General features: G+C 45.7%; 5 protein-coding genes and 1 pseudogene across 20 annotated transcripts; 5 read left to right on the forward strand and 1 right to left on the reverse strand.

Moving 5' to 3' along the window:
* The first annotated feature begins 12,488 nt into the window (after positions 1-12,488).
* Positions 12,489-35,312, forward strand: SIGLEC1 (sialic acid binding Ig like lectin 1). 3 transcript variants are annotated; one of them, XM_035005949.1, is made up of 22 exons: positions 12,489-12,647; positions 17,291-17,365; positions 17,650-18,009; positions 18,290-18,586; positions 19,946-20,212; positions 20,525-20,779; positions 22,821-23,120; positions 23,792-24,049; positions 24,775-25,095; positions 25,368-25,622; positions 25,842-26,144; positions 27,348-27,608; positions 27,762-28,073; positions 28,593-28,844; positions 29,156-29,425; positions 29,516-29,767; positions 30,081-30,383; positions 31,006-31,266; positions 32,014-32,316; positions 32,574-32,676; positions 33,059-33,128; positions 33,837-35,312. In XM_035005949.1, exons 2-22 carry the CDS (start codon positions 17,317-17,319, stop codon positions 33,942-33,944), a joined length of 5,160 nt encoding a protein of 1,719 aa, XP_034861840.1. In that variant the 5' UTR covers positions 12,489-12,647; positions 17,291-17,316; the 3' UTR covers positions 33,945-35,312. The 3 variants fall into 3 exon arrangements, with proteins under 3 accessions (XP_034861840.1, XP_034861838.1, XP_034861839.1); XM_035005947.1 differs by lacking the exon at positions 12,489-12,647 and adding an exon at positions 17,055-17,085; XM_035005948.1 differs by lacking the exons at positions 12,489-12,647; positions 27,762-28,073 and adding an exon at positions 17,055-17,085.
* A 5,992-nt stretch (positions 35,313-41,304) lies between these two features.
* Positions 41,305-55,153, forward strand: ADAM33 (ADAM metallopeptidase domain 33). Of its 13 annotated transcripts, none has more exons than XM_035005957.1 (22): positions 41,305-41,498; positions 43,547-43,626; positions 45,952-46,028; positions 47,766-47,844; positions 48,046-48,122; positions 48,208-48,397; positions 48,904-48,969; positions 49,051-49,122; positions 49,304-49,470; positions 49,561-49,645; positions 49,751-49,893; positions 50,407-50,584; positions 50,719-50,808; positions 51,017-51,212; positions 51,329-51,437; positions 51,530-51,728; positions 51,823-51,900; positions 51,984-52,092; positions 52,171-52,318; positions 53,375-53,466; positions 53,650-53,724; positions 53,979-55,153. In XM_035005957.1, exons 1-21 carry the CDS (start codon positions 41,399-41,401, stop codon positions 53,667-53,669), a joined length of 2,355 nt encoding a protein of 784 aa, XP_034861848.1. In that variant the 5' UTR covers positions 41,305-41,398; the 3' UTR covers positions 53,670-53,724; positions 53,979-55,153. The 13 variants fall into 13 exon arrangements, with proteins under 13 accessions (XP_034861848.1, XP_034861845.1, XP_034861841.1 ...); XM_035005954.1 differs by having other exon boundaries at positions 48,847-48,969; positions 53,979-54,769; XM_035005950.1 differs by having other exon boundaries at positions 48,847-48,969; positions 49,304-49,645; positions 53,979-54,769.
* A 3,803-nt stretch (positions 55,154-58,956) lies between these two features.
* GFRA4 (GDNF family receptor alpha 4) lies at positions 58,957-64,015 on the forward strand. Its single transcript, XM_035006524.1, has 6 exons — positions 58,957-58,999; positions 60,676-61,186; positions 61,336-61,445; positions 61,540-61,674; positions 62,378-62,469; positions 62,643-64,015. The coding sequence occupies exons 1-6, from the start codon at positions 58,957-58,959 to the stop codon at positions 62,721-62,723; spliced, it is 972 nt and encodes a 323-aa protein (XP_034862415.1). The 3' UTR covers positions 62,724-64,015.
* Positions 64,016-75,204: 11,189 nt separating this feature from the next.
* Positions 75,205-231,958, reverse strand: ATRN (attractin). Of its 2 annotated transcripts, XM_035005963.1 has the most exons (29): positions 231,502-231,958; positions 192,434-192,517; positions 187,734-187,847; positions 180,378-180,506; positions 175,601-175,806; positions 174,381-174,549; positions 163,435-163,525; positions 162,284-162,527; positions 161,141-161,324; positions 159,951-160,105; positions 156,742-156,826; positions 148,888-149,108; positions 146,790-146,911; positions 145,802-145,940; positions 143,996-144,186; positions 143,515-143,734; positions 142,104-142,289; positions 140,885-141,118; positions 134,978-135,115; positions 132,728-132,821; positions 130,804-130,856; positions 128,454-128,548; positions 125,421-125,499; positions 123,486-123,643; positions 103,561-103,622; positions 87,202-87,280; positions 82,946-83,053; positions 78,179-78,293; positions 75,205-75,468 (listed from the first exon to the last, which is right to left on the reverse strand). In XM_035005963.1, exons 1-29 carry the CDS (start codon positions 231,885-231,887, stop codon positions 75,344-75,346), a joined length of 4,266 nt encoding a protein of 1,421 aa, XP_034861854.1. In that variant the 5' UTR covers positions 231,888-231,958; the 3' UTR covers positions 75,205-75,343. The 2 variants fall into 2 exon arrangements, with proteins under 2 accessions (XP_034861854.1, XP_034861855.1); XM_035005964.1 differs by lacking the exons at positions 75,205-75,468; positions 78,179-78,293; positions 82,946-83,053; positions 87,202-87,280 and adding an exon at positions 97,528-100,038 and having other exon boundaries at positions 231,502-231,887.
* Positions 116,408-117,111, forward strand: LOC118011298 (phosphatidylethanolamine-binding protein 1-like). The gene has a single exon (XM_035005965.1). The coding sequence runs from the start codon at positions 116,471-116,473 to the stop codon at positions 117,038-117,040; it is 570 nt and encodes a 189-aa protein (XP_034861856.1). The 5' UTR covers positions 116,408-116,470; the 3' UTR covers positions 117,041-117,111.
* On the forward strand, positions 222,474-222,556 carry LOC118011615 (annotated as a pseudogene).
* Positions 231,959-235,681: the final 3,723 nt, after the last annotated feature.

The raw sequence follows: 235,681 nt of genomic DNA on the forward strand, positions 1-235,681 counted from the left end.
GGACAGCAAATAACCCCAGTGAATCCTCAAAGTCAAAAATGTTCCATTCAGTTGCCAGCAGGTTGGGGCCCAGGAGGTCATGCACAAGGATCCTGCAGAGCCCCTGCCTTTACCATCCTCTCTCTCTGTGCCCTTGCGACACCCTCCTCTCCCCTCCCAGTGCCATTGTGGGCCCGCCCACTGACCTCACCGGCTTTCTGCTTCTCCCGGGGTGGGGAAGCTGGAGGAAGGATCAGCCTCTGAGAGTATCCTCCCAGGAGCAGCCTCTCTCCAGGCCAGGCTTCCCCACCCTGGCCTCAGCTCCTCCATTCTCTCAAGGACGCCCTGCCCTTCCAACCCATTTCTATTGTGCAAGTGAAGGTGACTTTCCAAAGCGCAAGTCTGGCCCTATCCCTTCCCCACTTATATTCTCCGTGGCTCCCCACTACCTGCAGGAGAAGATCCAAGTAATCCAAGGTGTGGACTGCCCTTGGTTGACCTCTCAAACTCCCCTTCCCAGACCTAACCTCTAACCTCATCTCCAGCCCTTTGAACACAAGCTCCAGAACTTTGTTCCCCCTGGGCCAGGCCCCTAGCCCTGACCTGCTCAGCAAAATCCTTCTTTCCCTTGAGCCTTTGGGGAAAAAACTGGCCCCTTGGACCTTGTTGTGGGTGCTGTGTCAGTTTGGAGAGCCCCCGGCCCCGGTGATCACTAGGGGTCTCTCAGGAAAACGCAGGGTTGGGAAGGCAGAAATAGGGCTCTCCTTTCCCAGTGCCCACCGCCTGGCCTGACACGGCAGACCAGCAGGCAGTTTTAGGACAGGGCGTCTCAATCTGCCGCCCCTCCTGCCCCCACGCACAAATACACACGAACAGGGAGGGCAGATGCCAGTAGTCTTATTCACCAGTAGACTTTGTTGACTGGGTAGTACTAGCTGGGTAGTTTACCCTGCCACGAAACCCTTGTGGGGAAGGGCCCTCCATCCTCATTTGTACAAAAGAGAAAGCTGAGATTTCAGGAGAACTGGGCACTGCCCCATTCGGACCCAGCAGTGGCCTCAGGGCCTATGTCCTTGACCTTATGTTGCAGGAGGCTGGCAGGGGAGAACGGTACCTCGGCACCCAGAGGAGGCTCCCCAGTGGTTGTCCAGCCCTGCCTAACACTTCCTGGGGACAGGAGGTGGAGGGCTTCTGGGACAGAGGCCTCTAGAGTGTTCCTCTACCAGATTCCTGAGGTGCGAGCTTCCTTCCAGGAATTACTCCGCCTACTCCCACCCAGCTGGACTTCCTGTCTGTGGCCCACAGCCACATCATTTTCCTCATCGGAGATGGGAGTGTGGGAGGCCCGGCCTGTGGCCAGCCTAGGTGGTGCCCTGCCTCCCCTCTCGTATGGGCAGCTGGAGCCTCTTTTTTCATAAAAAGAAAGCCCCGGGGTCACACCTTCTTGCCGAGCCTCTCCAGCACCTTGCCTCCAAATGACACCCAAAGGATCAGAATTAGCCCCTTTCCCGGAACTCTGCACCAACACTGTCCCACTTGCATCCCCTTCTCCAGTGTGATGTTATTAGGGTTCCCAGCAGGAACATCGGGAAGACTTCTTGGAGGAGGTCACCCCTGATCTGAGCCCTGAAGGACTGCTGAGACAATTATCCTTGTGGAGGAGTGGGAAGGACATTCCAGGAGGAGGAAACAGTGCAGATAAAGGCAAGGAGGGCAGGGTTCTGTGAGGGTACACAAAAGGACCAAGACTCTAAGGGAACAGGACGTGTTGGGGGAAGATAATACCATGTCAGCCATCTTAAGGCAGAGGAGACTAGAGCTGCCCCCTCCCCTGATATCTATTTTCTTGTTCTTAACAATACAATCTTCTCTTTTTAGCCATGCACGTGGCCACCCAGCATAAAGAAGAGATTTCCCAGCCCTCCTTGCTGCTAGGTGTAGCCACATGACTAAGTTCTGGCTCATGAGACAGAAGCAGAAGTGCTATAGGGTGTCTTCCAGGCTTTAAACGCTGGTGGGTGCCTGTTGTTCTTTGTTCCCCATTCTGCTTTTCGCCATCCCACTGTCTGGAATGTTGATGAGATGACTGGAGTGCAGACCACTATTTCGGAACATAAGGTTGAGGAACACGCCCCAGGAGTAGCAGAATAGTGGCCTTCAGAGAGATGGGCACTTGAGCAGTATTCCCATGCCAGCCTCGGGCTGTGTCCATCCAGACGTTTAATGCAGAAGAAAGAAACCCTTTTGTGGAGGACACTGTGTTTTCAGGCTCTGTTACTCATAGCAGGATGTAATCCTATCTGATTCGCCCCCAAAGAGAAATGTTGACTAGGCAGTTGGTATATGGATCTGGAGCTCAGAGCAGAGTTCTGGGTTGCGGGTAGAAATTTGGCAGTCACCCTCATGGAGATGGTAATTGAAGCCATGAGAGTGGATGAGATCACCCAGGCAGGGTGTGCAGTGTGAAAGAGAAGGGCAGAGGGCTTCCCAGAAGGCGGCCCACCCCACCCTTTTGCCCACAAAAGACGATTCTGGCTTTGCCACTCAGTTCATCCACCCCCCCCCCCAACATCATATGAGGAAGGTTCTGCCTCCCTGAAACACTTTTTGGTTTTTATGATGCAGAATCAGGATGGAGGGAGGCTAGGGGCAAGACAAGAAGTGTATGGATGGGGAGGGGGGGTGATTGTCTTGAGTTTTTCAAGTTTTTGCCAGTGTGTAGGGAAGTGGGTGGAAGAAGAAAGGAAGGGGTTTTATAATGTGTTCCTATCATCTAAGTATCCCTTTCATGGTATTCAAGAAAACACACAGAGCTTGAAATTTGTTGAAATGACTTTTTGGTTGTGAAACTGGACCTCTTCTGTCATAACATCACCCAGAGACTGGCCCATTTGGATAATGCCTTTAGGAGGGTTACATGAGTATCAAAACCCACTAGAGCAGTGTAGGTAAAGGAGAAGTGTGTGCCAAGGACACAGGGTTTGTATGTTGTAGAATCCAGGAGCAGAGAAGGGTGCATCTGGGCCTCACGTGGGCCTGGAACAAGGAGCTGGAAATACGTCAGTAGCCAGGGAGCTGTCACCTGGCCACGTTCCTCCCTCTGTTGCTACAAGGACTCTCCTCTCTGCTGCTCTCTGCATATCTGCTAGATTCTTCTCTTGTGGCAGATTGCCTTTTAAAAAATAATTAATAGATTTTAGTTACTTTTTTAAAAAAGATTTCATTTATTTATTTGATAGAGACACAGCAAAAGAGGGAACACAAGCAGGGAGAGTGGGAGAGGGAGAAGCAGGCTTCCTAAGGAGCAGGGAGCCCGATGCGGGGCTCGATCCCAGGACCCTGGGATCATGACCTGAGCCGAAGGCAGACACTTAACGACTGAGCCATCCAGGCGCCCCGTTAGTTACGTTTTTTAAAAAAATATTTTTATTTATTCATTTGAGAAAGAGAGAGAGAAATCATGAGCAGGAGGAGGGGCAGAGGGAGAGGGAGAAGCAGACTCCCCACTGAGCTGGGAGCCCAATGTGGGGCGTGATCCCAGGACCGGGAGATCATAACCTGAGCAAGAGGCAGACGCTTAACTATCTGAACCACCCAGGCACCCGATTTTAGTTATGTTTTCATTGAAGTATGTTGACACACAGTGTTACATGAGTTTCAGGCATACAGCATAGTGATTTGACCAGTCTATACATTATGCTATGGTCACAAGTGTGGCTGCCCCCGGTCGCCACACAAGGCTATTACCTTACCACTGACCATATTCCCTATGCCGTAGCTTTCATCCCTGTGACTTATCCATTCCAGAACTGGAAGCCTGGACCTCCTACTCCCCCTTGCTCCTTTTTGCCCATCCCCCACCCAATAGATTTTATTTATTTTTGGCAGGGAGGATCAGAAGGAGACTGAGAGAGAACCTTAAGCAGGCTCTATGGCCAGCCCAGAACCTGATGCGGGGCTCGATCTCACGACCCTGAGGTCACAACCTGAGCCAAAATCAAGAGTTGAATGCTTAACCACTGAGCCACTCAGGTGCCCCCCAATAGATTCTGTTTTTAAAAATAGTTTTAGGGGCGCCTAGGTGGCTCAGTCATTCAGCGTCTGCCTTTGGCTCAGGTCATGATCCCAGGGTCCTGGGATCGAGCCCCGCATCGGGCTCCCTGCTCCGCGGGAAGCCTGCTTCTCCCTCTCCCACTCCCCCTGCTTGTGTTCCTGCTCTCGCTATGTCTCTCTCTGTCAAATAAATAAATAAAATATTAAAAAAATAGTTTTAAATCTACAAAAATATTGAGCAGATAATGCAGAGTTCCCATGTATCCTTTCCTTGCACAGTTTTCCCTGTATTAACATCTTGGATTAGTGTTGTGTATTTGTTACAATTACTGAACCAACATTGATATTATTAACTAAAGTCCATAGTTAACATTAAGGTTCACTGTTTGTGTTGTACATATATAGGTTTTGAAAAATACATAATATCGTGTATTCGTCATTACAGTATCATACAGAATAGTCTCTCTGCAGCAAAAATCCCCTGTTTTCCACTTATTTATCTGTTGAGTGCCTGGCAACCACAGGCAAAAAAAATTTGCCTTTTCCAGAATGTCAAATAGTTGGAATCATACAGAAGGTAGTCTTTTTTTTTTTCCCCAAAGATTTTATTTATTCATTTGAAAGAGAGAGAGAGGAGGGTCAGGGGGAGAGGTAGAAAGAATCTGAAGCAGACTCCGCACTGAGTGTGGAGCTGGAGCTGGGCTCAATCCCATAACTGTGAGATCATGACCTGAGCCCAAACTGAGAGTCAGACACTCAACTGACTGAGCCACCCAGGCACCCTCAGAAGGTGGTCTTTTCAGACTGGCTTCTTTCAGTTGGTCATATGCGTTTAAGTTTCCTCCGTGTCTTTTCATGGTTTGAAAGCTCATTTCTTTTTGTCACTAAGTAATATTCTCTTGTATGCATGTAACAGTTTATTTATCCATTTACTCATTGAAGGACATCTTGGTTGCTTCCAGTTTTTGGTGATTATAAGTTAAGCTGCTATAAACATTTGTAGACAGAGTTTTGTGTAGACATGTTTTCAACTCAACTGAGTAAATATCTTGGAGTGTGGCTGCTGGATCATATGGTAAGACTATGTTTAACTTTGTAAGAAACCCACCAAACTGTTTTCCAAAGTAGCTGTACCACTTTACATTCCCACCAGCAAAGAATGGAGGTTCCTATTGCTCTACATCCTTGCCAGCATTTGGTGTTATCAGTGTTCTGGATTTTGACCATTCTGATAGGTATGTAATGATATCTCATTGTTGTTTTAATTTGCAATTTCCCCATGACATACGATGTTGAGCATCTTTTCACATGGTTACTTGCCGGCTATGTATCTTTGGTGACATATCTGTTCAGATCCTTTGTGCATTTTTAAAAGACTTTTTAAATTTTAAGTAATCTCTGCACCCAACGTGGGGCTCAAACTCACAACCCCGAGATCAAGAGTTGCATGCTCCACTGACTGAGCCAACTAGACACCCCTCTTTGTGCATTTTTTACTGGGGTTGTTTGATTTCTTATTTGTTGAGTTGTAAGACTTCTTTGTATATTTTGGATACAAGTCCTTTATCAGATACATGTTTTGCAAATATTTTCTCCCAGTCTGTGGCTTGTCTTTTCATTCTCTTAATAAATTGCCTGTTATTTTTCTTGTCCATGCATGTGAGCATTCCTAAATGTATCTGCCCTTCATTTCAGCTAGAAGCAGAAGCCTAATGGTGTCGCTTAGTCCCAGTTCCAGGGTTTTGAGAGACATTATTATTTGACAGTCTGGTGAAGTGGGAAATTAATTTTGGCTGAACGGTCATGTGGTGGCATTAAGGCAGCTGGAAAGGAGTCTGGGAAATGCAAATGTGGTTTTCCACTCCCTTCAGTACAGGCAGACAAGTTAGGAGGAGGTGGGAATGGTGCCGAGTGCTGACCCTCCACAGAAACATAGGAGGTAGAGCGAGATGGGTGGGGGTCGGATATGGTGTAGTCTGTGTAGGTAAAGAAATTCAACCAGTACAGGATGGGACAAAATGGAAAGCAAAATTTCCTACACACAATCCACTCCTCAGAATTTTTCTATTTTTAGATATTTCAGAGTTTTAACACTATAGTTCTAAAGAATATGCTTTACCTCTGTTTCTCGGGGCAACTGGGTGGCTCAGTTGGTTAAGCATAGGACTCTTGATTTCAGCTCGGGTCATGCTCTCAGGGTCCTGGGTTCGAGCCCCGTGTCAGGCTCCGCACTCAGCGGGAAGTCTGCTTGGGATTCTCTCTCTTCATCTGCACACATCTGCTTTCTCTCTCTCTCTCTCTCAAAAAAAAAAAAAAAAACAAACAAACTACCTCTGTTTCTCAACTTAGTAACTCGAGAGCATCTAATGATACCTCATTGTTAAAGCAAGAAGATTTTATTTATTTGACAGAGACACAGCAAGAGAGGGAACACAAGCAGGGGGAGTGGGAGAGGGAGAAGCAGGCTTCCCGTGGAGCAGGGAGCCCGATGCGGGGCTCGATCCCCTGCACAATCTATATTTAAAACATAGACAACTTCTTGAGCCCCATCACTATGTAAAGATAAATTAACCTCTCTAGTCCACCTGCCCTCTTCCTTCCATACCCCTTCTAATTTCTGTTGGTTTTACTTTCACATTTCCATGGTCAAAGTTTATAACATTTACATTCTATTTTGTAATTATAGCCAAATCTTCCATTCTTTATCTTCAGGTTGATTCTGCAACCTGAAAATCAACCAATTTTATGATTATATAAACATTATCTACTACAGAACCAAGTGACGAGCTAGCTCTATTGAGAAGGAAACATAAAGCCATTCCCTCCACCTTCTGCTGTTTGAAGCATATTTGCCATCTCCAACATCAAGGTCAAGCAGATTCTCTTTTCTTATACTCCGCTGATTGTTCAAAATCATGCCTCACATGTGTTTGCTTCATATTCAGTCCCTGGAATAGATTTTGTTGTTTCTGGTTTTTAATTGCCTTTCTTTTTTCTTCCTGAGAGAAGAAACAGATGTCATTTCCATTATGTTACCACAAAATTTACTTGCCATGCACACTTTCCCATGCCCTGGCCCTTTGTGTGTGTAGTGAGATGTGGTAGCTGCTGTTGTGTTTATCCAGCCCTCCTTTCCCCTCCCCTTTCTTTTGGTGAACTGCTGCTTCCCCAATCCAGTTATGTGATTTGATTTGTTTTTGGTTTTGTTTCCAATTGCTGTGCCTTCATGGGTGGGCTTGCACACAAGGCCTGGTAGTTTACCTAGACGGTGACTCATCTGAGAGCTGGAAACACAACTGAGGCAAGGATAATTGGAGTCTTTCTATAGGATTTGGTAAGTGGATATCGGGAAAGAGAAGCACTCACTCTTTTAGCTTCAGGTAAGGCTTGATCCAGGGACTGTAATGTCATCAAGGACCCAGGGTCACTATATATTTTTTCTCTGTCCTCAGTGTTGTCTCCATCCCCTGGCTCCTCAGAGTGGACTGTCAGCAGCAACATGTTCCTCTTGTGTATAAAATGGGGAAGGGGGTGGTCAGTTCCACCCAATCCACAGGCTTCAGAATACAGGAGGGAAATCAGAGCTTTTTTTTTTTTTTTTACTAAAAGAAGGGAGAATTCATTTTGGACACCTAAACCACAGATGTTCACACTTCTTTCTATTGAATTGGTTTTTTTCTCAGTGATTCTATTTTAAATTTCCAAGAATTATTTTTTGCTTTTTTTCATAACTTCCTCCATTTGTTTTATGAATATAATAGAATTAGACTCTTTTTATAAGTTCTCTTCTGTTCTTTGAATTACCTGTTTCCTCTGGGATCAGTTCACTTTTTTTTTTTTAAGTTTATTAAAGAGGCAGGGTTGGAAGCAGCCCAAGTGTCATCAAAAAATGAGTGGATAAAGAAAATGTAGTACATGTACACGATGGAATATTATTCAGTCATAAAAAAGAATGAAATCTTGCCATTTGCAGCAACTTGGATGGAGCCAGAGGGTATAATGCTAAGTGAAATGAGTCAGCCAAAGACAAATACCATATGATTTCACTCATATGTGGAACTGAAGAAACAAAACAAACAAGCAAACAAAAAAAAAAGAGAGAGAGAGACACACACACAAACCAAGAATCAGACTCCTAAGTATAGAGAACAAATTGATGGTTACCAGTGGGGAGTGGGAGGGGGGAATGGGGGAAACAGGTGAAGGGGATTAAGAGCACACATCATGATGAGCACTGAAGAATGTATAGAATTGTTGAATCACTATATTGTACACCTGAAACTAATATAACACTGTTCACTACACTGGAATTAAAATAAAAAGCTTAATAATAAGAAGAAAGAGGCATAGAATTGAGTAGTTCAGAGTGCAGTGCAGGAAACAGGCTGCCTGGGTTCAGATTCCATGTCTCTGCCCTTCAGGAGCTGTTTAAATCTCAGCCACGCTAATGTACTGTTCTGTGACTCAGTTTCCTGCAAAGTGGAGGTAACAAGAGCACCTGGCTCAGGGGGTCATTGCATGGTTACTGAATGTCAATGCTTAGGCCACTGCATGTCAATGCTTAGGCGCACGGTCAGCCCTGAATCGTGGTTTGCTATACTTTTCTTAATCCTGCTTTTGTTGGGTGTTCTCAACTGGCTGGTAACACCTGGTGGCCAATTCGTCTTTAGGAAGGGAGGGCAGGGGCGCCTGGGTGGCTCAGTCGTTAAGCGTCTGCCTTCGGCTCAGGTCATGATCCCAGGGTCCTGGGATCGAGCCCCGCATTGGGCTCCCTGCTCCTCGGGAAGCCTGCTTCTCCCTCTCCCCCTCCCCCTGCTTGTGTTCCCTCTCTCGCTGTGTCTCTCTCTGTCAAATAAATAAATAAAATCTTAAAAAAAAAAAAAAAGGAAGGGAGGGTAGGGCTGATTGGTATTGGCATGGATGGAAGGGATTTTCTCTGCCCTGGAGCGTTAGCAGGGGTGGAGGTAGGGGTGGAGAAGTCCATATGCCCTCAAACTCTCAAGGAGCAGAAATGGGTACATGAGCAGAGGAGGAGAGCCAGAGCGACAGACCACAGGCTCTGGGGTGACTGAATGAGTGACAATCCAGGGTGTGGCTATGGGAGTGGTCACCTTGATGGGGCAGGCTCTTCACACTAAGCTGTCCCCAAGGCTCCAGGTTCAGAGTGGTTGAGTGACTTCCCCCTGATCACACAGATGCTGAATGATATGTCTGGATTTGAACTCAGCTCTATGCAAGGCCCAGGCTCTTAACCACTGAGCTACGTGACTTGCACCTGTCCCCAAGCTGACCACAGCAAGCCCTGAAGATCTTCAGGCCACTGTGGGCTGAGCCGGCCATACCTTAGATGTTGCAATTGGAGCTGAAGGGACAAAGGCGAGGAAGCAGAGGGCTCTGGCGCCTTCTATGGGAGACAGGAGGCTCTACAGAGATGCTGTCAGAGTTGAGCAGGGTCCTGGGGCTGGGATCCTAACAGTTCCAAGGAATGAGTGATTTAATTAGGATCCTGGTTGCTCTATAAAAAGGCAGGGCTTCATCTCCCCCAACTCCTTAGTAGTGAACCCCTAGGGTTTACCTGGGCACATCATCTATTGGAATAAAGACATAAAGCTAGGTGACTAACTTCTGGCTAGAGTGATATAAGCAGAAATGAAATATGCAATTTAAGGAATTATCCTTAAAAGATGGGGGCATGACCTGCTTTGTTCCTTCCTCCATCTTGCTTTCTGGAATGCAGATATAATGGCTGGCATTCCAGCAGCCGTCTTAGACCATGAGTGGAAGCAGTGCATTGAAGATGGCAGAACACAAAAAATTAAAAGGGTTCTAGTTTCGTGATGATTGTGCAGTTGCCACATCAGCCTTGGATACCAACACTTACTTGAGGGAGAGGGAAATACACTTCTATTTTATTTAAATCCCTATTAATTCTAATTTTCTGCATTTTAGCCAAACATTTTCTTCATTAAAAAAAATATATATATATGCTTGGGGCACCTGGGTGGCTCAGTCAGTTAAGCATCTGCCTTCTGCTCAGGTAATGATCCCAGGGTCTTGGGATTGAGTCCCACATTGAGCTCCCTGCCGGGCGGCGGGGAGCCTGCTTCTCCCTCTCTGTCTGCCTCTCCCTCTCCCTGCTTGTGCTGTCTCTCTCTGACAAATTAATTAATTAATTAATTAAATCTTTTTAAAAATTATGCTTATTTATTCCAGAACAAAAGTAAACACTTTTTACTAAGAGTAATGCCATTAAGTCATGAAATAAATTCATTTTTTAGCCAGATTTAATTTCATATTCAAGATTTCCCATTTCAAGCTTTGCCACTAAAAACATTGTGTGGCATCTCTGCTCATGCTCTTTCCTAATCCTGAAAGGTTCTATTATTTTAGGATCTGTTATTCTCAGGACAGATTTTGATCTGAAATTTTTAATTGCAAAGAGATGGAATTTCAGGATACAAAAGCCTGAGAATTGCTAAAAGAATTTCTCTTCTATTTTACAACCGACAAACAATACGGATATGAAAGTAGTTAAGCACACCACCTTCAGCCACCTGCCTCGATGCTGAAACATCAGTTGCCCAGAGTCAAGGGCGTGAGCCGGCACTGGTTTCAGGTGATGGAAGGTGGATGCTGAAGTTGCGTGCCTACCAGTTATGGCCCAAATTCTTGAGAGAATTTCTGAGCTCTCTCTCACTCCAGCGGCTGGAGCGAATGGAATGAGCTTTGTCCTTTCTATTATTTTCTTTTTCTTTTCTTTTCTTTTTTTTTTTTAAAGATTTTATTTATTTATTTGAGAGAGAGAGAGTGAGGGAGAGAGCACAAGAGGGGGTCGGGTTAGAGGGAGAAGCAGACTCCCCGCCGAGCAGGGAGCCCGATGCGGGACTCGATCCCGGGACTCCGGGATCATGACCCGAGCCGAAGGCAGTCGCTTAACCAACTGAGCCACCCAGGCGCCCCTCTTTTCTTTTTTTTAAGAACAGTTTTCGATTCACATCACAATGAGGGGAAGATACACAGATTTCCCATATGCCCCCTATGTCCCCCCCACATGCATAGCTTCCGCCGGTCATCAACATCCCCCGCCAATTTATTGTAACTGATGAACCTACACTGACACATTATACTCACCTGAAGTCCACAGTTGATGTTAGGGTTCACTCAGTTTTGTACATTCTGTGGATTTGGGCAGGTGTATAACAACATGCATGCATCTTTATGGTACCATACAGAACAGTTTCACTGCCCTAAAAAATCCTCTGTGCTCCACCTATTCATACTTTCTTCCCCACTAACCTCTGGCAACAACGACCTTTTTACTGTCTTCCTAGTTTGGTCTTGTCCAGAATGTCATATAGTTGGAATCAGCTGCATAGACCTAGAGCTAAACCAACAAGTCTTATGTTGGGGTTGGAGGAAGAAGCAATGGATGATCCCATTGTGTTTTGGTCAAAAGAGGAAATGACCCAAGGTTAGGAGAGATACAGGGGCTGCAAAGAAACCAGAGTGAGTGACAGAGCCCTAAGTTCTCTGGGGCTTGAGGATTTCAGGGCGGAATGCCAGGAGACAGTTGCTTTGGGCCACTGTGGCCTGGGGTCCTGGGTTCATCCTGATTCAGGGTTTCATGTCCTTGCTGATCTGTACATGTGGGTTTGTCCACACGGTACGGGGGCCTGCCACAGATAGGTAGGGGCTGAGTGGAGTCAAGTTTGAGGTGTGAGATGAGAAACGTGTTGTCACTTGTATCCAGCATCGCTTGGAACAATTAACACTCCACTCCATATTGCGCGTGACTGGCACATAGTAGGCCATCAATAAAATGGGCTCCAATAAAAAAACAGTAACTAGCTGTGGTGGGAGTTTTCTTTTTCTGCCTCACCGGGGGTTGGGGGATGCTGAAATCACATGGGGGGGGTAGTGGGGGTGTAGGACAGACAGTGAGGAATGGAGAGGGAACCAGGATGCTCTTCCAGCCTGAGGAGTATCCTGGAGGTTGGGGGCCCTGTGTCCCCCACGACTAGGGCCTGCTTCTTAGGGGATTCTTCTCAGAGAATCCTGCTACCAGGGGGATAGTGAGAGGCTCCCACAGGGCTTGGAGAATCAATACTTGCATCTGGGTGCCCTGTAATGCTCCCTCACCCCAGGCTGGGCTTGTCTCCTTCCCTGTTGTCAGGAGGACCATGGATAGAAAGTTCCCTTCCTCCTCTCTCGGACTCTCTAAAAAGGCCAGTGGCCACAAAGAAAAGGAGAATGGACATGGCTGGTAAGCAGGACCCCCCCCCCATTTCACTGTGCCTGAGAGGACACTCCAGTGTGGCCCCCGATCCCACTTCTGCTTGCTCGAGTCCTGAAGGGCCTTCCTGGGGGCCCTTCCCCTGCCTAGGAGGCCTTTCCTGTCTTGGTATTATGCAAGGCCTGCAGCTGCCTCCCTGACCAGCCTCCAGGCTGAGGCTTTGGGAAAAGAGGAAGCCGCCTCCGAGGCTGGATCTCCTCTGTTGGGGTGGCAGAACCCTGGGAAGCCTCCAGCACCACAAGCACCACGAGCGCCTGGCCCTCCTTCCCGTTTTTCTTCCTGCGGTTCACCAGCCCTGCAGCCCCTTCCCCTTGCGGAGCAGGTACTCCCATTTCCAGAGCGTGAGAGGGGGGCTGGGAGAGGGGCTGGCTGAGATTTGCTGGGGGGCGTTGGCGGTAGGTGCTGGGCCCCAGACTAACCCAAGCCCTAGACACTAATCAAAGCTGCAGTCATTACCGGAACTCTTCCACACCCCCAAATCTTCCCCAACCCACACCCCGATCCCAGTCCTCACACCTTCCAGCCCTCCCTCACCCTCAGTGACACCCCAAACATTTCCGTCATCTTCATGCAGCCTCAACCCCGACCTTCATCCTCTCCCAACCCATCACTCTCCCCTCCGCATCCACCCAATTCCATCCCACATTGCGGCCGAGATTCACCTTCATGCTCACCCAGCTGCCGCCCACCCCTCAACCCGACCTCACAGGAGCCCAGTCCCGCTCACTCCCTTCATCACCACTTCCTCCTCCCAGCAGGACCCCCAGCACCACCTAGCACAGCCTGGGGAGTGGGGGGCGCTTGGGCTCTAACCACTTACAGCCAGATTGAAAAAACGAGGTGTGAAATCTCTACTGCCCATTTCAAAGCCAGTCAACTTCATTTATGGGCTGTATGGCTTTTCAAGTGAAACGTCTGGCTTATTTTGGGGGCTTTCCACTATTAGGAAGATAATATACTCAGGACTTGCCCGCCTGTACCCTGTTTTCCTATCTGTGGGGCAGAGCACTCCAGATGGCTGGGTCCCCTCATTTCCCTCCTTCTGCAGCTGGGTAGGGAAGTTGTGGGGGAAGCCCTGGTGCTAGGAAACAGAAACTGAACCCTGCATAGCTGTCTATAGTGAAACTACCTCTGTCCTTCCTTCCTCAGGCCAGACTGGTCTCTGGGATCAGAGGTCAGGGTTCTGCCAGCCCTCCCCAGTTATCATGGGACACTTGGTCTCACAGAGACTTTACCCGCCCACTTGTTCTCCACAGGCAGCAGAAACAGGCACCCACTGCGTGCCAGGCCACCCCAGCCCCACCCTGAAGCAACATACACCAATTCTGGGAGTGGGGGATTTAAACCCTATCTTCAGGGCACCCGAGACTTGGAGATACAAAGATGAGCCTCAGGAACTTTCTGAGGTCTGGGGAGCGATCCTCTCCCAGAAGGTCACTGCCTAAGGAAGGGGTTGTTTCCAGGCTGCGGGGCTCTGGTCCCCCAGGACACCCACCCCCTTTCCCAGGACTGGGAAATCACCCCTTTACCACCAGGGGGCGCAGGCGCACACCAGTACACCAAGCTCAATCCACGCCCTAGGATCACCTAGCCGTAGCCTGGAGGTTTTTAAATAGAGACAAGTGTCTTCCTTTCTGGGGTCTGTCTTGCCCCTTCTTTCTTCCAGGAAAGTTCTCTAGGAGGAGGGTGGTCTTTGGGGTGGAACAGGTTGAGTCAATGAGCTGGACTCTGGTGGGACTGACCTCTTGGGTCCGTGTAAGTGACCTCTCGGGTTAAGTGTAAGTGACATATACACGACGTGATTTGGGATGGTTCTAGAAAGGGTCCTCTCACATGTTTCAATAACCTTTGCTCCATTCTGGGGTCAGTAGGTCTAAAATCCCACCATTCCTTCTGTAGTTTCAGCATTGTCCTTTTCATGGCCCCAAATGGGAACAGCAGGGGCACTGGGGCCAACCTGCCACTCTCTTCCCGATGTCCCTGCCATAGCAGAGCTGACCTTGTTACCCACCTGCCCCAAACATGCCCAGGGCTGCCTTTCAGCCCAACATCCGGGCCATAGCTCCAGCCTGGGCCAGCATGAGCCTCTCCTGTGGCCAAGGACCAGGTGTAGAGGCTGTGGGTCCATCCTCCTGGGAGAGGAGGAAGCCTAGAGCGGCCCAAAGAACTGGGGATGAGCCACTGGGCCTCAGCAAATGACCAGAGCTGTCTGCTGGGTCCCTTGAGAAACAGTGCTCTTCCTGGCCTTCCCCTGCCTTTGCCCCGTTCCCTGCAAGGACGTTCCTTCTCCCTTCACACTTGGCAAAGTGTATCATCCTGACGGACAATTCAGATCCCATGCAGGTCCTGGGTGCCTGCTCAGCCCCTCCCCAGGTGTGCCCCCTGGTAGCCCCCAGAATCAGTTGGGCCCCATCCCGTGGCTGGTGGGCTGTGGGCTGGGAGATGTCATGAGTTTCCTGTCCCCACTCCCAGCCTCCTCGTGCCCGCCCCCTCACTCTGCCAAGTCAGCATTTAGGACAAGGGAGGATTGCAAAGTTGGCAACATGGGTGTTTGTTTGTTTGTTGTTTTTTCAAATATATGTATTTTTTTTTTGAGAGAGAGAGAGGGAGAGAGCACACATGAGTGGTGGGGAGGGGCAGAGGGAGAGGGAGAAGCAGACTCCCTGCTGAGCAGGGAGCCCAAGGAGGGGCTCCATCTCAGGACCCTGGGATCATGACCTGAGCCGAAGGCAGACACTTCACTGACTGAGGCACCCAGGCGCCCCGGCAACATGGGTTTTTGTATGCATGTTGTAAAATATACTTAACATAAAACTTACTGTTTTAACCATTTTTTAAGTGTTCAGTTCAGCGGCATTAAATACATTCACAATATTGTGTAACCATCACCACTGTCGATTTCCAGGAATTTTTCATCATCCAAAAAAGAGACTCTGCACTCATTAAACATGAACTCTCCCCTCGCTCCTCCATGCCTCCTCCTTGCCCCTGTAACCTCTACTCTACTTTCTGTGTCTTTGAACTTGCATACTCCAGGTACCTCATATAATCACTCAATATTTGCCCTTTTGTATGTGGCTGGTTTCACTTAGAATAATGTTTTCAGAGTTCGCCCATTTTGTCACATGTGTCAGAATTTCAAATGCTTCCCATGTCTCCACGTCGTCATCAACATTTATTATTTTCTGGTTTTGTTTGTTAATAGTCATTCGGATGGGTTTGAAGTGGTAGCTGGTTGTGGTTTAATTTGCATTTCCCTAATGATTCATGATGTCGAGCATCTTTTTATGGGCTTATTGGCCACTTGTATATCATCTTTGGAGAAGTGTGTATTGAAGTCCTTACCCCACTTTTTGAATTTGGGTTGTTTGGGTTTTTTTGTTTATGTTCTTGTTGCATTGTAGGAGTTCTTTTTTTTTTTTAAAGATTTTATTTATTTATTTGAGAGAGAGAATGAAAGAGAGAGAGCACAAGAGGGGGGAGGGTCAGAGGGAGAAGCAGACTCCCTGCCGAGTAGGGAGCCCGATGCGGGACTCGATCCCGGGACTCCAGGATCATGACCTGAGCTGAAGGCAGTGGCTTAACCAACTGAGCCACCCAGGCGCCCTGTAGGAGTTCTTTATATGTTCTAGATATCAATCTCTTACCAGATAGATGATTTGCAAATATTTTCTCCCAGTCCGTGGGTTGTCTTTTCACTCTCTTGATAGTGTCCTTCGATGTGTACCAAAGTTTAAAATTTTGATCAAGTCCAATTTGTCTATTTTTTTTTTCTTTTGTTGCTGTGCTTTTGGTGGTCATACTTGAGAAGTCATTGCCTGATCCTGGGTCGTGGAGATTTTCACCCATGTTTTCTTCTACAAGTTTTATAATTTTAGTTATATGTGTTTCTGGCATTTCTCCCCCTCAGATTCATATCTGTGGTACCCCTTAGAGCCTCATCTCCAGCAGGGCCCCTCGATGGCAGAGAGTCCACCTTCTTGTACATGGTATATAGTAGGCATTTAACTCATGTTTGTGGGATATGTGTTGTGCGGGGCTTGTGTCCCCTGCCCAGACTTGCCCTGCCACCAACTCCAGACCCCCAAGGACCGCACCTCTCTCTTGCTCACTACTGCAAGGCCTGGGGGGCTCTGTATTGCTTCAGGGCACATGTCTTCAGTCCCAGCTCCTGGGAAACGGGGGTCACAAGCTGCCAAGGACAAGGCAAGCACAGAGATGGCTGTGGGGTGGCTCTAGGGACGCCACAGGGGAAGTTTCAGCTAGAAGCCACCTTCAAGCTGCACCTTGAAGACTGAATAAGGTTTCAGCAGGCAAAGATCATTTGTGGTGGGGGCAGAGCTGGTCAGCTGGAGAGCCCATGGGTAGATGGGACTGGCCACAGGCTGCATGTGTGGGGAGCAGAGAATGGGGGCAGAACTGGGAGTAAGAATGAGGACCTTTCAGGGATGTAAGTAGCTCTTAAAGGCAGCACTTTGGTCAGGGTTCAGTCAAGCCCCTACAGCTGGTAAGGCTGGTGGTAAGGAGACAAGTTTTAAGCCATCATCCTTGCTGAGTATCTTGGAGTGAGTCACTGGGCCTCTCTGGGCTCTAGTTCTTGTTGGGTTGGGTGGTGGGGAAGGGGTGGGGAAGTGGGAGGAAAGGGAGAAACAGATGTTCATCTGCTCTCGAGGAGTGTCATTGAAGGGCTGCGAAAGCAGAACTTGGGGTGAGGCTGAGAGACACACAGAAGGCTTTCTGGGGCATGACACCAAGGGAAGGTATTCCTGGGTGCAGTCCCTGCTGGGAACGTGGGCTCCCGGCTCCCTGCTGCTGGCTGCACTAGGAGTCCTTGGCAGCCTGGCCGTCTCACTGGGTGGGACCCAGGGCTGGACTCTCAGCAGACTCTGAGGCTGAGGTACCCTGAGGTGCCCTGGGAGGCCTTGTGTACCCAACCAGCGCACAAGGTGTACATCACCTTCTTAGGCACCAGGACCAACATAAAGCCTGCTATGGACTTCCTGTTCTGGCTTCTCCAGCTGGTCTTAGCCACCTCAACAGGTAAGCTACGCTGGCCTCACCCATCTCGCAGGGCCTGGCCTCGGGGAGTCCAGCCCTCCATTGGCGCCGGGCAGACTGGACTGGGCCTGGTCACAGGTTTGTCCACTGAGGTCAAAGGAGGGCTCGGGGAGGCAGTGGCTGGGAGGGGCCCCCCGAGGGGCTGCTCCAGGGGTGCCTTGCTGGGGGCAGGGCAGGGTTTGGGGGCTCATCTGGGGGCAGATCTGAGGGCTCTGCCATGATACCAGGTCTTCGTCACTCTCCTCTCTGTCTCGCCTCACCCTTAGGCCTGTCCTCATGGAGCGTCTCCAGTCCCCAGGATGTGAAGGGCGTGGAGGGGTCCTGCCTCATCATCCCCTGTGTCTTCAGCTTCCCAGCTGACGTGGAAGTGACTCACGGCATCACAGCCATCTGGTACTACGACTACTCAGGCAAGCGGCTGGTGGTAAGCCACACGGAGAACCCGGAGCTGGTGGACGCACACTTTCGTGGCCGTGCCCAGTTCTTGGGGCACAGAGAGCACAAGATGTGCAGCTTGCTGCTGAAGGAACTGCAGCCTGAGGATTCGGGCTCCTACAACTTCCGTTTTGAGATTAGTGAAGGCAATCGCTGGTCAGATGTCAAAGGCACTCTGGTCACAGTGACAGGTGAGGGGCAGGGTGAGCTGGCTACTGCCTGGAAGGGTTTCCCAAGCTGCTCCTGGCCCCACTGGCTCACAGCCCTGGTCCTCAGCCCAACCCCAGCCCCGGCCTAGCCTCAGCCCTGCATCTCCTTTGCATTCACCCTAAGTGGAGCTGGGGGTAGAAAGCAGTCTCTCCTTCTTCTTGAAGGACGCTGCCCAGGTCTCACCCCTCAGCTGGGCTTTCTAGGGCAGGAGGCCTCATGTGTGGTGAAGGGGAGTCCTGAGCCTCTGGTCGTTGTCTTCAGAGACGCCCAAGACTCCCACCATTGCCTCGCTGGCGGACCTTCGTGAGGGCATGGACGCCTCCTTCAACTGCTCCACTCCCTATGCGTGCCCAGAAGAGCACATCAGCCTGCAGTGGCAAGGCCAGGACCTGAAGCGCTCGGTCACCTCCAGCTTCCAGAATCTCAGGCCCACAGGCATCAGCCACCTGGGGATCCTCCATATGGCCCTGTCCTGGCAGGACCACGGCCGGACCCTGCACTGTGAACTCTCAGTAGCCAAGCAAAAGACTCAGAGCGAGATTCTCCTCCAAGTGCAGTGTAAGTGTGCTGGGGGCCACGCCCTTGGGACTGAGCACACATCTGTGTCTCCCCAGCGGAAACCAATCTCTTCTGCAGCCCGTAGAAACAGAGCCCTCGCCCCTGAGGCAGAGCCAGGCGCACTTGGACCTCCAGGGTCAGGCAGGGGGAGCGACACTGCAAAGCCCTAAAAGCCACATTTAATGGCTCACTTCTACCTCTCGTCCCTGAGGCCAGGTTGGGCAGAGAAGGGGAGGCACAAAGAGCCAGAGAACTGGGGGCCAGGAAGTGAGGCTCCTGGGACTTAGCCCAGCTCTGGAGGCTGCTGTGTGTGGGAGGAGGAGGGTTCACCCCTTTCCTGCCTAAGGCTACTCATGGTGATCATGACAAAGAAGAGGTGGAAGGAAGCCTGAGTTTCTACTTGATTATGCAACTTCACATCACAGTAAAACATGGCAGCCTATTCTAGGGCAACTGCTGTTCACAGGCATCAGGCCGCCTGGATCCACCCCTCGCTTGTTGGGCAAGTTACTTGCCCATCATGTCTTCCTCTGCTAAGGAGACTCGTAGGTCTCGAGGAACTATTATGGAAATTGAAGGAGTGCTTGGCACATACTGAGCACTCTAAAATATTAGCTTATCTTATTTTCATATTTACCTAGATTAAGCACTTGAAAATATTAGCTTTTATGAGCCTATTTACATAGCCAGAGGCTTTGGAACAAGATTTCTAGAAATGCAGGTGTTCTGTATGCACCTTCCTTACAAATGGGCCAACCATTCTCAGAGCTCATTTGACTCTGCCTTTGGTCCCCTCCATGAAGTGTTTGGTTTCTTGCCAATAGCTACCACAAGCCACCTAAGCAGGCAGGATGGTGCTCATGATTCCCAAATAGAGCAGAGGGCGATGGCCAGTGTCACGAGGCAGAAAGCCATAGAAGTCGGCATTAGGCTGAACGCTAGACCGAGCACTGCATTATCAGGCCCTCAGTGGAGAAGGAAGGCATCAGGACCTCCTCGAGAGGTGGGGGGCAGTGCCTGTCCTGACCGGGGAAGTGACGGGCCTGATGATTACCTGGGTGGACTTCCTTTTTTTTTTTTTTTAAAGATTTTATTTATTTATTTGACAGAGAGAGACACAGTGAGAGAGGGAACACAAGCAGGGGGAGTGGGAGAGGGAGAAGCAGGCTTCCCGCTGAGCAGGGAGCCCGATGCGGGGCTCCATCCCAGGACCCTGGGATCATGACCTGAGCCGAAGGCAGACGCTTAACCCAGGTGCCCCCTGGGTGGACTTCCTTAAGGCAGAGTGTTGAAAGAGGAGAGAAGTGCACCACTACCCTCCCTGGGCCCCCCCTTGATGTCCCCCATCATGCCTTGCAGATGCCCCCAGGGGAGTGGAGATCCTTTTTAGCCCCTCAGGGCGGAACATCCTTCCAGGTGATCTGGTCGTACTCACCTGCCAGGTGAACAGCAGCTACCCCGAGGTCAGTTCTGTGCACTGGGTCAAGGACGGGACACAGCTCCAAGTCCAGGGTCATATGCTGAGGTTGTCCCAGGCAACCTGGGGCGATGCCGGTGTCTACACCTGCCGAGCTGAGAATGGCGTGGGCTCTTCGGTCTCACCCCCCATCAGCCTCCACATCTTCAGTGAGTCCTCGGGGAGCCTGGGTCTTGACCGGAGGGTGGGGAGGGGTCCAGGCCACTGTTGCTGAAGGGAGCCAGACCAAGGCACCTTCTGGGACGTGGGTGTGGAGTCCTAGCCCTGCCTCAAATAGAAGACAAACCTCCCTGGCCAGGGTGGGCTGTCACAAGAAGCCCAGTAAACAGGACAAAGAGATGCAGCGCCTGTCCAGAAGGGGCCTGATACAGAGCGTGCAGGGATTTAGGCTGATTGGCTATAACCCCAGTGCACTGGAAGTCGGCTGGTTATCCCCCAGCGGCCCTCTGCTGCCCCCACAGTGGCTGAGGTCCAGGTGAGCCCAACAGGTCCCATCCTAGAGAACCAGACGGTGACACTGACCTGCAACACACCCAAAGAAGCGCCCAGTGAGCTGACCTACAATTGGTACAAGAACCACGTCTTGCTGGAGGATGCCCACAGCCACACCCTGCAGCTGCACTCGGCCACCAGGGCCGATACCGGCTTCTACGTCTGCGAGTTGCGGAACGCCTACGGCAGAGAGCGCTCCGGCCCCGTCAGCGTGGTGGTCAGCCGTAAGTGGCCAGGGCAGGGGGCGCTGGATGCTGCCGGAGCCTGGTCATAAGGTGGGGCCCCACAGGAGGGTTCAGGGCCTGGGCCTGATGGGCTCTGAGCTCACATCCCAGCTCTGCAACTCTGGGCAAGCTTTGACCTCCCTGGGCCTATTTTAAGATTTTTTTTTTTGAAGATTTTATTTATTTATTTGACAGAGAGATGGAGAGCACAAGTAGGCAGAGCGGCAGGCAAAGGGAGAGAGAGAAGCAGGCTCCCGCCGAGCAGGGAGCCCGATGCGGGACTCGATCCCAGGACCCTGGGATCATGACCTGAGCCAAAGGCAGCCGCTTAACCGACGGAGCCACCCAGGCACCCCTCAATTTCCTCCTATTTTAGACTACTTTTCATTTTGAACAAGTTAAGCTTATAAAAAGTTGCACGAAGAATACAAAGAATTACCATATACCTTTAACCTAGATTCCTCATTTGTTAACAGTTTGGTACATTTGCTCTCTGTCTTTATTTATTATTATTTTTTAGAGAGAGAAAGAGAGAGCATGTGTGCGTGGCGGGGGTGGGGTGGGGCAGAAGGAGACAGGGAGAGAGAGAATCTTAAGTAGGCCCAGCGGGTGAACCTGACAAGGGGCTTGGTCTCACCACCCTGAGATCATGACTTGAGCTGAAATCAAGAGTTGGATGCTTAACCAACTGAGCCACCCAATAGATTTCATTTTTTAAGAATAGTTCTAAATTTACAAAAATATTGAGCAGATAGTACAGAGTTTCCATGTATGCTTTCCTTGCACGGTTTCCCCTATATTAACATCTTGGATTAGTGTTGTGTATTTGTTACAATTACTGAACCAACATTGATACATTGTTAACTAAAGTCCCTAGTTTACATTAAGGTTCACTCTTTGTGTTGTGTATCTATAGGTTTTGAAAACTACATAATATCATGTATTCATCATTACAGTATCATACAGAATAGTTTCACTGCCCCCCAAATCCCCTGTCCTACACTTAGTTATCTGTTGAGTGCCTGGCAACCACAGGCAAAAAAATTTTGCCTTTTCCAGAATGTCAAATAGTTGGAATCATATAGAAGTTAGTCTCTCTCTCTCTCTCTCTTTTTTAAAGGTTTTATTTATTCATTGGAGTGAGAGAGAGAGCAGGGAGGGGCAGAGGGAGAGAGAGAGAGAATCTGAAGCAGACTCCCCACTGAGCACGGAGCGGACGCCGGGCTCAATTCCACAACTGTGAGATCATGACCTGAACCAAAACCAGGATCCAAGCCACGATCCTGCACTGCATTCATTTGTCACATCTTTTTATTCTCCTTTAATCTGAGACAGTTCCTCAGTCTTTCCTTGTGTGTGTGTGTGTTTTTAAGATTTTATTTATTCATTTGAGAGGGAGAGAGAGCACAAGCAGAGGAAGTGGCAGAGGGAGAGGGAGAAGCAGGCTCCCCGCCGAGCAGGGAGCCCGATGTAGGGCTCGATCCCAGGACCCTGGGATCATGACCTGAGCCGAAGGCAGACGCTTCACCGACTGAGCCACCCAGGCACCACTTGCCTTGTCTTTTTTGACATTGAAACGTGAAGAGTACAGGCCAGTTGTTGTGTGGGTGTCCCTCCGTTTGCGTTTGTCTGATTTGCGTAGACTGAGCCTGTGCCCCCGGAAAGCAACAGCGCGGGTGTCCATCTTGCTGCGTCCCATCAGGAGGCGCTTGATGTCAGTCTGTCCCATTGCTGGTAGTCTTTCACCCTGATCGCTTGGATGAGGTGCTGTCCACTGCCAGGCGTCTCATCAGCTTTCCCATCTTCAAAGTGGGGCCCCTGACCCCCACTCACAGAGTCGCCACAGCTATTGACTGAGGAGACAAAGTGATTTGCCCCACTCAGGGATAAGGGTATTCAACCGGCCCTCGGGAGCTCTGGGCTTGCTCCCTTCACGGGCGGGGCATTGTGGAACAAAGGAGATGCAGAATCACAGCCTATAAAGGGGGATCCGGGATTGCCCTTGTCTGAGGGTGACCGGCACCTCTTCATCTCCATACAGACCCGCCCCTTGTCCCGGAGCTAACTGCCTTCCTGGAGACACAGGAGGGGCTGGTGGGCATCCTCCACTGCTCGGTGATCAGCGAGCCTCTGGCCACCCTGGTGCTGTCACACAATGGCCTCATCCTGGCCTCCACCCCCGGGGAGGGGGACCACAGCTCACGCTTCAGTGTCTTCTCCACCCCCAACTCCCTGAACCTGGAGATCCGAGACCTGGGGCCAGCTGACAGTGGGGAATACACATGCTCAGCCACCAACACCCTTGGGAATTCAACGTCGACCTTGGACTTCCATGCCAAAGGTAAGACCAGCACGAGGGGCTGGTGAAGGGACCCTGAGGAGGACGCCTGCTCCGGCCTTCCTCCCAGGAGTCCAGAGGACTTGGCCGAGGGGATGAACAAGCTGGTTGGTAAAAAAAAAACATCACATCAAAGATCTGGACTATATAGTCATCCCGACCTGGGAGGTTCTGAAGTCAAGGCAAAAGGGAAACATGGCAGGTTGCATTATTCCTTTCGTGCACATTCGGACTCCAAACTTGAAGAGTCCTTCATATCCATTTGTTTTTTATTTACCAAACGTTTGGGGCAGGCTCTGCGCTAGGAGTCAGATGCAGGAGGAAGAATAGAAAAGCACGGTCATCCATACCTCGGTGCATGTGCTGCCATTTCCTCCTTCTGAGGCCGTGGCCTGCAGAGCTAATCAATCGAGCCGGGTTTTCGATGGAAGCTTGAGCTCTGGCTCACAATCCTTCTCGACCATGCTGCAGCCAGCTACTACCATAGATCAGAACTGGCATTCAAGGACAAACCCTCCTGATTATCAAGGGGTTCATGGAGCTGATGCCATGGAGTCCAGACCTACCTACAGTCATGTGGGGAGAGGAGAACCCTGGAGGTCTTCCTGCAGCCGGTGGCACGGAGCTGCCGGTGTGTAGGGAACCTGAGCCTCCCCTACTCCCTCTTCTTCCAGTGGTCCACCTCCTCATCAGCCCCGCAGCAGAGGTGGTAGAAGGGCAAGGGGTAACACTGAGCTGCAAGACCGGTCTGAGCCCATCGCCCGACATGCGCTTCTCCTGGTACCGGAACGGAGCCCTGCTTCTCGAGGGTTCCAGCAGCAGCCTTCAGCTCTCAGCGGCCTCCAGCACCGACGCCGGCTCTTACTACTGTCAGGCCAAGGATGGCCACAGTGCCAGTGGCCCCTCCTCACCTGCCATCCTCACTGTGCTCTGTGAGTAGTCGTCCCACCAGCCCCTGACCGCAGTGGGGAGGGTCAGGCCACCGGAGCCCACCAGCCGCCTCCACCTCCCTCGGGCCCTCCTGCCACTGCCCTGCCCGGGGGTCTAGGTCAGGAAGGCACCAGAGAGCAGTCTGCCCAGGGCTGAAATGTGGGGAACAAGCCGGGGACTTTCTCTGCCTCCCCACATCCCACCCCCAACCCCAGCCCGTTTAGGGCCCTCTGCTTCTAGCCTCAAATGCACCACGGGCGCCATGTCCAAGCTCTGTCTTGAGCAGGGTCCTAGGACACCATACTCCCATATATGTGTACACACCCATTGGCTGTGCCCTTGCAGGCTCCCATAGCCACGAAGGCAGAAGCTCTCAGCACAGGGACTGTGTCCTGTCAAGGGTGGATGCTCCATATTAGCCTGAGGGGCTAATACGTCCATCTGCTAGACTATCCGATGCCCTGGTCCAAGCTAGAAAATGGCATTCCTTCCTCAGGGAGAACTCAGTATAGCACTAGAGCACAGCTGAGCACGAGGGGCACGGGCTGAATTCCTCCTACCTTGGTTTGGTTGTCCTTGTGCAGTGCACAACCTACACAGCTGTTTATGGCAACCCTGGGCACATGCCTTTGTTTGGTGTGTTGTGGGAACCTAGCCAGCTTTGAGTGGACCGGGAGAAACCTGGTGGAGGCCATGGGATGAACGCTTATGCTCTCCCTCCCTACAGATGCCCCACGCCTGCCCAAGTTCACTGCCCAGCTGGAGCCCGATGCTGCCGGAGATGGGGTTAGACGTCAAGGGCTCCTCTTGTGCCGCGTGGACAGCAACCCCCCAGCCCAGCTGCGGCTGCTCCATGGGGACCATGTTGTGGCCTCTTCCCTGCCACTGGGCTGTGGGGGCTGCTCCCGGCGCCTAAGGGTCACCAGAGCCCCCAACCTGCTGCGTGTGGAGATTGGTGACCCGGTGCTGGAGGATGAGGGTGTGTACCTGTGTGAGGCCAGCAACGCCCTGGGCAACGCCTCCGCCTCTGCAACCTTCGATGCCCAGGGTGAGTCAGCGCGGGGGGCGGGCGGCTCAGGGTCAGGGGCTGGTACGCGGGGCCCCGCGACCGCCCCCCCCCCCCCCGCTCCAAGTCGGGTCTATCGGGCGAAACCACCTCCGTTGGGCAGTGGGAGTCGCTTTTCTCCCCTGCCCCGTGGGCACCCCGGGGCATCGCCTTCCTGCCTGCTCCATCCGGGCTGGGAGGCTGGGCCCCCACCCCAGGGGGGAGGCAGTCAAGGTGAGGCCTGTCTCAGGTCGCCTGTGCTGTCTGCTCTCCAGCCACCGTCCTGGTCATCACCCCGTCACACACGCTGCAGGAGGGCACCGGGGCCAACCTGACTTGCAGTGTGAGCCGGGGAGCCTGCGGCCCTGCCAACTTCTCCTGGTTCCGGAATGGGGCGCTGTGGGCCCAGGGCCCCCTGGAGACCGTGACGCTGCTGCCCGTGGCCAGATCGGATGCTGCCCTCTATGCCTGCCGCATCCTCGCCGAGGCCGGGGCCCAGCTCTCCGCCCCGGTGGTCCTGAGTGTGCTCTGTGGGTGATGGGCCAGGGCAGGGTTGGGTACTGGGAGGGTGAGGGGGTGCTCAGTGAGGCGGGGAGGGCCATGCGGGGGCAGAGCATGGCTTGGGCATGGGCAAGGGCAGGCTTGGACTGTGTGTGTGGAGGGGGAGGGGCATAGAGTGTGGCTGTAGCACGGGGGTGAGCTGGACTGGGGGCAGGGGGTGGGTGGCCTGAGCTCCGTCCTGTCTGCAGATCCCCCAGACCCTCCAAAGCTGTCAGCCCTCCTGGACGTGGGCCAGGGCCACGTGGCTGTGTTCATCTGCACTGTGGACAGTCGGCCCGTGGCCCGGCTGGCCCTGTTCCACGGGGAGCGCCTCCTGGCCACCAGCCTGGGGCCCCTGCTCCCATTCCATGGCCGCCTCCAGGTCAAAGCCACAGCCAACTCCCTGCAGCTAGAGGTCCGAGACTTGAGCCTTGGGGACTCTGGCAGCTACCGCTGTGAGGCCACCAATGTCCTCGGATCCACCAATACCTCCCTCTTCTTTCAGGTCCGAGGTGAGTGTCAGTTCTCTATGTGGGTAGGCCCACATGCCCTGGGGGCTGCTCTAGCCAGGCTTTGGGCTGGGTCATGTGGATTTTGGGTAGAGATGTGAGTCTTTTTCAGCCGTGGTTAGGGGAGTTTCTAGCCAGCCAGCAGGCCTCCCTTGGTCTCCAGCTAGATATTTTCCCCTGTAATCGCTGCGGCAACGACTAGAAGGCAGTGGCTATCGCCCGGCGTGGCTGGCTTGCTTGGAGCACTTGCAGAAACTTCTTTTATAGTAATACAGTTTTGTTATATAACAAGAATTTTTAAAAAAGATTTTATTGATTTATTTGACAGAGAGAGAGACAGCAAGAGAGGGAACACAAGCAGGGGGAGTGGGAGAGGGAGAAGCAGGCTTCCCGCTGAGCAGGGAGCCCGATGCGGGGCTCGATCCCAGGACCCTGGGATCATGACCTGAGCTAAAGGCAGATGCTTAACGACTGAGCCACCCAGGGCCCCCCCCCTCGTTTTTTAAAGATTTTTTTATTTACTGGACAGAGAGATAGCACAAGTAGGCAGAGCAGCAGGCAGAGGGAGAGGGAGAAGCAGGCTCCCCGCTGAGCAGGGAGCCCGATGATGCGGGGCTCGATCCCAGGACCCCAGGATCACGACCTGAGCTGAAGGCAGACGCTTAATGACTGAGCCACCCAGGCACACACAGCCCCAGTTCTTGGGCTCTCATGACTCGGAGCCTGGGTGCGGAGCTGAGCTGGGGAGGACTCAAGACCACATGGTGACTAGCCTTGGGTCATCCAAGCTGGGTCCAGCTCACTATCAGGACAATGGCCCTTAGCATGACCTAAATCCTTCCCATTTCAGTGCTTTATGGGGTCAAACCAGCATCTGTCAGGAGCTAGCTTGTGCAGGCGCTGTCCCTGACACGGGGTTAGAGGTCACATAAGCTGGGCCTTCTGGTAGGTGAGATATGACTGACAGAGCGAAACTGTAGCTCGAGTTGGTGGGTGGTAAAGGCCAGGACAGACCCAGTGCAGGGGAGTTGGGAGCAGGACAGGAGGAGGCGTGGAGCTGAAGCGGGGCCCTTGGTGGTGGTCTGGTAGGGGGGCTGTGGCTCCAGGACATAGGATTGAGGCCCTGGTATGGACACACACACAGCCCCAGGCTGGGGGGGAGGGTGTGGGGGAGGGCCCTCACCTGCTCTTGGTTTCTCCCTGCAGGAGCCTGGGTCCAGGTGTCACCATCACCCGAGCTCCAGGAGGGCCAGGCCGTGGTCTTGAGCTGCCAGGTGCCCACAGGGGTCCTGGAGGGGACCTCATACCTCTGGTATCAGGATGGCCAGCCCCTCCCGGAGTCAAACTTGGCCACGCTCCGCTTCGCAGCCATTACTCTGCGCCAAGCTGGGGCCTACCATTGCCAGGCCCAGGCTCCAGGCTCAGCCACCATGAGCCTGGCCGCTCCTGTCAGCCTCCACGTGTCCTGTAAGTTTTCATCCTGTCCATGTTTCTTGGGGGGTGAAAGAAACAAGGGCACAGCGGGAGGAGGGGCTGGGGGAGCCCAGGCCCTGGGCACTGCCTCCATGAGAGAGCACTAGATGAGGAACCAGGGGCCCTGACCACTCCCCGCTCCTGTAGATGCCCCTCGCCAGGCCACGCTCACCACCCTGATGGACACAGGCCCTGGGCGACTGGGCCTCCTCCTGTGCCGTGTGAACAGTGACCCTCCAGCCCACCTACGACTGTTCCATGGGGACCACCTCGTGGCCTCCACCCTACAAGGTACAGGGGAGCTGGCAAGCAGCTCTCCCCGGCTGCAGGTGGCTGTGGCCCCCAGCAGGCTACGCCTGGAGATCCACGGTGCAGTGCTGGAGGATGAGGGCGTCTACACCTGCCAGGCCAACAACACCTTGGGCCAGGCCTCAGCCTCTGCCACCTTCGATGCCCAGGGTCAGTGTGAGGGTGTGAGTGTGTGCATGGGTGATTCCTTTAAGAGAAGAGAGGAGACTGGAGAGGGTTCTGGAAGCCTGAGGCACAGGAAGGCGGGCTGAACATAAGGACAGTCTCCGTTCCCAGCCTCCTTTAGGGCAAGCGACTCCAGACTTGGCTCTTATGGAAGAGCCTTTTTTAGAAACAGATGTTTGCCTGGACGTCCAGTGGATAAAGCTAATCAGAAATGGAGGGGGGTGTTCAAGGAGAAAACACCACAGGGCAGGGAGGCTTGCATTCTCCCATGTACCCACTAGGGTCAGGGAGGGCTCAGGGCACCCGGGGGCCCTGCAGAACCCTGCTTGGGACCACCTAAGAGATGGTGAGCTGTTTCCCAAGCTTTACCTCGAGCCCCCAGTAGGGGTGGGCCACCTGTGCCTCCCAGAAGCTGAGGGGCTTCCCTCCCTCATGGAGACAAGTGGCTTGCTTTACATAGCTTCACAGTCTCACTGGTGTCCCCGTGCCCTCCTCCCTCCCCAGCTGTGAGCGTGCAGGTGTGGCCCAGGGCTGTCGTGCAGGAGGGGCAGTTGGTGAACTTGACGTGCCTCGTGTGGACCGCCAACCTGACCCAGCTCACCTACACGTGGTACCGGGATGGGCAGCAACGCCCAGGTGCCCACTCCATCCTTCTGCCCAATGTCACAGTCACAGATGCTGCCTCCTACCGCTGTGGGGTGGTGACTCCGGGCCAGGCACCCCACCTCTCCAGACCTGTCACTCTGGATGTCCTCTGTGAGTTTGGTTGGATGCAGGGTGGGGCAAAAAGGAATGACGGCAGCCCACAGGGATCAAGGGCATGGCCAGAGCCCCAGAGATGTTCAATCCAGGAACTCAGTCCCCATCCATTCGATGAAGCCTGGGACAAGGAGGGCTGAGTCAGGGGTCAGAGGGGATAGGTTCTTCCTGGACAGAGGAGCATGGCCCCAGATTGGGCAATGGGGGGCCCGTGGGATGGGGAGCCAGGGCCCTCCTGGTTTGAAGGTCACCTGCCAACTGGCCTCCTCATTGCGGTCTCTGAACCGTTTCCTTTGGTGTCCCTGTAGACGCACCCCGCAGCCTGCGCCTGACCTACCTCCTAGAGAGCCGCGGCGGACGGCTGGCCCAGGTACTGTGCACCGTGGACAGCCGCCCGCCCGCCCAGCTGGCCCTCAGCCACGCTGGCCGCCTCCTGGCCTCCTCGACCACAGCCTCTGTCCCCAATGCCCTGCGCCTGGAGTTGTGGGAGCCCGGGCCCAGCGACGAGGGTCTCTACAGCTGCTCCGCCCACAGTCCTCTGGGCCAGGCCAATGCCTCCATGGAGCTGCGGCTAGAGGGTGAGGCCGGGCGGGCCAAGCCCAGCAGGGGAGGAGGGAGCGGCTGTGGTATCTGGCTGGGCCTCGCTGACCCTGGTCTCCCTGGGACAGGTGTGCAGGTGATCCTGGCTCCATCCGCCGCTGTGCCCGAGGGGACCCCCGTCACAGTGACCTGTGAAGACCCTGCTGCCCGCCCACCTGCACTCTATGCCTGGTACCACAATGCCCATTGGCTGCAGGAGGGGCCAGCCGCCGCCCTCTCATTCCCGGCGGCCACACGGGCTCACGCGGGTGCCTACTCCTGCCAGGTCCAGGACGCCCAGGGCACCCGCAGCTCCCGGCCCAGCGCCCTGCAAGTCTACTGTGAGCCAGGGTCCTTGGCTGGGGGTGCCGAGGCTGAGAGCGGGTGGAGGGCACTTCTGGCCCTTCGTGGGGGTGGACGCAGGACTGTAGCGGACCTCAGATTGGGCAGTTGGGAAAAGAAGGACACAGGTGATGAGAAAAGAGACCCTAGAGTCCTGTGAACCCTGCCTGGGGGAAGCTGCCCACGAGGTGTCACTTCGAGGAAGTGACCTTTTGTCCAGAGGCTTCAGCCTCCCCAGTGCCAGGCAGGTAGGCTGTGGATGGTCCAGGGGTTCCCAACAAGGCCTCCAACTATGTGCTGTCATGTCCCCAGATGCCCCTCGGGATGTTGTCCTGTCATCCTTTCGGGACTCCAGAGTCAGCTCCATGGCTGTGGTGCAGTGTACTGTGGACAGCGAGCCACCCGCTGAGCTGGCCCTGTCCCGCGATGGCAAGGTGCTGGTCACCAGCCCTGGGGTCCACGGCTTGGCATCCGGGACAGGCCACGTCCAGGTGGCCCGCAATGCCCTGCGGCTGCAGGTGCAAGACGTACCCTCAGGTGACAAGGACACCTACGTGTGCACGGCCCACAACTTCCTGGGCTCAGTCAGCACCACAGGGCAGCTGCAGGGAGAAGGTGAGTGGGCGAAGGGGGCGGAGAGGGGGCTCGGGCACAGCGGGGCCATGTTCATATGAGGCATGGCGCTCCCCCAACAGGGCCTGGCTGACCAGAATGGGTAGCTAGAGCCCTGCCCCATCTGACAGCAGTGCCACAGCTCTCCCTGGAGGCAGGTGCCCAGTCTGAGGGGAAGAAACGGCCTCACCCTTGGAGCGGTCCCTGCAGGCATGGAGCTGTAGCAGGATGCCTCGGGTGCAGGGGAGACAGTACCCCATCCTCACAGAACCCAGGCTGGAGAGGAGGCACAGACCTGCCCTGGGGAAGCCTGGGGTGGGAAGAGAGACACAACCCTACCTTTAGGGGGGCTCAGTGTGAGGGATGAGGTGGAGCCCCACCTTTGGGGAGTCCCATCTGAGAGCAAGATATAGCCCCATCCATCAGAAAGCCCGGTTTGTTAAGAGAGACACACAACCCTGTCCCGGAGGTCCCCAGTGCAAGAGATCTCAGTCTTATGGGAGAGACAATCTCACCTTTGGGGGGCCCAAATCAGAACAGACCTTCCCATAATGCACCGAGGCCTCTCAGATGCCCAGATGCCACCCAGAGGCTCCCTGACCGCCTCCTGGTCCTCGGCCTGCAGGCGTGCGTGTGGTGGCCGAGCCGGGGCTGGACGTGGCTGAGGGTGCACCGCTGAACCTGAGCTGTCGCCTCGCTGGTGGTCCCGGGCCCATGGGCAACTCCACCTTCGCGTGGTTCTGGAATGGCCAGCGACTACACGTGGAGCCTGGGCCCACCCTTGTCTTTGCCCACGTGGCCCGCGCCCAAGCCGGGGCGTACCACTGCCAGGCTGAGCTCCCCAGTGGGGCCACAACTTCTGCTCCAGTCATGCTCCGTGTGCTGTGTGAGTAGGACACCCCCCTCTGCTCCCGGCCTCAGTCTGCCCGAATCTCCCCTGCCCACCTCAGGTCCTCCTCTTCTGTCTGCAAAGAGCAAAGACTTCACAGGGGTGGAGACCTGGGTTGGAGAACTCCCGCTGGCTGCTTGTGGGACCTTGCACATCCCTGCCTGGCTTTCCTCACGTGTAAAATATCAGCCCCCTCGCCCCATGAGGAGTATGGAGAGCGAGTGCACCCGGAGTGCTGGGTCCCTGCTCCATCCCTCGTCCAGGCCCCTCGCAGCATCAGCCAGCCATGGCTGCAGTAACAAGCTACTCCAAATTATGGAGCTTCAAACAACAGCCGTCGTGTTTGCTCACAATTCTGGGGGTCAGCAACTCAGGCCGGGCGTTGCTGGGCAGGTCTTCGGTGGTCTCACCGCCTGTGGCTGCTGTCGTCCAATTGCTGAGCGGAAGCGCGATGGTGGAGGATGGCTGCATCCTCGCGGCAGGCAGCTGGGGCTGGCCTGGGCTTCCCACATGGTTGTGTTTGTAGGAGGGCCGAAGCAGTGAGGCCCCTTGAGGCCTAGCCCTGAAGTCACATAATGTCACTTCTGCTTTCCAGTGGTCAGAGCAAGTCACAGATCAAGGAGTGGAGGAATAGGCTCTTATCTGTTAGTGCAGCGAGCTGCAGGGTCATCCTGCGTGGGGCCCGGGAGGGGAGGAGTTGGCACTGGTTTTCTGCAATCATCATGCCCCTCTGTGTTCCCACAGACCCTCCCAAGATGCCCACCATGACGGTCTTCGTGGAGCCTGAGGGTGGCATCCAGGGCATCCTGGACTGCCGAGTGGACAGCGAGCCCCTAGCCAGTCTGAGCCTCCACCTCGGCAGTAGGCTGGTGGCCTCTAGCCAGCCCCACAGGGCTCCTGCAGAACCACACATCCGTGTCACGGCCACCGCCAATGCCCTGAGGGTGGACATGGAGGAGCTGAGGACCAGTGACCAGGGCGAATACGTGTGCTTTGCCTCCAATGCCCTGGGCTCTGCGTCTGCTTCTACCTACTTCGGAACCAGAGGTGGGGGGTCCATCTCCCAGGCCCCTCTGTAGAGAGGCCTAGCTCTCCCGTCCAAAGGCTTCCTTCTGAGGTCTTCCCTGAATCCTTTCTGCTGTAGTCAGTTTATCCGACTAGTCTAGACTGGTTGCTTGAAGCGCTGTTGCGTGGGAAAGCTTCTGAGATAAAGTGAGGGCTAGAATAGTTTTCATCTTGGAGGGGGGAGCATCGGAGGCCTGGATCCACAGCTGCCCCCTGAGCCTCTCACCCTTGTATTCCAGCCTTGCACCGCCTGCATCTGTTCCAGAAGCTACTCTGGGTCCTGGGGCTGCTGGTGGGCCTCCTCTTCCTGTTGTTGGGCCTGGGGGCCTGGTATGCCTGGAGGTGGGTTCAGAGCTGGGGGGTGGATGGGGTTATCTTGCCCTCCCCCCTTGCCCTCAACATTCCCTCATGTCTCTCTTACCAGATGCACAGGCTCCATACTTCCTAGCCTGACCCTCTTCCTCCCACGGCTCCAAATTTGGGAATTGCTTCTAGAATCACCTTTAAATCCATCTTGCTGTAGTTTTCTTTCTTTATCTGGACCCCACCTGTGTAAAGAAAGGGCTGGGAGGGAAGGAAGAAAGATAAGGTGCCCCACTCCCCACCAGGCTCCCACCGCTCTGTTCAGGGAGCAGTCTGGGGCTAAGGACTTGGGGTCGGGGGAGGGAATGGGGGTAGGTAGGGGGAGGGTAGAGGCCTTCTGAGTCCAATCTTGTTGTTGCAGGAGGCATTTTTATAAGCTGAGCATGGGTGAGAATTTGGTGGAGATGACTTCTCCGAAGGAGACCATGCAGGTATCCATCCGCCATGCGGGCCCAGGTAGACACGATGCCCGGCTAACCCACCGTGCGGGGCTGGCGCCTAGAGACCGCTCTCATATATAGGATGGCCCCTGGGACTAGGGGGAGACTGGGGAGAGAATACAGAGAACCAGGGACCCCTGGAAAGACAGGGAAGCCACATTCTAAATGGAGCACCCAATAGTCACGTGTTTGCTCGCCGGGGACTTCGGGCATACAGTAGGCCAGTGTGACTGCTGGCTTCTCTGTGGGAGCTGCTGGTGGGGTGACTGGGGCAGACGTTCTGAACGTAGCAGTTTCACTTCAACTTCCAAGACACATCTTGGAACACAGAACCCCACCTGTGTTTTGGGTTCTCTCTTCCCCACTCCAGAGTGTGCCCATCATCTGGGCGGGGGTGAAAGTCTGTTTTCCCTTCCCTGTGATGTGTCCCCTTCTGCAGATCATCCAGTGGGTGGGCCAGGGCTCGCAGCCTCATTGCCATCCAGGCACGGGCTCACCAGTCCCCTTGGGACCCCCACCCAAGGATTGGGGTCTAGGGAATGCCCTCCAGAGTTTGAGGTCAGGGAATGAGAGCTCCCAGAGTCCTCCTTGTAACCAGAATTTTCTCTGTGGGAAGCTCATTGATCCTGATGCAGCCACAGGTGGGACCTTGTCCCGTGCTCTGCCCCTGGGCTGACCTGTGACACTGTCTACCCTCAGGAGGAGGAGGTCACCAGAAACGGTGATGACTTGAGCCTCATGAACAAGGCTGCATTGAATCCCGACTGCCTCTGTGGAAACAACTCTACAACATCTGATTTTCAATGACCTGGTTCCAAACCTCTTGCCAAGAAAAATGGGCGTTGAGAGTGGAGGTGAACCCTAATTTACCCAGGAGGGTGATGACCCTGGGGCACTCTGAGGAGAAACGAGTCATGGTCATGTTGTCTACTTGCCTTTTCCTTTTCTCTGGATCTGATCTCTCCCTTTACCTTCCAATGGACTGCCCCTCACATCTTTTTCCTCCAAGCCCACCCTGGACTTTTTGGATGGGTTAGAAAAGAAGAGGAGCTTCCTATATCCTCACAGGCTGGCAAAAGCACTCTGTAGTAACTGGAATAGAAGTTAGGCTGCTCTAACGAGAGACCAAATACAGTAACTTCAACATGAGGGAATTTTATTTTTCTCTCCCATACTAATCTGGGTATGCTATGGTAGTTTAAGGCGTCAGAATACTGGATCCTTCTATCTTATTTTTCTCCAACCCTGCAATGTTACCTTTGATTGTGAGGTTCATGGTGGCCCCACTGTGTTCACATTCCCTCCAGCAAGAAGAGGAAGTTGAAGGCATACCCATTCCCACTGTGGACACAACCCAGAAGTTGCGGGTCATTTCCACTCACTCCCCGTTGGCTAGAGTTGAGTCACGTGGCCATCTCAAGCTGCAAGGGGTTCTGAGAAATACAGTTTTTATTCTATTTCCAAAGAATTCCCAACCATGGACTCATCCCTGAGACTTCTGACATTGGTGGGAATGCTGCCAGCAAGCCACATTTTTAGTGCCCATTTCCTGAAGGCCAGGACGTGTCCCTGGTCATTCTGTTCATGGGCTTCCCAGAGGAGGGAGTCTCTCTCACACATTAAGACCGAGGAAATCAAGATGTTCTGGTGCTCCCTAGGAAGAGGGTATGCCAGGCAATGGGGTTGCCTGAACAGGCATTTTATCAGGCCCCTGGAAGAAGAGGGGTCCCCATTCCTGTCCCCAGGGAGCGTGGAGAGCATCCTTATTTCTGCTCCAGGTACAGCCCTCTCCGTGATCAAGTGGGCTCACTCGGTCTTGTGTGCCAGGGGCTGTTAAGTGGAATGAGGGTCACAAAGAAGGAATGACTTGCTCCCATGACGTCAGTGCCTGAGAGGAGGCAGTTCTTGGGCGGGCTAGTGCCTCCCCTCACAGCCTGGTGGCAGATGGAAGGAGGTGCAAAGAGCCTGCATGGAATTTGGGTTGAGAAACCTGGAGGGTAGTGGGGAGTTGTCAGAGGGGCTAACAGGTTGGGAAGAAATTGGAGGCTGAGTAAGCTCCATGTAACACGGCCGGGAGCTTCCTGGCCCCAGGTCCCATTCCTTGTAGTGCCTGATTGCCAGACTCTTCCTGGGAGCCTGTCTGGCATGTCCACCCAATAAACATCCATCCTATGACGTAACTGGAGTGAGTCTCCTTCTTGCAACCCAAACGGCTGCACTGGGACACGGAAGATCTAACTGTGAATGCAGCTCATTCTGGGAGACTGCCTGCTGGAGGTGGTCAGCAAGTGCAAATTACATGACATTTGCCACAAACTACCTATGCTCAAGAGATGGGTGCTCCTTCCTGCTCCGTGAGGCTCTAGGTGCTGCTCACCGACTCTGGCCACATCACCAGCACCTTGCTTGGCACGCAGTACGTGAACACTTAGTAAGCACTGGTTTTTCTACATTGTTGTCCAGGGGGGTGGGGCGGGGGTGGAAAGTGTGCACCCAAATGGGTGTCCCCAAATGGGACAGAGACAGAGCAAGCCAAATGCAGCCAGATGTTCTTAGGCTGTCCAGGGAAGAGAGGGTGCGGGGAGGATTGCTTCTGCGCATCTCCAAGGGGACATAGGTCCACCTGGGATTGGAAGGTTCTCAGAGGGGTTAGTTGTGTCCCCCCTCAGAGGTCTGAGGCACCTCAAGACTTTTGAAATAAACTTTTAATTCAAGTGTGACACACATACAGAAAACCACACACACTGTAAGTATACATCTCGGTGACTTTCCGAAAAGTGATCAAGCCCATGTAACCAGCACCCAGATCAAGAAACAGACCATTACCAGCACCCCGGAGTCTCCCTTGAGCTCCCTCCCAGTTGCAAGCCCCCTGAAGTTAACTTCTATCTTGCTATCTAACACCAGGGATTTGACTGGCCTGTTTTTGAATTTTATGTAAATGGAATCATATAGAATGTCTAATGACTTTGGAAAACTGTGTCACATTATCTATTAAAGCGGAAGCACTTCTGCCCTATGACCCTGAAATTCCACCCCTGGGTAGCTACGCCAAAGGATGAAGGGCTCTATCCACTGTGAGGCTTGTAGGAGAATGTTTACAGTCACCCTGTTCTGGGTCATTCTTCAGAATGTGTCTTGTTTACAGATGGTGGATGTCACCCAAATTACGTGAGCACTTCAAAGATTTAACTCTCCCTGGTTAGCCTTCTTCCCAGGATGCTCTCCAGTGTCCCTCGGGAGAGTGACTCCAGCAAAGCCACTTGAGACATCATCTTTCCCACAGCGGCTACTTGTGGGATCCATCTTCTCAACTTTGGTCCAGTGGCCCCATACCCTCCATGGCAACCTCCAAATAAATAGCTGCTCTGAGATTTCCGCAGAAAATTCCTCAGATATACTTGGACATAGCCCATCCGGGTTGGGAAGGCATCCACTTTGCAAGGATGACTCCAACCCCCACCCACCTTGTTTTATTAGCACTGACTGTGTGCCCGACCCTGTAAACAAAGACAGCCCCAGGCAGTAAACAAAGACAGCCCCAGACCCCATGGAGCTCAGGATCTGGGGGGAGAGAGACAAGGAAATGGGCAGGGAGAAGTATATGCAGGGGATAGAAACCAGGCTTTAGGTCAGGAAGGACCCCTTGACAAACAGGCACCAAAGCCTATGTCTGCAGTGGGAATAGGGGCTCACCAGTTTGCTATTTTCTTGCCCGAGAGGACCCTGATGTCCACAGTGAAGCCTCCCCTCCGTGTTCAGAGCCTGGCCGCTCGAGGAGTCTGTTCTGCTTCCCCGGCCCCCAGCTCAGTTAGGGCTCAAGCCACCTCCATGTCCTCACTTGTCAGGCTGCACATTTGGTGTTGTCCCATCTCTGTGATTTCTGGGGCTCTCTTAGCTGCCTCTCTCTTCTTCCTCTTCAGGACTCCTTTACCATGGTTAGGACTGTGTCTCCATAATTTCCCCTTCCTCGAGATCCACATTTTGTTTTGGAATCTCCAGTTGTGCTCCTGGTTAAAGATGGAAGCCTAGATCTCCCTGTCCACCCCGACTCTTCCCCAAATCCTCCCTAAAAGAAGAGATAGCCAAATGCACCCAGGGTGTGATAAGATGCTTTGCTTTCTGCCCTCCATCCCCCTGCTCATGTAGCAGGAGGATCAGGTGGCCTCTGCTGCTGGTGGCACCCATGGTGACCCCATTTACTCATCCCCAGAGGGAGGGGTTGATGTCTCTCCAGCCTGCCCATACTGGAGCCCCCAGCATGACCGCCTATGTCTATATTAGGTCTGGTTCCCCAAGATGAGGTTCCATGTGATGTCAGTCTGTGCTCTAAGGGGGAACTCATTAAATGGACGAAAGGAGCAAGACAGGCGAAGGCAGGAAGCTGGGGACACACGCACACAAATGTCCACAGTAACATCTCAAAACTAGGAACCACCCTAATGTCCAGCAACAAGAGAAGCAATGAAAAAAAGTTATATTCACACAATCAGATGCTAGTTAGCAATGAAAATAACTGAACTAAGCCACACACAAAAGCTGAATGCATTTCACAAACTGTGAAAAATATTTGCAACTCACATTCCAGACAAATCTCCCTTATATAGATAAAGAGTTCCTTCAAGTTGCTACAAGAAAGACCAACAGCTCAGTAGAAACATGATTCAGGGAGCAAGACATACAAATGGCTCTTAAATGTTTGAACAGTTATTCAAGCTCACTGCTAGGAGGAATGCAAATTAAGACTGCACTTTCAGGGCGCCTGGGTGGCTCAGTTGGTTAAGCGACTGCCTTCGGCTCAGGTCATGATCCTGGAGTCCCTGGATCGAGTCCCGCATCGGGCTCCCTGCTCGGCGGGGAGTCTGCTTATCCTTCTGACCCTCCCCCCTCTCATGCTCTCTCTCTATCTCATTCTCTCTCTCAAATAAATAAATAAAATCTTAAAAAAAAAAAAAGACTGCACTTTCACCTTCAGACATGCGTGTCATGGTTTGAGAACTGTGTTGGTAAGGTTGTGGGCAAAGGGGCACTCTAGATATTGCTGGCACGACTGTAAATTGGCACAAATTGAAGGGCAATTTAAGTGTATCCTCCCAAGTCATAAAAACACATCTTTTGACCCAGGAGTCCCATTTGTAGGAAATCATCTCACAAATGAGTTTATGTATAAAATTATCCATCACAGGGACACCTGGGTGGCTCAGACGGTTAAGTGGCTGCCTTCAGCTCAGGTCATGATCCCAGGGTCCTGGGATCGAGCCCCGCATTGGGCTCCGTGCTGAGCAGGGAGCCTGCTTCTCCCTCTCCCTCTGCCTGCCGCTCCCCCTGCTTGTACTCTCTCTCTGTCAAATAAAAAATTTAAAAATCTTTAAAAAAATAAAAAAGAAAATTATCCATCACAGCATGGTTTGCAATAGCAGAAGGGCTGGAAACCATTTATATGCCCAAGAGGGGACCATACGAATGAGTGGCAGCATTCAACTATAAAAAATGGTGGGGACGCGCACCCACTGGAATAACTAAAATTAAAAAGATTGACAACACTAAGTGCTGGCGAGGATGTGGAGGAAACGGAACTCTCCTACACTGGTGGTGGGAATACAAAATGGTACACTCGCTTTGGAAACTAGTTTCTTTCAAACTTAAATATGCCCTTTTGCCATGTGACCCTGCCCTTCTACTTCTGGGTCTTCACGGATGAGAAATGAGAAATGAAAACATAGATTCATACAAAAACTTCGCAGAAATTGTGTAGCAGCTGCATGTAGGAGAGTCTCACGCTGGAAAAGACCCCAAATGCCTGACTGGAGAATAGAGAAAGCGTGCTTCCCTCAGCCCATGGAACATACTCGGCACTACAAGAGGAAACAATGTCAATGAATCTCAAAAACATAGAGGGAAGAAAGCCAGACACAAAGAGTACATGCTTTACAACAACATTTATATGAAGTTCTGGAATAGGCAAAACTTAACGTATAGACACAAAGCAGATCAATGGTTGCCTGGGGGGCTGGGAGTGGGAGAGAGTAACTGGGGAGGGGCACAGGGGAACTTTTTGGGGGCGATGGAAATTGAAGCCAGCATCCACTTTGTCAGTGCAGGTGAAAGAGTGAACACTAGAGGTCTTATTGCCTCCAGGCATGGCTGGACTGGACCCGCCAAGGAACCTCCAGGAATGCAACCCCGCTAGCTTACAAGTAGTTAATCAGCACTACCCTAAGGATATTATTACCGGATGTACCTAATGAAACCTCTACCATAAAGAACAAATATACTTTTCAGATTCCAAGTCTCTTGAGATGAAAAAGACCTCCCAGGGGACCGGACGAAATGGCACCAGGGCACCTGCTAACATGACCTCCTGGGCCTCCAGTCAATGACACCCACCTTCTCAGGACAGCCCTGCCCCAAATTTTGCCCTTAGAAACCTTCACTTGCAAGCCATTGGGGAGTTTGGGACTTTCGAGCCTTAGTTTCCCATTTTCCTGGGTGGTGCCATACCAGTAAATAGCTTATCTTTCTTCACTGCAAAAGCTCAGTATCAGTTTTATTGGCCTGCTGCCCATAGGGTGGACAAACTCTCCTACCTGGTTTGGTTACAGAACTTTGTATCTGGATTATGGTGGTGATTACAAAGGTGTATGAATTTATCAAATTCATCTAACTGGATACTTAGAACAGGTGCCCTTTATTTTTAAAGATTTTATTTATTTATTTGAGATAGTACGAGCAGGGAGGAGGGGCAGAGGGAGAGGGAGAAGCAGGCTCTCCACTGAGGAGGGAGCCCGACCCAGGGCTGGATCCCAGGATCCCCGAGTAGCCACCCAAGCACCCCCAGGTGCACTTTATTGTATGTAAATTATATCTTAATAAAGTTAACTTAAAAACCTGAAGTAGTAATAATAGGATAATAGTAATAACCATAAGACCACTCTAAATGCACTGATATGAAGGATCTCCAAAGTGTCGTAAGTGGGGGAAAAAGTGCAGAGAAATGTTAATCAGAGAAAAAAATAGGTCTGTATTGTCTTGGGTGTGCATAAAATAATCGAAAACCTACACAAGAAGCTAAGGATAGTGGTTTAGCGTTGGTTGGGGGATGTGGGTTGAGAGGGACAGAAAAGGGAGGGATGATCTCTTAACATCTTAGACTTTTGATGTTTGAATCAGAACAAACAGCGAGGTTTCCCTCGCTGCTGGAACTCTTCCTAAGGGAACCTCCGCATTTGTTCTCAAAAACAAATAGATTTGCTTAAAAGCTAACATCCCTTGTGGGGCACCTGGGTGGCTCAGTCCGTTGAACGACTGACTCTTGGTTTCAAGTCAGGTCATGATGTCTGCTAGTGAGATTGAGCCTAGGCTCCCCGCTCAGCCGGGAGTCCGCTTGAGATTTCCTCTCCCTCTCCCTCCTCCTCTGAATCCCCCCCCAAACAAACAAACTAACAAATAAAATCTTCAAAAAAAGTTAACATCTCTCACTATCAGAACACCGTGTACTCGCTCTCCGAATTTACTCAGTACACAAACCTTTTAAAAAAGAAACAGATGTTGCCAAAGCAGAAAGCAGAAAGGATCCCCCACGTCTGGGAGTCCGTGGCTTTGTGCAATTGTTCCCTCTGGCCACCACCAGGGACTAGGGCTGCCCCCGCCCCCACAGGGGCTGGCGGCCACCGCACGGCGGCCCCGGCGAGCTCCGGGCCGCACCTGCTCCTCGCGGGCGCCCGCCCCCCTTCTCCTAGGCCCACTTCCGCCGGGTTCGGACCAGGGCCCCCTCTGGGCAGGCTTGGGGAGCAGGCGGGGACAGAGGTCCGCCCAGGGGACGGCGGCGGCGGCGGGGGGCGCTCCCTGCGCAGACCCGAGGCGCCGCAGGCGGCCCCCGCCCTGGTCTCTCCCCCACGCACCCCCAGGGGCCCTCACAGGCCCTGCCGAGGGCCCCCCCTCCCCTCTCCAGCCCCGCTCCGCCCCCGCGGGGAGAGGGCGCGGGGACCTACCCGGCGGCTGGGCGCTGGCGGAGCCCCGAGGGGCCGCACGGATTCCGCCGGCCCTGCTCCTGCGCTTAGACGGCCGCTCCGGCTCCCCCTCCCCGAGGGCGCGCGGGGTCGGGCGGCAGGGCTTGGGGGGGCCCCGTGCGGGGTGGCGCGGGAGCGGCGGGAGGCTGCGGGCCGGCTGCCCGGGGCGTGCGTCGGCGCGGATCCAGCCGGGGCGGAGCCGGGGCCCGGCCGCCCGCAGCCGCCGTGTGGCGGGCCGGGGCGCTCCCAGCGATGGGTCGGGGGGCCCCGAGAGCTCGAGGGTCGCGGGCGTGCCTGCTGCTGCTGCTCCTGCGGCTGCCTTGGCCGGTGTGGGGGGCCGAGGCGTTTCAAGGTGAGTGGGACGTGCCCCGCGGCGCAGGGGATGTCGCTGTCCGCCACCGCGGTGGCTGGGAGGGCAGGGAGGGTCTCCGCAGGACCTGCGCAGGGACTCTCAGCTGTCCTGGGGCTGGCCTTGGGGCCCAGACCGACACACTCTGCGCAGCTGCCAAGGTGGCAATGGCAAAACGGGGGGCGGGGGGAAGCGGGGGGGCGATCCCCTCTGAGCAGCCGCCCCAGTTCCCAAAACCCTCTGCCAGGACTCTCGGCCTTGACCACCCCTAGACCCCATGCACCGATGTGCACGTCCCTGCACCTCCATCCCTGAGGCGCAGCCCACGGGGTCCCAGGAGTCCCTGCTGTGCCCTCCCCCTCCTGCAGCCTCGTGCTCATCCCCAGTAGCGCAGGGCCTTGGGGCTATGTGTGTGTGTGTGTGTGTGTGTTTTGTTGATATTGTTGCCTTGTTTGGTGAGATAGAGAAGGGTGCTTCAGACAGAAGGGGCCCTGGGAATTAACCTCCACACCCCCAGTGCGTAGGAGGACTGGCCAGTCCTGTACCCTGTATGGGAAGTGGCCTGTGGAGGGACTGGGAGGACACCGGACACTGGGGAGGAGGCAGGAATGGCCCTGCTGGGCTGGTCAGCCTGGGGGCACTGGGTTTGGGAGCACTGTCCGCGCCAGTATCCAATAGGGATAGGGTCCTGTTCTGTTCTGGGGCCCTGAGGGGGTGGGATGAGAGCCCTCATGCCTTTGGGGACGGCTGCTCCCTCCTCCTCAACCTGGGGTCAGGAGAAGGTGAGATAACCCCTGGGAGGAGTGGAGAGGGGCTTTGTGCTCCCCAACACCGCATTGGCTCCCTGAACCTCATCATCACGGCTCCATCTCTGCCCCCCTCCCTCCTCAGGGGTGCCATGAAGAGAACCCCCAACCCGCTCGCACACCTGCGCACAGGCCCACCCTCCCCTCTCTACCTGGGAAGCCTAGGGCCAGCAAGAGGTAGTTCTCCACACCCAGTTAAGTCCTCTCTGGGCTGGTTGCCCCCCCACTCCTCCCAGATTCACTCAGTTCCCTCCCCCACCGTAGCAACTGGCTCATCCAAGCAGGGAGGGCTTCCTGGGGGAAGGGGACTCCTAGAGGTGCTGCTATTCTGGGTCTTTGACGACCGGGTCTGGGGGAGAGGATGGAGGAAGAGAAAGGAGTTGGGGTGGACTGGCCAGAGCTGGAACACTTCCGCAGTCAACCATCTCAGCGTGGGGTCAGGGCTGGCTGGGTGCTGGGTGAGGCTGTCGGTTCTGGGAGCTGGGCTCACTTCCCCAGGGATTGTGTCAGAGGACAGGGAGGGCTGCCTAGAGGCTCTGGGCTGCCTGGGGCCTGGCTCCTGCAGGGCGGGTGTGGCAAGAGCCTCTGGGACCCAGTGTGGGGTGGGGGGCAGGGAGCATTCCAGGGGAGCATTCCAGAGCCTTCTGAGTAATGCTTGGCTCTGGTATTCCTCCAGAGCCCCCTTAAGCACGCCTGGCCCGGGAGCACTCAGGCTCTGTTCCCCAGGCCTCCCCACCTTGAAGATCCAGGGAAGGGGCTTCTGAGCTAGAGTCCCCGGAAGTCCCGCTTCCAGCATGAAGCCCCCAAGGGGAGCTCGGGGCAAGGTGGGTCTCCCCAGATATCTGGCTGTTGTTTTTCTCAGATGGCGGAGACACAGGCATCCTCTCTTCACAGATCTCTCACCCCAAAGGCATCTGCTGCCCAGTCTAAAAATACCCAAGGCTGCGTCCCCTTTCCTTTCCCTTCTGCACTGGGGGCCTTGGTCTCTTCCTTGTGACCTCTGACCCCCAAGCCTCCCCCAGGTCAGCGGGGCTCCCACTTCCCTAGCTGAGCTCCTCTGTCTCTCTTCTGCCACCTCCCTGGTTCCAAGGATGCTCCAGGGGTGGCCACCCTTCTCCAGGCTATACCTTTGAATGTTGAAGATAGAGTCTCCTATTCCAACCAGCTGATGTCCTGTAACCTCATCCCTTGGTCGTCCCCACCCCCCTATGTTCCCCCTCATCTTTTACTCTGTCCTCCCTCCAGGAAACAACCCTGGAGAACCAGTCACCCTGCACTGGGTCCCGGATGCACAAGCCCGACGCACGGTCACCCTGGAGGAGCCGGTCAGTGCCAGCTCATCCTTCCCTCTGCAGGAGCCCAGGGTCTCCCGGCCCCTTTGCCCCTCCTCATTCAGCGTGGCAGTTTGGCTGGGGGCCTTTCGGGCCCCTTCCAGGAGGGTTGGCAGGTGGGGGTGGGGAGATATCTGGCTCACATGAGCCTTCACACATGGAAGTCATTTTCAGGCCTCCTCCCCCACCTCCCCCTCCTCCCTCCCTCCCAGAATTATTCAGGCCACCCCCACCCCACCAGGCAGAGGTGGGGCCAGAATCTGTGGGGCCTGAAACTTTTCAGGGACCTCTTTAAGAAAACCCCCAAATATCTTCCTTTTGCCCAGTTTACTAGAATATGTTACCCTGTGGACACATTGCTGTTCCCTCCAGGAAAACTTCAGCCTCCCTGGCTCATGCAGAATCCACTTCTGGCCAGGGGGCACTGGTCACTCTCCGAGTGCCCCCCAAATGCACCTGATTTTGCTTCTCCAGGATGCTCTGCCCCAGCTTCCTGCCAACACCCACCCATCACACACTTCCAGAATAACCGTGTCCCCATCTGTATGTGTCACACAGCTGTGCTACAAACCAGGAGGCCAGTGGCCTTGGTATCCCCATTTCACAGAGGGGCAGACTGAAGCCCAGAGAGGTTGGAGAAAGTGCCCAAGGTCACACAGCCTGAGACCAGAAGCCCAGAAGCCTGAGGCCCACTAAGGTCTGAAAGACTTGTAACCATTGACCAGTGTCTCCCCCTCCCCCCTCCCGCCACCAGGTCTAGAGAGCCCTCTTCATCCTGAATTTTCAGGCAAGAGAGGACAACCTACTCTCTAAGCCAGCAAAGAGGAAGGCAGGACGACAGTGTCATGAAGTCTAGGAGGGCCCCATAGGCCCAGCAGGCTTTAACCTAGGACCTTCACTGGGTCCCCCAGACCCCCAGGGGCCCCCATTCAAGCGGGCCCAAGCTTTGAGTTGGTTGTCCTAGACATCACTGGCAGAGGGGAGGCTAGGGACATGCTGGAGTCACACTGACTGTGGTCCTCCCTCCCGGTCCAGCCTGGGCTGTGATGAAGAAGGGCATCCCAGAAGGCATTCCTTTCCCCTGCCTCCAGGAAGCCTGCCAAGATGAGGACAGTAGACAGAGTTGAGGCAGGGAGTCCTGTCCAAGTGGCAGGAAATACCCACATTTCAGGTTAGGGATGGGGTGCTAGGTGAATAGCCGGGTCACCAAGAGGGCAGGAAGCAAGGACAGGAGGGGCTGCAGAAGGACAGAGAGAGGGGAGCCCGGGCAGGGGTTGAGGTAGGAGGAGGCTTTCCATCTGGGGCTGCTGTCTGTGCTTGGTGCAGACCTTTCTCCAATAAAGTAAGTGGCATTCCGGCCATGTGAGCTCATGCCTGGGGCCTTGGGGAGGTCTCTTGGCTGGGGTGGGGGAGTTGTCTGCTCCCACCTGCAGAGAAAAGGCCCCCCAAATAATCTGAGCCCCTTGGCCTGGGGCCCAGCCCAGTGCGTGGTGGGATAAAAGGGCAGGGCTAGCAAGGGTGGGGCCAGCATTCTGAAGACACAGCAGCTCTCCACGAGGCTCCGGGGCCGGCTCCAACTCTGGGCCCCCAGCCAGGCAGAGTGGACAAGGAGGGGCAGATGGAGTAATCCCGCAGGGTGGGGGAGGCAAAGAGCCTATGGGGAAAGAGAGGCTGGGAGAGGCAAAGAGGCTATGGGGAAGGAGAGGCTGGCCCAGGATGTTTTCCTCTTGGCCTGGAATGGGGGGGGGGGTTAATGTTTGCTTCACGGGCTCAGTGAAGCAGGTGTGGGCAGGCCTTCAGGAGGCCAGGGAAATTTTCGGTCTGTCGGAATTGGAGGCAGAGGGAGTAAAGTCTGAATTCTACAGGGAGTGGGGAGCAGGAAGATACAGAAACAAGAGGCTGTAAGGACGCCTGAGCCTGACTACCCGACGCTCCTCCACCCAATGTCTTCAGGACGCCACTGTCCTCCCCTCTTAGAGGAAGGCTTCTGGCTTCTGGCTGTGAAACAGGAGGGAGGGCCAGAGGAAGGGCCCAGTCACCTTGTGTAAGGCAGGATACCTTTCTGGGACCCCTTGTCTCATCTCCCTGGAGGATGTGGTGTTCACCTAGCAGGCTGGGCCAAATGCCTGTTGTTAGAGCCAAAAGCATCCCGAGTTTGGGAACATATATGCCTGCGTGTTCTCACCCCCACCCACACCCACACCTGCTGTGGCAAGTGGGGGAGGCTACTGCCCCCTGCCTCCTGCGCTCTCCCTCACCAGCCAGCTCCCCATCCCAGCCCTGAGCCCATCCCTCAGCCCTGCTCTCCTTCTTGCCCAGGTCTCGAAGCTAGACACAGGATTGGTGGCCTTGAAGGCTGAAGGGCAGGAGCTCCTGCTGCAGCTGGAGAAGAACCAGTGAGTACCAGGCTGGGGAGGAGGCTAGCAGCCAAGAACAGCCCCCCTCTCCAGGGGGGGTTGGTGTGGGGGGCACTGAGGGGAACACATGAGAGAGGCTGGATGGGGCAAGGGCCCCAGAAACAGAGGTACAGGTGACTAGAAGAGTCATGCCAGCCTATGACCGGCTCCCTCAAGGCTGAAGTAGGCTGCTGAGGCTGGGTGAGCCCTGCTGTGGGGCTCACTCCTCGTTCCAGCCCCAGGAGCACCTTGTTAGCTTCCTGCCAGAAATGAGTGAGCATCACCCTGTGGGTGCTCAAAGGATGTGCTTAGTCAAAAGAGAATCCAAGATGGATTCCAAGAATGGGTAGGTGCTCTGGGCTGAGGGATAGCAGGGAAAAAGGTGCTGTGGCTACCAAGTCCAGACACATTCAGGGGGAGGCAATTTGTCTGGCTTGCCTGGAGGGTCTCCATCGGCAGGGAGGGGAGCAGCGTGAAATGAAATTGGGAAGTCCCAGTAGGACCAGATCACAGAGGCCATTTTAAGGCTGAGTGTCCAGGATGGGGCAAAGCCAAAGATTCTGAGCTGGTGAATGAGCAGGCAGAGATGGGCTGGGTGGGTGGGTGTCCAAAATGGAGCATGGGGTCTGGAAACCATCCAGATGGAATTACCAATAGCTATCATTCACTGAGTGCTTGCTTCCTCAGAGGCATTGTTCCAAGCACTCTACACACGTTGACTTCTCCCCCATGGAGCCAGATGGACCAGGAACACATTCTAGTTCCACCACATTTAACCACAGTTCCTCTGAGGCTCAACGTCCCCACACATGAAAGGGGGTGACCACATCGCCTACTCCTTGGGTTGAGTGTGTTGTGTGTATTGGGGGAGCCAAGCTAGAGAAGGTGGAGGAAAGACTAGGAGGTGGAGAAGCAGGCATCACAGGTCTTTGGGTTGGTCTGGCAGTAAAGAGGTCAAGGCGAGATGGGGGTTGAGGATTTTCTTTACAGAAGAGAAATGGACTCATGATTGATTCACCTTGGTGGGAAGGGCCCTGGAGAGATGGAGAAAGAAGGTGGAATCGTTACTGGAGTGGGGTCTGAAGAAGGTGGGGATGGGGATTCCTGCTCAGGTGGGCAGGCAGGAGCAGCTGTGAGCAGGTGGAGATTCTCTTTTCTCTGGAAGCATGGGGTGAACATCACTGAAGGACAGGTGGGGAGATTTGTGGGGTCTAGGGGCCAGAGAAGGTCTGAAGGATCTTGGGGACAGGAAAGAGGATGAGAGAAGGTTGACCAGATGCCCAACAAGGCTGAGCAGCAGGTAGGGCCACCTAGGGAGGCCACTGCACTTCCTTGGCTCCAGGTTCCACCTCCTCATCAGTGTCTCTTGAATCCTCCCTCCTGCCCCTCCCCAGACCTGTGGACCCAGCTGCCTGCCACAGGTCCCACAGGAACCCCAGACTCTTTCCCCATTCCTGCTCCTCCCTGGTGCTTCCTACACTCCTACTTCCCACACCTCAGCCACCGCCAAGGCTCCTTCCTGCCCTCCACCTTTCTGCCTCTAGCCCAGGGTTTTCTGACCTGAGCAACACATGGTGGCTCCTGTCTGTTCCCTAAGACACATGTGGGTGTTTCCTCAGTGCTAGCCCTATGCCTCGCTTCACAGAGCTGCTCAATTAGCATTCAGGGGGGAAGGCTGGAGGGCATCCTGGAAGAGGCCAGGCTGAATTAGCTGACTCTTACAACACCCCCTCCCAGCAGGCTGCTGGCCCCAGGATACACAGAAACCCACTATAGCCCAGATGGGCAGCCAGTGGTGCTGGTTCCCAACCACACGGTGAGATACTCCCGTGGGCTCTGAGGACAGGGTAAGGGGTACTGGGGGGTGCACTCCCTGAGGACCTCTCCACCATTCCTTCCCCATTCTCCTCCTGTTCTTAAGGAGAGGCTGGAGCCAGCCCCCCACCATGCCCTCTCTCTCTTGCCCCTCCCAGTTCAGCCCTGGCTGAGCTTTGGGGCTGGGTCTCTTGCTCTCCAGGACCACTGCCACTACCATGGGCGTGTGAGGGGCTTCCCTGACTCCTGGGTAGTCTTCAGCACCTGCTCTGGGATGAGGTGAGGAGTTCCGTGGGAGGGAGCTGGGCCTGGGGCTGGGGCAAGAGTCCCCTCACACCCTCCTCTGCACTCCTCTGCGCCCTAGGGGCCTGATCACACTGGACAGGAATGCTAGTTATTATGTGCATCCTCTACGAGCTGGAGACTCTGAGGACTTCATCACTCACAAGATGTTCCAAATTGGGCAGCTGCTCGGCTGGAAAGGGACCTGCAGCCACAGGGATGCCAGGAGCAAAGGGGACATGGCCAACCTTTCTCGTGCCACTCAGATCAAGGTCAGGGGCACAGATAGGAGGGGGAATGGGAATGCAGTATCCATAACCCTCCAAATCACAAGACATAGGAATACACAGCCCCAGTTCAGGGCCTCCGATCCTGATATTTTTATTTGGAGGCTGAAGAAACAAGTTCTAGCAATTTTTATTTATTTTTGTTTTTTTTATTTTTAAAAAATATTTTATTATTTTTTAAAGATTTTATTTATTTAATTGACAGAGAGAGAGAGAGAGAGAGAGAGAGACAGCAAGAGAGGGAATAAGCAGGAGGAGTGGGAGAGGGAGAAGCAGGCTTCCCGCCGAGCAGGGAGCCCGATGTGGGGCTACATCCCAGGACCCCGGGATCATGACCTGAGCTGAAGGCAGACGCTTAACCAACTGAGCCACCCAGGCCCACCCCCTAGCAATTTTTTAGAGTTAACTTTCTGCTTCCTGGGAATTGGGGTTAGTGGTCAGGACTCAAGCCCAGCAGCCTGCTGCTGAGGGTCACCGTTGCCTCTCCCCAGGAGAGGAGGGAGGTCCGCAGGAGCCCGAAGTTCCTGGAGCTGTACATAGTGGCTGACCACACGCTGGTGAGCCAGAGGCCCTGGGGGCTGCCGGGGTGGGATGGGGCCAGTTCAGCCTGTCACACCCTCTTATGTCTGCCTTTCCAGTTCTTGACCCAGCACCGGAACTTGAACCACACCAAACAGCGTCTCCTGGAGGTGGCCAACTATGTGAACCAGGTTGGGGTTGGTGGAAAGACACCCCTAAAGGGGGTGACTGTCATATGGGCTGGCAAGTCCTAGGGGAGGTGTGGCAGGCTTGGAGATGAGGCCCGGGACCCGAGCAGAGAAGAGAGGGCGCCCCCACGGAGGAGCACGGGCACTGTGGCACGTCCTGTCCTCACCCCCGTCCCGTCCGCAGATTCTCAGGACTCTGGACATTCAGGTGGCACTGACTGGCCTGGAGGTGTGGACGGAGCAGGACCAGAGCCGCGTCACGCCGGACGCGAATGCCACGCTCTGGGCCTTCCTGCACTGGCGCCGGGGGCTGTGGGCACGACGGCCGCACGACTCCGCGCAGCTGCTCACGTGGGTGCCTCTGATGCCCACGCGGGGCCCCGGCCCGGCCGCCCAGAATCCTGGCCCGGCCGGCTCACCATGCATGCGTTCCGCCTTCAGGGGTCGCGCCTTCCAGGGCACCACCGTGGGCCTGGCGCCCATCGAGGGCATGTGTCGCGCCGAGAGCTCGGGAGGCGTGAGCACCGTGAGCTCCACCCCTGGGGATAGGAAGGGGGCAGCAGAGCAAGGGGAGGGTGGGGGGGAGGAGGCAGCCCCGCAGCCCGCCCTGACCGTCCCCGCTCCCTCTCAGGACCACTCAGAGCTCCCCATTGGCGCAGCCGCCACTATGGCCCACGAGATAGGTCACAGCCTTGGCCTCAGCCACGACCCCGACGGCTGCTGCGTGGAGGCGGCGGCCGAGCAAGGCGGCTGCGTCATGGCCGCGGCCACCGGGTACGGACGCCGCGGTCGGTAGGGGCTGCGGGGGGAGGCTCCGCTGGACCAGGGGGCCTTCCCCAGCTGCCTTTCTTGGGAAGAAATGGTTATCCCTCGATTTCCTCTCCCGTAAAATGGGGATATGACCACAGCACCGCCCCGAGAGTTCTTCATGACGCTTAAAAGGAGGAAACGCAGAAAAAGCAGATTCTCAAAAGTATGAAGGTTATTTTCAGAACATTCTAGCGAGGATTCTCTAACCCCGGGAGGAACGGCGCTAGGTCGCGATTCGACCTCGAGTCCTGGGCTGCCTGGTCCCCGCCTCGGGCTCGCAGTGTGACTTTGTGCAGGTTACTTGCCCTCTTCGGGCTCTGCCTCTGGAGGACCCGGGCCGCCGGTCGCTTAGGCGCTGTGCGCGCAGCCAGGGGCTGTGCGGCCAAGTACAGCGGGTAGTGGTGGGAGGGGATCGGAGACGAGCTGGGGGCTGAGGGTGGCGGTGCCCGCACGCCCGACGCCCTCCCCTGCCCGTAGGCCCCCGTTCCCGCGCGTATTCAGCGCCTGCAGCCGGCGCCAGCTGCGCGCCTTCTTCCGCAAGGGGGGCGGTGCGTGCCTTTCCAACGCGCCCGACCCCAGGCTCCTGGTGCCCCGCGCGCGCTGCGGGAACGGCCTCGTGGAGGACGGCGAGGAGTGTGACTGCGGCGCCAGCCAGGTCAGGTCCGCGCTCCCGGACCCCGGGGTGCGGGTGGGGGTGGGGGCCCGAGGCTGGCGCCCCGCCCGCCCCCCTCCCCCGAGGTCCGGGGCGCGGCGTCCTCACCTGGTCCCACATCCCCTTTTTGGCTCCAGGAGTGCCCGGACGCCTGCTGCCTCGCCCACAACTGCTCGCTGCGCGCGGGGGCCCAGTGCACCCACGGCGACTGCTGCGCGCGCTGCCTGGTGAGGGCGTGGGAGGCTCGGGTGAGGGTTAGGGGGCGCTTGCGAGCCGGCCTGGTGGTCTTGGCTGACTGGCACGCTCGGGTCCCCCTGCGGGTGCGGGCTCTGCTCTGCCCTCCAGCCTCTGAGCCGCGCTTACGGCGTGGATCTCTCCCTGTCTATTGTCCCTCTGTGCCTCGGCCACCCTCCCTCCACCCGGTCACCTGCGTAGCTGAAGCCGGCTGGCGTGCCGTGCCGCCGAGCTGTGGGCGACTGTGACCTCCCAGAGTTCTGCACGGGCGCCTCTCCTTACTGCCCCCCGGACCTTTACCTACTGGACGGCTCGCCCTGCGCCAGCGGCCGGGGCTACTGCTGGGATGGCGCGTGTCCTACACTGGAGCAGCAATGCCAACAGCTCTGGGGGCCTGGTGAGACTACCCGAGCACCCCGGCCCATCCTCGGGCCTGCGCTCTTTTCCACTCCAGGGAAGACGGGAGGGGGCGGGGGCCCTGAAGCCAGCGCGGTCTCGCCCATGCGTCCTCAGGCTCCAGCCCAGCCCCGGACGCCTGTTTCCAGACGGTGAACTCCGCGGGAGACGCCCACGGGAACTGCGGCGAGGACCGCAAGGGTGGCTTCGTGCCTTGTGCGCAGAGGTGAGGAGCGGAGGGGAGGGCGAGGAAGCTGCGTAGTGCGTTGGGGCAAGGACACATCTCGCTGTTTGATCACCCTGCACTTTCCTCCCCAGGGATGCGCAGTGCGGGAAGCTGCAGTGCCTGGGCGGGGAGCAGCGCCCACGCCCGGCGCACACGGAGCCCGTGGACTCCACCGTTGGACTAGGCAGCCATCAGGTGACCTGCAGGGGAGTCTTCGTGCTGCCCGGTGTCCAGCTGGACGTGCTCGACTTGGGCCTGGTAGAGCCAGGTACCCAGTGTGGACCTAGCATGGTGAGCCCTGTACCCCCCCGCCCCTCCCTAATGCTTGAATCCTGCGCGGGGAGCATCACTCCCCCCGACTGCCCGGTGCACACCCTGCCCATAGGTGTGCCAGGACAGGCGTTGCCAAAACACTACCTTCTGGGAGCTGGAGCAATGCCTGGCAGCCTGCCATGGCCATGGGGTGAGTGTCAGAAAGTTGATGGGGGCAGGTGGGCTTGGGGTTCCTGATCCCATGGGATCCTCCTTCTGTCTTCTCCTCTGTAGGTTTGCAACAGTAACCAAAACTGCCACTGCGCTCCGGGCTGGGCTCCGCCCTCCTGCGACAAGCCAGGGTTTGGTGGCAGTGTGGACAGTGGCCCTATGCAGCCTGAAAGTGTGTCCATGGGGGACAAGTGGGGAAGGCTGGGATGGTGCACCTGCTAAGGACTCAGCCTTGCCCTGTTGTCCCCAGACCACAAGGCCTTCCTGCTGGCACTGATCCTTAGCTTTCTGCTGCCTCTGCTCCCCGGGGCTGGCCTGGCCTGGTGCTGCTGCCGGCAGCCGGGGTCCCGTCTCCAGCAATGCCTCTGGGGCTCGAGGAGGGACGCCGCATGCCGTGGGTAGGCTCTGAGCCCACTCCCGTGGTTCCTGCCTGGGGGAGCTGGGGTGGGGTCCTCAGACCTTGTCCCCGGCTGCACAGAGGTGGCCGGAGGCGGTGGAAAGGAGCCCTGAGCAGGAGGCCACAATGGGTGTGTGTGGATCCCTGGGGGCCCTCAACCCCTCCCAGTTACTGAGGTTCAGACCCTCTTGACCCCCTCTTCTGTCTCTCCCACCAGGGGGCTGCCTCACCCTAGACTGCCTTTATTCTACCAACTCATCCTTTGGTTCTTGCTCCACTGTGCCCCTCAAGACTTTTCTAGCCTCACATGCCTTTTCCCACTTCCTCTGCCTAAATGTCTCCTGTACACCTTTCAAGTCCGCAGATGCTGGGCCCAGCACATCCTTTCACTTCATACCGCTGCTTAGCTCTGGGGCTGGCTGCCCTTGTGCCAAGGGCTTGCCCTTCACCCAGTTCTCCATGACCTGGGAGGAGGTCACATAGTACCTGAGCATGGTTGATCACCCGGTGCTGGTCAAGGGAGGCCCCCTATGGCACATCTGACACAGCCTGGCCTTGGGAGTACTCCGGACAAGCTGCGGGAAAGGGCAGGGCTTGGGCTAGAGATGGGGGCAGAGGGCAGCCCAGACAGGGGCAGGGCACCAGCCAGGTCCCAGGTTCTGAGAGGGCTTTGACACAATGAGCAGTAATTGCAGGTCTATGGGGGAGGAGCAAGGTGCTCAGAGTTTGGTGTGTCCGCATCAGGAGTCCTGGAGGCTGGGCGGGGTGGGGGGCAACCTGAGTGATGCCAATATCTGGAGGGATGCCAGGATGCTGGGGTGATGGCAGAGCTTGAGAGAAATGTCAGGGCTAGAGAGAAGTGCCCATGGCCCCAGGAGGGCAGGAGTCAGACCTGGAGCCTGGAACCCAGGGGCCTCTCCCAGGAGGGAGCAGGAAGGGAACTGGAGGCAGGGATGTGGACCAGAAGGGTAGAGACTCATTCAAGGCAGAACTCAGATCGGGCATGCCTGCTCAGGACCACTGTGCCAACCTCCTGCCGTCTTATCGCACTGCTCAGGCCCAAAGATGCCCCAAACAGGGACCGCCCCCCCAGCAGTGTTCACCCCATGGAGTTGGGCCCAGCAGCCATTGGAGAGCCCCGGTCCCTGGGTGAGTGAGGCACAGGAGGAGATGGGGAGGGAAGTGAAGGATGGGCTCTTGCCTTCTACCTCCTTCCAGATGGGCCCCCCTCCTTTCCACATAACACCCAGTCATCTTGAGGCCCCTGAGCCCACCTTGCCCCAGGGACTCCTGCCTGTGGTCACAATATATGTCCTCCACCCATTGCTGCAGACCTTGAGGACTCTGCCTGAGCCCAGGAACCACCTTGAGAAGCCTCTGCCCTGTTGTGCTGCCTGCAACCCCAAGGTAGGTGGGGCCCCCCACCTCATCCACCCACCTCTGTTGCCCCTCATCTGCCGGCCCCTCTGAGGTTTCTGAGCTTGGGTTATTATGCAAATGAGATTTGATCTTGTGGAAAAGCTGTTGTCACCGAGACCAGATGCTGGAAGCCCCCAGGGTGGGAGAGAGAGAAGTTGTGTCTCTTCCTGGGTCACTGGTCTTCACTGAGGGAGGAAAGGGGGTCCTGGCCCTCAGGGGTCATCCCTCCTCTTCGTTTTCAGCAGGTCAAGCCCAGAAGGCAAGATCCTGTCTCTGGTGAGAGGGAGCTCCCGAGATGAGGATACTTACAGACCGTCGACCTCTGACAGCCCCTCCGGGGACTTGGTCTCCCAGGGAAGAGCCAGAGAGTCAGACCTCATGCACTTTGGCAGCCTGCAAGTTTCTTCCCTGAGCTGAGCTTGCCCCACTGACTCCAGGACCCCAGAGCCTTATCAGAAGGTGCCCAATACTGTCCGCATTCCTTAAGACTAGGGAATCCTGGTAAGGTACATACTCCAGCCCAAGAATCTATCAGTCCAAGGAGCAATGTTCATGTAGTCACTGACCTCCTGTCACCAGGGGAGGCTGGGTCATGATGGGCATCAGGAGAGGCCTCTGTCCAGGGAGCCTGGGTGTCTCTGCTCCATGTATTTTACCCAGACCCAGCTCTGTAGAGGCCAGCAGCTGCCGGGCCAGAAGCCAGCTCTGGGGGCTCTACATTTCAGACAGAGTCCACTTCCCTGGAGCCTGGCCCCAGCAAAAACAAACAAACAAACAAAAACACCCAAACAAAATCCTTGGGACCCTCCTCCCTCCCTTTTCCTGCCTTATCTTGTCCCTCAGACGCTTCCTCAGCCTCACCCCGGTTCTTGGTCCTCCACTTGAGGTTTTGGAGGAGTGTGGGGACTGCTGTCACTCCCTCCCGACTTTGGACACTACTCAGCCTCTCTTCCATTCCCTGGGAGGGGACAGTGGGAGCTGTTTTAAAACGGACACCAAAGTAGAAGTCAGAAGAAAGACATGCTGCCTTTGAGCCTCTGTGAGTCTTTTCTGTATATAGATCCAACCCCATGGGGCTCCCTGAGGGTCCCAAGGGGTGGTAGCTGGTAGGTGAAGCCTCAGATGGCAGCCAGGGCCCCAAATGTATCTGGGATGGTGTTACCTAGCTGGAATGACCCCTTTGCCCCACCTCTTTTGCCTCCCTTGGAGATTCTGAGAAGCCACTTATTCTCTCCCCGTGCTTCATGAAAGAATTGTTGGGTGACCTTCTGTATCAGTCAGCTGTTGCTGTATAACAAAACTACCCCCAAAACATAGTAGCTTAAAACAACTAATTCTGTGAATTGGCAAATTAGGTTTAACTCAGCAGGTGGTTCAGTTGGCCTCTTATGATTGCAATCAGCTGCTGGTCAGTTGGGCAGTTCTGCTTCTGGGGTTGGCTGGCTGTTGGCTAGAGTGATGTGGACAAATGGGCTATGCACCCATTTTCCAACAGACTAGCTCAGGCTTGCTCACATGACAGCTGGGGAGGACTTGAGAGAGCAGAGCAGTATTAGGGTAAGGCAGGTGATGCACTTACCTTGAGCACAAAAGAAAGGCAATCAAGATAAGTAATATTTTAATGCAATATTTTAAAAGATCAAAATCAGTGCAAAAAAAAATCAATTATGAACAAAATATCAGGATTTTAACTGAAGACCAGATCAGTGACAGTGTGATGCCAAGCCACATTGGAACCTGAGGCAGAAGGAAATATTTTAATAGTGATCCTGTCTCACCCCAGTCCCAATCCTGCCAGAAAGTAAGTGGAAGCTTGCAAATCTTCTAGAAGATTCTACGACTGGCACATTTTACTTCCATAACACTCTATTGGCACAAGCAAGTCACAGGGCCAGCCCAAATTCCAGGGATTGGGAGAGAAACTCTACCTCTTGATGGGAAGAGCAGCAGAATCATGTTTCAGAGCGCATGAAGACTTGGGGGAATTTTTACAAACAAGCATCTCTGCCATGGGCAGCAGAGAAGAGGCAGCCCCGGGCTCGGGCTGGCTCCTATTCCATCAGCCCCAGAGGTTGAATGAGACAGTTTTCTGAAGCTGCCTTGTCTTTTTTTTTTTTTTTTTTTTTAAGATTTATTTATTTGAGAGAGCAAGTGAGCAGGGGGAGGGGCAGCGGGAGAGGGAAAGGGACTCTCAAGCAGACTCCCCACTGAGCTTAGAGCCAGATGCAGGGCTCTATCTCAGGACCCTGAGAACATGACCTGAGCTGAAACCAAGAGTCCGGACATTCAACCAACTGCACCACCCCGGGACCCCAAGCTGCCTTCTGTCTTAATTGTACCCGTGAGATTTTGATTGATAATGATGACCTGAGTACTGACAATGGAGGGGTTAAGGCCACTGAAAGGAGTTATTATTACTTACAATTCCCAAGAGAAGGGGTCATGTCAGGCCATGCAGGGCCACATGGGGAAGCATGAGGTTCAGAGGGGAGGCAGAAGCAGGAGTGAGGGGAGAGCCTATACTAAGGTTTGTGCAGGAAAGGCAAGGAAGGGCAAGATAAACGCCTCAGGACTGGCCAGCTGTGCGGTATAGGGGTGGTCTCTAATGGTCTGGTACTGGCCCTGTGGTGACTTAGGGCAGGGCAAATGCAGGCTTGGTAAAGGTTAGGAAAAAGGAGGTGGTTGGGGGTATGGACTCAGGATTGATTGCTCTGCATGTGAAAGACATATTCATAGGCAAATTTTCATGAACTCTAGGACTTAGGGTTAGAGGCAGTCTCTCCCCTAGTCAGCAAGCTCCCTCCCCTCCCACCCCCACCAAACCAAGATGTCAAACCATCATAAAATACAGAAAATAAAGAACGTGATTAATACAGCTCCCCACACTCTCACCCTTGGGGGGGGTGTCTGGATCCTATGGGACTCCCACTTATATTACATGTCTTTAATACTTAAAATTGCATGATAAAGAGAAAATTGCATGATAAAAATCGAATGATCAAAAATTGGGTATGCCATGAAAGCAGTACTTTGAGGAAAATTTATGACCACAGTATTTTTTTTTTTTTTTTCAAAGAGAGCTTAAAGTCAGTGGGATAAAGGTCCACGTTAAGAAGTTAGAAGCCCAGGACCAGATGATTTCACTAATGAATTCTACTAAACATTTAAGGAAGAATTAATGCCGGTCCTTTTCAAACTCTTCCAAAAAATTCAAAGAGGAGGGAACACTCCCAAACTCACTTTAGGAAACCAGCATTGCCCTGATACCAAAGCCAGATAAGGAAATAAAAAGAAATACAATACAATACAAGGACACTACAAACCAGTATCCTGATGAATACAGATGCAAAAATTCTCAACCAAATATTAGCAAAGTGAATTCAATAGCACATTAAAAGGATCAAACCCCGGGCGCCTGGGTGGCTCAGTTGGTTAAGTCACTGCCTTCAGCTCAGGTCATGATCCTGGAGTCCCTGGATCGAGTCCCGCATCGAGTCCCGCATCGGGCTCCCTGCTCGGCAGGGAGTCTGCTTCTCCCTCTGACCCTCCCCCCTCTCATTCTCTCTCTCTCAAATAAATAAAATCTTAAAAAAAAAAATAAAAGGATCATACACCATGATCAAGCGGGATTTACTGCTGAGATACGAGGGTGGTTTGACATATGCAAATCAGCATATGTGATACACCACATTAATAGAAAGATAAAAATCATATGATCATCTTAATAGATGTAGGACAAGCGCTTGACAAAATACCACATCCTTTCATGATTAAAAACTCCAAAAAACTGGCTATAGGAGGAATAAACCTCAACATAACAAAGGCCAGATAATTACAAACCCACAGCTGACATCATACTCACTGGTGAAAAGTTGAAAGCTTTCCCTCTAAGATCAGGAACAAGATAAGGATGCCCACTCCAACCACTCCCATGAAGCACTGCTGGAAGTGTGAGTCAGAGCACTTAGGGAAAAAAGGAATAAAGGACCTTCAAATCAGACAGGGGAAATAAATTTATCTTTGTTTGCAGATGACATGATTTCATTTTATTTTTTAAAAGATTTTATTTTTAAGCAATGTCTACATCCAATGTGGGGCTTGAACTTACAACTGCGAGATCAAGAGCCACATGCTCCACATGAGCCAGCCAGGCGCTCAAATGACACGATTTTATATATAGAAAACCCGAAAAACTCCACCAAAAATGATTAGAACTAATCCCCAAATTTGGTAGTTACAGCATACAAAATCAACATACAGAAATCAGGTGGGCTTCTATTCACTGACAAATTATCTTTAAGAGAAATAAAACGATCCCATTTGCAATAGCATAAAAAATACTAAGGAATAAATTTAACCAGGGAGGTGAGAGACCTGTGCACTTAAAACTACAAGACTCTGATGACAGAAATTGAAGAAGAAACAAATAAATGGCAAGATATTCCGTGCTTATGAACGGGAAGAATTAACATTGTTAAAGGGTCCATCCTACCCAAAGCCATTTATGGATTCAGTGCAATCCGTATCAAAATTCCAATGTTATTTTTCACAGAAATAGAAAAGATCATCCTAAAATTTGTATGGAACCACAAAAGATCCCGAATAGCCAAAGCCATCCTGAGAAGGATATATATAAGGGGAACACTAACATTTTTGTTAGCAACTTTTCTTCAAGTCTAAGATTAGTTAATAATAAAAAGTTAGAATTATAAAAGAAGGGAAAGAACAATGATGTTTCATAAAGTTAACAGTCTGGCATGGGAGACAAGGTCTCCTTGGGGGTGTGTGTGTGTGTGTGTGTCCACCTAGGCACACGCGGGTGCTGGGTTCCGTGGTCTCCTTGGGTGTGTGTGTGTGTGTGTGTGTGTGTGTGTCCACCTAGGCACATGCGGGTGCTGGGTTCCGTGTCTGGCATGGGAGACAAGGTCTCCTTGGGGTGTGTGTGTGTGTGTGTGTGTGTGTGTGTGTGTGTGTGTTTCCACCTAGGCACACGCGGGTGCTGGGTTCCGTGGCTCCCGGACCTACCTGAAGGCAGAGCCTGGGGTGGGGACTCAGTGGGGCGGGGCGTCATTCCCGCTACAACGGCTCCGCCCCATGGGAGTGTTCGCGTCGGCACCGGCACTCGGGGTTCCCCCTGCCAAAGGCTCGGGCGCTGCTGGGAAGGGGACACCTGTCCCGCTGGGATTCTGCTTTCAGTCATCCTCCCGTTTGCTGCCCGGCATGGGCCTCTGCTTGGCGCCCGCAATGCTGCTGCTGTTGCTGGGTGAGTGGCCACCTCCTCCCCGAGACCCCTCAACACTGGCCTCTTTGTCCGATCTTCAGGGACAGAGAGAGGGGGCAAGAGGATGATCTGGAAAAAACCAGAACCACAATAAGGGGCACAGGCATGAGACCTGTATATGGGGTGTGCCGGCACCCGGGGCAGCCCTGCAGCGTGCCGTGCAGCCCGCCACTCCCCACCCCGAAGTCCCGTCTTTGTACCCCAGTCCCAGAAACTTCCTTTTTCCTATTGGGTCCCCTCTCCCACCTCTCTTACCCTTCCCTCAGCCCCTCCTCTCCATCTTCAGTCTTGGAGCTTCACACTCGTTCCCTGGTGCCACGCATCTGCTGTTCCAACAGCTTGGCTTCCCCTTCCCCAGCTGGGGCATCGTGGAATGCGGGGGGGTGTCACTTTACTGGGTGGAGCGGGGTGGGGAGAATGGAATCTGACAAAGGTGTAAGGCACACGAGATACTGGAGCTGAGACGTGCTGTTTGGAGGGTAAAGATGAGGCAAGGGTACTCCTGGCAGAGGGACACCCGTAAGCAAAGGAGCAGAGGTGGGACCAAGACCTCAGGCGACACTAAGTGCTACTGCTGTGTGGCTGAAGCCCGGGCTCGTGAGGGGCTTGGCTGCGACAGAGGGCAGAGTTTGTCTGCTCCTGGGGTCCTGGAGGGAAGGGGAGGGGAGGGGAGGACACAGGAAGGGAGGGCTCCCCCCTCTCCTGTCTACCCTCCCCACATACTTACTCATCCTAAGCCCTTGGTATCTATTCATCCTGCCTGCAGCCACAGCGAGAGAATCACCGTGGCTCCCGCCAATCCTATCCGTGGATCCTGAAAGAGGGGGCCAGGGCCAGATGGGGACCCTGCTCCCAGACCTGAGGCAGGAGCCGCCTCCCTCCACACACCCAGTGAGAAGGATGTGGGGCCAGGCTGGAAAACTTCCCCAAGACTGTGGTGTTCCCAGGGGCTGAGAGCCCCGAGAGGGGCGGGGGTAGCCTGGTTTTGGTGACCCAGGTCCTAGGAGGGGGCTGCCAGATCCCAGCAGAGTGCTGCCTATCATGGACTCTTGGGCCTTGTGGCTCAGGACAGAGCCCTGTGGCCTGACGGGAGGGACTTCTCTGGAGTCCACACCCTGACAGCCAGGTCTAAATGGGCCCTCCAGTGCCCAGAGCGCCTTCAGGGAATCCCTCTTTTGCCTGGCTGGAGGAGAGCGGAGGGGTCAGGGGAAGCCAGAGTCCAGATGGGGCAGCACGGGAGATGCACGAGAACGGAGCATCAGAAGGGACTGGAAGGGCAAGACGCCCGCGGTAAGGGGCAGAAGGAGGCGCACGAAAAGGTCTGGAAGGAGGGAGACCCAGAAACCAATAGATTCACTCAAAGGGTGTCTTTGGGGAAGGGAGGAGAAGAAAGGAAGAAAGCTCAGGTGTCCCAGCGTGTCCTCAACGCCGTTTCTGATAAATGTCCATTAGCCAAGTCCCCAGAAGCCTTGCTCTGCTTCCCGCGTCAGGTGGGGCCTGTGAGAGTGGCAGGAGCCCCGCGGACCCCCTCTTTGAATGGGTCTGGTCGTTCTGCGGAAGGAGTGGTGCCTGGGGAGGATGAGCTTCAGCGTCTGGGGGAGGCCGGGCCGAGTCTTGGTGCGCCCCTTCCACCCGTGACGCGTAGCAGGACTCCCCAGAGCCGGCGGCCGCCCATCCGCGCGACAGAGGGCCGGTGAGCGCCAGTCGGTCACGCCTTCGAGCCACACTCTGCGCTCCGCGGGCTCCGCGCGCCCCGCATCTTCGGAGGGCGAAGCGCACTGGTGGGGCTCGCGGAGAACTGCAGCTGCCCACCCCTCCACCAGGGTCACCCAGCTCGGCCGCACGGAACCGATGCTTGGACGCGGCCGAGGCGTGCACGGCGGACGCGCGGTGCCAACGGCTGCGCACCGAATACGTGGCTCAGTGCCTGGGTCGGGCCGCGTCCGGGGGCTGCCCCCGCGCCCGCTGCCGCCGCGCCCTGCGCCGCTTCTTCGCCCGCGGGCCGCCCGCGCTCACCCACGCGCTGCTCTTCTGCCCGTGCGTCAACGCCGCGTGCGCCGAGCGCCGGCGCCAGACCTTCGTGCCCGCCTGCGCCTTCGCGGGGCCCGGCCCGGCGCCGCCCTCCTGCCTCGCACCCTTAGACGCCTGCGAGCACAGCCGGATCTGCCGGTGCGGGGGGCGGGGGGGGCTACGTGGGATGGGGCGGAGGCGGGGCGGGGCTGGGTCGCAGGTGCGCACCGCCGTGGGAGCCGCGGGGCGGGGACTGGGCGGGGCCGGGCGGGGCCTCCCGCTCACCGCCCTCCGGTCGCGCCGCGCAGGCCCCGCCTCCTGGCCTTCCAGGCCTCCTGCGCGCCCGCCGCCAGCGCCCCCGACGGCTGCCTGCAGGATCAGGGCCCCCGCTGCCTGCGCGCCTACGCGGGCCTCGTGGGTACGCACTGCCGGGATCCGGGCGCGGGCTGGGGCTCTCCCGGGGCTGCCTCCGCCTGGGTGGGCCGATTACCCAGCCGTCGGCGTCCCCGCAGGCACCGCGGTCACTCCCAACTATGTGGACAACGCGAGCGCGCGTGTGGCGCCGTGGTGCGACTGCGGAGCCAGCGGAAACCGGCGTGAGGAGTGCGAAGCCTTCCGGGGACTCTTCACCAGGAACCGCTGCTTGGGTGAGGGGCCCGGGCGGGGCGGCGCTGACCGCCCCTTCCCAGGTTCAGGCTGGCGGCACCTTATTTTAGCGGTGAGGAAACAGGTTGTTTGCGGCAGCCACGCGGGTGCACACCCCCTCTGCTGTCGACCTGCCCCTCGAGACATCCGCGCCCAGTTCTCTCCGGAGACCAGGTCACAGATCAAAGTAGGATCTTCGCGATGTCTAGGCTGGTGACCCTGCGGGCGGGCGGGCGGGCGGGTGGGGGGCAGTCAACACAAGTTTCCGAGTTCCTGGAATGCAACTAGGCGAAATTCTAGATCGCCACTTCTGAGGTGCTCCCACCCCCAGGGCACTCCCAACGTCCCCATTGATGATCTTGCCTTTTGGGTCTGAATAAACTGGGTGGCCTGTGAAGTCCATTCTGCCACTTAGCAGCCCAGAGTTAGTCAACTCCTCGAAGCTTTTTTGTGCCCATCTGTAGTATGGGGCTGCTAATCGGCACCCTTCCCTGTGAGGGTGACAGTTTGTAAGGGACTAGTGGCACAGATGTCCCTATTTTGTTATTCCTTGTCATGCACCTTCCATTCCAGAAGCCAGTCCTTGCAGATGTCCTATCCTCCTGCCCCGCCGCAGGATGCCAGAGGTCTCTGTTTGTCCCCGAGGAGCTGGGCCTTGTGCTGGGGTTTCCCAGCGTAGCCCACCCTGGACCCCTTCCTCCTTAGATGGTGCCATACAGGCCTTCGATGCTGGGTGGCCTCCAATCCTGCAGGACCGGCCAGATGTCCACCAGGACCCTGAGCACAGCCTCCTGCAAGTAGGTGTAAGGAGGGGATGGTGAGCTGGCAGCCCCTTGCACTGGCTCCTTCCACACACTTCCATTCCAGGTGGGCCTCGATGAAGGCATGAGTGGCCTGGGATGGAGGTGGTGGAGGCAGAGAGCAGAGCCCAGCTTCTGCCTCAAGTCCACATTCTGCTCCCACCCCCAAGGTGTCCTCCGCAGATGGGCTCCTGGTTGGGAGCTCCCTGCTCTCCATGCTCCCTGTCCTGGCTCTGCAGCCCCTGCTCTGACTAGGACAGCTGACCTTGGACAACACCACTGTCCCATCCTGCCTGGGGTACAGGGCCCCATCTGCACCCTACTGCCCCACTGAAAATGGGCTGGCTTGCCTCCCAAGCTGGTCCCAGTGCTCTTGCCCTGCTGCCCTTTTTAGGTCTGGACACCCTGTGTGCCTGTCCCCTCGAGTGAGGGATGTGGGTTGAGGGCCTGATGCAAAGCCCATAGTTTCCCTTTCAGTGGGTTTCTTGGTTGTAGGTCCCTCTCTCCACTGACCTTCGAACAGTTGGGTTCTCCCACAGGGTAGGGATGGGACGGGGTCACCTGTGTAGCTGAGGCTCGCTGGGGCCCCAGATCACCTAGAAGTCAGAAACCATCCAAATTCCCAGAATTTTAAGAGCTTTTACCAGCTTCCCCAAATAGAACATGCCCTAAGGAGTACATCTGAATAGACTTCAGGTAAAACTGTTTTGGACGCTGCAGGCTTTCATGGCACCCTCCCAGGGAGGTACCGCCGGTCATGATAGCCACCTAGGCCCCACTGACTAATGTTGGTAAGGTTCTTCCCAACCATGATCCGCTGCTTGGTGGGCACCACCTGGAGTGAGGATTCAGTCCCCTGTGTTGCACTGGTCACATGACCATCTTTCCTATGGGTTAACCTAGCACTACGAATGGCGTTCCTAGCTCAATAAACCCACATGCACTGAGACTGGCCTTGCTTTCATGTGATCTGTCCTGGGAGCCTGGAGACCAGGTCAGCCACAGGGGGGTATGCTTCTGCTGTCCTGTGTGACCTCAGATGGTCTCAGAACCAACCTGGGCTACCTCTGCTCACCTGCGAGGCCAAACTGAATCAACTGTTAGATCCTGGTGGTAGAGATTTCTGTTGCTTTGTCTTCTTTGCTAGTACTCAGATTCAAAAACTATGCTTCCCAGCCTCCCTTGCAGCCAGGAGGTGGTTATGGGGCACAGTCCTGGTCATAAGTGGAAGTCACAGGTGAGGCTTCCAGGAGAGTTCTTGAAACAGGAGAAGACTTGTTGACTGGACCCTTCAGCCTTTAGCCTCCTCTCCCTTCTTCTTGCCCAGAACTTGGTGGCCATGTCTGGGGACATGGGTGCCATTTTGAAAATGGAGCCACGTGACATTGTGGACCCACTGTCCCAGCCTCCATCTGCCTCCCTCTAGACTCTTCATTATATGAGAAAAATAATACCTTTAGTTTGTTTAAGCCTGTTTCTCCACAGACATCTGTCATTTGCAGCCAAACATAGTCTCTGATTGTCTCACTGCCACTTCTGGGGGGCCAGGGAGCCCCGGGATCACTTAGGAGACCCCCTCCTCAGTGTGCACAGAGCCCAGCCCTGACAGACACTTTAGAGTGATGGTCATTTTGTTGTTGTTGTTGTTTTATATCCACATATTCTGCCTGCTTCTGTCCATGGGGAGAGTCGAATTCTTTCCTGGAGTCTAGGGAAATGTGTCCTGTTTTCACAAGCACTTGTGTGTGGCCGGTGTGGACCCGCGCGTGCCGGGGGCGTTTTGTTCATGTGCAGGTCTGCGAAGGTGTTCGGGAGGAGAAGGCAGAGCAGTGGCGGCCGAGTACGAAGTCTTCTGCCCGCTTCCTTCTTTCTCAAGAGCTTGGAGACCCTGATGAGGGAAGGGTTACAGAGTCTCCAGGCCGCTGCTTCTCAAAGTGGGTTGAGGCTTGTCAGGGGCCACGAAAGCGATGGAAGGGCACGTTGTTGGCGCCTTGCTCAGAGACTTCTCTGGACCAAGCTGCTGGGGACGTTGGGTGCTAACCCCGCTCCCAGCTTCCCCCGCTCTAGAAGAAATGCCTGTAAAGATACCCTTTGCTCCCTGAGGTAGCCTGCAGCCATGCGGCCGAGTGGCAATTCTGTGCGCCATGCATGCTCCAGAACTCCCTGTGGGATGGAGCTGAAGCTAGATCCCGGCTGAGACCACAGCCTAGCACCTTCCCCTGCCGGCTCCTGCCTCCCTCACTCAGAGGTTCCCCAGAGGGCACTCACTCTCCTAAAGCATCCTGAGAATCCCTGTCTTGGGCTTGGATTCTGGAGAACCTGACCTTAGACACAAGGGTTCAGTGCAGATCACACCAAAGCCCAGGCCTGGGGCTGTCCTGACCAGAAAAAGAGCCACTGGCTCTAAGACTCTGTATTTAGCACTCAGAACAAACCCACAGACACCACATGCAGCAACTACCAACCAGCCTGGCCACTCCAGCCAGTAATCTCATCGGAACCAAACACAAAGCAGACGTGCGGGGGTAGGCAGCTGAGCAGTCCGGCTTCAGGCACGGCTGCGTCCGGGGGTTCGAGTGCTGGTGGCCCCGTTGGTCTGTGCATGGCCTCCTCTGTGGCCAGGCAGGCTCTCTCACCGCAGGGTGGGCAAGAGCCGTCCACAGCTGCACAGCTGCGGTCTCTCCTTTTAGGAACCTCAGCAGAGAAAGACACGTCTCTTTCCCATCATCCATGGACTGAGTCAGGCAGGACCCCAGTAGGCCCAGCGTCATAAGCCTCTTCCAGTCGGCCCAAAAAGATCACATGGAATGGGAAGGACAGTTCTCCAGAGGAAGAGAAGTGGGGGGTTGCTGGGCAGAGGGAAGCTCCGAGTCCAGCCTCTTCTCACTTCACGAAGAAGGAATGTTCTCGACTCTCTTCACCTGCATGGGAACGGGCACCTGTGTGTGGGCTGGGGAGAGACCGTTTATGTGGGCTGGGAGCTGCGGCAGCGGGGTGAAAGCTGTTCACCATGATGGGGTGGTGGCCCAGATGAAGGATTACGGGTCTTCTGCATGACGGGCCACACGTGCCGGTGTGTTAAACTCTAGCACTTCATTTTTTAAAAGTTTGTTTGTTTGTTTGTTTGTTTAATCTCTACACCCCACATGGGGCTCGAACTCACAACCCCAAGATCAAGAGTCGTGTGCTCTACCGACTGAGCCAGCCAGGCGCCCCCATCACTTCATTTTTTTTTTTACTCTGATAATTAGAGTAAAATATAGGCATATACCTTTCAAGAGATTGCAAAGATGAAAAAAAGAGCAGCACTTAGTTGAAAACAGTGGCCCTGTGGCTGTCTCCCCTCTGTACTTCTCTCTAACTCAGGCGCGGGCTTGAACTGAATAGATCCGCTTTAACGTCAGCGTGCCGCGGAAAGGAGGCTTCCTTTTTTTTTTTTTTAAGATTTTATTTATTTATTTGACAGAGAGAGAGAGAGACACAGCGAGAGAGGGAACACAAGCAGAGGGAGTGCGAGAGGGAGAAGCAGGCTTCCCGACGTGGGGCTCGATCCCAGGACCCTGGGATCATGACCTGAGCCGAAGGCAGACGCTTAACCGACTGAGCCACCCAGGCGCCCCTTATTGGGAGCAGCGGGAAAACGAAAGGTCTCAGGGCTCCTGCTTTCTGGCTCTCTGTTCTTCCCCTGAGGGAACGGTCCCATGTGGGAGGCTTGGGGCCATTTGGGGCGTGGCCCCGGGCAGCTCTGAAGACAGAAGCCAAGAGGAGGGGACCGGGTGCCGTGGCTTACAGAGGCCACCCTCTGGCCACCCCTGGGCCCGCTGACTTTCCGAGGGTTTTGTTTTGGAATGGGCTGAATGGCGGCCCCAAAGCTATGTCCACATCCTAAGCCCTGGAACCTGTGATGCTGGCAGAAGAGTGAATGTTCCCTAATGTAGCAAAAGATGTGATCAAGAATCTGGGCAGGAGGAGCTTATCTTGGATTATCCGAGCGGGGCCCTAAATGCAGTCCTGTGCATCCTTAGAGGCAGGGGGAGATCAGAGAGATGATGTGAGGACAGAGCAGAGACAGGAGAGCCGGCGGCCACCAGAAGCTAGAAGAGGCTGGGAACGGGTTCTCCCCAGAGCTTCTGGAAGGGGCGCAAGCCCGTCAACACTGAGATTCCGGACTTTTGGCCTCCAGAACTGTGAGAATGAATTTCTGTTTTAAGCCACCAGGGTTGGGGAATTTGTCACAGCAGCCCCAGGAAGCCGAGAGTTGTCGGAGTTCAGTTTCTGTCACTTCTACCTGAAAAGGTCTGCCTCATACACGGTGTTAAGTCTGGCCAGACACCTCAAGGCTGAGTCCCGCCGCGGCCCCCATGACCAGGAACGGGTCCTGCCCTGTTCGTCCACATCTGCGTGTCGGCCTCCGTGTCCTTCCAGGTAGCCTGCTTGCCGTCATTCTCTCGTGTGCAGCCCTGGCCTCGTCCCCGTGACTGGGCCTCTGTTAGCTGCTGTCAGCGCTGAGCCTCTAGCTGGCAGGTGGCTGGGGGCGGGGGAGGGGGTCAGGCAGAAAGGCAGGTGCTAGAAGCATCCATGGATTTATGGGTGGAAACTTCACGGCTCATGAATGTCCACTCTGGCTTGGGGCCTGGGTTGATACGGAATCTGCCTGTTGCCCCCTCCTGCCCTCTCCGCCGCATAGCTGAGTCAGGCAGGGCCAAACTCCCAGGAGCAGCTCATTTTTCGAGGAAGTGTGGACACTGTTCGGTTAGATTTCCAGAGTAGCAGGAGGACAGGGGCCATGTGGGGCTTCAGGAGACATCCCCCAGCTGGACAGCAACTTGCCAGCGAGCTCGGCATGCGTGTGACAGGAGACAGAGCTGTGGCCCTGTCTTGCTGGCCTCCAGGCCCTGGAAGGCGTGAGTTGAAGGATGTCTTGGGAAGCTGTTTTGCCAAGAACATGTCACCCCACACTCAAAGGAGCCTCCAGTCCAAGGCAGAAGATAGAGAATAATTAAGATGAGTACACACCAGAACAAAATACACAACCTCAGGAGCTGAGCCCTCATGGGATCAGGATTAAGCAAATGAGGAAGGGCCTACTGGGTGTGTAAATGGGCCCCGAGCCAGGTTGTCCCCAGCTCCCCGTGCAGGACGTCAGGATGTTGCATATGGTCAGCAGGTCTTCCGGTCTGTCCCCTTCTTGTGTTGGCGACACAGGACGGAAGGGAATTCTCGTCGGGTGTGTTACCCAGCCAGCAACATGGGGCTGCGGGGTGTGTCTGCACCCTGCACGCGTGTGTGGGTGGGGTTGGGGGCTCAGACACCAGGAAGGACAGTGCCGTTGGGGAGAGCATTTTCCAAAATGATGACCGGCTCTGGGTAAAGTTTTGAAGGAAATGAAATGTGGTCTTCCCTTGATTTACACCATAGTTGCATTTCTGGGAAACTGGCTGCACCAGACCAGCTCTCAGATCCTTGTGTTTGTAACCGGGTTGGGTTCCACACTTAGATGATTAGGAACAGGTTTTCTCATCTACACAAATACCCAACAAGACGTTTCAAAATCGAGGGGGAGGTGGGTCAGTTCTTGGTTGGGTGGCACAGTCCCATGTGTCACAGGATGACCACCTTCAGGCTCACCCACTAAATCATAGCAGCACCTCCCCGGGCAATGCAATAACCAAAAGGGCCCTTACCTCTTCCCCAAATGTCCCCCAGGGGGTGGTCCTCTGCCAGTTGAGAACTATGTCCCGCAGGCCCCGGCCAGGCCCAACTCCCAGGACTGCTAGGGTAGCCCACTTTGTTTTAGCCACTCTGGCCACTTTGGACCAACTCAGACCCACCAGGCATGCCCTACCTCTAGGCCTCCGCACCTGCTGTTCCCTCCATTTCTGGTTGTTCTTGTCCCGAACGCTCGTGTTCTTGTCCTGAACACCTTCATTCAGCTCTCTGCTCAGCTGTCACCTGTCAGAACGGCCTCCCCTGTCCCACTAAAGAGCAATCCCTCCCCCCCCGCCCCCATCCCGCACTTTCTGCCCCCTACTGCCTCCGTTCTTTTACAGAACTTACCATCTGACGTTGTATCCATTACCTGTCTCCCCAACTGCCTTGTACGCTCCATGAGGACAGGGATTTTTGTCTGTTTCGTTCCCTGAAATCCCTGGTCCCTACGCAATGTCTGGCCAGCAGATAGTGGCCAGACAGGGAAGGACACTCTCACGCAGGGAGGAGGAGGATGGCAGACATGCGGCGATTCTGAAATCCTCTGGGGCCCCGCGGCGTGTGCCCTCAGACATAGCTTGCACAACCATCTCCTGCCTGCGCATGGTTCTAATGAATCACAGTGTTGGTTGGCTGTTTACATTTTTAAAGGTCAGACTAACGGTTTCTTTGGCAACATCATTCCCTCAAAAACCTACACTTTTTTTTTTTTTTTTAAAAGATTTATTTATTTTAGAGAGAGCAAGTGGGGGAAGGGCAGACGGGAGAGAGAGAGAGAAACAGACTCCTGGCTGAGCACGGAGCCTGACTCGGGGCTCGATCTCACTGCCCTGAGATCATGACCTGAGCTGAAATCAAGAGTCGGACACTTAACTGACTGTGCCACCCAGGAGCCCCCAAAACCTACACTTTTTATTTATTTCCCAGGCAGATCCAGGGTCAGTGATGACATTCCTGGTTCTTTCCTGGACGCAGTTCTCAAGTTGGCTTTCTATCTTTGCTTCTTTGTTGCGTCTCCCTCAAGATGCTGGCCTTGAGGTTCCGAGGCCCAGGCGGGAAGACCACACCCTCCACCTGCTTCTCACCCCGGGAGGCCGAGAATTACTGGGTCTCTGTGGGTCGTGAGCGCCTCTTAGTGTTTGGAGGCCAGAAGCAGGAGGAGTTGGCTTTTCCAGCACTGCAAGACTCTGGATTTCAGGATCCTCCATCCCTTTCCCTTCGGCTTGTAAACTGGCTAATTCTTTCTGGAAGTCAACTCCTCCTTGTGGTGCCTTGCCAAAAGCAGCCAATAACAACACATGCCACATTCTGGGTTTCTTTCTTTCTTTGTTTCTTTTTTGACCTTCTTCCCTCTGAGCTAAAAACTCAGCAGACATGTAGACGGCTGAACTTGAACAGCCTCACCAGATGTTTTGCGCCTGCCTGGTGGGGACCCCAGCTGTTCTGCTGCCACCATGTTTGCTCCCTGCCTGCCACGTGGCCACGACCTAAGCCAAAGCCCTGCATTTTAGGTTTTGGTGACGGTTGCCCTGAGCTTCAGGGTACCAATCTATCAGCGAGAGTAAGAAAAGCCACTTGTGGTAATAAACCCCCAATCTCAGTGGATCAGTTAGAGTGGAGGTTTCCTTTTAGTGAGGCAAAGACCAGCACACAGCTCTTGCTGAGCAGGTGACTTGCCTCTAACTGGTGACTCAGTGACCCACATGCCTTCCAACCTCCTTGGCACCTGACCTCCAGGGAGTCCCATGCGGGAGCACCATATGGGCCAAGTTTGGAACTGGTGTCCAACCCTTCTTTGGCCACAGCTCAGTTTATGCCCCCCCCCCGGGGGGGTCCAATGGCAAAATCTAATGGATTTGGTGAGCACACGGTGTTGTTTCTGCCACAAACCACACACTCCCAGGTTTTCATCCTGTCTTAAGCACTTGGTGGCTCCCACAGCCCTCCCCCGCTGAACAGTTTCATGGTCTTCTCCACCCTGGCAGTGGCCACCAGTCCAACCATTTACCTCCCCAGCCCAGTCCCAAGTGCTGGTGGGCTGACGGGACCTGGTGCCCCGGCCTCCCTCCCCTCCAGCAACCACAGCATTTCCTTGTGTCTCCTCTTCGGTTCTCCACCCCCCTTACGCCGACCTTCCTGCTGGGGCTCCTGCACTCCACACCAGGGCGCCGAAGTGCACCATTCTGACCCTGCTCCACACACAGGTGCCGCACCCACAGACACAGCTTTCTGGGTGAGAAGATCAAAACCTCCGAACCAAGGACAACGCTGTGGCCGTGGAGTACTCAACCTGTCAGCACACCCGAGACTGAGCAGTCTGGAAAACCTAAACGTTCAGGAACCCATGAGAGAACGAGAAGATGAAAGACCAAGGGCAGCTGGGGTGCCTGGGCTGCGCCCAGCCCCCACCAGGCCCCTTCCCCGGGGACCCTCCCATGCCAGGGCAGAGCTGCCCTGCACACCAGTCTCCTCCCCGCGCCCCCCCCCCCGCCAGCACGGTCGCTTCAAGGGCAACGCCAGCTACAGTGGGGATGCTGGGAGTCTGCTCACAAGCTGCGCAGGGCTCTCTGTACTCCGTCACCCCAAGAGGTAGCCGAGGTGCCCACCCTGCTGGTTTTATACCTTGACCTTCACTCAATGCCAAGTGCTTCCTCTTGGTCTGAAAACTGGTAACCATCTTAAGCATTTTCCCCCCTTTTCGTAAGGTTCTAATGACCAGACTGTAAAAATAAAGGAAAACAACACAAAATCAAAATTCAACACTTGGAGCAAAAACCGCATTTTTACCAGATCTACTTTTATTTCAGAAGAAAATCTGTATTATAGTATTTACTTTTGTTTATATACAAGTTCTTCACATTTGTGTTTAAAATGCACAGACCTCCCTTAATTCTCTTGTTCCTGCTTAAATTAGCTGTTATTTTACAATACAAAAAATACCAAAAAATTGCAGTCCTAAATGTATGTATAACACCCACAGTCCCCAGCAATGAAATAGTTTACAATACTTACTCCATATTTACATGAGTGCAAGAAATGCTAAATTATACATATTAACAAACTAAGCTTGAATCCAAACCAAAAATAAAACAAAAACAAAAACCGTAAATACCTATAAAACAAAAACATTTCCAGAGCCAGAATTAGTTCAACGAAACAGGCTTCACTAGTGTTTAGAATGTTTTGTGCACAAATTTCAGTTTCTGAAAGTCAATTCCATTATTGCCTTTGAAAGAGAAGGCGCCAGTTCTCTCCACTCCAGATCATCTCCCTGCAGGTAAGGGTGTTCAGGAGTTTGAACGATTCCGGGCAAACGTCTCCTGGCGGGCCTGCCATCACGGTGATTTTTATGGTTGGAGCCGAGCTTGGGAAATTGGGCACACATTTCAGACTGAGAGCTGGTGCTCGGCCCCAGGACAGACCCTCTGCCTTCCTGGGTCTGTCCTCAGGGCGGCCAATTCTCACAGAAACCACCACGAGGAAAGGTCTCCTGGGATGAGGGGCGCGAGCTGGGCTTTGCTGTAATTCCAAAGAGCTTCTTTCTGTCTCGGTCACTGCCCTAGCATTAGCTCAGGTTGTTAGTAAGTGCTCAGGGAGTATTCACTGAGGGTGTGGATGGATGAGAGAGACTAAAGGATCAAAGGTGTTCTCAAAAATGACACCAGCACCGGAGGAAGTGAACCCCCACCCTCTCCCCCAGATACACTCCGTTGAACTGACGGAGCGAGTTGCACTGAAAAGGTCCCATGTCTTCTTTCTACCGAGAGGGCTCTGGTCTCGCGCATCCACGTCCGCCCCGGGCTTCCCGGTCGGTGCGTCTCCCATCTCCCATCGGGGGCTTCAGGCCTCACCCCGAGATGTTCTGCTGTTTTCCTGCCCAGGGCTGCTTTTCCTCCAGGGCAGCTTGGGGGAGGCGTGGGGGAAAGTGTGGCTTGCCTTCTCTCCACACCTCCTCCATCTCTTCGAGCTGATCTCACAGGGAGTGCTGTAAGACGAGGAGTGGGGCGCGGACAGGAGGCCAGGCTGGGCGTGGATCCGCAGGAGGGAACGGGAGCGATCTGTCAGTGAACCGGCCATCCTACTCCCACCCCGGTTTTCAGTACAGGAAACCACAGTCCCGGGAAATGGTCATTCAAATTGTAGACCAAACGGAACAAAAGGCAGCCTGGAAAACCCCTTTCTGGAAAGTCTCATAGAGTCTTCGAACTGAGAGACTAAGAGAAACGCTTCTCAGGACAAGACTGGTCATCCGTGGCCAGGCACAGTAGCAAGAGGCTAACAGAAAGATTCATGATCCCCTGCAGAGCCTGCAGGTGACAGCGACATGCCCGCTGCCTTCAAGGCTCCTCACACAATGCTGTTTAAATGTACTCGACGCCTGAGTTCTCCTCTGTGTACCGGCAGACGATTTCTGTTTTAGAATCAACCAATTCGGACCAGATGCATCTGGACACACTGGCATGATGGGGATGCTCCCCCCCTTTTTTGGTTTTGTTATCAATGTATCAGGGCCCAATGAGAGGACTTCTTTAGACTTGGATATCCGGTATGTGGCACAAAAACATATTAGGTAAAACTCAGACACCGTTACATTTAATAAAAATACATTGGCATAGTTTTGTTTTATGTACACTCTGAATGTCTGAACATTCTGGACACTACTGTATAATTATGTACAAGTGCAACATCAATGTTTTCGTGACTATTTTAACTTATATACAGGCTCTCCTGTGACACGCAGGCATTTCTCTGAAGTTCCAGATGATTCCCTCTTGGTAACTGGCTCCTAAGCTGACAGCCTCTTTCTCCTGCCCCTCCCTTCCTCTGGCCTGAGCCCTGAGGAAGCTGTTTGCTATTGGCTGCAAAGGAGAAGCAGGTGGATTCAGCTGTTTCTCCACTGTTGGAGCAGAAGTAAACATCACTTGCTCCTTTTTCCTTCCTTTTTAAAAATAAACTATCTTAGAAAAGCAAAACACCAAACCAGGTGCTATGGGACACGGTGCATGTTATTTCAAGGCCTGGGAAGCCATGGGAAGAGACTTCTTTGGCCAAAGAAACACTGGTCCTTTGAACAAACAAGGATTTTCCATGTGGGGGGTCCTTCTCCAGCGGCCTCCCTCTCTCTGCCAAGAGGCCTCAGGGCAATTATAGGGGTAAAGCGCCAGTCTGAGGCAGGCTCTCTGTGGGTGCCGTGATGTGGAGCAGGGATGTGGGAAGCTTGAGAGAGAAGGGGGTCTTTTCTAGAATTGTCTGCTCTTTGTCAATGATGTGAAAAAGCAGCTTTTTGAGAGGTGAGTCTCAAAGTAGAGGTGTTTTGTGCATCAGACAGTGTTTTAGGGTTCAACTTCCATGAAAACATCTTTCCAGGCAACTCTTCATGGGTGAGGGCTGGGAAAGAGACAGCGTTCCTACTCTAGGCACTGCATGTCAAGGTGAAAAGCTGCAGTCTTTGCTCTTTCGAGTATTAATTTCTCCAAATTCACAAACGAGTGTGGTTGTCTAGAGGGCCATCCCTACGGGGTAATGCTAGAGAACCCCAAGTTTTGAAGCGGAAGAAAGACCTGCGGAGGCTGCCGCGTAATGCCGGAATACAGAGCACCATACACAGGGACACCACGACCCCCAGGCAGCGGCCTGTGGAGAAGAGCAGGACTGCCCCACCCCACTTCAACTTGGTCACTTTCCACTTGGCATGGTTATTCCTCCTTATCTATATTCTCTATGTGCTTTTCATCCTTCTCAGTGGTCACTGCCCTGCCCACAGCCACCACCCGGGGCTGGGAAGGAGGATGGGAGGGCCGAGCTGAGCCTCTCCTGAAGGAGAGCCAGCAAACAGTTCCAGGTCCTTCTCCAGCCTTTGGGCGTGCAATTCCACCTGCAGCCTGAGGATGGCCCACCAGCTCAAGGCAGGCTCTAGGGCACACTGTTGCTCTTTGATGCAGGGATCCTAAGGGCTGGCATGCTCTTTTCTGCCCAAGGGAGACATGTAACATGGACGAGTCCCTGCCTCTGTGGTGTCCTGGCAGGAGTGGCTAGAAGGGCTGGAGCCAACGTCAGACCTAGAGTGGGGGGCGGGGGGCAGGGGGCACATGAGGACCACACCTTATTTAGTGCTCCTGTCTTTTGACAACAACATAAACAGGAGCTTTCACAGTTTGGTCATTTCTGCTTTCCTCTCAGTCCCTGCTGCTAGGTTAAACGTTCCCTGGGGTGAGAAAATTCTTTCCTGGCTGCAAATTAGATTTTAGAAAAAGAGCAGATTGCCAATGGTAGCTATTTAAATTTTATAAGAATGTAAGAATGCAATTATGGTAAAACTTAGGCTTACTAACTTTCCAATTGCTAGATCTATTTCAAGTCTAGGCACTTAGTGTGTGTGTATATGTGTGTGTGTGTATGTGTGAGAGAGAGAGAGACAGAGAGACATGAAAGAGGGAGAGAGACAGAGAGAGGGAGAGGATTTCAAATGGATTAAGAATAAATTAATCAAGTTGCTATAGAAAACTACCTATGACATCAGTTTACATTCTAAGTAACACTGCTGACCTTGACATTTAAAATAGCCCCCTTCTACCTTAGTTTGATACGATTCAAAAGAGATGGACCTTTGTTTATTCTCAACTAGAAAAAAGCTACTCCCTGCAAGAGAGAGGTTTGCCTACGTCATGCGAGAATAAGTAGCACATCTTTTAAAAAAGATAGCAGGCTTCAGATGAGAACAAATTCATTCATCTGACTAGTTTTTAAAAGACCATGTTCAAGAACGACTGGTGGTGAATGTCTACTTGTAAACACTACATCTTCTGTTTTTTGCAAGTTGAGACAGCCCCAAGAACAGTTTTCCACAAGTGAACCTGAGTGTTGCTCCCAGCTCTCTCACTGGCTCTGCCCCGGCCTCCTCCAGCAACAACTGGGTCACCCCTGGACCTGCCATTAAATAATTATTTCCTATGCAAAAGTAAAAGGTTAGATGCTGGAGCACAGATGGGAGAAACCGGCAAAGAAAGCTCGTGAACATGCAGAGGAGTCGGATGTTTCGAGGGTTTCCAGTCTTCGGCCCGCTCCATGGAGCATCTCCCCGCCTGCCCCCTCCCTGCTGACGGCGCCGGCGCGCCAGCCCCCCCACCCCGCCGGCTCGCTCACGGAGAGTCCCTGCCCGGCCTCAGATGCAGGTCCCGGGCTGCGCGGGGGGCTGCTGCTTCCGGTTTCTCACGGCTCCTGACTTCTCTTTGTACACCATTGGCATCTGCTGAGAAATGTCCACGAGGGCGCTGGCCACCGCGAGACCTGGGGAGAGCCCACGGGGAACACGTGGTGAGGAGCAGCTTGCTTTGTCTTTAAACATAATTTCAGAAAACTTTTTTTTTTTTTTTAACATTCCCGGGGTGCAATGAGCAAATAAATAAGTATAGAGGGGGAAAGCCTTCCTTCCTTCTGCGTTGTGCCTCCCTCCACCCGAGCACTGCTTACAGTAATCTGTATATATCCTTTCAGGGTTTACTGATGCAAATACACACACATATTCTTCTCCCCTCCCCACTTTTTACACAACAGATGTAGCTTGCTGTTCAGCAGATCAGTGAAGCAAAGAGCTCTGCCTGGCAGTTGGAGCATTTAAGAAAGATTGCAGTCATCTCTGAGTGCTACATTTTTCTGCGGGCCTCCAAAAGGGTGCCAAGAAAAAGCAGCACTCTTGATCAGTAAATTCAGATTCATTCCACATCACTCAGCCAGCACTAGTTATTTTCGTATCTATCCTAGACAGGTTAGGACAGACTCTGGGGCCAGGCTTTGGAATACATAAGGATCTTTAACCGCCCCATGCCTCCGTTTCTTCATTTGTAAAATGGGGACAATAACAGGACACGGCATGTGCGAGGAGTCACTGAGTGAACCCATGTGAACATCTTAGAATGGTACCTGGCTCGTCGCCCCACCACCCCCACCACCCTTGCTTTAGGGTCTAGTGGGTTCCATTCTCCTTTTTGTACTAGGAGCTGATTAACCTGATGTTCAGTGGGGAAGGCACGGTTCTGGGGGAGCTGGATTCTCAACGCATGTGAATGAGCCAGTGGAGGCTCAGCACCCAGCTGAGGTCCTCATGAGCCATGTTAGTGCCACCTGTTACTCCACTGAGCCTATAAAAATGGAGGAATGGGGGGAGTGGGGGGGGAGGTTTTATGTGCCTGGCGTGCAGTGGGGAATCCACACCAGTGACACTGTTTAGCAAAGGCAGAGTCCAGAGGAAGGACCAACTAAAATGGGGGGTAGAGAAGAGACCATCTAAAATGGGAGAATGGTCTCACTTGGGGTGGGTCTCAAGCAGTGAGCCGGCCTTCATCAGGAACTGAAGGGGATGGGGCCTATCAGGGAAAGGACAGGGCAGGAAAGGCCACAGTACTGCAAGCCTGTCACTTCCCTACTCTAGCCAGGGCCTTGCTCTCAGAGAGCACAGGCCAAGTTCGCTGAGCTGGGAAGTAACAGGAAACAACGCTCCAGAGTTCAGGTCAATGGGTCATTCTGTCCTTGACATGGATAAGGCTGAGTTAGGAGGTGAACTCACATCCCTAGGTCAGAGTAAATCAAGCTGTTCCTCTATGAAATGAAGCCCCCCTTAGGCCTGGCCAAGCCTAAAGGCCTCCCTCGTGAGGACCCAGAAACCATTTCGAGAGTTCAGCTGGAGGCGGCTCTGGATCTGAGGGCTGCACTCAGGAGGCTTTGGAGCTCCGGGGCTGGGCAAGGATTCTTTTTTTTTTTTTAAGATTTTATTTATTTATTTGACAGAGAGAGACACAGCGAGAGAGGGAACACAAGCAGGGGGAGTGGGAGAGGGAGAAGCAGGCTCCCCGCAGAGCAGGGAGCCCGATGTGGGACTCGATCCCAGGACCCTGGGATCATGACCTGAGCCGAAGGCAGTCGCTCAACCGACTGAGCCACCCAGGCGCCCTGGGCAAGGATTCTGAGACACACTTTATCACAGACACAAGGCTTTCCTTGGCTAAGGCAACCGTGACCCCCAGAATCACTTCAACTGCAAGCTGTCTAAAATATATTGTGCGGGGCACCTGGGTGGCTCAGTCGTTAAGCGTCTGCCTTTGGCTCAGGTCATGATCTCAGGGTCCTGGGATCGAGCCCCGCCCTTATCGGGCTCCCTGCTCCTCAGGAAGCCTGCTTCTCCCTCTCCCCCTTCCCCTCCTTGCTTGTGTTCCTGCTCTTGCTATCTGTCAAATAAATAAAATCTTAAAAAAAAAACAAACAAAAAAGCCCCCCATATTGTGCATCTTGTCTGACGCATCCCTCCAAAGTACTCCGCGATTAATCAGGATATTTCCGAAACTGTATTCCGTATCTCCTTAGTGTTTAATAAGAGGATGTTTATCGAAATTATGATTTGTGTACTTGATGGAACTGCATAAAAGAAACTGGTAAAATGTTACATAGCAAAGTGTCAAAATGTTTATGATAGTTATATGAAAAAAGAAGAATAAAAATTAAATCCATACAATCATTTCAACAAAGCTGCTGCCAGGGCTGGAAAGGAAAGAGAACAATGAACACTGGTGGGTGCTGGATGGTAGGATTGTGAGTACCCTTCCAAGACTTCCTTTAAGCTGTTATAATTGCTGTTTGTGCCTTATATTTAACAGAGTGAAAACGCAAAAGACAGGCAGCAGTGCTACAAATACCAGTTTGAGAGTGGACAGCTTGGAGGAGCTAGCTGGGAGCCACGAAGAGTAGGTAAGACGACCATGGAAGAGCATAGGGAAGGGAAGGTATGGGCGGAAGCGTCCATACCTCCGGGAGGCCGAGGGAGAGGGGCAATCCCAGCTCGTCCCTGGGAAGGAACCTCTGGACAGACAGTTTAGGGAACACCAGGGACAATGGGATCATCTCCCCAAATCCTTACAATGACACGAGGTAGGCATGTGCCTCCTGTTCACTATCGCTTCTTTACCCAAGTTCACGTCTGGTTTGTCACTGGCCCTCGTCCACTCACCTGACTGCCCAGGAGGAGGGATTCCACAGAGCCCTCGAGGGAGCCTCACAAACACAGAGAGGACAGCAGCTTTGTTGCCAAAACACGGCTCCAGGGCAATGGGTTTGGGAACAGTCTGGTGGGAAATAACAAAGAATTACCTAAACCAGTGTTTCTCAAGTGTTAATGATGCAGCCTTCACACGTGATTTTTTTTTTCATTTTTTTAAAATTTAAGTTCAATTAATTAACATATATTATTGGTTTCTGAGGTAGAGGTCAGTGATTCATCAGTCTTATATCAGTCTTATATAATACCCAGTGCTCATTACATCAAGTGCCCTCCTAAATGTCCATCACCCAGTTACCCCACCCCCTCGTAATTTTTAAAGATGCCCTCTATTAGTTTCTATTGCTGAGTAAACTTAGTTGCCTACAACAGCACCTATTTATTATCTATCTCAGTTGGGCAGGTCGGAAGTCCAGGAGAGCTCTGTAGGGTTCTTGCTTACAGATACAGGTCTGTTCATCTCTTCCATCAGTTCTGGAAAATTCCCAGCTCTTATCTCTCAAAGGTCTCCATGATCTCAGCTTTTATCTTCACAGGTGGAAGTCAAGTTAGCATCTAGGCCGGCTCTTTCCTGCAGGCTCTAGGGAAGAATCTGTTCAAAACTCATTCAGGCGGCCTCAGATGGCCGGCAGAATCCAGTTCCTTGCAACTGTAGGTCTGAGGTCCCCACTTCCCTGCTGCAGGGGGCTACCCTCCAGCTTCAAATCAGTGGTGTGCCAAGTCCTTTGCATGTTTCCTCTTCTGCCACCAGCCAGAGAAAGTCTCTCAGTGTCTTAAGGTCTCAGCTACCTTGGGATTTGTATGACTTTTGCCCAATCCCTTCAGAGCAGCACCTAGAGTAGTGTTTGACTGAAGAACCATGAGCTGGGAATCTTGGTGGCCATTTTTAGAATTCTGCCTGCCATACCTCCAAATACATCATTCATTTCTTCAATTTGGTTGAAGAAAATGACTTCTGGAACCACTGTGGCCACAGCACAGGGAAGGATGGGGTGGGTGAGAGGACAGTGCAGTGATAGGGGTGTAGGTGTGTGTGGTGGTGGAAGACAGAACCAAAGACATGTGCTGATGGACTGGCTGTCTGATGAGAACGAGAGCAAGCACGGACCAAGCACAGTTCCAGGATTTTGGCCTGAGCGGCTAGGATGAGGTACTGAGCTGGGGGTGATATGCCAAGAAGAGGTGTGGGGGATGATATCCAGAGCTCAGCTTTGGCTATGTTAACTCTGAGATGGCTGCTAAGACATCCAACTGGGGATACCGAGGAAGCAAGCAATTGGTTATAGGAGTTGGAGGTTCACAGGAGAGGTCCGAGCAGAGAGATGGTGTTAAAATAAACCCATGACGGAAAAGATCACTTCTTGGTCTGAATGTTTATGTCCTTCTAAAATCCGTAATGTTAAATCTTAATGCCTAATACGATATTTGGAGGTAGGGCCTTTGAGAGATGATTAGTGCCCTCATAAGAGAGCCCCGAGAGCTCCCTAGCCCCTTCCACCATGTAAGGTCAGAGTGAGAAGGCACCATCTACGAACCAGGAAGGGTGCTTCCACCAGACACTGAATCTGCCAGCGCCTCGATCTTGGACTTCCTAGCCTCGAGAATTTGTAAGAAATTTCTGTTGTTTCTAGGACACCCAGTCTCCAGCGCTTTGTTATAGCAGCTCGAACAGACTAAGTCACCAAAGGACTGGGTGCAAAAAGACGTGAGAGGAGGCCCAAAGACTGAGGTGGCCCTGCACCATTAGTGGTGTGGGCCATGGAGAGGGCTGCACAGAGAACACTGAGCAAGAGCCCCCAGAAGGTGAGAGAGTGTGTGTCCTGGAAAGCGCGTCAATAAAGCGTTCGACGGAGTAACCACCTGGGTCATATGCCATTGACATATGACATATAGTGCTGCTGCTTAGTACTTTAGATTTGTCTGTTTTATTAATTCCACAAATTGTTATTTTATCACATTCGCTTAGATTTATGTACATGCTTACCATTTCACTTTCTCACTATTCCTTCTCATTCCTCAGTCCTGGGCAGTTTGCCTTTCTCCGAGCACATCCTGTAGACATTTCTTTTGTACAGGTCTCTGGTGGCCAACTCAGCTTTCCTTCTCATCGGAAGAAATCGTGCTTCTGTCCTTGTTCTCGGAAGGCAGTTACTGGGCACGCTATTCTAGGTTGGCAGTTCTCCTCCTGATGTCATTTAGAGACATTCTTCCACGCTCTTTTGGCTTTTGATGTTACTAATGAGAAGTCAGTTGTTGCTCTGTCATTTCCTTTAGGTGATCTTTTCTTTTTTTTCCCCCATTTTATTAATGTAGTAAACAGACTAACATTTACCATTCTAACCCTTTTTTTTTTTTTTAAGACTTCATTTATTTGAGAGAGGGAGAGACAGAGATGGCGAGAGAGCACAAGCAAGGGGAGCGGGAGAGGGAGAAACAGGCTCTCCGCTGAGCAGGGAGCCTGATGTGGGACTCGATCCCAGGACCCCGGGATCATGACCCGAGCCAAAGGCAGACGCTTAACCAACTGAGCCCCCCTAGGAGCCCCCCATCCTAACCCTTTTTCAGTGTACACTTCAGAGGTATTAAGTAGATTCATATTGTTATGCAACCATCATCACCATCCATCTTCAGAACTCTTTTCATCTTGCAGAACTGAAACCCTCCACCCATAGTGACTCCCTATTCCCCTCTCTCTCAACCCCTAACAACCACAATTATACTTTGTCGCTATGGACTTGAGTATTCTAGATAACTCAGAAAAGTGGGATCTTACAGTATTTGTTTTTTTGTGACTGGCTTATTTCACTTAGCATAATGTCCTCAAGGTTCACCCATGTTGTAGCAGGTGTCAGAATTTCCTTCCTTTTTGAGACTGAATAATATTCCTTTGTATGTGTAGACCACATTTTGCATACCCATTCATCTACTGATGGACATTAGGGTGCTCCCATCTTTTAGCTACTGTGAATAATGCTGCTATGAACATGGGTGTACAAATATATCTTTGAGACCTTGTCTTCCATTCTTGCAGGTATATATCCAGAAGAGGAACTGATAGATTATATGGTAATTCTATTTTTGTTTTTTTGAGGGAGACCAATACTGTTTTCCACAGCAGCTACATCATTTCACATTCCCACTAACAATGCTCAAGGGTTCTAATTTCTTCACACTGTGGCAATCCTACAGTATAGATATAAAATACATGTTAGGTCTTCTCATTTTATCCTCCATATTCTTATCATTTGTCATAGTTTCCATCTTCTTGTCTCTCTGTTCTGCATTCTGTGCAATTTCTTCAGATTCATCTTCCAGTTCAAAAGTTCTGTCTTTACTTGTATCTGATGTGCTGTTTAAAATGTAGACGGAGGGCGCCTGGGTGGCTCAGTTGGTTAAGTGACTGCCTTCGGCTCAGGTCATGATCCTGGAGTCCCGGGATCGAGTCCCGCATTGGGCTCCCTGCTCGGTAGGGAGTCTGCTTCTCCCTCCTTCCTCTCATGCTCTCTGTCTCTCATTCTCTCTCTCTCAAATAAATAAATAAAATCTTTAAAAAAAATAAATAAAAATAATAAAATAAAATGTAGACGGAGTTATTTAAAAAATTTCAACCCCTATATGTTCCATTTATTTTTTTTAAAGTTTATTTATTTAAGTAATCTTTATACTCCACATGGGGCTGGAACTCACAACCCCAAGATCAAGAGTCACGTGCTCTACTAACTGAGCCAGCCAGCTGCCCCTGTATGTTCCATTTCTAACAGTTCCATTTGGTTCTTTTTTAGATCTGGTCACTCTTGATTCATGGTGTCCTCATCTTTATGATTCCATCTTTCACGTCTTTAAACATTTCATACAGAGCTATATTATACGCTTTAGATGCCGCTCTAATGTGTGAAGCCCTGTCTAAACCACTGTCCATGGTATCTGCTAACTCCTATTCCTAGTGGCTTATCTCTCTTGTCCTTGGTGATCTCTGATTGCTTGATCTTGATCTCTGGGGATCCTACATGGCTGAAATGGGGATGCTTTCCCACAGAAAGGATCTGCACCTACGTCGGCTGGGAGTCATGGTGTGTTACCAATCTGGAGCCACTTCAGACCACACATCGTTCTGGTTTTGGTTCATGATTTGTTCTTTTTTGGGGGAGGGATAGGAAAATATTCCCTGGGAATTTCACCTACTTCCTATGAGCTCAGTAATGCTTTAATAAGTATTTTAAAATTCAGGTTCTATAACTGTTTCCCCAGAGCATCTGAAATAGTTCATCATTTTGCCAAAAGAGAAACTTTTCTTTCTTCATCATTTTTCTGGGAGGAGTCAGAAATATTTACATTCCATGGAATGCATAGTGAATTATAATTTTTGCCCCTTTTAAGAAAATTCCCTAAACTACTTATAAAAAGCAGTGTTTCAATTTAGCTCTTTTCCAATATAAATTTTTAAAGTATTACGCCACAGAATACTTAACAAGAATTTGAGACAAACGATTCATATTTTTAAATTCCTTGAACGTGAGAATGCTTAACAACATGAAAGACTGAAAAATGAAAGCAAAAGAATATCTGACAACATCAGTGTGTTGCCTTATTGTTAAAAAGAGAGAGAGAGGAACACATAATTACGAGGCAACAGAATAAGGCTCTTGTTCTCTGTGGTCTCCCCAGACTTAGAAGCCTGAGTTCTGACAAGTTTTCGGGACTTTTGAACCACATTCTCACCTTTATACTCCCCCCAATAAGATCAGGAGGCTCTTCATCTGTTTCCAAGGCAACATTTACGGAGGCAAAGGGACGACTGGCCATCTGCTGCATCTCTCGAAGAAGTTGCTATGGAGTAATATTGTGGCAAGCGTTAGCGCACAGAGTACTGAGGGGATTTTATTAGGGAGCACGACATATTAAAAGTACCTCATCCTGCCCGCTTCAAACAAATCAAGTCCAAAATGACATTTTTGAGACAGCTGGAGAAAACTGGACACAGACCAGGTACCATCAGGACTTACTAAATTTTGTTGGATGTGATAACAGCACTATCATCATATTAAAGAAAAAGTCCTTGCCTGTTACAAATACATGCTAAAGTACTGATGGACAGAACGCTATGCTGCCTGTTTGTTAAGTACATACAATAAATGATGTAGCCCTGTCTCCTCATATTTTTGTTACTAAAGCCAGCCTTTCTTCTTTCCTACTGAAACTTGAACCAAGTATTGAGACCACAGATAGGAATGGAAAGAGCTCTTTGTTCACAGGGGTGGTATAAGCTGAAAACAAACAAATGTGAAGTGTGGCAAAGTCAGAGGGAGATGCAGGGGCTCTGGATTTAGGGACGCTTGGATGTGAACCTTTGATCCAATACTTTCCAGCTGTATCACCTTAAAAAAGGTGTTTAAAGTCTCTGGGCTTCAGTTCCCTCTTCTCTGAAATGGATTTTTAATCCTAAGAGTGTTAGTAGGTTCAAAGGAGACACTGAAACCAGCTCAGCGCCTAGCACATGGTGGATCAATATCTATCAATCATATATCATTTAGGATATTGGAGATCTGGGCATGTCACTGAAGTTTGGAGGTCATGCCACGGAAGACAACAAGGCCTGACCTCAAACCACCCCCTTGGAACTATGGTAGGAGACAGAATCTTAGTCTGGATAGATCAGTGCTCAGTTTTAGAAGGATATTTTTATGTGAAACATTTTCTTAAAATACTAACATTCTACATCTTGTCAAGCTGTTGGTCCACTTACTCAACAAATCTATGCAGCAACCCTACTCTGGGTTCTGTGCTATTCCAGAGCTGGAGTCACAGTAGGACAGGGTGCCTATGCTCCCCCAATTCAGAAGTTCCTTTATGAAGAGTGCAGAAGATAATGTGTGTAAAAACAAGTAAAACGGAGCCTGGCATCTAGCAAGCACTTAAGCTGTGTCAGCTGCTATTATTTTTGTTGTTATAAATTCCATTAAGTCATTTCTTCTACAGTTCTGAGAGGGTTAAGACATGACTGAAATTGTAGAAATGCTGAAATATATTTTGAACAGTCAGGTTCACAGTTACAGATAAATTTTAAATCACAAGGGTAAAAGCTTAGTTAATTTGTTGATAACAACTGTGTCATAAGCGTACTTTTTTTAGGCGTGGGGGAACTCTTAAAGAAGTTTAATCTGGGATTTTTGAAGAAGTTTAAATGATTTAAAAAATAATATGCTGAAGAAACTGTTATTCTTACTGAACCTAAATAAAGCCTATCCTAACCCTGTGAGGTAGGAATCTTCTAATTCTTCCTTCCTCTTTGATAAAGCATGCTCTCCGGTGTGGCAAAAGAAAGAAAATCTTTCCTCCACCAGACATTCACCATTCCTATAGAATGAAGAAATATCTTTTTAAAATTTTATTTAGATTCATAAGCATACTTTTTAAAAACCTTTTTTTTTCTACAAGGTGTTCATCCTCTCCGTATTTTCTTTCAAGTATGTTTTCTAGTTGGCTGTTTGTCTTCAATGATTTATTTTTGATATACTTAAGTATTTTTGATATACTTATTACTTTTTAGGCAGGCAAATCGCTACTATACAGTGTGCATCCATCATCTTATCTGAAAATCGTAATTTTGTCCCCTTTCCAATAGTAATAAAACTTCTTATTTCTCTTTCTCCGAGTGCACAGCCTAGAATATCCAGAACAGAATTAAGTGACGATGGGGACTACAGGACTAGGCACGTGGCCTGTGAAGACCGAAGTCCCAAGTTGAAAGCCCAGTTTGGCCTCTTAGTAACTGTGCAATGGTCAATTATTCCACCTCCCTGAGCCTCAGTTTCCTCATCTGTGAAACAGGGTCAGTAACTATTTCATGGGCTTGTTACGAAGGGTAAATTAGTTAATCTATATAAAACCTCTTAGAACAGTGCCTGGAATTTAGAAATGCTCAAATGTCAGCTCATTATGACAAACTTGTCTAGATTTTGTTGGTACAACTTCTAGTATTTTTATGTCATGAGTGATGCTGGTTATCTGGATATTCTTTATAGTGTTAAAAGGAGGTATTATTTTTGAGTTTACTAAGAGTTTTGTTTTTAAACCAGGAACCAGCGTTGAATTTCAATAAATGACTAAGTGATTACTTGGCCACTACTAAAAATTTAGGTTCTATTTTTACCCACTGAAATAACCTATTCTGATAGGTTTTCTGGTAGGAAATGATCCTGTTATTACACTGGTAAATTAGACTGCTCCACATATACTCACTGTGTGACTGGCCTTTGTTTTGGTTTCAAAGTTTTTGTGCATATAATGAATTAGGACTCCTTAAGCTTTCCATCTTTTCCCTTACTCTGGAACAGTTTATATATTTTGGAAATAATTAATTCTCCTAAGCACTCAAGGAGAAATAGACTATTATTATTTCCATAAGTTCATTTCAAATGGAAACCCCCTGGGGTAATGCCTTTCGTGGAGAGAGTAATATTTTGACAAGTTTTCAATTCCTTCCCTGGCTACTGGTTTATTGAGGCTTCCCACTTCTTTCTTACTCCATCTGGATAACTTGTATTTTTTTTTTTTTTTTACAACACTGTACAATTCATTGGGATTTTAAAATGTCTTAGTAATGGAGCTATTAAAAAATCCCTCTGAATATGTTACCCACTGAATTTTACGAAGGATAATAAAAAGGATGCAACATTACCTCTATGCTAACATCACCTTTACATGGGTCAGAGAAAAGGGGTCATGGCCCCCAGGAGGAGGCTCTCATTATAGACATTAATGTTCAGGGAACAATGCTGCGTGCTTTTGAGTTTTGATTTGGGATATTTCCATTCTCTTCTAAATCTTGTCTACAGATCAATCTTTTTAAAAAGGTTTTATTTATTTGACAGAGAGAGAGAGAGAGACAGCGAGAGAGGGAACACAAGCAGGGGGAGTGGGAGAGGGAGAAGCAGGCTCCCCGCCAAGCAGGGAGCCCGATGCGGGGCTGGATCCCAGGACCCTGGGATCATGACCTGAGCCAAAGGCAGACGCTTAACGACTGAGCCACTCAGGCACCCCCTATAGATCAATTATTATATAGAAAAGGGCATGAGTAGATACAGAAGACCGAGGAGCAAACAGTCTAGATCTCAGTGCCCTTCCATTATCAACAATGCAACAACAGATGGGACTACTAGAAGGCAGAGTAATAACATCGGTGAAAGTTGCGATAAAGATTTTATGTTGTCACTTTTAACCAAGTTTATTTATTTGACTTGTCAACCGTAAATATTTGCTTGACTTACTCTTTTTTTTTTTATTAACATATAATGTATTGTTTCAGGGGTACAGGTCTGTGATTCATCAGTCTTACACAATACACAGTGCTCACCACAACACATACCCTCCCCAATGTCCATCACCCAGCCACCCCATCACCCCATCCCTCCCACCCCCTCCATTCCAACAACCCTCAGTTTGTTTTCTGAGATTAAGAGTCTCTTATGCTTTGTCTCCCTCTCTGGTTTCATCTTGTTTCATTTTGATATGACTTTTGGAATGGAGCTCTGGAAATAAGTCAAGACTCATTAAAAAGTAAAACTCAAGCAAAAACTTAACTAGACACTGATTTATCTTTCTTTGAGTGATGAGACATTTCTGAGATGCTTAGCTGGTTGATTTTACTCTCATTCTCATGAAAAGCTCTGCTACTGAGCCCTCAGATCTCCCGCCTGAGTTAAGGACAGAGGGCTGGTAGAATGAGTAGAATGGGCAGCTATGGGTCAATACTAAAGATTCCTTTTAGAAAGTTACAAGCATGTGGTGCAGAACTCATTATACTTTATATAGACTAATCAAAATCTACTGACCATATTCTGCAGAATGGGCAGCATTAGTCCCCCCTTTGGTATGTCTATCAATGATCGCTAAGTAGCTAAAACTAACCTGCTCTGAGAAATAAAAAGGAAGAAGCTCTTAGAGGCATTCAGGAACCTTTATCCACTGAGGCTTACCTCTCTACGCCTGGAGGCCCAACAACTTTGTTTGATCTTCCAAACCACAGCAGCCACCAGGAGCAAAGAGAGGAAACAACTGTGAGAAAGGAAAGTACTGAGTTATTATCCCAGCCCCCAGAATCAGCACTGTCACCCATGCCTCAGGCCAGGCAGGGAGAGTCCCCCAAATCCCAACTCCAAGCACCTTTCTCATGACTCATCGCAACCATGTCCCGGTTCACAGGAAGTGAGTGTGAGAAGACTGATAAGCTGAGCTTCCTGATTGTTCTGTCCCCAAAGGCACTGGGAGAAAGCTCTGACCTGCCACCGGGCTGTTCATGAGAATGGCTCCTTGTGGCTTATCCCAAAGAAAAATAAATCTAGGACAATAATAACGAATGACAAGCATGCTATTTAATTGAGTTAGCAAATCTTTACTGATAAAGTCTAAAAAAAATGAGAAAAGTTACTTATTAAAGTAACAACCAGCTTTTCATACGGAAGAGGTAGACCCAAGAGGAACTAAACGTATATATATAGTAACATATATTCAATTATATATATATATTTTAAAGATTTTATTAATTTACTTAACAGAGAGAGACACAGTGAGAGAGGGAACACAAGCAAGGGGAGTTGGAGAGGGAGAAGGAGGCTTCCTACTGAGCAAGGAGCCCGATGCAGGGCTGGATCCCAGGACCCTGGGATCATGACCTGAGCCGAAGGCAGACACTTAACGACTGAGCCAGCCAGGCACCCCTATATTCAATTACATTTTTATAAAATAAATTCATATAATTTTTATAAAATCAAATGATCAACCTCAAACCAAACAACTTTCTTAAAAGTATTAGCAGAGAGGGCGCCTGGGTGGCTCAGTTGGTTGAGCGACTGCCTTCGGCTCGGGTCATGATCCTGGAGTCCCAGGATTGAGTCCCGCATCGGGCTCCCTGCTCGGCGGGGAGCCTGCTTCTCCCTCTGACCCTCCCCCATCTCGTGCTCTCTCTCTCTGTCTCATTCTCTCTCTCAAATAAATAAAATCTTAAAAAAAAAAAAAAAGTATTAGCAGAGAATAACGCCCACTGGTCTTGTAACTGCAAATGCTTTCAACATTCTCTCATCTGTAAACCAGGTGTGAATGGTTGGAAAGCTACCCTGACAGCAGAGCATGACTGACGTCTGTTATTCCAGACACGGGGCATTTGCGGCACCAGTTGGCTTCCAGAATGGCAGCCCAAGTGCGCCCAAGTGCTGGTGGGAGGCAGGCCCTCAGGCTGGCTGGAGAGGGCGCTCTGAGGTGTGCGGATGACTGAACTTCCGCCCTCTCAAGGCTCCCACAGCCTACCGCTGCCCCAACATGAACGGGGTAAAGACATCTATCTCCACTGAATTCCCTGACTAAAGAGAAGGGGCTTGCTGGGGTCATCACTCAGGGGAGAGCCTTCAGTTCCTGTCTTGTTGGGCCTCTCAGCTGTCCTGACTCTCCTGCTCCTTCGGCCTCCATGACGGCCTCCATTTTCCTTTTAATCACTACTTTAGAGACAGGTCCTGTTCTAGGCCCATAAAATACACTGAGGAACTGGACAAAAGACCACTGTTTTCATGGAGCTGACATTCCAACAGGTGGAGATAAAAAGTAAACAAAATAAACAAGCAAATTATAGAGCAAGTTAGAAGGTAGTAAATGCTACAGAAATAAAAAATAATAAAAAATAAATAAAAATGGTAAGGAAAAGGGGGTTCAGGAGTGCCACTAGCACTCTAAAGCAGAATGGTCAGAGCGAGTGCGCCTTACTTCTGGAGAAGGTGACATCTGAGCAAGGCTTGGAGGACGTGTGGGAGGTGGCTCAGGGGACGTCTACAGAAACACGCCCGGGCAATGGGCTCAGCTGGGCACAGCCAGAGGCAAGGAGGGACCTCAGGAGGCCAGCATGGCTGGAGTGGGGGCAGTGGGGTCACAGGTAAAGGCAGAGAGGTAAGCAGCAGACCATGGAAGGCCTGCAGGCACTATAAGAGTATTGGATTTTACTGAATGAGATGAGGAGCTAACTTAGGTATCTGAGCAGAGAAGTATCATGATTTCACTTATGCTGAGGAGACCTTTAGGGTAGCAAAGGCAGGAATAGGGAGACCACTAGTCTAGGAGAGATGATGTGGCTCAAGTCAGGGTGGTGGTAGCAGGGGTGTGAAAAGCACTTTGGAATCTGGACATAATTTGAAGGTTGAGACCACAGAATTTCCTGATGTGCTGGAAGTAGGGTATGGAACAGAGAAGTCAGGGATTTTTGGCCTGAGGAACTTGCCATCAACCTTGACAGGGAAAGCTCTGGATGGAGTGGGTACAAGACAGCAGACCATATAAGACATGCTGAATTCTGAGCTATCTACCTAACCACCAAAGGGAGATGTCGTAGGCAGATATCTGAGCCTGGAGGCTGGGTGCCAAGTCTGGCTTGGAGGTGGCATTTGGGAGTCATACGTATACACAGTTAACTCTTGAACAATGTGAGGGTTAGGGCTGCTGACCCTCCGCACAGTCGAAAATCATCCACATATAACTTTTGACTCCCCCAAAACTTACCTACTAATAGTCTACTGTTGACAGGAAGCCTTACTGATAATATGAACAGTTGATTAACTCATATTTTGTATGTTATATGTACTATATGCTATATTCTCACAATAAAGTAAGGTAGAGAAAAGAAAATGTTATTAAGAAAATTATAAAGTGGTGCCTGGGTGGTACAATCGGTTAAGTGTCTGACTCTTGGTTTCAGCTCAGGTCGTGATCTCAGGGTGGTGAGATCGAGCCCCAGGTCAGGCTCTGAGCTCAGCACTAAGTCTGCTTGAGATTCTCTCTCTGCCCCTCCTGCTTGTGCTCTCTCTCAAATAAATAAATAAATCTTTAAAAAAAAAAAAAGGGAAAATCATAAGGAAAAGAAATTACATTTACTGTACTGTATTTATTGAAAAAAATCCACGTAGAAGTGGACCTGCTAAAAAGACCTGTGTTGTTAAGGGTCAATGGTGTCTTGTATTTGAAGTAATAAATCTGGGTGAGGTCACCTAGGGAGTGAATACAAATATAGAAGAATGTCCTGGGGAGCACACCCCACCACTGAGAAGTTGGGGAGAACAGGAAGAAGCAGTAAAGGAGTCTGAGAAGAGTAATCTGTCTTTCTTGGTTTCCACTCATAATCTTGCTTTTTGTTATTTTTATTCTAATAGAAACACAAGGAGGCAGCAAACCCACATGGAAGGGCAAGGAGGGAATGAGAATAGCTTCTAAGTCGGTCAAGACGCTACCGACGCAGTTGAGTTACAGGGCTGTCCTCAGAGGCGAGCACCTTGGTGCCACTCAGAGGCCTCTCCTGGGACTACCCTCAATCCAGAGGTATAAAACAGTGCAGCTCAGAAGGTCTGTGTCCCCTTCCCCCGGCCTACGTGGGGCTTCCATCTTCAATGCAGACTTCTTAAAAACAGCAATAACCCAGTTCCTTCCACGGGTTCCAGCTTTTCTAAGAAGTGACATAAACATATACTAACACATAGTGATTGTCCCTCAAAGCTGATTATGTGTATGATTTTTCCTAGGCTAATAGAACAACAAAAAACATTCAAGTTATTTCAAAAAAGGTGGCACTCACTGATTTACCTCCCTTCTTTTCTTCCTACCACTAATTTGGGTACAGGTAGCGCTGTAACTCAGTGTTCACCCTACTGCAGTCCCTCTTATCAACAGTTTTCTAGATTTTTCTATGTAAATGTAATTTAAAGAAACGTTAAACCACGAAAATTTTCAAACATACACACACGTAGAGGGAATGATCTAGTGAATTCCTATGTCCATTACTTAGCCTTGACAATTATTAACATTTTGCCAATGTCATTCAAAGATCATCAAAGAAGTGTATTCCTCTCTTTCAAAACTAGGCCACTAGCTCCAGGCTAAGGGTCTCTCACTTCCTGTCAGCTCTGTACCTGAAGAGAAAACAAGAATCCTTTCACCTTTTTGTTCTAAACCCGTTCCTCCTTTCAAAGGCTTGTACTTTCCTGAGACTACTCTCAAAAAATCCATGCCTCGATTCTAAGTTTTTCTTTCTACCTTTCGTCTATGTCTTTTGAAAACTCCCAATTTGTGTGAGAGCTCGGTGTTTGGGACATCTGTTTCTCACCAGCTTAGCTGTAATTGTGCAGTTAGAATGACATTTTTGAGAGTGTCCTGAATTCTCCCTCCAGAGGGCAAGACTATTAATTAATGGTTATCGTTTCCTGCTCTCACAAATCTGGCTTTTCTAAAACTATGTTTATGCATTTTCTTGGCCTGGCCTTGAACACAGAGATTCCACTGCCTCTTCCCAAGTTGCTGTGATTTGCACTTCACCATTCTGGTCAGAATTAGATCCAGAGTGGCAGGAACCCATCATCACTTCTATCTTCTGGAATATGAAGTGGACTTGTCAAAATGTTTGCTGTCAGTGTGGCAAGGGTCTAACAGAAGTTCAAATAATTAATTTTTACAAGAACATTCTATCTCGTCTGTAACAGAAATTCCCATTACATGCCCTCCTTTTGGCCAGGTGATGTGACATCACCTATTTCTCCTTTTTATTCTCACTCAGACATTGCCCTCTAAGGCAACTGTGACCTCAGCCACAAAGACGTCCACAGAGTGTTAGTCCCTCTTACTACTACCAGTTGTCCTAACCACTCTAGCACATCACTCCCAGATACAAAGCCCTTTCACATACATGACCTCACCTGATTCTCACAGCAAGCAAGCGAGTGGGTCTTATTATTTCCCTCTTCGTTCGCAAGGCTCCTACCGGAGTCTAGAGTAGCATCTCGTTAAGACACAAAGAGGGCTTAATGGATTTGTCGGAGTCTAGAATTTACTTCACTATGCCTGAGTCTGGAAGTTCTCTGACTCACCTCACACTGATTTTCTCACTTGAATCACTGAGTGCCCTGCCCCTACCAGCCCACTCTAATTCTCTTTTCTGTGTTATCTCAGCTATTCTTCAGAGTGCTGCTGGGATTGTCTGGATACCTTTCTTCTCCCCTTATTTTTACTTAGATCCTTTGGGACCTGGTTAACTTGCTTGGGGAAAATATTTTGTTCCTCATGCTCATAAAAAGGACTCTTTTCTCAGTTAAAAGATCATCATCATTCTTAGTTCTTAAACAAAATCCAGGGCGGCGTTGGGGGGAAGCTCTGGATTCTTTTCCAAAGGTTCCACCTTCAAAAGGAAGAAGTGACAAAAACACCATTTGTCCTTGTTTACTACACAAGATTCCATGCTCCCAGTCCATTCTGATGGTGCCATTCAGTCTTCCACCAGTCAGCAGAAGGGACTACTCCTCACTGGGCTGGTGCTTGGCAGCAGGGGTATCTCATTCTGTATGCATGTTCCAAGAACATACAGAACACCTGCTAATTGGAGCTACCGAATCAGCATGCACCCTCTACATCCCCATGAAAGTGTGCCATCGACTAGTACCACTAACTCTTCCCACAGAGGCTGGTGCCTCCCGTTCCTCGAGACTCAGCCCTTCTCCTGAAGGTCTAGTTTACTTTCCACATATATTTGCACATGACTGTGTGCTAGGTGCTGGAGGTCTGTGTGTCTATAGGGATGCCCAAAAGAGACAGTACACCTGCTCTCTTGAAGCTTAGAGTCTAACTGTGGGCACAGATAGGAAGCAAGGAAAAAACTGTGAGAAGCACCATGATGAAAACTAATACGGTTCTCTGGGAGAGAACAAGGGAAGACCAGTTAGTTTGGGGGTTCTGGGATGAAATCTTGGAGGAAGTGATACTGGGCCAAGGATGAAGGATGAGTGTGGTATAATTAAAAAATAAAAAGTTTGGTCTTTGTCCTGAGTTCCTGGTACAGAGCTCCTAAAATTCTTAAAATTTCCTGAGTGACAGGAGTGTCGCCCTCCCCACTTTTTTACACAAATGTTCACAACAGCTTTATTTATAATAGCCCAAAACTGGTAACAGCCCAAATGTCCATCTCCATCAAGAAGTGAAGAAATAAATTGTGGTTGATCTTTACATAGAATATCACTCAGTATTAAAAAGGAATGAGCTATTTTAAAATTGGATTAAAAAATTTATATCTTTGGGCGCCTGGGTGGCTCAGTTGGTTAAGCGACTGCCTTCGGCTCAGGGCATGATCCTGGAGTTCCGGGATCCAGTCCCATATCGGGCTCCTTGCTCAGCAGGGGGTCTGCTTCTCCCTCTGACCCTCCCCCCTCTCATGTGCTCTCTCTCTCTCATTCTCTCTCTCAAATAAATAAAATCTTAAAAAAAAATTATATCTTTAATAGTTTTTTGTACAAAGTAATTTTATATAAAGAAAGGTATAATTTAAAAAATGACAGGGCCTCTGGGTCTGAATGAGCTTTTTTTTTTTTTAAATAACAGATTTATTGAGATGCAATTCAGGAGTGTCCTTTGTGTGCTAGTGAATGACTCATGGGAGGGAGGGACCCAAATAGCTTCAGGAAGGAGGCTGGTCACCAGAAAAACCAACCACATGATTAGAGAGTTAGAATGTTCAGAACCCTGCCCCATCCCCCAACCTGAGGGGAGGGGAAAGGGCTGGAGATTGAGTTCGTTAGTCACGCCTATGTAATGAAACCTTGAAAGAAACAAGGAGCCGAGAGGTTTGAGGGAGCATCTGGGTTGAACACATCCATGTGCTGGGAGGGTGGCACACCTGGACAGTGTCGAAGCTCTGTGCTCTCCACCCACCCCCACACCCTGCCTTATGCACCTGTTCCATTTGGCTGTTCCTGAGTTATATTCTTTATAATAAAACTGTAATTTTAAGTACTGTGCTTTTCTGAGTTCTGTGAGTCATTCTGGCAAACTCTCAAAGCTGAGGAGGGTCACGGGAACCCTCAAATTTGTAGCTGGCCAGGCAGAAGTGTGTGTAGCCTGGGGACCCACTGGTGGTTGACATCTGAAGTGGGGGCAGCCACATCAGGCAGAGCCCTTAACCTGTGGGGTCTCCAGGTAGCGTCAGAACTAAACTGAACTGGAAGACAACCAGTTGGTGTCAGAGAATTGGATGTTGTTTGGAAAAAACAATCAATGAGTAGAAGTATACAGATGAAGGGTAAGGAGAAGAAAGAAGGAAAGCGTTTTCCAGGAAAAAGGATAAGCGTGTGTAAATGGGAAAGAGCCTGGCGCTTTTGAGAAGATAGCTCATGCGGTGGGAATGCAGAGGAGTAGCATAAGATGAATATGGAGGGGTGAGCAAAGGTCAGTTCACCTTGGTTTTTATTTTGGAGACAATGAAAAGCCACTGAGTATGAGATAAGGGAACAGATGAAGATGAATTCATTTTCAAGGTCTCTTCTGGACTTTATGTGAATTGTAGAGGAGCTCTGACTGCTGGGGTGGGGTGGGGGGGTGCCTGCTGTGTGGAAGAGAGGTGGCAGGGTGACGCTGCAGTCAGTGATGTGGGGAAACCCGCTTCTGCACGTATTGTGCTGCAGATGGGATGGTAGAGTTCAACCGGGAATACAGAATGAGAAGATGACCAGGGTCGAGCTCTGGAAGAACATCAACAGCGGGAGACTGACCAGAAAAGTTCAACAGAAGAGTGGCCTCAGGGCAGTCTGGGGTCAGAGAAGGCCAGAAGGGGGTCAGTGATGGGTGGTCAGTTGCTTGATACCGTTGAGAATCCAAAAAATGAGAACTGAAAAGTATCTTTTGGATTTGGCAATACAGATGTTCTTGCTGCCCGCCACACACAAAACAATTCAGGTGGGGTGTGGGGATGGAAGTCAGATTTGAGAGGGCTGAAAAGCAAAAAGGTCTCCAACACAAGGATTTTTAAGGTAGTGCAAATACTTGGTACGATATTACGATGCTGGATTCATGTCATTGTATATTTGTCCAAACCCACAGAATATAGAGTGAACCCTAAGGTCAACTCTGGACTTTGGATGATTATGATGTTCAATGTAGGCTCATCCTTTGTAGAAAACGTACAATTCTGGGAAGCGATGTTGGTAACGGGAGGCTGTGCATGTGTGAGGGCAGGGAAATGGGAAATCTCTGTACCTTCCTCTCAATTTTGTTGTAAACCTAAAATTGCTTTGAACAAAGCTATCTAAAAATTTAAACAAACAAAACAAAACAAAATAAAATAAAACCAAACATGCTCTAAGCCCACAGCCAATGGACACAAGGAGGGAAGGGAACTGCCAGAGTGAACAAGGGGAGCCAGAGTGGCCACACCGGACGGCTTTGTCCCCCTTCTCTGTCCGTGCTGAGCAACGGCAGACAGCAGCTAAGGCAGTGAGCCCTGGGCCTGGGGCCAGGGAGGCCAGACAGGATGGAGGCTCTCTCATTCAGAAGACAAACAGTACAGCCCACCCAGCAGCACATTCTGCCCCTACCCCACACTCACTGGAGGCTGTGACACACGGAAACAGCATCCACACACAGGCAAGCGGCAACCTTCAAACCAACACTGTGAAAGACTGGAATCAAACAACAAGACCCAAACATCTGAGGAGAGTTAGTAATAACAGCACAAAATAAGACATAAATAAAATATAAAAAAATAAAAAATAAAATAAATAAAATAAAATATTAATTAATCTCACAAAGGAATACGAAAGGAAACTGCATTCATAAAACGGACACAGATTATAAGGAAAAACATACTAGAAGTAAAATGCAAACATTAAAATTAAAAAAATATCTTATCAGATGGGCTCAACAAAGGAAACAGACCCAATTTTGGATTAAATTAATGAGCTGGAAAATACTGCTGTGGAGCTCATCTAGAACACAGAACAAAAGGAAAATGAAAGAACAGGTGGGTTCAGTTAAGAAATATAAAGGACAGATCCAGAATCTCCTTCACTAATGGAACAGAGAATTCCAGAATTCAAGCAAAAGAATAGAAGGAGAGGAAACAAGCAAAGAGACAGAAGACAATGTTGCAAAGCTCAAGACTCCAGTCTTCAGACTGACCCCCCTCCTCAACCTCCAGGATCAATTTCTTTCTCAGGTCCTTTCTGAATTACTCCTACAGTCCTGCACAACAAAGACATCCAACAAAGGGGAAGATGTGGGACACATAAGATGGTGCAAGGAAAAAAAAAAGGTAAAACTTATAAAAATTGTTCCTATATAATATAAAGGAATCACAATATAGAATTTAAATCCCAGATAACTGCTATGTTGGAGGCCACTGGACGGCTGTGGGGGAATGACTCTTAGAGCCTAACTTAAAGCAGCCAGCTCTTGTAGGAAGTGGAATCATGAAGCTGCCAGGAGCTGAGGCCACGTTCCCATCCCCTAGGCGGTTACATGATCTTCTTTCCCATCTGACCTCCTATGCGTTAGCTTGCATGTGGATGGATGTAATACGGCCCCAGGCCCTGAATTCACACAACTTTCGGCTAATGCTGGGTTTCTCAATGCCAAGTGAACATAAGAATCACTAGAGGGGGCGCCTGGGTGGCTCAGTCAGTTGAGTATCTGCCTTTGGCTCAGATCATGGTCTCAGGGTCCTGGGATCAAGCGCCTTGTCAGGCTCTCTGCTCAGCGGGGAGTCCGCTTCTCCCTCTCCTTCTGCCTCTGTGCTCTCTCTCAAATAAATAAATAAATCTTAAAAAAAAAAAAATCATTAGAGAGCCTTTAAAATATCACAAGAATCAGGTCCCCTAGGAGACCAATGAAATGGGCATCCCCAGGGCCTGGGGCCCAGACTGCTCTTGCTTCTTTTTAAGCTTCCCAGGGAGTTTCACGGAACAGCCGGGGCTGTGAGACATGAGGTAAGCGTTTCGGGCTCTCAAACCCAATTTAAAACTTGTAGGAGAGGCTTCTAATGGGGCCTGTTCATCTTCGCATGTCAAACTGTAGGTTCATCTATGTCTGAGCAGACTGCTGAATAATTGCATTAAAGGGGGATTAAGTGCTATAATAAGAACATGCGTAGGGCAGAGTTCCAAAAGGGATGGATTTTGGAGTGAATGTGTCAGAAGACAATTGGGTTGGGTTCTGAAGGGGTACGACTCTGACAGGTCAGTAGGATTGGGTCAGTATCTTTGGGGCAAATGCAGAGGAGAATCAAGTTAGTCCACCACCCCTCCAGGCCCTGCAGCTCACGTGGGCAACAAGGAAGGACATGACAGCTATCTTGGGGGGGCTCATAATCTGGTGGGAGTCACAGGGCAAAGATTCACTGAATACCGAATCTGCAAGAATACAGAATGATGCTTTGGCCCCACTCTGGGAGAACCATGGAAGGTGGCTCATGTCAGTGACTCCTGGCTGCCCGGCACAAAGCAGAATAAAAAACTGCTGGAGGGGTGGGAAGAGATCTTGGGATTTTAATTTTTTTCTGTGGTAACATCAGAGAGGGCAGTTTCCTTTTGGAATCTAGACTTCTGTGGAATGAAGAGATTTTCTTGTGAATGGGAAGTCATTTCGTGAAAGTGCCAGCACTCCATATTGCTGGCATTGCCTCATTAGGGACAGAGGTTCTGTGATGCCCACTCAGCTCCAATGAGCTACGCTGAGCATTCTGTGAAGAAGGGAAAGACATAGTGAGTTCCTGCCCTAGTGGATGGTGTGGCCTTGGAGTTGAAGTAATTAATATCTTGACCTAAGTCACTGACAAGTTTCTGAAGGATATAGTAAAGCCAATACCCAAACAGATTCCAGATGGACACAGGAACACCTAAACATGAAGAGACAACAGGGAAAATACCCATGAAGAAAACAGGGAGGGACTGAGAGACCTGCTTGATGGAAAATACCATAAATGGGGGTCGAAGACAAACAAGTGAACACACACATCTGTTAGTAGTTGCAAAACAAAACAAAGTTCTAAATTTCAGCAAGAAAAAGGCAAATATCCCAAAAGAAATATGAACAAAAGGATAGGGACCAGTAATTCAAAACAAGAACTGTAAGAGATCAGTAATCACAATTAAAGAAATCCAAATTTAGGATACCAGTGATACCTCCCAGACTGACGAAATTAAAAATAATGACAATTTCTCAGGTTGCTGAGAACTAATAAGAGAAACAGGCAGAAATAATAAGAGAAATTATATTTATTCCTGCTGTAGGAGTATAAATTCACACAACTGTTCTGAGAGGCCATAGCAGTGTTTTTGCATTTTGATATAGCAATTATAGGACAAAAAAACTATCCCAGAGAGATCATCACAGAAAAATGTAAAGGCATATATAACAAAAATTGAAGACAATCTAAGAGTCAGTCAAAAGAGGAATGGTTAAATAAAATGTGGTACTCATACTTTGAAAAAAGCTGTTTAAAAGTGAAGTGAATCCCCACATGGGAAAAGTTAACCACAGAACACTAAGTGAAAAAACAAGTTCTAGGACAACATGTAAGGAGGGAACGCATTTTATAAACCAAAGAATCAGAAAAACCATAACTTGCGTGCAGTGTATATACACAGAGAAAAAACTGTGGAAACACAAACATCAAAATATTAACCCTGGTAATTTCTAAATAGTAGGATTAGGGGAAGTTTGAGTTTTAGTTTTTACATTGTTTGAAGTTTTACTATGAACATAAACTACTTCTGGTACTTTATAATAAGAGAATTATCTTTATGCTGATTTTCTACTTTAAAAAGTCTGAATGAGGACTTACTATTTTGTTTTCAAATACGCGGGATTAGTTTGGCATTATTTTATCATATCTTTTTATGTTGTCCCTACAAAACTTTCCCTTTACTTTAAGCATTGTTGTTCAACAGAAATTTAATGTGAGCCATACATGTAATTTTAAAAGTTCTAGCAGCCACATTAAAAAAAAAAAAACAGGTGAAATTAATTTTAATGTTTTATTTAACTCAAGATTGCCAAAACATCATTTGAACATGTGACCAATATAAAAAAGATTGAGATATCTTACATTCTAATATTCTACTAAGTCTTCAAAATCCAGTCTATATTTTATACTAATAAGCACATCTCAATGCGAACACAATTTTTATCAGAAACTATTTGATCTGTATTTAAATTTCATAAAATTCACATTTGAAAAAGCAGAGTCACATATCCAGGTTGTTCTAAACACACAAGTTCTCTGGTAACTGAATCAAGTAGTTTTAAAATGTATATTTAAATTAGTTTTAAATTATATTTAAATTAGTTAAATTAGACAAAGTGAAAAATTCAGTTTCTTGGTCATAGTAGCTACATTTTAAGTGCTCACGAGCTACATGTGACTAGTGGCTATTAAGTCTGTACTGATCTTTTAGCTTCTTGTTTATAACGGTCTACTTTTTATTTCTATTTAGTTTTTCATCACTTCAAACAAATCTGAGACTTTTAAACTTTTATCTGTTTCCTTGGTTATGTACATATTCCACTGGTTAATCTGATTTTGTGCAGTGCCACACTGATCACTGTAGCTTGACGAAGTGTTTACTATCTGGAAGGACCAGCCGACGGTCTCCCCACCCTCTCCATTTTTTCTTGGTAACTCTTTCTTGATCTTGTTATCCTGTAATTTCGAAAAATCTTATCACCGAAGTAACACAAACATGTAAATTTCATTTTTGTTAGTGAAATCTAGAAATGTAATTGATTTTTTTCCCCTAGAAACACTGAATGCTTTTATCAGATTTTCTCTCCCTTCAAGACTGGAGGGATGCAACTGTTACTTCTTGGTGGAGATGTCTTCATTATCCAGAAACTAAAGGCTACAGTTTACAGCAGGCAGAAATGGGTCCATCAGGATGTGGCTGAATCTTGACGCGAGGCCATCTGCTCCCCGGCATCACTTAGGAAGGGATTTCTTTCATGGTCGAAAGGGGAGGGCACCTAATGGCTCACTATGGGAAATACAATTAATTATGTGGTTATCATGCCACTATCTGCCTTTACCAATAAGAGCTGCAAAAGATGTATGCCTCCGAACGACAAAGAGCTTTTTAATATTGCCCTTGTGTCTAGCAACTTTGCTGAATTCACCTGTCAATTCTAGTATTTTTCCTGCAGATTCTTTTGAATTCCTAGAAATACAATCATATTGTAAGTGTGATGATTTTCTTCTTTTCCAATTCTTATGTATTTTATTTTTCTTGTCTTACTGTATTGGCTAGAACCTTTGTCACAATGTTGAATGAAGTGACTGATAGAATCTTTTTTTTTTCTTTTTAAGTAGGCTCCATGCCCCATGTGGGGCTTCAACGTACCATCTTGAGATCAGGAGTGGCATGCTCCACTGACTGAGCCAGCCAGGAGCCCCGGACAGAATCTCTGTCTTGTTCCCAAACTCAAAGGGAAAGTTTGTAACATTTTACCATTAAGAATGTGGTTTGCTGTTGGCTTTATATATTGGTCCTTTATCAGATTTAAAGAAGCTTCTTTCTATTCCGAGTTTCCTAGGAATTTTTTAATGAATGATATCAAATTTCATCAAAGGCTTTTCCTCACTGATTAAGATGATCACGTTATTCTCTTATTATGCAATTAATGTTAATTACACAGATTGATTTTCTGGTGCTGAATCAATTTTGCAATTCCTGGAATGAACCCAACTGGGTCATGATATATTTGCCTTTTTACATTACTGGTGGATTTTTGCTTCTCCATGCATAAGTGAGACTGGCTTGTAAATTCCATTCTCATAATATTCTTGTCAGGTTGTGCTAAGTTCATAAAATGAACTGGGATGTATTTCTTTGTTTTTTGTTCTCTAGAAGATTTGGTTACTATTGATATTATCTTTCTTAAAAGATTATAAGCCGCCTGGGCCTAGAGTTATCTTTGTGGGAAAATTTTAAGTTACGTATTGTTTTTAAACAGATATAGGGCTATTCAATATTCACGTTCCTATTCTGTATCAGTTTCCGTAAGTAGTATATATTCCTTGTTTTTCTAATTGTCCATTCCATCTGTTCCACTTCCAAAATTATTTGCAGAAAGTTGCTCATAAAATATTCTTATGGAGGAAAAAATTGTCTACAGGATTTGGAGTAATGCCTCCTTTTACATTTCTGATATTATTTATACCTTCTCTCTTTTTTCCTTGGTCAATCTTGCCAGGGTTTATTAATATTATTCTTATTCTTTTCAAAGATCCAACTTTGTGGTTCTTTTAATCCTCTCTACTGTACTTCCTCCCCTATATGATTAATTTTACTCATATATAATGCTTCCTTCTACTTTCTTTAGATTTAATTGGTAGTTCTTTTTTCTGAGTTACTGAGAAAGGTGTTCGTTTTTTTTTTTTTTCCCTTTTCCAATTTTGCTTTTATAAAACAGTGATCCTCAACCTTAGCTGCATGTCACAATCACCTGGGGAGCTTTCAAATGCTTGAGTCCCATCCCCAGAGATTCTGATGTGACTGGTCTGGGATGTGGCGTGGGCATCAAAAGCTTTCCAAGTGATTCTACTGTGCAGCTACAGTTGAGAACCACAGATTTAAAGCCATACCCTCTAAGTACAACTTCAACCGTATCCCGTAAGTTTTTAATTTTTCTCGATCATTCAAACTGTTTTAAAATTTCTGCAGTGGGGGCGCCTGGGTGGCTCAGTTGTTAAGCGTCTGCCTTTGGCTCAGGTCATGATCCCAGGGTCCTGGGATCGAGCCCCACATCGGGCTCCCTGCTCCTCGGGAAGCCTGCTTCTCCCTCTCCCACTCCCCCTGCTTGTGTTCCCTCTCTCGCTGTGTCTCTGTCAAATAAATAAATAAATAAAATCTTAAAAAAAAAATTAAATTTCTGCAGTGATTGTATGTAAATTTTTTAAATGGGCTAATCCAATATATGGTTTTAGAAGTCAAGTAAATAGTTACTTTGGGGAAGAAGAGGGTTGTGATTGATGAAACACATGGGAGCTTCTGAAGTGCGTGTTCAATTTGTGATAACTCATTGAGCTTATTTTATAACTGTTTCTGTAATTTTATAGTAAACTTCAATATAATTTTTTAAGAGAGAAATAGATCTCATACACGGAGTGGGAATTATAACGGCAATAGCCTTCTCAATATTAATACTAGAAGCTAGAAGAAACAGCATAATGCCTTCTCAATTCTAATGGAAAATGATTTCCAAACTAGAATTCTGTATGCAACCTTTTGATCAAATGGGAGGGTAAAAATTAAAACATTTTCAGACAAAGAAGGTTACAGAAAAGTTACCTCCCCTGCCCGTTTTCTCAAAAACCTTCCTGGAGAATGTGCCCACTTAAAAAGAGGAAATAAACAGGGAGATGAAAACACAAGATCTCATATTTAATATCTTATATTTCAATATAAGAGGATGGCAAGAGAAATTCCCAAGTTGACAGTCATGCAGCTGGCCTTAAAATTAGTGCACCTGGGAGCAGCAGGCTGGAGGGTTCTAGATGCAGAAATCCAAGGGAAACTAAAACCAGGAGAGCGCCTGTTTGTATTTGACCACAGACAGATTTTTCACTTCTGTCAGAGTACAGGGAAAATCGGGTAGCCTCTCAGAAAAACCAAACAATTAGAAAACCAAAATTAGGGTACGAAAGGAGTGATTACTCCATCCAAAAAATGGGGAAGTACAATCATTGTTCAACTCAGCTGTAAATGGGGGTTTTACAGTTAGAACAACATAAACAGGGAGCACTGATTTAGGCAAGCACTGTGATGTAACTCTATGACACGAGGGGGAAGGAAGGGGATTTTGTCTGCACTCTGGTGTGTGGGGAGCTGTGGATGAGGTTACATGAGATAATAAATCCTCATCTACAGTGGGACATCCAAAGAGAAACTGAACTGAAAAATCAAGAAATAGTGTAAGCACAGAGAAGTGAAAAATAGCTAAAACAATTTAAACTCGGGGGAAGTGAAGGATGGGAAGGTGTGGGGCAGGATGCTGCTACTTTCTCTTATGAGCCCTGGAGTACGTGTCTTTTTCAATTATGTGTCTACAGTATTTTCATAAAAATAAAATTAAACTTAAAAAAGGTATAAAAAGAAAAGAATCCCAAGAGCCTACCAAGTCACTTTTAGCTTTAAAACTCTGGATAATCACCGGAATCATCCCTGAACAAAAGGAAGCATATCTGTAGCACAGATTAGTAATCATTATTAAGTACTGTTTCAACCCCGAATTCTCCCCCATATGAAGGGCCAAATTATCTACATTTTAGTACAGAGTACATGAAAAGCTGGAGCGTACAAAGCAAATGTTTTCATTTATCAGGTTAGGCTGAATTTACATTATTGCAACTGACGTGTAACTTTTCAGAAAGGTCTATGAAGTTAGTTTGATCTCTTGTACCAACACAGGATTACTCAATTATCTTCTATGCGTTGATAATTAATGGGATTAAGTACCCGAATCAAAAGGGAAGGTATGGTTTGTAGAAGTGAAATTACCTGAAGAAAGTCACGAAGAACTGTACCAGGTCCATAAAATTGCTGTGCTGGGAGAAGGCGATCTGTGAGGGAGAAACAGGGAGCGTGAGGAGGGAGGCTACACAAGAGCACCAGCAAACTCGGCCTTCTCAGTTCAAGAGACACACTTGAAATGTTCAAGGAGAGATTAATGAAATTGTTTTTCTTGAGGGAAAGTGGCTTATCCCTTTAGTTTCTTTCCTGGCTTAACCGCCAACCCAAAAGTAATATCCTGAGGCTTCAACACGAACTCCTAGAGTGCCCACCTCTCTGCTCTTGACATCAGATCTAAGTTCTTTTAGTGTGACCTTGAAGACTTCCCAGATTCCCAATGTGAAAACCCCAATGCCAGGCAAGCCAGGTCGCTCGCTACGTCCTTGGGCCTTCCTCTGGACAAAATGCTCTCCCTGTTTGCTTCAAGCTGGAGTTCCTGGATCTGCCTTGAGGCAGGGAGTCTCATCTGTGCCCTTCATCCCTTTGATACTTACATGCTCAGTGAATATTCACTTCAGGATAGTATCCTTTTTTTTTTTTTAACTGTATCTCAAATTTTACTACACTGAGTATCATCTGATAGTCAATATAACACCAGTTGGAACCTAAATAATTTTATCACACAATTAATAGTTTTTATGCCAAGAATATAAAAAATCCCTTATGTAGTTCATCTAAGACACCACTGACTGAAACAGGCATTATTTGATATACTATCAAGAAAAAACACTGCCAATTATACTGACAAAATATGTTAAAAATCATTGACCGTAAGATGCATCGTGATTTCAGAGATATCAGAACATGAAAAAAATGAGGATTTATTACTAAGTGTGATAACTGTGTTGTTATTATTATCTATAATACTCATAGTATTAGCCAGATGTTACGGCATATTCCCTGCTTTTTTAAAGGGAACATAGCCCTCCTTGGGGAGACAATGGTACCATAACTAAAACAATTATTGAGTAAGGCAATGGTTGCTCCATACAATAATTATGACAAAAATCAGAGAAGTAAATGATTAGCCGCTTCTTTTTCTAATCTCACCCAACTCCCTATCTTTGTCAGGCAGCAGCTCCCATCCTATGGTAATGCAAGAGAAGTGTGAGACCCAGGCCCCGGCACTGGGACAATTCAATGCTTTGTGTTCTTTTTATGGCCAGACTCAAAGAGGCAGAAGAGGTTTCCAGTGTTTGCCTTTTTTGATGGTCTTATTTTCCTTCTGATGTTCCACAAATAAAGTCCCAATACTACCTATTTAGGCCTTAGGACATTATGGGGCATAGAATTTGCCGTTCTTGTGTCTCTCTAGTGCCCATTTAGAATCAGAAATACAAAGATACATAGACTTTATGCCATAGGTAAGGAGAAACCCACATTCTTTGCTTTTCCTTAATTTTTTAGAGTAACTAGTCACAAATAAGAAGACTCCTTGAGAATACTACAGCCACCGTCCTTGCGTAAAGCTTTTTAATAAGACTGGAGAAGGACAATTATTTAAAGAAGGTTATTCGATCTTGAGGAATGACGATTCCAGGTTACAACACATAAAGAATGAGAAGGAAACAGATTCTAGTCCATCCAATTCTGTTTGTAGATTTTAATCTTTTCAAGCATTAGTATGTCCTCAGTGTTTAGACTTAAACAGATCCTGAGATGCTTTTACTCACTTTCAGGTGCCACAAAGTATGGATGTTAATTGTACCCTCCGAGACTACCAGGGGTCTGTGTGCGCTGTGCCACGTAACACTCCCGCAGTGCTGGGATCACAACCATTAGCCTGACTTCTTGCTGACACAGGGCCACACCACGTTCATGTCTAATTCAAAACCACAACGAACCAACAGAAACTGGCTGCCAGGGTGGCTGCTACCCAAGACTCACATCACTCTAAAAGGGGATTTCTTTTGTTAAATGTTATTCATCCAAGTCTCCACGGTTACAAGGTTTTGTAGGGAAGCAAAAGTCCTAACAGAAAAATGTTTATGAATAGACTGACCACTTAGAAACGTCTAGTCTGGGCGCCTGGGTGGCTCAGTTGGTTAAGCGACTGCCTTCGGCTCAGGTCATGATCCTGGAGTCCCGGGATCGAGTCCCGCATCGGGCTCCCTGCTGAGCAGGGAGCCTGCTTCTCCCTCTGACCCTTCCCCCTCTCATGTGCTCTCTGTCTCTCTCATTCTCTCTGTCTCAAATAAATAAATAAAATCTTAAAAAAAAAAAAAAAAAGAAACGTCTAGTCTTGGGCGCCTGGGTGGCTCAGCTGGTTAAGCGACTGCCTTCGGCTCAGGTCATGATCCTGGAGTCCCGGGATCGAGTCCCACATCGGGCTCCCTGCTCGACAGGGGGTCTGCTTCTCCCTCTGCCCTCTTCCCTCTCGTGCTCTCTGTCTCTCATTCTCTCCCTCTCAAATAAATAAAAAAAAATCTTAAAAAAAAAAAAAAAAGAAACGTCTAGTCTTGTTCAACACCTCACCCACCATGTCAGTTGATTAATCTTTGATTGACAGGCTGATGAACTTATTGTCCAAACTGTGAACTTCTTTTTTTTTTTTTTAAGATTTTATTTATTCATTTGACAAAGAGAGCACAAGCAAGGGGAGTGGCAGGCAGAGGGAGAGGGAGAAGCGGGCTCCCCCCCTCCCCCGCCCAGCAGGGAGCCCGATGTGAGATGCGGGACTCGATCCCAGGACCCTGCGATCATGACCTGAGCCGAAGGCAGACGCTTAACTGACTGAGCCACCCAGGCGCCCCTGAATTTCATTTTTCAAGACAATATTTTGATCAGCCCTTTCTTTCATGATTTATTATAAAATAAACATTAAAACAGACATTGAAGTGTTTATGGCTTTTCTGACACTGAAGATAATGAGGACTTCCTATAGTAAGATATACTTATTGCAAAGAAGAAAATGTCATTACAGACAGTAGGTATCACTCCCCACACTCCAGCAAACCTAGAATTTATGTCCCCTTACATAATCTGCTTCTGCCTTACTTTCAGTAATAAGTTTGATTAAAGTGTGTTTGCCCAGAAATAGGGAAAGGGTGGGGCACGATATATTTTTTTCTAGCAAGGCTTTGACAGGCTACTTGACTTTATGCCATTGAATAATTTCGATTTTAAAAAAGATAAATTTAAAAAGGTATGGGTTGGGGGACGCCTGGGTGGCTCAGTCGGTTAAGCGTCTGCCTTCAGCTCAGGTCATGATCCCAGGGTCCTGGGATCGAGTCCCGCATCGGGCTCCCTGCTCTGCGGGGAGCCTGCTTCTCCCTCTGCCTCTGCCTCTCTCTCTCTCATGAATAAATAAATAAAATCTTAAAAAAAAAAAAAAGATATGGGTGGCATTGAGTTGATCTTGTATTTAACTTACTATTCCCTGTTTTTTTTTTTTTTTACAGTGTCCTATACTTACTCCTACAAAGTATGTGCAAAATTTCACCACACTGAAAAACAGATTCTGTAGAACACAAGTGGCCATGATCCATGCCTCATTTACAGTATTAAGCCCACCAGGTCCATTATATTTTATTTTTATTTTTACACTACATTAAAAACTAATGATGCACTATATGCTGGCTAACTGAACATAATAAAGAAAATATGTGAAGTCTTTGTATATTCACTATACATCAATAAAATGGAAAAAAAAAGAAAAAGAAAAAAACCCAATGCTAATACTTCACATACCAAAAAATAACAGTAATAATAATTCAAATCAACCACGGTGTGGGAGAGCCCAAAATGGAATAAAAATAACAAGAAATGAATTTAACTCTTTTAGTAATAAACAACAAAACCAGCCACACCAGAGGAGTGGGGAAGAAAAAAGCTGGTCTAACTTTGGAAAGCATGATTTTGATGATACATGGTAGAATGAAGATAAAAAATGAATATGCACCCACATTTTAGTTAGTGAATTTGTTCCTCAGAAGATTATGGGTTAGCAATTCTAAAACTACTTAAGGTGTGGGGCACCTGGCTGGTGCAGCTGTAAGAGCATGGGACTCTTGGCTCTGAGGTCATGAGTTTTAGCCCCACATTGGGTGTAGAGTTTACTTAAAAATAGATAAATAAAAACTACTTCTAAAAAATGAAAAAAATTACTAATACTTCTATTACAAAAGAGTACAATGCACATAGCATTACAGAATAATCTAAAAGCAGGGATGAAAAAGAGGAAGGAAAATAAAAATGAACCTTAGGAAGCTTCTGAGAAACTTATTAATATTTTAATATTTCATTGAAATCCTTTTCAGATTTTTTCAAAAATGTAATCATATAGATTTACATCTTCTTTTATTTTTTTATTCAGAAAAAAATCATAAATATAATTTTATATCAAGACATACCTATGTCACAAATAACTCAATCTAACTTTGAATATTTAACTTACTCTGGGATTTTTTTTCTTCTATTATAATCATTGTTGCATTAAACATACCTTGAGCCATAAATAAATAAATAAATAAATAAATAAATAAAATGTGCTTGCCCAGAGACCCTCTGGGTGTGTTAAATAAATCTGACAAACTAAACTCAGAAGCCCAGCCAGCCCCAGGACTTAGGGTAGGATATGGTGGACCTGCATTTCCCAAGCACTAATTCTGTGCTTCAGCCAAACACGTGTTTTCAGGTTGCTCTAACTGCACTTGGTCCTTCCATCACCAGAGCGCCCTGCCCACCCATCTGCAGTGGAGCTCCCCTGCCCCTCGCTGCCCAGCCCAAACACTCCCTTCCTCATTCAGTCGCTGGGAACTGGCTCTCTCTTCTCTACACTCTCAGTGCCTGACCCACTTCCCCCTCAGGGCATGGGACAGTCATATTCCACTTTATTCTGTGGCTGTCTATGCAGTGATGTCCTAGAAAAAAAAGATTTCTGTACTCTTCTGACTTTCTAATTGTTGCAGGAAAAAGAATGGAAAGGCAATTCCCTACCCCTCCCCCCGCCGTCTGAGGCAGATACACCTACCTCCAGAGAGCAAATAACACCATCTTATTCCAAGAACTAGGCCATGGTTCTCAAACTCTAGAGAGCTTGCAACAAAGTGCAAATCCTGGTTCTGTTCGTACTCCTCAAACTTTAAACTCCCCAGGTGATTCTGATGCCAGTGTCTAAAGACTGTACTTTAGGAAACTGTGAAACAAGGAATTAAGGACAAAATCTACCCTGCTCCTTTCCCAGAACAATTCCTTTAGTGTTTCAGGCACTGCACTGAAAAAAAGTTGTCATTTTTACTTGGAAGGTTTGGCTCCGAAAGAAATTAAACTGGATCTTCTCCAGGGGTAGGGGTGTCATGGGGATGGTGTACGGGAAGGATGAGGGTAGAGAAAGAGAGGGTAGTGCTTTGAAAAACAGAGAGGCGTGGCCCAAACCTTGAGACCAGGAAATGGAGGGAATGGAGAAGATGTTCTAGAGTTTTGAAAGTGCCGAGGAATATGGGAGGACTGCATGGTAGGCCTGGGGAGGCTCTCCGGCCTCACTGATTATTCTGTGCCCACATGGCCAAGCTTGTCACACATGAGAATGAGGGCAGCTGCCTTGAAACAAACCTGATGGCTGTAAGTCAGGGTACCTGGAGCAGGACTGACTAGTGAAGGCAAATCAGAGGCTCTCCCTAGATCTCTGGGCTCCAGTAAGCCCTGAGGTTTCTATACTTCCTGAGAGAAGGGGATGGGGCTCTCTGGGAATGAGTTTCTTATCATCTATGGTAGGGAGGGTGCTCTAAAACAAACAAAAAAAGTGACACATTTCTTATATTCAACTACCACAGAACAAATTCTTTTTCTAACATCTGTATTTCTAACACTGCATTTCTAACATTTCTAACATTTGTGTAATCCACGAAATAGGTATTCGGAAACAAGTGAACAAATGGATAAATGATACTGAACTGATAGGGAACGACCACTTTAATACAGAAGGTTTGAAAAGAGAGAGAGGGACCTCTAGTTTGCATTTAGCTTCTCCACCAAGAACAATCTTCACTGTTACGAACACACAAGACAGGCAGAGGATGGGAAAGGACAGCTGGCCCCCCTGAGAAGTAGAGATGGCCAGCTCGTGGCAGCACCTGTCAGGCTCTGAGAAAACCCAAGGTCTGTGTGTACCTGGCAGAATCCTTGTCGGGGGCTCCCATGGCTCCTGAGGCCAACAGCTTCACCAGGGCTCAACTCTGCCCGGTCTGGGAGCCGGTCAAGACCAGGGCCCCTCTGCTCTTCGACTCTCCCCAAGAGAAGATGCTCTGCAGACGCTGAAGATCTCACTTCAGGACCTGAGAGGGCCAAAGTGGCCTTGGCTGCCATCTGGGCTCCTGGCTTCACCATGCCAACCTTGCCGCATAGTTCTGGAACTGCAAGGCTGGAAGCCAGGAAAGAACAGATCCTCCCATAAGAGCTCAGGCCTGTCTACAGACAGCTCCCCACTCAGGCCTCAGCTGTGTCAAAGACAGAAGACTCTATGACCATTCTAACCTGGGCCTACTGCCACTGCCTCCTTGAGTTTTGCTGTGACACAAAAAACCTTTCTTGTAGGAAATTTTGCCATTTGCAACCACATGGATGGATCTAGAAGGTATGATGCCAAGTGAAATAAGTCAGTCAGAGAAAGACAAATACCATATGATTTCACTTATTGTGGAATTTAAAAAACAAAACAAAGAAAAAAAAGAGACAAACCAAAAAACAGATTCTTAACATAGAGAACTGATGGTTACCAGAGGGGAGGGGGGCGGGGGGTTGGAGGACAGAGGTGACGGGGATTAGGGAGTGTACCTGTTGTGATGAGCACAGGGTGATGTATGGAATTGCTGAATCACAATATTGTACACCTGAAACTAATATTAATGCTGTATGTTAACTATATTGGAATTTTTCAAAAAAGAATAAAGAATAAAGGAACACTAAAACAAACAAAAAACAAACCAAAATACTTTTCTTTAAAACAAAACAAAAACAAACCAAAGTTCTATATGGAACTCTGCTGAGACCACGGGCCCTGGACTTGATCCCGGTGCCCATCAACTGGCCTCACACACTACCCACCTAATGCTGGTTTGTGCTGGCACAGAAACTGTATACCCAGGCTCTGGTCAGAGTTAATTCCACTGAACCACTCATTCCTGACGTGCAAGCTAACACTCACCATCTGTGCACGCCTAACCTCCCAGCTCAATACTGCTCTGTACTCACTTCCCTACGTATCCTTCCAGCCATTGCTTCCACCACTCTCTAGAACTCCTATTCCACCTTATCATGATCATTAATAATTTAAAAATCATTAAGAACTACATATACTTGGTTGAAATACCTACAAGGGCCAAATAGCTAATCATGCAAAGCAATGGTTCCTGCTCCCTACGTCCTCTCCTTAAGGTTTTTCTCTTTGGCCCCCACCTTTATTTAGGTTTCTTTTCAGTTCTTCGGGGGTTACCTTTTAATCACTAATAAGTTTTTTAAAAAATTTGCTATTTCTTGACTTAACCATTTTAGGCATCACTTACTGACTTCCTACTATAATGGAAGGTGACTGAGGCCACCATCCCCACTTGCCCTTTCCAGTCTAGTTACATCATTGTTTTTAGTGCCTCTGTCAGTTTTGGTGTCATTATTCTGAGGGTGATGGTGCTGGAAGGATGCTAACAGAGACGGGAATGGACAGAACACCCTTGGACACAGGGAAAGGATGTGCCTGTTACCCATAGGCAGCTGTAGGTGCAGGAGATAATGCAGTGTGGCCCGCTGCAAGGCAGCGTCCCAGGCCTCACAGCCCGCGGGGAGGAGCCCTCAGGCCTCTAATGCACCCCTGCTTGGAGGTGAAGTCAGTGGCTCCCAGGGAAGCTCCCTTCGCCATTTCACCAGGGTGAGGCGTGTTAGACAGAGGGTTTTGTCCCTGACTCCTGACTGTTCTAGAGACTGCCCAACAGCAGTCAATAACTGGTAAAACCTTAGTAAAATGCTGTGCACTTCCTGCAAAGTAAAAAGAGAAGGTCAGTTCCAAGATACATCCCAGCTGGCCTAGATGTGCTAAGGTCTCAGCTAGCTTAGGCTGCAGGCCCAGCTGAGGCTACCTTCAGGAGGTTAAATAATAAGGTGGACCTTTATTATCTTTTTTCCATCACCTGTATTATCTTTTTTCCAATTTTTTATTACAGAATTTAAAACTTCTTAAAAAGTAGAGAGAATATTATGAACCCAATGTGCTCATCACCCACGTGTAGTAATTACCAGCTCAAGGCCAGTCTTGTTTCATGCATACGCTACCCACTTTCCCCAAAATCGTATTATTTTGAAGCAAATCCCAGGTCTCCTATCATTTCATTCTTAAATATTTCAATATATATAGTACCTCTTAACTACCCTCTTTGTAAAATTAGGATGTTTGTGTCCTCATCCCTTTCTTTTCTTCTACCTCTCAACTCTTCTGACAACATGCTAGAACAATTCAATCCCCTAACACCAGACTGTGCAGACTGGGATGACAAATTCTTGGTCTCCAACCCCAGCTAGCACCTTAGCCCTGGTCGGCAATCATTCTGATAATATCAGAAAAAGTTGTCAGTACCTTTTAGAAAAGGTGCAAAAGTTGCAACAAAGAAAGAACAAAGTTCTGATACCAACCCAAAAGCTCCCATACCTACAACTACACATCCGTCTAGTACACATCTGTGACATGTCTACCACTGATCAACACTATGCTGTCACTGAGGACACAGAAGTGCAAGACATTGTCCTTGCCCTTAAGGAAAATCTCTGTAGAGTGAAAAGCCAGATGAGCCTAGAGCTGTGGAGGCACAGATGAGAAAAGAAAGTTGCTATGGGATACACCTGAGGGTCACTTGATGGACCCCTCCCCTGGGTTTCTAAACAAGAATTCTACCTGAACTCCCAAACTCAGGTCCAGCTCCTTCCAATCCATCCTCCCAACTGCTGCCAGAGGGGTCTTTTCTGAAAACACCGATCTTCAGTCGCTTCTTGGCTTACAACATTTCAACGACTCCCAGTGGTTTTCAGGCTATAGTTCTAAGCCCTCAGCCGAAACCTCCAGTCTCTTCCCGACAGCTTTCGCTTAGTTCTCCAGCACCTTGCTCATAGCACTGCCACTTCACGTCTGTGAAACTCCCGGTAGTTCTTGAAGGTGATTGGGTATGCCCTTTCCCCACCCCAAATACCCCTACTCCCCCACCTCACGCTCCTGAGACTCAGCTCTGGTACTGCCCATCCTCAGACTCAGGCGGCACGGGACACTCCCCTCTCCTCCCAGGGCTCCCAGGAGCACGGGGGCACAGCCTGCCACCCAGCATCGCACAGCTCCTCCTGTCCATTCAAGGCTGCTGCTTTGGGCCACAAAGTCGGCTGAGTGAGCAGATGTTAAAGGAAGATGTTAAAGGAAGCCTCCTGGGAGAGAGATCTGCTAGAGATGGAGATTTACTTCCCAGCCATAGGTGGTATTCACCGATGGTGTGGATGAGACTGTCCAGGGAGAAAGGGTCCAGAGGAAATTCAAGGGAGCAATGATACTGAAGAACTAAGAAGAAACAGCCAAAGCCATGGGTGAAAAGGGGAAGAGAAGAGGCTTTCAAGAAGAAGGAGTAATAAATAATGATCCTAATGAAAACCACAAGGTAGTATAAGAACCTTAAATGCCACTTTGAAATAAAGAAAGAAAGATTTATACTTTGAGTAGTTCAGTTCTAAATGTATTTCATAGCTTTATAATTCTTTAAAATTCTTATGGCACAGATACCTAACACCAGGAGGTATGTACATACATCATCACCATTATTATATAAGAAATATAAACATTAAAAGTGTACCTGACATTATTCGTAATAGCCAAAGAGTGAAAACAACCCAAGTATCCATCAACAGATGAATGGATAAACAAAAGGTGGCATATCCAGACAATAAAATATCATTCGATCCTTAAGAGGAGTTAAGAACTCAAACATACTAAATATGGATGAATCTTGAAAACATTACGCTAAGTGAAAGAAGCCAGTCATAAAGGACCATATGTTATGTAATACAATTAATATGAAATGCCAAAATAAGCAAATCTATAGTGATAGAAAGTAAACTGGTGGTTGCCAGGGTCTAGGGAGAAGAAGGAACGGGCAGTGACTGCTAATGAGTACAGGATTTCTTTTTGGGGTGATGAAAATACTCTAAAATTGATTGTGGTCACGGCTATACGACTCTGTGAATATACTAAAAACTACTAAATTGTGTGCTTTAAATGGGTGAATTGTATGGTATGTGAATTATATCTCAATAACACGGCTACCAAAACAAGTATATGAGTCAATAAAAGTTTCATACATCCTTTGCTTAGGACAGCAATCCTGTTAGCACCCATAAACATAACTCTAAAGTCTAAATGAATGCTCAGTTCTCAATACAAATTCTGTGTTGCCTTCGCTTGTGAACACTAGCCTCTTACATAAACCAGCAGATGAAACACCCAGCGTGGAGAGGGCTTTAATATTAGTTCCACATCACAATAACAACCTCTGTTGCAGAGCCAGTAACAAGCCAAAACCCCAGCTTCACTGCCCACCTCCCCACCTCACACAAAACGTCTGCCTGTCCATTCTCTATCTTGAATACCTACCCTCCCAAACCATGGGCATAGCTATGCTAGCTGAGTCCTTGCTTACTGGCAAGGACACTCAGGATCGCTTTCAGAAAGCAAAGGCTGGGCGCCTGGGTGGCTCAGTTGGTTAAGCGACTGCCTTCGGCTCAGGTCATGATCCTGGAGTCCCTGGATCGAGTCCCGCATCGGGCTCCCTGCTCGGCGGGGAGTCTGCTTTGCCCTCTGACCCTATCCCCTCTCATGTGTTCTCTCTCATTCTCTCTCTCTCAAATAAACAAATAAAATCTTAAAAAAAAAAAAGAAAGCAAAGGCTGAGGGAGGGGCACTCACCCACAGGAGCAACTCCCCAGAAAACAGACACAACCGGCCCCAACACACCCATCACCCTCCTGCACACAAGGCCTTCTCAATCTGGGTGGTTGTTTTTTTTTTTTATTTTAAACTGCATCTACAAAGATTTTTATAGTTGGGTTTCAAATTCCCTCAGTTAGCAGTTATAGGTTTTGATCTGTTCCTAATTATGGAAAAGAATCCTGGGATTGGTTCAGAGTGAAGGAACTTGAGTTTAACGTTACCATTTTTAAAGCACCAAGGTTTACATGAATTCTGAGTAGAGAACTAGATTTCCTCAGTTATTTTGCTTTAAAAAATGAGAGTCAGAGACAAAAAGGCTTTTGCCTGCACTGAAAGCCATACTAAAATTTAACCAAATGGCCTACGCTGCACTCTATTCTCTCCCTTCAATGAGTCTCTACATTTATACTGAATCTGGATAGTCTCTAAGTGTGCATGGGTGTGTTTAAGAGCGAACTGCATCTAGGAAAGCTCAGGCTCTGAGATTAAGAGCAGTACAGAAAGGCAAAGCCCCCTCTGTTGAGCATACCACTTCATGTGCCCAGGAAGACGCAAGCTCAGCCCTCCACAGGCACACCCCCACATACGGTCCCAAGTACAGAGATCCGGTGTCATGTGAAGACACCGAGAACACACAATGTCACAGATCTAGTCACGCTGCCTGCAAATACTACAGTTAGTTGTACCAAAGAGCAAAAAGACACAGTTCAAACAGAACTTACCTGCTTGTTCAAGGAGAGCTTGGCAAGCTAAGTGGTGAGCATGCCATAGTTTATTTTCGAAAGTGCTCCTGAATACAGCTTTCTTAAGTGGATCTTATTCAAGTAAGTGATCTAGCCCGGGTAAAGAGCCCCCGAAAATCAAGCAGCAAATCAACATCTCTTTGACTCTTAAACTTAAAATTAGTACTTTAAAAAAGTAAGTGTGGGGAAGAGATCCCTCTAGAAGGAAATGCTCTAAAACCATTTCAGTGGCTTTCAGAGGGTGGAGCAACAGAGTATTGGGAGGAAAAAAACTAGAACTCAGCATTGGCAACAGCACGACTATCTCCAGCATAAGAGCCTGTTTATAGGCACAGAGCCCTCTTTTCAAATGGGAAAAGTGTCAGCAGTATAAGTTAAGATTTTCACTAAGAATCTTAAAAATGTTAATCATTTTTCAGCTATACACAACAAAGTCTGAAGTTCAGATTCAGAAATAATAAGGTATGTCAGTATGAAAATAATCTCAACTTAAAACAAGCCAAGAAATAATATTTACTAGACCTCAAATCAAGTATTTTATGAAATTGGATAGTGTTAGATGTTACCAAATTGAAATTGTCTGACTGGAGCCTAGAGTTCAACCTTTATGGGGTCAAACAACCTAAATCCCTGGTTGGCACCTAATACTCCCTTTACCTTGGTGTTGTGTACGCTCTATAATCCCTCCCCTTGAGTGTGGGTGGGCCTGACCCAATCAGGTGAATGTATTTATTTATTTGTTTATTTTTAAACACAGGGCCTGAACTCATCACCCTGACATCAATACCTGAACCGAGATTAAGAGACACTTAACCGACTTAGCCACTGAGGCGCCCCCAGATGACTGTTTTTAAAAGAGGTTCTTGAGGTCAATCAGGAAAAATCAGAAAAAGTTGAAACTTCAGTAGATATATCTGTATTTTTGGTCAAAAGTTTTAACTTTTAAATGTTATAGAAATGGAATCATACAGTATGTAAATTTCTAAGATCCCTGCCCCCAACTCAGCAAAATTTTCTTGGGATTCATCCAAATTATTGTATCAATAGTTTGTTTCTTCTTACTGCTGAGTGTTACTCCATGATAGAAAATAAATAAATAAAATCTTCAAAACTGTGGCCAGTTTGCAGACTGCTGGGGGTCGGTGCTGCAGGACTGTTCCCAGGCTGCAGAGACTCTTCCCCGTTGTCTGCCCAGCTCGGCTCCACAATGCCGGTGGACCTCAGCAAGTGGTCCGGGCCTTTGAACCTGCAGGAAGTGGACGAGCGGCTGCAGCATGCGCTGCAGGTCAAATACATCAGGACAGAGGTTGACAAGCTGGTCAAAGTGCTGACACCCACCCAAATTAAGAACCGGCCTGCCAGTATTGTGTGGGATGGCCTCGTTCCAGGTAAACTCTACACCTTGGTCCTGACAGATCTGGATGCTCCCAGCAGGAAGGACCCCAAATACAGGGAATGGCACCATTTTCTGGTGGTCAACATGAAGGGCAACGACATCAGCAGTGGCAGAGTCCTCTCCAATTATGTCAGCTCTGGGCCTCCAGATAGATCTGACACAGGCCTTCACCACTATGTCTGGCTGGTTTATGAACAGAATGGGCCACTGAAGTGTGACGAGCCCATCTTCAGCAACCGATCTGGAGACCCCTGGGGCAAATGCAAAGTGGCATCTTTCCACAAGAAGTACGAGCTTGGGCCACCGGTGGCTGGTACGTGTTACCAGGCGGAATGGGATGACTATGTGCCCAAACTCTATGAGCAGCTGTCTGGGAAGTAGGGGAATGCTAGGAGACAGAAACCGTCCTGGAAGTCTCAACCAGTGTTCTCCAGTTCAGTGATGCATGTAGATTTCTCAGGTGAGGCCTGAGCAATCAGATAATGGTTTAGAGTGACTTTTCCTTCTGCCTGTCCTTTATAATTCTAGAGGGTCACACCCCCGTTTATGTTTTGATCACATCTGAATGCTATTTTGGGGGATATTTTGGTACTGTGTTGGGGTCATCAATTCTTTTTTTTTTTTTTTAATATTTTATTTATTTATTTGAGAGAGAGAGAGAGAATGAGAGAGAGAGAGCATGGAGGGGGAGGGTCAGAGGAAGAAGCAGACTCCCCGCCGAGCAGGGAGCCTGGTGTGGGACTCAATCCCGGGACTCCAGGATCATGACCTGAGCCGAAGGCAGTCACTTAACCAACTGAGCCACTCAGGCGCCCGGGGTCATCAATTCTTAATATAAGTATAGCAAACCAGAATTTAAAGAAATAAAAATTCAGGTAAAAAGACCAGGTCTATAGTAATAGAGCAGAGCGTCAAAGAATCTTTAAGGGAGGTTTAAAAAAAAAAAAAAGATTCATTGCCTCTGCTTTGTGAGCCTGAGTCTGGAATTGTGCATGAGGGCACTTCTGGGTCGTGTTTTCACGGCTGTGTCTCTCACCAAGACAGCCAGAGGCTGGCGTGTGCACTAACCCCCAACGTGGTACATCTCGGACTATATTACTAGGGATCAGTGTCTTGTTCTAGCTCCTCTGAAGAGCAGTACTGGGAAGAGCAACAGGGAAAGTGGCTTTGTAATTAAGACACAGCCATCTAGAGCGCCTGGGTAGCTCAGCCATTAAGCGTCTGCCTTCAGCTCAGGTCATGATCCCAGGGTCCTGGGATCGAGTCCCACATTGGGCTCCCTGCTCGGCGGGAAGCCTGCTTCTCCCTCTCCCACTCCCCCTGCTTGCGTTCCTGCTCTCGCTATCTCTCTGTCAAATAAATAAAATCTTAAAAAAAAAAAAAAAGACACAGCCATCTAGATGAGCTGCAGGGCTGCGTGAGGCCATTGTCAGAAATCCCTAAGTCTGTGTCTGTGGAAGTCTTGTCTATAGAAAAGCCGATCTGGAGTTGCGGATTATTGTGTTAATTCTGCTGTTTGCTTATAGTTGAATAAAAAGAAAAACATTGTGTGGATGAAAAAAAATCTTAAAAAGTGTTAAAAAAAAAAAAAAGAAGTCAAAGGATGCAACTGAGAAAGAAAAGGACATGAAAGGACTCAGTTAAAAAAAAAAGATGTATCCTGAAGATAAACCTTTATCACCGGAGTCCTTATCAGAATCAGATTATATTGAGGCGGTATGGGCAAAAAAGAAGAAAAGCAGTGAAGAATGAGAAAAAGTAACAGTAAGGGCGCCTGGGTGGCTCAGTTGGTTAAGTCTGCTTCTCCCTCTGACCCTCCTCCCTCTCATGCTCTCTTGTCTCTCATTCTCTCTCTCGCAAATAAATAAAATCTTAAAAAAAAAAAAAAAAGAAAAAATTACAGTAAGAAAAAGCAAAAAAGAAAAAGCAGCATAAAAAACAGGATAAGGAAAAAAAGATGGCTGCAAGTTCAAGTCCTGACTGGTCATAACAAGAAAAATCAGGATTCCTTTATAAAGAAAGTGCAACGTCTAAGGAAATTTCAACTGTAAGAATTAGGACATAATTACTAAAATGCATGAATGTTCCTGTTTTTAGAATTAGTCCTGGACTATTCAGTAGCCAGGTGGATGCCACTGTGTGAAAGGGCCATAATTGTTGCCTGCTGCTTGAACATCTATTTTTTTCCCTTCCAGTGCTTAACAACTCCGGGAGATATTACACTGCAGTTGTGCTAGTGGTTAAGATATTTGGGGATAGGGGCGTCCGGGTGGCTCAGATGGTTAAGTGTCTGCCTTCAGCTCAGGTCATGATTCCAGGGTCCTGGAATCGAGCCCCGCATCGGGCTCCCTGCTCAGCGGGAAGCCTGCTTCTCCCTCTTTGTCTGCCTCTTCCCCTGCTCATGCTCTCTCTCTCTGTATCTCTGTGTCTCAAATGAATAAATAAAATCTTTAAAAAAAAAAAAAAGATATTTGGGGATAAAGTTAACATTGCTGACTAGAAGTATCTCATGATAAATTAACAGAAGTTGAATCTGGATACATCATTAAGGTATAATCAGAAATGATCAGGTGACTCTAGAGCACATTTTTGTAACAAACTATAGAAATGATCCCTGAAAGTAGAGTCTTAGATAACATTTTTGAAATAGGGATCACACTGATATTTCAAAATCCTTACTCTATAGATAAATGTATTTTAATTTTTCCCCTTCTATACTTTTATTTACCTGGGGAAGGAGCTTTTGCGGGGGTGCTGCTAACTCTTCAGCTAGCAGAAGAGCATGCTTTTTATCCTCACACATCCTACTTCTGCAGACACAGTAGCCATGCCTCATGGGGAGGGCAGAGCTGGGTACAGCACTCTTGCCATCGGACATCCTTGGACTCTGTCATTTGCTACTTTAAGTGAACCAGAGAAATAGGCCTTTGCAGAATGACAGAGCCCCAAAGGCTCTGGAATTTACCTCCACTTCAGTAATGCTGAATGTTTTTTAGCATTAGGAAGTGTTATAACGTTTGAATTAATTTTGACTACACTTTGACTTTGGAAGGGAATCATTTCAAATAGATACTGGTACTTTTTGAAATTGATTGCCAAAAATTCTAAAATGCATGTTTTATAGTGTTAGGTTTTAACTAGTCAGGAATATTTTATGTAACCAGTGATAGTTATTTTTGTTTGGAATTTGGTTTAGGTTGTAATGTTTAGCTTTTATTAACTCCTTATTCCTTGCTGTATTTAATGGCATACTTGCCAAGATGTAAAACAAACAAACAAACAAAACCCCCACAAGGCTTTTGGGGTGCCTGGGTGGCTCAGTCATTAAGCGTCTGCCTTCAGCTCAGGTCATGATCCCAGGGTCCTGGGACTGAGTCCCGCATGAGGCTCCCCGCTCAGCGGGGAGTCTGCTTCTCCCTCTACCCCTCCTCCCTGCTTGTGCACTTGCACTCTCTCTCGCTCTCTCTCTCAAATAAATAAATAAAATCATTTAAAAAAACAGGCTTTTGATTTTTTTTTTTTAAACAGCTTCATACTGAAGCTGAGACTTACCATAAACAAGTTGAGTGGCAGGTCTGGTATGCTATGTCTTGTTACAAAAAGCTACTGCCAAAATCTTAGTAAACACAATATTTTAAAAAGTTGTCTTTGTATATTCATAACAAAGTATGACAAGTGAGAATTACATTATGCTCTTCCTGTGTCATATTTTACTAAAAATTTGTATCTCGTCGCTCCTGTTGAATTGTTTACTAGTAATGTTAAACAGAACTGATAAATCATTTTTACTTTATATTTTTATATAATCAGGTAACATGAAATATAATTTGATGTACAATTTTGCCTGTTACAGAGGGCGTGCATTATAGTGGTATATACACAAAACATTTTGGCATGACAAGAGGCTGAATAAATAGCTATTTCACTTTAAAAGGAAAAGGCTGTGATCCCTAATAAGTTGATTTTGTGTAAGATGTGATGATTAGGCCGAAGTTCATTTATTTGTCGATGGTTGTCCAATTGTTCCAGCACCACTTATTTGAAAGGCTATCCTTCTTCCACTGAATTGTCTTTGTTCCTTTGTCAAAAATCAGTTGGACACATTTATGTGGTTCTGTTTCAGGGTTCTTTTCTATTCCTTGATCTGTGTCTATCCCTCCACCAATAACCACAAAGTCCTGATTACTGTAGCTAAACAGTAAGCCTTAACATTGTGTACAGTGATTCCTCCCACATTATTCCTCTTTTCCACACCTGTTACAGCCATTTTAGAAGCTCTGCTTTTTTGTATAAATTTTAGAATAAGCTTGTTTATATCTTCAAAAAAAATCTTGCTGTGTTATTTAAAATTTTTAATAATTGGGGATGCCGGGGTGGCTCAGTCAGTTAAGCGTCTGCCTTCGGCTCAGGTCATGATCCCGGGGTCCTGGGATCGAGTCCCACATCAGGCTCCTTGCTCAAGGGAGCCTGCTTCTCCCTCTGCCTCTGCCTCTCCCCCTGCTTGTGCTCTCTCTCTGACAAATAAATAAATAAAATCTTAAAAAAAATAAAGATTTTTATAATTGGGTCAAAAATATTTAAGATAAAATTTACTGTTTTAAGCATTTTTAAGTATATGATTCAGTACTTAAGCACAGATGCTGCAAAGATTAAAGAACAGTGTGAATACCTTTGTGTCAATACATTTGAAAAAATGAAATAAATTAATGCCTAGAAAAAATTATCTTAAATGACTGAAACAGAAAGAGAAAACCCAAAATATCCTACAACTTTTAAAGAAGTTGAATCAACAGTTAAAAAAAACTTCCACAAATAAAAAATACTAATGATTTTACAAGGGAGATCTATTAAGTAAGTATTCAAGGTTCACATAATTCTAATCTCATATAATCTCTTCCAGAAATGAGAAGAAATCTCCTCAATTTATAATTATTAAAGGTTAGTTTAACCTTGATACAAAAATGCAACAAGGACAGCAAAAGAAAACTAGATGAATGGTGGTGGCATTCAGAGAAAGGAAGCATGGGGTTTGGGGCTAAGGTCACAAGAACGACTACGTGCCGACAGCAGGAGCTTGTGATTGTCCAGTTAGAGATGTCTAAGCAGCGACCGAGAATACTGGTCTGGAGCGCAAGGAGAAGCTGGGCTGGAGACAGAACTGAGAACCACCCGTACAAAAAGAGCACCGGGGGCGCCTGGGTGGCTCAGTCGTTAAGCGTCTGCCTTCGGCTCAGGTCATGATCCCAGGGTCCTGGGATCGAGCCCCACATCGGGCTCCCTGCTCCGCGGGAAGCCTGCTTCTCCCTCTCCCACTCCCTCTGCTTGTGTTCCCTCTCTCGCTGTCTCTCTCTCTGTCAAATAAATAAATAAAATCTTAAAAAAAAAAAAAAAAGAAAAAGAAAGAAAGAACACCGTAAGTCCTTTAAGCGGGATGGAATTACCCAGAGAAACTGTGTGGGATGAAGACAAAAGAGAACCAATGCCTGATTCCCAGACAACCTCAATGTTTAAGGAAGGAGATTCCCTTAAGAGTCTGGCCAGAGAATCAGGAAAAGAAAGGACCAGGAAAGCAAGAAAAACAGCGACTCCAATCACTCTGAGAAGGAGAGGAGAGTGGAGAATTTGGTGACTGGCATCTGCTAAGACACAACAGTTTCAGGACGTGGTGAGGGAAGGAGGCACCACGGAAGGCTGTTGGATGAGTGGGTAAGAGGAAGCACAAACAGGGAGCCAACACTAGAGAAGGCTGGCTGAGGAGGGAAGCAGAATGTGTGTAAGATCAAAGGGAAGAGCAGACTAGAGGATGAACACATGGGTGGACCAGCTAGAAAGAGAAAGGGAAGCAGTTGGTGAGAAAAAAACAACACAGAGCCTATCCCCACATTCCAGGAATGAAAAGATTCTTCTGGAAAGATTCTTCTTTAGTCACAGTCCCAAGACATGAACACACAATCACCAGGACTCGGTTTCAAGCCCCCCCTAACTGATCAGTGACAACTTGCTTCTGAGAGTCAGCAAACGGCCTCAGACCAGGCCCGTGACCATGTTTCTATGGCTAACGCTGCACCAGTCCCTGAAGGTCCACCCTGCCCTGGATTCCACATTCACCCAAAACAGAGAAGGTAAAATTGAAAAGTACTCAGGCAAGGCCTGGAGGACACAGTGGCAGATGACAAAGAGCAGAAATGAGGCCATGGGTCTTAGATAAGAGGGAGTCCATGGATCCCCTGTGAACTGAGAAAAGGGTGGAAGTTGATAACATCGGCGGCAGCAGCAGGTGACCTGCCTTCAGGTCACATACACAAAACTCTGTGATGTGGAGAGGCTACGTGATCTGTGTAGGAGAGGCCAGGACTCACACAGTGCCCGTGCTCGCGCATGCAACCTTACGCGGCTGCTCACTCCACTCCATCCTATCTTTACATTCTGACAGCAGCTGCAGCATCTTGCCATATGACACTTTCCACACTCGGGCTCTCATCAGTGTGGTTCATGTATACCCACCTGACTCATTCCAGAACTGAAGCTCTACAGGCTTTTACATGGGAAGTGCTCAGTGAAGAAATGAATCCAGCTGCAACTGCCAAACTTGTTACACGCCAACTTGCTTTCAAAAGGGCTTGTAATTCTCTTTAAGTGATTTAAGCCACCCCTACCACAGCCTTCTTTATGGTGGTCATGGGCTCAGCATTCCTTTGCCATAGATGCCACGAAGGCCGAGCAGTATCGTACACCTCATTTACCTCAAGGTCCAAATTAGTGGAGTTAGTCTCCACTGAAAAGATTTCGCTATGTCTGCAGGTTGAGACCAAAAAGTACTTCTTACCTGAATTTTGATGGGCCAGGTAAAATTACTGACATAAACGAAGAAAGTGATATTTGGGTGGTTGCGAAAATCAAACTTCTCATTAGAGAAGCTATCTTTGTACTCCTTAATGTTGGTTTTTGAAACAACAGGCATCTCTTCTCCAGCCTGGGTTCCAGCTGTCAGGAAGAAAAGAATGAAATACAAGGGTCTTTTTTGGGGGGACAGAATCTGCCTTCATTAATAATGACAACAGTTAGCATTTACTGAACACTTACTACGTTCCAGGAATAGCCTGTAAGAGCACAAGCTCATTTAATTCTAACAACAATTCTTACTATTCTCATTTACAGATCAGGAAACTGAGGTTTGGAGAAATTAAGTAACTTGGTTCAGGTCACACAGCCAGCAAGAAGCAGAGCTGAGATTTGCAGTGGGAAGGCTGATATACAAGGCTGTGCCCTTAACCAGAATAGTTCTGCCAGGAGTCTCTGCAGCTCCTCTCCACTTAAACAGCCGACACCTAGCTGTGAAAATACAGACACCAGTAGAATCCTACTAACAAGCAAGGACTTTCATTCTGCACGTAGCACTTCCAACTGCTTTGCATATCCCTTTTAGACCTGTTTGTCAGTGCTCCTGATCCCCAAACCAGGGACACTGATCGACCTCTCACTTCCTAATTAGCAGTGACCTCATGTCTCAACAGCAGCAGGTAAGGAGTCACCCAGTCCCTTCTGCTATCAGCTACAACTGTATTTAAATCCCCCCAATCTGGTATAAATTCATGCTATTCCCAAACAGTCCTTCAACATTCCATTTTCTCCCTCAGCCTGGAATTCTGGTGTCTACAAAGATTCGTAAAATAGATTTTTAGCATGTCTGCATTAAATACTGTGACTGGAGCCCAGACTGCTGGGTCCTCATTGAGACAATCATTGAAAAGCATTCACATGCTCAGAGATGTTGCCCTTCTCCCAATGTTCTGACAATTCAGACTTTTTTCTTAAAAGTGTCTCCTCACTGCAAGTTTCAGAACCTTTTCTGAATTCCACACAATCTTAAAAGATGATAAACATAAGATGTGCAAAGGTAATGCTTAATTTTGTTTCAGTCTAACTGGTGGTGTTTTGACCAAAAATCAATACTGGAAGAGAATCGATAAGGAAGCACGGTTACCATCCAGTGAGAAACTGCTGGGTTTCAAGCACTACGGACTACTTTTTTATTGTCTCATTTCAGTCTCACTATGCTGTGCACGGCTAGGTGTTTCTACCATCCCTTGTATCCACGAGCAAACCGGCTCAGAAAGCTTAATCAGCCCAACCGCACAGTTCAGCACGGTTGGTAACGGGCAGAGTTCAAACCCACGTCTGTCGGGTCTGTCGAGCTACATTTGTAAGTGCTACATCAGGCCCGCCTGTCACTTCCTCAGTACATCTTCTGCCCAGATGGTCTTAAGTGAATCGTAGCAAGATAGACAAGAGAGCAAACACTATGCTCTTAGAGCTCGATTCAATTCCCAAATTACACCTCCCTGTACCTACCAAGATCTCATTCTAAATATTTCCATTTCTCACTTCTGAGGCCTGGACGGGGCTGACGGTGGGAGCGCCAGAGCAGGGCTGCAGCTAGTGTCATGGGCAGCAGGGTCGGGTGGGGGTGAGCGTGCACTGAGCCTGACACGACCGGAGGCGCATGCCTGTATGACCTGATTCAATCGACACAACAATTCTAGGAGGTAAGTATTGCTGTCTTCTCTTTGTGACAAATAACGCTAAGGTCTAGAGACGGGTTTTGACACTTGTTCAAGGTCTCCCAGGTCGTAAGTGGCAAAAGTAGGTTTCAAACCCATCTGTCTGTCTCCAGAGCCCTCTCTCTCAACAACTACACGTATTTCTCAATCTACTACCAATCTACTCCACTTGGAAGGTCTTCTTCTAGGTATGTCTTTACCTGAGAAGCTGGCGGCCCAGGTGATGTTGAGGTTGAAGTTTTTGGAGGCATTGATGAACATGTCCAAATCCCTGTTTTGCTGAAGAGCGGTGCAAATAGTTAGAAAATTAATTACAACAGTTTCCAGATTTTAAAATAAAGTAGCAATTAAATTTTACTACTCTCAATTTTCTTAACTACAAAACAGATATTTTACAATGTCTTCAAAGAAACTCACACTTAGTAACATTTCTAACCAATACAAGCAATATAACCCAAGTAAATTTCATTTCTCTCTCATAAATGTGTATGTAATTTAATGCTTTATCAAATGCCTAACTCCATGAGAAAGTATGTTTTAAAAAGCCCCTGACCAGAGCACAACAACTTTAATCCTATGACCCATGTTAGGGGAGTCAGCCTCCTAAGGATCCTCTGGGCAGCTGTTTCCAAATGTCTGGAGAGCCCATGCTGATGAATAAACACTGAATCAAGACCTCAATTTATGTGTATTTATAAATTAAAGCTATGTACTTCTGAGCTGATAGATTACATATCCTATAAAGTTCTCCAAAGTGGAAATGGGCTCCCTGCTCAGCAGGGAGTCTGCTTCTCCCTCCGGCCCTCCCCCATCTCATGCTCATTCTCTCTCTGTCAAATAAATAAATAAAATACATTTTTTTAAAAAAGCATAAAAAGCTGAAATGAACTAACTTAAAAAATAATTTGACTGTATTCATTCAGGACTTAAAAAAACATTTTTCTTTCACTAAAAATTTTATTTCAAGAGAAATATGATTGAATATTCTTTTTTTTTTTTTTTTAAGATTTTATTTATTTGCGAGAGAGAGAATGAGAGACAGACAGCATGAGAGGGAAGAGGGTCAGAGGGAGAAGCAGACTCCCTGCTGAGCAGGGAGCCCGATGTGGGACTCGATCCCGGGACTCCAGGATCATGACCTGAGCCGAAGGCAGTCGCTTAACCAACTGAGCCACCCAGGCGCCCATGATTGAATATTCTTTACTAGCTTTGAAAATCTTATTTACCACTTGGAGATACAACAACTCGAAGAGCTAGTGTAGTTTATTTTGATTCTTGGTTTTAATGACTGAGAAAGACCTCTCCAGGAAATGTGTTGAGCCGACAGGTAGAAGCGTAGCACCGCTGGTGACACTAGGGAAACTATAATACGGATTTTTAGTTTTCACTGAAACTTGACTAATAAATCTCTTTTCTTGTGGTCAAAGAATTATTTTTGCAAATGAATCAGATGTTGTATTTTTATATTTCACAAATGGATCCAATCCTGCTGAAATTCTTTATCTTGAAAGGCCAGAAAACAAGTCAGAACAGTAAGATTTTTAAGGGGGTTGTTTTGATGGTATTTACAGCACAAAATCTTAACAGTGGAAACATTTCTAAATAGCCGTTTTCAAAATGTGATCTCCAAACCAGGAGTTTCTCTCCCAAAGCAGTCAGTTACCTTCTTGTTTACTGATATAACCTCACCCTCCTCTTGCAGGGACAGCTCAAGTGTTTATTTTTTTTTAATATTTGGTGGAAGAACACTACTGACAATTATTTCTTTCCATAGAAAGGATCAATAAACTTGATATCCTGGTGCTTTTATAAGAGACAGAACATACATCTTGGATAACTCTATTAAATACTCTGTTGTAAGATAAACAGGGAACTCCAGAGAAGTCAAAAGATTTTCATGGTCACTCACCACATTAAGAAGTACTACCAGGAGTCTATTATGTTTATTTAAAATAAAGTTAACAACATCAATTACATCCTGAAAGCCTGAGTACTTCAACCAATGCTTATGAATAAGATATTAAATAAATTTCATGTGTGGTACTTTTGCTATAATCTTATCCTAATTTTTTTTTTTAATTCTAGTCAACACAGCCATTCAAATGATATGATATAGTCTGTCCACATAATATTTTCATTTAAGTTCATCTATTATTTTTACTTAAATTCACTCTCTAGTACATTTCTTCTTAATTTTATCATTAAAATGGAATATAAAAAACAAATCTTACTTTCATTTAATTGTAAACATCCTGCACTCTGGATTTTGTTCTTCTACTACTTTATTTATATTTTAGATTTAGCAAAGCTTGTTAACAATAACATTTGTTAACAAAGGAGCACAACCTGGCTCACTGTCATATTATTTTCCACGTATTATTTGTCATGTTTATGGTGACAGGAATTTTGTAATGTTAAGTGGCTTTGTGCATGTTGATGAGAAATAAGAAACCTTCAAGGAGGTTCCTAAATAATGTATCATCAAGTTTAGTAAAATTTCATTATGTACTGGAGTGGCCATTGAATGACTTTATATTTCATTGAAGAAACTCTACAGGTGTGTCTTCATGTTCTAGATGTTTCACTTTTAAATGTCATGCTATGTTGGCTCCCTTCTACCACCAGGTTGTACCTTATGTTAGGCTAGGATTCATCATTAATGAAAGTAGGTATAAATCCACATTTCAAATAGTCATCCTAATAATTCCAATTATTTCTGGTTAACTTCTTGTTGGACCTGACTACACCTTCGCAGTTTTTACCTCCTAACAAGGCTAACAACTTCCTGTAGGCACAGAAGTATCACCTCTGCAGCCTTCCTTGTATCAGTGGCATTAATTTCAAACCGCAGTTTCTTTGCAGGTACTTGTTAAGCCTCTGGTCTGTTTTGAGAGAGTAAATCTGGGCCCTGTCATATGCCCCTCTGACTGGGGAGGTCCCCTTGTAGTCCCCTCTCCTTTTCTGTAGGGGCTGTGATGGGCTGATGGGCAAACCAAGTATGTGTGGAGTCAGTGTCAATCTGGGTGTCAGATCCTGGTAAATCTGAACAACACCATTCTTGCCTTTGAGATGGAGAGGAGATACAGTGTAGCTTCTAACATTTCTTTCCTGCACCTCTAAACACAGTCCTGTGTACTCCACTTTGGAGACCACTGCTAATGCTTCTACCCATAAAGATCAAGAAAAAGATCCACATGAATTCAAAACAAGCAAGAAAACTTTTAAAATCTTACTTCATCAGGCGTAGCCACAAAATTGATGGCTGTGTAATAGCGGTCATCTTCCTGGGATAGGCTGAAGGTGAACTGATAATCAATGAGAAGAGTATCTATGGAAAGAAAGAAATGTGTATTTAAAAATTAAAACAAAACAAAACAGAATAGATCTCGAAAGATACAGATTGATCTTCTTATAAATATTCAATAGGCAGGAAACACTTTTAGCTCACTTACACCTGGGGACTGGGTGGCTTCTCAAAGAAACTCAAGTCTGTGGACAATATCATTTTACTTGGAATAACCTATCAAACTCTCCTTATATCATGACCCTGGTTGAGATTTTAGGCTCCAACCTAAATCACCTACAAATATTAATTGTACCTCTATTACATGCTAGGTTTTGCTTAAGGATACAAAGCTATAAATTAAGGATATAAAAGGAACTAAGACTCTATGGAAAAATGGTTGATTCCAGGTCTGGAGCAAGGAATATGTGCCTTATCTTATTCACGAAAGCAAGAAAGCATTCAAAGACTAAGGTGATATAGCAAAAGAAAATAGCTTTAAAGAGAGCCTACTGGACAAAGATGGTATAGTTTTTTTTTTTTTTGTACAAAAGGGTGATTTTATTTAAGAACAGGGACAGGACCCGTGGGCAGAAAGAGCTGCCCAAAGATGGTATAATTTAATTCTAAAAAGTCTATTGTACAACTCAACAACCTGATTTAAAAATGGGACAGAGGAATTGAATAGATATTTCCCCCAAGAAGATATACAAATGGCCAGTAAGCACACAAGAAGATGCTCAACATCATTAATCATTAGGAAAATACAATCAGTTAAACCACAATGAGATACCATCTCATGCACAGTAGGATGGCTACTATCAAAAAAACAGAAGGTAAGTGTTGGTGGCGATGTGGAGAAACTAGAAACCTTGTGCACTGCTAGTAGGAATGTGAAATGGTGCAGCTAATGTGGAAAACAGTATGGTAGTTTCTCAAAAAATTAAAAATAGAATTACCAAATGATCCAGCAATTCTACTTTGGAGTACATACCCAAAGAACTGAAAGCAGGATCTTGAAGAGATATTTGTTCACCATGTTCATAGCAGCTAAACATCATAGCGATTATTCACAATAGCCAAAAGATGGAAGCAACCCAAAGGTCCATCAACAGTATACATAAAGTGGAATATTAAAAAAGAAGGAAATTCTGACATACACTACAACCTGGAACAACCTTGAGGACACTATGCCAAATGAAATAAGCCAGTCACAAAAGACCAGTACTATATGATTGTACTTATATAAGGTGCCTAGAGTAGTCAACATTATAGAAACAAAAAAACAGAATGGTGACTGCCAGGGGCTAGGGGAAGAGGGAAATGGAGAGTTGTTGATAAGTTTATTTTTAACTGTTTAAGAAACTGCCAAATGGTTTGCCAAAAGGCCTACACCATTTTATATTCCCACAAAGATGGATGAAGGTGGTGCATAAAGGTTCTAGTTTCCCATATCATTGCTAAAACCTGGTATTTGATATTGGCTTTATTTTTTCAAGATAGATAGGTTACAATGTACCAGATTACAAAAAGTTCACTGATATGGTGGGGCCCCTGGTGCCTGGGTGGCTCAGTTGGTTAAGTCAGACTCAAAACCTGAGTCCAACTCTTGGTTTTGACTAATGATCTCAGCGTCATGAGAATGAACCCTCCCTCGGGCTCAGCAGTCAGTGGGGAGTCTGCTTGAGATTCTTTCCTTCTCCTTCTGCTCCCCGCGGCTATCTCTCTAAAATAAATAAATAAATCTTAAAAAAAAGAATTGTTTCTGGGGGCACCTGGTGGCTCAGTCGGTTGAGCGATCAACTCTTGATTTCAGCTCAGGTTGTAATCTCAGGATGGTGGGACTGAGTCCCACATCTGGCTCCACACTCAGCATGGAGTCTGCGGGAGATTCTTTCTCTCCCTCTGCCCCCCCCGCTCGTGCTCTCTCTAAATAAATAAAATCTTTTAAAAAAAATTGTTTCTGACTTATATCCTAAATGTGAAATATGTTGACCCCAACCAGGTAATGGCAAATGAAATTAAGTTTCAAGAGAACATAAATGAGGAAAGCCAGAGGTGTATCTCTGTATTCTCCCCTAATATCTGCTATGGATATAGTAACATAAACCACAACCGTAATTAACACAGCTTAAAATGGTGTTCCTATATGTGGTAAGTGTAATAGAATGGAAACACTTCCATGAATGGTTGCTATATTCTTAATAGCACTTACCGTTCTCAAACCATATTAAAGCAAATAACAAAGTTTTACTGAACTACTTTGCTTCTAGACAAATATGAATTGCAAAAACACTTACAATAACATGTTCCTTTGAGAGGGTTTCCCTGGTATCGATTTTCTACCTCGCATCTAGGGGGATAAAATTGAAGATTATTTTCTATTGCTAGTTAAAACAAAATCTACATTCATCTTAAAACCAAGCAGATCCTTTTATATAAAACTACACCACAAACAAGCGTGAGTCAACGTAATCACATTCTTCACTGTCACTCAGATCAGGTAGGCTGAGGAGAGTCTGCGTTCATGTTGAGTACTGCCCACCCAGCAGTTCACACCACCCGCCAACTGATAAACATTTGCCAAAGCGCAGGAGACAAATCCAAATGTAATAAATCTGGATCCTACTTATTTTCATGAAAAACACATTTCCACTTCTGTGTGGACTAAATATTCCTCTAAAAGTGAAGTTAAAACATTTTTCAAATATTCATTTCTCACTTCCTTCCTATTCTCCCTGGATAAAACTGATCCTGCTCTTTAAAAATAAGAAAAGGCTAAACACCAAGAATCACTTTTTTTTTTTTTTTTAATTCCTTGAACATGGTTCACCAGTCTGGAGAAAAAAATAAGTTCTAGTAAAAAAAGAATCATTACTTTCCCGCACAAATATCATCTGTGAACATCAGCAAAACCCAGTCTCCCACTTCACAAGGCCATTTATACTGGTAGGGCCAGCAGCGAAGAGCTATTAAGAAAGTGGGGAAAGCCTGGGTCAAGCACTATTCCCAGATAAATAATACATGATATTGTGTCCTTGGATCCAGGGTGATTCTTAGTGCTTGCTTGTATCTAAATCTCTTGAAGAAAAAGTCTTTCACTGGACCTACACCTCGTTTCGTTATCGCATGCCTAACTGAGGGCAGGAGTGATTAATTTCCCTCTATTGTTCTGTTGAAAGGAACCTAGGCCCAAAAGCTAAACTTAATTTTTGATTAGACATTTCTTCAAGGCATCATGAAACCAGTAAACATGCCCAGTGGTGTAAACTGTAAAATGTAGACAGAGCAATTCCTTCCTTGAACATCACGTTACTACCAGTGTTGAGAACAATGAAGTTTACCAATGATGTATCTGCTTGTCTCAGCTCAATGTTGTGATACTACTAAACTCTCTCTCTTAAGTCTCTTCTTGAGAGAATGAGTAAACCCGGAGCATGTGTTTTATGAGGTTTTCTAGTGAGGCAGACAAGTATATGTTTGTCGGGGCACAATCTCGTTTCAACTCACCAGGTCACTAAAAACAATTATTGCTAGTCCTGCTATTGATGGATAGGGAAACGGAGGCTCAGCTCAGTAAAGTGATTTGTCTCAAGAGTGCCCTGCTTCGTGGAGGCAAAGCCAGGGCTAAAACTCCATGTCTGTCTGACACTGTTGGCATCCTCATGGATGGGAACCTCAGACTCTTTCCTGGAAGATGTCTAACACACTTCACCAAGGAAAATGCTAGAACAGGAGGGAAGTGTTAAAGGCTGGGGATCATTTCCACTATCGGACAACCAAAATGCTAAAGAAAACGCTGTCCTGGAATACCAACTCTTCCAGCTCTTTCTCGGGAAAGAGTACAATCTCCTGATGTGACAAAAATTGAACAGTGGTTGAAGTTAAAAGACTGATCAAGTCAGCAATGCAGGAAATGTCAGTGTCATTCAAACATAAAAATGTGACCTAAAGAGCCACCAAGTAATTGCTGCTGAACCTCCTCAGTGTGGAGGCTGACCGAATTAGACCTGTCTGAAATAGAAAAGGCAGAATTTCAAATTCATCAACCCGGGGATCCACCCAGAGCCCAAGACAAAAGGGCACAGGGAAGGGGTGGCTCTTGTGGTCCAGCTGCTTCATAGTCCCTTGGCCTCCTGGGTGGTACAGACCCAGCTGGCCTGGCTGCCAGTCACTAAATCCAGGTGTGGCCTGTGGCAGGGGTCCCAGGAGTGTGGTACTCACAGCTGGCACTCGTCCCCCTTGACGCCCTTGGTGGTGCAGAAGCACTTGCCCGTGTTGGTGTTACAGAGCGATGCATGCCCATTGCACTTGCATGCTGGGGAGAAGAAAAAGGAATGGAAGTCACAACCGGCTTGAAAGATTACCACGATCATAGACTTTTCCTAAAACACATAATTTTATCTGAATCGGATTCAATAGGAAGGACAGATTAGAATGAAGGCATTTAATGGGTAAGATTCAAGTTTTCCAGCTAATGATTTATCTCAAATAATGTAAAGGCAACATTAAAAGAACCAAAGTCCAAGGACAGGAGGAAAGAGAAGGCTGGCTTCTACTGCCACCCGAAGCAACCATTTTGATCTATTTCGATCTTCTCAATAGGCTGTTTTTCACTATTATGACTCTTTCATTCATTCAGTAAATATTTATGAAGCATCTCTAGTGTGCCAGGCGCTGGGCATGGGGGCACAGACACAGTCCCCGCCCCCAAGGAGATGCTCTGAGCAATAACCACTCCTGAGGGCGAGGCTTGGTCTGGCTGCACTCAGCCTCAGATGAGGGGCCTGCCCCACAAAGGCCACGTCTCAAATCCTAGCAGGGCTCAGAAGTGAGGTGAAATCACAGTAGCTGGTCAGTGTTTCAGAGGCCCCGCAGGACTTGCAGAAATGGGCACCCATGTCTCGGGGGCCTCGGGCATGGGGTCCTGTGCATAGTCCCCACCCAGTAATGCCAGGCACTGTGATTACTGTCAAACGGATGAAGTCCAGTCACAAGGAGTGGGAAAAATATTTTTACTAAAGACCTTTTAATCTGAGCAGGAAACGTTCTTTAAGAGTGGCAGGCAATGGCCGTAGAAGACTACTAATAACTGCCCACATTTCCTGAGTGCTCACTATGTGTTGCACACTGCTCTGACCACTTCCGTCTCAACCACCACCCTTTTATCCCCATTTTATGGATGAGGAAATTGAACCCCAGAGAGGTTAAGGGACATTCTGATAAAATGCCAGCTCTCTCCTGGTTGCTCTGGGATCAAATTCTCAAGGGCCAGGCTAAGGAATTTGGAGGTGGGATTTCGGGAGGAGGTAGAGATTTTCCTTTCTTATTTATTTTCCTGCTCAGAAACCGAAGGGTCTTCCCATTGGAAATAAGAACAAGCCAAAAAGCAGTTTGCCAGCCTCCCTGGTCATTTTAAAAATGTATTAATTTACGTTCTAACACTAAAAAGTCCTTGCTTACAGGAATTTATTTGACATGCATGGGAAAACAGAAGACTATTTAAATCTTTAAAATATACTAGACGTGGGGTGCCTGGGTGGCTCAGTCGGTTAAGCGTCTGCCTTTGGCTCAGGTCATGATCCCAGGGTCCTGAGATCCAGTCCTGCATCAGGCTCCTTGCTCACTGGAGAGCCTGCTTCTCCCTCTCCCTCTGCCTCTCCCCCTTGTTTGTGTGCTCTAATAAATTTTTAAAAAATAATAAATAAAAAAATAAAATAAAATATACTAGAGGTACTGAGGAATCCAGTTCCTGGTTAAAACCCCATGTGTGATTTTTTGGACTTGACCACAAGCCAAATCCCAGGCTTAGCCAGCAGGTCTCCTGTGCCCAGGGGCCATCTCTGAGGGGAGCTGTAGTCAGGGTCTCAGGCACCCCCACCCCCCAAGTCAGCCGTGTTCGGTCACACGCTTGTATTCCTAGTGCAGGCACCTTCGTTTCTGAGTCTCTTTATCTGGGCCTTGGGCAGACCTTCTTCGGGAGCCTTGCTGAGCCTCCTCAGGGGAAAGGGGGGGGAAGCCCTGAGGATGCGGTCCCCACTCTCAGTCCCCAGCACTTACCCCCCCTTCCCTCCCCTCTCCAGGGTCCGTGACAGGCTTTTGCTGGAGCCTTCTGTTCAGGGCTCTCCCCACCTCAGTGCTGATCCACCTGACCCTCAACCAGTATCCAGTCCAGGAGGGAAAGGAACGTGGGGACTCAGAGCTTTCTTGCGTTTAGGTTTAAGGCTCTTGCTTTACCACCACAGTAACTGATTAAAGGTTTAACTCTTCCATTTTCGGCTTGTTGGCGTTAACTGGCTACTCATACTTGGCAGCTCTGCTCACTCTCTCCCAGGCTTAGCTGAGCTCCTGAAAAGTATGACAAGAAAGGCAGTATCCAAAACCAAGTGGCTTCTGTCCTCCTAGATACTCAAGTCAAATCAAGGCACAGTGTTCCAGCTGGTTTGCAATCAAACCCTAAGGGATTTGACTTACGCTGACATCTCCCCCCGTTGGTGGGATCACCATAGAAGCCAGATATGCAGGTCTCGCAGTGCTTGCCTGTGGTCAGGTTCTCACACTTCTCACAGATACTCTGATTAACGCACTTGCTGTGGCCATTGCACTGGCATGCTGAAAGAGAAAGCATAAAAAAAAAAAAAAAGGAAAGAAAGAAAGCGTTTTAGGGGGCCTGCCCCGTGGTAGAACAGGGTGGAGTAAATTCCACGAGATTTATTTGCAACTATCTATTTAATTCCTTATTACCTCTAAATACAAAACTACTAAAACTGGCACACTAAAAACGAGTTTGAGAAATAAGATCAAAACATCCATCCAATTTGCAACGACGTGGATGGAACTAGAGGGTATTATGCTGAGCGAAATAAGTCAATCAGAGAAAGATATGTATCATATGATCTCACTGATATGAGGAATTCTTAATCTCAGGAAACAAACTGAGGGTTGCTGGAGTGGTTGGGGGGTGGGAGGGATGGGGTGGCTGGGTGATGGACATTGGGAGGGTATGTGCTATGGTGAGTGCTGTGAATTGTGCAAGACTGTTGAATCACAGATCTGTACCTCTGAAACAAATAATACATTATATGTTAAAAAAAAAAAAAGAAGAAGATAGCAGGAAGGGAAAAATGGAGGGGGGGAAATCAGAGGGGGAGACGAACCATGAGAGATGATGGACTCTGAAAAACAAACTGAGGGTTCTAGAGGGGAGGGGGTTGGGGGAATGGGTTAGCCCGGTGATGGGTATTAAAGAGGGCACGTACTGAATGGAGCACTGGGTGTTATACGCAAACAATGAACCAAGGGACACTACATCAAAAACTAAGGATGTAACGTATGGTGATTAACATAATAAAATAAAAGAAAAAGAAAAAGAAAAAAAATCCATCCAGGGTTAGTCCAGGAAAATCAGAAATATACCACAGCAGGATGAAAGTTTACAGCCATTAAAAAAATAATTTGTGGTAGTTCATAAAAATAATGTATGTTCATGACAGTAAATTTGAAAAAATATACGGAAGAGGGGAAAATCATATTCAACTGCACCACGCACAGATCACTGTGCACATTTGGGATTTTTAGTTCCAGGAATTTATTTTTTCTATATAGTTTTACACAGTTGTGCTCATATTAATACACAACTTTGATTTTTTTTTTTTACTTACAGCACAATTACTTTACCACATTATTTCATCCATCATAAACAAAACCTTAAATGGCAGAATGATTTCTATGAATCATAACAGCTATTTAACCATTCCCTTACATTCTGATATTGTTTGCTTTCAATTTTTCTTTTTTAGAAGAATAACCATCTTTATATATAAAAACATTCCCACAAGTGTAATTAATAAGATTCTTGATGCACATAGGACCTTACAACTAGAAAGGCATATGAAACCTGGACCTCTCGGGACTGCTCAGGACAGCTGTTTAGGCTGTGCACTGCAGACTCCAGTGGGGCCACCCACAGAGTGCACAATCTACACCATTGCAGGCAGAAGACCTGACTCTGCAAATCTGTCTTTTTCCCCCAGCTTTACTGAGACACTACTGACACGCAATATTGTGTAAGGAGTAGAATGCACTGATTTGATACACTCAAATATCGCAAAATGATTTCTACCCATGGTGTTAGCTAACATCTTGTCACATAACTACTATTTCTTTCTTGTGGTGACATGTCAGGTTTACTTTTTTAGCAACTTTTGCAGATCTCTCTTGGCTGATCAATGTGATACAGCTTTCCACCATTGTGGCAACTTTTCATAGCCTTGCACCTGTAGTTCACGCACCTGTTTCCTATCCCATCGCTTATGTATTTGACTTGTTCTATACAGGCTGTAACTGAAAGACTTAACTATGACTATAGCAGTCATTATTGCACCAAAAATACTTCAGAGGTGTGGGATATGCATGTCGTTCCTGTGAAGATGACCAGCTGTACAGATACCAAAAGGGAAAAACACAACACACACACACAAATGCAATACCTAAAATCATTTATCAATAAAATCTGTATTCTAGATAAAAAGACTAGAAACACGCTTCTCTCTCTCTTCCCCTTCAAAATCCCACTGAAATTATGGAAAAAAATGTAAAAACAAGGATAAATCCATAGGAATATGGGGTAAGAGGAAAAGGTGTATCAGATGTATTGAGAGGTACTTCTGAATTACTGAGCAATTTCTAGAAATTATAAAACAGATGGTGTCAATCTGACAGAAAAAGGGAGTTGAGACATCTGTCTCCTAATGTAGAAGGAGGGGACAGTTAAAGTGACTAGATGCACTTTACCAAATGACACCTGAAAAATCCAGCTCAGGCTGGGAGACAGAACAGGCCCAGGACGTGCCTCCTGACCAGTTCCATGTCTGTTCAACCTCCCACCACATACAAAAATAAACCCAAAATGGCTTATGAACCTAAAGAAAAGAGAAAATCTATGGAACTTTAAAAAGAAAAGATAAGAGTAAATCTTTGTGATCTTGGGTTAGCTAGGCACTGATTTCTTAGACATAATACCAAAAGCACAGGGGATAAAATTTAGAACTTTTATGTTTCAAAAGATACCACCAAAAAAGTAAGAAGAAACCCTCAGAATGGGAGAAGGTATTTGCACATCATTTAGTCAATAAGAACTTGTATCTAGACTTCATAAAGAACTCTATGGGTCAATAATAAACAAATGAACAATTTAAAAATGGGCAAAGAGGGGCGCCTGGGTGGCTCAGTTGGTTAAGCATCTGCCTTTGGCTCAGGTCATGATCCTGGGGTGCTGGGATCGAGCCCCGCATTGGGCTCCCTGCTCCACAGGGAGTCTGCTTGTCCTTCTCCCTCTACCCCTCCCCCCTGCTCATGCTCTCTCTCTCAAATAAATAAAATCTAAAAAAAAGGAGAGAGAACTTTTTAAAGAATGGGCAAAGAATTCAAATAGACATTTCTCCAAAGAAGACACAGATGGCCTGTAAGATGCTCAACTTTAGTCATTAGAGAAATGCAAATAAAAACCAGAGATACCATTTCTCACACACTACAACATCTGCAATTAAAAAACAAACAAACAAACCCCCCCCAAAAAAAAACAGACACAAGTACTGATGAGCACGTGAAGAAGTCTTAACCTTTTCAGGCTGGCCAGTGAGGGTGAAAAATGGTACCGCTACTTTGGAAAACCCCATGCCCTTTATTCCTCATTCATACCCCCAGCCCCAGGTGATTGCTAAGCTCTTATTTGTCTCTCTATATTTGCTCTTTTTTGGACATCTCACATAAATGGTATCATATAATATGCAGTCTTTGCATCTGACTGCCTTTACATAGCATGCTTTTGAGACTCATCCGTGTCACAGACTACAGTACTTCATTCACCCCTTTTACCATTTAGCCGTATCCATCATACGAACGTATCACATTTTGTTTATCTATGCACCAGCTGACAGACACTGAGTTGTTTCCACTTTTGTCTATTATGAATAATGCTGCTATAAGCATTCACTGCAAGTTTCTGTGTGGACATATGTTTTCAATTCTCTTGGGTATATACTGGGCCATATGATAAGTCTATGTTTAACATTTTGAGAAACTGCCAAACTGTTTTCCAAAGTGGCCACACCATTTTACATTCCTTCCAGCAATGTGTGAGGGTTCCAATTTCCCGAATGTTGTTGAGCATCTTTTCCTGTGCTTATTGGCCATTTGTGTCTCTTCTTTGGAGAAATGTCTATTTCAATCTTTTACCCATTTCTTAATTGGGTTGTCTTTTTACTGTTGAGTTTTAAGAGTTCTTTACATATTCTGGACGTTAGATTCTTACCAGACACTGTATATGATTTGCAAATATTTTCTCCCATTCCATGGGTTGCCATTTCACCTCATATACTCTTGATATTAATAAAAATGCACAGACTTAAATACTTCATGAGTTAAACTAGTAGATTAGAAACAGAATGATAGATCCTTCGACATCTTAGAGAGGAAAAAAGGGAACACAGAAAATTTAATTCAATTTGAAGGGAAAAGACTGGTTTCTTATTTTGCATTTCCCTACTCTGTTTCCTTTTCTGAGAAAGACTTCTTTACATCCATTGCCCGCTTTTTCTTCTGGAGGGCAGAGGTTTGCATACTCAGGATGATAATCATTTATTACGTGCACTGCAGATATGTTCCCCCGCCTGTCTCTTGCCTTTTACCGTTGCTCACAGTGTTCTTTCCGTTACAGAAGTCCTCACAAAGAGCCTTGTTGTCAGTGGCACCGTCCCACTCTTGGAGATGTTCCTACCCACCAACCTCCTGGGGGTCTTTGCACCTGCCTAACCTCCCCCAGCTGTTCTGGAGGCCCATCAGCATATTCCTGAGTATTTACTGAAAGTCTGAATCAAAGGCCAGTTTCTCAGGACAGCATCCCCAGCAGGTGTAGACTCAGGCTTTAGGCCAACTCATGATCTATTCCTTCTGGCACCAACCACTGGAACGAAGGAGGGGAAGGGAGCAGAGGGAGAGGAGGGAGGCAAGGAGCGAGAGAAGGCAGATAGGCTTAATTTTTCCTCTTGCCAGAAGGGATAGGGACCTTTTCCCTCTCCCTTTTCTTAGAGCTTTTCAAGAAAACCTGTATTTACAAATCCTTTCTCTGTTCCTTTGATATGTATATGTATGTAAATCTTTTTTTTAAAAAAAAACTAAATACCTTTAAAAAAAAACCCTCTTGTCAGCACAACAATCCAGGAATGTTTTTCTTAAGGCCCTGGGAGCCATCACTTTGAAATGTAAACATCAAGGAAGGCAGCACTCTATATTCCTATCACTTTGGGAATTCAGTCTGGGTGCATTTGTGCCGCAGTGTAACCATCTGCTTGCCATAAAGATAAAGGAATTTTTTTTTTTTATAAAGGCAATTAACTAACACAGGTGGCCACCCCAATTCCCAAGTAAATTCAGGATAAGCTATGAAAGAAGGTACAACAGGGCACCTGGGTGGCTCAATTGGTTCAGCGACTGCCTTCGGCTCAGGTCATGATCCTGGAGTCCCGGGATCGAGTCCCACATCGGGCTCCCTGCTCAGCGGGGAGTCTGCTTCTCCCTCTGACCCTCCCCCCTCTCATGTACTCGCTCTCTCTCATTCTCTCTCTCTCAAATAAATAAAATCTTAAAAAAAAAAAAAAAAAAGAAGGTACAACAGTGCTGTCAAACCCTCTCAGATGAGGACAAGTTATAATTCATCTTCAAAACATTTATGTACTGGATTGTATATGCCTGGCTATTTAAAAGGGTGAGATTTCTCTGTTTTTGCCATCTCATTAGTGGACTGCCTGTAGGGTGCACCACAGTCTGGTTTGATGCTTACTCAAAATAAATCCATTTTCCTTTTTTTCTACATTTGTGGAGAGGAATTTCTAGGTTGGTAGGAGTTTTTTCATTCTTCCCCTAGCAATTACCACAGTGTATTTTTCAGTAAAAAGCAAACTACAGAACAATATATATCGTATTAATCCTGTATAGCATAGTATTTCCTGTTTTTAAAATAGACGGTATCTGTATTAAACCATTAAAAGTTTTTACTTCTGTGAAGAACTGGAGAGGAAGAATTCCGGTGTTTATTTTATCTACAGCTGCAGGATTTGTTCATAATGAACATACTTCAATACTTCCACAGTGAAAGCAAAACACCTCACTGGATCTTCTGTGTTTTCATGAATTGACATTAAAAATACTGTTCATAAAAAAAAAAAAAAGGCATGTATATATTTTTCCATGCAAAACCATTTTTCCTAAGATGATCTATTTTTTTTCCTAAAGAAAATCCATATAAATAGTGTAGCTTTCACAGTTTTATTCTTTGTAGATAGGTAGCAAAACACTTGATTTGGGATACACGAGACATCTTACCTGGACAATGAATGAAAGACCAGTTGTATCTGCTGTCCTCCAGGCACATGCTGGCATTGAGAAGGGGCTGGGGGTAGGAATTCCCCACAGGGGCCTGGGAAGGCATCCTCACTGGTCCTTTGTAGGAGCCCTCTATGCATCTGCCTTTGCCCGTGTTGCTGGGATCAGTGCACCAGCCACAGCCTGGCTGCTCCAAGCAATGGCTGCAGGTACAATAGCCTGAACAATTTTCAGCTGTAAAAGAACACAAGTTGCAACTCACTACCGCACGTAGCTTTGAATTCAGTGCATTTAAAAAATTACCTTTTCTAAAAGTGGTGTGTTTTTTTTAGATTTATTTGTTCACTTAAGTAATCTCTACACCCAACGTAGGGCTTGAATTCACAACCTGGAGATCAAGCGATGCGTGTTCTTCCTACTGGGCCAGCCAGGCGCCCCTAAATTACCTTTTATTTAAACAGGCTAGTCTGTCAGTCAACATTCCTATTCTAAGGTGATTTTTTTTTTTAAGATTTTTATTTATTTATTTGACACAGAGAGAGAGAGAGAGAGAGAGAGCACACGCACACAAGCAGGGGGCGCAGCAGAGGGAGAGGGAGGAGCAGGCTCCCCGCTGAGCAGGGAGCCCGATGTGGGGCTCGATCCCAGGACCCTGGGACCATGACCTGAGCTGAAGGCAGACACCCAACCGCTTGAGCCACCCAGGCGCCCCTCTAAGGCGATTTCTTAAATGACACAATAAATTGAAAGAGCCCAATATCTTGCCCAACATAGAACAGGGGTTCCTCCCCTCCTCTATCAATCCCAGGATGTGGAGGCAGAAGGGACCTTAGCGGTCATCCACCAGAAAGCACTTATTTCATGCATCAGGAGAGGAAGATGTGGAGACATTACATGGATTGAGCAACACGTTTCTGTACTCTGTCCTACAGGGCTTGATTCTTTTTTTAAAAAAAAACATTTATTTGAGAGAGAGCGAGAGAGAACGAGTGGGGAGAGGGGCAGAGGGAGAGAGAGAACTTCAAGCAGATGCCCCAACTGAGCAGGAAGCCCCGACGCAGGGCTCAATCCCACGGCCCTGAGATCATGCCCCGAGCCGAAATCAAGAGTCGGATGCTTAAGCGATGGAGCCACCCAGGCACCCCTGCAGCGCTTGATTCTGCATGAAGGTTCCCCTCCCCTCAGGCAGTCTCCGGTCTTGCCGCTCCGTTTCACTTACGGGGGCAGCTGCTCATGGTGTACCACTCCATACACTGGCCAAAAGGGAAGGAGGCCACGTAGGCATTGGAGTCCACGCACTGCTTCATGTTGCTGCACCACATGCACTCAGAGCTGCCGCTGGTACACTCTCCACACGCCGTCCGCAGGGCACACGGCGTCCGGCACTGCTTCGCGCTGTGGTTCGCTGGGAAGCAAACCCAGGACACTTAGAGCTCCCGCCACATTGGCCAACATCAAAGGCTTTTCGGGATGGCTTGTGACCCACTAGCGTGTCATGAAATCACACCAGTGGGCTACATTAAATGTAGGAGAAAACCGAAAACACAGAGTCGTCCTGTACTGGGCTAGTCAGGTACATCCACACGCTGAGGGGAAAAAACTCCTTCTTTTCGAAGAGTGTTAAGGACAGACATGAGGGAACAAGCGAATCTTTCCATAAGCGTGGCAGTTCTAAAGCTCCTTGCAGTGTATGGGACTCAGGATGACCTTCAGAGGTTTTACGACCCACCCGAACATGAAAACTTGTATCTGTGTATTTGCGGGAAGAGGGACCACAGAATTCATTACATGCACCAAAGCATTCAGGACCCAAAAGGGTTTCCCCTACAGGAAGCTCAGAAACCATATTTTAAGAGGACTCTTACAGGGCTATGAATTCTTTTCTACACCTCTGTACTCCTCAGATGACTTAGAGTACCTTCCTAAAATGAGACACGATGTCAATGGCGTCCCAAAAAGCGCGCACAAAATTCCACCTACTGCACGTGAGTCCCTCTGCAGGGTAAGATGCTCGTCTCGGCTCGTCTGCGCGCTGCAGATGCTGCCCCTGAGCCTGCCCACAGGAGGCCTGAATGTAGCCCACGGGGGAGCTGTGAACCCGAGAAGCTCCCCAGTGTGTGCTCCTCAATACTCTCCCACAGCACTAACACAGTTCCGGCCAGCTTCTGCTTTCTGTTGTGTAACTGCTCTCCCCATTTTTCTCCCCACTGATGCTTTCTGTCTACTGTCCCTGCAGTGACCTGCTTGCTTTTCTGATATTTTCTTTGCATTTTTTGTCCTTTTCTTCCACAGCGTTTCTCTGCCAACCTTAAGACATTTGCCTTTCAGAGCAATTCTCAGTACTTTTTATGGTCAGCAAACCAATCAATCTCATTGCTAATTACAATGTTAGCTTCTTTGAATAGTGTTAGTTATTTTTGTTTATGCTTCCGGCTCATACTATTCAGAGCCGGAGATTATTTCCTTCCACTTTTAAGTGCTGGGTTATACTCCGCTTCATGTGCTTGAAATCAATACTCCCCATCTGTTTTTCCTGATCATCTCACACCTTCCAGTCTTTCACTACGCCTCCTACAGACGTCTCTCTTTCAGTGAACTTCCAATGATACATCATTCACCCAGATACTTACCAGGCCTTTCACAGACACTGCCATTGAGTGGGTTGATGCAGGTTGCAGCCTTTAAGCCCCGAGTACTGGGTTCTGACAAGATTCCACAGAATCCAGCATCACTGGGCTCAGACGGCATCCACTGGAGCAAAGTATTTGTGAATGGGGACATATCTTCCCAGCACCAGTAGGACACATTGATCTTCCGAAGGCCAACCCATGGGGTTAAGGTGAGCTTGGACTATAGGCAAAAGAGATACAGCTTTGAATATAAGAGATGTCTTGAGCAAAAGAGCCTTCTAGATAAAAACCACTAAATTACATATGCCCCGCAGATGAAGGAAAACCTCCCCATCCCAATCAAGCCACGGCAGGTTAGGACAGACTATCATGTCATCCCCCTCTACTACACTCATGCACTAGAACTCTGCCTGCCGGGCACACCACGGGGAAGCTGTATGGGTGGGTACTAGAAGCTGAAGTTCTGAGGACGTGAACTCACCATGCTCTGTGATGACTGCATTATTCGCAGCTGCTTAAGGACAAATTCTACCTTCTTCTGGGTTGTAAGAGAAGCCAAAAAGGCATTGTGGTTCCTACAGGACAATTTAGCATTGTCATAATTCTCCTTGGCAGTAGTAATTTTCAAACAGGAGTTTCCGACCAAATGCCAGCCAATGCCACAGATATTTTCTTTTGTAAAGGGGAGAGGGAAAAAAAAAAAAAAGTTTTAGAAATCACACAAAACTACTACACTACCAGTTCGAATGATCGGAAACCTAAAAGGTTTCTGCAATTTGAATTCCGCGGTACTTTACTAGGATGTGGTGAGGGCATCCGACACATTACTAAGGACCGATGCAGAATACAAGAATGTTAGACTTCACCAGTCTGTTTCCTGGATCTCAAGAGGCATAGTCTACGGTCAACTCTCTGTGTCTTAGAAGAAAAAAATCTTAGGTGCCAGTGCTAGATTTCTAACCCCCCTTTTGAAGAACAATTAGAAACAAGACTAAAATCCTAAGTAAAGAACAGAAAAACGAGTATGCGGATTGGAAGGGTGGGGAAGAAAACTGGAGGACGGAAGTGAGTCGCTGAGTGAACAAGACGATGGTCTTCAAAGCTTCACTGTTTCACATCAAGTGGAAGGTAAAATCAAGGTACACAACATCCTGAAAGTGAGGTGGAAATATCCCTCTCAGAAAAAAACAAACAACCCTACATGATACAAGTGCAGCACACAAGGTAAGACTGGAATCTGCTCCTGTGATCGTCCCGAAGCCACCCAGTTCAGCTCCATGCCCCAAACTGCACAGAAGCTCTGTGCGCTTCCTGGGAGACAGGGAACAAGCAAGGCAACTTTGCCAGAACCCAGTACCCTGGAGATACCACCAGCAAAGCCCGGGACCAGTCAGTGAGGCAAGTGGAAGGTGCCACAGGAAAGGGATCATGTAAGAGCAAATAAAGCATCTGCTCTTCCAAGTGTGGCATCAGTGTCCCTCCTCATTAAAATGTAGATTCTAGCCCCCCTCCCCTGATGTGTACCAGAATCTGACTTCTGACAAGACCCTCAGGTACTCCGCAGTACATTGAAGTCTGTTGCAATGAGGTAAAGAAAAGCAGCTCACGCTCATGCAAGCTGAATCAAGTACTCCCAAAGGGCACTGAAAAGGGGCCTGGCAGACCCTGCTGCCCTGTGCATGCTTCAGGTGCTGCACAGAACCATCGATGTCCCCCTTCTCGGAAATCCCAGTCGAGCAAATATATCACAGAACTTCTGTTGTGGCTGGCTAGCCTGAGGTCCTCAACTCTTCGTCCTGAACCTCAGATGCCATAAATTGAGGTATTCAGGACTGGAGATCACCTCATGGGGGTGCTGCTGATAAAAGCATCTCTCCTCCTTCTTGTCAGAAGGTGTTGACAGCCTAATCCCAGTGGTCAGTATGAAGTCTTCTTCACAAAGTGCCCTGCAGACTGGCTGCCAAGACTGCTGCTTTCTATAGCCAGGTGACCATAGCAGAGGCGAGCGGGGACAGGGCAGCAGGCTCGATGATATGGAGCCAAGCTGTCATTCTATTCTCCAGAGCAGGAGATGATGCTTCACTTTATTTCAAAGGATAAGAGGAGCAAATGCTTAAGAACTGTATTTTCATTTTAAAAAATAACCACAATAGTGGTATGGGGGAATGAATGGATAAAATGAGTTTGTTCCCTCTGCTGGGTTCAATCTAGGCTGCACAGTATTGGGGTGGGGGTGTGTGTGAAGTCTCTGGACCCACACACATCCAGATGCCCCTACAAGGCCTACCGGGCAGGGCGATGCATTCCTGATTGCGGGGCTCCCACTGGCAGTTCTGGTCCAGGGCACAGCTCCTGCAGCTGGTCTTCTTGTTACAGTAGTACATGGGGTTATCCTTGGGACAATTCTCGTATCTGGAAATGGAGATCTAGAACACAGTGGACAAAAGCTTTTCTCTTAATCCACGGACAGAACTCACGGGGAGGACAAACAGGATACTAAAATCAACAAAATCTAATTGAGGAAGCAAACTGCAAATAAAGAAATAAGTAAGATGCAGATAAAGCGGCCCTGCAGGGAAAACAGTGTGCTGAAATCTTCTGCACAGGGCATGCCCTGACATGGCAAGGAGGCAATGCGCTCTTTTAAACACCATGCTTTAACCTGCTCAGCTGTGAAATGGGGGTGTTCAACCTGCTGCTTTTCAAATGCCTCCCAGTCTAAAACTTTCATATTTTATGAACTGCTTTACAGAATAAGCTGTCAAAAACTACAGAGGCTGAGTCACTGTACCTTTTTTTGCCCTATAACCTAAATAAAAAAATCATAAATGATGAGCATAAATTATACTGAGCCACGATATAACATAAGACAAGGAGATTTTGCAAAGTTGCCTGACTCACCTTCAGTCTCAAGTCCTAACTTGCTCCCAAGAGCTTGCACAGGTAGAGTGAGCTCACCGTGACAAGCCTCACACCAAGCATCTAGGACCTAGCGACAGCCATGCCTAGGGATGGGGAGTACACAGAGTAACAGTCCTACCTTCTTCTAAGATACTACACACCAATCCTTGTGGCTAGCAGGACCTTCGAAATTAGGATGTATATAGCATCCCCTCCTAAAAGAAAGCCTGAGCAATAATAAACTCTAAAACTATACTGGAGGTTTTAAAAATCCCTCTGGGCCAGTATTTGTATCATACACACCATAATCTCACACCTAACCACCCCCCTGGGGTTTTTTCATCCTCTGAAACCCTTGAGAAGCGGCCCCTGACCTGGCCTTCCGTGCAGCTGTGGTTCACGGGGACACAATGGTCACTACACCAGTGACAGTCATTGGTGTTGGCTGTGCAGCTGTAACAATCCGTGTGCTGGTCACATCTGTCGTGGTCAAGAGCTATGAAAAGAAGAAAAACTCATCAACTGTGACAGCTTCTCCTTAGAATAAGTCACAGGACATTTACAGCTGCTGTTGAGCACAATCTGAGACTAAAGTTTTTTTAAAAAAAGTAACAAGGGTTGGCAAGTAAAATAGGAAGAAAAACTGGCAGGAAGATATATCAGTGTGTTCAGGTTAAAAGAGTACTTAGAAATAAGTAAACAATATGAAGAAACACTATTCTGTAAAGCTCCCTGCCCCCAACAAAAGTACAGAGAGAGGGGAAAAACAAAGATAGGTTACTTTAACTCAAGGACAATGAGATATAATGGAAGTAGGTCTGGTTCTTTGAATACTTTTCTTCCCAAGAAAAAAAGCAACCAGCAACAGAATCAACACCAAGAGCTGCCCAAGAGCCATAGTAATGTAGAAGACCAAGCCATCCCCCCCAGCTACAAATGCAAGGCTAACCTGGGCACAGGAAGCGGGCAGCACCACAGAACCCCAAAGGAGACACTAGGCTGAGCTACAATCTACACATGTATGTAAGTCTAAGAGTGCAAGTTTCAGAATTCTGGGCTACTACAGACCTGCTGCATCTCCTACTGACCCTAGACAGGTCAAGGTCAGCAACAAAAAAAGAGGCTGCACAACCGTGTTGCTTGATCTACTGATCCACTTATGGTCATGGCACATGGGGGAACCCATGGACAAGATAAGGTAGCCCCCCCTCCCCCCACAAAGCATACTCCTTAGGCTACTCTACCTGCCCTGGTCATCACCCCCAGGACTGGGTCCACACAGAAAGCAGAGTGACCAGGGATGCGACATTTGAGATGAGTTCACAGCAAAGAGGTTTATATTGAACCACCTATAGTAATTAAATATTACTTTCTATACTCTTGCACATTTAATTTGAACTTTTAAAATTTGGTTTAAAAAAAAACCAATTTCACAGATTTTATTCCTTCGAAGAGACAGTGTAGACACTGTCTAACCCTACCAGGTTCTGGTCCTCTCAGTTTTCCAGCACTCACTGGGAAGTTGTCTGGGTGTCCTTTTGGGGATTTATGCTCACCTTAATTGGAGCATTCCAGTAGAGTGAAAGCTGACTCTATCCACCATAACCCTCAAGGTAACTTGCTACACCAACTCCAACAGTTAAGAAATTCAGTCAACATTCTTTAAAATAATTGAAGTGAACAAATATTTCGCAGAGACTTTTTTTTTTGGAAGGATTTCTCAGCTATTACATCACTGTATTACACTGTGCTCTATCTCAGAGCAAAAACATAAGCAGCTAAGTAGGCAAGATGAAGAAAGCTTGGAAAACATAAGGGGTGGTTCTAGAAGCCAGGACCACTGGTCAACCTCAGCAACTCTCTGTCTTGTTATCACTGCTGTGCCCAACCAGAGGAGCTAGAAAGGAATGCTTTGCAAAGAGGGCAACACTACCTCCATCCTCTACTCCAACATAGTTTTTCTGGGCTGGCCCTCTTAATCTCATCCTTAACATTAGAACTGCATAATCCAATAAGGTAGCCACCACTAGCCTCATGTGGTTCTTAATTTTAGTTTAAAATTCAGTTCTTCGGTCACACCAGTCTCATTTCAAGTGTCTCTGGCTGGTAGCTCCCATACTGGGACAATGCATAATAGTACATTTCCATCATCACAAAAAGGTCCTGTTGTATTGCATTGTCTGGGACCAACTGCCAGGCTCAGGAGTTGGTATACAAAATCCGTGCAATGCCAAGGGGGTTTTGTCTCCATCACTCGCAGACAGCTTCTAGGAGCCACATGGTGTTCCCATCCACTGTAAAGAGGTTTACAAAACTATCTTCAAACACCCAAAAGGCCTTTGCGCCAGTTATTACCAAACAATTTGGGATAATAAAATGAACACAAAAAATGCACATATGCTAAATACCTTCATAATTCAGACAAAATGAGATTTCAAATTAATTAAATTTTAAGAAAGGAAAAAAACATACTTCTTTTGGAAAAACATTCTGATTTTAACTTTTCTTCTTGTGCTTCAGATGCCAATTCCCAGGAGATACACTGAGATGACCCTGTATCCCACACACACCGGATGCCAGGTCCTGCTGCCAGGCAAGCAGCTTCGCTCCGGTGTGCTCCACACCTTTCTGAGCTGAATACGAGGATGTCACTGAGAAGGAGACTATTGAAACCACCAAATACATACATGGTGCTAAAAGGGGGAAAAAAAAAAAAGGAGAGGAGTAGTTTACTGAAAGTTTCTATATACAGATGCATGATAGGCTTTTTACAATCTTTAGACAAAATGTCCCCAAATATCCATCAATTCAGGATGTGATGTGAGTAAACTATGGTACATCCACACAATGAACTAGCAGTTGGTAATGTAAAAAGGATTGAGGACGATTTCTACATACTGCTATGGGGTGATCCTCAGGATATACTGCTATGTGAAAAAAAAGGAAATGCAGAGAAAAGTATATATTGTATGCAACCATTTATCTAGTGAAGGAAGAAGGAAAACACACACACACACACTCTTTTTTCATTTTAAAAACAAGAACAATGGGGCTCCTGGGTGGTGCAGTCAGTTAAGCGTCCAACTCTTGGTTTTGGCCCAGGTCATGATCTCCGGGTTGTGAAATCAAGCCCCGCGTCAGGCTCTGCATTCAGCATGGAGTCTGCTTGGGACTCTCTCTCCCTCTCCCTCTGGCCCTCCTCCCCCCTCAAATAAATAAATCTTAAAAAAAAATTTTTAAATAAAAAGGGGCGCCTGGGTGGCTCAGTTGGTTAAGCGACTGCCTTTGGCTCAGGTCATGATCCTGGAGTCCCGGGATCGAGTCCCGCATCGGGCTCCCTGCTCGGCAGGGGGTCTGCTTCTCCCTCTGACCCTCTTCCCTCTTGTGCTCTCTGTCTCTCATTCTCTCTCTCTCCAATAAATAAATAAAATCTTAAAAAAAAATTTTTTTTTAAATAAAAACAAGAAAACAAAGCTTCTCTTTAACTTATCTTCTTTTTTAAAAAAGATTTTTATTTATTTATTTGCAAGACAGAGAGAGAGAGCGAGAGAACGAGTGGGGGAGAGGGGCAGAGGGAGAGGGAGAAGCAGGCTCCCCGCCGAGCAAGGAGTCGGATGCGGGGCTCAATCCTGGGACCCTGGGATCATGACCTGAGCCGAAGGCAGATGCTTAACTGACTGAGCCACCCAGGCACCCCTCTTTAACATATCTTCTTAAAAGGGCTAGAAACAATGACCAACCTAGTAGCAATGGATATGACTAGTACTTAGGTTGTGGTATCTAAAAACCATTCTTTCCCTTACCCCTCAAAAAAAAAGACTAGGACTCTTTAGAGGTAATCCCTAGGAAGTCAGGTTTAAAAATAAAAACAAGAAAAAACAACTAGGCAGAAAAAATCAGCAGTGGTACACTGGGGAGACAGACTCTAGAATTAGTCTAGGCAAGACACTAAACAAACAGTAACAACAACCCCCAGTGGTGATGGTGGGGGAATCAGAATCCACATCTGATTATTACCTAAAAGGCTTGGTTTTCAACGAAATGTTACAAGATATACAGGGGAGCCTGGATGGCTCAGTCGATTAAGCATCTGCCTTTGGCTCAGGTCATGATCCCAGGGTTCTGGGATTGAGCCATGCATTGAGCTCCCTGCTCAGCGGGGAGTCTGCTTCTCCCTCCACTCCACCCCCTTGCTCGTGCTCTCTCTCTCTCTCAAATAAATAAATAAACAAATAAAATCTTAAAAAAACCAAAACAAAACCAAAAAACCAAAAAAGTGTGAACCAAACAGAGGAAGCAAAACAGTCTTTGAGGGGACCCACATGTTGGACTCAAAAGACAAAGGCTTCAAATCAGCTATTACAAATATATTCCAAGAAAACTATGTCTGAAGAATTAAGTCAAAATAGGATATCAATGACTCAATAAGTAAAGACTATTAATAAGGAGACATAAATGATAAGGAATAATTAAAAGGAAATTCTGGAGTTGTAAAGTACAGTAAGTGAAATGAAAAATTCACTAGAGGGACTGAGGAGACTTGAGCTGGCAGAGGAAAGAAACAGTGAACTTAAAGACACATCAATAGTGATTGTATAATCTGAAGAAAAGAAATGAAAAAATATCAAAGAAAATGAAAAGAGCTTCAGAGACTTGCAGGACACTGTCAAGTATCCAACATAAGCATAATGGGAGTCCCAGAAGGAAAGAAGTGAGAGAGAGCAGAAAACATACTTAAAGAAGTAATATTTGAAAACTCCCCAAATTCGATGAAAAGGATTAATCTATACATCCATCCACAGAGCTCAACAAACTCCAAGTAGGATGATCACAAAAAGATCCACGTTCACACACATTATAATCAAAAACTGCTGAAGCCCAAAACAAAGAGAAATTCTTAAAAGCAACAAAAGTAGGATAACTCTTCACATACAAGAGAATCACATTAATATTAATGGCTAAGACACAATGGAAGCCAGAAGGCAGAGGAATAAGATACTGAAAGTGACGGAAAGAAAAAAAAATTTGTCAAATAAGAATTCTCTATCCAATAAAATTATCCTTCAAAAATGAAACTGAAATAAAGACCTCCCCAGATAAACAAAGACTAAGAAAATTCTTTGCTGTCAGGTCTGCCTTATGAAAAATAGTAAGGTAACAATAATAGTTGAAGACTTTAATATCTCATTCCTAATAAGAGAACAACTAGGCATAAAATCAACAAGGATACACAAAACTTGAACAACATTATCAACCAATTTGACCTACTGGCATCTGTGGAACACTCCACCTAAACAGAGCAGCACACATATTCTTTTTAAGGGCACATGGAACATTCTCCCGGGGAGACCACATATGCTAGGCCATAAAAAAACAAAAACAAAAACAAAACTCAGTAAGTGTTTTTTGTTTTTGTTTTTTTAGGAAAGGAAATATTCAAAGTATGTTCTCTGATCACCAAAATGGAATTAAATCATAAATCAACAGGTAGCAAATCTGTGAACTCCACAGATTGAAAAATAAACAACATATTCTGAATAACCTATGGGCTAAAGAAGAAATCACAAGGAAAATTAGAAAATACTTTTAACTAAATGAAAACAAAAATATGCCATTTCAAAATTTATGGGTTGGGATTAAAGTAGTACTTAGAGAAAAACTTACAGCTTTAAACACATACATTAGAAAAAAAAAAGAATCGGGCGCCTGGGTGGCTCAGTTGGTTGAGCGACTGCCTTCGGCTCAGGTCATGGTCCTAGAGTCCCGGGATCGAGTCCCGCATCGGGCTCCCTGCTCGGCGGGGAGTCTGCTTCTCCCTCTGACCCTCCCCCCTCTCCTGCTCTCTGTCTCTCATTCTCCCTCTCTCAAATAAATAAATAAAATCTTTAAAGAAAAAAAAAAGAATCTAAAATCAATAACCTAAGCTTCCACCTTTATTTTTTTTTTGAAGATATTTATTTATTTATTTATTTATTTATTTATTTGACAGAGAGAGACACAGCGAGAGAGGGAACACAAGCAGGGGGAGTGGGAGAGGGAGAAGCAGGCTTCCCGCAGAGCAGGGAGCCCGATGCAGGGCTCCATCCCAGGACCCTGGGATCATGACCTGAGCCGAAGGCAGATGCTTAACGACTGAGCCACCCAGGCGCCCATGCTTCCACCTTTAGAAAAGAAAAGCAAACTAAACCCAAAGCAATCAGAAGGGAGAAAATAATATCAAGAAGAAACAATAAAATATATACAGAAAAATAATAGAGAAAAATGAAATCAGAAATTTGTTCTTTGACAAGATCAATAAAATTGACAACCCTTTAGCTAGACTGACCAAGAACAAAGACAGAAGATAAATTAACAAAATGAGGAATGAAGAAGGGACATCTTATTGACCTTACAGAAATTAAAAAGCATATGAAGAAACAGGAACTTTTATACCAACAAATTAGACAACTTAAATGAAACAAATTCCTAGCAAGACTGATTATCGGAACTATCTAGTTCCTCAAAAAATTTAAAAACAGAACTACAGTATGATCTAGAAATTCCACTTCTGGGTATATAACCAAGAGAACCGAAAGCTAGGACTCAAACAGATATTTGTACATCCATGTTTATAGCAGCATTATTTGCAACAGGCAAAAGGTAGAAGCAAACCAAGTATCTACTGACAGAAGAATAGATAAACAAAATGTGGTATACGTATATGAGAATATTATTCAGCCTTAAAGGAAAGAAATTCTGACACCTGCTACAACATGGATGAATGAACCTTAAGGATATTATGCTAAGTGAAATAAGCCAGCCACAAGAGGACAAATACTGTATGATTCCAGCTAAAGGTACCTGAAGTAGTCAACTTCATAGAGACAGGAAGTAGTGTGCTGGTTGCCGAAGGATGGGGGCAGGGCAGAATGGGAAGTTAATGTTTAATGGGTAGAAAGTTTCAGTTTTGTGTGATGAAAAAAATTCAGGAGATGAATGGCAGTGATGATTGCATAAATGTGTGCTATTAAACCCACACGTCAAAATAATTAAGATGGTAAACCTTACATTATGAAAATTTTATCACAATCAAAAAAAAATCTAAAAAAACTGCTTGGCAAGAAATAGAAAATCTGAACAGATAAACCTATCACAAGTAAAGACTGAATCACAATTTTAAAATCTTTCCACAAAGAAAAGTCTAGGCCCAGATGAATTCTACCAAACATCAAACATGTCAAGTGTAATACCAATCCTTTACAAGTCTTTCCAGGAACTAGGAGGGGGAAAGAATACTTCCTAATTTATTCTGTCCAATATTAATCAGACAAATATATCATAAAAAACCCCCACAAAACTATGGAGCAATATCCCTCATGAATATAGACAGGACATTTTTGAACAAGGACATTTTGTGGGTAATGGATATGTTATCTCAATCATGGTAATCATTTCACAAGTGTATACTCACGTCAAGTTATCAAAGTATACGCTGTAAGTATATTCAATCTGTTGTGTGTATCAACTCTACTTCAGTAAAGCTGTTAACAGGCCATATATGTAGAATCACACATATTCAAAACAAAAGCAATTGTGTAGTAGCTCCAGGGAAAGTTCTTAAAATGCTACTGTGGGAGGCCAATGCCAGCAAATGATGCAGTTGGTCTCGCAGGGTACACTGGGCCATATCCACCACATACACAGTATGTCTGTGCCTCTCGTGTGACATTTGCTGGGACATCCTCAATCCTGCCAACCACTGTGCCAGATTAGAACCTGAAGAAAGAGTTAGGCTGGAGGCTATATAGACCAGAGACACAACGCTATCCTTAAACATAATAACCTCTGGCAAAAATCTGAAGAACAGAAACAAGATCATTTGGCAGAAGAGATAGAGAAGTGGATTCCAGATAATATAAAGGAGAACCTGCTAATGACAGGTGTCTACAGAAAAGGAAGCGGCTTCCTTCTTAGGTGGGTTTTCCATCCCTGGACATGTTTAAAGGGGGTGACTGCAGTAAGTGGAAATTTTGAGCAGATGACTTCAGATCTCTTCCGACTCTGAGATCCTATGATCTGCCAGGAAGTTGAGAACTAACCCACAGTGAGGCATCAAGAAATTCACTCTCACTTGCCTCAATTTCCTTCAAATTAACACAAGACTAACTTACTAAACGCATAAAGACTTTTGTGGCTAAGTATGTGTTATATACTATATCTAAAAATGGACACATTTCAGTGACCAAAAATGGTCACTGAATTTCTAATCTCACTATTGGTTTAGTATCACGTTTTTTTTAGCAGTCTGGATTCAACTCGTCAATCTGCTGCTTAAACCAAATAAGCTCCACCACCACCCCCCCAGGACAGCTGGTGTTTTCGGCAATTCTGAATCCATCTGGCCACACGTGGGCTATGTGAGGTACGAAGAGCCCTTCAAAAAGGCCTGGAGCAGGCAAGTGAAAGGAACAGCTGCTTCTTCGCAGCCCCAGTGCCTCACGGCCAGCTTCTCACCCCACCTCCCTCACAAAAACCACGAGGACAGCAACTAAGTGAGGTATGGCCGACCCAAAGCTGCTGATGGTCTAAGAAAACCACCACTTGGAATAAGAAGAAATGATACCAAAGTTTCTCTCCCAGTAAATTCTTTCACAAAATGAAACTAGTCATGGCCTCTCTTGTCATCGGCTGCCCCCTCCAACCCTGCCCCGTACGCACGGATGATTCACAGATAGGCCCAAATACACCACTGGAATTACACAGAAATGAAAACATTATTATAAGTCAGGCTAAGAGCTGCTACAATTTAGAGAATGTCTATGATGTGCTAAATACTGTGCTAGGAGAACCATGGGCACAAAGATGAATAAAGCAGAGGCCAGGCGCCCAAGGTAATGACGAAACAGCCCCACTGCTTTTCAGATGAAAGCATTAAGAGGGACTCACTAGAAAACTTCAGGGTATTCCTCACTGAGGAAGTATCAGCCTACAATTTAAGACGACACTTTAAATGAGTAAGGGTGTCAGTCTGTACTCTCCCATGTTCTCACGGGAAAACCACGTTTATCACTAAATTGCAGCTGAGTGATTACTTTAAAAAGTTATCACCTTTTCCCAATATCTAACTATCTGAATTTTGTCAATTCTTCCTTCATGACATTGGCAAGACATGCTGCTGGCTCATCTTTTCTAATTCCAGGTCTTCATCTCATCTTGCATCATAACAACAGAAATTTTGAAAGCCAAGGAATCCTAACATAATGTAGGTGTTGTAGCACTTAAGTAATTCCAGGATCGATAAGGCTCAGAATTTTAGGAGGAGAAACAGACAATACTCATAAGAGCTGAAACAAAATGGGAAAAATTAAGAACGTGATTAGGCTGTTGAACAAATCACCAATCTTTATTTATTTTTTTTTAAGATTTTATTTTTAAGTAACCTCTACACCCAATGTGGGGCTCAAGATCACAACCCTGGGGTCAAGAACTGGATGCTCCACCGACTGAGGCAGCCAGGTTCCCCAACAAATCACAAATCTTTAAAGCACACTGTGAGGAATGGGCAGAGTGTCCCTTCTGGATCCCCCTTCTCCAGGGGCAGATTTATTTAGCTCAGGCCAGGCATCTCTGAGTGATGCAATGAAATGCAGTACAGACTTCAGAATATCCAAAGACTGCAGATTTATCTGTTTGAAGCTTCACAATCTCCCCACCTCTGTTCCTCGATCCTATCTCCCATCCGAAGTGTCCTCTCTCCTTTTTTTTAATCCCTCCTTACCACTCAGATGCAGTGATAAGAAACCTGACAACCCAAGTACTGCAAACAACAGTGACCAGCGGGGGACAGAAGACAGTAACTGCACAGAACTGTTGTCCCATGCATTCAGACAGCACCAATCATAGCATACTCCCGCATGCTAACAAACTTGGCATCAGAAGTAATTCAAATCCACATCAGACATTTAAAAAAAATTTTTTTTAAAAAGATTTTATTTATTTGACAGAGAGAGAGAGATAGTGAGAGCAGGAACACAAGCAGGGGGAATGGGAGAGGGAGAAGCAGGCTTCCCATCAAGCAGGGAGCCCAACATGGGACTCGATCCCAGGACCCTGGGATCATGACCTGAGCCGAGAGCAGACGCTTAACGACTGAGCCACCCAGGTGCCCCACATCAGACATTTTAAATAGAAATCAGGAAATTCAGACCTACGTAATTCTGTGACAAACTAATGGGCTGAAGGGATGCCGCAAATAATATGTTAAGTCCAATTCCACTTCTTCATGTTCAACTTTGCTTACATTTTAAACACAAGAGAAAAGGGACAAGCGCTTCTTCAGTTAAGTACCTGTTGTGTAAGACTGCTGAATGGCCAAATCTGTTGACATCATGGTGGAGATCAGGTCTGGGAAGCACTGACCAGCGGTCACAAGCTAGGAGCAAAAAAAATACATTTCAGACGGAACCGCTCTTCCTAATCAGTGGGAAATGGCATCTTCTTTGGGGAGAAGACTGTGACAAGCACAACCTCATAAAATGTATCTCTTGGTTTTTCTTAATCACGCCATTATTTCTGAGGTAAAATACAGCAAGAGCAGAACAGCAGGGCATGGAAGAAGGGTAGAACGATACAGCAATTCTAATTCATGAATGCATTCATGACACTCACATCACTCATTCTGTTGCCCATCAATTTTACCCACTAGCACGCTTCTTAACTTAGGTAAATTTTATATTTTTCAAAACTTATGTAAGTAAAATATGTGCATTCCGTAATTATTTTCCACTCCATGTTGATTTGCCCAAACTCAGCAGCTAAAACAGGAAAATACAGGTGAAAAATGAAAACTAAAACTAAAAAAAAAATTCAAACTTCAAGTCCTCTCCTAGAACCCCTAGGATCTACTGATTTTCCTTTGTTCTGACCCATGCTAGCAATTCTCTTCTGGACCTTAATCTAATTGACACCGCAAAACCCTGCCAACCTCACTCATACTCGCTCTCTGAAACACTCAGACATTCACGCTCACTAAGCAAACACTCTTCTATTCGATCCAGACCTTTATTCAACCTTAACAACAATAGCTTTCACTTCCTCCTCCCCAGACTAGATTCCTTGGTCTTCACATGGAGAAGAGGCCATCAACTCTCATAGCTTCCTGCCCACCCACCTTGCTTCTCTCCCTAAAACCACAAGGTGGCAGGAGCTCCTTCCTCTTGTCCCACCTGGCTTTTAAATGTGCTCAAGGAGGCACTCAACTATGCCTTCTCTTCCCTTCACAGAGAAGTGGGGTTTTTTTTCGTTTTCTCTCTCTTTTTTTTTTTTTACTAAAACAGTCAACCTTCATGGTGTACATCTCACCTTACATGACTGCAATCTGGATTACTCCTTCCTGTCTAGAGGCTAACAAACAACATCACTGTTGCTAAATCCAAAAGTCTCTCCAGGCCTTGTTTTCCTTAAGTCCCCTGCAGCCACTGGTAACTGCTCTCTCACAGGTCACCGATCTTGCCTCATGTTCCTCCTGCTTCTCCAACATGCTTGCACAGTCTTCACTCTCCCGCAGACTTTTTACCCATCCATTCTCTGGCTCTCTGCTCATCCCTGATGATACATGCTCCGTAGAGGCTCGCCCCTGCTTTGGGCCTCCCACTGACCTCTGTATGCCTCGGTCCCATGGTCATCTCCAGCTGAACATGCCCCCAAACCCATTTTACTCCCTTCCTCCCAACCCAGTCCCTCTCCTTCTACTTCCAGCCTTGGTAAAAAGCACCGTCTACCACGGTTTTGACAAAACACCACCAAGTACCTGGCAATAAGGATGTGTCCGCCTCTCTCAAAACACACCCCAACAATCCCCAAGTTCCCAGCAGTTCTCAAACCCACCTCTCTCTTTAACCTCACCGCCACTTCAACAGCCTTGGTTCCAACCCTCCTCGGGATTTTGCAACAGCCTCCAAACCCCTATCTTGCCCCTTCCCAACTACTCACCACAATGCCACAAAGACATCTTCTTAAGACACAAATACTACTCCATCAGCTCTTCTGTAAGATTCTTCAAAAAGCCCAAATTCCTTAGCATGATGTAACAGGTCTCTCAAGATCTGACTAGTCTGCTAGCTCTTTGCTTCTCTAGTTCTGCCAGAAGCCATTCCTCCCCGATGCGCAGCTGATAACAGCCAAAACTACTCAAGAGGTCCCAAGTATGTGGCAGGGTCTCTTTTTGCCTCTTTTTGCCTCAACTTACTTTGAAGTAAGTTTGCCTTACTTCAACAGAGAGTACTCTGTGTCTCCATGTACTTGGGCTTCCTTCATGTGGGAAGTGCTGCCTAACTTCACCTCGCTGGCTTCCTCGGGACCCAGACCCTACTCAAGAAGGCTTCCCCTGATCATAACCCTTTTGCTCTTGAGTTAAGGCATGCCCATAGATGCTCTCATATATTCCTCTCAGAGCAAGTAACACCCTGAATTGCAATTATATTGTCTGCTCAGCTTTCTGCCTCCCCCACTGTGAGGGCAAGCACTGTAATTTACTCATCTTACAATCCCCAAGCTCAGTGACTGGCACACGTATGTTTGCTAAAAAAGAACATCTGATGATCCTTAACACAAGAGAATTTCTAGGATTTGTTTTGCATGAACAAATACTGCCCTCTTCTGGTCAAGTATATTACCACTCCAAAAAACGTTTAAATTCCATATCAAAGTAGACTTCAAAAATGTGTAAAACCAATTTTTTAGGGAATGCGATAAAGCTATTAGTTAAACCAACTTAACACAATGCTGGTGGTCACAACTACATAAGACTATTTTTCTTAAAGATTTTATTTATTTATTTGACAGAGAGAGCGCACAAGCAGGCAGAGCGGCAGACAGAGGGACAGGGAGAAGCAGGCTCCCCGCTGAGCAGGGAGCCCGACGTGGGGCTCCATCCCAGGACCCCGGGTTCATGACCTGAGCCGAAGGCAGACGCTTAACCAACTGAGCCACCCAGGCGCCCCCTACATAAGACTATTACATAAGGCATTTGTTTGTAACACAGAAGAGCAGTTGGTCACCCCAACTCACTCTCAAAAATTAACATTCAACCAATTAATGGGAGTAATTTCACTTAATAGAACTTAATATAGAAAAATATATTAAAAACTTAAATAAGAAATATAAACAAGAACTCAATATAGAATTTTTTTTTTTTAAACAGATGTATAGTATTTGTCACATGAATATAAAAAATACCATTTGGACCTCTTTCAAATGGCCTGACACTTCCAACTAGCGATATTTTCAGTTTCTTTTAAAATGCTGCTTACAGGGGCACCTGGGTGGCACGGTTGGTTAAGCATCCGACTCTTGATTTTGGCAAGGGTCATGATCACAGGGTCATGAGATCGAGCCCTGCACTGGGCTCTGTGCTGGGTGTGGAGCCTCCTTAAGATACTCTCTCTTTCCCCCTCCTCTGCCCCTCCATTCCCGGCTCCTGCTCTCTCTCAAAAGAAGAAAATGTTGCTCATAGACAAAAAAGATTCTTGAAACTAAAATGGCTTTAGGAAACTTACCAATGTCATAAGCCATAAAATCCGAAGAGAAGCATTTGGCACCATGGCTCATGGATGTGTCATTGTGTGTGTTTCCTCCAAACACCAGCATGGTTCCACTCACTATCACAGCTGTGTGTAAGTAACGGAAAAATCGGCTGTCCTTAAGAATGGTCCTTTTGAGTTTATTTAAAGATAATAAATACAAGGTTAGTTTTTTAGAATATTTATCATCTATCTGCTAATGCAAACACAACCATTTTCTTAACTTCAGATCCAAATGTGCAAATACTTCTAGATTTTTCCCTATATATAAATAACTTTCTCAACAATAAATAAATATGTAAAATCTTAAGGCCTGTGAGAATTTTGACAAAACATATTAAGAGTCTTAAAACTGTTCCTACCTCATATGACCCTGTACTTCATTTCTGGGTAGAAATCACATCAAATACAGACAAAAGCTTATAATACAATGCCTTAATAATAAGACAACAACTAGAAACCATAACTTCTAACTGCCCCATCTCAGTACGCCCACATGACAGAGTATTTACCCAGCCACTAAAAATGACAGACAGAATGTAAAAGGGTATCCCAGAGCATGGTCTCAAATATGTAAGGAAATACAAAAAGAAAGAAGAGAAATCATTGCTTTATATAATGACATTATTTCATAACTCAAATTTGTTTTACATTTATTAAAATTATCACACTTTATATATAGTTCAGTTTATAGCAGAGGGAGGAGAGTTCTAATTCAGGTCCTGAGACCACCTCTGTTTGATGATTTCATGCAGGGATGCCAGTAACTAACCCCAATGATGACACTTTAGTCATCAAGAAAAGGTTAAAAAATGGGTATGTTTTACTTAATTACAGCAATGTGCATACATTACAGCTTTGTAGAACAATTTATTCCTCAGGGTTTTGAAGAGCTAAAATTTTATAGAGGTACTGAGTTTATGAAAATTGAAAAAATAGTCAAAAAATATCAAGCATTTTCTAATCAATCTACTACAAAATTACAGAATAAGGCTACAAAATAAATCCTAGCTACATTATTACCTTCTGCTTCTTTCCCAATTTCTCTACCAACAATGCTGAAGAGAATTACCTGTTAGGCCTGAAAACAAAAATATAGCCCAATATTTTCCCGACAATTGCTAGAATTCACACCTTAGAGTAAAAGCTCAAGAAAAAGCACCCACCACATCTGGGTGTCCACATCGTATCTGTAGAGATCATCTGCGAGCCGGTATTTATTGGCGCTGAAAGCCTTGTAGCCCCCATGAACATACAGGGCCTTGGTCCTGTGGTCATAGACACTGCTATGACCATAGCCCCCTTGGACAAGGGCACCGCTGGTTTGTAATATACTCCATGTGTTCTTAGCTGGAAGAGGAAAACAGTTAAAGGCAAATATTGCAGGCTCCTCCTAATACTTAAAATGACCAATTGGTTTAAAATAAGAGATTTCAGGAGGCTTGATACGTATAGATTTCTTTTATCTTTTTATTTTTAAAAGGAGGCCATCTAAAACTTGTAACAAAGCCAGGTGGCCAAACATCAATCTGTTAAAATGTTCTGACGCTCTACTATACCATGTAGGAAAATAATTACATTAAATTTAAAAGACTCAGATTTCCCTCAATTGAACACTTAATACCCTGAGACCTTTAGTGACCGATACACAGATGTACTTTATGGACCTACTTTCTCAAACTATCAATTAGAGGTGGTGCTCCCACACCACAACAGATACAATAAAATTTAACCAACGGAAATATTACACATTAAGGGGAAATCACAGTCCATTAAACCAATCTCTAAAGGGTCGTCTAAATTTTTTTCTTCAGAGTATCTGTTGTTTCAAATCATTTTTATTTATTTTTCTTTTTTTTTTTTTTTAAAGATTTTATTTATTTATTTGACCGAGAGAGACACAGCGAGAGAGGGAACACAAGCACGGGAAGCCGGAGAGGGAGAAGCAGGCTTCCCTTGGAGCAGGGAGCCCGATGTTGGGGCTCGATCCCAGGACCCTGGGATCATGACCTGAGCTGAAGGCAGACGCTTAACGACTGAGCCACCCAGGCGCCCCTATTTATTTATTTTCAACACCAAAAGCATTTAGTGTCGTCCTTAGCCCCTCACCAAATTGATGGTAACAAATATATACTACATAGCAGCAGCAATCATCTGCATTTCACTGGTAACACATCAACATCAACCGCATTTCAAGATAAAGTACTGGGGTCAAGGTTAGGTGGAATCTTGTTAAACAGCCATAATAATAAGGGTAAAGGTTTTAAATTTGACATTCAAAAAGGATCCACTAGAAAAAATACACCTACCCAAGTCATATTCCTGTACATTGCTTATATATCCATAGAGAGGGCAATGACCAAAGATGACCAGCATGACCACTCGGCCAGTTTTCAGTGTGACAATGTGCGCCGAGTGCCCGACCACTGCATACTGCTCCTTGGCTTTAGGGGTCAACAATACCCATGACTCATTATGAATATGGAACACTCTTAACTCATTGGTCACATTCCCTGTTGAATCAATTTTTCCTCCATACATGTAAATTTTATCCTAGGGAAAAAAATGCAAACAAAATTCTAAAAAAATCAAAAGCATCAAACTTGAGAAAGAAAAGTTCAAAACCTCGATGTTATTCTTAGCTTAAGAAGTGCTAGTGAAATACACCTTTTAGTGAATTATTAGGAAAAGAATGAAAGGAACAACATAAAATAAAACATCATATTCTGTATCTCCAACACTTTGCCACTGTTCTTGGACTTCCTCATATGAGATGTCTCACGGTATAAAATGGCTTGGAAAAATAAAGTTGAAGAGTTCCCTCATCCTCCCGTAAACCATAAAAACAAGGAAATGAAAGTGATTATTCAGTTATATTGCAATGTGGCTATTCTTGGCTAAACTTGCTAATTAACATAAAAGCTGATTTACACAGTATTAATTTTTAACCATTTAGTACTACAATCATAATATCCCAGTACAATCTGAATCCATTAAAATCTCTCAGGTCAAGCTGGTTTCAACTTTAATTTCCACTTACAACTTAGCCAACTGTATACACCCCCCCCCAAAAAAACAGAAAGTTTCTCCCTAACTAAAAACCAAAACTGAAGTCAAAATTAGAGAGACAGAGAGTAAAATGGTGGTTGTCAGGGGCTGGAGGGGAGGAAGGATATGGGGAGTTACTGTTTCATAGGCATAGAGTTATATTTTTACAAAATGAAAAGAGTTACAGAGATGAGTGGTAATGATAGTTGCCCATTAGGAATGTATTTAATACCACTGAACTGTACATTTAAAAATGGTTAAGACAGTAAATTTTACGTTATGTGTTTTTTACCACAATAAAAAAGATTAGAGACAAAACCCCAACACTACGTACCTTTTCAACTACATAATATAATAAGGCATTTGTGGAAGACTGGAGTTTCTAGCTTGGTACAGAAGGGAGACACTTTACCTTGTATAATGCTAAAGAATGGCCATATCTGACAACCACACTGTTCACGGAACGGTTCAGGGTAAGCCACTCCCTAGAAGCAAGGTCATACCTACAAAATGAACAGATCATATTTTCACCCAAATGACAAAGCAGAGTATCTTATATTCTTCTATTTGATATCATGCAGTTTGGAGATGCTCCAAACAAGCAATGCAATGAGGCAGCTCTGCAAACAAACAAACTTAACAGCTGGGTCCATGGGGCATATCAGAACTTGGGAAGGGGGGCTGGGCTGCACAACCCTGGGATGAGGGAAAAAAAATCTACTGGAAGTTTCTACGCTTCCTGAAAACCTTTTCTACATACAGTCTTAATCACTTGCAAGTTGTGTTATACTGAAGGGGCATTCACTGCCATAACTTCTCTTTCATTTAGTCATTTGAAATTGAAGACAGGTACTGAAAAAGGAATGATGATTAAGTAAAAGAAAACTAACTTTTCCTTTTCTTTATCTAATTGATTTTTTTAAAGTCATATGTTCAAGAAAGCTAGAATATCATTTGGCATTTCAATTATACAATGAATTCACTTAAAGACTTTTAAAATATGAACATCATCATTCCAGACATTTTTCGATGCATATGTACAAACAGAAGAATACACTGACAACATATATTTATACAAAGGGGATCATGCTATAGATACTTTTAATAGTGTTAATTTGTATATAATTTAATAGAAAAAAGAAATCAAAGGGAAACCAATGCTATTGTTCTACTTTAAATAAATGTTATTTTCTATAAGTTTTCCTGAATAGTCCAAGTTTTATATGATGAAAAACATTATTATGTAATGTTTTAAGAAGACATAAGAAAGTTTTATCGACATAAAAAGCAAAAAAGGATACAAATAAATGTCCATCAATAGAAAATGGATTAATAAATTGTAGTATATCTGTATAATAGAATTATACAGTGAAAAATACACTCAATACATTCTCAACATAAATCTCAAAACAATGTTAAGCTAAAAAATCAAACTGCAGAATACTGTTTTGTAATGACTGAAAACAGAAAATTTATTAATTCTAATATATGTTCATGTATATTAGAAGTGTAAAGATATGTATGTGAACAAACGACACCACAAAATCAGGATATTGGTTATCTTTGAGACTGGGGAGGAGGCATGCAGGGGTTTTTAATTATATTAGCAATGTCTTATTTCCTAACCTAGGTGGTGTATGCATTAGTATTCATTATTCTTCTCTAAACCTTTCCTTTTGTCTTAAATATTTTACACATGATCTAAAACAAAATGGTGACATTTACTGAATATGAATACTACATTAATACCAGCTATTATTTTATGTATTATTTGAATATTCCACATTTTTAAAAACACATGAAAAATTATTTAGAAGTTGGATTCACTTTAGTTTTTTAAGTCACATACAAAATTAATTTTAGACAGAATCCACTAACTTCCTGCCTTGAAAGTTGAAAACCTTAGCACCCACATTTCCTCCCATTTCTTCTCCCAATTTTTGTTATGTAATTTTTACACTGTCCAGGTCTGCAATACATTCCACTCTATAACTGTGATTCCATAATTCTTTAGTACTGGACCTCTTTTTTAGCTGAAGCAATCTCCTCACCATCCTCTTACTACAACTTCTCCTTGAGTCTTTACTTCTTAATTGGCTGGATTTTGCTGCTGAGTGGTTATTTTCTTGTGGAGCTCATAAATGGCTCCTTTCCCTAAATTCTCTGGTGTTTAAGAATATCTGCTTGCTAGCTTTACAGCTGAATGACATTTTGGCTGGGTATAATATCTTGGGCCATCCTTTCTTGCCTTCAGAACTTTGCAGATGCTGCTCCCCTGAATAATACGAATAGTGAATGCTATGATGGAGAAGCCCAAAGCCAGTCTGATTTTTCCTGTTTTTACGTGGTTTACTTTTCTGTTTGGAAGCCTGAAGAACTCTCAGTCACTCTCATTTTCTCTCCTCCTCCCTTTCTCTCCCTCCTTTCTTCTTTCTCTCTAATTTTTAAAGTCACAATATTATATTTTACTTAGGTAGAAATAACTAACATCCAAACAGGGTAATGTCTTTACAAAATGGACTATGTACCACTGCAATACTTTTATGGAGCTCTGGCTGCAGAAGGTCTTTCCTGAGGACTAGCATGGCTTCTGAAAACACATGATACGCCTAATGTTCAAGCCAGAGGCCTGTCTCTCTAAGCTTAAAAGAGAGGAAAGAGGGAGCCCAAATCTCTAGATGATTTAATCCCCTTCTCTTTCAAGTGACATGGAGGGTGCTCAATCTGTATCTTAATGCATTTTGCTCCTCCTAGTCAATGACAGGTCAGCTCTAGCTCAAGAGCTTGTCAAAGACACTAAGGCACTGGCAGGTCCCAATAACTTGGCGCACATGAACTGCCAAAAGATCTTACATAACAGGTTGGGACTCTTTTTACGACCCAGAGAAGCAAATACAAGTTAAGAAAAATATTGAGGCAATAAAGCATAAGAAATTCCAAGTAATAAATAAATTCTTCCGGGAGCTCAGTCCAAGATAATAGAATACTGAACAACTAGTTCTAAGACCTGGACAAGCAGATAAGCAAAGACAAACTTCAGGAATTCAGAAACAGGCGTCTTCCAGCTTTGCAGCCATCTCTCTCACAAACTCCTCCTTGCTGGCTGGTCTCATGATGACCATCATGGCACAGGGTAGATGGTCCACCATGCACAGTGGCCTGGTATTCCAATCACAGTGTCTGACCATCCAAAGACCATGGCAAAGGCTCTGTGCAGATTGAACATGACCCCAGCCAGAGGAGGCACAGAACTCCCTGAGGCTTCCCACCCAAGAATTTGTCCCTTATCCTAAAAGTTCAATAACTTGATCAAATTAGGTCTTGTTGAACAGCTATATAATCTTCCTGGAACTTCTTGTGCAATTTCAATCCGTTTGTCCTATTTGTTAGGTTCCTTTCTTCAGTAGCAGCAACTATCTTTATATTGGATCTCCTGTCTTCCATGTGTCCTTGCTTTTCTAATTATTTCAACCTATATTCGTTGGAATGTCTATAAAGCTGTCAGTGACTCAATTTTCATTCCAGTTTTTTCTGTATGTAATTTATTTACATTTCCTTAGATGTGTAATCTTCCATTTCATCTCACTGTTATCATTTTCTTGTCTGTTTTTTTTTTTAATTCAAATTCTCATTAGGTTGATGGGCAGCATCAAGCAGTTGGAAGCAATCTCCTTATTATTTTTCCTCTATGATCAGTTATCAGCATTTACGTGCTGTTTTCTTCCTCTTTATTTTCCCATCATAGGATATTTGCGTTAGCTACAACGTCATTTCTTTCATCTTGCTTGTGGTTAGATATTGCTCTCCAGACATTTGCAAAGCGTGGGTGATTTCTTAATTCTTTTTCTGCAGTATCTAAGACAACTTTACCCTTCCATCCTAGCTGTAGTGTGAGAGCTGATATTTTATGTTCTATCCACTGTTCTGAAGTCTGAGGACATGCTGGGGCTCAGACAGGGGAGTATGCAGTCTATTAGAATAAACCACCCAGACTCTGCTCTCCTCGGAAATTTTAAGTGTCCTGGGTCAAGGCATAGCCCAAATTAGAAGCAGCCCTGACTTTTGGGCAGAGACAGTCAGCCACCCAATTTCCCCTCTTTCCACCCAGCCCTCCACAGCAATAATTTCTTCTACTCTTCAATTAAGAGAGTGAAATAACAATGATCCCCACTCAGTTTGCATCTTTCCATATTTGGGGTTATTTGTAAGCGCTCTCATAACCCCCCCCTTATGGTTTCTGTGGGGCAAAAAAAAAGGTCAGTTGTATGGTTTCTGTGAGTCTGTTTTAAAGTTTACTGGATTATGTGATACTCCTTTCCTCATTTGGTTACCTGCTGCTCAATCTTTTTTTTTTCTCTTTTAGTTTTTTTTAAGACAGAGAAAGAATCTGAGTGGGTTGGGGAGGGCAGGGAGAGGGAGTGAGAGAATCTTAAGCAGGCTCCACACTCAGCGCAGAGCCCAAGGTAAGGCTCGATCCCACAACCCTGAGATCATGACCTGAGCTGAAATCAAGAGTTGGATGCTTAACTGACTTGAGCCACCCAGGTGCCCCTTTACTTTTTCTTTTTAAATTTTTTTTTTTTTTTAATTTTCTTAAAGGAAGGAAATTCAGTGATGAAGTTTCAACTGGAAATCTTAACCTAGGAGACTAAGACCATTTGTCTAAGAGGACTCTTGGGTGACATAAAATGGGGACTGCTTTTTAATGTAACTTAAAAGTTTTGGATTAACAGGGTTGTGGAAAAAATAGTAAGCTCAACTGCTGAAATACGCTTATGTAAGAGTATAAATGATGATAAAACTTATAATCTAAGTTTCAGAAATCCTTCTAAAAGGAGTCACTGTATTTTTACTTTCCATGAGTTAGTAAAAATTTATTTGAAACTACATTAATTTTCTACATGAAACACATAAAGCTGTAAAAATCATGTTTTGATCAAGTACAAGCAGAAAAAATTTTCCAAACACATATGGCTCAGGAGGTATACCAGTCACATAAAAGCAAGAGGTGACATTAATATTTCCAGGAACAAATATTTGTGAGGGAAATAAATAATTCATTTACTCTCCTATTCACCTGATAAACACTTATTTGAGCACATTCAATGAGCTAAGCTCTGAGCTGAGTGAGCAAACAAGGTCTCTAACCTCAGAGAACATGTAGTGGAAAAGGCAAAAAATAAGCAAATTCAACAAGGGGCACATACAGCATTAAAAATGATGCCCACTGCTCTAAAGGAAATGAGAACTACGAAAAAGAACAGGGAGAACCTGCCAAAACTGGATGATTGGGGAAGATCTCTTGTGGTACAGTTAACTGAGATCTAACAGGTGAGAAGAAAACAGCCCTGGGGTACAACAGCAGGAAGAGTCTGGACCAAAGGGAGGAGTGAGCACAAAGGCCTTTAGAGTAAGGATGCACCCAGAGAGTTTTAGGTAAAGCTAGAAGGCTGAGGAGGCAGGAAAGGAACAAGCTGAGTCTGGGAAGGTAAGCAGAGTCAGATCAGGTAGGCCCATTAGGTCCAACGGGAAAAGCCAATGATGAGTTTTAAGAAGATAGTAAATGATATGACTTACACTTTAAAAAAATCATCCCAGTTGATATTTAAAAAATGGATTAAGAGGAATGCATGGAGGGGCTCCTGGGCGGCTCAGCTGAGCGTCTGCCTTCCGCTCAGCTCATGATCCCAGGGTCCTGGGATCGAGCCCCACATCGGGATCCCTGCTCAGTGGGGAGCCTGCTTCTCCCTCTCCTGTTCCCCCTGCTAGTGTGCTCCTCTCTCTCTCTCTCTCTCTCTAATAAATAAATAAAATCTTAAAAAAAAAAAAAAGAGGAATGCATGGAAACATACAGACTGCTAGGAATCTACTGCTGAAGTCTAGGTGAGCAATAATGGGAGGCTGGTCACAGAGAAAAGAATGAATATGACATGTATTTGGTGGGCTTGATGAGATTAGCATGAGGAGGTGAAGGAGAGGATCAAAATCACTCCCCAATTTTTTGCTTTGAGAGAGGATGATGCCAAATACAAGCGTAAAAATCAGAGAAATGGTAGAATACTTGACTCTCATAATATCTAAATGATAGCGGAAGGGACAATCACTTTCACACCTTTAATTTTACCTTACTTCTCAGGGTAGTGGCACGAGAAGTAGTGAGAAGTGGTTACAGTGGGGGTAGATTTTAAAGGTAGAGCTAACAAGACCTGCTGACATACTGTAGCAGACAGCCACTGGGGTGGTGGTCTTCATGATCTCCCTTTCTGGGTATTCATACCCATGTATAATACCCTCCCAAGTGTGAGCAGGATCTATGACTTGCTACTAACCAACAAAACATGGCAAAGATGATGAGATGTCATTTCCACGACATCTGTCCTGCCAGGAGACCGATCTAAAGAGAGACTCTCCTTGTGATCTAATGAAGCAAGCAGCCACACTAGGGAAGTCAAAGTGATAAGGAACTGTGGGCGGCCTCCAGAAGTAGAGGGCAGCCTCCACTTGGACAGCCAGCAAGAAGCTGAGGCCCTCAGTCCTACAACCACAAGGAAATGGATTTTGTCAACAACTCTAGTGAGCTTGGAAGTGGACTCTTTCCCAGCTGAACCTCTAGATGAGAACCCAGGCCAGGTGACACCCTGACTGAAGAGCACCCAGTTAAGATATGCCCAGACTCCTGACCAGCAGAAACTATGAGGTAATAAGTATGTTCTGTTTGAAGCTGCTACGTTTGTGGTCATTTGTTATGCAGCAAGGGATAGCTAATTTACACAATGAAATGGGCAGTGAAAAAACAGGAAGTCAAGGATGGCTCCAAAATGTTGGGATTCAGCAAAAAGAAGTATGAACTAGTCATTAACTGAGATAGGGACATCTGGGGCAAGAACTGGCCTGGAGGAAAGATCAGTTTTGGACACGTACAGTTTAAGATACCTCTTAGACAGCCAAAAGATTGAGATGTAAAATAAAGAGGTGGCGATATGGGTTCAGGTGAAGTCTAGGATGCAGACATAAATCTGGGGGTCATCAACATAAAGACCAAGATATTACATGAGATCACCAGGAGTGTGAATATATACTCTCACAGAAGAGGACCAAGAGCTGAGCCCTGGAGTACATCATCATTCAGAAGTCAGTCAGTTGAAGAGGAACCAGCCAAAGAGGCTAAGAAAGAATAAGTAGGGGCGCCTGGGTGGCTCAGTCGACTGCCTTCGGCTCAGGTCATGATCCTGGAGTTCCAGGATCGAGTCCCGCATCGGGCTCCCTGCTCAGCGGGGAGTCTGCTTCTCCCTCTGACCCTCCTCCCTCGCGTGCTCTCTGTCTCTCATTCTCTCTCACAAAAAAATGAATAAAATCTTTAAAAAAAAAAAAAAAAAAAAGAAAGAAAGAATAAGTAGTTGGAACAAATACCAAGAGAATATAGAATCCTGGGAGCCAACTAAAGAAAGTGTTTAAAAGTGGAGGCGGGCAGGCACCTGGGTGGCTCAGTCTGTTGAGCTTCCAACTCTTGATTTCAGCTCAGGACATGATCTCAGGTTCCTGGAATCAAGCCCCACCTGAAGCTCTGTTCGGCAAGAAGTCTGCTTGGGGATTCTCTCCCTCTCCCTGCCCCCTCAACTTGTGTGTGCACTCAAGCATTCACACACTCTCTCAAATGAATGAATAAATCTTAAAAAAAAAAAAAAAAAAAAAGGAGGGAGGGACTAGTTATATCAAATGTTGGTGAAAAATCAAGTAAGATGAGGACCAAGAATTGAAAATTTGAAGTTCAGCTCCTTGGTCACATTAGCCACATTTCAAGCTCAATGACCATACATGGCTAGTGACATGACAGTGCCCCACTGGACAGTGATGATGTACAGAAACAGAAGACAGGATAAATGAGCATAGATGTAGGTAACAGCTAAATATGGCGGTGGGAGTTTGTGGAAATCCTCTTTGGATAACCGTTACCTTTCAAAATAGAAACAGGAAGCAAGGCCAATAGCTAAGAATGAAAACAGGAGAAAATGTGGTAGAAATTTGAAAACTGAAAAGAAATATGGCGGCTGAGCAGGAGAATGAGAGCAAGACTGAGACAAAACCAATGGATTGTGAACCCCTGTGGGAGCCAAGGATTGCTGGAGGTCACCCAACTTCTTGCATGTACATGCATGTCTTCTGCCAAATTTGGGCAATTCTCAGCCATTATTTCTTCAAATACTTTTTCAGACACTCTCTCAGCTCCTCTCTTTCTAGGACTCCTCCGGTGACAGAAATGTTAAGATTTTTTTTGTTATGGTCCACAGGTCTCTTAGGTCCTGTTCATTTTTTAAAATATTCCATTTTCTCACTGGTTCAGATTGAGGGATTTCTATTGTTCTATCTTCAAGTTCACTAACTTTTTCCTCTGTCCTCTCCATTCTGCTGTTGACCCTGTCCACTGAGATTTTTGTTTTGGTTACTGTATTTTTCAGTTCTAAAATTTCCATTTGATTCTTCCTTCTATCTTCTATTTCTTTGATGAGGCTCCATTATTCATTTGTTTCAAGTGTGTCTATAATTGCACACTAAGGCATTTTTATAATGGCTGCTTTAAAATCTTGTCAGATAATTCTAATATCTATGTCATTCTGCTGTCAGCATCTCAACTGCCTTTTTTCATTCAAGTTAAGATTTTCCTGGCTCTTCACATGAGAAATGATTTTCAATTGAAATCTGAACATTTTGGGTTTCATGGCATGAGACTCCGGATCTTACTTAAATCTACTGTTATAGCAGGCCTCCTCTGACACCCCAGTAGGGAAGAGGGAAGGCCAACTCATTACTGCTGTTACTCCCAGGTGGGGTAGAATCCAGGCTCCCCACAGGGTCTCCACTGACATCACAAGGGTGGGGGAAACCTCATTCCTGCCTGGTGGAGGAGAAAGTCCCAGTTCCCTAACTGGCCTTCAGAGATTAAGACTGTAAGCAAATAACATGCGAAAACAAAAACCAAAAGGCTAAATATTAACTAGGTTACACAAAAACCAGACTGCTGAGAAAGTCCCAGCTCCCTAATTGGTCTTTTCTAACACTGGCAGTTGGGGGATGGTTGGAGCACCTCACTAGATCCTGGCAAGAGTGAAAATCTAGACTCTACACTCAGACTTTGCTGACAGGAGTGAGGGTGGGGCCAGTTCTTTCTGTAGTGTTTGGCTGTAGTAAAGCAGTTGTTTGCGTCTAAAAGTTTTCTGTCTTGCTAAGCTGCCCCTCTCCTAGTCCTTAGGCTAGAGAGAATAGGTGGGCTTATTCATGGGGCTTTTTCGGCTTGTGCCTATTGGCATTTCCAGATTGTTGCTTTTTCCAACAACAAATCTGAGATATATGAGACAAAAGAAGACCCCTGGAATTTACCATTACCTCATTCCTTAAGTCCCGAGGTCCCTAGCCAGACTGCCTTCTCTCTATCTTTTAAGAGTTTTCTCATGTTTGCATTATATATAATGTCCAGGATTTTTAACTGTACTTACCATAAAGAATAGGGGAAAAGTGACCTTCATTTCTTTGTGATTTTTAATAATTTCCTTTTTCATATTCTATTACTAAAGGAGAATTGGGGCACCTGCGTAGCTTAGTCAGTTAAGTATGTGACTCTTGATTTCAGTTCAGGTTATGATCTTGCGGTCGTGAGACTGAGCCCCACATCAGGCTCCGCACTCAGTGAGGAGTCTGCTTCTCTCCCTCTCCCCCTGCCCCCCTGCTCCTGTGTTTGTGTGCGCCCGCACTCTCTCTCTAGAATAAAGAAATAAATCTTTAAAAAAAATAAAGGAGTATCTTATTTACTTTGTGTTCCTCCTGGTTTGTCTTCAATTCTGAAATTATTTTAAAATTCTTTCCTAACTTCTACCATCTTATTTCTGGATTTTTCTACCTCTGATTCTATTGTTCTTTCATGTCTTGCATCATTTTCTTCCTGTATTTTAGCTTGTTTGGGAATAGTAAGTTCTCACTTTCATCAGTTTTGTGAGTATATTTTTCTATTATGCTTTCACGTACAAAGGGGGGTTATTCTACCAGGTGGTCTCTTTCTTCTTTCTATGTTACTTTAACTTTTAATTTTCTATGTTATTAAAACTTGATGCTTTTCTGTTGCTCAGTTTTACATAAAACTACTTTTTCCTGAACTTGTACAGGAGAGGCCTGGGTTAGGACCATCTTCCTAATTTCTCAGCTCTCTAGCTCACTCTTCTGTTGTCAACAGTGTGGTGTTCAAAACACACAGCTTACTTGTTGAGATATCTGGCTCTGTTCCCCTCCCTGACTGTTATCTGGACACTCTTTTAACTTTTCCTCTAAGGTCCCTATCCTCTTCAATCTGAATTCTATTCCCAGCAATTTCTCCCTAGTGTGGAACTTTCTCTTGTGAAGAGACTGGCTAGTTCATTTTGAGAGCTAAAAAGGCACAAACTGCTCTAGCCCCTTCAGATCTTGCTACAGATACCTTGTGCTTACCCCCTACCAGAATACACAAATCTTTCCAATTCTGGCTGCCGTTCTCAAAGCAGCTTCTTCTAGGTATGCTGGAGCCTGTCAGCTGACCACTTACTCCACTTTGCTTACTCCTGCTCAGATGCCAACACCACACAGGTTTTCCATCTGTCAATTGTTAGCACCACCCATCTGTGTAGACACCTTCCAACCAAGTTTTGTTTCGTTACCCATGTGCTTTTTCATTTTGCTATCCTAGTTGTCTATGTGCTTTAATGACTATCTGAGGGATTCAGAAACTATGCCATTGCTGCCATAGTTTCTGAATCCCTTAAAGAACAGATGCTGGTTTTTTACAATCTTCATTAATAAAAAATGCCTAGAAAAAATTTCCAGGGCACAAAATCAGCATGAGTGTGTGTTCATAAATTTCTCCTAAAATCAATCTTCGTAAGTAAATTCATGACTCCACTGTGATACCATATAGTCTCCCTTTAAGATAAGTAACATAGGACCAGCAGACAGACCTTGAACTCTGGGTCAAGTATTAGACAATGGCATAATTTCCTCTAGCAAGCTATAAATTCAAACCATCTGATCTACAGAAATGCTAATTAAATTTATAGGTAAAGTAACCCCCAATTTATATACAGTCTAAAGCAAAATATAAGAGATGGTATCTAGAAAAGATGAATTCTTGCTTATTATAACAATGCATTCTTTGTGGCTCCCAACTTCAAAAACTAAGAATATGTCCCAAAAATTCTGGAACACTACTACTAAAATATTAACAGGGATCTTCCTCAGGTAATAGAATTACTGATGATTTCTTTTCACTTATCTCTACTTCATAAATTTTCAAAATGGAAAACTAGTAAGCTTCTTGCAAAAATGTTTAAAACAACTTACGCTAGAACCATGTTGTAATCTGAGTGGTTGAACATATATCCTCCAACAACCCACATTATATTTCCATTGACCACAGCTTTGTGAGAGGCTCTGGGGAGCTTTAGGTTTGAATATTCCTCTCGAGTCCAAAACGACTGGTTAGCTGGTACAGGAATTGAACATCCAGGACCTAATAAAACAGAATAAATTAGCTTCACAAAATGCAGCTTTAAAATTACTGCATTTCAAGTTTTAATCATATAAATGTAACAAATATCTAAAGAATAATCTTTCCTTTAGCATCTAAATATCAGACAAAACCCTTTAATTCATGCTTTCAGTTCACTCAAAGCTGGTGACCAAGGGTCATCTCCAGTAAAATTCAAAATCACATACTTTGTCATGATGATGTGACCATATCCAGGTTAGGATTTTTTAGTAATGAAATACTTGCTTAAGCAGCTCTCAGAGGAAAGAGTAGACAAAGAAATTATTAATTCAAATGAATTTAGAGTTAAAATGTAAGGACTAGCCCCGGGAGTAATAATACAACCCACCCCATTCCTGGAAAATCAAGAAACTCCATTCTTGGGGGGTGTGGCTCCGCTGCAACCTGTGCCCAGAGGTAGGTCCTCAAACACTTCAATTACTTAACTCGTTGACATCGGCCAAAGCACACAAATGAAAGCATTTAAACAAGCACATTTCCTTTCAAAATAAAAGTACTCTGAAGAAAAGGGTAAATGTATAAAGAAAATTACTAAATCAGTAACAGGTATTATCACACAACCCTTAAAGAATTTGCTAAAGTTTCTCTGATAACCCCTCTATCTGCAGATAATTCCACTCGCTGTTTTAGGATTCTACTGTATAATCGACCCCAATTTTTTCCGAATTTACTGAAAGTTTCTGAGAGATACTATCATTGTTAGTTCTCGTCCCGCCTCCTAGGCTTGGTTCTCTGCTATGTTTTCTTGAGGCTGAGACCAAGTCCTCCAATTTTCATGAATGAATTGCAAAGAATATGAAACCCCTCCACAATTCTAAAGAGACCACAACCACACATCTATGAAATGGAAAGATTTTTAAGAATCTGAACCAGGAGACGCAAAAACTTCAATGCTACCTGATATCGGATTAACATAAGTGGTACATATGCAAGGAATGAAGTCAATGTACAATTTACTGAACTAGGAAGATGCTGTAAATTGAAGAAAAACAAAGATAAAAGAAGCTCCTACCCTGCCACTCGGGGAAGCAGGAGCATCCTCTGACATCACTCGAATTGCAAACGCCTCGATCAGGAAAACCACAGTCATGGACACAGTGAGGAATGTCGCATGCTTCCCCTTTCCAGTTTTCCGAACACTCACACTGGACAGTGTTGCTGCTATTACTGCTCTTACATTCTCCTCGGCCTGAGCAGTTGTTCGGACACATGTCAAAACTATAAAAACAGTGGCAGAGAATGAAATCAACACAAAGCAACACTTCAATTAATTTAGCAGAACTTTCACCTACACAAGGTTTAAGACTCTCACTGGCTTTCCAGTGCATTCACAAGCATAATGGCAGTACTTACCAGTTGGCCTAAATGGGATCACTCAACACTGCATAGGCAGGTAATGAAATCAAATCCAACCCTGCTGGATTCTCATAAGGGGAGACAAGTTAAAAAACTTAAAGGGAGAAGAAATTCTTGCAAAATGTCCAGGCTTAGCTTCTCAAGGGTGGGATGACTATGCTGTTCTTGGTGGCCCCACCAGTGATGAGCATTAGAAAACTGTCAGATGAGGAGCACCTGGGTGGCTCAGTCAGTTAAGCATCTGCATTCGGCTCAGGTTATGATCTCAGGGTCCTGGGATTTCACCCCATGTCGGGCTCCCTGTTCAGTGGGGAGTCTGCCTCTCCCTCTCCCTCTGCCCCTCCCTCTGCTCATGCTCACTTGCTCTCTCTCTCTCTCTCTCAAATAAATAACAATTAAAAGAAAAAAGAAAAAAAGAAAATTGTCAAATGCAAGCTTGCAAGTTTGGAGGAAGAGGATAATACAAAGTGCTAACAATATATCACCCATCCTGGGGCACCTGGGTGGCTCAGATGGTTAAGCGTCTGCCTTCGGCTCAGGTCATGATCCCAGGGTCCTGGGATTGAGCCCCTCATCGGGCTTCCTGTTCAGCGGGGAGCCTGCTTCTCCCCTTCCCTCTACTTCTCCCCCTGATCATATTCTCTCTCTCTCTCTCTCTGTATCTCTGTATCTTGAATGAATAAAAAAAAAAAAAACTTTAAAAAATATATATATTACCCATCCTCATGGTGTGTATACCTCTGGACAGTCTCTGAAAGTTCAGAGAATTAAAGATTATTGCCCAGATTGGTGTATTTAAAATTCCTCAGTAAGTTTATCTACTCATGTCAGATGGAAGAAAAGGGAGGACCAGTTTAACTCAATAGTTTAACTAATGTGTCGCATAATAACATGACTTAAGATAGTGACAGCACTCTGAGAAGACATAATTCAGATTTTTAAAGGGGGGAGCAATAACCGAACTATCAGGATACTTCTAAGAGTGTAGATGGTTTCTTCTAAGGCCTATGAAGAAAACTAAAAAGAAATTTTGTAGCAAAGCATGTCAAAAAATCAGGAATCAGTTATTAAAAACAAGCTAATTACTGTTCACACCTACACCCAAATATCAGTTTATGACACTATAAATATTTATATACAGTATTTTTATAATCTATGTAATTAGAATGTAAGAAATGTGTATACCTACTTTTCAAGCCCCAGTAAGCAGAATAAGTACACAAAGTATTTGGCTAAAAAAGCTGAATGACATTCTTATAGGCCTCTAAAAAGTGGTGTCTACTGTCTCTATAATAATACAAACACAGAAGAGAAGCTTCAATTTCATCTTTATTAAGAAAAAGGCCTTTGCAAGACAACAGTTTATAAAAACTAAAGTTTAAATCGCAGATTGGACTTGTTACAGTAAAATGGCTACAATAACCCACTTTGTTTTTATAAAAGGCCTAGAATAAAACTGTAGTAAAGCATTGCCATGATGTGCTCACCCTTATGCCTCACATCAAAAATATGTCAAATTATAATTTCCTACTGACACACTTATTAACTGTATACGAGAGAACGGCAAACAAACAAAACTTAATGTTACTGAAAAAGGAAGAGGAGGCAGTAACCCTTAGCACCTTCTAAGCTGAAGGAGGGCAAATATTGCAACTTCCCCTGCCCCTCAACTTCTCCACTCCAGTGCCCTCAGGCATACGTTTACTTCATGTGCCAAAAATTAATTACGAGCACTTTTTAAAGTTACATAAAATCTCAAAACACAAAAATCATTTTTGAATCTCTGAAAAATGAAAGTGGCAGGTAATACATCAAAACATCTGCTTGTATGTCTAAATTGGAGTAATGAGAAAATTAGTCTTATATTAAAATGTGACTGGGAAGTAAGATGAAGAGCCAATTTGTGTGAAAATAAAATATAACTATTTTTTTCTTCTTTGAAAAGAAAATTTGGCAACACTGAAGTAGCTTTGGGTACTACTCTCAAGGGTCCCCCAGCTGAGGTCGGCCCAAAGCTAGGATTCATGCAACCTGAGGACACCTGGAAAATGATAACAATGTTTTATGTATGTCTTTCTGGACATTCTTCTGGGAATAAAGAACATTGTTTTATTTGGCTTTTCAAAGGGTCTAAAAGCCCCGAAATGGTTTAGGGCTCCTTTTTAAAGAACAGAGATCTTGTAACCAAGAAGCTGGTAAAATTTAGGATAACCTCAACATTCCTCCACTTAACAAATAAATACTAATTATGGTCTCCAGAAGAGATCAAGGCCTCCCCTACACCAATCAGGGTAAGAATAACATGAATTTCGGGGTGCCTGGGTGGCTCAGTCGTTAAGCGTCTGCCTTCGGCTCAGGTCATGATCCCAGGGTCCTGGGATGGAGCCCCGCATCGGGGTCCCTGCTCGGCGGGAAGCCTGCTTCTCCCACTCCCCCTGCTTGTGTTCCCTCTCTAGCTGTGTCTCTCTCTGTCAAATAAATAAATAAAATCTTTAAAAATAAATTAAAAAAAAAAAAAGAATAACACGCATTTCTTGGGAAGATAATGGCCACAGAGCTAGCAGAGCTTTCCAGGGTTGGGGCATAGGGCTTCCGGTGTCAAGGGGTACTTGAATTGCCCTCTCTCTAGGGGTGCTCCCTTCCTGGAGTTTCTCTTCTCCCCCAAGGCTGCTACAATGAGGGGCCTTGCAAGAGGGAAAACTGTGCCTAAGAACCTATAGGGAGGGGCACCTGGGTGGCTCAGATGGTTGAGCATCTGTCTTCGGCTCAGGTCATGATATCCAGGTCCTGGGATCGAGCGTCCAGCTCTCAGCTCAGCGGGGAGCCTGCTTCTCCCTCTCCTTCTGCCTCTCCCCCTGCTTGTGCTGTCTCTATCTCAAATGAATAAATAAAATCTTAAAAAAAAAAAAAAAGGATCTGTAGGGAGCCCAGAATGGGGCCTAGATGAATGGCTAGGGCAATGCTCCTCAGAGTATGGATCATGGACAGGCGGCAGCAGCATCATCCAGGAGCTTATCAGAAATTTGGATTCTCAGGCCCCAGCTCTGTCAAACTATGGTCTCTGGAGAAGGGCCAGGGATCCGTGTCTTGACAAGCCCCTCCAGGAGATCCCTGTGCATGTGAAGTTTGAAAAGTACTGGCCTAAACCTCTCCCTTCCCCTTCAGAGCTGAACTTCTTCCCAGAGTGTCCCACTCTCGATGCTGTGACTTTCTAACCTTCCATTCTGAACTATGCCCCTTGTAGGCCCCTGCCTCCACCCTCCCCAGCTAGGGTCACCTAGGGCACGCTCTGCTTACTCAACCTCATAGCTGTCAGTTCCCTCCTTAAGACTTTCTTTTCCAAGCTTCTGTGACAACTCAGGCCCCTGGCATTCCTCTGCCCTTTAGCTGCCTCTATGGCCCCTACCCTCCATGTGCACACGCCCCATAAGCCAGTCACTGTCCATGTGCCAATGATTCCCAGAGGATATCCCTAGCCCTGACAGCTCTTCTGGGCCCTGGATCTGAATACCAATGTCCTGCTTAGACATCTCACATGTACCCAACCAGACTCATCAGTCTTTCCCCTCAACCAGCCTTTATGCCTGCCTGGCTCACTAAAAATCACCTTGCTAGTACTGACATGCTGCCCAGGCTGCCAAGTCACAAACCAAGGGCACCTGAAAAGCTAAATCAGCAAACCAAGCAAGACAGAGATGGCTCTAGATAGGCCTGAAAGAATCTGGAGACCCTGAGAAAACTGGCAGAAAAGGAATCCAGCATAAAGGTTATACAGGGAGCTTACTGCTTCTGCCAGGAGTTGGCAAACTTATTCTGTAAAAAAACCAAATAATATCTTAGGCTCTGTGGGCCACAGAAGCTCTTTATCAGAGACCTCTTGCTTAGGGCACTTTATGGATTTAACTACTTATGAAAACAAACATTTCTTAAGAGGAAAAAACGCAAAGACAAAAGTTAGGCTCTCTCCTGTCACGACAAATTCCCAAAGCTGTCTGGGTCTGTTTGTCTACATTTCCGTTGTAACCTCAACTAAGTCCTCATCAGTGGGCCAACCACTGAGTACATGAAAACTACTAGGATCTGTTAAACTGCACTTAGCAAGAAACCCCAATGTCTTCATCCATTAGCAGAAAAATGCCCCTTTTCTGGGAGAAGCTCAAAAGCAGTTAAGACCTGGGTTGAAATTGTGGTCCCAGCACTATGACAATGTATTTTACCACTTCCCACCAGTTTCCTCAATTATAGAACAAGTGAAAACACAGTGCCCGTACCCCACGGAGTTTTTAAAAGAACTTGAAATGAGAAAACCCATGCATACTGCTTATTGCAATGCCTGGCACATGGGCAGCCCTCAGTATATGGTAGTCATTCTTACTGTTAAAACAAATACAGTCTTGGAATAAAGTCACAAAGATTAGACTTAAATATCTTACTTGTAAGTGATATTAAATCCAGTCAAATTATAAGCAGCATCACTAAAAAAATGCAGCAGGGCATAACCTGATGTGGCAACGACCTCAGGGACAGTCTCGTTGCCATCTCTCTCGGGAACGATGAGACCGCTGAAACGAAAACACATTTCTTACAAAGGGAAGCATGGTCACCAGGCACGGCACATGGCAGCACACAAATTCAAAACTGGAGTTCATCCTTAGAATTTGAAAAAACACTCTCAGGAAGAGGGGCAAATTCTTGTGATAAATGCATCACGCCACCCAATTAGTTCTGGATCCAGTTCTGAATCCTCTGAGGAATAGATGTGAATCTTTCGCTAGGCTCTCCATCCTGGGTAATATTTCTAATGACATTTGCACTCAATGGCCCTATTCTTCTTCTTCTTCTTTTTTTTTTTGTATATAAAACTATTTATGTTGCTTCTTCGAAAAACTGAGTAAACCTTCAAAATCACAGCAAGTAACAAACCTTATGAGTTGATGAATGCCAAATATAAACTACTCAAAAGCATGAAAAGTAAAAATATAAATAAATAAACTTGATAAGCACCCACAATCCTAACACTTCTCATTCTGATGTACTTTCTTTGCCTAATTGATACCATGTAACATCTTATATTCTATTTTACAAGAAATACACCATAAGCATTTCCCCTCTCATTCAGAGTCCAACACACAATGTATTTGCTAGGTGTCTAGAGAGCATTAAAAATTATCAAGTCAAAGGGTCTAAATGATGGCTTTAAGGCTCTTGATCCATAAAACCAACTTGCTTTCCAGAAGCAATATGCTAACTTGAAATCTCATCAATATGAGAATGGACGGCGCCTGGGTGGTTTAGATGGTTAAGCATCTGCCTTTGGCTCAGGTCATGATCCCAGGGTCCTGGGATCGAGTCCTGCATCAGGCTCCCTGCTCGGAAGAGGGCCTCCTTCTTCCTCTCCCTCTGCTCCCCCTGCTTGTGCTCTTTTGCTCTCTGTCAAATAAATAAATAAAATCTTTAAAAAAAAAAAAAAGAGAGAATGGAAAGGTCCAACCTACCTCACTTGACAATAGGAAGTATTGACTACCAGCCCTATTTTAGCTTTGGTAATTTAGTAAATGAAAAGTAATTCTTTTTTTTTTTAACTTTAATTTTATTATATTAGTCACCATACATCATTAGTTTTTGATGTTGTGTTCCACGATTCATTGTTTGTGTATAACACCCAGTGCTCCATGCAATACATGCCCTCCTTAATACCCATCACCATGCTAGCCTATCCCCCCACCCCCTTCCCCTCTAAAACCCTCAGTTTGTTTCTCAGATTCCATAGTCTCTCATGGTTCGTCTCCCCCTCCGATATCCCCCCCTTCATTTTTCCCTTCCTACTATCTTGTTTCAGAGGTACAGGTCTGTGATTCATCAGTCTTACACAATTCACAGCGCTCACCATAGCACATACCCTCCCCAATGACTATCACCCAGCCACCCCATCCCTCCCACCCCCCACCACTCCAGCAACCCTAAGTTTGTTTCCTGAGATTAAGAATTTCTCGTATCAGTGAGATCATATGATATTTGTCTTTCTCTGATTGACTTATTTCACTTAGTATAATACCCTCTAGTTCTATCCATGTCATTGCAAATGGCAAGATTTCGGGGGTTTTTTTGATGACTGCATAATATTCCATTGTATATATATACACACCATATCTTCCTTATCCATTCATCTGTTGATGGACATCTTGGCTCTTTCCATAGTTTGGCTATTGTGGACATTGCTGCTATAAACAAGTAATTCTTTTATACTGTGGTTTTGAGTTTCTTTTACACTCCTGAGGTTAATCATTTTACTTACTTACCTATTTGCTTACCTTCTGCATTTCTTCATATGTGCACATCCTTTGCCCAATTATCAATTCACTATCACCACCACCACCATGTTCAGTGAAAACCTGAATTTACCAGGCCCTATGCAATCTGCTCCACACACACAACCCCACCCAATGAACAAACATCTCATCTATTACTCTCTTCGCTTCACTCACTCAACCCCAGCCACACTGGCCTCCTTACTTTCCTACAGCACACATCACGTAAGCTCCCCACTCAGGGCCTATGACAATCTTCAGTGGTCATTCACTGTGACCTAGCAATTCTAAGTTCTTTGTAGAACTAACACTTGTTCATGTATAAAAGACAAATATACAACAATCCTCACTGCAGCACTATTCAAAATGGCACAGGTTGAAAACCACCTAGGGGCAGGCTCAGTTGGCAGGCCATGTGACTCTTGATCTAGGGGTCATGAGTTCAAGCCCCACGTTGAGCATAGTGATTACCTAATTAAAAAAGGAGGAGGAGGGGCGCCTGGGTGGCTCAGTCGTTAAAGCATCTGCCTTCAGCTCAGGTCATGATCCCAGGGTCCTGGGATCGAGCCCCACACAGGAAGCCTGCTTCTCCCTCTCCCACTCCCCCCTGCTTGTGTTCCCTCTCTCGCTGTGTCTCTCTCTGTCAAATAAATAAATAGAATCTTAAAAAAAAAAAAAAAGGAGGAGGAGGAGGAAGGGGAAGAAGAAGACCACCTAAATGCTCATCTGCAGGGTGTCAGATGAATGAATCATTCCTTATCTGTAAGTCTGCAGAACCCAACAAGGAGCTCATCAAGGCATTCTGATAAGTAGGGGAAAAAACAAGCTGGAAAACAACGGGCCTAGTGTATGTGTACATTTACACATATTTAGATAAGTGCATATAAAAATAATGAAATTGAAGAATACAGAAGCGAGATAAAAGAAGGAGGGGCCGGGATTTTCATTCAATAAGACTTTTAAATATAAAGACAGAATTCTAGGAACTCAAGAACTCCAAAGGTGCTCCGGGATTTACAAAACAGTGAAGCATTTTGCATCATGTAGTCAACTAACCAATATTTACCAATGCTGCAGGTGAGGCACTGATCTAGGTATCAGAAACACAGCAGTGAAGAACACCCTGCCTCCACGGAATTCACCTTAGAGAAACGACTAGATATACCTAGATATACCCCCTGCCCCGACACACAGGTGTGTATATGTAGCACCAGGCAGAGGTAAATGCTATGGAAAGAAAAAAACAGGGGCGCCTGGGTGGCTCAGTCGTTAAGCGTCTGCCTTCGGCTCAGGTCATGATCCCAGGGTCCTGGGATCGAGCCCCGCATTGGGTTTCCTGCTCCACGGGAAGCCTGCTTCTCCCTCTCCCACTCCCCCTGCTTGTGTTCCCTCTCTAGCTGTCTCTCTCTGTCAAACAAATAAATAAAATCTTAAAAAAAAAAAAAAAAAAAACAGCGAAAGAACAAAAGGTGCTACTTTAGAAAGGGACAGCTAAGGAAGGCCTCTTGGGAAAGGTGACCTTTGATTAGAGACCTATATGAAGTTTTCAACCATCATCATCATGCTTTCATCAATTTTATGTACCAGAACCCCCTGAAATGCTGAACAGGGAAGTACCTGTAAGAGGGCCACCTCAAAACAGGTACGTTGCAAGTAATCTTCTCATAAGAAACACCTGCCCAGGAATGACTGGGGGCTTCAGTCACATGTGGAAGACCCGCACTCTTCTCCTAGCATGACCTTCAGGACCAGAGATGGGAACGTTGATCCTCACTCCACATGCCTGGGCACGTCATGGACATCTGGGAACCTCAGTGTCCTCCAATGCACACGGGCAGAAATCCTACCTGCCCCACAGCAATATAATGAGAAGCAAACTATTACAGCACGTGAAGTGCTGAAACACTGCCTCACACTAGTAGGTGCTCAGTAAGCGATGGCTCATGGTATTTATTATTCATATGGTAGGGACATTTAAGGGTGCAAGAACGGGCGGAGGGAGGAAGGACAGAGTCACGGCAGGGGTGGGAGGGCCGTCTGCACCAGATGACCATGATGCTGGAGAAAGGGGGTCAGCTTCCCCACTGTCAGAGAGACTCGGGCATTGGCTTCCTTTCACTTTGAAAACTTGACATTGTGACAGCTTTGGAATGTGCCACTTTCTCCCAGTGAAAATAAAACAACCGGTTTATGACAAAAATAAACTTCTACAGTAAATGAATACAAACACAGCCTTACCCCAGCACGCAAGGCAGTGGAAAGTGTGTGGGTGAGAAAGCGATGCTGCAGGCGTGCCATTCAACTGTCACCCTGAGCCGCCTCCCACCGCCCTCCCCATCTCCTGTCCCCAGGTAGATAAATACAGGCAGCCACAGCTTAGGTGGCAGCCACTCGTTCAACCTGAGCAAACCAAGAACTGCCCTGGGGTTCTGTATAATCTTCTACTTTAAACCATTGGTAAGAACCATTTTTGAAAATCGCTGTTCAAAAATATTTTCTTAATTCATTAGAACCGTGCCAGGCAGACATGGGCTCTCTGAACACACCTGGGGCACACCCTGCCTTCACCAACTACACCAGCCGAGTTTCCTAGTGATCCTAGGTTTGACACACCTGTCTCCCTGCAAGACTAGATGCCCCTCAAGGGCAGGGAGATGTGCAAGGGAAGCCAGGTTCTTAAAGTCAGGGGTCAGAGGCTGGTGACGGGGCTAGGCAGGGTCTGTACTTCTGCCTGGTGAAGGAAGGTCCACGAACCTGTGAGGTGCCTGCCTTTGACTGCTTCTGTGTGTGCCGTGGTCTGACCACGGCGTCAACTGAGTCAGCTGAGTGCTGGACAACTGCCGGACTCCTGCTTCCACAAAGCTCTTCTAACAGCTCTTCATCATGGTCTAAACAATTGCCTTATCAATATATGACTCCCTACCCCGACCCCAGAAAAAACAACCAACTCTAAAAGGAATAATGCTCTGATGAAGAAAGTTCTCAGAAAGGAAAACCATTCTCCCCACTCCATCACCACTACCATCTCTGCATCCCCAACAGATCCTCGCAGAGGAGCTACTCCACAAAGGGGCTACATTTACACATTTGTTGAACTGGATGCACCACAAGATCAAAATGTGGTAGAGCTGGAAGAATCCTGCTCTGGCGGTTCTCAGATTTGTCTGCTAATGGAACTTGATCTGATACACCAATTTTATTCAGAACTTCAATATGTAAAAGGTAAATGTGATCAACCAGTTCAGAATCAAATGGAACTTCGCAGTCTGCAACACACTCAGAGGAAACATGGTACAACACTGGGACTTGAGGCAGAAGCTGAGGACTAGAGCACTTACATGACCTGTCCGAGTTGACACGGGGACTTGGGCAGAACTGACATACACAGTCCCCTCCTTCTAAATCCCACGGGGTTCTTTTCTCATTAGCTGGGCTGTGTGTCAGCAGGCTCTCACCACTCTGCCCTCCCTCCCCCTCAACCCGCACATCACCACTGGGTTGATTCTTCCCTCTAAAGCTCTCCTGATCCAGCAGCACTCTTCAGCCCCCATCTCGTGACGGCGCCCTTAGGCTTCAACGGTGGTTTTCAAGGTGTTCTGCACGTCACTGCTTTTAGGGGTTTTGTATTTCAGGCAAATTTCAATTTTTAGACACAGATTTTCTGTCATTTTAGAAATTTCACACTAAATATAAGTTTAAATTTTAAAATAATCAATGTGTTAATTTATATTATCAGTTAGCCAGCTCTTTTAGAGAGACATAAAAACCTTCCTGTTATTTGTACATCTACTTTGGCTTCTCTCCGAAGTCACGGACTAGAAAAATTATACCCTCCTGCTTGCTTTGTTGTTGGTGTTGCTTCACATGTGTGCTCATCAAATACACAGTCCAGGGGAGCCACACGGTGATGCACCTGCTTGGCTGATGTTCCCACAAGGGCCACTGGCAAGCTGAGTCATAGTGCCTGGCACACAATAGGGACTTCCTGAATCTCGATTCATGAACTCAGTGTCAAGTGAACCCCCAGCAAGTATTACCATGATAACATCTTAATATAGACAGTTTTCAAGCTTGTGTTGAAGTCTGGGGTGCCTCCTGCCATAACCCAAGGTATGTTTCAAATTCTGGCATAAAAATATGTACACCCCACACTTGGACAATGACATTTTACTGCTTAGCATGGCCTATCGACCCTGTTCTTTGGCTCCATTAGTGAACCTCTGAAACCCAGAAGATGACCTTGGTTCTCAGTTCAAAGATATGCTGGAGAGAATTCTAAGCCAAAGGAAGTGGAGAAATATAAGGGCACATTAGTCCCCTGATTTCCTGTGTCCTTGGGCTGTTTGTGTACTGTTTATTCTCTGTTACCTCCTCACTGACATGAAAGAGCAACTACACTAGCCCCATGTGAGGAATACAAACAAATATTTGTTGAATTGATTTCTTTTTAAAGTCAGGGAACAGGGCGCCTGGGTGGCTCAGTTGTTAAGCATCTCCCTGCAGCTCAGGTCATGGTCCCAGGGTCCTGGGATCGAGCCCCGCATCGGCCTCTCTGCTCAGCAGGAAGCCTCCTTCTCCCTCTCCCACTCCCCCTGCTTGTGTTCCCTCTCTCGCTGTGTCTCTCTGTCAAATTAATAAATAAATAATCTTTTAAATAAATAAATAAATAAATAAAAATAAAGTCAGGGAAAGAAAATGTCTGAGAGAAAGAAATCCAGAAAGTCAGCTGCAGATGAAAAACTGACAGCTATGGCTCTCTAAGGGGATGTACATTTTAGAAAAATGTATTTTATAAATCCTCTATCAAGGAAAAGGAAGAAAAATGGATGGTTTTGAATTCCCATGTACTCAAAAACATAATAAGCAACACAGCTACTTATTGTTAATAAAAACGAAAATGCCAAAACAACAGAGAACACTCCATATATTTAGTGTTAAGCTGTTTCATTTAACTACTAATAGAGAATACACTTGCTAAAAAAAAAATACATAATTGGTATTTTCCTTATTTTCCCCAGGCTACTCTTCATTTTCTGTGTATTCTTCCAAAAAGTTTTCCTCACCCATATTAATGCATACACACACACACACACACAAACTAGATCTGGATTCAATAAATAACTCCTGAAGGCCTATGCGATGAGGAACACAAGGATCAAGGTTCACGATTTAAATTTTTCACAGAAATAATATCCAATATACTACTCACAAAACATTTTTTAAATATAAACTTGATACTACTACCACGATTTTATAGATCAGGAAACTGAAACGAGGGGTCCAGTACTCGGCCCAGAAACTTACCCAGTGGCTACAGGAAACCAAGTCAGGCCTAGCGCACAAGTGACAGAGGACTCCAGAACTAGTACCCTCTCCGTGAAATAAAGGTGGTAAGTGACAACAGAAGTTTGCAATCTAGGACGTAAGTCTGAATTCAAAAATCTAATAATGATTAACCAGTACTTATGTGATAAAACTTACCTAAAGGCAGCAACTAGTGGGGCATAAATTGAGTCTCCATCATAAACATATAAATGGTCCCAACTACACTCTGTAGCAAAATGAGTGAAACGAAGTCTCATTATTCTATTTGGCCTGCAAAGAACAAAAAGAGCAGTTTATAATAACCATCATAACTATAAAATATGTGAGAAGAAGATAGAGATAGATTTTTAAAGAACTTACAGGGAGAGAAGAAATAAGGGCACATTAGTTCCCTGATTTCCTGTGTCCTTGGGCTGTTTGTGTACTGTTTATTCTCTGTTACGTCCTCACTGACATGAAACAGCAACTACACTAGCCCCATGTGAGGAATACAAACAAATATTTGTTGAACTGATTTCTTTTTAAAGTCAGGAAACGGGGCGCCCGGGTGGCTCAGTCGGTTGAGCGTCTGCCTTCGGCTCAGGTCATGATCCCGGGGTCCTGGGATTGAGCCCCGCATTGGCCTCTCTGCTCAGCAGGAAGCCTCCTTCTCCCTCTCCCACTCCCCCTGCTTGTGTTCCCTCTCTCGCTGTGTCTCTCTGTCAAATTAATAAATAAATAATCTTTTAAATAAATAAATAAGGAAATAAATAAAAATAAAAAATAAAGAATAGCATATAAACGACATTCCTTCATTTGTCAAAGATTTATTTCATACTTACTATGTGCAGAGATAACATGATTTTCCAAACAAAATCGCCATGGTCTATGCCTCTCTGGGCCTTACAGTCCATACAGTGGCTGTTCTTTAACAGCCTGTGAATCAACCCATTAGCCCTTCTGTTTCTGCACTTCCTTCCCTACTCAACTTCAGATTCCAGTGTCATTTCACAAACACAAGTGCCAGTTCTCTATACTTGCCTACCCTTCTGCGTTTGCATGGAACTACCTGGCAAAGGCCCGGTCTAGAGGACACCAGTTATCTGCTCTGACTTAGATTAAATGCAAAGAAAACGAAGCCTACCACTGGGTCCTCCAGAGGTCCTCAAGACCACCACGTAGGCTGCTTTCGGGACCGGTCACAGCTCACCAACTTCCACCTGGCACTTCAAGTCTGCCAGCAGTGCTACTACTCATTCTCTCTCTCCTTCTGCACAGTTGCTGCTCACTCCCAATTACGGTTTCAAACCATTCGCTCCCACCTCCCTGCTTCAGCTCAGCACCCAGACAAAAATCTCTCAACTCCCCGTTTTCCAAAACAGATACACCCACCCACTCCTCTGTCCATCTCTCAAACACTTCACATCTCCCTCCCATCTAGAACTTTCCACATCCTCATTTTAATTTCCTTAAGTACCACATATTTTACAAAAAACAACAAAACGTAAAAACGTCAAATCTCAACTCTCCTTCCAGCTATTACCTCTCTCTGCTAAAGAGAGTGAACCTCCACACAAGACTTTGCTTTCTCGGTTTCCTCACATCCCACTCACCCTCTTCGCTCTCAAACCTGGCTTCCACCCAAACACTCCACTCAAAAACCTCTTGGTAATATCAGCACCGTTTATATCCTGGTGATGCCTAATTATATGTCTCCAGCCTAGGCCTTCCCTCTACGCCACACTCGTCTACCTAACATCTCTAAGCAAACAACTAAGTAAGTTCATAAACAAGTTAACTCAGCTGATGATGGCTACCGTGAAGATATGAAAGGAATGTGATGTGTACAACAGGTGGTAGGGAATTACCCCAGAAACCTTTGGAAGAGATGAGAACGACAAGAAATAGGCCGTGTGAAATGAATAGGGAACCATGTTTCGGACAGAGGGAACAGCAGAGTCTTCAAGTCCAAGTGAGAAAGGGGTTAATGTGTCCAAGCAACACGAAGAAAACCAGTGTGTCTGGAACACAGCAAAGAGAGGACACCACATGAGATGAGAAGCGAGAGATGGGCGAGGGGCAACAGCAAAAGCTGGGAGGCCAATTTCAAGGCCATCACAGTGGTCCAGGAAAGACAGGATGGTTGGTGTCTCACAACAATTGTAGAGATGAAGATGAAAAGAAGGGAGATGGAGTGGGAAGACGTTCTAGAGGGAAAACGGGCAGAACTTACGGACAGGCTGAATATGGGGATAAGGGGCAGAAGGAGTTAAAGGTTTTGCTCAGGCTGAGGAGGAACCACCAAGAGCACCTTCAGAGGAATGCTGCAGAAGGACGTCAGATAGGAACGAACTGATAGGAAGCATAGGGGCAAACAACTCCTTAGAGCAGCAGTTCTCGAGCTATGGGCCTCACAATGCCGGGAGGGGCCCTGGGACTCTTTTAGGGCAGTCTACGAGGTCAAATCTATGTTCACGATAATCCTAAAATGTCTATGAGGTCAAATCTATGTTCACGATAATCCTAAAATATCACGTGCCTTTATCAGCACGTTGGCATTTACTAACGGTGCAGGAGTGATGGTGGGAGAAACAAACTGCCGGCACCTTAGGACAGTGAGGCGGAAGCACCAAAATGGACCAGTAATCACTGTTATTCTTCACCACTACACGCTCACAGAGAAAGGAAAAATGGGTTTCATGGAAGGATATCTTTATTAAGTGGTAAAAACTGTTAATTTCATTAAATCTTGACCCACGAGTACACATCTTTTGAATATCCCACCTGACAAGACAGGAAGTACGGACAAAGCACTTCTGCTACCTAACACAGGACAGTGGTCTCAAGGAAAATCACTTTTGCAATCGTTTGGGTGGTGAGCTGAACTAGTTGCTTTTTCCCCCAGAATGCCATCTATCGTTTTTACTTAAAAGAACAACTAACAAACTATGGTTATGCAGACTTGTATATTTGGTAGATACTTTCTTAAAAATGAACAAAGGGGGCGTCTGGGTGGCTCAGTCGTTAAGCGTCTGCCTTCGGCTCAGGTCATGATCCCAGGGTCCTGGGATGGAGCCCAGCATCAGGTTCCCTGCTCAGCAGGAGGCCTGCTTCTCCCTCTCCCACTCCCCCTGCTTGTGTTCCCTCTCTCGCTGTCTCTCTGTCAAATAAAGAAATAAAATCTTAAAAAAAAAAAAAAAATGAACAAAGCAAGTCTATCACTTCAAAGAAAACAACTGACAGTACTTGTTGCCAAAGATAAAATGTAAGCTTTCAAGCAATAATTAGTTATGGAAAATTTGCATCTGCCACCCAGATGCAAATTCTCAATGCTTCAAACTTTCTGATGAGATTAATGGTGATGCTAACCAAGTGATTTTTCACATTATATCATGAAATATATCAAAATTTGGAAGATCTGCATAATTCAGTGAACATGATTTTCCAAATAACCCATATATCCTGTTACAAAACCATGCAAGGGTTAAAGAGCCATTCCAAAGTACAAGAAAACCAACAGATTTTAACTTAAGTTCTAAAAGTTCATGAACATTGTTTCAGATTCCACACTGCAATTTACTTTTAAGAAATCAGCACTTGTCAAGCTTTGATGTAGTATCAAAGAAGACCATCCAAAATTATTTAGAAGGGTTATTAAAATATCCTTCCTTTTCCTACTACATATTCAAGTGACGACTAATTTTCTTTACATACTTCAACCACAATAACATATTGTAACAAAGTGAATGCAGAAGAAAATATAATAATCTGGCTATCTTCTATGGAGCCAGACACAAGAGATTGTACAAAAATGTAAAACAATACCATTCTTTTCACTGATTTTTTAAAAATACAGGGTTTCCTTTTTCATAAAAATATGTCACACGTGCTGACATAGAGTAGGTTTATCATGCCTTTAAATGAGTTAATGAAGAGTTTCCTTAGTGTTAATTTATTATATAATAAACACAGATAACCCACAGAAACAAAAATTACTTGGAATTCTCAAAATTTAAGAGTGTAAAGGGGTCCTGAGACCACAGAGTTTGAGAAACGCTGCTTTAAAGATTTGCCATTAAGAATGGCGCCTGTCAGGACTCCTGGGTGGCTCAATTGGTTGAGCGTCGGCCTTTGGCTCAGGTCATGATCCCAGGGTCCTGGGATCAAGTCCCACATCGGGAATCCTTGCTCAGCAGGGAGCCTGCTTTTCCCTCTGCCTGCTGCTCCCCACTGTTTGTGCTTGCTCTCTCTCACTCTCTCTGACAAATACATAAAACATCTTTAAAAAAAAGAATGGCGCCTGCCTGGGTGGCTCAGTCAAATAAGCAACCAACTCTTGATTCTGGCTCAGGTCCTGATCTCAGGGTCATGAGTTCAAGCCCCACACTGGGCTCCATGTCCAGGGTGGAGCCTACTTTAAAAAAGAAAAAAATTGCCATGAAGAGAAGAAGGCAAAGGCAAGAGCTGAAGGGTACAGGGGCCCAGAGCAGAAGCCATCTGAACAGTAACAGGTATTTTTATTTTCCTGACCCCAATAAAAATAGGTACTTACAAAAAATGATATAATATTGTAATTTTCTACTGCTTTAAGCAAACCATTTCAAATATTCAAGAGTTTTAACTATTATAATTGACAATATACAAATTTCTGGTGTATATAATTCATTCACAGCTTTAAATCCAACCCAAAACTTTTTTCAGATTAACAATGAAGATTAAGAAAAATGAAATCAAATTCACTTGTCAGATGAAAAATTATCAAATGAAAAATATTTTTAAGTACTTTATGTTACAGATTGTTAACTGTGCTTGTAAAAAAAAGTAATGCCACACTGAGCTCAGAAAAAAAAAAAATTAAACCAGCCATTACTACTTACTGTCCTTCAATGAGCCATGTGCACTTCGTTTTATATTTATAATTTCCAGGTCCATCTGTTACAAACCCAGAAGATCCAGTTAATCTGTAATGCAAATTAAAAAAAAAAAACTTAAGTCCATCAAAATTTCACATATCAATATCTTTCTTAATTCTCAATTCAATACAAGTTAAGCATAGTGGGTACATTAATGCATAACCAGAAGAAAATCACTGGATAGTTAATGATCAGATTATACAAATCTAGGTGAAAAGAATACTTGGCATAAACTTAAGAAAAGGGGGTACAAATACATTAAAACCAACAGGAGTAAACAAAAACATATCTAAATCTTTCTAGCTGAGATAAGAAATCCATACTTTGTACCATGAAAATGGCTGTAAGAACTTACTTATAAAAATGAGTTAGTTTTTAAAAAGTAAGATCACACAGTTACAGGTATAATTAAAACGTATTTAATACAATAATACTGTGGAGAACATAACTGAGATGGGCAAGCACATCCAGCCACAACACAAAATGGACCCATCACACTCATCTTGCTTCTGAAGGCAATCTACCACACCCATGAGCAGTGTCCATCAGCACCTGTCTTCCCACACACCGGCTGAGTACGAAGTTCGTCAATATTTTTAGGTCTTGCCAGTATGATAGGCATATCCTGAAATCTCATTAATGTTTTGACTGGACTAACCCTGAAGCTTGAATATCTTCTCGTATGTTTTGGTCATTTGCATTTTCTCCTTTGTGAATTAAAATTTCATATTCTGTGCCCACTTTACCACCAAGTTATCTTTTCCAAATTAATGTTTAGGAGCTCTTTTTATATTAAGGAGCTCCTATCTGCATGTTAAATACACTATAAATATATTTTCTCAGTTTACTTTTTTCTTTATATTTTGTGTCTGTTATCTTTTGCTATATATAACTTTTTAATATTTAAAAAGGATGCTATTTCCTTCCTCACTGCTGTTTCCAGATCATTTTTCCTCTGTCTTCCATCACCAATGTCAGCCTTTCTGAAACAGATGTTCTCCTCTGGATCTGCCTCCCCTACTTTCTAACTACTGACATTCCAGTTACTCCTTCTCACCCACTGATACCAGCATCTAGTTCACTGTCTTCCATTCAACTACATCAACATCCAAGATGTTCCAATCAGAACCCAAGCTCTCCATTTCTTAACTTCACCATTAACGGTCTTTTCGTCCACCCCACATTAGTCATCCACTCCTCTGGGCCCTGCCATTATCTGTAACAGCAAAAGCACCAAAATCTTCATTTTAGGCATCCTACATTATGACCACTATCTCTTTTGCCTCAAGCTCATTTAGCCTAGCTCCCCTTTTCCAGGAAGTCATCAGCTCTAAGGGGACCTCCAATCCACTGATCACTTCTTCACGTTCATCACCCACCACCCACACATTTGACTTTCCCACTTACCTAGTTAAGATTCCATGGTCCATCACAATTATCATCACCTGCAAATCCCTTGGCTTCTTTCCCCTTCTCTCCCTCTGCTGTACTTACCTGGAGATTGATATCTCCATGCCTTACTCCCAATATCCATTTTACCCCCAAGATGTTAGTCTGAGCCAATCATGGTTTTCTGTGCCCCCTGCCAATAACTGATTAGAAATGTGTATCAGTTAAGATTAGGTCCTAATGCCCTGTACCTCTGAAACGAGATAGTAGGAAGGGAAAAATGAAGGGGGGGTGGGGAATCGGAGGGGGAGACGAACCATGAGAGACTATGGACTCTGAGAAACAAACTGACGGTTTTAGAGGGGAGGGGGGTGAGGGAATGGGTTAGCCCAGTGATGGGTATTAAGGAGGGCACATACTGAATGGAGCACTGGGTGTTATACGCAAACAATGAATCATGGAACACTACATCAAAAACTAATGATGTAATGTATGGTGACTAACATAACATAATAAAATTAAATTAAAAAAATAAAAAAATAAAAAGATTAGGTCCTAATGCAACTGACAGAAAAACGTAAATAGTAATGGCTTAAACAAGATATAAAGTCCAAAGGAAAGAAATACAGAGCACATAAGGGATTTCTATAATCATCAGGGACCTAATGCTCTTCTGTCTTGCTCTGTCATCCTCAACATGTGGCTTCCACCCATAATCCAAGATGGCTGCTCAAACTCCAACTTTTACTCCCACATTCTACCCAGCAGGAAGGAGGAAAAGAAAACAAGGTGCACATCCCCTCCCTCTAAGTCAAACAGGACAATTCAACTTCTATCCCGTCAGCCAAAAGTTATTGACATATTTAAATGTAAAGGGAGGCTGAGAAATATAGTCATTATTCCAGATGACCATGTACTCAATGAAAAATCAGGATTCCCTTTACTAGCAAAATGGAGAAAGGCAAAGAAGGGTCATTACTAGTCTCTGTCACGGCACGTAATCTAATACTTAGATGTGAGGGCAAGTCTTGATGGAGGGCTTCCAGGAACTATTTTTTCATTCTTAAGAAAGACAGTGAGATGTATCACATAATCTCCCCTTTGAGGAAGGACTTACTGCCTCGTCAACAGGCAGCCTCCAAGTATCAGTTCCTTGAGGAGCTGCCCTGCCCCAGGTCACACCCTGCTCAGGGCAGCTCACACCACAGAGGGTAGAAAGGCTGGAACATTTCAATCCAACATGAAACAATTCTGACAGACAATCCTTTGCTCTAAGCTCCCCTTTGTCAGGCCTGCACTGAAGCTCAACTTCTTCGTTTGCCCAGTTCTGCTTCCTGCTATTTTCTCTCACAGATGTTATAACCAACTTGTGCCCCAAACTCCATCTCAGCAATGCAGCCATCATGCTACGAGGTTGAACACAAAGCCAACACCAAGAATGACAAACCAAAGGAATGCAAAGGTCTACGAAGAGCAGTACCAACCAACCAACCACAGAGGCCACTCCAAGTTTATGGGCTAATAAATTTCCCACTGGTTACTGGTTCATTGTGTATATGTGTGTATGGACACACGTTAGGCCCTTCTAGCTCAGAAAGTTTTCTGGCCTTCTACTATGCTTGTTTTGCTCCTAAGAGTTTCTATTGATTTCACATACATAGACATACTCAGGTCTTTGCAAAGCAGCATCACTTTTAGAAAAGATACAGGTTGTTTTAATTTTAAATATTCACTTAGTATCTTTAAAGCTAGCATTGATGTAATTTTACAAATAATGAAGAGTTATGATCACTGATAGCCTTTTGTCAACTAAAGGACAATTCTCCTTTTGTAACTTCTCTCCCCAAGTACTCCCACCCACCCCACACTAAGATAAACATTTAACCACCTAGTAAGCATTCTTTTTTTTTTCTTTTTTAAAGATTTTATTTATTTATTTGAGAGAGAGAGAATGAGAGACAGAGAGCATGAGAGGCAGGAGGGTCAGAGGGAGAAGCAGACTCCCTGCCGAGCAGGGAGCCCGATGCGGGACTCGATCCTGGGACTCCAGGATCATGACCTGGGCTGAAGGCAGTTGCTTAACCAACTGAGCCACCCAGGCGCCCCACCTAGTAAGCATTCTTAACTATTTTTCTTCATACTCATGAGCCCATGACATATGCACAGTTCTCTTCAATTAATTTTTGGCTACACAAATTATTATACAAACTTCTCTGCATCTTCCTTTTCTCCTACAACAAAACTTTTTGAGACTCTCTTCGACTAAACAGGTATTAGTCTAATTCACTTTTTCCATGAAGCATAATCTTCTAACCTATTGAGGTAGCATTTTTTTCTGCCTTTCTCCTACTAACATTCATTTTGTTTTCAGTCAGCTGGCATTATGCACATGGCTGCAATAAATATCCCTATACATATGGCCTTACTTGTGCTTTAATTTCTAAGAATAGAATCTTAGGAGGAGGATTACTGGGCCAAAGGAAAATGAATTTTAATTGTTAACCAAGCTGCCAAATTATTTCCAAAACGGCTGTAATGATTCACATTTGCACAGCAGTACATGAGCGCATGCTATTCTCCATGTCCCCCCCGTATTAGGTATTCTTGTTTCTTTTAAATTGTTAACTTGAAATTTTCTGTGTTCTAGTGAGTGGCCAACATGTGTTTATTGAAAGGGGAAGGCCAGGAATATCAGCTACATTTTCAGGTCAAGCGTTGTGTTATCACTGATGATCCAGGTACGGACAACAGTACTGCCTGTGCTTACTTCCCCAGCAGTCACGCAAAGGCACCTGATTGAAACAGAAAGACTCTTCAACAACACGAAACCAGAAATACTGAGAATTAATAACTCCTTGCTTCTACCAAGCTTCCAGTTCAAGAATACACTGAGGGTGATTCTGCAATAGAAACAAATACAGGGAAAACGGGAACCCTCCATAGGAGGTGGGTTTCAAAGGAGTCACCTTATAATTATTTCTTTCTAATTATTAGTATTATTAGCAAGCAATGTGGCCTGTAAAAAAAAAAAAAAACACCTCAACTTTTCTCACCTGTTTATAGATTTTCTTTGTGGTCAAGTGTGTTGGACATCGATAAACTTTGACCAAAGTTCCTTGGACATTGGGGGAAAAAAAAAATCTATCGTAGGAATGTAAACTACTACTGATGTGTAATTCAGTTTACTGAATGCACTAGTCAACTCCTTTATATTCTCACTTGTTACCTACTAGATCTATTTCTGAGAAAGGTGTATTGAAATCCCATACCATGACACATTTGCCATGTTATTTTTGCTTTATGTATTTATTTAGCCATATAAGCCTATAACTATTAAATCTTCATAAACTGTCCTTTTATCATAACAACCATTTATATAGTTTGATGTTCATGTTTCACCTTGTCTATTATTATAATCACTGATTTTGTTGTTTTCTGGGGCCATAGATCTTTATCCAACTCTTCATTTTTCATATTTCCTTATCAAATTTTCAAAGTTTCTTTCTTCAAACAGGATATGGTTAGGTTTTGTTTCTCAACCTAGTCTGACACTTTTACTGGCACAATATAATTTGTCACATTTACTGTGACTGCTATACTGATTTGATTCCTTCCAACCAAAATTTTAAATCAATCTTAGTGAGGAGTAATTTATATACAATAAATGGCACTTTAAATGTACAATTTCTTAAGTTGTGACAAACGTATATACGTGTGGAACCCTCCCAAACAGCACATAAAACAGGTCTGTTACCCCCAAAAGTTCCTTCACCCCACCCTGCAGTTAATCTCTCCCAACACTGATCCTATTTCTATCACTATAGACCAGTTTTATACAACATGATTTAATAAAACCATACAGAGACCCTCTTGTGCCTTGCTTCTTTTGATCAGCCTGATGTTTCTCAGTATTGTTATCAGTAGTTGGTTCGCTTCCTATTGCTGAGTAGCATTCTAATGCATGAATATACCGCAACTTGTTTATTCATTCTCCTGTTGATGGACACTTGGATTATGTAGTTATAGGCTCTTATGAATAAGGCTGCTAAGAACACTTGTGTACAAGCCTTTGTGTGGACATGTGTGGACATTCCTCTTGGATAAACACATAAAAGTGAAATCACTGGATAAAATTATAGATATATATCAAATTTAAAGAAACTGCCATAATTGTTTCCTAAGTGGTTATGCCATCTTACACTTCCATCATCAAGGAATCTTCACTGTTCCCAGGTCTCCCAGTACACCCCTTGCCTCAAGCACAGGTAAGATTCTGCCCATCCATTTAGCAATGTATTGACCTTATGGAGGTCAGGAAAATCTACTATACATCACACTATCCAGGATCTGAAGCTTCATGGTCTTTGTCCCTTGCTACATTGGCCTGGCTATATACCAGTTCTCTGTCTGGGAGGATCACAACAGATCCTAGATCTTATAGTTTCCTATAGGTCCCCCCAGCAAGCTGGCTCAAGAAAAGCAGAGCGCTTGCAGTTGGAGAGCCAGGGAAGCAAGCTTCATTTAGACTGCCATGTTCCTTTTTTTTTTTTTTTTTAAGATTTTATTTATTTGACAGAAGGAGACACAGTGAGAGAGGGAACACAAGCAGGGAGAGTGGGAGAGGGAGAAGCAGGCTTCCCACCGAGCAGGGAGCCTGATGTGGGGCTCAATCCCAGGACCCTGGGATCATGAGCTGAGCCGAAGGCAGATGCTTAACGACTGAGCCATCCAGGTGCCCCTAGACTGCCATGTTCCTATCAGGCTGCCATGTTCCTCATATCCCTCTTGGTTCCTCTTCATGGCTAAAATCCATTTATGTTTGGATTTTCTGTTGCTTTCAAGTAAAACCATCCCAATTACTAATTTTACCAGTTCTACAATGAATACTTTTCCCCTAATAGCTCAGAAATCAGGATGTACTATAAATTCAATGGCATGTCACAGTTTAAAGGAAGTGTTTTTTCTTTCTTAGTCGTACACAAGATAAGGAGGCATTTTACATTCAATGGCATCTTAGCGAGCTGAAGTTACACATATGGCAAACTCTAAACCTGGTTGAACCCAACTCTGCTTACTCTGCATGTGCAACCAAGTAGCTGGATAAAACTAGAGACACAACATTGTACTGACTGGTCTCATTACACGTTTATAAACACACATCTCAAATAAGTTCTCAGTACTGCAGGACAACAATCTTTCCACTTTCCTGGCCAGTTCACTTTTATACCTTATTATCTTTCAACTTCCCTAACCCTCTTCCCTCTTTTCAATTTCAACTGATGATCAGTGGATTGCTTTACTCATTTCAAGTGTATTTCCCCCCAGTGGAACATAAACTTCATAACAGTAAAGACTTTTGTCTCTTCTGTTCACTATTTCCAGTGCCTAGAAGCGTGCCTGGCATCTTAATGACACTAAGTGAATAGCAGTGGAAGAAATAAATTAGAAGAACTATATTTTCTCTTCCCATTACTAAATGCATGTACTTTCCCCTAGTTACAATGGATAAACTATCTAAATTCATCTAGGGTTAAATCCTCTACCTGGGCCCAGAATTCTCAAATTCTACTCAATCAAGGGCACCAGCAGAACAAACCTAATTCCAACCCCAACCCCACACTTCTCTCTACTGGATCAGCATGAGATGAGCTATCAGATTCCCTTTTTTAAAAATAAACTTTCTTCATCTTATATTCCTATCACGCTACTGCCACTTCTGTGCTTTTACAGCAAAAGTCTTGAGAATTATCTACTCTCACTGACAACGTTCTCACCTACTAATTTCTCAACCCATTCCAGCTAGGCTCTAACCCTAACTTCCCCAGCCCCGCAAAATCCTTTAGTTAAGGTATATGAGCATTTGAAATAGTTGATGCCTCCCTTTTTCTTTTTTTTTTTTTTTTTAAGATTTCATTTATTTTTGCCAGAGAGCGAGCGAGCACAGGCAGGGGGAGCAGAAGGCAGAGGGAGAAATGGCTCCCCGCTGAGCAGGGAGCCCGATGCGGGGCTCGATCCCAGGACCCTGGAATCATGACCCGAGCCGAAGGCAGATGCTTAACTGACTGAGCCACCCAGGCACCTGATGCCTCCCTCTTTCTTTCTTTCTTTTTTTTTTTTAAGATTTTATTTATTTATTCATGAGATAGAGAGAGAGGCAGAGGCAGAGGGAGAAGCAGGCTCCCCACAGAGCAGGGAGCCCGATGCGGGGCTCGATCCCAGAACCCTGGGATCATGACCTGAGCTGAAGGCAGATGCTTGACTGAGCCACCCAGGCGTCACATGCCTCCCTCTTTCTTAAAAAAACACTTTCTTCACTTGGTTTCCAAAATCCCCCACTCTCAATTCACAGCTTCTTCTCAGTTCCCTATGGTAAATCCACCTGCTTGTCCCAGTCAGTCTCTAGTTGTAGGAATGCCCCAAGGCTCCACCTCAATCTGCTTCTCTGCACGAAGTCATACTGATCTTATACTGTCGCAAAACTTTAAATACCACCTTATACATATTTTTAACAATGAAATTTTCATCTCTATGATGGTAACACCATTCTCCTGGTTATCCCTGGCAAAAACTCTGAATAATACAATCATATCCTCTGTCAAAAAAACAAAAACAAAAAAACCTTTTTTTTTTCCTTTCCAATATTTGTGACTTTATTATTTTTCAGGCCTTGTTACAATTAGTTAAGATCTCCGTTATCATATGGAAAAGAATTGGTGATTGGTAAGAATTGGGTAATGTCTTGTTCTCAATCTCAGGGGAAAACTTTCAGTATTTCACTGGACAGTGTGGTATTTACCCTAAGTTCTTTGCAAAACCCTTAATACCAGATTAAGGAAGTACCTTTCTATTCCTAGTTTACTAAAGATTTTTAACATTAGTGAGTACTGAATTCTAGTTTTTTTAAAAAACTGTGTATCTAATGACCATTTGCCTTTTCTCCCTTATTCTATTAATGCTGTGAATGATATTGATTTTCAAATATTAAACTGACATTGAATTTCTCAAATAAACCCAAGTTGGTCATGATTCCATTTATATTTTGCTGGATACAGTTTGCAAATATTTAAAATTTTTTTTAGCTTCGTAAGTTAGACTGGCCTGCTTTTTGTCAGGTTTTTTTCTTTTAAAGATTTTATTTATTTATTTGACAGAGAGAGAGAGTACAAGCAGGGGAAGCGGCAGGGAGAGGGAGAAGCAGGCTCCCCGCTGGGCAGGGAGCCCGATGCGGGACTCGATCCCAGGACCCTGGGATCATGACCCGAGCCAAAGGCAGACGCTTAACGACTGAGCCACCCAGGCGCCCCTCGGACAGTCTTAATAGGAAGGATGTTCCAAAGACTTAGAGATTAGCTCCAAGGAGCTGGCAAAGGGCCAGAAAGCCCGACTCAGGGCTCAATCCCAGGACCCTGGGATCATGACCCGAGTGGAAGGCAGACGCCCAACCGACTGAGCCACCCGGTGCCCCATTTGTCAGGTTTTGATAACAAAATTACGCTTGTTGTATAAAAATAGGAAAGGAATTTCACCTATTTTCCTATCTGTAGGGAGTCTGTGTAAGATTGTTGATATTTCTTGTAAAAGTTTGGAAGAATTCACTGGTAAAGCCATCTTGGTCTGGAGGTTTCTTTTGAGCAACTTGGGTTTACTAGAGTTTGCCATTTCATCTAAATTTTTCAAATTTATTGGAATAAACTTATTACCAATATCCTATGATTTTTCCAATGCATGTAGGATCTATGGTGATGTCCTCTTTATCATTATTGATCAGTAATTTGTTTTCTTTTTCTCTTTATCAATCTCTCCAGCAGCTTATCCATTTTGTCTTTTCTTTTATATATATATTTTTTTTATTTAAGTAATCTCTGCACCCAACATGGGGCTCGAAGTTACAACCCTGAGATCAAGAGTCACACACCCCACCAACTGAGCCAGCCAGGCTTCCCTCAATTTTATTTTTCCTACTCTAATGACTTTGAGTATATTTTGTAGTTTTTCAATGTTCTTGAGTTGAAAACAGATCACTGACTTCCAACCTTTCTTCTTTTTTAGTGTATACATTTAAAATCCTTTCATTCTCAGCACTGCATTAGTTGTACCCATAGTTCTGACATATAATACTTTCATTATCATTCAGTTCAAAATTTCCAAATTCCCAGGGTGATTTCCTTTCTTTTTTTTTTAAAGATTATTTATTTATTTATTTGAGAGAGAGAGAATGAGAGAGAGAGCACATGAGACGGGGGAGGGTCAGAGGGAGAAGCAGACTCCCTGCCGAGCAGGGAGCCCGATGCGGGACTCGATCCAGGGACTCCGGGATCATGACCTGAGCCGAAGGCAGTCACTTAACCAACTGAGCCACCCAGGCGCCCGGTGATTTCCTTTTTGATTCATGAATATTTTGAAGAGCACAGTAACTATATGGTGCCAATTAGGACAAGTGTTTTTAAAATCTTTGTTCTATTAATTACAGAGAGGGGTGTTAAAATATTTTCTAACATCAATGGATGTTTAAAAAGCAGGAGGAAAACCTAATGAGGAGCAGGATATATGCATGGTTTTAAAGTGTTTCCCCACATATTGCTTATTGGTAGCAAGGAGGGAATAAAATAATAATTAGATACTGAAAAAAAAGAGAACACTCAAACAGGAGAACGAAATTAATATAAAAAATAAGGGAAAAATAGGTGTCATACACTTCCAGGTATGAGATCTTGAGAAGGGCCATCCCTTCACCTATGCAGTATTCTGACCAAGGATGCATAACTTGAATCTAACCATGAGGAAATATGAAACAAAAGCAAAATAAAGAACTGGATTTAAACGGGGGGGGAGGGGGGGATGTATTCATGAAAGAGTGTCAATATCATTTTTTAAAAAAGAAGGCAGTAGAAATGGTCTACATCAGGAGTCAGCAAACTACAGTCCTTAGGCTAAATCCTGCCTGCTGATTGTTCATGTAAATAAATTTTACTGGAATACAGCCATGCCCTTTTGCTTACTTATTGTCAATGTAACTTCATGTTACAAGAGCAGAAGTGAGTAACTGTACAGAGACAAAGCAGGAAATATTCACTATCTGGTTTTTACAGAAAAGATTTGCTGACCCATGTTCTAGATTAAAGTAGGCTATAGAGACAACAATTAGATGCAGTATCCAACCCTAGACTGGATCTGGTACTGGAAGGGGGGTAAGCAAATAATATAAAGGACATTATTAGGTCAACTGAAAAAATGTAGTACAAACAATAGATTAGATAAAGGTATTGTATCAATGTTAAATATACTGAAGGTGAAAACTGTACCTTAAGACTTAAGTCTCTTAAAATGATCACTACCCTTAGAAAATACACACTAAAGTATTTTATTTAAAGGGTCAAGAGCCATGAGATACATATATCTTATTATCAAACAGTTTCAAGAAAAAACATTGTGTTTATGTGTGAGAACACAAGCAAGTTCACAAATGACAGACTATTTTTCAGCCCTTGTCTCTCTGTGCTTCTGTCTAGGAATGTTTTCCCAACATACCTTACAGTTCATTGATTCACTCTTCATCTGCATCTAAGATTCCTAAAGTCAGTTACTGTATCTTCAGTTTCTGTTAATTCTTTTTTATATTTTCTAACTCTTAAAAAAAAAAAAAGGTCTAGTCATCTAACTTCTTAAAGTGATCATTTATTTCAAAGTCTGTTTCTAATCATTCTTTTTTTTTTTTTTTAAGATTTTATCTATTTGACAGAGGGAGAGAGACAGCGAGAGGAAACACAAGCAGGGGGAGTGGGAGAGAGAGAAGCAGGCTTCCCGCTGAGCAGGGAGCCCAATGCGGGGCTCCATCCCAGGACCCTGGGATCATGACCTGAGCCGAAGGCAGACGCTTAACGACTGACTCTTCTGTGTCTCCACTAATGTCCTTTTTCTATTCCAAGATCCAATCCAGAATACAACACTAAAGTTAGTTGTCATGTCTTCTTGCCTCCCTGAACCTCTTTTCAACAATTTAAATTTTAGTTGAGATAACAGAGTCACATTTATTATAATAATGCAGTTATAAGAAATAATACAGAGTGATTCCTTATATACTTTGATCAAGTTCCCTAAATGGTAACATTTTTTAAAACTACAGTAAAATACCACAACTAGAATACTGACGTTGATAAATCAATCTTATTCAGCTGTCCACAGTTTTACTTTTATACTTGTGTGTGTGTGTTTTTAAGTTCTACACAATTTTGTCACCTGTGTAGGTTCATGCATCCACCACCAGTCAAGATACTAAACGGATCCAGGGGCGTCTGGTGGCTCAGTCAGTTAAGCGGCTGCCTTCGGCTCAGCTCATGATTCCAGGATTCTGGGACTGAGCCCCACGTCGGGCTCCCTGCTGAGTGGGGAGCCTGCTTCTCCCTCTCCCTCTACCTGCTGCTCCCCCTGCTTGCACTCTCTCTCTAATAAAAGATAAAAAAATCTTAAAAAAAAAAAAGATACTAAATGGATCCAGCACAAGGATTCCTCATACTGCCCCTTTGTAACCACACACACCCTCCACATTCTTAACCCCTGGCAACATTTAATCTGTCATTTTATCTTTATGCGATGTTCCTCTTTGTCTCTGATAATTTTCTTTGCTCTAAAGTATAATTTGTCAATTATTAGTATAGCTATTCCTACCCTTTATTTTTTTTCAATTAATGTTTGCATGGTATATTTTTTCCCTTCTTTTACTTTCTACCTACATACGTTGTTGAATTTGAAGTGACTTTCCTACAAGCAGGATGTAGTTGGATCACATTTTTTCATCCAATTTGCATTTCCATTTTAGGTAATTATTACATTTATAGTAATTACAGATATGTTAAGCCTTAAGTCAGCCACTCTATTATTTGCCTTATATTTGTTTTCTCTGGTTCTCATTCTGTTTCTCTCTTTTTGTCTTCCTGTGGGTCATTTGAACATTTTTTAAGAGTCCATCTTGATTTATTTATATTGTTTTTATATTTTTGTATGTTTTCTTAGCAGTTACTCTTGGCACCAGAATACACACACGTGACTTAGAACAATCTACTGGTAATGATGTTCTACTACTTTTAGTGGAGTGTGGCAACCTCACTTCCATTTAGGTCCTTTATCTTCATCATTTTATTTTTTTAAAGATTTTATTTATTTGAGAGAGAGCACATGCATTAATGCATGGGGGGGGGGCAGTGCATGGGGGTAATCTCAAACAGACTTCCCGCCCAGCCCAGAGCCAGATGTGGGGCTTGATCCCACAACCCCAAGATCACGAACCTAGCCCAAACCAAGAGTTGGATGCTCAACTGACTGAGCCACCCAGGAGCCCCTATCTTCAACACTTAAAATATCATATTTAGTACCAGATGGTTTTTAAAGACTTTATTTATTTGAGAGAGAGAGCAGGGGGAGAGGGAGAGAGAGAATCTCAAGCAGACAGCCCACTGAGCGAGGAGACCAACACAGGGCTCAATCACATGACCCCAAGCTCATGACCTAAGTCAAAATCAAGAGTTAGATCCTTAGCCAACTGAGCCACCCAGGCATCCCTGGTTTTGTATTTTTTATTCAGTCATCAAATATGATTGCTAATCCTCAGGAGAGTCTATTATTATATTATGTACCTGTATTTCTGCTCTCTCCATTGTTCCTTCTTTTTTCTTTTTTTTTTTCTTTTTCTTTTTTTTTAAAGATTTTATTTATTTATTTGAGAGAGAGAATGAGAGAGAGAGCACATGAGAGGGGAGAGGGTCAGAGGGAGAAGCAGACTCCCTGCCGAGCAGGGAGCCTGATGCGGGACTCGATCCCGGGACTCCAGGATCATGACCTGAGCCGAAGGCAGTCGCTTAACCAACTGAGCCACCCAGGCGCCCTGTTCCTTCTTTTTTCTTAATGCTACAAGAGTCATTCATCATTTCTCTCCTGTTTAAAGAACTTCCTTTAGCCAATCTTTAATGATAGATCTGCTAGCAACAAATTATTTTCATTTTCCAACATCTGACATCTGACAGTGTTTTTATTTCCCCTTAATTCCTGAGGGACAGATTTGCCGAATACAGAATTCACAAATGACAGTTGTTTTATTCCAACACTTGAGGAATAGTGTGCTGCTTCCACTGGCCCCCATGTTTCAGATGAGAAATCTGTTATTTGCACGGGTGTTCCCCATCATTTCTCTCTGGCTGCTGTCAAGACTTCCTCTTTGCCCTTAGGTTTCTAGGCTTTTACACTGTATATATTTATGTAAGTATATACTTACATACTTTACGTAAGTATATACTTATACTGTATATATTTATACATATTATATATACTGAACATATTTAGGTAAGTAGATACTTACCTATTTGTAAGTATATACTTGATGTATTTGTCTATTCTTTCACCAATACCACACTATCTTGATTACTGTAGTTTTATAGTAAGTCTTGAAGTCAGGTGGTATTGGTCCTCCAACTTTGTTCTTCTCCTTCAATACTGTGCTGACTACTCTGGGTTTTTTGTTTCTCCATATAAACGTTAGAATCAGCTTGTCAATATCGACCAAATAATTTACTGGGATTTTGATTATATAGATCAAGTTGGGAAGAAGGGAAGAACTGGTATCTTGACAATATTGAGCCCTCTCATCCATGAGCAGGGAATCTATCTCCATGTACTTAGTTCTTTGATTTTGTTCATCAGAGTATATAGTTTTCCTCATAAAAATCTTATACACATTTCGCTAGACCTATGCCTAAGTATTTTACTTTTGGTGGTGCTAACATAAATGGTATTGTGTATTTAATTTCAAATTCCACTTCTTCATTGCTGGTATATAGGAAAGCAACTGAATTCTGTGTATTAACCTTGTATCTATCTCACACATTTAGATTTCAAGAATTCAATTATGATGCATCTTGGTGTGGATTTGAGTTTTTCTTGTTTGGGATTCACAACTTCTTGGCTTTGCAAGTTTCTTTTGCCAAATTTGGTACATTTTCAGCCATTACTTCTTTCAAATACTCTTTCAGCCCCACCCTCATTTCCTTCTGGGACTCCAATTATGCAAGTGTTAGATCTTTTGTCCCACAGATCATTTTTTCAAGTCTATTTTCTCTCTGTTGTTTAAATTGGAGGATCTCTATTGTTCAGTTCTCCAGTTTACTAATTCTATCCTGTTACTGTCATTCTACTAATTGAACCCATCCAACAAGTTGGGGGCGGGGGGTTGTTGTTGTTGTGTTATCCAATTCTAAAATTTCCATTTGGTTCTTTCTAATTTCATTTGTAATTTGGTTCTAATTGATTTTATTTAGGGCTTTGCTGAGATTTTGTACTTATACTTCTTTCAAGACAATTTTTAATTGATTTTTTTTTTTTAGATTTTATTTATTTGACAGAGAGAGACACAGCGAGAGAGGGAACACAGCAGGGGGAGTGGGAGAGGGAGAAGCAGGCTTCCCTTCCCACCGATGTGGGGCTCGATCCCAGGGTCCTGGGATCATGACCTGAGTCGAAGGCAGATGCTTAACGACTGAGCCACCCAGGTGCCCCCAATTTTTAATTGATTTTAAAACATTTTTATGACAGCTGCTTTAAGATATTTGTGAGAAAATTCCAATATCTGATTCATTTGGGGTTGGTATCTGTTGGTTGCCTTTTCTAATTCAAGTTGCAATTTACCTTATTGGCATGACAGGTCATTTTCTATTGTATCTTGAACATGTTGTCTATTATATTAGAAGTCACTAACATAGAGTTTTATAAAATATTTTATTTTAGCAGGTAGTCACCCTGTTTAGTTTTAGCATATGAATCATGACCCAGTTTTCTGGGCTATTATTCCAATGGCAGATTAATTTTCAGAGTCTCTGTGGTGTTATTTGGCCTGCTCTGTTTATCTGGTACTACTGGGCTCCCATGGGTCCCTGCTGGTGTTGCCTGAGGGGATAAAAGGAGTTTCTTCAAGCCAGGCTGTCAGGTGCTTCTTGGTGGAGGAGGGGTGTGATGGCCCTAAGTTCCCCCCACCAACCCCCTGCTTCCCAGCATCTCTGAGCAGGAAAGGCAAGTCTTGAGCCCACAGAGAAAAAAGAGGCCTCCCAGAACATGCTGCTTCCCATAGCTGGGTCCCTCTTGCCAGTTCCACCCACCTGCCCCTGTATCTCTGGCTAGGGGAGAAAAAGCTCAGGCCCACATAACCAAAGAGACTTCCTTGCACTAGGCCACTTGCAGCTGTGTCCTTCTTGCCAGTAGTGTTCACCCCGGTATCTTTGGGTGGGGGAGGAGACCCTGAAGTCCTCAAGGACAAAGACGCTTCTCAGACTAGAATGCTTGCTGGAGCTGAGTCTCTCTCGCTAGTTCTGCCCACTTGCCTTGATATCTCTCAGTGGAAAAGGGAAGTCTCAAGACAGGTGGGAAAAAGAGTGCTTTGTCTCCACACTTATATTCAGTGGGATTCCTAACTGATCCTCCTTGCCAATGTTACTAAGTTTGCCTGATGTTTTTTTTTTTTAAAGATTTTATTTATTTGACAGAGAGAGAGAGCACAAGTAGGTAGAGAGGCAGGCAGAGGGAGAGGGAGAAGCAGGCTCTCCACTGAGCAGGGAGCCCAACGTGGGGCTCGATCCCAGGACCCTGGGATCATGAGCTGAGCCGAAGGCAGCCGCTTAACCGACTTGAGCCACCCAGGCACCCTGCCTGATGTTTTCAGAAGGAGTTCCACTTGATTGGTGGAAGAAGCGAGCCTACCTGGACGGCATTCTTTTGCTAAGTCAAGAGGGTCAGGAAGCACTGGGTCTGGGAGGCCTACTTCTGTTGGGTAGGGGGACGCAAGATGTGCTATGGCTATACTGTTCTAGTCCTGTGGTCCCAAACCAGCTCACCTTTTTCTTACAACCTTTCAGAGTTCTCCTTTGGTTGTCTTCTGCACCAATTTCAGGATTTATAGGTAGATTTAGCAGAGAAAATAGGTCTATACTATCTCACCTGTACTGGAAATCTCCCCTATGAGTCTGCTTCAAACATGTTTTCTCTCTTGATTTTTAGTCAATTCTTTTGTTTTTATTATATATCTGGTTATTTTTTAATTTAATGCCAGACTAAATTTTGTAATATACTATGTTATAAATATACATCTAGTTATATGTAAATACATATTACATATTCTCACTAAATATATAAAAACTACACAGATAACTTGAATCAATGGTTGACAGTGTCTTTCTCCAGAGAAAACTTGTATTTACTTCTAGAAAGCAATAAAGCTAGGAGCAGGTCTCCTTAATCCAATTAAGGACTGAGGTGATTTGCTTCAGCCTTTGTGAGAGCTAATCCTCAAGGTGTAGCCTATCCTTCAGAATTCCCAGCTAAAAGCCTGGGGTGGTTTCCAGTGCCCTTCCTTCTTTGCAGGCCCTGAACCCCAATTTTATCCCCCAACTCTGCATAACTACCAAAATCTCTACTTAGAATCTCAGCCTCTCTGCCACCACTTTGTTCAACCTCTTAGATGCACGTTTTAAAAATTTTTTTTTAAAGATTTTATTTATTTATTTGAGAGAGAGAATGAGATAGAGAGAGAGCATGAGAGGGGGGAGGGTCAGAGGGAGAAGCAGACTCCCTGCTGAGCAGGGAGCCCGATGCGGGACTCGATCCTGGGACTCCAGGATCATGACCTGAGCCGAAGGCAGTCGCTTAACCAACTGAGCCACCTAGGCGCCCTAGATGCACGTTTTAAATCAGCCAATCACTCCAAAGGAAAAGCTATACTGAAATTTGGCCTCACCCCTCTGAGCTTTCCTTCTCCAAAATACGATCTCTCAAGTCCTTGCTGTCTGCTTTGCTCACTTTCCAAAGTCTTTAAACAGGTTTTTAAAGTTTTTCCAGTTTTTCCAGTTGTTCTCAGTTGGGAGTGTCAGTTTAGAAAAAGGTATTCTACCACTGATATCAGAAATCTCCCCAGTACTTGGGTGATAGGAAAAGATGTTCCAAGCTCATTTTATAGATTTCCTGTCTCCCCTTTTCCTCCCTTTTTCCAAGGTACCCTAGGTTCCTTCTAGTGGGAATTATTATTTAGAGAACAGAGTCTGGAACTAGAAATGTTTAATGCTGTCCAGGTGGGTTTCTGAGATTTTTTAGTAGAGAGAATTAAGAAATACATTTAAAAAAAAAGAAAATAGTGCCCAACTAGCGCACTTGGTAGAGCACGTGACTCTTGATCTCAGGGTTGTGAGTTCAAGCCCCACATTGGGCATAAAGGCTACTTTAAAAAAATAAAGAAAAGAAAAAAGAAAATACATCATGAGTTCACACTGAAAATTCTTTTTTTTTTTCTTTTTAAAGATCTTATTTATTTATTTGACAGAGAGAGACAGAGCGAGAGAGGGAACACAAGCAGGGGGAGTGGGAGAGTTGGAGAAGCAGGCTTCCCGCTGAGCACGGAGCCGACCCAGAACCCTGGGATCATGACCTGAGCCAAAGGCAGACGCTTAACCAACTGAGCCACCCAGGGGCCCCCTGATACTTCTGAGTCAAACTTAGGATCCCAGAATTCTTACCCAATTTCTCTGATGGTATCTCTTTTCCACACCAAAATCTATGGCCTCAATCCAATGTAACTATCTACTTGCTTACAACCTTACAACACATACCTCCAGAATAACAATACCAATATTATTACCAATTACTACAATTATCTGATTACTAAAACCAGCTTATAATATCTTTGCAGTGGGGTATATACTACTAGAAACTTACAGTCAAATTACTATGTTTCAAAGTCTCTTGAAATTCTCTGTAAGCTTCACCTCAAACTAATATATATTTAGGTTCGGGGGGTGGAGCAAGATGGCGGAGGAGTAGGAGACCTGGATTTCATCTGGTCTCAGGAATTCAGCTGGATAGGGATCAAACTATTCTGAACACCTACGAACTCAACAGGAGATCGAAGAAAAGAATAGCAACAACTCTGAACAGAAAAGCAACCACTTTCTGGAAGGTAGGATGTGCGGAGAAGTGAATCCGAGGTGATATTCGGGAGGATAGATGGCAGGGGAGGGGGCCTCCGTCAGCCACTTCTAGCAAGTGATAGAGCCAGGGAGCACAAAATCGGAACTTTTAGAAGTCTGCTCCACTGAGGGACGTCGCTCCAGTGGCTAAGCCGGGGGTGGAACCCCCACTGGGACAGTGTAGTCTCAGGACCCTTGGGGTCACAGAAAGACCGGGAGTGCCTGAATGCGGCAGAGCTCCCAGGTATCAGAGCGGTGAAGCCGGCTGCAAAGACGGAGCCGAGGCGGGGCTCTCAGCTCGGGGTGGCCATAAACTGTGATCCATGGCACAGTCGGGCCACTGCCCCTCCAGCGGGGACCCAACAAGCGGCAGATCTGGGGAGACTCCCCTTCTTCCCCCGGGAGGAGCGGCACGGGAGTGCACCACAGGGATCTGCTGGTTTTGGAGACTCCACATGGGGTCAGGTGCCAGAGATAGAAATGCTCGGTCACAGGGCGGGTGAGCATGGAGTGCAGCCGGAGACCGGGGAGACGGGAGTGACTCATTGCTTTTCTCTGGGGGTGCACTGAGGAGCAGGGCCCCGAGTTCTTGGCTCCTCCGGGGCGGAGACTGGGAGGCCGCCATTTTCACTCTCGTCCATCAAAGCCTAATGGAAAGCTTGCAGGCAACAAAAGCTCCGGAGAGCAAACCCGAGCAGATTACTTACCCGGACCAGGCAAGGGCAGGGCAATTCTGCCTCCAGCAAAGACATTTGGGAACCACGGCAACAGGCCCCTCCCCCAGAAGATCAGCGAGAACAGCCAGCCAAGACCAAGTTTACCGATCAATGAGAACGGCAGAACTCCAGCGGTAGGGGAATACTGCACATAGAATCCATGGCTTTTTTACCGTGATTCTTTAGTCTTTCAAAGTTTTTTTTTTTTTGAATTTTTCTTTTTCCCTTTTTCAACCAACATCTTATCCCTTTTTTAAAAAACATTTTTATTTTCCATTTTTAGAGTCATATTTTATCCCTTCATAGTAGTTACCCTTGTTTTTGGCATATATATATAAGTTGTTCTCTCTTTAAAATTTTGAGATACAGTTTCTTCTAACAGACCAAAATATACCCTAAATCTTTAGTGTATGGCTTTGCTCTACTCTCCTGCCTGATCACATTCTCTCCATTTTTTTTTAATCCTCTTCTTTTTTCAAACAACTTCTTATCAATTCCTTTTATAAAATTTTTTATAATTTTCATCTTTACAGTCATATTCCATCCCTTCATCATATCAACCCTTAATTTTTGTACATATATAAGTTTTTCTTTCTTTAAAATTTTGGGAGGCACTTTCTTCTAACAGACCAAAATACACCCAAAATCTAGTGTGTGGCACTGATCTATGCACCAGCCTGATCACATTTGATCATATTCTGTTTTTTTTTGTTTGTTTGTTTTGCTCCGTTTTTGTTTGTTTTTATCTTTATCTTTTTGTTTTTCTTTTTTCTTTCTTTCCCTTTCTTTTCCCCTGGCTTCAGGTCTTTTCTGATTTGTTTAGAGTATATTTTCTGGGGACGCTGTTACCCTGTTAGCATTTTGTTCTCTCACTCACCTATTCTCCTCTGGACAAAATGACAAGATGGAAAAAATCACCTCAACAAAAAGAACAAGAGGTAGTACCGACTGCCAGGGACCTACTCAATATGGACATTAGTACGATGTCGGATCTAGAGTTCAGAATCATGACTTTAAAGATACTAGCTGGGCTTGAAAAAAGCATGGAAGTTATTAGAGAAACCCTTTCTGGAGAAATAAAAGAACTAAAATCTAACCAAGTCGAAATCAAAAAGGCTATTAATGAGGTGCAATCAAAAATGGGGGTGCTAACTGCTAGGATAAATGAGGCAGAAGAGAGAATCAGTGATATAGAAGACCAAATGATGGAAAATAAAGAAGCTGAGAAAAAGAGATAAACTACTGGATCACGAGGGCAGAATTTGAGAGATAAGCAATACCATAAGATGAAACATTAGAATAACTGGGATCCCAGAAGAAGAAGAAAGAGAGAGAGGGGCAACAGGTATATTGGAGCAAATTATAGCAGAGAACTTCCCTAATTTGGGGAGGGAAACAGGCATCAAAATCCAGGAGGCACAGAGAACCCCTCCCAAAATCAATAAAAATAGGTCAACACCCCAACATCTAATAGTAAAACTTACAAGTCTCAGAGACAAAGAGAAAATCCTGAAAGCAGCTCGGGAGAAGAGATCTGTAACCTACAATGGTAGAAACATTAGAATGGCAACAGACCTATCCAGAGACCTGGCAGGCCAGAAAGGACTGGCATGATATATTCAGAGCACTAAATGAGAAAAATATGCAGCCAAGAATACTATATCCAGCTAGGCTGTCACTGAAAATAGAAGGAGAGATAAAAAGCTTCCAGGACAAACAAAAACTAAAGGAATTTGCAAACACGAAACCAGCCCTACAAGAAATATTGAAAGGGGTCCTCTAAGCAAAGAGAGAGCCTAAAAGCAACACAGACCAGAAAGGAACACAGACAATATACAGTAACAGTCACCTTACAGGCAATACAATGGCACTAAATTCCTATCTTTCAATAGTTACCCTGAATGTAAATGGGCTAAATGCCCCAATCAAAAGACAGAGGCTATCAGATTGGATTAAAAAACAAGACCCATTGATATGCTGTCTGCAAGAGACTCATTTTAGACCCAAAGACACCCCCAGATTGAAAGTGAGGGGGTAGAAAACCATTTACCATGCTAATGGACACCAAAAGAAAGCTGGGGTGGCAATCCTTATATCAGACAAATTAGATTTTAAACCAAAGACTGTAATAAGAGATGAGGAAGGACACTATATCCTACTTAAAGGGTCTATCCAACAAGAAGATCTAACAATTGTAAATATCTATGCCCCTAACATAGAAGCAGCCAATTATATAAGGCAATTAATAACAAAAGCAAAGAAACACATTGACAACAATACAATAATAGTGGGGGACTTTAACACCCCCCTCACTGAAATGGACAGATCGTCTAAGCAAAAGATCAACAAGGAAATAAAGACTTTAAATGACACACTGGACCAAATGGACTTCACAGACATATTCAGAACATTCCATCCCAAAGCAACGGAATACACATTCTTCTCTAGTGCCCATGGAACATTCTCCAGAATAGATCACATCCTAGGTCACAAATCAGGTCTCAACCGGTACCAAAAGATTGAGATCACTCCCCGCCTATTTTCAGACCACAATGCTTTGAAACTAGAACTCAATCACAAGAGGAAAGTCAGAAAGAACTCAAATACATGGACGCTAAAGAGCATCCTACTAAAGAATGAATGGGTCAACCAGGAAATTAAAGAAGAATTAAAAAATTCATGGAAACCAAAGAAAATGAAAACACAACTGTTCAAAATCTTTGGGATCCAGCAAAGGCAGTCCTAAGAGGAAAGTATATAGCAATACAAGCCTTTCTCAAGAAACAAGAAAGGTCTCAAGTACACAACCTAACCCTACACCTAAAGGAGCTGGAGAAAGAACAGCAAATAAAGCCTAAACCCGGCAGGAGAAGAGAAATAATAAAGATCAGAGCAGAAATCAATGAAATAGAAACCAAAAGAACAGTAGAACAGATCAACGAAACTAGGAGCTGGTTCTTTGAAAGAATTAACAAGACTGATAAACCCCTGACCAGACTTATCAAAAAGAAAAGAGAAAGGACCCAAATCAACAAAATCATGAATGAAAGAGGAGCGATCACAACCAACACCAAAGAAATACAAACAATTATAAGAACATATTATGAGCAACTATATGCCAGTAAATTAGATAACCTGGAAGAAATGGATGTATCAACTACCAAAACTGAACCAGAAAGAAATAGAAAACCTGAACAGACCTATAACCACTAAGGAAATTGAAGCAGTCATCAAAAATCTCCAAACAAACAAAAGCCCAGGGCCAGATGGCTTCCCAGGGGAATTCTACCAAACATTTCAAGAAGAATTAATACCTATTTCTTCTGAAACTGTTCCAAAACATAGAAATGGAAGGAAAACTTCCAAACTCGTTTTATGAGGCCACCATTACCTTGATCTCAAAACCAGACAAAGACCCCATCAAAAAGGAGAATTACAGACCAATATCCTTGATGAACATGGATGCAAAAATTCTCACCAAAATATTAGCCAATAGGATCCAACAGTACATTAAAAGGATTATTCACCACGACCAAGTGGGATTTATCCCTGGGCTGCAAAGTTGGTTCAACATCTGCAAATCAATCAACGTGATACAATACATTAACAAAAGAAAGAACAAGAATCATAGGATCCTCTCAATAGATGCAGAAAAAGCATTTGACAAAGTACAGCATCCTTTCTTGTCAAAACTCTTCAGAGTATAGGGATAGAGGGTACATACCTCAATATCATAAAATCCATCTATGAAAAACCTACAGCGAATATCATTCTCAATGGGGAAAAACTGAGAACTTTCCCCCTAAGGTCAGGAACGCGGCAGGGATGTCCACTATCACGACTGCTATTCAACATAGAAGTCCTAGCCACAGCAATCAGACAACAAAAAGAAATCAAAGGCATCCAAATCGGCAAAGAAGAAGTCAAACTCTCACTTGTTGCAAATGATATGATACTTTATGTGGAAAACCCAAAAGACTCCACCCCAAAACTGCTAGAACTCATACAGGAATTCAGTAAAGTGGCAGGATATAAAATCAATGCACAGAAATCAGTGGCATTCCTATACACCAACAACAAGACAGAAGAAAGAGAAATTAAGGAGTTGATCCCATTTACAATTGTACCCAAAATCATAAGATACCTAGGAATAAGTCTAACCAAAGAGGCAAAGGATCTGTACTCAGAAAACTATAAAATACTCATGAATGTTTTTGATGCTGAGTGATGCCTTCTCTGCCTTCAGACTTATCACGTGGTCTGTTACGATACAGAGAAACATCTCTGCCCACTAGGCAACCATGATTTTCTCAAGGACATATCTCATTCACTTCTTTTTCTCCAGTGCCTAAAATATCACAGATGTTCATGTAACATTTGCTGCCTAATGGGTAACAATATCAATTCCAGCAAAGTTTGTGACAACAAAAATTCTCAAGCTCTTACTACCAGCAGCTTGCTACAAAGAAAGTCCAGGATAAACTCTTGTATGTATCCATGACATTCTAGAGAAAAGAGCATTTCAGAAGCTAAAAGACTAGAGGCAGAACCTTTGTTCAAAGACATCTAAACACTGACCTGGCTCGATTCCCTCAGATAAGGAGCTGCCTTGTGGATGCCTAGTTTGGCCAAGAACGAGGAAAGTCCAATAGTTTACGTAAAGCATTTCCTTAAACATCCATATGAAGATTATTTGTATTATGTTTTGAATACAAATAGAAATGAAGGGGTGCCTGGCTGGCACAGTTGGTTAAGCATCCGACTCTTGGTTTCAGCTCAGGTCTTGATCTCAGGGTCGTGAGATCGAGCCCCGCGTCAGGCTCTGCGCTCAGTGCAGAATCTGCTTAAGACTCTCTCTCTCTCTCTATCTGCCCCTCCCCGCCCCCATGCTCCCTCACTCTCTTTCAAATAAGTAAATAAATCTTAAAAAAACAGAAATAAAAACCCAGAGCATAACAGAGTAGTGCAACAGCAAAAACGGAGAGTTCCAGAATCAACAAAACTCAACCCTGCAAAGAAACCAGGAGCCAAAAAATATGGCTCTGACACAAGCTATATTTGGCTCTGCTTTGTGTGGCCGGCCCCTTGTTTCTTACAGGTTTCTAGATACATTCTTAGCTAATAATTTGAAATATTAAGTTAATCTTGTGGGAGGAATATCTCTTCCCATTCAACTGAAATGATAAAACAGCCCCATTCTCCTAGGCTCAAAATGTTGGTGTGACATCTGTTAGCTTCTTCCTCTATTTTATCCCCTTCATCAAATGTATGGCCAATTCATGGTACAACTGCCATCAAAGGCTTCCTTAGATTCATCCCTTCATCTCCATTCCCACTGCTATGCTCTACTCCGGCTATCTTCACAGCTTCAGAGACCTGACCACAAAGTCTACTAAGCACCCCACAGCCACAACAACATTCCTAGAGCACCGATGTCACCATGTTACTACCCTGCACAGACAAGGTTTCTCAGGTTTACATTTACCAAAGGGGGAAAAAAAGAATAAGATTTATACCGAATTTTGTCTCACTCCAGCAGTAAGTTATATCATCCATAGATTTTTTTTAAAGTACTATCCATCTCAATAAGACATGCTTTTCCAATAGAAATCTACCTATTATGTTCAAATGCTATTTCTAAAATGTCCATTACATTTATATGGTTTGTTCAATGATGCACTAAAAATAATCATAATGATTAGTTAATTCAGAAAAAAATCTTCACATAAGGTCTCATGGTAACATGAAACTGAAAAAAAATTTCATTTACATTCTAATCCTCATTTTGAAGAGATATAACATACTCAACTATCTTCAATACAGAAATATATTAGAATAAAATCCTAAGGCCGAAATACACATACACAAATTAGTGCGTGAAAACTGGTAAAATCTGAATAAGGCTGATAAAATTGTATCAATGCCAATTTTCTGGTTGTGCTCTTATACTACTGTTATGCAAGTTGTTACCATTAAGAGAAACAGGTGAAAGGATAGGATATCTCTGTACTATTTCTTATAACCTTATGTGAATCTGCATTATCTCAAAATAAAACATTTAAAAAATTATTTAGGAGGATTTTGAAATATATTACAAAGTAATCAAAACAGGCTGGTACTGACAAAAGAATAGACAAACAGGTCAATGGAATATAATTGAGAGTCTAGAAATAAACCCACACATCTAGGGTCAATTGACAAGGGTACCAGGACCAGTCAATAGAGAAAAAATAGTCTCTTCAATAAATGTCACTGGAACAACTAGATATCCACATGCAAAAGAATATAAAGTACCTACCTCACAGCATGTACAAAAATTAATTCAAAATGGATCAAAGACCAAAATGTAAGAGCTAAACCCATAAAACTTTTTTTTTTTTAAGATTTTATTTATTTTGTGACAGAGAGACAGCAAGAGAGGGAACACAAGCAGGGGGAGTGGGAGAGGGAGAAGCAGGCTTCCTGCCGAACAGGGAGCCCAATGTGGGGCTCGATCCCAGGACCCTGGGATCATGACCTGAGCCAAAGGCAGACGCCTAATGACTGAGCCATCCAGGCGCCCCTAAACCCACAAAACTCTTAAAAATAAAACACAGACGTAAATCTTCAAGATCTTGGATTAGTAAATGGTTTCTCAGATAAGACACTTAAAGCACAAGCAACCAAAGAAAAAACAGTTAAGTTAGACTTCATCAAAATTAAAAACTTTTGCTGTCAAAAGACACTATCAAGGTTGTCTTCTTTTGTGAAAAACAACTAAAAAATTAGAAGACATTATTTGCAAATCACATGTCTGATAATATCCAGAATATATAAAGAACACTTGAAGCTCAACAATAAAAACCTATATAAAAACCCAATATAACCTAATTTAAAAATGGGCAAAGGATCCGAGTAGACATTTCTCCAAAGATGTATAAATGGCCAATAAACACATGAAAATAAACTCAAAATCAATAGACATTAAGGAAATGCAAATGAAAGCCATAATGGATACCAGCTACACTTACTAGGATGGCATAAAACCACAGAAAATAAGTACTGGTGAGAATGTAGAGAAAATGGAACCCTCATAAACTGCTGGTAAGAATGTAACTGGTGTGGTCTCTGTGAAAAAAGTTTGGCATTTCCTCAAAAAGTAAAACACTGAAGGGCACCTGGGTGGCTCAGTCAGCTAAGCGTTGGGCTCTTAATTTCGGCTCAGGTTATTAAAAAAAAGCCCCACATCGGTCCTGTGCTGGGCCTGGAGTCTGTTTGGGATTCTCTCTCTGCCCCTTCCCGCCCCTCCCTCTCTCAAAAAAAAAAAAGTAAAACACTGAGTTACCACATGACCCAGCAATTCCACTCCTAGGTATACACCCAAGAGACATACCCAGATGTCCACACAAAAACTTGTACATGAACATTCATAGCAGCATTATTCACAATAGCTAAAAGATGAAAACTACCTAAATGTCCATCAACTGATGAATGGATAAATAAGATGTGGTTTATGCATACAATGGAATATTATTCAGCCACAAAAATGAATGAAGTACTGATCCACAATGCAAAGATGAATCTTTCAAACATGCTAAGTAAAAGTCAGTCAAAACAATCACATATTGTATGATAACATTTACCCCATGTGATGTCTAGAATAGACAAATCCATAGACAGAAAGCTGACTGGCTGTCATGGGTTGGGAGGAAGGAGGAATGGGAAGTGACTGCTAATAGGTACAGAGTTTCCCCCAGGCATAATGAAAATATTCTGGAATTAGATCATGATGATGGTTGCACAACTTTATGAACATACTAAAAGTCACTGAATTGTGCCCTTTGAAGTGGTGAGCTTTATGACATGTGACATCTAAATCAGTGAGCAGAATTCATAACCCAGAAAAAAATTATAAAATTATACGGGGTTATTAGAATGAAAATAAGAATTTAAGCAAAAAAAAGGAACAGTGTAAAAATTGATTTAAAGAAGACTACTATTTTTTTTTTTAAGATTTTATCTATTTATTTGATGGAGAAGGAGAGACAGACAGAGCCTGAGCAGGGGGGAGGAGGCAAAGGGCAGAGGGAGAAGCAGGCTCCCCACTGAGCAGGGAGCCCGATGCGACCTGATCCCAGTACACTCAGATCATGACCCGAGCCAAAGGCAGAAGCTTAACTGACTGAGCCACCCAGGTGTCCCTACACGTGTATTTTTTTTTTTTAAGATTTTATTTATTTATTTGACAGAGAGAGACAGAGCGAGAGAGGGAACACAAGCAGGGCGAGTGGGAGAGGGAGAAGCAGGCTTCCCGCGGAGCAGAAAGCCCGATGTGGGGCTCGATCCCAGGACTCCAGGATCATGACCTGAGCGGAAGGCAGACGCTTAACGACTGAGCTACCTGGGCACCCCCACATGTTTTTTTTTTAAATGAAGGGGAATGGTTATCAAATTGCTATGGACTTTGGATTCTACCCGATAAATTTTTAAAAATAATATAATTTTTTTTTAGTAACTATTCTTTGCAACTATATAAATCCTGTTTTAAAAAATGATGTATGTCAACTGCCTGTCAACCTAAAAGTATACAAGGAAGTAAAAAGAACCTTAAAATTATTTTGGAGGTGCTTCAAAAGTCTGAAGTACCCTAGATAAAAATCATACACAGGTGCACAAAGAAATATGTAAAGAATGTTAACTGTAGCAGTTTTTGTAACAGGACAAATTGGAAAAATCTAAATGCCAGCCAGAGAATAGGTAAATAAACTGGAGTTCTATATTGAATACAGCTATGAATCAACTGGAGCTACATTTATCAATACAAACAAATCTCAAAAGCATTTAAAAATGGGGCTTTGAGTGAAAAAAAAAAAGCATGTATAGAATAGTTACTTTTTATGAAGTCTGAAAACATGATCTTGTTTTTAGAAATAAGACTGTGTATCTGTAATAAAAGTAGAAACGTGCAAGGGAAATAACAAACATCAACTTCACCATACTAATTACCTCTGGGGCAAGAGGGTAAGGGGAACAGGATCAGGGAGGAAAAACACAGGGACTTTGGTTGTTATCCATAACATTTTATATTATATAACTTAATATCATTATATCATAAAAATAATATTAATATGAAGGAAATTCAGCAAAGGTAGGTTGTAAGGACACAGATGTTCATTTTATTACTCTTTGTATCTCTTCCATAAGCTTGAAATGTTTCATATTAAAAGGAAGTTAAAGTTAGCCCAGAAACTGAGCCAGCATCAAACATAATTGCTTTAAAGCAACTATTTAGGGATGCTGGGTGGCTCAGTTGTTTAAATGTCTTCCTTCAGCTCAGGTCATGATCCCAGGATCCTAGTCAAGTCCTGCATCGGGCTCCCTTCTCAGAGAGAAGCCTGCTTCTCCCTCTGCCTCTGCCTGCCACTCCCCCTGCTTGTGCTCTCTCTCTCTCCCTGACAAATAAATAAATAAAATCTTCTAAAAATAATATTAATAATAATAATAAAAATAAAGCAACCATCATGGTTGGTCAGTATTTCTCAACCAGTGGTCCAAAAGATGTTCTGATTAAAAGACAGTACTAGCATCTACTAAAAGAGAAGCATAGGACACGATACTTAAATACACATTACAGAAGGGCATAAAAGAAATCTAATTCTGCAAATTTGCCTCAAGATCATCTTGCCAAACCTTCTGATCAAAATCCTTGTATAGCTTTGCAAGATGTCTCTAGTACTTCAAAAAACAATGTTAAAAGGGGAAAATTAAGTGACAATTATAGTCAATCTGGCCTTTCTGCTCAATTTTGAAAAAACCATCCACACAGGAAATACGCTATCTGCAGAGAAATGCTTACAAATAGCTGGAAACCACTATCATTTTATGATTTAGAAACAAAACACCAAAAAAAATTTCTAAGACATAATTTTTAAAGCACAAATGCATAAATACCAAACATGAGGACAGAAAAGTCTATTTCTATAGCAGTCTGATTATATCTCTATTGTAATATAAATTCAATCCAAAATTAAGTGTCATTTCTTTGTCTATAAATCATGCTTTTCCTTACAAAATTAATTTAAAATACATTAAACAACATGTACTACATATTAAGCAGGAAAAAGATTAAATTTTTCTTTTAATATTGTGAATACCATTACAAATTATATTTAAAATGTACGTTATAGTTTTTATTAAGAAATTACTTTTTAATCTATTTAAAATCATCTTATCAAAAACGGGATACTTTTTGAAAAAGATTATTTTTTAATTCCTAAAAGAGTCCACAAGATTATACATTTTTGTGAAGGGATGTGTGAATCAAAAAATATAGGAAACACTGGTCAAGAAAGGTGACTTACATGTCTCTTAACAGCATCTAATACAGTCCCAGCCCCTAATGCTTATAGGCTTATGAGTGAACAAATTAGAAAATTCTTAATTAGAATGCAAAAAGGACCATGAGGAATTAACTGGAAAATCCATTCAACTTGTAACTGTATACTATTAATGTCAAATTCTAAAAAAATAAACAGGCAAGTCAGCCATGACTAAAATTAACTTCTGTAAGTGCAAGAGAATTCTAGATGAGTAAACATCTAAATAAATAGCTAGAACTAAAGTTCGCTCACAATGTTAACTTGAAAAAACAGACAACTTAAGAGAATTAAAAACTGAGAGACTAAGGGGCGCCTGGGTGGCTCAGTTTCAGCTCAAGTCATGATCTCAGGGTCATGAGATGGAGCCCCAATTTGGGCTCCATGCTCAGCTGGGAGTCCGCTGGAGGTTCTCTCCCTCTCTCTCTCTCTGCCCCTCCCCGCTGCTCACATGTGTGTGCTTACTCTCTCTCTCTAATAAATAAACAAATCTTTAAAAAAATTGAGAGAATAAAATCGAACCAGGGTCTCAATGCTAAAAGAAAAGCATTCAAGCTTTGTGCAGTGGCAGTATTGTAGCCAATGAGGTTTATCCGAGGCGCGATTATTGCTAATTGAAAACTTTTCCCAAGAAAAGCATTCAAAGGAAGAGGACATCCATAAAATGGTAAAAAAGAAAAATGCAAAACAAATAGGAGAAAGCCACCCTCAAAAGGGAAAATGAGACAACATCTGGCTAATTATAAAGGGTTAGTCTGAAAGTACAGGGAGAGGAGGGAAAAGGAAGAAAGAGTCACGAACTGAAGAATGAGATTAGTATACGGCATATGGATGGGGCTCACTTTTGCCACAATGCACTGGTGAAATCACAAAGTGATAAAAAGTATAAGTGAGAGGGCGCCTGGGTGGCTCAGTTGGTTAAGCGACTGCCTTCGGCTCAGGTCATGATCCTGGAGTCCCTGGATCGAGTCCTGCACGAGCAGGGAGCCTGCTTCTGCCTCTGACCCTCCCCCCTCTCATGTGCTCTCTCTCTCATTCTCTCTGTCTCAAATAAATAAATAAAATCTTAAAAAAAAAAAAAAAGTATAAGTGAGAAACACAGACCAGCAGCTGATAAATTTCCCAACAAAAATACTCTGAAAAGTACAACAGTAGTTTCATTTCAGTTTTAAAAAACAGATTGTGTTGAAGAGAAAAACCAGTATGATTTCTGTTCAACCACAGTACCAGATATCTACTTCTGTATTTAATACTCAAGATAAACATAACCTATAAATTTATTAAGTCAGTTCATCATATTCAGAAAAAACTGTTTTGATCATACGTATTCTGTTTTTCTCCTATATATTTAACCATCCTCTACACTGTAGTAAATAAAAAGCCTACCTTGGGAAACTTTCACAGAGGTAAAGCTTAAATGTCAGATATCTGCTTTCAAACATATACCTTGTGCAATTATATTAAGACATCAGGCTCAATTTTTCTTTTTACTATAGTAAAGATATTTTTACCTTTTCAAATAAGTAAACTCTTATCTTCTAGGAATCAGCAAAAAAGTTTATTGTGTAACATTTTACATAGTTAAGTGTTTATCCAATATAACATAATTTCATACCATATACGCATGTGTTTTGTTGATTCCTCCCATAATTCTATTCCCCTCATTGAAAAATCAGGGGACAAATTACTGCCATTCAGTGACTTGACCCTAGTGCTAGACTGAAACTCAGTATCACACAGTCCTCACCGCAGTAATCTCAAAGAGCCAGCATAATGCATTCCACATAGTGGGACCCTCACAACTCCTAGTAATGACTGAGTGAATTCCTGGTAAACCAGGGGACTGGCATTTCATTACTTGATACAGTATTTTCCAGAGCATTCCCAATTTTTATCACCAACACTTATTGAGTATTCACCAAATGGCAGGTTCTAGGACTATGCAGGGGTGTCACTGTTTTTACCTGCCCAGCATGGGCCCCACTTTTCTGGAACAGTATGTGTGTGTTCCTTTCTCTTTTCCTGCTCCCCCTTTCTCAGTCCATGCCACTTTTCCATCTAATGGAACTGGACCTCACATTCCAGCTCCACAGCAGGTACTCAGGTCAGGTCTGATGAATCAGGACATTCCCATGACCCAAACACAGAGATCGCGTCAGTAAAGGACAAGGGACGAGTGAGATTCTCAGCATTCCTTACTTGCAACAAGCTTCTAAGAAAGGGTCATTCTTTTCCAGTGGAGGATGCTAAGCCAGTTTGATTTTACTTCTGGAGACACCATCTGAAGACAACCTGCCTGAGAATGAGGCCAGCAGAGTACAGATCAAAGCTAAGAGATGGAGGGAGAGAGACCAAGTGGTCCCCTGGATCCAGCCACAGACAGAGCCAACAATATCCCCCAGACTTTTCTGTCACATGAACCAATAAATCTCTCCTGTCTTTTTTCTCTTAAGCTTGTCTGAGTTGGGTGTCTGTCACTAAAACAACCTTGACAGAAACTGTAATACAATTTACAAATACAAATTAATGAGCCCTCAAATGGGAAACTGGCTAAATAGAGCTGAGGTACAGGGTAGTGAGAAGAGCCTCATTCTCAGGGGGAAGCTGGTCATCTGAGTTATGCAGTATCAAAGAAACAAGCTAAAACTATTGCCTGTGGTAACTTAGGGTTCAGATGTGTCCATCAACATTGGAAAACTAAGAGACTCTGCAGAAAAATGTCAGAAATTTAGACCATGTTATCAATTCTAAGAGAATACGGCTCAAACTCCCAGTACAGATTATGAAGACTTTTCATGATTCAGGCCTATGTTCCTCTGCATGTTAGGAATTGTTCTACATTGTAAGGAACAGGATATCCAACCGTAACTGGCTTAAGAGAAACATGGACTGCAGCATCTCACAAAACTGAAAGGTACAGCTTCAGGTAATGTTTGATCCAGAGATCCAGAAAAGTCATCAGGTCTCCAGTTCCATTTATCTGACACCGTCCCACTTCTAGAAGTTATTCTTACCACAGGTGGGCTCCTATCACAACAACAATGCTACCTATAACAATTCTCGGTTTTATATCCTTAGCACACAAAGCAGAAGACGACAAAGCATCTCCTTCATAAACATCCAGAGGAGAGAGGCATCCAGCAAGTCCCGAGATTCACTTTGACTGAGTCAGCTTAGATCACATGCCTACCTCAAAACAATCATTATAACCAGAGGCTGGAATGCCCTGATGGCTTAGCCCAGGTCAAGGATGCATCCTGAGGTTGGAGGGTGATGAGAAAGGAAGAGGAAAGACCCTTATCACCTCCCAGTCTCACACCTTTCCAACACGTTCCTCACAAGTTATACTCCAACAACATCCATCTATATTCAGTTCTCTAAGTGCTGTGGGTTGAACTGTGTCCCACAAAAAGCTATGTTGAAGTCCTAGCCCTGAGTACCTGGAAATGTGACCTTATTTGGAAACAGTCTTTGCAGATGATTAAACTAAGAAGAAGTCATACTCATACGTCCAACATGACTGGCGTCCTCACAGCAGAAGAGACACACGGGGAGAGTATTGCGTGAGTTTGAAGTGATGGAGGCAGAGATGAAAGTCATGCATGTACAAGCCAAGGAATGCTAAGGGTTGCTGGCAATTCCAGCAGCTGAGAGAAAGACACAGAACAGATTCTCCCTTAGAGCTTTCAGAGAGAATATGGCCCTGCTGACACTTTATTTCAGGCTTGTGACCTCCAGAACTGTGAGATTAAATTTCTGTTGGTTTAGACTACAGTTTGTGGTACTTTGTTACAACAAACCTAGGAAACTAATACACTTAAGTAAGCATGATAGCCCGTGATTCTTTGCCTTTGGACACTCTCTTTTCTCCTTCTGGAATGCCCATCTCTCCCAGATGGTCTATTCACACTAAACCTCAAATCTGCCCAAATGGTCTCTTCTTTGTGATGCCTTCCACCATAGCCCTCAAAAGAGTTAGTCTCTCCACCACATCTTAGTCCAGCACCACATATTGCTTGCATTTTTATTATTAAATTCTAATTGTCTGTGCACATAGCTGTCTTCCCTTCGGAATTATGAGCTCTCCAATGGGAAAGCAAGGCCTGATTCTTACCCACCTTCATATCCTCAAGGCAGTCCATGGTACCTAACATATAATAATCACCCAAAAGCTATCTATGAATTGAACAGGCTGATGACTCATCTCAAAAAAAAAGATAATGGGTATGATTTCAGAGGATTGGCTATTACAGATTATAGAGAACTGAAGATGGGCCTTGAGGTAGAATCTAGATAAGTAGAAAAGAAAGAATATGGGGGCAGGGAGGAGGAAAGGTGTTAAATTCAGCAAATATGGAGAAAAACTACAAACTAGAAAAATTTGGGTAGGGAGAAAGGAATGTGTATGGGGCAGTGGGAGCCTTCTGTTGAGGGTCACTTTACAGGTAATAAGAGGAGTAGGGGAATAAAAAGGTTTCTCAGCAAGACAGTGGCATGTGTTTCCAGGGGATTTCTATGACTAAGTGTAGAATGGACTCTGGAGGTGCAAGAGACCAGTCAGGGCACAAGAGAGGCAGCTCAGCAAGGAGCTGAAGGGCCAGATGCTCTAGGATGGCAGCAGCAAGAGTGGAAAGGAAGACAATGTTAAGACTTAAGAGAAGAAAGAATAAACAGAAAGAGCAAAGGATTACCCCTATGTTCTGACCTTTGGTTATCCACGTAGGATTTACTACTGAAATAAGGGAGGATAGAGGGAAAGACTATTCCTTTCGAGGAGGATAAAAGTTTGTCTCAGATGGCTTACTATGCGGTGACAGTAAAAAATCCCCAAAATGATGTCCAGCGAACAGTAGATGATGAAGTTCATGAGATTTATGAGGACAAAAGACAGATATGGCAGTTATATGGGTAAAGATGACTTTTTTCATTCCTTCATCCAACAGATTATTTATTGCACACCATGCCCTAGGCACTGTTCTAGGCTCTGGGAATAGAACAAGCAAAACTGATAGAAATCCCTGCCCTCGTGGAGCTTATATTCTACTGGGGAAAACAGACAATTTGATTCATGAACATAAATTTAGGGCTTTAGGTTAATACTACTATAAACCTCTCCAAAATTTTTTTTTACCTTTTTCTTTTTTCAAATTTTATTTTCCAGAATTTTCATTTCACTAGTTACAGGTATTTATGTCCTTGACCGGTAGCCAAACAGGTTTGAGTGAGTTAAGGTTTTGTTTTTTCTTTTTTTTTTAATGCTGGCTTTAGTGTTATAATAAATCTATTTTTCCTCCTTTGTTTCTTAATCTGTTTCTCATTGGCACTAGGCAGCCCTTCCAAAGAATGTTCATAAATGGTGACTGGACTCAGAGAAAACGAGAGGCCAAATGGTACACTGGAAAGCAAGAGAGTGGGAATTAACAAGGCCTGAATTCAAATCCCAGTCCAGTTTTCCACAGGCTGTATGAGATGGTGCAAGTTACTCAGTATCTCCAAGCTTCAATTCACCCACCTGTGAAATGGGAATAACTTCACTTTAAGGATTAAAAGGAGTAATTTCTAAAAGGCACTTGACACAACACCTAGGAAAAAACGGGAGAAATGCTGGTGGCAGCTAGTGTTGGAACTACTACTACCACCATTATTCCACATGCCAGGAACAAAACAGATGCTTAATAAATGCCTACTTCTTTCCTTATTCTAGAGAAGGTAAGTTCTTAACATCCTGCGTACTTATAAGGCTCCCATTCACTAGGCTACTCTAGTCTATCCTCCCCAAACTTCTGATGATAGCAGGAACGTAGAAGAATTTCATAAATGGACTTAATATCTTTATTTCTAACTTGATGGGATGTATTTATCATCTGAAGAAAAACCTCCATAGTGGTGTCACAAGGAGAAAAGAATGATCACTGAATTATGAACAGTAACATAAAAATGAATGAAACTGGCACTGCTTTAGAAATTGTCCACCACGGTGCCTGGGTGGCTCAGTCGGTTAAGCATCTGCCTTCGGCTCAGGTCATGATCCTGGGGTCCTGGGATCAAGTCCCACATCGGGCTCTCTGCTCAGCCGGAGTCCGCTTCTCCCTCTCCCTCTCTCTCTCAAATAAATAAATGGAATTAAAAGAAAAAAGAAAATAAATTGTCCACCAAAGATTCCATAGTTATTTTTACTAAGCTGACATCAATAATATACTCCTCTGTAATAATCATTTCTGTAGTATCTTTCATTTGGAAAAAAATTAAGTGATTTTCTAACTGCAACCATACACTAATATAAATTTTATAGAACACCCTCCGAGTTCTCCAGAAAATTAAATGACATGATGTATATGAAAATGTTTGACCAGATCCCTGGCATGCATTCGGTGGTAACTTTGGGGAGATCTAATCCTCTTATTATCCTACACTCCTTTCAATTACTAGAAAAGACCTTCTAACAACAATTATAACACAGGATTTACAGAACTAAAAAGATTTAAAAACACACTGCCTTGATGCCATTCCATACCAGAAAGGTATTCATTTGAATGTCTCTTCATTTAATAACAAAGAGGTCTGTGAGTTAAATCAAGATACGTACCACTATAATCAAAACCAACATTTCAGTCTTCCCCTAAAATAATCCTTCCACTAACAATTTAATGAAAGTTTTTTTTAAAAGGCCAGAGACATTAAGTTCCTCTTCCTTTCATTTTTAAAAATACAAATTCCAGAAGCCCACAAAATATATTGGAATTATCAGGACCAAAGTCTTAACTTTTTGCCCAGGAAAGAGCACTGCCACCAGCTTGAACCTGCTCCAATGGAGCATCCACGACAACCAGGGGAGCCCCTTCACTCATGCGTGACACCATCTGAGACAACCAGTGTCAGGACTGCTTATTCCCCATAACAAGTGGCTCTTCTCCGATCCTCTGGATAAGAGAGAGACCTGCTCTTTCTCCCTGGCTATGTCCCTCTATACCCGGACGACTCCAACACTTATACCTGTCCTGCCAAGTGGATACCCTGAGAGCACCTAATCTCAGCATGTAGAAAACTGTTCCTCCTGTGTCCGGTAAGGTATTATATCCTCTCAGTCACCCAAGATAGGATCTAGTTTTCTTTCCCTCACCATCCCCCTCCCTTCCCAAGAACAAACCAGTTTCAAAGCAAGACCTGTCTTTTCCCTCTGCAATACCACCTAGCACCCACCCTGCCTCCATTCCCACAGCCTATCCTAGGTTCTCATTACTGCCGTCCTGACCCAGTTGCCCACAACCTCTCATGCTTACAATGAGTCCACCTGCTCTGACCAGTACAGACAGACTGATCTTGCTATGCATGTCCCTCCACACCCTGTGGGCCCCCACTGCCTTCCATGGCATTCCAGATTCTCAGAACTTAAAGGGTTCTCATCTGACACAACCGTCCATTCACTTGCTTTTAGAAGCACCTCAAATTCAAAATACTCTGGCCTTATTACCTTCAAGGCCATTCCTGCTCTGGCTCCCATCTAAAAGCCTGTAATGTCATGAAAATGTGAATTAACTGTGCCATTCCACTGCTCAAGAGCTAAAGGTCAAAATTCTCAACCCAACCTACAGGGCTTCACATGGCCTGGCCCCTGCCTATCTCTCCAGTTTTGCCATGCTCCCATTTGCTCTCTGCTTCAGCTATCTGTCCTTCTCTTCAGCTTGCCATGATCCCCCTTATCCCCAAGCCTCTGTACATGCTGGCCCCTTGGCACCCCACCCCTCATGTAGGTAGTGCTATCCTACTTCTCAGGTCTCAACTCAAAAGTCACTCAGCCACTAGCCTTAACATTCCAAACTAAGTCAAGTCCTCTGCTTGCCCTCTCCTTTGCCTCCATAGCCTCAAGCAAAATACTAATAAATTGATGATTAAATTTCTTATTCCCAAGCTAGAATGTAAGCTCCACAAGAGCAGGACTGTGTCGGTCTTGTTTGCCACCTGTATCTTACAATTTACCCCAGGGCAGCCCTCAATAAATATGTGTAGACTAATGTAATTCATAAACCAGAACACCCGAAGTAAGTTACAACCCAAGATGCACTACACACTGATCATGAAATCACTTGGTTTCTCCATAACAATAAAGTAAGTGCTCAGCTCCTCAATGTTCTCTGAGTTCCCCTGAAGAACTGACATTGAGTCTAAATTCTACCATTCCAAACCTCCCTCTCACAACTCTCTTCTCTTCCATATACCCTCGTACCAGCAATACTTTACTTTCTGGTCTCCACAATTTTGTTTACAATTTTCTTCCCATCTGGAATTTTTTTTCCCAGCTACATAGTTCCAAATCCTACTTGCTTCAAATGCTCAAATCCAATGTCACTTTCTCCTTGAAGTCTTCCTTGCATTCCCCCAGCTAGTCACAACCTCCCTCCCTGAATTCCCACAGGTTCTCCATTGTGCCCCATTCAGGTCAGATCAAATGTCACTTCAAATGAGAGGTTTCTCCTAAAGTTACTCACTGGTTATAATTCTCTATCAGGCTGTCCTGTTTTCTTTTCTTGACAGCACTGTTATCTGAAATTATCTTGTTCATTTATTTCTTTACTTATGTGCTTATTTACTTATTAACTGCCTACCCCCCTCCCTCCTAGAATGTAAGATCCCTGAGAGGAGGGGCCCAGTCTGTCTGGGTCTGGGTATTTGCCCACTCCTCCACAGCTAACATCAAAAATGTTCAGTAAGATCTGCCAAAGGCATGAATGACTCTGTAGTCCTTATGACTAGGGTCATTCGCGTACCTATCTTTCTCTTGCTGTATTCCAAACTCCATGTGGACTAGGCCAAAGTCTGGCTAATCTACTTGTTCATGTGTATTACCTGGAAATCCTTCCACAACTGAAGCAAATAATAGATGACTATTAATTAATGAATTAATGATTTCTCCAGGAGGTACTGTCCCAAACCAGGCCAACTCAGAACTCCATGTTCTCCAGAAATCAGGGCAAACAGGAACCTCCTTCTATGCCCTCTCCACCCTGTTCCAATCAGCCACCTCGGGTGAGCTTCAAAAGGCTAGTTTCCTCACTTTGCTCTAGCCAACAACCACTGATTCTTCTATCTCTGATATCTCACAATCCTAATCTAACCTTTCCCTTCTATCTTCAGCCAACAAATCACTTCCAGGGCCCTGTTTCTTCGGAGTACCCTACATCTCCAACGAGTCCGGGAACTCATCAGGCCCTAGGGAACAAGGGGATGTTAAAAGGAAGTGTTTAAGTAAGACTAGCTCGTCTTTTCTTGTACACCTCGTTTATCCAAAAGAGGCCCAGTTTCAGCGACTTTGGGACCCGAGCTTTCTTCTCCTGTACCCGCCGCACCCAAACCTCTCTGGGGTGCCTCCACCCTTGCCTCGAATCTTTTCATCTTTCAGTTCAAGAAGACCCTAGGCCAGAGACGATCATCTCCTCGGAAGCAAATGGTCCTCAAACACCGTCGGGCGGCCCTATCCTCCCCACTTTCTGTCCGGCATCTGCCTCCGGCCTGGAACCATCTCGTGCTGCCCACAGCCTCAGCCTCCCTCTGGGCCCGACCCTCCAACATCACCCCCCACTCACCTGAAGCGGCCCCCGCAGTGCTGGCATTGCTCGCCCACCCAGCCAGCGGGGCAGACGCACTGGCCGGTGCCAGGGTTGCAGCGGCCGCCGTTGACACAGGGTCGGTCACATTCCTTGGCCTCGGCTGCGGCTGAGCCCGACACCGCCGCCGCCGCCGCCGCGGCCTCGGCCGCCCAGGGCAGCAGCAGCGGCGGCGCGAGCAGCAGCAGCAGCGGCAGCAGCCGCCGCCGCGAGAGGCGCAGCCCGGCCCCCAGCCCCGGCCTCCCAGCCCCGGTCGCGTCCCAGTCCCGGCGCTGCCCGCCGTTCCTGCCCGCAGGCGCTGTCGTCGCCGCGGTCCTCCTCCTCAGCCTCGCCTGAGTGGCCGCCGCCGCCGCCGCCGCCACCATCTTCCCGGGGCTGAGACGGCGCCCCGCGAACACATACACACACACCGCACGGCCGGCTCCGCTTTGCCTGGCCGTGCGGGGCGGGGCTGTGCGGACGGTGGCTCGGGCAGTCAATCCTGAGGGCGGGGCCAGAGCTGCGCGACAGGCGGGGCGACGCGTGCGTGCGTGGGCGGTGCGCGGCGCGCGCGGGCCCTCCACCAGCACGGGCGGCTCTGGAGGCGGGTGTCAGGTCCTGGGTCTGCGGGTTGATGGGACCCCGCCTGCCTCGGGTACAAGGCGCGTTAGCGCTCCAGTTTTTTGCGCGGCCCGCGGCCCGGCGGTGACAAGTTAGCATCCTCTTCCCGTTGGCTGCCTGGAAGCCGTCCGCTCCGCTGGGCAAGCTGGCCGTGTTGGGCACTGCCCTCCCGGAGACCCCGGCGTCACCGCTCTGCCCCGACTCTACCTGCGGGGCAGAAAGGGCCTAGGAGGCTTCGTCGTGGTGTGTACCGTGGTGTGCGGAACTGTAGGAAAGAGTGCTGTGTTCCAGCCTCCGCTTTCTCCTCTGTAAAGGAGGGATAACGAAGTAACACGTGTGTTAAAAACCCAGTGCCTAGGCTATGCGCAATAAATGCCTAATAGAAAGACACACACAGCCCGGCCTTTCTTGATTCAGGCTGATCCAGTGGCCGACCAGATCCCCCACCTTTAATAATGTAGAGGAAGTTTGGGGTTACCTTACTCCCCACTATTTGATCTCAAACATCTCTGAAGAGAAGCCAGCATAAAATTAGGAATTGGAGCACCCTCAGCCCACCCACATCTGCTCCTAGAGCCGTTCTTGTTAGGTAGTGTTACTTTGGTAGCCCCACTGAAACTTGCCTCCTCACGGTATAACCTTCTGTGGTCATCGACCCTGGAACCTGGACTGGACCTGTGACTCGATTTCTCCAATGGAAGAATGTGGCAGAAGTGACTGCCAATTTCAGAGATGAGCTTTGAGAATACCTGGAACCTTGATTTCGAGCTCTTGATAATCCTGAGCTGCTCCCCTTCTTCCACCTTGCTGTAGAAAGATGGCACACAGAGACCACCTGGAGAGGGAAAGGCCCTGAGACTACTTGGAGGAAAAGTAAGGACCCAGTTATCACCAAGAACTGAGGTCCCAGGCACATGAACCTGATGAACCTATTCCAGCTGAGGGCCAGTCATTGAGGGGAGAAGCCATCTAGGTTGTCCCAGCTATCTGAGCTGTTCCTCATCTCCTAAAATAGAGGTAAGTCTTTCCTACTGTGCCTTTTCCAAAATCCTGAGAAATGATAAATTGGCTGCTGGTTTAAGCCTCTTAAGTTTTCAAGAGGTTTGTTACTCAGAGATAGATAACCAGAACATTGTCTGACACAAGCCTTGTGTGGTGAGGAATATTCCTGTGGCAGTTACCTCAGAGTTTGAGCACCCTGCAGTCCCTGGGAAACAAAGAAATCCCCTCCATATACCTGTGGAGACTTTCAGCTTTACCTTAGAACACAGAATTCTGATTCTAGGATATACCCCACACTCATGCCCAGGTCCTGACCTATCTTACTGTGCAGTCACTTCAAGACTGGTGAAGCTTAGCAGCACCCCAGCCTCACCCCCAGATCTCCACCCACACATCCTTCCTATTCCTTTGTGAAATGTATTGTTTGGCCTAGGCCCTACCACTGGCATTCTGGTTTGCTGGTGGTTTTGGCTACAGTGTTCTACAAGGGCTGTATAGGATGAGGTAGAGAAATGGAAGACATGGCCCTACCCTCTGGCAAGGACCCTGTCAGATGGAGGTGGCTTACATGAAGCCGTGGCCTGGCTTCAGGAGGCATTGCTCCCCCTACTCCTCTAGGCCAGAAGTGGAACCAACCTTTTCCTTCATTCCCCACAGCAAAACTGAACACAGACTGTGAAGTTTCACATAATTTTACCAACACTCAGGGATAACAGAAAACAGTTTGCATCCACAGAGCAAGAATATGGCTGCCTTAGAACCTTGCTGCAGCAGATGTTTTCTCTCTTCTTTAATCTACTCCCTTTTCTGGTTCTTTTTCCTTAGCCATGTTTTGCTCAAATTATCTTGCCTTAAAAAACAAACAAAATCTTACCTTGACCTATGAAGGGAAATATTGCTATCTTCTTTCTCCTTTAATGTTGTTGTCAAAGAGTCCCTTGCACTTTATACTTCTGCATAGTGGATTAAAGATGGCTGATTCGAGTCCCTGTTCAGGTACCAAATGCACCTTTTGGGGTACCTGGGTAGCTCAGTCTGTTAAGTGTCTGACTCTTGATTTTCGCTCAGGTCATGATCTGAGGGTTGTGAGATGGAACCCTGCATCGGGCTCTGTGCTGGGCATGGAGCCTGCTTAAGATTCTCTCTCTCTCTCTCTCTCTCCCTCCCTCTCCTCCTCCCCACCCCCTCTCTTAAAGAAAAAAATATGTATATAAGTCTGTAAATTGTTTTGCACTCCTTCCATGGAGAGATGGGGACTAATTTCCCCCACTCCTTGAATCTGGGCTGGTCTTAGTGTTTGCTGAACCAATACACTGTGATGGAAGTGATACACTGGAACTTCCGAGTCTAGATCCAAGAAGTTTTGCCACTTCTTTCTGAGTGCCTTCGGAACTTGCTCTAAGGAAATCCAGCTGCCATAAAGGAAGCCCAGCCACTCTGAGACAAGGAAGCCAGCCCCAGCCGTTCCAGACCCCAGCCACTGTTGGCAGAGCTCCTGTGGCAGAGCTCCTGGTTAAGGCCCCAGACACTGATGAAGCAGAGGGGCGTCATCTCTGCTGAACCCACCCCAAACTGCAGATATATGAGCAACATAAAGAAGTATGCTTCTTTAAGCCACTAAGTTTGGGGATGGTTTGTTTTGGGACCGCAATAGATTACCAAATACTCTGTATCTTGCTTCCTCCAAAGACAAGAATAAGTCTTGTGAGGTAGACTTGATTAAGAATTAAGAATGGCGTATAGGGGCACCTGGCTGGCTTAGTCAGTAGAATATGCAACTCTTAATCTCGAGGTTGTAAGTTGGAGCCCCATGTTGGATGGAGAGGTTACTTAAAAATAAAATCTTGAGGGCGCCTGGGTGGCTCAGATGGTTAAGCATCTGCCTTCAGCTCAGGTCATGATCCCAGGGTCCTGGGATCAAGTCCCACATCGGGCTCCCTGCTCAGAGGGGAGCCTGCTTCTCCCTCTGCCTCTCTCTCTGTCTCTGATGAATAAATAAAATCTTTAAAAAAATAAAATAAAATAATAAAATAAAATAAAATCTTGGGGCTCCTGGGTGGCTCAGTTGTTAGGCATCTGCCTTTGGCTCAGGTCATGATCCCGGGGTCCTGGGATCTAGCCCCGCATCGGGCTCCCTGCTCAGCGGGGAGCCTGCTTCTCCCTCTCCCACTCCCCATGCTTGTGTTCCCTCTCTTGCTTCGCCTCTCTCTGTCAAATAAATAAATTAAATCTTTAAAAAAAAATAAGTAAATAAAATAAAATCTTTAAAAAAAGGAACAACTGTATAATTATATATACATATATAATGTACAATGAGTCATCTATATATAACACACAGTTCTGATATCATCTGGTTGTTCCTCACGAAAAGCATCATTGCAGCTCCAGAAGCATGTCTGTTGGACTCCTCACATCTTATCACCAACGCTCTGTGACTGTTCTACCTGAAATCCCACACCATCTTTTTCTCCACTTGTCCTTTCAAGTGGCCACTACCACCTGGAAATTTTAATGTCAATGGCAAAAATTCCTAGAACTGCTCCAACTGCATGGCCAA

Source organism: Mirounga leonina, unplaced genomic scaffold (assembly GCF_011800145.1).
Source record: "Mirounga leonina isolate KUSES-001 unplaced genomic scaffold, KU_Mleo_1.0 Mir_150, whole genome shotgun sequence".
Lineage (NCBI taxonomy): Eukaryota > Metazoa > Chordata > Mammalia > Carnivora > Phocidae > Mirounga > Mirounga leonina.

What these genes read in the sequence shown, in the direction of transcription:
- SIGLEC1 (XM_035005947.1), top strand. An exon ending in TGCCATCCTCACTGTGCTCT is followed by an intron (nt 24,050 to 24,774) that starts GTGAGTAGTCGT and finishes CCCTCCCTACAG; the next exon opens with ATGCCCCACGCCTGCCCAAG. An exon ending in AGTCATGCTCCGTGTGCTGT is followed by an intron (nt 31,267 to 32,013) that starts GTGAGTAGGACA and finishes GTGTTCCCACAG; the next exon opens with ACCCTCCCAAGATGCCCACC.
- ADAM33 (XM_035005950.1), top strand. Translation starts at nt 41,399, where the DNA reads ATGGGTCGGGGGGCCCCGAGAGCTCGAGGGTCGCGGGCGTGCCTGCTG. An exon ending in CCAACAGCTCTGGGGGCCTG is followed by an intron (nt 51,213 to 51,328) that starts GTGAGACTACCC and finishes ATGCGTCCTCAG; the next exon opens with GCTCCAGCCCAGCCCCGGAC. An exon ending in TTCGTGCCTTGTGCGCAGAG is followed by an intron (nt 51,438 to 51,529) that starts GTGAGGAGCGGA and finishes TTTCCTCCCCAG; the next exon opens with GGATGCGCAGTGCGGGAAGC.
- GFRA4 (XM_035006524.1), top strand. Translation starts at nt 58,957, where the DNA reads ATGGGCCTCTGCTTGGCGCCCGCAATGCTGCTGCTGTTGCTGG. An exon ending in AATGCTGCTGCTGTTGCTGG is followed by an intron (nt 59,000 to 60,675) that starts GTGAGTGGCCAC and finishes AGGACTCCCCAG; the next exon opens with AGCCGGCGGCCGCCCATCCG. An exon ending in CGCCTACGCGGGCCTCGTGG is followed by an intron (nt 61,446 to 61,539) that starts GTACGCACTGCC and finishes GCGTCCCCGCAG; the next exon opens with GCACCGCGGTCACTCCCAAC.
- LOC118011298 (XM_035005965.1), top strand. Translation starts at nt 116,471, where the DNA reads ATGCCGGTGGACCTCAGCAAGTGGTCCGGGCCTTTGAACCTGCAGGAA.
- ATRN (XM_035005963.1), bottom strand. Translation starts at nt 231,887, where the DNA reads ATGGTGGCGGCGGCGGCGGCGGCGGCCACTCAGGCGAGGCTGAGGAGG. An exon ending in GATTACAACATGGTTCTAGC is followed by an intron (nt 163,526 to 174,380) that starts GTAAGTTGTTTT and finishes TTCATTTTGTAG; the next exon opens with GTATGACCTTGCTTCTAGGG. An exon ending in GGAATGCATCGCCCTGCCCG is followed by an intron (nt 144,187 to 145,801) that starts GTAGGCCTTGTA and finishes CCTTTACAAAAG; the next exon opens with AAAATATCTGTGGCATTGGC.